The sequence below is a fragment of the Marmota flaviventris genome, chromosome 12, assembly GCF_047511675.1.
Source record: "Marmota flaviventris isolate mMarFla1 chromosome 12, mMarFla1.hap1, whole genome shotgun sequence".
NCBI classification, from domain to species: domain Eukaryota; kingdom Metazoa; phylum Chordata; class Mammalia; order Rodentia; family Sciuridae; genus Marmota; species Marmota flaviventris.
Genome location: NC_092509.1, coordinates 91879160 through 92167517, shown reverse-complemented (window position 1 = coordinate 92167517; position 288358 = coordinate 91879160). Strand labels below are relative to the sequence as shown.

General features: G+C 37.5%; 1 protein-coding gene, 1 long non-coding RNA gene, 1 other non-coding gene and 1 pseudogene across 3 annotated transcripts; 2 read left to right on the top strand and 2 right to left on the bottom strand.

The window, feature by feature from the left end:
- Positions 1-18083: 18083 nt before the first annotated feature.
- Positions 18084-18157, top strand: Trnag-ccc (transfer RNA glycine (anticodon CCC)). Its single transcript has one exon. It is a non-coding gene; the product is annotated as a tRNA-Gly (tRNA).
- A 74107-nt stretch (positions 18158-92264) lies between these two features.
- LOC114092314 (ribulose-phosphate 3-epimerase-like) lies at positions 92265-102457 on the bottom strand (annotated as a pseudogene).
- A 946-nt stretch (positions 102458-103403) lies between these two features.
- LOC117794600 (uncharacterized) lies at positions 103404-115023 on the bottom strand. Its single transcript, XR_004618477.1, has 2 exons — positions 114850-115023; positions 103404-103689 (listed from the first exon to the last, which is right to left on the bottom strand). It is a non-coding gene; the product is annotated as an uncharacterized lncRNA (long non-coding RNA).
- Positions 114751-242365, top strand: Pla2g4a (phospholipase A2 group IVA). Its single transcript, XM_027935024.3, has 18 exons — positions 114751-114838; positions 139549-139648; positions 152180-152261; positions 170724-170872; positions 171616-171729; positions 184907-184944; positions 187965-188106; positions 198056-198192; positions 205148-205370; positions 206183-206297; positions 207829-207966; positions 208050-208142; positions 211785-211856; positions 216371-216616; positions 221971-222155; positions 231126-231321; positions 232815-232972; positions 241797-242365. Exons 2-18 carry the CDS (start codon positions 139616-139618, stop codon positions 241926-241928), a joined length of 2253 nt encoding a protein of 750 aa, XP_027790825.2. The 5' UTR covers positions 114751-114838; positions 139549-139615; the 3' UTR covers positions 241929-242365.
- Positions 242366-288358: the final 45993 nt, after the last annotated feature.

The window sequence follows — 288358 nt, the reverse complement described above, 5'->3', positions numbered from 1 at the left end:
GCTTCAAAATAGATTATAGACCTAAATGTAAAAAGTCCTATATAATAATAGAGCAGAAAATCTAGATGATCTTGTATACAAAATACACAAAGAAATCTAAAAATTCAACAATAAGCTGGGTGTGGTGGCACATACACCTGTAATTCCAGCAATTTGGGAGGCTGAGGCAAGATTGCAAGTTCAAGGTCAGCCTCAGCAATTTAGCAAAGCCCTAAGCAATTTAACAAGGCCTCTCTCAAAGTAAAATATAAAAAGGAGTGGGGATGTGTCTCAGTGGTTAAGTGGCCCTGGGTTCAATCCCTGGTATCAAAAATAAGTAAATAAACAAATAAATAAATTCAGTAGTAAGAAAACAACAATCCAGTTAACAAATTAACAAATGGGTCAAAGACCTGAACAGGCACTTCACAAAAGAAGTTACACAGATGTCAAATAAGTGTATGGAAACATTTTCCACAAGATATTTCATCAGGGAAACAAAAATTTAAGTAAAAATGAGATACTATTTTTTGGAGGGTGTGCCAGGGATTTTGGAAAGCAGTATGGAGATTCCTTGGAAATCTGAGAATGGAACCACCATTTGACCCAGCTATTCCTCTTCGTGGACTATACCCAAAGGACTTAAAAACAGCGTACTACAGGGACACAGCCATATCAATGTTCATAGCAGCACAATTCACAATAGCTGTGGAGCCAACATAGATGCCCTTCAGTGGATGAATGGATTAAAAAAGTGGCATTTATACACAATGAAATATTACTCAGCACTAAAAGAGAACAAAACCATGGCATTTGCAGGTAAATGGATGGCGATGGAGAAGATTAGCCAATCCCAAAAAAAATACAAATGCTGAATGTTTTCTCTGATATAAGGGAGGTGACTCATAAAGGAGTAGGGAGGGAGAGCATGGGAAGATTAGATTAATTATAGATAGGGAAAAGGGGTGGGAAGGAAAGGGAGGGGGAAGGGGGTTAGCAAGGATGGTGGAATGTGATGGTCATCATTATACAAAGTACATGTATGAAGACTTTTATTGGGTGTCATCATACCTTATATACAGAGATATGAAAAATTGTGGTATATATGTGTATTAAGAATTATTATAATGCATTCCACTGTTGTTGTGTATTAAAAAAAAAAAAAAACTCAGGGGCACTGGAACACTGAGCCACATCCCCAGCTCTATTTTGTATTTTTTTTTAGAAACAGGGTCTCACTGAGTTACTTAGGCCTTACTTTTGCTGAGGCTGGAGCTGAACTCGTGATTCTCCTGCCTCTGCCTCCCAAGCCACAGCAATTACAGGTATGTGCCACCACACCCAGCAAGATACTATTTCATGCCATTAGAATGGCCAAAATCTAGAACACCAATGGCACCAAATGCTGGTGAGGATGTAAAGCATCAGGAACTCTCCTTCATTGCTGGTGGGAATGCAAAATGGTGCAGTCACTTTGAGGAGAGGATAGTTGGGCAGTTTCTTTTGAAAGGAAACATACCCTTACTATGTGACCCAGAAGTCATATACCTTCATATTTATCAAAATGAGTCAAACACTTATGTCCACACAAAATTACACACAGATGTTTACCATAACTTACTTTTTTTTTTGAGAGAGAGAATTTTTTAATATTTATTTTTCAGTTTTCGGTGGACACTAACTTACTTTTAATTTCCCAAACTGGGAAGCAACCAAAATGTTCTTCAGAAGATGAGCAGATAAACTATGATATATTCAGTATTATTCAGAGATAAAAGGAAATGAGACATTGTTGATGACTTGGAAAGTCAAAAACATGGAAAGTGAAAGAAGCCAAATTGAAAAGGCTGTATGTTATGATATTTCAACAATATGACATTCCAGAAGAGTCAAAAACTTGAGAGACAGTTAAAAAAGAGGGGTGGTTGGGTCTGAGTATGAACACACAAAGCACAAAGGATCCTTAGGTCACTGATACTATTTGATACCATACCGTGGTGGTGGACATGGGTCATTTTACATTGGTCAAAGCCCATAGAATCATCAGGAGAAAAAAAAGTAAACCCTAATGTCAACTGTGAACTTGGGCTAATGATAATGAGTCTATGTAGGGTCACTGATCACAACAACTGGTACACATTCTGTGAAGGATGTTGGTGGACAGGAGGTGGTGGGTGCCTAAGTACAGGGGGTGTCATAGGGACTCTTTGTACTTTCAGCTCTGAAAAATAATCTTTATTAATTAAGAAGAATGACCCTGGTCCATAAATAAGGGCTTTTGATTTTAGCTGCTCTCTTTTATTTACTCTACCTCTTACAGATGTTACACTTCATCTTTTAGGGATGTCAGGAAACAATCTCCTTTGTAGGAGGCACAAGCCTGTTTTGCCGAAGGCAATGCATATTTGTTCCTGGATTATTCACTATCTCTGAGGAAAATCTTCAAGTTTGAATGCTGTAGTTTAAGTAGTGTCAGATGCTCAGCTGAGGCCAAAATGGAAGACTTCTTCCTTTTTAACTGGAACCTCACTCTACCCTAAGGGCTGTGAGTCCCTTGCAAACATCTCAAGAATTCCCTCCTTAGCTCACCCCAGAGAAAGCTCGCATAAAGCCTCTATCTCCGGGTCTCTAATCTCTCCCTCCTGTCCGAGAGGTGCTCATTCTTTCTAGTAGCTTCAAGACTCAAGTTAAGAGTAATAGACATGCCTCTCTCCATCTATGGAGAGATGTGCCTTTATTTGTCAGCTCTGACAAATAAACTCTCGTGTATCTCTGGGAAAAAAAAAAAGAGTAACAGAAACTTCTCAGAAGAAGATATACAATTAATCAACAAATATATATATATAAAATGTTCAATATCTCTAGTAATTAGAGAAATGCAAATCAAAACTACTCTAACATTTCATCTCACTCCAGTCAGAATGACAGTTATCAAGAATACAAACAATAATAAGTGTTGGTGAGAATGTGGGGGAAAAGGCGTACTCATACATTGCTGGTGGGACTGCAAATTGGTGTAGCCAATCTGGAAAGCAGTATGGAGATTCCTTAGAAAAGTTGGAATGGAGCCACCATTTGACACAGCTATCATGCTCCTTGGTCTGTACCCAAAGGACTTAAAAAGTGCATATTATAGTGATGCAGCCACATCAATGTTCATAGTAGCACAATTCATAATAGCCCAATATGAAATCAACCTAGATGCCTTTCAATAGATGACTGGATAAAGAACTGTGGTATATATACATAATGGAATATTACATCAGCAATAAAAGAGAATATAATTGTGGCATTTACAGGTAAATGGATGGAGTTAGAGAATATCATGCTAAGCCAAGTAGGCCAATCCCCAAAAACCAAAGGCCAAATGTTTTATCGGTTAAGTGGATACTAATCCACAGTGGGGGGCAGGGCATGGGATGAGTGGAGGAAATTTGGATGGGGCAAAGGGGAGGGAGGAGGGGGTAAAGGAGTAGGAAAGACGGTGGAATGGGACGAATATCATTAGCCTAGGTACATGTATGATTGCACGAATGTTGTGACCCTACTTTGGGTACAACCAGAGAAGTCAAAAATTGTGCTCAATTGAATAGCATTTTGCTGTCATGAATAACTGATTAGAACAAATAAATAAATTTTTTAAAAAAGAGTTTCTTGCTTCTAAAACTGTGTCTTTACTCTTACTTGACTCTCAAAACCATCTGTTCAATTTTCCCCTGAATCTTTTCACATGGCCTTAACAAAAAACAGGTTTGAATATTTACAAAATTTTTTTTCTTTAATATTTTCCATAGAAATCAATAGGCTTATAATACTCCCATACTTATTATTCATTAGCATTTCCCAGCATTAAATGGGCTATGTATTTTACTTGCATATTTTGTTTGCTGTCCATCCCTACCAAATATGTAAATTCCATGAGGATAGAGATTTTGTTGGCTTTGGTTGCTGTTATATTCCATGTGCCTAGAACACATCCTGGTGCTCAGCAAACACTTATTGAATAAATAGGTGAATCTATCCTCTGTGAAATCAACTTCAAAAACCACATGAACTTCATTTTATCATATAATTATTTACCAAATATAGAATTTCCAAATCAAAGGCATCATTAGTGAAATTCTTTTTGGTGACTGGCTCCCATGATGATTGGAGAAACTGCTGGAGTTATCTTGATGTGAGACCTGGAATTGCTGCTGCCACATTGTGCCTGAGGAACAAGTCGATTTATCAATGATATACTAAAGAGATACTAAAAGCAACATTGGTTCTTTTTTTTTTTGTACTGGGGATTGAACTCAGGGGCACTTAACCACCTAGCCACATCCCCGGCCCTATTTTGTATTTATTTAGAGACAGGTTTTCACTGAGTGGCTTAGTGCCTTGCTTTTGCTGAGGCTGGCTTTTAACTCATGACCCTCCTGCTTCAGCCTCTGGATATCCAGGGATTACAGGCATGTGCCACCATGCCTGACACAACATAGGTTCTTGATGGTACCATTGAAATGAAGTCCTAATTAATTTACCCTAGAGCTTGCCTTACCTATAAATTTCTTATTTAATGAATCATAATAGCTACACATAAGCCATTGGGTTGGAAATATGTTAATTTTTAACACTCCTAGTTTTTAAGCATAAATATTAAAAACTGATGTTGCTGGCACGGTGGTGCACACCTGTAATTCCAGCAGTTTGGGAGACTGAGGCAGGAGGATCACAAGTTCAAAGTCAGCCTCAGCAACTTAGCAAGGCTTTGAGTAACTTATCGAGACCCTGTCTCAAAATAAAAAATAAAACAGGCTGGGGATGTGATTCAGTGGTTAAATGCCCCTGGGTTCAATCCCTGGTACTAAAATAAATAAATAAATAAATAACTTTCTTATTTTTTCTATCTCAAATATACTCATCCCAAGTGCCTAGTACATGTACATAATTTATGATCTGTGCTCAAAAATGTTTCTTGAATAAATGAATGAGACTATGAGGTGATGAAGGCAAAGGTTATATTAAGCAGATTGACTAGATTAAGTAATTTTAAATACTCTGTATTTGAAAAGAAACCCACAATATAAAACAATTAAAAGAATGACACTAGGGCAATACATTGACAAATAATTATAATATTTACTAGCTAAAGAACTCTTGTAAGTGAATAAAAAGAAAGAACATGCTGATCAATAAATAGGCAAAGTCAGGATCAACTAATTCAATGAAGCATTGTTCAGAACGCATAGGAAAACTGTTAATCTTTTTACACATCTTAACATGCACAATTGTAGTCGAATGAAAATCCTAACTGTTTCCAGGAGCAAGAAGGCTAGCAGGCCTGGTAGGAACCCAGTCAAAGAGATGCTGGGGATGAGGTCTGGGAGACCGTGGCAGCTGAACCTAAATGCTTAGTATTTTTATAGGAGTGGTTATCTCTTTGCCGTGGAACTAAAGGTCATTTTCATTTTCTATATTTTCTAAGTGAATGCATATTGTCTTCATAATATATTAATAAATATTTATTTACAAACAAAATGTCAGCAAATGAATATGAGATAATCAATTGTGTTCTATTTTTTTTTAATTGTGTTCTATTAGATACTAAGAATTCCTGATTTTCTTCAAAGGTACAACACAGTTCTTGTTTCCATCTTCTTCTCAGGGACATCTATCTTATTTATAGAGCCCAATTTGATTTAATGTAAATGACTGACATTCTCTTTGTATCAAAGACCTTTTTCATTATTGCCAACATAGTTTAAGCAAAGTAGCACTTAATTAGGGGCTGTGACCATGTGACCTTGAACAACCCTTAACATTTATTATTCCTCAGTTTCTTCACCCACTCATAAGTTCATCTGGAAGAGAGGTGGACTCCTTGGAGATAATGGAAGCCGTAGAAACTTTGCATGTCTTTTCAATTTTGCTCTTCTGCTTTTGTCCTTTTAATTTTATACTTTGAACTATTCTCAGATCAACCCTTGGGCTGTTGGCTATTATAAAAATGTTTTATCTTCTGCAGAGATGACCATAAGGCTGATAAAACACTCAACAGCCCAGAACAGGTCTCCTTTTTGTGATTCAACTTGATTCCATTTTGGTACTGTTTGAAGAGCTGCAAATACTGCTCTTAAATTTAGGTCCTTTAGTTGACATTTAACTAAAATCTTACTCTGTAAGCCAGCTGTTTTCAGTTATAAGTGCTGAATATCATTTATTTTAGAAGCAAATGGAAAAAAAAATCTATTTAAAGAAGATGTTGCCCCCGATTTTTAAGTTCCTTACTAATTTCTTCATAGGAAAAAGAATTTTGAGCTGGGCCCAGTACACCTGCAATTCCAATGTCCCAGGAGGCTGAGGCAGGAAGATAGTAAGTTCAAGGCCAGCTTCAGCAACTTAGTGAAGCTCTAGGCAATTTAGTGAGATACTGTCTCAAAATAAAAAACAAAAAGGGCTAGTGATGTGGCTCAGTGGTTTTCAGTACCCCTTGGTTCAAACCCCACTACCAAATAACAACAACAACAACAACAGTAATTTTTAAAAACAAAAGTAAAAATTATTAAAAAATTTAATGGGTAAGTTTAATATTTACTAGGCTACTTATCATTTCCAAAATTTCACTTGAAGTAATCCTTATACATTAAATATTACATCCATTTTATATTTCTTCATTGTGTGAAATATCCATTCTTTATGATTGCTGTATGTGGGCTGGGGATGTGACTCAAGCGGTAGGTAGGGCGCTCACCTGGCATGCGTACAGCCCGGGTTGGATCCTCAGCACCACATACAAAAAAGATGTTGTGTCCGCCGAAAACTAAAAAATAAATAATAAAATTCTCTTTCTGTCTCTCTCTCTCTCTCCCTCTTAAAAAAAAAAAATGATTGCTGTATGTATTTTTTTTCCTTTTTTGGGGGGATACCAGGGATTGAACTCGGGGCACTTGACAACTGAGCCACATCCCCAGCCCTTTTTTTGTATTTTATTTAGACACAGGGTCTCACTGAGTTCCTTAGCGCCTCGCTGTTGCTGAGGCTGGTTTTAAACTCAAGATCTTCCGGATCCTCTGGGATTACAGGTGTGTACCACCACACTTGGCTGTACGTATTTTCATTCTCTTATTTTCTTAAAATATTTACTAAGTGTCTTCCATGCCTGGAAGATATTAAGCTTATTTCTGAGTTAAAACCAACTTGGTTTTGAACCGACCAAATCAATCAAACAAAAGCATGTTTTTATGTGTAAGCATACCACCGGGGATAGATTCATAGTACTAGCTCAATAGAAGTTTGGCAAATGAAAAATTGTGCATGGCTTTCATTCTCTTTCATTCTTGGAAACATGTCATTCAATTGTCTATTTTCATGATAGATGCTGGCAATTGTTACTGATGCCCCCAAATAAGGATCCTGCTTTGTTATAGAGAGGAAGGCAGAAGACAAACTAGTAGGAGAGAGAGATGCATATGTTTACAAATGGAGGCAAGTCATTTGAAGACTTGGACAAGGTTTGGTGACTGAGAATTACATGTTATTCAGGGAGGGCCCATTTATTTATGAGGAGAACAGCACCCTGTGTTTTCTGGTGAGCTGTTATGTGAACAAATGAACCAGAACCATTGAAACATACCTCATGTGGGAGTGTCCATACAAAGACTCTGAACTTTGTGATAGAACAGTTGTAAAATGTCAGAGCTAAGATAACAACTATGTCATAGAACAGCATCCCTTTCTTTGTACAGTTTGATTTAAAAAGACAACACTTTAGTCCTATTTCCAAGGAATTGTCAGTCTTTAGGACAATAATTTTTAACAGAGGAAATCATCCAGTGTCAAATGTTTGTGGCACTTTATCAGTTTAAAATAGTTTAAAAAACTGTAAGATGACCAGTGCTTTTATTATAACCATTGTTCATGTAGACTTGAATATAATTTAATCTTTCAAGAACACTAATGCACATTTAAAAGTCTGTTATATGAATAACATTGTATAATCACACTGGACCTCAGAGAGGGGTTAGGTCACATAGCTAGTGAATGAATTATAAAGCTGAAATTTAATTATTTACTTTGTGTGTGGTGTGTGTGTGGTCTTTACCATGTGTTAAAAACACAACAAAAGCTTCTGGCTGTTAGAATTTCAGAGATAGCTTGATAAATAAGTTCTTTAAAACAGTATCTTCAAACAAATATAAGGTCTTCTGAGGCAAAAATGTTCAGGAACATTTAAATAAGGCTGTATTTGATAGATCTCAGCTAGAAAGGTTTATTTTTCCTCAAGAGATCTTTTTTATGCACATCTACACTAGAAAAATTATCCTGGTCAGCCCAAGAATAAATTCCACCTGATGTGTGACTATTTGGGCCACATTGTTTCTGAAAATAAATTCATCCTGGGTGATTAATATTTTTCTTCTCACCCAGCCATACTTTATTCATAGCTGTCTCACCTAATCAGGAAACTCATGTCAGGTGAAATCTGACCGTGAGATTCTTTTGTATAAAGGAGAACATCTAGATTTATGACATTCTACCATGCTTCCGGAACCAACTAGGGTGATGTCTTTGGCAATGCCTTTAATCTCTATGGGCCCATTTATTCATATCTAAAATGCCTTCTAAAGTTTATCTTACCTTCAAACTTTTATGTGCTGCTTTACTAGAAGTCAATAACTAAATTAAACGTAAGAGTTAATTTGAAAGTAGATGTAAATTAAGAAAATTATATATCTTATGTAGAACATGAAATACTGAGACATTTATTTATTTACTTGTAAAGTTGAGATTAGAAAACTGCTAAGTGTCAAGAATGTCTACAACAGTGTTTACATCAAAGTAAATATGATGTAACTCCATTCTGATAGCATTTGGAAAGAGGAACAGTCACAAATGCTTTTAGTAGGTGAAGTTAAAAACATGACAAATATCTTTCATAAACCAAAAGAAAATTATCAGGGGATCTTCACTTAGTCTTTTTCATATTTATACTTTATTTTTATTTTTATATATGTGTACTTTTATTTTTGTGAAATGTGAGAACACTACTATATCTGCTGTTTTCTACCATATTTTTATCACTATAAAACTTTATGTGTTGGGGATATTTCCTCATCAGCACATTTTATCACCCTTTTTATTTTTTTCCTCTCTTTTTGATTTTTGTTTGTTCTTTTTAGTTATATGTAACAGTAGAATCTATTTTGATACATTTATACAAACATGGAATATATCTTATTCTAATTAGAATCCCAGTCTTGTGGAAGTACATGATTGGAGATTCACTGTAGTGTATTCATATATGTACAGAGGAAAGGTACATCAGATTCATTCCACAGTCTTTCCTATTCCTATGGCCCATCTCTTCCTTTCATTCTCTTTTGTCTCATCCACTGAACTTCTTTTGAACAACTGCATGATATTCCATTATATCAATCCATGATTAGTTTTTGTCAATTCCGTGAGTATAGACTTTATACTGTTTCTAGTCTTTTAATATTATAAATAATACTGCTAATAATTTTTTGTCAATAATATTTTATCATATATTTTACTCATCTATGAGAATATAACTGTAGGAAAATCTCCTCGATATACAATTTGGTTTTATAACCTTCTATATAGACAATTGTAAAACCAAAGGTAGATACAGTGATTGATAGATATTGGCCAATTTGTTGAAAGAATTCTTTATATTTTAAGAAAGTTAAAATTTAGTTCTGCCATATTTATTTATGCATTTATTCATTCATTAATCATCTGCTGAGTCTAAGGAATTGTTTTATGCGTGCATCTATGTATTTTTCTCTGCAGATATAATAGTAAAAAAAAATACCAATCTGAAAACAGATAAATAAAGAGTCATGAATGACAAAGGATATGTTTATATAACATACACTGTTTGGAAAGTCATTTTTATGCATCTATTTGTCTCTATCCTGAGTCTTATCTAGGTGCTCCTGTTATCTGTGGTAAATGCAGAGAACTGCCCTGATCCTTCTTCCAGAGGAAGGAACTCATTCTCTCAACTGCTGAGAGGATTGAGTGCTAATACTTTAGCTGTCCTTCCTGTAGTTCAAGGACCCCTTTCTACCCAACTCTACTCCTTCACCACAAAGGATGCTAGTCCCCCAGGGCATTCCTTCTTCACTAAACTCTATTTGTGAAAGTTTCCATCTTGAAACCTGCTTCCCCAGGCCCTCGAGCTAAGATAGTGTGCATCTGCTGAGGGACCCTGGACTTGGGGATTGTGCTACCCACTGGAGGTTGAGGCTTTTGATGGCTCCTAATTCCTGAGTTCTTGCAGCAACTCCTTCTTATGGAAAGGGTGGTGGGCATTCTCCCAACTGGAACAAGTTTCCCTGCAGAAGAGATGGAGAGAGAATGAGCTCCATCTTCCTTTCTGCCTTGCCCAGGATTTACCCCATGTGTGGCTCAGGCTTTCTTAGAATAATCTCTTGCTGGACTCCTTCCTGATGCATTGTTCTTTGTTTCTTTCTGACATTGTCATGTGTGTACACACCTGTAAAGTATGTTATTTATATTCATAGTTATTAATTATTATTCATTTACAAACACATATATTTACATATACACAATTGTCATTATTTAGGAGTTTTATTTCAATGATTTAATGCATTCATGTCTGTCACACTCTTTTTTTTCTTTTTTTTTTTGTACAGGGGATCAAACCCAGGAACTCTTAACCTCTGAGACATATTCCCAGACTTTTTTTTTTTTTGACTTTTTTTTAGTTGTAGATATTTATTTATTTATTTATTTATGTGGTGTTGAGGATCAAATCTAGTGCCTCACTCATGAGAGGCAAGCACTGAGCTACAATTCCTGCCCAGACTTTTTTTTTTTAATTATTGTTTAAATTTTGAGACAGGGTCTCCCTAAGTTGCTTAAGGCCTTGCTAAATTGCTGAAGCTGACTTTGAATTCACCATCTTCCTGCCTCAGCCTCCCCAGCTGCTGGGATTACAGGTACGCACCACCACACTTGGCTGTCAAACTCTTTTATGGCTTCTGTTTTGAGTATGAGGGGAGGCCTTCTCACTAAGATCCTCTCTATTTAGAACTTACTTTTTCATTTTATTTACATTAAATATTTGATATTTTGAATAGCATGAGGAATTAGAAATACAGCTTGTTCTGTTCGACCCAAATAGACAAGAGTTACCCAGTACGTACCATTCATTGACAAGTTACTACTTTTCACTATTGTATAATGCTGTTTTATCTCGTATTGGCTCTCTTTGTGAGTTCTGATCTTCCCATTTGCTGGTATCATGCTTCTTTAATTACTATAATTTTATAACATTTAAATATCCAAATAGGGTTAGTCCTTCATTACTTCTTAAATTACTTGGTATTATCTTTATTTTTCTACATGAATTTGTAGTAAGTTTCTTGCTTTCCAAAAAAGAGTAGTGGTCATTCATGTTTGTTTAATTCCTGAATTTAGTGAGAGTATGAGTATACTTTCTCTAGAGGGCATGATGCAATTTAAGTTTGATTTTTTTTTTATTATGTTAGGAAAAAAACCTATTCTTCCAGTTTTATGTAAGTTTTTTTTGAATCACTAATGGATATTTAATTTTCTCATATGCCTTTTTGGTTTTTATAATGATGATGAAATGCCTTATTTCCTCTGACCTTTTAAATATTTCACTATGGCAATTACATTTCTTAATGCTAAAAAATCTTCTTTGGGAAAACCCCTGTGAATCATGTTAAATTATTATTTTTAGTAAGTTGCTGTAGTTTATTATCTGTGTTTTACATTAACATTGATGCTGATGTCTAACACGAGTCTATGTTTTTAAAAGAACTTGTGTCAGCTTTCGTTATCAATGCTTTAATATATTTGAGAAATACCATCAGGAAGCACCGCTTTCCACCAGGTGCTTTCTAGGATCTCAAAATTCCCTCATCAACAAAGGTTTCACATGCCTGATTAGCCATAGAATATTCTGGCAATTAAATATATGTATGTAGATAAAGTATAAAACCCAAGATACATATGAAGAAAATGAAGTGAAATAATATAATAGTTTTTGCAGTTTTTCATACCTCATGATACTTATTCTCTCAGCAGCAGAAATGGCTGTGTTTCTTTTTCCTTTTCCTTGACTTTTTGATACAAAATTTCTGTGACTTTTCTTCTCCATTTCTGACCATTCTTCATCACTCATCTTTTTAAGTTCACCATTTTCTGTTCTATTACTCCCTCCAAACTTGGTCTTAGGCTTCTTTTCTCACTTTCTTAGCTTTTCCCCTAGGCTCAATTAAATGCACATGTCTCAAATATTCTTATCTCTACCCAGACTCCTCTCTGGGCTGCAGCAAGAATATCCAAAGGTCTTTTCACTCGAATATTTTAATGACACTTCAAACTTGGCATGTCCAAAATGAAACTTGTGGTCAAGCCTCCTCTGCCCTCTCCATAGGTGACTCTCCCAAACTGCCTGTCTTTGGTCCTGCTTTTTAGTGAAATATAGCATGATCCTTCTTTTGTGATTTTACTTCCTAAATGTGATTGCACTTGTGAAATTCCCCCCATCCATGTCCACCATTAGCCTGGCTCAAGCCATAAATCTCCTCTCACACCTTTTCTCTCTCAATTTTGCTCCCCTATGTTGTATTTGTTCCAAGGTGAAGCTAAAATTATTCTTCTTAAATAAAAACAAGTCATCCTCTGACTTAAAATCCTTCAGTGTTTTAAGATGGTCTTAAGAAAAAAAAAATCTTCTCATTGCTTAAAAAATCTCTCTATGGCCCGGTTTCACCCTCTTTTAGTTGTTATAACTGGATAAGTGCACAGACTCTGTCCTGCCTGGAATATTATCCTTCACCTTTTAAGAATTTTATTCATCCTTTAGATCTCATTTAGCATCATTTTCTCATAAAAGTATTCTAATTATCACTCCTTATGGCACTGTATGTTTATTCTTCATAGCACTCATGACAGTTGTATTTTTACATTTATTTATGTTAATACTTGAATCAGATACATCTCTCCAACTAAACTCTAAGTTTCATAAGGAGGACACTCATAGTTTTATTCACCACTGTATCCTTAACATAATGTGGGCATTTCACTTAATGAGTGAATGAATAATTGACTGAGTGGTGCATGACTATGAGTTCTATCCATGTAGTTCTGTCCATTCAGCTCTCATATTAAAGTTTAATATCACAAGTATCTCATCCCAACATGTAAGTTTTCTACAAAATAATGGATACTGTGCAACATAAATTATACATACATTTACAACTATACACTTTTGTGATTGTATGGGTGAGCTTTCTCTGCATATAAAATGTGATTTTATTGAAAAGAGTTAAGTTGTAGAATCTTCTCCTTGAAAATGACATCTTTGTTAATTATCATTAGAACTGATGATTCATTGCAGTCCAATGGTCTATGGTCTACATTCAGAAGTCCAGTCTTGAGAAATAAGTAAGCAACTATGGTCCTAAAAAAAAATAACAAAAACTAACGATTTACACAATGCTGTGTATTTCCACTCTCTTCATTTCATGTGGCATTAATCAGAATCAACAATTTTTATGGTTCAGAAGTACGTCATTGCCATAATCACATTAACTTAGAAGGCAGCTTCGGTGACAACATATGTCATAGTGGTAACAAACATGAATATGTAAAAACATAATGTGGGGAGGGAAAAGATTTAGGCAGAGTAAAGCTTCACAGCTGGCTTCTTATCAAACTTCTTTCTCTCTCTCTCTCTCTCTTTTTTTTTTTTTGTACAGAGGATTGAACTCAGGGACACTCAACCATGAGCCACATCTCCAGCCCTATTTTGTATTTCATTTAGAGACAGGATCTCACTGAGTTGCTTAGTGCCTCGCTTTTGCTGAGGCTGGCTTTGAACTCTTGATCCTCCTGCCTCAGCCTCTTGAGCTGCTGGGATTACAAGCATGTGCCACCTGCCTGGCCAGTCTTCTGTTTAACTTGGGAGTAAATAATTTCTATCTCATACAGTTGCTGTGATGATCTATTAGCTCGTGCTTGGCTTGATTTCTTTTGAACATATCCAGTTTATGGTAACTAGCTTTTGCAAAATTCTACAGATGAATCTAGTGAGGGGTCAAACTTTTCCACCTCTGCAGGGGCTTTTCATTCTTTTTGTGAGAGTCGGTGCCGAGCTAGGTACTTTGCATTTATTACTTGCAATAATCCCATAAGATTTCTGTGGTACAGAAATGTTAAATAATTGACTAAGATCCCAGAAGTAGTAGGTTTAGTAGATAGGTTATTATTCAAAGGACAGATCCTAAAGTTCCTTTTCGTTGCTCTTCTATGTAGCATCCTATCCTCATAATTGAAAAACATGCTGGCAGTGTGCCCAAGTTCTGCTCCACGTGTCACATCCGGGGTGATATCTGAAAACCATCTGATCCAGGCAGGAGGAAAAGGCAGCGACCAGGTTCTGGGTGGAATGATAGGAATGAGTCTCACTCTTATCATTCTAGCTTTGAGGTAATGGGCAAATCTATTCATTCATCTTGAGTTTTAGCTTCCTCAATTTTAAAACAGATGAGATATGAGATGACAAGACTTTTCTCATGTGTTTTATAGTGATAATAAGAAAATATAATACAAAATACCACATGACAATAAGTTGGTTGGTGTTACTGGGTCTTGGAGATGGGTGCACAAGTCACCACCTCTCATTCTCGTGGGCACTAAGGAGTAAGACATCATCACTAATGTAAGTTATAAACACAAACCCTATGGCCCCTGGTTCACAGGTTCATTTAGTCAAACATTATTCTAGTACAATAAGAGAAACAACTATGTATGTTTATGTGTGTGCATGTTTTCATTAGTTTTTCGACAGTTTTACTTTCTTTCCTCAGTGTTTCTCAGGACTTTAGAACTAGGCTGGTTAAATGAACATTTAAATGCACTTTAAAAAGTCATCCTATAGCCTTTGTTTAAATGTGAACTAAATTATGAGGCTGTCCAGAGATCTCTTTTAAACTGAAAGAAATAGTAATTTAAGATTCTCATTGTGTGCTAAAATATTGAAAAAAGGGGATGCTTGCTTTCTGGGAATATTAGTTGTTTCTGAGGTAAACAGAAGTCACATCCTTCCTAGATTAAGAAAGAGGAAGGAAGTGAGCTGGAGGGGGAGTGAAAACTAGAAATTTTATATTAACCAGAAACATAATTTGATACTAAATTTATGAAGAATATGAGAGAAGGGAATTGTTCATTAAGGTTGTCATCTTTTGCGAAGTGTTTGGTTAAGAGAAGAGTTTAGCAATCCCAGGTGATCTGTCTTCTCTAGAGAAAGCTGTTTCCAAATCAGTTACCACCACCCCAGGAATCTAATAGCTTTGTGTGATTTAGAGCTGTTGAAACATTTTTTGAGAAACTTCTTCCTTAGAAAAGAAGTTTTAAGTCCCAAATCTAGTTACAAACAAAGTCTAGAGTAATGATTAAGACAGATTATGATAGATAAACAATTGGGATATGATCTTTAAGATTTTTCTGACTCAATTGATTGGCACTAAATTTCCTGTAATTTAGTTTATCCTCTCTAGAAAACTGTATGCAGTATGCCAACTAGCAACTCTCCCCACCCCAGGTTTGGTTGTGCTAATAGAAATTTTATCCCTACATAAAATATATGTTAAAATATATATATATTTTTTTGCCCCAAATGGTGAAACAAAGAGGAAAGACTGGTAAAGGTGTAACAGGACTGCACTTGATGCTTTGGCTATATCCCATGCGGCTTTGAAACTTATGTTTTTTTTCTTTTTCCCAACCTTCTTTTCCTTGATCTTCTCCTCCCTGATCTTCTTTTTCCTAATCTTCTCTTTCCTGATCTCTCCTCCCTCATCATATTTTCTCTCAATCACCTCTTTAACACCCCCCCACCCCGCTCCTTTCCTGCTGATGGGCAGAATCACAGCCTCTGGAACAGGAGTCCCCATTGTTTCTCTTTTGCCAGCAAAGAAATAAACCATTTTTTTCCTTTTTCTCAAAAACATGTCCTTGTTATTGTATTGGCATTGGGGACGAGGGCTGAGCTTTTGGCCACAAAGGGAATAAAAGAAAATATCTTACATTTACTAAAATGCTGATGGGTTGTTGTTAAATCATGCAACATTATAATATTGAATAACAAAGGTGAGCATTGGCATTTTTTCTATTGTGGCTTAACTTTACATTAAAGGAGGTTATGATTGATTATAAAGTATTGAGTCTGATTTATTATATAATATTGATCAAATGCTTGCTAATCTGCATAAAAATTTATTTCAATGTCAAAGTAAGTATATCTTAACCTTAAAATTTTCTACATGATAATAAGCAAATTAACTTCTTTATCCTGGGAATTGAAGCTAGGAGTACTTTACCACTGAGCTATATCCCCAGTCCTTTTTATTTTTTATTTTGAGACAGGGTCTTGCTAAGTTGCTTAGGGCTTCACTAAGTTGCTGAGGCTAGTCTCCATCCAACTTGTGATTCTTCTGCCTCAGTCTTCCAAAAGCAGCTGAGATTATAGGAATGCGTCACAACACCTGGTGCAAATTAATTTTAAAAACAGTTTTCTTTATGTATGAAGTTTAGAATGGGTTTTAACACATGTTAACTATAGGATGCTTCTCTTAGAAGCATTGCTAAAAAATTCAATTTTTATGTGCACCAAAATGTATGACTTTGAAATACAAGTAAAATAGCAACACAATCTTAAAACAACTTGGCCAGGTCCTTTTAGATGGTGAGTGGAATAATGAGAGAGAATTCAAAGGAATGTTGTTTGAAAACCCTGTCCTCTTACCAATTTGTTAATGCTGGGGAATTTGAAAGCAAGAGATAAGGCTCTAATTGGTTTACTGGGCAGTCTCTCAGCGTCACTATAGTCTGCAGAGGTCATGCTTAGCAAGAAGAAAAAATAGAACCTCAGGCCTAGGAGGAGGAAGTGCTAGGAAAACACTTCTCTTATTAGAAGACAGATGCTGGCCCAAAGTGGAAGCTTTGTCATAAAACTTAAAAGGGCACAAAGTTGGGCATACATTACCAGTGAACCTTGGCTCCCCCAGGTCACAAATTGGTTTCCTTTGATATGTTCTATGTCATTTTTTAACCTTACTTTACTTGTTTAAATGCTTCACAGTAATCTTAAGAAAGAAGTAACACAATTATACTTTCTTTTTTTTGCAAAATGAGGATTCTTGGGAAGGAACGTTTTGAGTATTAATTGTCATGCTATATGAAACATGTCTAGTGCCTAATAGGAAGTTGGGGACTAGAAGTCTCTATTCTCTTTTCTCAAACCCTGTTTGAGCAGCCAGTTTGGTTCTGAGAATGAGAAGAGTGAGCAGGTTCCAAATTGAGAAGCCTGCAGCTCTAAGACCTGTGTAGGCAATGCTTAGAACAGAGACTTGAAGAGACACCCTGCTGCAAAAATTGGCTACCCAAATGAAATGTTACCATAACTTGGAAATCATCTCCTCAACCTCAGGTTTCCATACAACCCTCATCCTTGCTCCTGGTTATACTCACACTGGTTTTGTTTTCTCACTGATGTTTATATCCCTGCCCTCCCCTCCATTCATATGTTGAAACCCTCACCCCCAATGTCACGTTATTAGGAAGGGCATCTTCAGGAGGTAATTAGCTGATGAGGGTTCTGCTAATGAGATTAGTGCCTTTCTAAAAGACTCCCAGGACTTCTGGCCTCTTCCACCAGGTAGGGCACAGTGAGAAGACATCAGCTATGAACCTAGAAGCAGGCCCTCCCTAGACACTGAATCTGCTGGCATTTACCTTTGGACTTTTCCCAGCCTCCAGAACTGTGAGGAATGAATTTCTCTTTACAAGGAACTCACTCTGTGATATTTTGTTAGGGTAGCCTAACTGGACTAAGAGTCCTGGGCTTATGCCCTGCTCTATCTTCACTCCATAGAATTGGTTTTGGTACTTGATCTGTCTCTAATCTGTTTCTCTTTTTGGAACTCCTTTTACCCTTCTTTGGACAGAAGTTGATAGAATGGGGGTAAACATCTTCCAGATTCTCCCCAAAACGTTGGTCCACGCCTCTTCTCTATACAAGAAGGTAGTCTACAGGCTGGGGAAATAGCTCAGTTGGCAGAGTGTTTGCCTCCCATGCACAAGGCCCTGGGTTCAATCCCCAGCAGCACAAAAAGAAAAAAAAAAAAGAAAAGAAAGTACTCCATACAGTTCTTTGTTGCATTTTCTGAATGTCTGTAGAGGATTTTTTTCTTTTTTTTTTTTAGGACATCATTCATTGCTTCCATGATGAAGTGCCAGTTTTGAAAAAAATATAGTGGACTGTTTTTGCCACAAAAGTGAGATATATCTCTGTTTTGCACCTGTTTCCCTTATCGAATCTTAGCATTGGTTCTGTCCTTAAACATATTGAATGCTCAATAAATCTTTGTTAAATGTGCAATTCACAAAAATTAACTGCAAGTATGAATGCGATCTAACTTGACACTTTTTTTTTTTTTTTAAAGAGAGAGTGGGAGAGAGAGAGAGAATTTTTTTTTTTTTAATATTTATTTTTTAGTTCTCGGCAGACACAACATCTTTGTATATGGTGCTGAGGATCGAACCTGGGCCACACGCATGCCAGGCGAGCACGCTACCACTTGAGCTACATCCCCAGCCCCTAACTTGACGCTTTTTAATTAGAACGCATAGTCTCTGTGAAGAAGTTTTTTCAATAATGTGTACTTTTCCATCCTCATTTGAACATGGTGGGAGCTTGGAAAATGGAAAATTCCAAATCTCAGGAAAGTATTTTTTGAAAACCACTTCATGAATAAAATTGTCTGCTTTTATTAATTTTAGTCAAGATTTTATTGCTACTGACATGTTCCAGCAGTCCTTACATAACAAATAGTGGAGAGAAAATTTAAAGATTTGCAGTGATTGTGGTAGCATATGATTTTAACGTAGCTCTGCATAATCTTTCTCACATAGGATATTTTGATTTGTCCACTCTAGTACAGTAGATGTAACACTGAATTATATGTTACATTCTTCCCCTGCCTTGAGTTCCTATGTGACTTTGCTTAACTTTAGATTTTTGTTGTGTCCTATGCATGGTAAGATTATTATGACTTTTCAAATCTCTACAAATGCAGGGAGTTAGCTCATTGGTGAGGTCGTGCTGGTGAAAGGAAACTTGTTTATTGCACAAAATTAATTTAATTGGGATTTTTTGAAGCCCTTGAACAACTATTGCAGTAATCAAAAGAGTTCCTAATCTTAACATAATTGAATTTAATCTTTAATTTATCCCCTCCCAATATCCCTCCTCTGAGTCTCTATTCTGTTTTAGATCATCTTTTGGGGGTCATTGGCTAGGCATTTGAGGGATTTTTCTCTCTTAACTTTTCTCAGAAGTTAGAAAACCAAATTTCTGCAATAAAAGTCTTACTGGAGTCTAAATGTAAATTTCCAGTTTATTTGTTGGTCTATGATGCATCTATGAAACATTTATTTGACATTATCCTCTACCCAGAGTGCCCTTCTCCTCTACCCAGAGCTAAACCAAATATACTCATTCTTTAAAAATTCAACTGAAATGTCACATTCTTCTAGAAGTCCTCCCTCATTGTGCTTTCTGCTCTCTTATTTCTCCTATGACATTTTTTCATGTGATGCCCTTGTCACCAGACCTATCAGTTATCATTGTATGAGGACAGATGCAATACCTTTTTCACCATTTAATTCCCAGACCAAATGCAGCCTGATACATAATAAGCATTCAACAATATTGAATGAATGCATAAATTAATGAATGAAATTAGTAAATTGAGTCTTTATTATCTTGATTTTTCTCTGGTACTCTTCCCTTTCCAGATTCTTACTGTGTCCTTGATCTTCTAGACTCTATAATTTTTATCTTTTGGAAGACAATTCTGTTAAAGTCAAGAGATGAATTTTTGGTGCATCCCAAGGTATTTATTAAATGAATGAATGAGTGAAACAATCAATCAGACCTTTTTCTAGATATTCATGAAGCCTGTTAATTTCTTACACACTCTGATTGTAGTTCTGTTTCTGAATTGAAAGCAAACGTTGCTGGGATGAACACAGTGTGCTCCAAATACAAGGAAAATTGTGAATTTCTTTGGGCAGATAATGAGTGTTAATGAGTCCTCCTACTTGACTTCCAGAATTTCAGGGAAACAGAAGCCTTTGCTAGATCTGGAACTTTTGGTGGGGGAGTAAAAGAATTATAAATACAGCTGGACTGAGGCATTTTCTCTTTCTTTTGGCACTCTGTCTCTTGGAATCCTTTATCATTTTTAGGCATCCATGGGTAAGTTCCTAACTATTCCTGTTTGTGAAAAATTCTGAAGGAATAGGAGTTGGGCCCAAGAGAAATACTGTATAGATCTCAGGTAGTCTGGTCTAAATAGAACAGAATTAATTCACTAGTGTAGAATTATTGTGGCTTGCAGTCAAGACTTGAGCTAAAAATAGAATGGGTGTTCTTGGACTATATTGGACGTTTCTTGGAGATCTAGCTATGGTGTCACTCATTTTTACAAGTCAAGAGTTAGTGGATTTGGCTTTAATTACCTTTTCCAGGGGATATAGCTAACAGTATGAGGTCTGGATAAATATTTTGTATTTGAGAGTAATATTATTAAAAACTGTACTGAAATATTAGTTTTGTAGCAGCAATTAAGGACACTTGAAGGATGATAGTGAGTTCATGGGAATGAAGACGAGAAAAAAAAAGAAATACTGTGATTTCACAAAATAGGGAATAAAGACAATGACAAGTATTATTTGATGTAATTTACCTACTATGCAGTAGACTAGATTGTAGGAGGAAAAGTTTGATGACATTTCAAAATATATGCTATTTCCAAGTCAAATATATAAAACACATTTTCTTCATGTATTATGTTTCTTAATTTTAGAATGGTTTCTTTTGATAGGAATATTTAACACAAATATCTCAGTAATTATATTAAATTTGATTAAATATTCCAATTAAAGGACAGAGAATGTCATATTGGTTAAAATTGCAAAACTTACTATATACTGCATGTGATAGAAACACTTAAGTATTATAATGCAAAAATATCGGAAGTAAAAGGATGGAATAAAAAGATATGTCACGAAAACAAGTTTGGTATAGCTAAATTATTGTTAAATACATTTTGAGGCAAAATATTACTATGGATGTAGATGATCTGCTGATAATGATTCAGTCCAATAGGAAGTGCGTGTGAATACACATAGTTATTTACCTTCAAAGTGTGCGAAGCAAAAATTTGCAGAAAAATAAGGAGAAATAGATAAATGTATAATTATAGCAAGAAACTTAAATATAACTACATTAGTAATCCAAAAAAGAAGAAGCAGACAAAAAGTTGAAAGAATATCAAAGATTGGAACCTCATTAAAAAAACTCAACCCAAGTAACTTATGCACACTATAGTCCCCAACAGTTGTAGAAACGTATTATTTTCTAGTACAGAGAAAATATATATGTATATTTTTTTGTTTTTAAAATAGCTTTTACTTTTTAAGAGTTAATTGTGCGTTACAGGAAAAATAAAAACACAAGCAAAAACAAAGTCATCCAGAGAAATATATTTTAGAAATTAACTTAATACAGGGCCATGAACAAATTGCAACAAATTTCCAGGATTGAAATTATTTAGAGAATGTTCTTTGAGCACAATGAAATCAGGCCAGAAACCAGTAGCACAAAGATGACTACAACATTAGAAAGAGAACTGAAGTGAATCAGCTACCTCTTCTCTTCTCTTTCTGTACCTTGAACTCTTCAGGCTCTTAACTTGAAACCAGGAAGAAGTTGAGGAAGGAGTAAGGTTTATTTATACCTTTGGCATTTTGTCTAATACATGTTTCTGGACATGTTGATTATTAAAAGGATATGTTTAATATAAGAGTAAAGAGAGAAATTACAGTAACTGCTATATTTCCATCAATGGGAGAGCAAAAGGAGAAAATAATATACAATGCAAAAATAAGGGCAAATAGGGAAAAATGAAATGCTATTTAATGTAGCACCATCAAAGCCCTCTTACCCAAAGTAATGGTTACACTATGGATCTCTACAGATTCATCCAAAAAAAATTCCAAATGGAAAAATAAACAACAACAACAACATAAACTTGATATTTGACATTTATGGTACTAATAATTCATAGCAGTTTAGAAGTAAGCAGTTGATTTAATGCTGTTATGGTGGAATTTGACACTAATAAACAAAATGTGATGATCAGGAACACAGGGATTTTAGCCATACCAACTCAAGATGGGAAAACATTATTTAAAGTGAGTAATGATTAAGAGGTTGGACTTTGGAGGCAGATGGCTTGAGTTCAAATGCTGTTCATAGGTGTGAGATCCTAGACCCTCTTAGCATTCTTGTGCTTCAGTTCAGTTATTTAAAGTGAGACAATGACAATAGGATTTGGTTGGGGATTAAGGATGATAATATATGAAAAACACCAGCATATACTAAACACTCAGTGATTGGTTATTATCAGTATTTGTTATCTGTATCACTCTGTGAAAATTCCTCCAGGTAAACTTGTACTGCTCCAAATTAGGTTTGAATTGTTAAACAGACCATGGTATTGCACGTACCATGGTATGTACTATCTATCACTTATTAATGGAAGCATTTAATTATTTGCAATGTAAAATACATGGCATGAGTTGCCGTGACTCACATACTGAATCACTGAGATAAGTCCTGTCATGTAGAATAATTTTAGCATGAATGTATTTCTGGAAAAAAAAAAAGAGAATTCTGATAGCCCCTCCCAACCACACCTTACACGACTTGTCTTGGATGATTAGTGATGTTAGTGCTGTTCCCTGTACAGTTTTCTACTGCTTTGCAGAATGAAAAGCCTGCAGGGCAGTGTGTGTGTGGTGGGGGGATGGGGAGGTGGTAGTGAGGGGAAGAGGTAGAGATTTGCCATTAGCCAATTAGAAAGTTTGTGTTTCTTTAATTCCCAGATTTCCAGATACCTATAGTTTTTAATTGATTGAATTCGGGAGGTTTTTTCTTGTCTTAAATTATTATTCTTTATCTATTGCCTAGTCTCACAATTCTAATATGCAGTGTTCAGATACTCAGTTCTTTGGTCCATGATTGTCTTCCAACTCCTTGTCTTGTATTATACGCTTGCCAATGTGGAACAATTCATCTATTCACAATGTGCTTTTTTCTCATCCTGCACTGTCTTCATCTCTCTCCGCCAATAGCAAGCTCCAGGTCCAGCTAAATACCACCTTCTTCAAAGTGCTCACTGTTCCCTGCTGTACCCACAGCTGAGATTGTCCCTCCTCTCAACCCATGACATACACTGTATCCCTATCATGACTTCTCAGGTATTCTATTTGGGTTTTGTGGCAATGTGATTCCATATCTTATTACCTCTGATAAATTAAAATCGTGTTGAAAACGAATAATCTCTTAATGCTCTTTAAACTGGATTGTCATATATATATATATATATATATATATATATATATAATGCTCAGAAATATTGTTTAAATAAACGAATGAGGAAAATAAAGATTGTAAATATATGAGGACACAGATAGGAGGAATATCATCATCTTGTTTAACTGATTATTCACAGCTAGTTTAGCTATAGTTACTAGTAGCCATAACAAATATGAATGGTTATTTGAATTTCAGAAGTATGGAAAATAATCAATTGTGTTAATTCACTTAGAAAACAAGATAACAAATCAATGTACTTGGCTTAGATAAATTAATTCATGGAAATACTATTTTTATATTTAAGAGATTTTAGAAGATGTTTTCAGGCATACACCAGAGTATTGAGACTATGTTCAATTGTTGGTTATCTGTGAGTCTTCCAGAATCATTTCTTGCATATTTTCCTTGCATACTTTACTGTTCATTAGGAATCTTATTTATAAGATATTTGTTACATACCTGAAATAATCCATGGGCACAATTTCTACTGGTCTATGGATTTCTCTTTTTTTAAAGAAATATAATTTTTTGGAATGCAACTATTTTAAATTAATTATACAATCTTCAAAAAAACACCCTTTTAAAATCAGTATTCTGGAATTGCTTTCTTTTTAAAAAAACTGCCTTTTGTATAAAAATGACACGAAAAGAAAGTTTGGAGAATTTTACTAATTATATAAACTCAGAGGAACAAATCTTTCAAGCAGACATGATCAATTAGATGGTCACCATGCAGTTGAAATCATTTGGAACTGGACCATGAGGTGCCAGATTGCATTGTGAAGGATTTGAAAGCAAAGATGTCTACATGTGTCTGAATTCCTAGTTCTTGGTGAAAGATTGTCGTTCAATAAGTAGCTGCTGAATCAATGATGCATGAGTGAATGAATGAATGCCCTACTTCCTGTCTGCTTTGAGATTGGAAGTGACATGCCTGTCAGTAGAATAAAACAATCAGCTTCATCTACTGCTAGACTAAAATTAAATGTAGGACATGAAAGGGCCTGCTTCAATTATTTGCCCAATGACATTTTATGGACCATGATTAATTTTAAATACAAAGAAATTTTATTTTTATGTTTCGCCCATCATCCACTCCTACCTATTCTGGTTATTTACAGACTGTTGTTACTTCGGAGGTGTGACATGGCTTTTGGTCAATGATGATTCAGATAAGCACCCTTAGGTAATCCAGAAAAATGTGCTGCACCTAGGTGATCTATCATATCTGAATACATTGTCCTATTTTGACGCCCAGTGTTTTCTAGAATGTGAAGCTCATTAAATCACAGGTATTATGCCCACTGGCCAGTAGGAGTTTATTTATTGCTCAAGTAAAATTAATTTATTAAATTCTCACCTTTATGTGGAAACCCCAGAATTATTAAAAAAAAAAATATATATATATATATATATATATATCATAGAGACATAGATATAGATGATATATCTTCTATCACAGGAAGCTCACTTCTCTATAGTTTCCTTCTCCCATGTAGATATACCCAAATCAATTTTTCATCTAAAGTAAAAGTCTTTGCAACTTTATGCCCCATTTATCTTCTGCCTTCTGTCCCTTTCCACCCTACTTCAAAGAGTAGTTTAATTCACTCTTTGTCCTCATCACTTCAAAACATTTCAATTCAGTCTAACCTTAAACTCAGTTACAATTTATCAAGAGATCACCAGTAATTGTTTTGCCACTTAATCCAAATAAGACTTTTCAAGTTTTTTCTTACTTAACCTCATAACATACTTAAAATCTCGTTTGTTTTTCTCTGCATTTTGAAGGACCATCTTCCCTAGATTTCTATAATAATAGAATTTATCTCATCCACAGTTACTTTTTAACAGATCTAGATTTTTTAAAAAAAGTTTTCTAGTGATCAAGGGAACATATCCCCATTTGTGACTACCAGTAACGGATTTAGCCATGGATATTCTAGCTTATAAGGTACAAGGAGAACTCTGTTACAGGGTTGTATTGAATGAATTGTATTAAAGAAGTGATATCTAAAATTCTGATAGTCATCTTATTAGTAAAAAGGCAGGGGAGGGAGGGAGGGAGAGAGAGAGAGAGAAAGAGAGACAGAGAGAGAGAGAGAGAATGTCAGTCTATCTCCAGTGATTAACAACATGTACTTTGGAATCCCAGTTCTCCAAGGTTTTCCACCCATAGCTGGTTGAACCCATGGATGTAAAACTCACAATTAAAGAAGACAATTGTGTTGTCTATTCCTCGACTTATTATTATTATTACTTGGTTCATAATTATGCCATTGTTAGTTCCCCTCCTCAGTATCTCAAGTTTCATAGCTCCAATTACAAAATAATGGTGACTCCTAAATGTACAGTTCAAAATGTAAATATATAACGAAGACCTCACTTCTGAGTTCCAAACCCATACATCAAATGATTATTGTATTTCTATAGATGTTTCAGAGGCAACTCAAATTAAATGTTTTCAAAACTATGCTCATTATCTCTCCTTTTATCAACTCCAAAGCTGATCATTCATTTTTACTCCCTTTTTAAGTGAATGTATCCTGGTGTCCTCAGTTACAAGTTTAGGTATTAATGGTAACTCCTTCTCTCCTTCACCTATCTATATCTGCATCAATCATTTGGTCTTTTCAAAAAATTCCAGGAGCAACACAGAGACCACTGTAGCTGGAGCAGAATGAGCAGCCACCAAGGATGTTGGAAAGAAAGAATTCCATTTCAGATATATTGTGAAAGAAGAGTCCATATGATTCATTAATAAATTCATGTGAAATGAAGGAGGAAGAGAAGGTTCAAAGATTAGGTCAGGATTTTGGTCCTGAGTAAACTGAAGCATGGAGTCACCATTTACTTAAGATTGGGAAAGGCTCTATAAAGAGCAGGTCTCATCCATTGCTGGTGGGACAGCAAATTGGGGCAACCATGATGGAAAGCGGTATGAAGATTTCTTAGAAGACTTGGAGTGGAACCACCATTTGATCTAGTTATCCCACTCCTCAGTTTATACCCAAGGGACTTAGAATCAGCATATTACAGGGACATAGCCACATCAATGTTTATAGCAGCTCAATTCATAATAGCCAAGCTATGAAACCAACCTTCACAGATGATGGATAAATGTGGTATATATCACAGTGGGATATTACTCAGCCATAAAGAAGAATGAAATTATGGCATTTGCCAGTCAGTGTATGGAACTGGAGAATACCATGCTAAGTGAAATAAGCCAAACCCCCAAACACCAAAGGCCGAATGTCCTCGTCTATATGTGGATGCTAACCCACAGCAGGGAGGGTGGAGAGGGGAAAAGTAAAAATTCATTGGATTAGACAAAGGGAAATGGAGGGAAACCAGTGGGGAGAAGAATAGGAAGGACAGTAGAATTAATAGACATAACTTTCATATCCTTGTATTTGAATACATGACCAGGGTCACTTAAAAGTATTATTTTGGATTAAATGGCATCACATATAACCAAAAGAATAGGCTATGAATTAAAATAAGTTATATGCCCTGTATATATAATATGCCAAAATACATTCTACTGTCATGTATATCTAAAAATAACAATAAAAGAGAAAGAGTTGGAAATAATAATAATAATAATAAAACAGATCTTAGAGGGAAGTGTTAGAAGTTTATTTCTGAGTATGGTAAATGTTTGCAATGTCTATTAGTCCAGAGCGTGCATAAGCTGTTTAGTAGCCTATTCTGGATTCAGGGGAGAAGATTGGGCTGAAAATATAAATTTGGAAATCAATAGAACATGGATAAAATAAAAGACCATGAAATTGGATGTACCACGAAGGGATTCAGAGAAGGAAAAGAGAAATAGTTTAAGGGCTGAGCCCAGAGATATTTCAGTACTCCTCAGAGTATCTGAGGAACAAAGGAGACTGAGCAAAGGAAATGAGTGCCATGCATGTTGCTGAAAGCTCGTCCTTGTCCCCAATGCTAATCCAATAATGAGGACACGGTTTTTGAGAAAAAGGGAAAAGAAGATTTATTCCTTTGCTAGCAAAGGAGAAACAGGGGACTCCTGTCCCAGAGACTGTGATTCTGCCCATCAACAGGAACAGGGGCCTTTTAAAGTTGATTGATTCAAGGGCCTACATTCCACATCTTCTCTGTTGAAGTTTTAATTCTTGTTAATTTGGGAAATTCTGATTTCTGAGATCTTCTGGTGCCATCCCTGAAGCCTGGAATACTTCTTTTCTTCCTGTGGAGGGTGTGTACTCAAGGACAGATAAATCTGCCTTAGATGGGGAAGAAAGGTTTCCCCTGAGATCAGGGAGGGGGAGAGATTAGGGAAGAGCAGGGAGAGAGGAAGAGAAAGAAACCAGTCTATTTTAAAAATCAGTCATAGTGGCAGAGCAGCAAGGGTTGTATTCAAAGCATAAAGTGGACCACTGTTACCTGCATAGTAGGAAAGCCAGGAGAGGGTGCTTCTAAAGACCAGATAGCTTTGCAAAGATGTGGAAGAAAGCAACTATGTCAAGACTGTTGAATGAGGATTGGGAATCCACCATTGGATTTAGCACCATGAGAGGCAATAGTGATCTATGCTGGTTAAATTCTATTCCCTTAAAGGTCTTTGACTTGACCTCTTGTGCAGTTTTTTGAGACTGCACAAAGCTGGATTAAGAATCTCTCAACAAGCACCATAACACATCTGTCTATTTACACTCAACCTAATGCTTGATGTTGCCTTTTACTTATCCTTCTCCTCTAAATTATAAATACCTCCAGGGCAAAGACTTGAGCTTGATTGCTAGTGTATCTTGCACAATATCTGGCAAAGAGTAGAGTTGGGACAACTCTTTACCAAATGAAATTTAATTGAATCGCCTATCAATTGTGCCAGACGTACACCCTGCCAGGTTTAACAGCAACAACAAAAAAAGGGTGGGTAGCAGTGAGTAGCAAGTATCAGTGACGCATCCTTCGATGACAAAGACTAATATTTTTGCCTCATTTGGTTTATTTCCGATTCAGAACAGCTTGTTAGGACAATCCAAAATGAAAGTAGCTCCTAATGGAATATCTAGGTGTGTCCATTGCCTGGGGACAAAAGAAGAGCCCAAAGCCAGCTAAGCAAATCAGGTAACAATTGCTATTAGTCAGCAAAGCCCACCCCAGGAAAACCTTATCAGTGGAGGGCTCCTGACTGGGGTCTTCCTGGAAGAACTGGCAGTAAAAGACTATGAAATGTAAATAGTTTAATTCTACAGATCGACTAATTGAAATGGACGTGGAGGACACAAGAATAACATCCACAAACCCTAAAACACACAAAGCAAAACACCCACAACAGCCTTCCAAGCCAGGCAGGCTTGTTTTATTTTCCACAGGGTGTTCTTTAGATTTACCTCTGTCAAAATCATCTCATTCATTGATTTGTTTACTTGTTTACTGTTTGTCTCTCTGGCTCTCTGGCTGTTTTTTTATAAAAGCAGATGACTTCTGTAACTTGTCCCGTTCACATCTCTAATGCATGATAGATATAGCTTTTAGTAAACATGAGTTGAATGAGCAAGGACATAAGTGAATGAATCTCAAATGGTATACAAAATAAAATACTAATATATGTTATTCCTTCTTTCATAATGCTACTAGTGTGGCTGGGCGTGGTAGCACATGCCTGTAATTCTAGGAACTTGGGAGGCTGAGGCGGGAAGACTGCAAATTTAAGGCCGGCCTCAGCTCAGTGATAGAGCGCCTCTGGGTTCAATCTCGAGTCCCCTCCCCCAACTCCCTTCCCACACACACTTGGCATCTAAACTACCAGAGTAATAAATTTTTATGGCCACTTACATAGTAACCTCAGGGATTGTATTTTACATCAGCTGGAGTTGACTGTTCTCAGCACTGGTCTGTCTCCACTCACAAATATGTCTCTGATTCCATTTTAAACACACTCTCTAATAGAAGCAGCTTCAGAACACTGAGGTTGACATGAAAGCACTGTGCAATTCCACAAATATCTACCCCACCTGCACCCTTTCTTTTTCATCTCTCCCTTCCTTCCATTCTTACCTCCACTCTTAAATCAAGCTGTCTCTCTTCAGTAGTAGGGAACAAATAAAGAAACGTCCTATCAGTTTAGAGCATAATTAACTTCATAATTGGAGACAGAGATTGGAAACTTGGTTTCTGTTGCTTATGCTTGCTACTGGAAAGTTGTGCAAGCATTTCTGGATAAATTTTTCAAAAACACACTGAATCTTCCCCTTTCCTCATTGAGTATGAACTGCACTTGGTGACTCGCTTCCAAAGAAAAGAGTATGGGATGGGGTGGAAAGTCACTTCAGAATAAAGAAAATTGGCAAACAGTATCTTCACCAAGTCGTGGATGTAAACTTCCCGTGTGACGTAATTCGGATGGTCTATGATGAGAATGGCACTTCAGTTCTGTAACACTCTTCACCAAACCAAAGTCTAGCCATGAAAAAAAAAAAACATCAGATAAACCAGATGAAGAACATTCATTCTATAAAGTACCTGACCAGTCCTCTTCAAATCTGTCAAGGTCATCCAAAAAGAGGAAAGAGAAACTGTCACAGACCAAAGATGACAACTAAGGAGACGCAATGACCACATGTAATGCAGTGCCCTGGGTAGGATCTTAAAACCAGAGGAATTTTAAGGAAAATCAGTGAAATCTTGGAAAAGCCTGGATTTTAGTTAATAGGAATACATCAGTGTTGGTTTGTTGTGACAAACGTACTGCGGTTCTTTAGGAGGTTAACTATAGGGAAGCTGGTGTGGAAACTCCATACTCTTGGCAACTTTTTTATGTCTAAAACTCCTCTGATTTTGCTAAAAAGAATCAACTACTAAATTCTAGCTTGATATCTCCTACAGCTTCCCAGAAATATTTGTCAAAATGTAACTTTTAACATTTCTTGTTTGATTTTTTTTTTGGTGGGGGGGCACTAGGGATTGAGCTCAGGGGCACTCGATCACTGAGCCACATCCCCAGCCCTGCTTTGTATTTTTATTTAGAGACAGAGTCTTACCTAGTTGCTTTAGCACCTCACTTTTGCTGAGGCTGGCTTTGAACTCACAATCCTCCTGCCTCAGCCTCCTGAACCGCTGGGATTACAGGCATGTGCCACCACACCTGGCTAAATTTCTTGGATTTTTTGGTGTGTTTTATTTATTTATTTATTTGGTACTGGGGATTGAACCCAGGGGCAGTTAACCACGAGCCAATCCCCAGCCCTTTTAAAAAATATTTTGAGACAGGGTCTCACTAAGTTGCTTAGGGCCTCACTAATTTGCTAAGACTGGCTTTGAATTTGTGATCCTCTTGCCTCAGTCTCTTGAATCACTGGGATTGTAGGTGTGTGTCACAGAGCCTGGCAATACTTTGTTTTTATGGTAATCAAAATTTAAAAGTCTGCGGCTGAGGTTGTAGCTCAGTGGTGGAGCGCTGGCCTAGCATGCAGGAGGCATGATCCTCAGTATCACATGAAAATAAATAAATAAAGGTATTGTGTCTATCTACAACTAAAAATAATTTTTAAAAAAATTAAAAATCTATCCAGACATAGTGGTGCACACCTGTAATCCCAGCAAGTCAGAAGGCTGAGACAGGAGGATCACAAGTTCAAAGCCAGCCTCAACAAATTATTGAGGCCCTAAGCAACTTAATGGACCATGTCTCAAAAAAAAAAAAAAAAAAAAAAAGGGCTGGGGATATGGCCCAGTAATTAAATGCTCCTGGGTTCAATCCCCAGTACTAAAAAAAAATAAAATTAAAAGCCTATGGCAATGTTTTGGTGACATAATAATTAGTATAAGAACCTGGGACACATATTTCAACAAATAAACTTCAAAATTCTACAAAGATTGTCATTTTTGACATCCCAGGGTTTTGTATAGTTTTTTTTTGTTTGTTTGTTTGCTGTTGCTTCCCTAGGGACTATTATGATATAAATAGAATACCGAGTTAACATGTTATTTTAATATCACTTTCATACTTTGATATGTTAATATTTTAAATACAATGTTAAACCAATGGCTACTTTTATTGATGTAAAGAGAAGGGGGAAATAATTAGCTGTTCTTTTCTTTTTCTTTCTTTTTTTTTTTACCGGGGATTGAACTCAGGGGCACTCAGCCACTGACTGAGCCACATCCTCAGCCCTATTTTGTATTTTATTTAAAGACAGGATCTCACTGAGTTGCTTAGTGCCTCACTATTGCTGAGGCTGGCTTTGAACTCCAGGTCCTCCTGCCTCAGCCTCCCCAGCCACTGAGATTACAGGCATGTGCCACCATGTCCAGCCTTAGCTATTCTTTTTTAACTTCTCTGTTATCTGATTTGCTACATGAATATATATAATTTTGTATAATGTTTTTGTTTCATTTTTATGGTGCTGGGCTTAGAAATGAGCTTCTATTCCTAATGGAATATTTTTAATTTTAAAAAAAAGCAGTGAAGAAAATCATCAATCCAGACAAAATTTACTGATGAATGAAAATTTACATTGATGAATGGACAATACCTTGTTATTAGGCATTAATTAGAGTATGTTTTATAGAAATTATAAAGGGACAATTGTAGATATAAGAGAAACGATTGCTTAACACTGACATTTATAAAGCTCCTTTTGTAAATAAGTTGAATAAATTTATAGGGTCCCAGGATGGCACAAGTTATGAGGTTTTGAATCCCAATTTTGCCCTTGGTTAATAAGTATTTTTTTCGATACGTCAGTTCTTTTTTTATTTTTCCCATTAACATGAGCTTTCAGAGGAACAATTATTTATGGTTTTGAAAATTGCTAGCTTTTACTATTTATATTCATTAGGCTGCTAAATACTCTGGGAATATATGCCGCAGGGAATTGGGGTAATTGTCCGTGCTAACCAAGTGGAGTAATAAAATGTTTAACACATAAAACTTTCCACTTCTACTTTCCTTGTAGGAAGTTTATTAGCATTTACAACCACCATGATGTTAGGAACCAACACTTATTAAAAACCACTTTGTGAAGAAATACTGCCAGTTTCATGCCAGTTCTTTAAACTGAAGGAACTGGTCGCCAGGAAGCATGAATAGGCTTTGTTCTCAGCATCTGGAGTTACCCTGTTTTAATTTAGAGGTAACCCCAACAATCACTAGTTCATGACAGAGCTGACGTTGCCAGGACTTTCCAAACCTTCCAGGACGGCTGGGGAATCTAGGTGAGGGCCCTTGCTGATCTCAAGGTATTTCAGAAGAAAGAGGTACTAACAATATTCTAGAGGGGCCAGGCTTTGATCTGAAAGACACGTGGTATTTTATGACTGGGAAATGAAAATATGTTACCTTCATCTTTCTGCTATAAAGCAGTTCTGTACATAATGGCTTTAAATTTCAATTGCCATTGAGTTTGAAGACTGAAGAAACTCGGGAAAGTCATTAAAACTTTTTGTGTCTCCTTTACCTCATTACCTTCTAGTAAATGGGGAAAATAATATAAATCCATTGGGGGGGGTCGGAGCATAGGAAGATGTTTTTAAGGTGGGGGCATAGCTCAGTGGTAGAGCATTTTCCTGGCATGAGAGACCATGGGTTCAATCCCCAACATCACAAAAATAAATAAATAGATAAATAAATATGTAAAAAAAAAAAAAAGGTTTTCAAAAATGCCAAGCACATGTTGGGTCTTCTTCCAGATATTACCTAGTAGATACAGAAGAAGGATAAAAAGAAATTGACTTTTCATGTCTCTATCATCTAACCCATATCATAACAAGAAAGATAGTTAAATTGATTCAATCATGAACAAAACGATTCATTCTTAATCTTTTAAGAAAAGGGAAACAAATGACTCAGTTTAGAAACCTCTATGTTTTTATTTGTTGCTTTGGTATACAAAATTTGCGGGTTAACAAAGATCAGATTCTAAATATTTAACTTCATACAAGACATTTGGATTAGTATTTCCATTCAATCACTTCTGATCACTTAGTGACAAATTGGGCTTCTTATTGCATAATCATTTCTGCATTTGGATCTCAGAATATAATCCGAAGCCCTTCTCTTGGTTGTGTGTGTGCGTGTCTCTGTGTGTCTGTGTGGGCTTGAGTATTTTACAAATATTTGGTACTCGGCAGCTTTGTTTTTGCAAGCAGTTGTTCATCAACTATTTCCACAAACTTGTACCTTAACAAGATTAAACTAACTTCAAGAACAACATTTATGGATGGAGAACAGGTATCTACTATAAAAAGAAATAGACCATTAATTCCTCTTGAAAAATTAGTTTCTTTCATTCTGTTGAAAACTTGTAGACGCCATAGAGGTTTATGAAAGTCACTATGCTGGTGATGTAACAAGTGTTTTAGAAAAGTTAGGTTTTTTTAAAATTATTTTTCAGAAGTAGTTGATATAATACCTTTATTTTATTTATTTTTTATGTGGTGCTGAGGATCAGAACCCAGAGCTTCCACATGCTAGGCGAGTACTCTACCACTGAGCCACAACCCCAGCCCCCCCAAAAGTTAGGTTTTCTGAGTGTGTATTAGCTCAGATTTTTGTATCTGTATTATAAAATTATAAACGTTTGATTTTTTTCCCCCCTCCAAGTGTTGAATACCATTCACTCATCAGTTACAGACAGACCAAATCCCTGTTTTGGCCACATTTTACCTTTTGATCCAGATGAGACATAAACATCTTTTCTGCCTGGGGAACCACCCATTTGTTAGATATTTATTTCAGAGTTAAAAAAAAAAATAAGGGAGAAGTCTGGGCAGCTCAAGAGTGTGGTCCTCAGCAAGAGGGTCAATTCCCTGCAGAGAAGGTGCAGCCCTTGCCTGCAGAGACGGCGGTTACCAAGATAAACAAAGATACACAGATGATTAAACTGGAGAAAGAGATTGCTTCAAAGGCTGCTGCAAGCTAAATTCATCGAATGTGATCCGAAGGATCAGTTGGAGGCACTATGTAGAGGTTACTGAAGAACAGAACTGGACTGCAGGACTGCTGATGTTCCGTAGCTGAAACCACTATAATGGTTAGAACCTGGATTCCCAAGGTTTACAGGAGCTCCTGAAAAGAACACTCCTTGCTCAGCACACCAGACTTTAAGATTGGATTAGACTGTGCTCTGTGATTTTCTTTCTGAAAGAAAAAATTGCCATAAATTAAAATTAATTTTCCAAAATAAAAGTTTGTGTGTGTGTGTGTGTGTGTGTGTGTGTGTGTGATGGTGTATAGTTTTCAGTGATGGTATATATATTTTATTGATCTTTTTCCTAAATGTATTATCTTGTTTTATATAGTTTGGGTGCTGAGTCTCAAACGCAGGTCCTTGAGCATAATAGGCAAGCACTCTACCCCTGTGCTACATCCCCAGCTAAATGTATTATTAATAAATATTTCATGAGCAAGTTTGGAAAAGAAGAGTGGGTAAATTTCAAAACATCCTAGTCCGACAAAAGATGTAGCTGCCATATGTATATAATATACTTCACTAGACTAAATTGTAGTCATTAATAAATGCATATCCATTAGCTGCTAAGTTACCAAATTCATACCACTCAGCGATACAGTAATGCTGAGTAATAAAAAAGTCAGCACTTTTAATAAGCGTGATGGTATTTTCTGATCTGGTCATGAAAATAATCAGGTGTTCACATGCCCAAAGGGAGTGCTAATAGGTACCTCCCAAATTCTTGCACCACCTTTACTTCCCCTGGGAAAATGTCAAGAGAGGGTTGGAAATGTAGAGTAGAGCAATGCAATTTGAATTTTGAATTTCCTTGTCTGATGCCATCATAGATTGAACTCAATGTGTTGATCCTTACTTGACAAATTGAATTAGGCCTTTCAGAGAGGCAGTGTCAAACTCAAGTTCTAGTTTAAAACAAAGCTTTTAGAACTAGGACTGGTTGATAAAATTAATTAATGGACTGCTTCAACATATTGAACATTTTAAACAATGTATTGATTGCCTAAGATCTTCTGAATAGTATATGTCAAGCCTGACTCAAGAAACATGCTATCCTACAGCATCTATATCTCTTTAATCACTAACTATTGGAATTTAGGCCCAGCCCTGTCCTCAGCTCCCCGAGGAAAGCAAAGCAATAGACGACAGGAGTCCTGATCTCAAATGCAGGATTCTTCACATACATGAGGATGTATGTGAAGGAAATCACATATTTCTCTTTTAAGAATAACCAGAATTTGGGCTGGGGATATAGCTCAGTTGGTAGAGTGCTTGCCCTGCATGCACAAAGCCCTGGGTTCAATCCTCAGCACCACAAAAATAAATAAATAAATAAATAAACCACCACCACCACCAACAACAACAACAAAAACCCCAGAATTTAAGACATTGACAGATGTACATGGGAGAATATCAGAAAGAATTTACTGAACAAATTGAACCTTAGAAGGATCTTAAAAAGCAAGTAAAGCCTTGGACAGTGGTGTACACCTGTGATCTCAACTCCTCAGGAGGCTGAGGCAGGAAGATTGCAAGTTTAGGGTCAGACTCAGCAATTCAGTGAGGGTGCTAAGAACTTAGTAAGACCCTGTCTCAAAGTAAAAAGCAGTAAGGACTGGGGTGGTAACTTTGTGGTAAAGCACTCCTGGATTCAGCCCCCCAGTACAAAAAAAGAGTGAGTACAAATTAATAATTCTCAATCCTGGCTGTACATTAGACCCACTTAAGAATTTTTTTTAGAAACTACTCGGATGTCACCCTCAGAAATTCAGATTTAATTGGTCTAGAGTGAGACCCAGCATATTTTTACAAAGGTCCCCAGGTTATTTTAATGTGCAAGCAGGGTTAAGAACCTTGGACTAAGACAACAAGGAAGAGAAAGAAAAGAGAAAAAGTACAAGTGTAAAAACATTCTCCCATTTACTTACTCAATACAAATTTTTATTGAGTGTCTACTTGATGCTAGTCACTGAACTGGGTGGACAGTCAGACAAAAATAATTGAGAAATGATGCTTGAAGTTGTCCATCTAGTAAAATGATTCATGTATACAGTTTTTACAATGTAATATGATACTCGCATATGCACACACACGTACCTTCCTGGATGTGTGTGGTTTGTGTGCATGTATATATCTTATTTTCACAGTATGTTACAGGAGAATGACTATCATTTTGTTATTTTTATTGCTTACAGCATTGGTTCCCAAACTTGGCTGTAAATTGGAGTCACCTGAAGAACTTTAAAAAACACTGATTTGAGATTCCATACTCAGGGATTCTAATTTGGTTGTCTTTAGAATCAGGAAGAACAAAAAACCCAAAAAAAGTCTCCCTCGGTTTTCCTTGTACAAAGCACTGGCCTAGAGGGGCAAGCCTGACTAACGTGAAAGGTGCATTTGGGAGTCAGATTTGAATGGCAAGGGAAAGAGGATTTAGTGATTTCAAAATACAGGGGCTGGGAAGCGTGACACTGAATGACTGTCTTTGAAGGTTCTCTGTGGTCCAATGAAAGGGGACTGTTTAGAAGTATTTGGCAACAAAACAAAGAACGGAATATGGAAGTGTTCCTGAACATGGTTTATCCATCAGGCACAGTAGCCGCAGAGCTTAGGAGCCAAGAAAATGTTTTAATGTCCTTTAAAATAAGAAAAAAAAATTAAAGTAGAAGAAAATGTTTTATATATAACATTAGCATATTGATTGTTTTACCAACAGAGTAGTAAAATTCAATTTTTATTATTTATTTTTTTCATTCGTAAAGAGGAAGGGGCTCACAAAGGCAAAAATATTTAGGTCCAATGCACTCCTGGATTCAGCCCCCAGTACAAAAAAAAAAGGTGAGTACAAATTAATAATTCTTTATAATTATTATAAATTATAATTTATAATAATAAATTATATAATGCAAATTATAATGCAACCCTGGGTAAAAGGAGAACCCAGTCCCAACTAATTTAATTTCTGTCAGATGTATTATTTGTGCAAACAAGCAAGCATTTGCTGTACTATTTTCTTGAATTGTTCCCACCTTAATTTTGCAGAACCAAAAAAGGCTGTGTCTTTCTTCTTAATAGGATACCTGGTTCCATGCAGAGAACTGACTGAATGAATCAAAAAGGCTGTATGCTTTCACAGGGCCCACAGTGTTCCCACTACTGGGTATGTTTTTGTTACCAATGAAGTCTGTTTTGCCCACACATAGTATGCCAACCATGGAAATGATGAATTTGTGAAAGTTTATCCAAAAGGTACCAATTTTGAGGATGTGGGACCTCAAATTCCAAATCTGCCTCCCAGTAATAGGGATTGAGGTTATTTGTGAGATAAACCAATCTCATCTAAGGAGTGGGGAAAGGTGATTGGAGACAGGGAAAAGTGTAGTAATGGGTGGTTTGTGCATGTGTCAAACTTCCTGGCTCTTCAGATGATGAATGTTCAGAATATGGTGGCATGGTGGTCTTAGCAAGATCTTGGGTGGAGTATTCTGATTTATGATGTCAGAAGGTCACTCATTGGACATCTGCACAGGCCCAAGGGAAGGGTTGGTGGTTTCAACCAGTTGGAAACAGACAACATCTACCTCCAGGTTGCTTAGAAACATAAACAATCATTATGAAGATGACTGTATATCAAAGGTATTATCTAGAGTGGAGATGATGATCAAAGTATGCTACTCATCTATGTGACCACTGACATTTGGTGTAAAGGCAAGAGAAGCAAGAGGATTTATTCTGTTTTCCCCTTGGTGTCATTTTTATCCTCTTTGTCCAGCTACATAATTCTTATACATTCCCCGAAACTTACCTGAACATTTGACCTCTGTGTGCAACTTTACCCTCTCCTGTGACCTGGCTGAAGTACTGTTTTGTCAACTTGTCATCATTAATTCATCCTTCCTTACTGTGGACTCACAGTGCATTACAGCAAGTGTGGGTTGGCCTCTTCCAGCATGACCCCAACACCCTGGTTAGTTTCCGTTTTCTTTGGTTCCATTATAATTCCTAACATACAATAGGTGACTCAAAATACTTGCCCATTAATGTATTACATCAATATTATTAAATGCAATAACTTACAAATTCGGACAATTCCTTGGAGAAAATTCAATAGATGAGTAGATGTTCTGGATCACAAAACTGTTCAAACAAAGTGAAGTAAGACTACTTTTCAAATCATTCATACTTGAAGTAGTTTAAGACAAAATAGATGAAGAATGTTAATTAAACCTTTCCCAATAGACCTCAAAAGTTTTTTTTTCTTTAATAATTACAGTTGACATTTCCAAAATGGAAAGGCCTTAGCAAGAGACCAACATTTCATGAACTTTTATTCTGAACAAACTTTTGGACTTTCTAGCGGCTCTTCTTTTTCTGCTAGAGCTAAGAAAGATATGCACATGAGCATTGGCTTCACATCTAAAGAAACTTGAACATAAACCAGTCATCCCAAAATCAATGATAACCTTTGTTCTTAAACTTTTTTTTAACAGTTCCAGCTGTTCACATTTAAAACATGCTTTCTTTATCTCATGTATGATCAGATTGAAGATCTGGCTGCTTATCTGTATTTTCCATGAAGCGCTAAGGTCCAGGGTGCTATTTCAGCTGGAGCATTTGTGTAAATGCTGGTTCAATTAAAGAGAACTATTTGAGTTATTTTTACTCCATGAACTATTTTAAAAAATCTATTCATGGAACTGTAGTAGCATTGGTTGTCAAATAGCCTACCACACTTGAATATGAGTGTCATTTATGGCAGTTTCATCTCTCTAGAAATTATGCTGCTGCTTTTACAGTGTATGTATACCTCTGGGTCAAAGATGATCTCAAGAATATAATTCCTAACCTGAGATTGAGGAGGCAGCAGAATATTTTCCCCCAAGAGTTGAGGGCTTTATGGGTTGATATAGAAAGATTTGGAAGAGGAAATAGTGAAAGGTTGGATCAGATCAAATAATGGAAGAACAATATCATAAGAGGAAGAGATGGAGAAATTTGGAAAGATTTGGATGATCCAAAGGAAATATACTTGAACACTGACTAAGTATGACAGGCACGTGTGTCATCATGGAATTAGTGGACCTTCAGGCTCCAGTGGAAATTTGTTATCACAAGAGGTCTAGCTCTAACAGCAAGGTTTGGGCAGAGTTGGAAAAGAATGTCCAAGTGCATTTTCTGAAGTTAAATTTGGAGAAGATAGAACAGTCTATGACCACAAGAGGCTTGTAGCTGAAAGTAATAATTGCAAGTAAAAAGGAACATGCAGTATGATAAATGAGTCCTTTTATCAGAGGACTAAATAGATGCAGGGGAAGACTAGGGACCCAAGGAATTCATTGGCACAGTGATATGCACCGGTGACATGAGAAATCAGGACACTCTGGATATTAAGGGGAATTTGTCAGCCTTCTGTAAATAAACTGAAACAGAACCAAATACTTAAAAACTTAAAATGAGGGGCTGGGGATGTGGCTCAAGTGGTAACACGCTCGCCTGGCATGTGCGGGGCACTAGGTTCGATCCTCAGCACCACATAAAAATAAAATAAAGATGTTGTGTCCACCAAAAACTGAAAAATAAATATTAAAAAAATTCTCTCTCTCTTTCTCTCTCTCTCTCTTCTCTTTTTCTCTTAAAAAAAAAAACAAACTTAAAATGAAAGGAAACTTTGGGGATCATTATACCAAATGTCTCATTGTTCTAGGGACAAGACAGCATGGTGCAGTGAGTGGTTAAGACCCCAGGTTCTGAGATAAGACTATTTAGGATCAAATTTGAATTCTACCACTTATGGAGTTGCTGAAAACCATGTCCCAGTTTCTTCAGGAGTAGAGCAGGGATAACATCTATTGCCTACCTTCTTGTGATAGTTAAGAGTGTTAGCACAAGTAAAGTGCTTAGTGGCTGCTTTGTAATAACTGCTCAAAAATGATAGGTATGCTTATTTACAGTTTCAAAAACTGGGATACTCATTGGCAGGTGACAACGGACTTATCTCCATGTTTCTGGTATTTTTCCTCTCTGGCCTTGGTGTTCACACATTAGTTTAGTAATAGAATTTCAAGTCTTGGCTCCATTTTTGCTTCTTTTCGGTTATCTTATGGTTAATTATATACAGTTTTATTAACTCAGTTATTTGAAAAATACTTATTTCTGAACCTTAAATAAGACTATAGAATGTAGTATATTATATCAGTGGCAAAGCTAACCAAAATAGCCAATGCACTGAAATCTGCGTGTTAGAGACCTTGACTACTAAGCTTTATTGCTTTGGAACTTCTTGGCACCTGGCGGTCATGGGTTTCCCACCAGGGGTACTAGGCTCAAAATCTCCTCTGGGGAGGTGGAGTCTAGCTCTGAACAGCTGACCTGCCAGCTACCACTTCTCAGCTTCAGAATTCCCTGACCATTTAGGAAATGAAGCAGCTGACTGTTGGCTCAGGGTCAGTAGTGTTTGTGAAGAGATGGTCCCCCACTTCCCACACAAACCACGTACTCCCAAATACCCAAATACACCAATCCTTGCATCTGTGAGCTGAACTTCATGCAGGAATTGTCACTAGGACACACAACTATAAACTGTACATCAGCCAGGTCCCAGTAAAAAATACATTGAACAAAGTGAGTAATTTCAGGAGAGTTTAATACAGGGTCTTTTTCCAAACATGAGCAATACTTCAGAAAACCAAAAAATGTTGGTGCAATACTCTGGGAAAGCCTGATCATCTTTAGGCCTGAAGGGAGTGGTTGGAGGTAGAAGGCATTATTATCAGAGCCCAGAGAGCTATGCAGAGAAGACCTTGCAAGGGACTGTGGTTTGCATTAAAGGAATGCACCCTGGGGCAACTTAGCAGGGAAGAAAGCTGAGAGAAAATAGTAAACTCATTTTTCTCATATTCTTCATGTCTTTGCCAATGTCTCCATGGGCTGAACCTAGTCAGTCTTTATGAGGCAGGTTCTTTGCAAAAAAAAAAAAAGAAAGAAAAGAAAAGAAAAGGCAGCAAATAGATTGTATCTATAGGTACACATTTCAAACCCTATTGTTTTCCATCAGTTCTTGTCAGGGTAAAAACTGCAACCTCAACACATAGAGCAGACCAAGTCCTATGTACTGTTGTGCCGTTGTGGAATTATATCAATTTTGTAATATTCTTACCTGAAACCTAAAACATTACTACAGCTGGTGCTATTCCAATAAAGCAGTAGAAAAAGGGACAAACATAAAACATAACTACTATTTTTGCTTCTGTACTTACCTGGAAGTCTTCAGCTGATTGATTATTCTTTCTTTTTCTCATTACTTATTCTTTCAGCTGGTCAGGGTACTTCACTTGATATGGTACCTATGCCTTCTTTTCAGTAGGAAATAAGTTTTTGGTGGTTCTATCTTTATTGGGTTGCCATGGTTTCAACTGTGTGTTTGGTGGAAGCCAAGCTTCCTTATATATTTGACTGACAAACTCACCGAGATGTTTTCTGACTAAAGGGCACATGATGTAAGGACAGAGTATTCCTCCTCATAAACCCAGTGTGCTCTTTCTTTACTAAGTTGTGTTTTCTGGTTGGACATAATGATCCCACGTGACAGCTGATAAGGTGATGGATAAAACTTCTCTTTATCACAAAATGTGTCTACCTCTCCATGAGGAAAATAACTCTGAGGTAAATAGCTCAAGTTTATTGAGCTATTTTTTAATGAATCCAGAATCCTAAATCAGGACTTCCCAATCTAAAGGCTGTTCTTCTGTCATGAAATTTTATATCCACCTTGGATCCTGGGATATTGGTCTTTTGGGAAACTACAGAATGTAGTAAAAATCTATATTTGCTCCATTGACTTATATCTTTTTATATATCTCATGTTAATAAATGTGCCCAAGGTACAATGTATATGTGCTTGCGTGAGTGTGTTTTAAGAGAGAGAGAGGAGAGAGAGAGAGAATTTTTTAATATTTATTTTTTAGTTTTTGGTGGACACAACATCTTTTATTTTATTTTTATGTGGTGCTGAGGATCGAACCCAACGCTTCACACATGCCAGTCGAGCGCGTTACTGCTTGAGCCACATCCCCAGCCCCTTGTGTGTGTTTTTCATTAAGGAAAAATCAATATAAATCTGGTACTGTATGTCAGAACTAAATCTCAGAGAAACAGAGTAAACCCTTCTCGATAGGTCTGTCTCCCCTGTCCCTCTGACTGTGTGCCCTGGGAGGCTAGCCCTTGTGAACTGCTTCAGTAGGACCCACGCCCTCCAACTTCCATGGTTTGCCAATGGAAGACACAGCAGGTATTTGAAGGAGACAGAAAAGTGAAGTTGGGATATTTATTTCTTTATCTACCTCTTTGCCAAACCACTATGAGGTTATCTAGCTAGTCTGAGGCATTAAAAAGAATAAAGTTGTACATGTTTGGTAAGAAGGTCAGAAAATGAGGTTTGAGAATGGACATCTCCAGTAAGCACATTTTATAAGATACTTGTATCCCACGTACATGCCTACCCGGAGAATGGCCTTTAACATGATGACATCCCCCCTCTTCAACAGTTTTCACTCAAACCATCCAGGTCCAAAGTGTCGAGAATGGCTGGGATGGATATTATGAATAGGGTGAAAAACATTATTTTGGGTTCTGGGGATTGAACTCAGGGGCCCTTCATCACTTAGCCACACCTCCAGCAAATTTTACTTTTTACTTTGAAATCGGGTCTCACTAAATTGCTGAGGCTGACCTTAAATTGATCCTCCTTCCTCAGTCTCCTGAGTCACTGGGATTAAAGGAATGTACCACTATGTCCAGCTAATAGGTATTAAGCTAAAAAGTAATGATTAAGATAGAATACTGAAATTATTTGTAAAAGAACAGGAAATGGAGGAATATACAGAGAAAACCAAATGAGTCAGAAAACAACAAAATGGCAGACATAAAAACAACAGCATCTATAGTTGTGCTAAATTGCAAATGTATTAAGCATCTCATTCAAAAGGCAGATATCATCAGACTGGATAATAAAGCAAGAATATGCTGCCCATGAAAGATCAACCTTGGCTATCAAGACAGAAAATGAAAGCATGAAATACAATACAAATCCTAAGTGTATCACTTTGGAATAGCTAAAGTCAGAGGACATAAACTCCAAGACAAGGAGTGTAACCAGTGACAGAGTCACTTTTTTCATAGTGTTTAAAACTTTAAAATATCAGGAAGATATACAATAATAAATGCATATACTTCAAAACACACAAAGCCAACATTAATGGAACTAGAGAAATTTTAATGTGTACAAAGGCAATTTTTGATATGCAAGAGGGATTTGTAAACCTTTGAAAACTTGTATGCAAATCTTTGATTCATTAAAGGAAAGATTCAATGTTATTAATATGTCAATTCTACCCACGTTAATCTAGAAATTCAATGTAATTCCATTAAATATGCAGCACTTAAAATAGGTTTTAAAAATAGAAATAGAAAAAATACTCTAAAGTAAATATTAAAATTAAAACAATATAGTATATCCAGGGAATTTTTTAAAGAGATTTCACTATTTGATTTCAAGGTCCATGGTAAAACTACAATAACAAAGACAATGTGGTAATGAATGAAAAGACAGACATCTAGATTGATGGAACAGAATGGATTCCAGAAGCGAGCTACTTCTCTTTTCAACCAAAAGGCAAAAAAATATTCAATTGGAAATATTCAATATTTTATTCAACATTGAATATTGAATAAAAATATTAAAAATATTCAATATTTTAAACAAATAGTATGTAACTGAATATCTGTATAAAAATTGACTTTTATTTTACCACTTACACACATACTGAGAATATATTCTAAACCTAAATGGAAAAGCAATAACATAAAACTTAAAAAAAGAAATATGAGTTACCTTGAAGCAGACCAGTATTTCTTAGGGCAGAATGAACATAACCATTTTTTTTTTATTTTTAAAAGGACAAATTAGAATTTATTAAAATTAAAAATAATGGAAGCATTTTCTATATTCACTTCAGAATTCTTCACAGTAACTAGAATATGGAATCAGACTAGATGTCTATTGATAGATGAATGGATAAAGGAAATGATACACACACACACACACACACACACTGAAATATTATTCAGCCTTTAAAAACAAGAAAATCCCATCACTTGCAACAACATAGATGAACCTGCAAGACATTATGCTGAATGAAATAACCTAGGCACAGAATGACAAATGCTGCATATAGACATAATAAAACCAATAGAAATAGGGTAAAATGGTGACTGAATTTATTTTGTGATTGAATTTAATAATAATTTTAGTCTACTTGAAAATTGCTAAGAGAGTAGATTTAAAATATTTTAATCATGAAAAGTTGATAAATATGTGAGTGATAAATATCTAAATTATACTTGATCTCATCATTCTACAATATATGCATATATCAAAGCATCACATTGTACACCATAAATATTTGTCGTTTGTCAAATTTGAAAAAAGGTACTAAAGTTTACAGAAATTTTAAAAAGAAGATTGAGAATACAAAATGTTGACAAGACTAAGGATCAGCTGAACTTTCTCATCTGCTTCTGATGGGAATGCAAAATAGTTATCTTTGGATAACAATTTTGCAGCTTATTGCAAATTTTAATCTCTATATGATCAACTATTCCACTTCTAGGTATATACTCAAGAAAAAGGAAAATAATCTCCACAAAATGACTAGTTCATAAATGGTCATAGAAGCATTATTTATAATAGCTAAAATATGAAATGACACAAATCAACAGGGAAACCAGTAAACAAAACATAAACTATCGACACAATGAAACAGCGCTTAACAACAAAATCGATGGACTACTAACATTCATGAACATGGATGAGCCAGGCATGGTGGTGCAGGCCTGTAATCCCAGCGTCTTGGGAGGCTGAGACTGGAGGATGGTGAATTAAAAGCCAGCCTCAGCAAATTCAAGGCGCTAAGCAACTCAATGAGACCCTGTCTCTAAATAAACTACAAAACAGGGCTGGGGATGTGGCTGAGTGGCTGAGTGCCCCTGAGTTCAATCCCCGGTAAACCACCCCCCCCAAAAAAATAAACATGGATTGATTTCAAAATAATTACACCCAGTGAAAAATACAGACATATACAAGTGCACACTATTTGATCCAATTTATCTAAAATTCTAGAAAATACAAACTAATCTACAATGACAGAGATTAGATCAGTGGTTGCCTAGGGCACATGAGAGAGAGAGAGAGAGAGAGACTTTAAATACATAGACTTCTATATCTCTATTTATTTGCATATCTTTATTGATATATATTAGGGTTATAGCTCAGTTGGTAGAGTGCTTGCCTCACATACACAAGGCCCTGGGTTCCATCCCCAGCACCAAAAAAAGAAAAAAGTTCAGACTATTGATATATATGTATATTCAAAATTCTTCGCAGTGTATCTTTTAAAGAGGTTTATTTTATTAAGCATAATTGTACTTTTTCATAAAGTTATTGCAAACTTTAAAAAGATACACTACCTCCAGATCTCAATCTAGTATCTCTGAGAGTATCAAGAATTAGCTGAACTTTCTCATATGCTTCTGATGGAAATGCAAAGTAGTTATCTTTGCACCTGGTCCAGTTAAATGGATCCTTATGTTTTGGTGATTTGTGAACTGAAAATGATGAGTCATCTGCATTTTCTTTACCCAATATTCAAAGGTGGATTAAGGCAAGTATAACTATTCCTACCGTGCATGCCTATAATTCCAGTGAGGGAGGCTGAGACAGGAGAGTCACAAGTTTAAGGCCAGGTTGGGTAACTTAGGGAGACCCTGTCTCAAAATAAAAAACAAAAGGGACTGGGGATGCAGTTCAGTGGTAGAGATCCCCTAGGTTCAATTGCTAGTACTAGAAGAAACAAAAGAAAACCCCACCTCCTATTCAGAGAGAGAGAGAGAATTTTTTAATATTTATTTTTTAGTTCTTGGAGGACACAACATCTTTGTTTGTATGTGGTGCTGAAGATCGACCCGGGCCACAAGCATGCCAGGCGAGCGCGCTACCGCTTGCCACCTCCTACTCAGTAGAGGAAGAAATCAACTTCACAAAACTTGTGAGCTCCCACTGTAGGACCATTGTGAAGACTTCTTACCCCTGAGAGCAGGGGATTCCTTCAGGAGAAGCAGATTGTTCTGTTTTTCAACAATACCCTTGTCCATTGCCCCATGGCTGTGCCTTTCTGGAAGTTATTTCTTGTCTATTCTCCTCTCTGGCCACCTGTGAAAAGGGTACTGGAGATGCTGGGGTCAGAAAATGATATCCCAAAGACTGGCACTGACGGTGACACTGACGGTGACACTGCCTCAGAATTGTGGTCCTTCTGACCTTGTCTTGTTCTCCCCAGACAAGTACAGCAGGGAGAAGCTCCCTCAGGAATCCCCCGATCCACATGAAGTTCAGACTTGAAGGAAGGGAACACCATTGCTGTCTGTTCTCACCTTAAGATCTCATTATCCCTCACAGGCAAGAGGACTGAGGAATGCCACCACACTTGGATGGGCTTAGTGGTTTACAAGGTAATGTCTGCCCACTGTGCCTGTTCATTTCCCCTAAAAACATTTATTGCCCTAAAAATCATCTACGTCTTCACTCATGCCTATGGAACATAAGCTTCTGAATCACGTTAGGTGAGGAGTGATTACTCTCCATGCACGTTAGTAACTTTGCATTTTCCTTCTCTATTGTCAATTTATTCCAGCTTTCTCGTAGCTTCCACAGGGATTATCCCCTTCCCACAGCATTTGAGTGCTGCAACTCGAAATACCTGAAGATTACTCTAAGTGTTGAGCAACCAGAGGTATTTTTACAATGAATCCATGGTTCTACCCACTTGCTTCTTGTTAGTACTGTGTGAGCTAGTAACATTCCTCTAAGGACTGTTAAGTTTTATCTCTATTGCTCGTTCAACTTAATAGCCGCAATTAAAGGACACTAAACTTGGAGACAAGGTGAAACCCTCAATTAGGGGTTTTACTGTTGATATCTCTCTCTTTTTTTTAATTAATTTTTATTTCTTATTTTGTAGTTGTAGATGGACAGAATACCTTTATTTTATTTGTTTATTTTTATGTGGTGTTGAGGATCAAACCCAGTGCCTCACACATACTAGGAAAGTGCTCTGCCGCTGAGCTACAGCCCCAGCCCTGTTGATACCTCTTGTTTAGTTTTTAAGCAGGGCTGAATCTTACTGTACTTTTGTAATAACAAAGTTTTCCAAACTTTTCTACTGCAGTTTTTGACTCTTAGAGTCCCCATATGATTGTACTTTATTTTCATGTGTGCATGCTAAACAGCTATTTCTTGCTGGAGTTTATTTTTCTTTGAATAATATGATACATGTTGCCATTAATGGCCAATATAGTTTTTTTGGGGGGGCAGGGTACTGGGGATTGAACTCAGGGGCACTTGACCACTGAGCCACATCCGCAGCCCTGTTTTGTATTTTATTTAAAGGGACAGGGTCTCACTGAGTTGCTAAGGACCTCCTTGTTGTTGAGGCTGGCTTTGAACTCAAGATCCCCCTGTCTCAGCCTCTGGAGCTGCTGGGATTATAATCGTGCACCACTGCGCCCAGCCTAATACACATTTAATACTCTGTTATCTGAGCTCCACTATAGCTAGAAGTCTACTTTAGTCCTTGTCGTAGAGAATGCCTTTAGTATCAAATCTTTAAATGCCTCACCTCTAACTCCTGTTGCATGGTTGGGGGCTTCTTGTGACAACACCTCGTGTCTAATACCACATTTTGTATTACTTAAGAATGCTAGCTGGGTGCAGTGCCATGTGCCTACAATCCCAGTGGCTCAGAGGCTAAAGTAGGAGGATTGTGAATTCAAAGCTGGACTTAGCAATATGTCAAGGCCTTAAGCACCTCAGTGAAATCCTGTCTCTAAATAAAAGAAAATATAAAAAGGGACTGGGGATGTGGCTCAGTGCTTAAGTGCTCCTGGGTTCAATTATATGTGTGTGTGTGTGTGTGTGTAAATATATAGAGAGAGGCTACACAAGATTTTAAAAAAATGAAGTCTCAGATTTAATAAATGGTTTGTTTTGCTCATGTAGAGGCTGATAAAAAGTTTGGATTGTCTCTGTCAATGTAGTGGTCTGGTATAAATTAAACACTTTTTACTTAGTGATATTCTTTGTTAAATGGAGCTGTGTTGGGTTGTGTGGGAAGCAAAATCAGAAAAAGGTCATCCTCTGGTATTAAAGTTAGTGAGGATGAAAATAAAGGTGGAAGGGCTTAGCCTGCTGTAGGGATGATTTGCACATGAGCTGGTTATCCATTTTCTATTTTCAATCAAGATGAAATTAGGTTCCAAGCCCATGGTCAGGCCTGAGGAGCATCCTGGAGGATGACCTTCCAAGGAGAGGGACTGCTAAATGTAAGTAGCTGAGCCTGTGTAAAGACATCCACGCTGTTTGTGCTCTTTCAGATCCTGGGCCAGAAACATTCCAGGTTTTAAAACAAAGTCTGCTCTGAATCCCACCATTTCAGTCTGCCCCCACAAAAAAATCAAGCAACCAGCACTCTTAAATAAACCACATGGGAGGCATGGTCACAAATATTGGACTGGACATGATTTTCCCAGTCCTTGAAAACCTAGAAAAGGGCTAGACCCACTCCTAATACCAAAGGTTGAACAAACAATCTTCATCCAAAAATTTGAGATCCCAAATGTCTTCATCTCTGAAACTTCTGAGAGCCCATACAACACCAAAAATAGAAAATTTGACACCTGGCTTCTTGTGACAGATCATAGTCAAAATGTGGATGCACTAAAAATGTTGCGTGAAATCACCTTCAGGCTATGTGTATAAAGTATAGATGGAATATAACTAATTTCTTGATTAGTTTTGAGTCCTGTTCACAAGACATTCCATTATATTTATGCAAATATTCAAAAATTTAACAAAAAAAATTTTAAAAGATGAAATTAGGAGGATATGAATGTCATATAGCTCATACAAAAGAATATGTAAACTTAATTGTATATCAATATGTCCTGTAGTTGGGTAACTACTTTAAAAGGAGGATTTAAGTAAGAGGAGAGATGTATCTGTGTTTAAATAGTACTTAAAAAGAAGGCAATAAGAGCCTCTGTATTCTGTATACAAATGCTCTCATCGCCCAGAACATATGGCAACAATATTCTGCAGGCTATTTTGCTATATTTTTATTCTTTTTTTTTTTTTAAAGAGAGAGAGAGAGAGAGAGAATCTTTTAATATTTATTTATTTTAGTTCTCGGCGGACACAACATCTTGGTTTGTATGTGGTGCTGAGGATCGAACCCGGGCCGCACGCATGCCAGGCGAGCGCGCTACCGTTTGAGCCACATCCCCAGCCCAACTATATTTTTATTCTAATTATTAATTTAAATAGATATTTGGGCCATGGCTTATTGAATATTTACTGTAAGCCAGTCACTATTCTATGTCTTTGAAAAAGTTAATTTATTTTTCTAACAACTCTCTATTTTCCCTTTCACTGATAAAGAAACAGAATCCTACTGATGAAGCAAATTGCACAATGGGCTCCTGGAAATTTAACAGGCAAGTCGCAGAACTGGATTCCAGAGTAGATTTATCTGATTCTAGGTCCCTTGATCTTGGTAGTACACTGTTCTGCCTCTTGTGGGAAACAGATAAAGCTACTGGAAAGAAGAACTTGAGATAGTGGAAAATTACATCTTCAATGCAAACAAATGGGTTACCTGCTAGCTATATAAAGTTCTGGGTGAGTTTTGGTGGCTTGTGTAGTGTATTATTTATCTCTCAGGTGAAGGAAAAGAAAACTAAAAGCCCAGTACTATAGATCCTTTGTTGGTGATTGATATGGTTATTAACAGGATACTCAAAGCTTCTGCCCACTAAATACTAGACATTACTTCTCAATTTTGCTTAATAAATGTATTCTACAAATGGTCCCAATTTTACTTTCAATGCTTCCTAAATCTAAAACTCTGATTTTTAGATGTTTGCATTAAGAATACTACGTGTACTTCTTTCACCTGGCCTTTGGTATCTTAAGGTAAAATGATTAATTCTCTCTGGACCACAAAACACTAGGACCAATTTGAATGAAACATGCAACATTTATATATAAATCTCATCTTGCTTTGGTCTTGGTCTTGATCATCTTATTTTACTCAAATGTGGATATTCTTAGAACATTAATAACAAACTGTCCTCTATTGTAATCTTTTCTTTAGGGCTGTTCTGCTATACCAGGTGAGCCCTGCCCTATCAAAATTGGCAGAACTTCCCTCATAAACAAATTTCATTACTCCAGTATTCTGAAATTTAATGTGTAGTATAGTCCATTAGGTTTCTCTTTAAATATGACACATATTTTTTTTCTTATACTGTTTTTACTGAACCCTTCTGGGATGTGACAGTTTAATCTCTGTGTCATCTCCCTCTGGCTGTGAGATTAATGTATGTTGACCATTCTAGAAATTACTTGAAAATGAACCCCATCCATCATGGTTTGAAAATCTGCCGTGTAATACCTTGCAAAACTGAATAATGAGAAGAAATAAAAGTGGAAAAGTGAAGATTGAGAAATCAGTTAGCCAGATAAGTGATTGACATTTCTGCTTTATTTTGTTTTATTTCTTCTCTGATCTAGATTAAAATTTAGAATTCCTGTATTTATATAAGGAAGCAAGGCTCATTCATTCAATCAGTTATTTACCAGTAGTCATTATATTTCCTGCAGCCTTGGGAGTTACAGTTTTGGGGGACAAACAGAAATGTTAGTAAAGGAAATAATTAGAGTACAAACTGAAGCCCTTCATCAGACAATTTTTTCTATGACCATCAGTTTTTTACTCTTTACTGCTTTTTATTCTGTTCTTTCTCATAGATGTCTGTGAGTCACATCTCTATATTCCTATTTTGTAAAACCACTTACAGGGAGAACAATTGCTGCTCTTATTCATTCACATTTAATAATATTTAAAATCAATTCAGACGAGCTTGATAACAAGGAAATTCACTGATTTATAGGATCCCATAGCAATCTGACATTAAAAAAATACTCAAATGAGAAGCTTGTTATTTCTCATTGGGGAATCCTACAAAATTCCACAAACATGAGCTGATATTTTAGTAACTATAACAATGTTATCAAATACAAACATACAAGGCATTCTTTTCCAAAGTGAGTCTAAAAACATAGAGATTTCCTACCAAAGGCTGTTTTTGTTGGAGAGGGCTTAAATAGGGTGAAAAGTTTAAACACTAAGAAGCAAGACAGAATGAGAGTTTGAAGCCTGAATACCATGTCCTTTTTTTTTTTTTTTTTTTTTTTTCTGACTGTGATTGATGCATTTTATGGCTGTAGTGACAAATTTAGCTTCCCTCTGCCTCAGTTTACAAACCACACTTATAAGTCATTGCCATGATTTTGAATCACATCTTTATTTATTTTGAATATTCACCTCTAGAGAGTAAGTACTCAAAAAACATTAAACAAAATATATTTTTTTAAAAAAAAAAAAGAGCTGGAGATTAGTTTCATTAACAAAATTCTTCCATGTCTGGGTAGAATTTTAGTAGTAAAATTTGAGGCAATTAAAACTAGTTGTTGAGAAATTTAAGAGCAGGGTCCATGTCTTACTCATCTTTTTATCTTGAAAACCTAGCATAGAGAGTGTCTTGTAGTTGGTAGGAGCTCACCTCCAATTTTTTTGATCCAATGCATGCATGACTTAAAGGAAGAGAGAAGAACAGTTCTATTTGCTATTTTCTTATTCAGTTTCTCCTTGGTCTTTTCTCTTTTTTTAAAGAAAAAAAATATTGGTGCATTAGAATTGTATGTAACAGTGAGGTTCATTGTGCCATATTCATACATGCATATAGTAGAATTTGATGAGTTTCATTCCCCAGTATCTTCCCTATCCCCTTCCCCTAATCTGCTTGCTCTACTCTACTGATCTCCCTTCTATTTTATTATTTTTTCAATTAGTTAATTATAAGTCTATTATGAGTTGGATTCATTGTGGTCATAATATACTTTGGTCCCCAGGACCTCTTCATTCCCTCTCCTCCTGCCTCTTTCTCTATGCACTTCCTCTAACCCATTGGTCAACATTAAACAATATATGTTTTTAACTCCATTTTTAGGAAATATTGAGAAAAAGCAAAACTTTAGAGACAGAAAGTGGCAGCAAAAAAATGACTGTAACTGCAAAACGGAAAGAGGATGTGGAAATGTTCTCAGATGGGACTGTGGTGATTATTGCACTTCTCAGCTACATGATTGTACTAAATGCCATTCAGTTCTACACTGAAAACAGGTGAATGCTATGGTATCAAATAATCCTCCATAAAGAGGTGTCTCTCCTGGGACTCCTACTTTACTGGGAGGAAAGACAGTCCTTGTTGTGGCCCCCAAGGCTCAGCACAAGCAGGTCACCTTTCTGCCTCTCTGTTCTTCCCTCATCTGCCTCACCCATTTTTAATCTCGGGCTGTTTCCCTTTACCTGAAACATTGCCCCCAGGCATCTCTGGGGCTTCCTCGATTACCTCTTTCAGGTCTTTATTCAAATTTCACCTTCTCAGAGATGCCTTTTCAGGCCACTCTATTCATTCATTCATTCCTAGTTGGAGCAATTTAATAAATCAGAGTTGTTGTCTCTTGTACAAAATTAGAGTAACTAGTGTCCTCTTATATGTGAGTATCAATGCAGAGAAATTGACTAACTCTCCTAAATCTTGATGCTCCCATCTCTCAGATATTGGACTATGGTTAGAATGGAATTGATTCTTTTTTTGTTGGGGGAAGGGGTACCAGGGATTGAACTCAGGGGCACTCGACCACTGAGCCACATCCCCAGCCCAATTTTGTATTTTATTTAGAGATAGAGTCTCACTGAGTATCTCGCTTTTGCTGAAGCTGGCTTGGAACTCGTGATCCTCCTGCCCCTGGGATTACAGGTGTGCACCACCACACCTGGCTAAATTACCCTTTTATTCTAATTTGCTGGACACCAGCCCCACTCCTCCAAGCCTTGTCCCATTTTCCACCGGTCTGCTGGTGTTACAGCGTCTCATTTCCTAATTCACCTTCTTGTTCTTGTCCACCTGGTCTTTAGGAGTGCTGTCCAGCTCTGGACCACTTGTAGTCCATTGCACCCACTCAGGATAAGAGCCTCCTTCCAAGGTCCCAGTCCTCGGCCTGTCCTGGAGCTGTGTTCCTGCCATCTTGGCAAGGCCTCAGCATGGCTAGGAAGCCATTTTCTTGACCTTTCTTCCCACAACACATACATGAGAACATGTGTACACACACACACACACACACATACACACACTCATATAGTGGAAAAATTGGGTTGAACCAGAGAATTAGTCTTTTTGAAGTTTGTGGAATGAAAGGAAATCATAACCCTTCCTGGCTCATTCCTAGACCTGGCTATTCCAAAGCCCATGGACTCTTCTGCTTATTCTCAAAAAAACCAAACCAAACAAAAACAAAACAAAACAAAAAAACCCTGTAAAAACTGCCTCTGAGTCCAGCTGTAAAGTGTCCTCCCTTTCCAATAGGAGACACTTCTCTGGCCAGCCTGGGTTCAGTCCCTAGAACCAAAAAAAAAAAAAAAAAAAGAAGTGTAAGGTCACATCGGGGACAGGACCTTGGATGGAATGTTGGGACCCTGACCCCTTCTTGTCTCCCTCTTTGCTTTCTGGCCACACGGAGGTAAGCAGGCTCCCTCTGCCAGATCCTCCTGCCACTTTACACTGTGCTGCCACAGGCCCTCAACAATGGGGCCAAGCAACCACGGACTGAAACCTCTGAAACCATGAACCAAAATAAACCCCTCTTGTTTTACAAGTTGATTTTGTCCCAGTGATGGGAAGTTCCAAGACAGCAGGACCTGTCGGGTCTGTTTAGAGTCACTTCCCCAGCACTAGTACAGGGCTAAGTATGTAATCGTGACCCAAAACCCACTAGCAGAAGGAATGAATGGCAGAGCTGTGGACCCTGTGTCTGAGCCCCTGGCTGAAGGAGGAGCAGTCTGGCCAGAGCTTGAGACTGGGCCCAGGGGCCACTGCTCTCTTCTAATTCTCATAGAGTCAACGAGGATGGTTGTGGCCATGGACACAGCAGTGACTAAGACATTGTTCCTCATCTTGTACCCAATTGTCCAATCTCATGTGCAATACCGGGGAACATCTCCTAATGGGCCCAGACGGCAGCTGATACCTTGAAGGTGTGTCGGGGCCAGAGAAAAACAGGTTTTGCAGCTTTTCCATTGATTGCCTGGGTTCACTATCATCATCAAAGAATTCCATCTCAGTTTAACATATTTCAAGATCTGATCATTCCACAAATACTGACACTTGTTCTGAACCTGGCCCTGAGGAAGGGTGGGCGCTGGAGAGATAATGGTGGCCAAGACAGGGCCAGGTCTGACCTGGTGGGCTCCTAATCCTTTGGGGGAGCAGAGAGATTGGTTCTCTGATAGTGAAAACCCAGAGAGGAAATAGCTGGGTCAGAGAAACTAGGGAGCTAAGGGAGCCTTGAGGGGGACATTTGACAGGTCTGAGGGAAGCAGAAAGGCTTGCTGGTGGTGGGAACATCTTAGATCTTAAAACAGGGTAATGCTTGACCAGGTAAAGTGGGGGAGATACACATGGAGAGGTTGCAAGGAAAGAGATCTAAGGCACACTCTTAGAAATAAGAGGTTCCCAGTGGCTGTCCATCATCTGCCCAGTGGTTCTCAAGCAGGGGCAGTTTTGCCCCGCCCCCAACATGTGGGCAGTATCTAAAGACATTTTCTATTTTCTGTAGGAAAAGAGTGCTGTGACATCGTAGGAGCAGAGGCCAGTGATAGTTGCCCCCACAAACAAAGAGCTGCCCAACATAAAATTTCAATATTACTGAGGTGGAGAAATACTATTTGAGTCTGAAGAAAAATACCTTCATGGCTCTCCATAGGGATGACCTTCCTGTCCATCCCTCCTTTACAACTGGAAAAATGAAGGCCCCCAAAAGAAAAGGTACTGGCCCAAGGTTGCCCAGAAAGTCAGCTTCTTCCTCTCTTCCCTACCTGCACTCTTCTCTCCTGGGCTGCCACTCACCTGTGTGAGACAGCTGTGTAGTTGGTACCAGGGGATCTTGCTGTGACTCCTTCAACCCTTGAAGAAGCCTGAACAGCCTGCTATGAGTGTTCTGCCTGAACTCCCTGGTGTGCTCTGCAGCTTCAGTTGACTTGAGGAGGACATGGGTCAGGAGTTGTCAGCAACAGGAGCAATCCCTTCCTTCTGTAGGATGTGTTGTTCATGATGAAGCACATTGATCCTAGCTCTGATCTCCCTGGGTTACCCATGTATGGGAACTTCCACATGGAATGGTCCCCAAACCAGTGTGGGTGATCTTCTGCAAACACTTCAGTCTCCTCCTTTCTTGGATTCATGCTGTAAAGTGGATTTTTTGGCCTCCACAGCCCATGCCTTCACTCATGAAGATTACCTGACTTTTGCAGAGGTAGGAAACTCCCAATAACTCATTGCCTATACCTCAGGTGCTGCAAGCAAGCTCCTGAATGCAGGATCACTCGAAGAACCATCTTGAAGCCTGGAATTGAACTTACAGCACCCGGGTACAAGTCTGTGTTTATCTGGACCACTGTCTCCACTGCTGGAATAAAGAATTTGGTGGCCTCTGTCACAAGTGTAAAGGGAGTTGGCGTTGCAAGTGGGCTTTTTAGTATGTACCATCTGGTCTCCTCGGAGAGTACTCAACATGTTTCTGGAAAGATGTGCTTAGGCACTAGATTCTGCAAAAGAGGGGTGGGCACCCCTGTGGGAGACTCTTCCCTCCCCGACCAGTGGGGAGCAGCCATCCCTCTCCACTTGGCCTGGGTGCCTAACCAGAACCTCCTCTTGCACCATTTCCATCTTCTGGATTTTTCAATGCAGTTGACTCTCCTTATCCAAAGTTTCTACCTCCACAGAGTCAACCAAACACAGATCAAAATATATGGAGAAAAAACTATGTCTGTACTGAACATATACAGATTCATTTGGTCACGCCCTTAAACAGTGTAGTATAACAGCTATTTACCTAACATTTGCTTGGCATGAGGTATTATAAAAGTATTCCAGAGATGATTGGAAGTACATAGGAGGAAGGTTCTATGCAAACACTACACAATTATCTATAAGGGACTTGCATATCCATAGATTTGGTATCTTCTGATAACTCATAATGATGGAGCTAGATTAGAAGTTCAGCTTCTGTTAGATGTTGATAAGGTCAGACATTATGATCTTGTTTTCTGTGGTAAGAAGAGAATGGGTTCCATTGCTGGCTTGATAATTTTCTTACTTTAGGACATAATTACTTTCTTCATTGCTCAGTTTCTTTGTGAAATAGGGATAATAACAGTATATTTCTCATAGTTTGATTATAAGAACTAAATACATTCTTTTTTTTTTTAATATTTATTTATTTATTTTTCGGTGAACACAACATCTTTGTATGTGGTGCTGAGGATCGAACCCGGGCCGCACGCATGCCAGGCGAGCGCGCTACCACTTGAGCCACATCCCCAGCCCCTAAATACATTCTTAAGTACTGAATATAGTGTATGGCTTATAACAAGTACTCAATTAATGTTTGCTATGGCAATCAACCTTATTCTTTCTACGCTACAAAGCCTCAATAAAATGGTCAAGCCTGACTTTGGAATCAGGCCGATATTTCTGATTTCTGCTTTGTCACATGAATTTTACATGAGTTGCTTAATTAACATTTTCTGACTATGGTTTGGTCATCTGTAAAAGCTGAAGGACTATTATGAAGATTGAAGTCTTGATCTATAGTAAGGGAGGTTTAATAAATGTTAAATTTCTTCTCCTTCACCATAAATCCTCTGCAAACAAATAATTTATGAAAATGCATTTTTAATATTATGCACTTTGTCTCTTGCTTATGGAAGGCAGCTAATTTAACAATGTGTTTCTAGGACTTGGCATAGTGGCTAGGTCTTATTAGGCACCCAACAGTTACATACTTCATGTAAAGGGAAGGAGAATTATCTGCAGTTTAGAGTGGCCAGAGAAGACTTTATGAAAGACATATGATTTAAGTGGAACTTGATTAATGTTTAGAAAGATGGATGCCATTTAACAACAGAAAATGATATTGAGGAGGCCTGCTTACAGCTGGGAGCTTGCAAAACTTAAATTTCAAATGTGAAGGACAGTGGTGATCTTTGCAGAAATTCTAGAGATGATATCCTTCAAGTCTAACACAGAAAGAGTCCCAAGGCAGGAATTATACATGCCTTGGAAGGAGCACAGGGAAAAGTGAGTGTAGTTTAGTGGCATCAGAAATGGAAAGGATGATCAAAATGCTCTTCTCCCATTAGCTGAAAGTGATGGCTGTGGAGGCTGTGAAGTAGTTGGACGTATTAGGAGGTATGTGTTAGGATGTTGGTTCTTAAGACTGTGCTCACAGTTCTGACTCAATAAATCTAAGCAAAATCAATTTTCCCTCCATATATTTCCCAAACTTTTCTATTTAATTTGGAATCATTCCATTATTTTAAGTCATATTCTATACATATATATAAAGAAGCTTTCGAAATATTGCTATCTTCTTTTTTTTTCTTTCTTTCTTTTCTTTTCTTTCTTTTTTTTTTTTTTTTTGTGGTGCTGGGGATTAAACACAGGGCCTTCTGCATGCAAGGCAAGTACTCTACCAACTGAGCTATATCCCAGTCCAATATTGTTATCTTGTAACTATAAGTTATAATATTGACAGGAGATTATATATATTGTACGAGAACTTGAACCCAGGAGTGCTTAACCACTGAGCCACATCCCCAGCCCTTTTTATTTTATATTTTGATAAAGGGTCTTGCTAAGTTGCTTAGGGCATTGCTAAGTTACTGAGGCTGACCTTGAACCTGCGACCCTCCTGCCCTCAGCCTCCTGAGCCTCTAGGATTACAAGCAAGCACCACCATACCCTGCATAAGATTTTTTTTTTTATATATATACAGAAAAAGGAACAAAAACATGGGTGCTTTCATTAAACTCATGTATTGTGACTGGAGTTCTCAACACATCTGGCCTCTTCTTCATGGTGGTAAGAAAATGGCTACAGAAATTTCATTAAATTTTCTTGCTCCTTGACAACAGGTGAAGAGTTATCTTGCTGCTAAGGGAAGACTCTGTTTGGCAGGAGTTAAAAGTGGTAAGGCCGTGGAAAGTATACATGTATCACCAGAGGTTTTTCAAGGGCGTGGGTCCAGGTGTCCTGATTTTGAAATTTCCTTTTGTGGCTACCTCCTACTGTGTTAGAGGACAATGATTTATTTCCCTTTGTATTATTCATGTTTGAACTGGAACAGGATGAAGTTGATCTGAGCACTTCAGATTACATTTTGACTATTTGTTAAAATAACTTGACCTATTCATAAACTCTTTTGCTTCCTTATTTCTTTTGTGAAAAAGATCTCATTTCGATCCCCAATGACAACCATCCGAGCTTCTGTTCTTGAACTCTTAAACCTAGTTATTTCACTCTATGACCACAACCTCCTGATCAGTTACACCCTGGCCACCTGCTCTAATGACATCATGAGAATTTGTAATTCCAGAGCCCTTTATCTTTCCCTATTAGGATTTTTCAATAATTCACAACCTTCCCCTCCAGGGGTCACTTGATGGCTCATTCTAGCCATTCCTTTAACCAATAGCCTGGAATCTAATCTACTGTCACAATTGCCTTGTAAATTTCTAGAGGCAATGAATAGTTTCCAACTCTTAACTAGTGTTGACCAGTCACTGGAGAAATATTGTGACCTTTCTAATTGATGACACCATGGTTTTCTTTGTTTTATTTTTTATTTCCACTACAACCACCAGGGCCCTGGACTCTACAATAATGCAATGCTATATAACTCTGAGAATTTTTTGACATTTCCTGATGAGCTCATTCTTTCTTTTCCAAATATGCTATCTTAGACCTTTTATAGGTAAATTTATCCCAACTTCCCCCTTATTCTTAACCTTGATATTGAATTCTTAGAAGCCGGGCGTGGTGGTGCATGCCTGTAATCCCAGAAGCTTGGGAGGCTGAGATAGGGGGATCTTGAGTTCAAAGCCAGCCTCTACAAAAAGCGAGGCACTAAGCAACTCAGTGAGAACCCTGTCTCTAAATAAAATACAAAATAGGGTGGTCCAGTCGTCGAGTGCCCCTGAGTTCAATCATTGGTACCAAACTGAAAATGATAATACAGTACGTGGCACATTGGGTTAGCCAAGAAATGTGCTTGTGTCCATATACAATTGGCGTTACTGCTCCGCTAATCCTCCATAAATGAAGGCATCAAAGTTTAAACATGTCTGTTAACTCTCCCACAACACAGCAACTTCACTGGGCATTTTTCTTGGAGGGTCTATTGACTATATCAGATGTTCTCAACTAAAGATTCCTACTACCGAGATGCCATGACTCTCACTGTCCCTTTCTACAGCCTCCATAACCAACACCAAAACTCCTCTAAAGAGCAAACCAATACCCAGCTTAGAGGTCACTTTTTCTAGAAGACTTCATACAACCTTCATGTCAGAGTCAGATCTTTTTCCTATATGCTCCATATTGCTACTTGCAACTCACTTTTCATACCTTATTTGAAAACATGCTCAAACTTTCCACATATATTGATAATAAGAAATAAACATGTAGGATCCAGGGAGAATATAGAGAAATCTACAGAGACTTTAGGACTCTAATAGTAATATAAAATCAACTCTCAATAGTGCCCCATTTTTACCAATGTTGAGACTTCCTGTGCTTAATTAAGTAGATTTTTTTTCATGGGCATAGTAAAACAAATACTTTTTAGATAGTAAACTAACTCCCTTTTTAGTTAATACAATTGCCTACTGTGAGTACTGCTAATTAGCAAACTAATTGCTTTCCTGAAATAAGGGAGATCCAACTCTGGGCATAACTAGTTTTTGGCAACAGCACTAGAATCAACCTAACTAAATAGTTAGGTGTTTATATGCCAGAGGGTTCTTTTTTTTTTTTAGAGGGAAAAAATATTTATGTTCCCTCAAGTCTACCACATATAAATATAAATTTCCTTATGCCTTCCAGAAGCAAAAGTGTCTTAAAAGCATGATCACTTTGCCCTTTTGGATACTTGACTCAAGTCTATTTCAAACTATTTGAATAATTGAGAATTAACTTGACATTTTGACATCTCAATTCTTGGAAATAACAATAGTTCTACTAATTTCAAAGTGCTTTTATAAGATAAACTTGGTTTATTTAACATGGATATCCTGTTTCATCTTTGGAACTGATAATATAGATATACAAACATAAATTAATCCCTTTTCTTCCTTCAAGCTAATTTATCTGATTTTGAGTTAAGACCTATTTTAAACAAAATTTTTACATGAAAGGAACATGTCCAACATGAAAAAAGCAGTTACAGGAATTTAGGTTTGTGAATTATTCAAAACAGGAAATTTGTGGGTTTCTGCTACTAAAATAAAAATCATGTTATTAATTGATCTACTTATTACAAAAATAATATCTAAGGAAATTTAGGAAAACCTTTTAGGAAATTAAAGCCACCTAACTTTTCTTTTTCTTTTTCTTTTTTTTTTTTTTTTAACAAAACAAAGTTGCTCTGAAACTCATTATGCTAAGATTGGGATTTGCTCTTTTTGGAAGAAGAGGGATTGACAAAATGTCATTTTGAGGTTCTCCTGAAGTTATGCCCTTACTGGTCTTCATATCTCTTAGCATCCTTACTCATTAGTCTCTTCCTCTTTCCACTATACTTTCCTTTTAGGACTCTTTATCCTTAGTTGCTAAACTAGTGAAATGACCCAATCATCAAGTTAAGGAAAAAAAAATTAATTTCCTTGGCCCTATCCCCTTATTTAGCACTTTTTTCTTTCTCAGCCAAACTTATTTGATTGGCTACATTTCCCTGTTTTCTGCATTTACTTCCCTTTTCTTTTTCCTTCCATGTTACAGTCCACCTTCTCCATCTTTCTCTGCTGGAATTTTTCAGTAACATAATGATAGCATTTAATTAATATATCTAGGGAATTGATCTCATTCCTTCTTGTGATCTCAACAGCAATTGCCACTATTGATAACATCTATACTTGACTATCCCCATCCTTAAAATGATAAAATCAAGACAATTTGCAGCTATATTCTGGCCCATTCTGGAATGGTGAGATAGTGGCTGATAAAACAGCATAGTCAACTGGACCAGTGGCTACAGGACAACCTGCCCTGGGGGCAGTAGCATCAGCTACAGTTGTCCGGTATTCTCAGACTGATCTCAAGTTTCCAAAGGAGAGAATTGAGAATAAAGAAAGAAGGGCGGCCTGGTGGAGGGAAAGAAGAACCTACATGGGATTTATTAGGTTGTTCTCTTGCCCTCTTGCTCCCTTACACATAGAGAAAAGTCTGGCTGTAATAGAGGGCCACAGGGCAAAGACAGAAGGCCCTAATGTAACCAGCAGCAATCATGGACATCATCTGAAAATAAAGCTGCCAATGGCTCCAGGTATTAGAAATTTCTCCTTTGGTAAACTTACAACTGCCAATGACTTCTGTCCAGGATCTTATGTTGCAAGTTAAAAACTCAAGTTTGCATTGGAAACTGATTTTATTGACTACGAACTATTCCTCCTGGTTTTCTTCACACATTTATATTGACTCTTTCCAATTCTTTCTTAAGTATCCCTTGTTTCCCTGCTCATTAAGTGATGGTGGTATTCTCAAAACTCCACAATTTTCATCCCCTTTCTTACTTTTTGTGGTCAATCCAGGTAAATGCATTATTTTTATTACAATTCTATGTACCCATCCTATGCCTCTCTTCCAAATTTCAAACCAATGTAGTCCACTAACTATTCAAAATATACTTCTATATGCCTGATAGTTTCCTTATGCAAACATATCTAAAAGAGACCTCCTGAATTTCTGCTTCTGAAGGTATGGTGAACATAAATAAATAATAAGTATACTAGAGACTTTAACAATAAATCTACATATACCCACATGCATGTATACACATACGCACGTGCAAATACAACTGTGTTCAAAACAAATGTAAAGAAATGCCCAGGTGTCAGGTGCCATAGCACATGCCTACATCGCTGGGGCAACTTGGAAATCTTAATACAGCCTCAGAGAAACTTGTATGTTTTCTTTAATGTTTAAGCATTTGTGGTTTTAATGTCTATGTGATGAAAGCAGATGTGATCTTGGGGCTTCAGAGGCAAGCTGTTAAATAACCACATATGAGCAGGGCACAGCTAAAGGCTGCCTCCTCAATGAAAAGAGAGCTGGAGCACCCAATAGAAAAAATAGATAAGCAAGAAAACACAGAACCTGTATTGTGTGCAGTTTGTGCCTACATTAATAGCTTTAAGCATAAACCTGGCTGGTATTAGGATAATAAAATGAAGAAAATAATCACAACCTTTTGAAAACTTGGGGTACCTTGGGCTCCTTAGAAAAAAAAATCCCTACTGAAAGTAATTTCATGATAAAAATCACAAACCACAAATTAGTGGCTCAGGGATTCAAACTTCATCTACTTTGCAATGTTACCATCTTAAGAGTTCTTTTTTCTGACTTCAGATAAGACTGAGTGCAAAGAAATATCTACTCTTTTTTACACTTTTCCTTTTTTATTACTGCTCAATGTTGCATATTCTATTTTATGTTTTATTGGTATATTATAATCATGCATAATAGTGAATGCACATAATTCATTCATTATGTGCATTATGTTATGTATATGCATATAACATAAGTTGATAATCTCATTCTCTGATACCTTTACTTTTCCCTTCCCCCTCCCCATCTGCTTGATCTGCTTTACTGATCTCCTTTCTAATAGTACACCTACTCTTAATTGTCCTCGCATGAGAGTGACACCCAACTTTTACTCACATTCAGCGGGGGAGAATTTGCCAAAGGACACCACCTAGATATATGGGACTAGGTAATATGGTCTATCAATATGCTCAAAAGAAAGAATAGCTTTGAGAACATATGGAAATTAGCTTTGCCACTTTATAGTTTCCAACACATTAGTAAGAATTATGAATTCTACCTCAGCTATCACTGATGAATCCAGCTTCTTCTCCTTTTCATATCTTTAAGCTTATTTAGCTTTTAACATCTTGGAATTTCACATTAACCTCTTGACTTCCTGCTGATGGTTTCCTGACCACTGTTAGACTCTTTGGTGGTAAATAACACTGGCTTTAACTAACTTGGGGAAAAGTGGGAAATCAATATACATAGTTACATATCATCTTATGGGCCCCAGAGGCAAAAATATAGTTAGGTCCAGGAAAGGCCTGGATACAGATTGAAAGACCATCAGGACCTTAGCCAATTATCAGGTTTCTTGAAGAAACCTCTCTTCAAGAAAGTTTTTCTCGGGCTGGGGTTGTAGCTCAGCCTGGCCACATGTGAGGCACTGGATTTGATCCTCAGCACCACACAAAAATAAATAAATAAAAATAAAGGTATTCTGTCCATCTAAAACTATATATATATATATATATATATATATATATATATATATATATATATATATATATATATATATATATATATATATTTCTCTTTCTTCCAATTCATGCTGATATTTCCCATATTTCTGTTGAAAAAACTTCAGTTTCTTTGCCTAAAATATTGTACCAAACAGATTGCTTTAGCATGTAATTATGGTCTATATTTCTCTTCTTTTTTCAAGGGCAAGAACCATATTCAGTCACCTATTTCTTATTATCTCTCTTTTCTCTTTCAGTGCATCTTTTTTTAAATTTCTTACATACATGACAATAGTGGAGTGTATTGCATTCATAATTTTCTTGCATTACAATTCTTTGTTATGTTCAAATTCGGGACCCCCAAAAGACCACCGGAGACCAAGATCCATGTAAGCAGCAAAGAGGTGTTTATTGCGAGCTAGCTCGGTCCTCCACGCGCACACACAGCTACTGGAGACGCTGAGAGGCCCCGAGCCCAGGGTTTGCAGCAGTTTTATACATTCTTTGGAGAAGACAGGGACCCCCACATACATCATACCATCTCTTATCAAATCATCACACACTGCGGGAAAATCAGATGACAACTCTAAAACATGATTAGCACATTCACTGGTGGGAACAAGTTGGGTAGGGGTGATTGGTTACTACAAGAGGGGGATTCATTTGAACTGATTGGTTTAAGCCAAGAGGGGTGTTCCTGATGAACTACATGGTTTCCCAACAGGTTATCAACCACCATAAACTACTGGGAGGGTCATCTGGCATCCCAGGTATTTCCCTGTCTCATGCTGATTGGTGGCTGCTAGGGGATTGCTATGGATCCCCACCTAGCCTGACTGAGTCAGGGACACCTGGCCAGCAGATCTCTCCTGTTATTTGTAGATAAACAACTTAGCAGGGTGGGAATGTGCCTAGGAGTGCTCTGTGGGTCTTTCCAAGGACAAAGGTCATGTCCCTTCCTTGGACAAGCTTTGCTCGGAGGTAGAGGCTGGTTTTTCATTCTTAATACACCTTTATACCACAATTTATCAAATCTCTGTTTGTATGTAAGGTATGTTGACACCAAATTCACATCTTCATACATGTATTTTGTATAATGATGAGCATCTCCTTCCACCATCCTTGCTATTCCCCTTCTCCCTCCCTTTCCCTCCCACCCCTATTCCCTGTCTAGAGGTAATTTTCCACCCTCTTGTTATCTCTCATAGATCATAACTGGATAGCTTATACAACTAGGCAGATTGAGTCCCCAATACCTATTCAACATGTCAGTGAGTGACTGCCAACATTACGCCATTTTATTAACCATCCCTAGCTGTGAGTTCTTATGTTGGATCTGACTAGTGTATCCTTTATCTTTCAAAAAGAACATTCTCCTTCCATATCTTCAATGTTACTTACTTTTATGTGTTGGTTTTTTTAAAATATTTATTTTTTAGTTATAGGTGGACACAATATCTTTATTTTATTTTTATGTGGTGCTGAGGATTGAACCCAGTGCCTCACGCATGGTAGGCGAGTGCTCTACTTCTGAGCCACATCCCAGCAATGTGTTGATTTTTTTAATCCTGCAATTTTTTACTGAATTCATTTGTTAATTCTAACAGTTCTTTGGTGGGGTCTTTTGGGTTTCCTACATATAATTTTGTGTTGTTGCTAAATAGAAACAATTTAATTTCTTCCATGCTAATTTGGATGCCTCTTTTTTCTTTCCTTAATTGTCCTGGATAGAATTTCCAGTACTATTCTTAATAGAAGTGGGGACGTAGACATCCTTGTCCGTTGTGGAAAGGATGGTGCTGGGAAAACCAGATAGTCATGTGTAGAATAAAGTTAGACCCTCCTCTCATACGCCATATACAAAAATACACTAAAAATGAATTAAAGACTTAAATGAGATCCGAATTTGTAAAACTACTAAAAGAAAACATAGGGGAAAAGCTTTATGATATTGGTCTGGGCAATGACTTTTTTGGATGTGAACCCCAAAGCAAAGACCACAGTAGCATAACAGACAAGTGGAATTCCTCATCTGAGACCAGGAATAAAACAAGGATAGATAGCATTCCATGAGCTTGTTTGCTATAATACACACAGGAATCCAATAGTTGCTAACCAAACTTAAAAATGAACAAAAGATGTAACTATTGTTAGAATTATTTGAATGTTGCAGGGAGTGATATAGACTCCATACACAAGATCTGTCTTACTTTAAAACCCTTCATTACATCATTCAATATCCAGAGAAAGCATAGAGGTTGAAAATTTTTATTGAGAATATAAGCAAATTTGAAATCAAAATTCTAGGGGAAACATTTAGACAATTCATTTGGAAAAGAGGAAATATTTTCACAGCACATTTGGGAAAGAGGAAGAAAATATTTCATCGTTAGAGAACCCAAGCCAAAAATACATCTTTATATTAAGACTTGATTCTTCTCTGGAAGTCCTGGTCACTTTTTAGATCCTCTTTCAAACCGGGGCTGACTGGGCAGAAGGGAAGCTCTTCTTACATCGCTGGGTCTTTTGCACAGGGTCTTTCTTCCTGACTTATCTGCCCCAGGGAGCTTATGGGGGAAGCCAGCTTGCTCTGCAAGGCCTCTGAAAGAGCATTCGAGATCTTTCACGTGTAGGAGCACGAGCGACCTCACTTGACATGGAGAGGTGTGAGAGAGCTGACCTGTTGTTCTTGGGGGTTACAGTGATCTCTGCTTCAATGTGTGTGCACGTGTTCATCTTGTTTTGCACATTTTTTAAAAATTATTTTTTTCTTACTGTGTTTTAGTACAGAAAAAAACGACTGTGTATTTTATAACTGTCTTATAAACTGAAAAATGTTACTTACATTGTGATTTTATTAGAGAACTGACCCAAAAGTTGTAATGTGATCGTGATCCGCTTTATGCTTTGAACATAGCCCTTGCTCCCATGCCACGGCAACTTATTTTTAAATAAGAATAAAGTTAGACCCTCCTCTCATACGCCATATACAAAAATACACTAAAAATGAATTAAAGACTTAAATGAGACCGGAATTTGTAAAACTACTAGAAGAAAACATGTTTCTTTCTCTTCCCCTTTCTCTGCTTCTCCCTAATCTCTCCCCCACCCTAATCTCAGGGGCAGGGACAAGGTCTGAACTTTCAGTTACAGTATCTTTACTGAGAATTTCTTGAAAATCAGTGAAGCAAAATCAACTAGAGCTTCGGGCAGTGGTGCACACCTGTAATCCCAGCAGCTAGGGAGGCTGAGGCAGGCTGCATTCAAAGCCAGCCTCAGTGAAAGTGAGGCACTAAGCAACTCAGTGAGACCCTGTCTCTAAATACAAAATAGGGCAGGGGAAGGGGCTCAGGGGTTGAGTGCCCCTCAGTTCAATTGCCCCTATCTTCACCCCCCAAATCAACTAGATATTATAAATATATAATTTTAAATAGGTGTCCCTGGGTATAAATCTAAAGAGAATTCTTGGAATGAGGATTTAGCAGTTACTGTCCATTTTCATTTTAGGGTGGACTGAAAGAAAGCATTCCCACTTCATCTTTCAAAGATATCTTTGTGAACTATTTTGCAGTGCCAGGATCAAACCCAAGGACGTGCACTACCACTGAGCTCCATCTCCAGCCCTTTTATAATCTTAGATTTTATCCTTAGTGATCTTGAGACTAATTTAAAAGGCAACTGGAATGTTACAATTATTCAGATAAGAATACAAAACACAGCCTAGATTCTCTGATTCCTGTAACAGGCCCTTGCCTTTTGGGAGACTCTGTTTTGAAGAAAAACAAGCAAACAATAAGTTGTCTTTTAATAAATTCCTTGCAAACAGAGTACCTGGTCTTACTAGCATTGAGAGAAACTTGGAGAATGCAACTCTTCTTATCTTTTTCTGACCAGTTTCTGCTTTTTATAAAGCCAGCCCACTGTCGATGCCCTCAAGGGCTCCCTCTTTCCTGATTAGTAAACTGGTCTTTCTGTTTTCATCTTCTTCTCTTTTGCCTTTCATCTGTAAATGTGACATTTCTCAAAATCTACACAAAATGAAGATCAACTCTGCAATTTTGCTTACATATCATTCATATCTCTCTCTTGTTCTTCACAGTCAATTTAAAAATTTTTTTTTTTCTCCTACTCTGAAGCCCATTATGATCTGACCTTAGCTCAGGACTTCCACTGAAACTGTTCTTTCTTTGAGGGGATGGGTAGCCAGGAATTGAACCCAGAGGTGCTTAACCTCTGAGCCATATCCCCAGCACCTCCTTTTCATATATATATTGAGATAGGGCTTTGCTAGTTGCTGAGGCTGGCTTTGGATTCATGGTCCACCTGCTTCAACCTCCCGAGCTGCTGGGATTACAGGTGTGTGCCACTGCGCCTGGATGAAACTGTTCTTATTAAAGACACCAAACACATTACTGTTGCTGAAGTCCATGCTCCTTCCTGTCCAGAAAAAAAAAATTAAAAAGATTTCTCTATGAATGTCACATTGTTCCACTTCCTTTAATTTTTAAAAAAATCTGCTTTTAAAACAAAAAATAGAATCTCATTTTAGAAAATTAGAAAGTACAGAGATGCAAAATGAAATAAATAATAGTCACTAACATTCCACTACCTAGGACTAACTACGGAAAATGGCTGGGTGTATGTTTTTATGCTAAGGCACACACTCCCTGTGAGCATACACACATGTATACACACTCACCCACTTCCCACACACATGGGAAATTTATTGTATTTGGTAATCTATTTGTACATTAATGGATTGTGGACCTCGTTCTATATCATAAAGCTTAATTATACTTCTCTCAATATTTCAAAAGTCATTTTAAAATAAACTAAATAGCTTTTAAGTACATATCTTACAAATTTTTCTAACCACTTTTATATGATGCACATAGTAATCAAAATAAAGCTCATAGCTATACAAATATCATGCCAGATAGGATATTAAGTAAAAATATTACTAGAGATTTTAATATTTCATTTTATTATATGTATAATGAATATCCTGGTTTAATTTATGTGGACAATTTCACACTGTTTAATTTGTGTACAAGTAAAATTATGAACTCAAAATAGATAAAACAAGCAGTGAAAGGAGAAAGAAAAACCCACAGCCATAGTGATAGATTTTAAAATATCTCTTTTAGTAATTGATAGAGCAAAGAAACAACAAGCAAATGAGTAAGAATATAGAAATTTTAATAATAAAGTGAATCTGAACCAGGCATGATGCATGCTTGTAATCCCAGTGGCTCAGAAGGCTGAAGCAGGAGGATTGCAGTTTGAGGCTAGCTTCAGCAAATTAGTGAGACCCTAAGCAACTTAGTGAGACCCTGTCTCAAAGTAGAAAATAAAGGGGACTGGGGATATAGCTAAGTGGTTAAGCACCCCTTAGTTCAATCCCTGGTACTGAAAAGAAAGAAAAAGAAAGAGAGGAGTTTACAAATACCAAATTTAAAAATGAAAAGATGCTGAGAACATTTTAAACAAATAAGATATTTTGTAGAACTTGAACATTTAGATGAGATGGACACATTCCTAAAAATCCTCACCTCATCAAAAAGTGAAAGGAAATTCACAGGCTAATCTCAATTATAAGTATAGATATGAATGTTCTGAACAAATAGCATCAAATCCAATCCATCATTATACAAATAAAACAATACATCAGTATTACTTTTCATCATATAACTTTATCATAACGTATTTAGTCAGATATATATATATATATATATATATATATATATATATGTTAATATATATATTAGTCTATCTCTCTATATGCATGTATATAGACTATTTCTCATCTTTGTTTACATCATTCTGTTTTGTGGGAGTACATGGGTATGTGAATGAACATCTCTCATTTTTTATCTTAGGGTTATTAGATTCTTAGAAGTAGGATTTTCAAGTCAATGATTTATACAACTTCCAATTTTTTTCTGTATTTTACAAATTTCTTTTTAGGAAAGTTGCATCAAACTTTGCTTAAAGCCGCAATTCCATAAATATGTCCTCATCATTTCACTAATAATTCTTTTAACACTTTTTCAAACTGAAGGTAAAAATACACTACAGCTTTTAAATTGGTGCACAACATGCCAAGGTAGTACAATACTGGAAAATGAAGCATCTTGTAGACAAAGTCTTCCAGCCACTGAAAGCTTTAAACACTTCCTAAATAATTCAAAATAGGGAAATATTGCACAGGAAAGAGTACTGATTTAAAACTGGAATTCCTGAGTTTTAATCTCAGTTCTGCAACTTACTAACTAGGTGAATTTGGCTAAGGAAGTTCCTCTCTGAGATGAGGTGCTTTGAAAATTCCTATTTAAATAGCTCAGGCCTGTAATCACAGCAACTTGGGAGGCAGAGGAAAGAGGATTGCAAGTTCAAGGTCAGCCTCAGCTATCTAGCAAGGCCCTAAGCAACTTAGTGAGAACCTGTCTCAAATAAAAACTAAAAATGGCTGGGCATGTGGCTCAGTGATTAAGCACCTGTGGGTTCAACCCCTGGTACAAATAAATAAATAAATGGTTATATATTTAGTTTATGTGGTTACTTTTATTTCTTTAAATAATAATTTCATTCGAGATTCAATTGAGTAGACATGCCAACATTACAATAAGTTTCAATACAATATTAATTGATTAATTAATTTTTTTTTGAAATGGGGTCTGCCTATGTTGCCCTGACTGACCTTGAACACCAATCCTCCAGTAGCTATAATTACAGGCCTGCACCACCGTACCAAGGTGCAATGTTAATTTCTGTTTTTTTTTTTTTATAAAGAGAGAGTGAGATAGAGAGAGAATTTTTTAATATTTATTTTTTTAGTTCTCGGCAGACACAACATCTTTGTTTGTATGTGGTGCTGAGGATCGAACCCGGGCCGCACGCAGGCTAGGTGAGCGCGCTATGCTTGAGCCACATCCCCAGCCCCCAATGTTAATTTCTAATGTGTGTAAACCGTAAGAGTTTGAGAGAATCATTTTAATCAGTGACAAGTATTTTTCTGAGTGACTTTAATATGCCCTTAGGACAAATATAATTAAAATACTTTCCAGGAAGAAGATAGTTAAAACTAAACAAATGGTGACCTTTATTATCCCACAGGGAGTAAGGTTCCGAGGCTAAGCTCTTAGTGTGTATATGTGTGTGTGCACGTGTGTGTGTATGTGTGCGTGTGTATATGTCAATGCGTTACTTTTACACATGTAGAAGAGTTTAGAAATTAAACTAAACATGAAAGACATACACACACAACCTGAACGAAAGAGAAAAATATTGTTTTAAATACACGTGACAAGACTGTTCATTCTTATAGCTCAGATGTCCATTATCACCACCCAGGACTGGAGTGCTTGGTTATAAAAGTAGGTTGATTTGTTTGTAAAATACTAACAACTAAAATCAAGGATAGAAATAATATTTCCCAGCTAATCTCATGAAGTCTGTATAACCCTGATACCAATTAGTCGAATACATTATAAGAAAAGAAAATTTACAAATTAATATTCATCATAAACAAACACACAAAAATAGTTTAAAAATAAAAGAAAGTCAAATATAGCAATATTGGAAAAGTAGAATGCACTGCTAATTTAATATGAAAAATAATGTGATTTGCTTGTTAATTTAAGTAGAAAAGTTATATGATAGTTGATACATACAGAAAAAGTATTTGTCAAAATCCAACTCCAATTCATGATAAAAAGTTCTTATTCTGCAAAATAAGACCAAAGAAAAAGGTTATTAGTCTAATGAAAAGCCAAGTACAGGGGCTGGGGATGTGGCTCAAGCGGTAGTGCGCTCGCCTGGCATGCATGCGGCCTGGGTTTGATCCTCAGCACCAGATAAAAATAAAGATGTAATGTCTGCCGAAAAACTAAAAAATAAATATTAAAAAAAAAGCCAAGTACAAAAATTATAGAGCTGCTTTTACTTTTAATGGTGAAATATTGAATGCTCTTCTTTAAAGATATGGAGTAGGCATGGATGTCCATTGTGTTTTTTAAAGTAGGTTTCTTCTTTCTTTCTTCCCCCCCCCCTTTTATTTATTTATTTATTTATTTATTGCTACTGAGGATTGAATCCAGGGTTGCTTCATCACTGAGCCACATCTCCAGCCTTTTTTATTTTTATTTTTTTGAGACAGGGTCTCACTCAGATGCTTAAGACCTCTCTAAGTACTTGAACTTCCAATCCTCCTGCCTCAGCCTCCTGAGCCTCTGGGATTATGGGTGTGTGCCACCATACCTGGCAGTATGTTTCATTTTTAAGAGTCATTTTAGGTTCACAGCAAACTTGAATGCAAGCTGTAGAGATTCCCATATAGTCTAGTCCCTCAACATGCAAACCCTCTACCATTATTAAAACCTCAGCACAAGAGTGGTATATGTTACAGTTGGTGAACTCACATTGACACATCATTATCAATCCATAATTTATATCAGAGGTCACTCTTGGTGTACATTCAATGGATTTTGACAAATGTAATGCCATGTATCCACCATCAAATTATCACACAGAATAGCTTCATTTATCTTAAAATCCTTGTTTTCTCCCTATTCATCCTCCTAACCCAAAGGTAGCCATAAAGTCTCCAGATTTTTGCTTTTTCTAGAATGGTACATGTTGAAAATATACAATGTATAGCTTTTTCCAATTGGCTTTTCTCACTTAACAATATTCATTTGCATTTCCTTCACATTGTTTCATAGCTGTCTTCCCAAGTGGCTGTACCATTTTGCATTCTTGGCATCCTTCTCATAGTTGGTATTTTGGATTTTGCCCATTCTAATAGGTGTGCAGAGCAGTGACTTCAACCTTGATCTTTGACTGCCTTGGAGCTATGGCTGAGCCTTGCCCTGGGAACTTTTTGTGCAAAGATGCAGGATGAGATTGCCCAGGAGCTATGGTAAAGCCCTGCCTGAGGAAGTTCTGTACAAAGATACATAACAATAACCTGAGGAAGTTCTGTACAAAGATACATAACAATAACAGTCTTAACCTTGAGTTCAGACCACAGTTGTAGGAGTCAGAGAATTCTGAGCTTAACTAACCACATATCTTGCAAGCACTGTAACCATCAAGCCTGTCTGCTTTGCAAAAACTCTGGACAATGGGCTTCCTGGGTGCAGCAGGATAATGACAGGATGTTCTTAGCACTGAAACAATAGAATAGCTACAAAAATGTTTCTAGCTCTGTAACTTTTTAGTGCACAGGGAACCATGGCGCTATAGTTTTAATTTCCCGAATTGAGACCCTATATAATAAACATGCTGAGCTAACTCTGGGTCACTGCTCTTTCATCAGACACCGAGTCTCACCAAGTCCCAGCTTTCTAAGTGTTTTTGTGACTTTCTAGGGTTTAGCTGCGCAGGTCGCGACATGTGACATGTATTGGTATTTCATTGTTCTCTTAATTTGCATTTTTCTAATGCTCTATTGAAAAACCAGCCTCTACCTCAGAGCAAAGCCTGTCCAAGGAAGGGACATGACCTTTGTCCTTGGAAAGACCCACAGAGCACTCCTAGGCAAATTCCCACCCTGCTAAGTTGTTTATCTACAAAATAGAGGGGAGATCTGCTGTGCCAGGTGTCCCTGACTCAGTCAGGCTAGGTGGGGACCCATAGCAATCCCCTAGCAGCCACCAATCAGCATGAGACAGGGAAATACCTGGGATGCCAGATGACCCTCCCAGTAGTTTATGGTGTTGGGAAACCATGTAGTTCATCAGGAACACCCCTCTTGGCTTAAACCAATCAGTTCAAATGAATCCCCTTCTTGTAGTAACCAATCACCCCTACTCAACTTGTTCCCACCAGTGAATGTGCTAATCATGTTTTAGAGTTGTTATTTGATTTTCCCGCGGTGTGTGATGATTTGCTAAGAGATGCTATGATGTATGTGGGGGTCCCTGCCTTCTCCAAAGAGTGTATAAAACTGCTGCAAACCCTGGGCTCAGGGCCTCTCAGCGTCTCCAGTAGCTGTGTGTGTGCGCGGAGGACCAAGCTAGCTCGCAATAAACACTCTTTGCTACTTACATCCTTACATCGACCTTGGTCTCTGGTGGTCTTTTGGGGGTCCTGAATTCGAGCATAACACTATGTGGAGCATTTCCCATAAGCTCATTTACCATTTGTGTATTTCTTTGGTATTTTGCTAATTTCTTAATTGACTTGTTCATTTCTTTATTATTGCATTTTTAGAGTTCTTTGTATATTTTAGAAAACAGTCCTTCTTAAGATAAGTCTTTTGCACATATTTTTTTTCCATAGGTATGGCTTCTCATTCTCTTGAAGGATGTCCACCTTTATAAGTTTTACTCAAACTTATAAAAACTTATATTGTACTGGAGGCCCTATTGAGTGGAATTTCACAATAAAAATACATACAGATCAAAAATAAATGATAAATTTTCCTTTATTTGTAGATGACATAGTTGTACAGGTAGAAATTCCTAAATGAGCTATATAAAAGATACTAGATTTAACAAGTGGATTTGGCCACATTTTAGATCAAAGCCAAAATAAATTGTATTGCTATATTCCCAAAATTAAAAAAATAAGATTAAAAGTATCATTTACATCCAAAAACACATATTAGGTGGGATAAATTTAATGAGTTGTATAAAGTTTATACATAAAAATATAAAATATTGATGAAATTAAAGAGCAATTTAATGTTTGAAGAGAGATACCATGTTCATGAACTGTAAGAGTCAATATTGTTAAGATGTTCAATTGCCCCCAAATCCTTAAATTTCTCTATAGATTCTCTACAATCATAATTTTAGTAGACTTTTTTATTTTTGGTACTGGGGATTGAACTCTACCACTGAACCACATCCCCAGACCCAGAGATTGTGTATCTTAAAAAATACAAAATAGGACTGGGGATGTGGCTCAGTTGCCATAGTGCCCTGAGTTAAATCTCTGATATCCCCAAAAAAGTAAATAAATAAATAAATAGTACTTGCATATGACTTGAAGTAGAATTCAAAGTCCCTTTATTTTTTCCATATAGATAGGCACTGGTTCTACCACCATTTATTTTTAAAAATCTTTATTTGAATTTCCATATAAATTTTATATGCGTGCGGCCTGGGTTCGATCCTCAGTACCACATACAAACAAAGATGTTGAGTCTGCCGAAAACTAAAAAATAAATACTAAAATTCTCTCTCTTTAAAAAAATCAGATTGTTTAAAAAAAAAAAAAAAGATACACAATCTCACTGAATTGCTTAGCACCTTGATTTTGCTGAGGATGGCTTTGAACTCACCATCCTCCTGCCTCAGCAGGAGGGATTACACTGTAATCCCTGAGCCACTGGGATTACAGGCATGTGCCTCCCCTCCTGGCTTGCAAATATTAATTTGAGATAAATTATAGTCATAAATGTAAAAGCCCTAAACTATGAAGCTTCTAGAAGAAAACATAGGAGAATACTAATGCAAGATTTTTTTTTTCTGGGAAAATATTTTTTAGAGATAATACAGACATAAAACTAAAGTCATGAAAAAAGAATGAAAAATTGAATAGCAAAAATGATATCTTCTGTTCATCAAGAGGTATTACTAAAAAAATGAATACATAGGCATAGACTGGAAGAAAAACCTTTCCAACACATACATCTGAAAAAAAAAGGACTAGTATTCAGAATACACAAATTTCTGCATTTCACTAATAAAAAGACCACCAATTTAGTAAAAATGTGCATTAAAGGCTTGAAGCGATATTTGAAGAAAGCTGAATAGCCAATGTACATGTTCAATGTCCTTAATTGTTAGAAAACTACAAATTAAAACTGTCATGTGACATTACTACATAGACATTGTGAAGGTTGAGATGAAAAAAGCAAAATAAAAAAATGTTTGCAATAAAAATGTTGACAAAGGTGTAAAGCAAATAAAACTCAGACATTCCTGGTGTTCTAAACTTTAAACTCATTAAATTTAAAACCATTTCTGGTAAAATGGTTTTATCATTTTTTTTTTTAAACTGGAGGGTTTTGAAAAACTTAAATATATATCCACCTCATGACCCAGAAAATCCCTTCTTGGGTTTTTATTCAAGAGCAATAAAAAATGTCTGTCCATACAAGTTTGTACAAGAACATTACTAGCAGCTTTATTTATAATAGTCCAAACCTAGAAACAACCCAGTTTGCCATCAACAAAAGAATGGATAAACAAAAACACAATGGATTAATACTCAGCTATAAAAATAAATAAGTTATAAATACATAAGACATTGTACAAAGTAAAAGAATCTTGACATTAAAATACATATTTATATGAAGTCACGGAATGGAAAAGTTAATTTATTATATTAATGTAGAAAATCATAGAATGGAAAAACTGGTGCAAAGTTACCTCTGGAGAGGAAGACTGAGTAGAAGAGGCATAAGGGGGTTTTACAGGGCTGTGAAAATTTTGTATTTTTATACATTGTGAGTTCTGTGAGTTTATCCATTGGTTGAAACTGTTGATATTGTACCCTTAAGATCTTATTAATTCACTGGAGTAAAACAGACCTGCATGAAAAACATTTAATGGCACAAAGCAAATATTAATGGAAAATTAACATGAATAATTTAAGATCATTGGTTTTTCTTTAGATATCCTCCTTGGCAGGCAAACTGTCACAAAGTCTTCCTTCTATGCTCCCTACCAAACATTTCTGGATCTTAGGTTTTTCCACTCTTCTCATCCAGCAGAGGATTTGTGTAGAGCAGAGAGCAGCTGGTGCCCCATAATGGAGGCCAATATAATTGAGGGCACCTCAGGGAGTCACCGGAGGCGTGAACATCGTCCATTCTTTTACACGTTGCTTTCTGATTATGCTGGTCTGTCTTTATAGCTCTGACTCAGAAAACTTCTATGATATTGCAAAATATGATTTCCTAATGTTTTTCAGGGATCACTCACTGAGTCTGTATTGCTAAGACACATTTCTTCCTAGTCCACAGGTTACTCTGTGTGTGTGTGTGTGTGTGTGTGTATGTGTTTTCAAAGAAAATTTTTTTTGTTGGGGGAGGGGATGGTACCAGGGATTGAACTCAGGGACACTCAACCACTGAGCCACATCCCCAGCCCTACTTTGTATTTTATTTAGAGACAGGGTCTCACTGAGTTGCTTAGCACCTCGATTTTGCTGAGGCTGGCTTTGAACTCGAGATCCTTCTGCCTCAGCCTCTTGAGCCTCTGGGATTACAGGTGTGCACCACCGTGCCTGGCTCAAATAATTCTTTGACATGATGTTCTTCTGCCAGAAATTTTGACGTCATAAAACTTATATATAATCCATGGTGAAGGATGTTGTCGTTTGTTTATTTTTTTTTTTTACAACAATCCATTCTCGTCACTTTCCCTTTGATTCAGTGGCACACAGGATCATTTGCAATGTTTTGGTTTCCTAGGATACAACAAAAATCACACTTTAGTAACTTATTGTGTTTGTCTGTATTATGCTTTCCATGTTATTTGCCCATTGTAAGTGATTGACCGAGTAGTACTAATAATTAACAAGCACTGCCTTAGAAACTGTGCCCTACAGTAATAGTGCATATGAATTCTATGGGTTACAGTCTAAAGCTTTATTTTTTCATTTTACACAGGTATATTCTATGGAGAGGAGGAAAAGAATCACAAATTTCATCGAATTTCTAGATATATACATTAATTAAGGAGATTCTTGTTCCTAATAGTTTTCAGGCGGCATTTCCTGTCTTTCTGGTGCCACTGAATACTGTTTTGGTTTTGAGTACGTGAGCAAACACCTGGAGACCTGAATTATTTTGGTTACACACTGGACAACCAGATAAGTGGAGGAGCCTGTGAGAATGATTGTTTTAGGGGTTCTTGACTTCTGGCAATTCTTGTACTTTTGAGTCTGAAGAGGAAAAAAAATATACGTCATTGAATAAACTCAGGTGTAGCTCAACCACACTAATGACCCTTATTAGCCATCTGGCAGTGGAGATTGAATTTGCCTGAAGCTTAATCTCTTGGAATTTGTATGCTTGAGTGTTCTGGGACATGTTTTCCATTGAAAACCAAATTCAATACTTTCTCTTTAATATTTATGTCTCTGGGCAGTGGAAGCCTGATGGAACTCACTCTGAATGTGTTGACAGAAGGCTGGTGAGAGACAGGTCACTCACATCTCCCCCATGAGGTTTTACCTGCTCTGCTGCTCTCTCCAGTTCATCCACTCCTGCATTTTGTATGCATTATTAGCTTTGTACTTGTTTTGCATTTAATTTTTATAATGGTTTCTTGGGATATAATTCTTGCACTATAAAATTCATTCCTTGAAAGTGTACTCTGTGGTGGTTCTTATTATATTTTTTAAAATGTGCAACCATTACTACAGCCTAGAACATTCCAAACATCTACCCCATACTGATTAGCAGTCATTCTTCATTTCCCCAACCCTCTGGCGACTACTGATCTAATTTTGTTTTTATGGATTCACCTATTCTGGACTTTTTTATAGAAATGCAATCACACATTATGTGGTCTTTTGTGACAGGGTGCTTTCTTTTAACGTAATATTTTCAAGCTTCATCATATTGTACATGTATCAGCACTTCAATTTTTATTGCCAAAGAGTATTCCATTGCAACGATAAAGCACATTTTATTTATCAACATATCAGTTTATGAGCATTTGGGTTGTTTTCATTTTTTTTTTTTTTTTGCTGTTATAAATAATGCTGCTATGAATGCTTGTATAAAAGCCTTATTATACACATACATGTTTTTCTTTCTCTTGGGCTCATACATAGAAGTGCAATTGCTAGATCATATGATTATTCTAGGTTTAACACTTTGAAGAACTGCCAAACTGTTTTCCAGACTGACTACATCATTTTACATAACCAACACCAGTGTATGAAGGCACCAGTCTTTCCTCATCTCTGCTAACACTTGCTGTTGTCTATCATTTTGATTGGAGTCGTCCTATTGAGTGTGAAGTGGTATCTCATTATTTTATTAGCATTTCCTTAGTGACCGGTGACTGTGAACAAACTAATGAACAGGAAGCATAGCCACTGTCATATAGGTGGAATTAGTACCTTCAGGAGGACAGTACAATCCTCCTATCTGGAAGAATGACCTTCAATCATTGTCTTTGTCATTGTGGTTTATATTTAAAAAGATTCCCCTGTAAAAGAGAACCTGTAAAAGGATTCCCCTGTAAAAGGATGTATGAATGGATGTATGGAAAGGTGTGTAGGTAGGTAGCTAGATACATAGATAGGTATATAAAGAATTTATTATGGAATTGGGTCACATGATTATGTAGATGAAGTCTCGCAATACCCATGTGCATATTGGCTAAACAGAAAAACTAGTGGTGTAACTCAGCTCAGGGTTGAATACCTGAAGACCAAGAGAGCAGATGGTGAAACTCCTAGTCTGAGACCGAGGGCCCCCAAACACAGAGACTGCTGGTGCAAATCCCAATGTCCCAAGGCTCTAAAACCAGGAGTTCTTATGTCTAAGGGCAGGAGAAGATGATGTCCTAGGTCAAGAAGCAAAGAAGCCACCCTCTGTTCCTTTTTGTTCTACTGGGGCTTTCCACTAGATAACACTCACACGGGCGATCTTGGTTTAACGATTCAAGAGTTGATTTCTTCCAGAAACACCCTCAAAGACACTTTCAGAAATAATGTTCTACCAGCTATCTGAGCCTCCTTTAGTCCACTTATGTTGGCACTTAAGATTAATTGTCCAGCAGCTATCACTTAAAAGTGGAGATCTCAAGAAAAGCGTCTAATTGCTTGAGCTTAGGCAATTTATTCCCTAGTGGTGCCAAGGAATCAAGGGGAAAGAGAGACCTCCACTTCAATAATGGGAGGAAGCCTCCCAGATATTTATTCCCACAAAATCACACACTTAGAGGAAAGATAAATTCTCCAAATAAGAAGATGCTGTAGGAAAGGCAATCCATTCAGAATAGCAAATATTCTTTGTGCTGTTCAGTTGCTATTCTTCCCTGTACTATTTCATCAAGTGCAGTCTTCTCAGGATATCTCTTGTTTCCTGTGAAATTATACTCAAAACTCAATAAAAGATTGTTTTAATGGTTTACTGAATGACAAGTGGTTAATTTAACATGTGAAGACAATTGTTCTATCATCCATCCATTCATATATTCTTTCATTTATTCCACAATATATTTAAGACAGTGGTATTTTATATTTCTTGGGCTGAATGCTTAGGAAAAGGGCCAACAGACTGTAAAAAGAAAATAAAAATATTCCAGAGTAATACCCAATACAAAACTCCTTTGTAAAACCTAATCATACTGGTCCCTCTTCTCCATCACGTTGGTCATGGCAGTAAACAATTCCTTTGGCTTTTATTTCCAACCTGCTGGTTCTTTCCCTTTCTGCTTAGAAGAGATTTTTTTTTTACAATGGACTCCAAAACTTTAGTTTTTTATGAGTTTGGGCTTGTTCTGGTTCATTTCTATGTATTTGTGTCTTAATATGCTTTCTTACTATATTATAAACATTACATTGAATAGTGAAGGTTATTATTCACTAAAGAAATTATATAATCATAAATAGGACACAGACATTGAGTAAACAATTAGAATTTCCCAAGTAAAGTAAAACAAGCAAACCCAATAGCTCTGGGAGATGTAAAACCTTCGGGGTCATATTCCTATCCTGCTTGTGGTAAATCGGCCCTCTCTGTAGGCTCAATTTGCCTTCTCGGTTTCCAAAACATCAGTAAATATTTACTTTTCTCATTCATCTTTGTTAGCTTTTAAATCTCTTGGGAAGAGAAATAGTCCCTCTCAGATGATTCTTTATCAGCCGAAAGCCTCTGTGGGAGTTTGGGTAGGAAATCATAACTCATTTCAAACGATAACATTTGGATTTACAAATGGAACTCCTGACTGTGTCTGACAGTAGGAAATTTTACAGGGTCAGACTCAGAAGCCAAACTTTGATTTAGGCAAGAGATACTAGTACAGTGCTATGTTGAAATATTTTTTTTTTCTTTTTGGTACCAGGAGTTGAACCCAGAGGCATGTACATAACCACTGAGGCACATCCCCAGCCCTTATGTTGAACTTTAATATGAGCTGTTTTGGAAGTGTTCTTATATTTGAGACTGCATACATTAACTCAACATCTAGATTTTCTTTAACAGCCAAGACACCTCTAGAGTCTATGTTTGTATAGGTTAGTGATCATCTCTGCACAATGCATCAGAAGCCACCAGTTACTCTTTCCTCTATTCTGCCTCTGTCTCTAGTCTCCAACCCTTTTACCTAAACAGTGCTTGAAATTTCATCATTAGTATTTCATTTCTTTATATTTATATATATATATATATATATATATATATAGATATAGATATAGATATAGATATAGATATATAGATATAGATATAGATATAGATATAGATATAGATATAGATATAGATATATATAAATTTGTTGATGCAAATACTTGCAGGAATAGTAATTAATAGACACCTAATTCTTCAATTCTCTTAGTGTGGCTATAGGAATTGGATAGTTTTCCTGATTTTTCCTGTGGGACCAGGAGACAGTGAAGTAGGATGGACTGATTGGAATGATGAGGACAGGTCAGAGGAGATGATGTCAGGAATGCATTAAGTAAGGAGAAACTCAGGCGACTGCGGACAAGCTTTGCAGGTGGTATTGCCGCAAAACTGGACTTTATAATATATTCTTACACAGAACAATTCTCATAGGTCTTTTAAATATTTTATCATTTACAGATTTCAGTACTCTAGAAACTTCAGTATCACTGTTAACAAATGTAGATATATTCCGAACATACATCTTATGGATGACCTTGTAAACTATTTGGGGTGAGATGTGGTTTTTACCTCAAAGAACAAAACAAAACAAAAAATGAACAAGAAGAAAAAAACCCACAGGAAAATTTGATTAGTTATTATTGAAGAAAATCAGTCAGAGAACCAGGGTTCCTACCTGTTGTTTCTTTTCCCCTGACTGATTTGATAATGATAGAAATGTTTTTTAAGCTAGTGAGATTTATGTTTTGGCTGTTGATTTAATTCTTTATCATTGACGTTAGAAACACGTTCAAGTTTTAGAACAAAGATGAAACAAAATAGGAAGGAAATAAAAACTATTAATCTGGGGTTACTGAATATATATTGCTGCTATCAAATAATTTAAAAATGCCTGTAATCAGTGAACTGGAAGATTTAGGGATGGTCTAATTTCTTACCAATTCAAAGGTCACCCTAAACTGTGTGTGGTGATGCACGTCTGTAATCCTAGAAGCTCAGGAGGCTGAGGCAGGAGGATCATAAGCTCCAAGCCAGCCTCAGCAACTGAGAGAGGGCCTAAGCAACTCAGCAAAACACTATCTCTAAATAAGATACAGAATATGGCTCAGTGGTTAAGTGCTCTTGAGATCAATCCCCAGAACCATCCCCCCCCCCCAAAAAAAAATCATTACCCTAGTCCCTGAGTAAATAATTTATTTTTATTTATTTGTAGTCTTATAAGGTTGACTAATGTTATGGCTCTCTTTTCAGAAAGATCCCTGTCAATTATTTCTGTGTTGTCCTGCTCCTATTTTCCTTCCTCTCTTTCCCTTCAACCAATTTTACTCTCACAAGCACTGTGTGAATCAAATTATTTGTCTACTCATAGGCTCCCATTCAGTTTTTCTGCTCACATTTCTTTCCCTCTCATAATTAGAGAACACTCTTTACCTGCATTATGGGTTTTCCCTTTGTAAAAAGGAAAATGAACATTCTGATGAATGTTCATGTTGCAAAGCAACCAAAGAGTGTTTTATAATGAGTTCATAATACTTTACAACAATCTGTGTACAGACATAGATAGTCCATAAATAATATATGATTGATGGAGAATATTTTTAAAAATCATATGAAAATTGTGGTTGTTATATCATGAAATATTGGATGGTGTTCAAAGCATAGCAATACATATTACCATACCAGGTTTTGATCAGCATATCTGCAAATCTTTGTCATGCTTTAAAATATGACAAGGGCTAATTTACTCCAATTACTCCAATTTACTCCAATTACACTGTTACTATGTTATTGCTTTGAGGACAATGGAAGAGGGAATATGTATAGACTTACTGTATAGATATGATATCATTGTTGTATTTCCATAGTTCTTATCCACTTCCTTTAGCTCTGCTCCACCACTGGTTTTAGGATTTCTGATATTCTCATTTCTGGGTCCAAACCATTCACTCCAAGCTAACTTGGTCTGAAAATGTTATCATACTTATTGTGTTCAATTACAAAATTTTAAGAAAATTATCTCACTGCCTGTCTCCTCCATTTATTTCCTTCCTACTGGGAATTGAAATCAGAGATGCTGTACCACTGAGTCATATCCCCATCCCTTTTTATTTTGAGACAGAGTCTCACTAAGTTGCTCAGGCTGGTCTTGAACTTGTGATCCTCTGCCTCAGCCTTCCAAGTGGCTAGGATTGCAGGTGTGTGCCACTGTGCCCAGCTCCATGTTTTTCTTTCTCCTGCCAGACAAGATTTAATCTGCTTGATGATTTTTAACTGGTGTGTTTTGGGCTGAGGTATCTTGATGGGAGCACAGGTGTGCAGTTAACACTGTTGTGAGATTTTGACGAGAACCTTCCTCATCAAAAAACTTTTTTCTTACTAACTCTCATTTAAAGCAGGCACTATCTCTTACAAGGTAGGGTTAGAACTAGCAGCAAAGAATAAACTCATTTAATCCTATTGCACTGACATGTCTTTTAAAGATTTGGAAAGTTTATTTTTCTTGAAATAGTAGCTGAGTACTCTAAACTTGAAGATTATCAAATTATTTAATTTGTATTTGTTAAGCCTATTGTTTTATCAAATATAAGACAATTTATAAAATATTATTAAAATGTAATATATTAGAATACAAGGCATACACACTCATCTAATATCTGAGCTAACCAAAGAACAATTTTTGACAAAACACCAAATGTAATATTTTAATATTAATATATTTTAATATTAATACATAAACATATATTTACATTTAATATTAAAATAATATTAATATTAAATGTTATAGAATTGTTAGAATTAAAAATTTTAATACATTATAAATTTATACATTAAAATTATTTACTTTTACTTTTATCTTAGATGCTGGTCTGGAGTCTGAATGAGTCCCCATTGTAAAAAAGAAAAATTATAAATAAATGAGAAAAATTATGAAATATGGCTGATGTAACAAAAGAGAAATATCTAAGTGCCCAAACTAAGTTTAAATACAAACACATCAGAGATCAGTGACCAATGAGTTGGATTCCACATACTCTATAACTTATATAGATTTATAATTACTGTATAATTATATAATAAAAAATTTGGATGATTATATAATAAAAATTTTGGATGAGGTAGTTATTGGCAAAGCATGCACAAGAAATACCCAAATAAAAGTAGCTACAGACTTTTGATTGCAAAATTCCAAAAGATATTGCTGATGTATTTCTTTTTGAATCTTTACTTGGCCAGTAGACCAAAAAGAATGCTAAGCTTGTGATGTATTTCAAGTCTGCTTTTTAAAAAAATATTGGCCAAAGATCCAAACAGACTCCCTTCTTTTTACTGAACCCAGGGGATATTTATTTTCTTTTTAGTGAGCAAAATTTCAAAGGCTCTAAGAAAAAGATGGCAAACAAAAATATTTTTTGTTATCATCTTTCATATTTTATCCAAGATAAAATTAAGAATAATTATCCCATGTCACTCACACTGATTCCTTAGATCTCTGCCAGTGGAGTTGTTTTCTTTGTTGGAAATGTTCTTTCTTATAGAACCAGCTATATATAATATCTCTTTTCATTTGGGGCTCTGAGACAGACTTCTCTAATGGAAATGTTATGACAGAACATCCAGGGGTACCTTATAATGCTGCTCTCTTTCCAAGTAAGAGAAGAATTGTTATGTGGAATGTGGCCCAAAGTCTTGGCCCACTAGGCAGATTTTTCTAAGGGTCTTCAGGCATGACGTGCAGAAACCAGAAACTCTGGTTGGTGAAGCTGAGGAAATGTCTCTTTGAGGTTCCAAGCCTCCCCCTGCACTGGGTCGAGCTGCGTCCCTCTCTCTATACAAACTCTCCTTATGCTCAGGAAGAAGAGCCACTCTGAAGGTCTCACATGCACTGGCTGGCTAACACAGCATTTTCCCATGGAGTGATATCATGTTGTTAAAGGTAACTGCCCTGTTTCGGCCACCCCTTGCCTCTTTTGCTTGCAAATCCTATGCGATAGACATGTTTGGGAAGTCTCTCTGCTCTGTCCTTGAACCTCATTATTCAGGATGGGCAGCCATTCTCACTGTGTCCTCCACCTTTCTGTGACCAGGTGGCTTTAGGTATGGTGTTTGCAGTCTAGGGAAGAGAGAGCTCCCTCAGCTTTACCAACCAGAGTTTCTGGTTTCTGCATTTATATATAAATGGGCTGGAAGACAAGCCTGAAGATCTTTAGAAAAATCTATCTAGTGGGCTAAGACATTTGGCCTCATTCCACATATGGCCCTAGCTGTGTCCTCCAGGGTTCTTTGGAGACTGTTTCAGGAGTGGTACAGATTAGTAAAACTGCTGCGATGTTTCTCACTTAGCTCGTGAGGCAAATGTGGACAAATGTGTGTTGTCTCTTGGACTGAACTCCAACACCTCACTCCCTGGCCCTAGCATATAACACATTTATAATGCCGCAATATCCAGGGAAGGTCTTCAGGAGTTGTATAATTATATAATAAAAATTTTTTCCAAGAAATGGGAATGGTGATTAAACGTTGTCATTATCATTGTTTGTTTGCTCTGAAATCAATTATTTCAAAATGCCTGCAGGGTTTGACACAATGGGTTCAGAGATTTGATATTGTTTTGTTGTGTAGGTTTGTTGTGTGTTACAAGGCAAGGGAGGCTTACTGGGAATTAGAGATGTTCTCTCCTGCATTTCTCACCAGAACTTGTCCCTTTTCTTTTATTCATTTTCTCTGTGGAAGGCACCATTATTAACCTTGATCCATCAATCAAGGTTATCCCAGGTGCTGTAGCATGCAGAAACTTACCTAAAAACCAACCCAACTGGCTTGATTCACAGGATTCCAGAGTTCTCTCTTCTACGTATCCTCCAGATTCAGTTGACAAATTCTATCCATTTTACTTCTTTAATTTCATTAGATTGCATTCTCTTCTTCTTTATTCCTATGCTACCACCTAACTCAGCCCCTAACCACATCTCACATACAATAAATAAAAATGCTATAATATTCTGCAAAGCAGACAGGGTAATTTTTCAGGGGGACACAGATGAGGGATGGGAGAGTTTTTTAAAGAGACCAGATCCTGAATCCCTGTTCTCTCAAATCCTTAGGGCAGAAGTGATTCCAGGGGCAGACAGAGTGGATGGCATTGACGCAGACAGATTTTTGTGTCAGTATTTAATTTCTTTCATCCTATTTCCTTTATATTCTGGTTTTCATTGCTACATTTGCTTACAGTTACTTTCCAAAGAGGGGGCCATCTATATGTTAAACTGGTTGCTCATAGAAGTTAAGAGGTCACTGTGAATGAGTGCTCATCCATGTTTATTTATTTTCAGGCCTATTCTTTCTTTATTGAGTGATGGAATTAGAAAATGTGGTTCCACTGGACACCAGAAAGATGAATAGATGCTACTTAAGGAGAAGGCATAATAATGAGGGAAGAGTTAGATACCCTTGAAGACAAATATCCAAGTTTCAAATTCAACAATTTGGCTTGTGGTTGATTGTCATTATTTCATAAAGGAAAAAAATATTGGTTTGTGTCTGTTTTATTTTGATACAATACTGCTTAAGCCATGATAAGAACGATAAGTATCAGAACTCATTTATGTCTTGGTACATTTGAAAATATACTGGAAATTATTGAGCCAGTTTTTTTTTTTTTTTCCAAAATAGTCTTTAAATTGAAGGTTTTAGGAAAGCATATTGGAGGCCCCATTCACAACAAAGGAGCTGCTGTACCGCAATTATTCTGAATGAGTGAGGCTTTACTATTCGGTATGTGTGTCGAAGTCAGAGCGCCTCAAACAGGATGTTGTAATTTAAACAGTTCCCGTGGGGGAAAGGGAAATAGTCATGCTGTTACTATTTAACCATGGACAAGCTTTGAAATAACTGAATAGAGTATTCCAGAAGCTAATGAGTTATGCTGTAAATGCCCTTTAAACTTCAACTTCAAGGCAGGACATGGTTATTACTCACGGATTTTCTCAAGGGCACACAAGGTTATCCACACCAGTTTTTGAACACCTACAACCCACAACCCCATGTGGCATTTAAAAAACCCAGTATGAACACACTTAACAGTGAAGGTTGTTAGTGCAATATAAGTGCTTTGATACACCTCTGTTCTTGGAACGTGCACACCAGTTGTTCACTGTGTGAGCTTCTATGATGATTCTATGATGAATCAATTTGTCTTTGAAACTCCAGCAAACACTTAATGTTTATATTCCCACAATCATTCAGTTCTTGTTATTGATATTGAGTAGGTTGAAAACATATTTATTTTGGGTAGGTGGATACAAACCCAGTTTTGGTCATGATAGTTTTCTTTCCTTTGGAAACATTAAATTTTCTTCTAAAGTTCATAAATTGTCCTAGTCTGACCCTTGAATCCATATTACCTGACTCACTTTAGGAGTGAAAATAACCAACCTGATGAAAACTTCTTCCAAAGTCAAAGACGACGGTCTACAGTCCCCATAGGTCATTGCATCAGTCAGCTTTTCATTGCTGTGACAAAATACCTAAGCAAAAGCAACTTAAAGAAGAAAAGGTTTATTTTGCCTCATGATTTCAGAGGTTTTGGTCCCTGGTCACCTGGCTTTGTAGTTTCTGGGCATGTGGTGAAGCAGAGTATCATGGCAGGGAGCATGTGGTAGAGCAAAGCTGCTCATCTCATGGTGGCCAGGAAGCAAAAATAGAGGGAGGAGAAGGAGTCAGGGTCCAGATATACCTTCCAGGGCAAGCCCCCAACTGCCTATTTCCTCCAATTAGAACCTATCTCCTACAGTTCCCACCACTTCCCAATAAGTCCATTCTATTATGAACCCATCAGGGGCTTAATCCATCAAAGACATCAGACCCCTCATGATCCAATCACTTCCCCAAAGTTCTGCCTCTGAACTGCATTGAGTTGCTGCATTGAGAACCAAACCTTCAACACAGGAACCTTGGGGGGACAATCCAGATCCAGGCCATAATAGTATGAATGGGTCAGAGCTATTTTTACTTCTAGTGCCATCGATGAACTTTCTCTCTGCCTGCTCTTCAGCACACAAGTTGCTAAAATTGAGTGGCAACCATCTAGGGGAATGGAGTGGTAGATGAGAACAAGTGTACAGAGCCCAGTCACGGCCACTCAGAATGTGTGAGCCCAGATCCTAGTTTTCCTTGGTATACAAGTAAGAAGCGTGCGGGCTTTCTCTCGATGAGTCTTCCTCAAATACTGTCTTCTCCTTCACTCATCTTTTGTATTTTAGATTTTTTTTTAATTGAAGTATAACTTGTTTCCTTTTATATTTTTCCCCAGGAGGCATTTTAAATTCTTCTCCTTTTCCTCCTCTTCATCCTTTTTCCAATTAAAAGGGAAAAATATGGTCTTCTATGTTCCCCAATCCTTACCTCATCTCCACCTTGGTTGTCCTCATGTACCAGGGAATCTTGTCTCATGGTTAGGATCCCAGGAGCCTTTGACACATTCCCACATCCCAGATCCAGGCGTAGTTGAGCATCATGTGGTCTTTAGCTCTTGCTTGCTTGTTCTTAACACAAGCCCTTGTCTCAAAGTTCCCATGTGATTTCACTTGGTCATGATCCTTCGTATGTGAGAAATTCTATAGTTTTTCCTGAGCTGATTTTTAAGACCATTTCTTTAGAGAAGCAGGAGAAATCTGATTCGATCACCCTTAAAAATGGCTTGATTTTCTTTTGATAGTGATTTTTAAAAGTATGTCTTTGTAAAATAGAGGCGAAGAATTTTAAATACATCTACATGGCCATGTATTATTTTTCTGCCTATTTTTCTGTCTTGGAAGGGAGTCCTCCAAATCAAAACTGAACATGAAAGGAATGGAAGACCTTGAGGTGAGAAGAGTCCCAGGTGCCCTGGATGAGATGCACTTGAGCTCTGGGTTCTGGTTTCCCTCCTGCAACTCTAGGAGCTTATTGGATGGTGAGAAGAAGACTGGTGATGTGACACCCCCTGCTGACCTACGGGAGAATGCTGTGTCCTTATCCTTCAACACTGCCTCATGGGCCAGGTCTCCAGGCCCTTTCCATCTGTCACTGTGCTGCTGGTGACGCATTATGTTCCTTCACCCCAGGTAACAATGAAAATTGGTCATTGCAAAAAAAGCTGAGGTGTTGATTTGGAATCTTGGCTCATTCTTATTCTTTATTGTTAGCTTCTCTAGCACCAGATTAGTCTGGTAATTTAACTAATTCTAGTCATGAATATGCTGTCTTGAAATGACAATATCTCGTAAGCCTACAATCCTAAATCACTTAGGCCAATTTTATTAGGCAGATTATTACAAACACAGAAGCTAAGTCAAGTCAGCAGATTAGTAAATGTTTAGTAAACATTTTACATTAAATTAAACATGCTAGCTTTAGAGAAGCTAGTTTTTCATTTATTGGTTTTTGGTTTATTTATTAGGCATCTAGATTTAGTGTCTCTATAAGACCTAAGAATTTGCAATATAGATTTAACAAAATGGCAAAGCAGGAACTAGGATTTGATTCTAACTTATATACACTTCTTGGTAGCTAGGCACAGTGGTGTACGCCTGTAATCCCAGGCATTCAGGAGGCTGAGGCCTGAGGATTACAAATTTGAGGCCAGCCTTAACAACTTAGTAAGACCCTGTCTCAAAATAAAAAATAAAAATAAAAAAAAAGGGTTAGGAGTTTAGCTCAATGGTAGAGCTCTCCTGAGTTAAATCCTGAGCACCACAAAAGCAAAACAAGCTAAACAACTCCAATAAATACTTCTTCCCAATAGAAACTGAATCTTTCTACAATGGCCTTTCCACCACATAGGCATAACTGCTGCTAAGTTTTTGATAATTCCTTAACAATTAAAGGAATTGGTGTTGAGAACTGAGGGACTTTCATTCTATTCACAGTCCCATAGAAATATACATTACAGACCTCAAGTTACTGAAAGTAATCGGTTGAAAGGAATTTTCATTTTGGAGTTTGTCAACTATCTCCTCTTCCTTTTTTTTTTTTTTTTTTGAGAGAGGGGAGAGAGAGAGAATTTTAATATTTATTTTTTAGTTCTCGGCGGACACAACATCTTTGTTTTGTATGTGGTGCTGAGTATCGAACCCGGGCCGCACGCATGCTAGGCAATCGCGCTACCGCTTGAGCCACATCCCCAGCCCTATCTCCTCTTCCTTGACTTTGGGCACATTCAATTTTCTCATTCAAGTTGATAAAGAAGATAAATTCAAGATTTAAAGAAACGGCTTAGAAAGGAGTTGGCACTTGGGAAGGGCCCATGAATAGTGCCTCTTAGGACACCCTTAGAGTGGCAGTTCTTAGAATGTGATAGACTGATCACGGGGGTCCCCAAATCCTATAGGAGTCCACAAGACAAAATATTCTCCTGATAATACTAAGGTGTTATCTGCCTAGTAGTCATTACCAAACTGTTACTGAAGTCATATGCTCTGTATAGGTCTTGGTCCTGGTATCCCATCCATAGTCATCAGTCTAGTGCCACCAAGCAATTTTGGTTTGAAAAAAATTCAAGCAAGTTTCACTTAAGAATACCCTTGAGAAGTTGTAAAAATTAGCAAGTTTATTAAATCTCAACTCTGATTAGGGGTCTTTTTAATGTGCTCTATGATGGAAAGGGAAGAGTGCAGAAAACCCCTCTGTTGAAACCCAGAAGCTGGTGTGTTGAGGAAAAGAACACGAACATTTATTTGAGTGGTGAACCAAACTACCTGCATTTTCCATGAAATACTGTTTTTAATTGACAGTCCAACCAATGGACAAACAATGGCTCTTTATTTGTTTATTTATTTATAGGTACCAGTGATTGAACCCAGGGGTGCTTAAACACTGAGCCACATCCCCAACTCTATTTATTTATTATTTATTTTAAGACCAGGTCTTGCTAAGTTGCTTAGGGCCTTGGTAAGTTGCTGAGGCTGACTTGAAACTCTCAATCCTCCTCCCTCAGCCTCCCTAGCTTCTGGGAATACCAGAATGCCTCACTGCACATGGTAAACAATGGCTATTTAGACTTCAGTATTTTGCTGATGTTTTCTCAAAAATGAATACAGTGAGCATGTCACCTCAAGGAAAATAACGATATTTGTTGTCAATGATAACATCTGAAATTTTCTATGGAAAATAATTTTTATGGTATGTATCCCATCAAAGTAGCTTATATTTTTCAGTTTCATTCTATTCATATTATCAAGCATGTAAGCCAATCAAAATGACATGAAATAGGAAAAACTTACTCATTTTCTTTGTTTTTAGAAACTGCTGTGAGGGGCTGGGGATGTGGCTCAAGCGGTAGCTCGCTTGCCTGGTATGCGTGCGGCCAGGGTTCGATCCTCAGCACCACATACAAACAAAGATGTTGTGTCCGCCGAAAACTAAAAAAAAAAAAAATAAATAAATATTAAAATTCTCTCTCTCTCTCTCTCTCTCTCCTTCTCTCTCTCTCTTTAAAAAAAAAGAAAGAAAGAAACTGCTGTGAAACAACAGAAAATTCATCTTTATAAATATAAAATAAAAAATTTTAAACTAACTAATATACTCTACTTAGGCATCAAGATGCATCGCTGTAACACGATTTCAGCCCTATTTTTACTCTATTTAAAGATCAAATCTTTCCCAGTAAAAATAAAATATTTCACCAGACTAATCTTTAAACTGTATCACTTAAAGTGTAGTTATACACACCAATTTCTAACCTCTTAGAAAATTCTGCACAGTAGATTTGAATCATTGACATGAATAATTGCTCAGAAAAGCTGCCCTGCCTCATTGTGATATGATGAGGTAGTTTTCCAGTAAAATGATTTCAAGAGCAGTAACTGGGTTCCTTGTGGTTTCTTTGATCAAGAGGACCTTTATGAGCAGCTTGTTAAGGATTTGATCACAGATCTGTTACCTTTCCTCCTCATAGTGATGCTGCCAGACACAATCACATATGCTCCTGCCGTTGCACATTTATGAACAATGTTGGAACTTACTCCACCATCCACCTCTATATGGGAACCAGGTTCCAACCAATGAACCGTTGACATCATATTGTCCTTGAATTTCTGCTGTGAAGACTCAGGTCCCCCCATTAGGACCAAGGCCATGCAAATGTTCAGCCCTCCTGGTTTGATGGTAAGGTCACCCCATTCTCCCACTTGTCTTTAATCAGAGCCTCAGGGTTCTCAGTAACCTCAAGATGAGACATGTATTGCTTGGATCCTGCTGCAATCATTTGCTTTACCCAAGGTTCTGACCTGGACCATCATGTGCTTGTCAAAGGAAATCTTGGCTTAGTTGTTTTCATAAACTTTCTAGCACAAGGTGACCAAAGGTGATAATGGGAACCAAAAAAAAAAAAAAAAGAACAAGAAAGAAAAGAAATATGACCTTCCTGAAGATCAGGGTGCATCCAGGTAGAGATAATTGGCACCAGAATATAGCATCTGGAAGCACTTGGCTCCTAACTTGACCAGGTCACTGCTGCAAACAGATGGGCTAATCCTGCAGCCTGATACTATGGTTCTGGTTTTCTGAAAATTTTGAAAAATGTATATCCACTAGTATGGTCTCAACGGTTTCCCCAAAGTGCATAAGAGGGCTGGGGTTGTGGCTCAGTGGTAGAGCGCTTACCTGGCATGTGTGAGGCACCAGGACAGGCAGCTTCAATTCTCAGCACACATACAAATAAATTTTAAAAAAATGTCCATTGACAACATATAACAATAATTAGATTTAATTTTAAAAAAATGTGAAAGAGACCAGCAGATTCTAATGTGACAGAGTGCAAAAAAGTTTGTTGATACTTAATTCCATATTTCAAGCCAACATTAAGAAACTACTGCTTATACAGTTTTGGTGCTAAATATAAATAAATACTGATAATTTTCTTTAGAAAGCTATTAAAACACCCCTCTTTTCCCAATGGCATATATTTATGAGGTTGGATTTCTGAATCGTGTACATACTTCTTTCAAGATAATATATTGAGATAGACTGAATACAGAAGTTGTATGGGAATCCAGTTATCTACTCTCCAGTCAGACATGAGAGGAATTTACAAAAAATGTCTAATAATGCTGTTCTTCTCACTAAATTGTCTGTTTGATAAAATATAATTACTTGTCATAAAATACATTATTAAGGTTAACATATAATTGATGTGTCATTGTAAGCTTAAATGACTATCTAGATAATTATTTTAAACATTTATGCTTTGATATCAAATGTAGAGATATCTACAATCCATATAATCAAAAACTCTTTTGGCTTCTCAAAAGAGAAGTATTACTGAGTCAAACAGTAGACTAGGGAGTAACCCAAGATAGCAGAATAGAGGAGGTAAGGTTCCTGGCTGCTCCGAGGTCAAAACCAAGAAAGCAGACAGGCAACTTCTTGGCAAGACAGGTGAATAACAAGATAGGTGAAAGGGTGAGAAAATACATATCACTCACATGGATCATGTAAAAAAGCAAGGGTTTCTATTCTTATATTAGATAAAGTGAACTTCAAACCAAAGTTAATCAGAAGAGACAAAGAAGGACATCATATTGCAAAGGGAATTATACATCAATAAGACATAACAATCATAAATATTTATGTCCCAAACATTGGAGCATCTACATACATCAAACAATCCCTTTTCAACTTCAAGAATCAAATAGATCACAACACAATAATACTGGGTTTGAACATTTTTATCCATATATAGGAATACAAATGTAAATATATATAATAAACATATATAATACATGAAAGTATTTAGATGGATATGGATTTGTATATAGTTATTTTTCTTTATAGATGGATGTTTACAATTTTGGTAAGATATAGGATATGATTATTTAACTGAATATATATGAAAATTTATGGGTAGAATTTTGGTTGCCGTTAGGGTAATTCACATATATATGAGTATATTACAAACATATATGAAATATATATTTTAAAATATATATGGATATTAAAAGTAATATTTATAATTTTTGTTTAAAAGGCTCATAATTATAGGTAAGGTTAGGTTTAGTTTTGAGTTACACCTTTAGTTTAGGAGATAGTTTACCTTTAGAACACATACATCAATATATATGAATATAAATATAAATATAGAGGTAATATTATATATCAAAAATATGTATATATAAAAAGTATATATACATATACTTTTATCTATGGATATTTTTAAGGTAAGCAATATTGTTATATTACATGCAAACTCTGGGTTATGCCTATGGAAATGTGTGTGTGTGTGTGTGTGTGTGTGTATATATATATATATATATATATATATATATATATATATATGATATTTATGGGTTTTTATGTGAATTTATGAATTTATATCCCCCAAGACATAGGTACATTCATGTAAAATGTTATGGTTTATATGTATAGAGGTTTCTCTGAAGTGTATTGGTAGGTATAGGACTAATGTAGAAAAATACTTAGTGTTAATTTAGGGGTTGAACATTTTTATCCATACATAAGAATACAAATATGAACATATATGTAAAAATATATAAAAATATTTAAGTGGATATAAATTTATATGTAGTTATTTTTTCTTTTGAGATGGATGTTTACAATTTTGTTTTAGTTATAGTTTATGATTATATAACTGAATATATATGAAAATGTATGAGCAGGAATTTGGTTTCTATTAGGGTATTATATTCATATATATATATGAATGTATATAAACATAGGAATATATATGTGAAAATTTATGTGGATATTCAAACTAAACTAAAACAAATATATTTTTTGGTGAGAAAAAAAAAAGAACAGCAGAATAGATGTCTATGGTCCATATGGTCTTTTCAGTCTAGGATTCTAGACTTTAGAATGAGGGGTATAATTCTGTGCAGATGAATTGGAGCATAGCAATAATACAATGAAAAATTGATTTTAGAAATTTTTGCTTTGAAATAAAAGAAAGGAACATTTGATCATGACTTCAGATACATATGAATGAATAAATAAAGGTTTTTGAGAGGTTATTTATGATTCAGTTTCTCCTAGGAAGTTGTCACGCTATTATTTATCACTCTTACTGGTTTAAGGGTGGTTATCAATGTCGAGATTGAGGAGCATATATGCATTCCTATAATTTTGAAAAAAGAAAAAATGTTCTTGAGCTCACGTCCATTACTTCTAGCTTCATGATAGTAATTTCAGTCTTTCTTTGTTCTAATTAGTGCCTTTTTCCAGACTGGAAATCTCTGCATGGTCTTTGACTTTTTCTTTCTATTTAGTCATCTCCCAATTTGTTCTTTTTTCTTTTTTTGAAAGTTGTTGCACATTTGTTTGTTGCTTCTCCATCCCAGCTGACCCTCTCTGCTCCTGGTGGACATTGCCTAAGGCGTGGATCTATACCAGCTTTCTAACTGTCTCGCTGCTTCTAGGCACACACACAAAATCTTCCTAAAGCAATTTGATGTAGCCACTTCCAGGCATAAATCCTACTGAAGCTCACTATGACCTCTAAAATAAAGCTCCTCAGCCTGACATTCAGGGACATTCAGCATCCTCTTATTTGTACCCGACTATATGCTCCTAGCAACTTTCTCTACCACTCATGAGGCCTGTACCTCAGCCAGGGCAGCTTTCCCACTGTCCAGCCTCAGCATGCCAGCTCCTGTATCCAGGGCTTGGTTTAGGTCATCTCATGCCTAAGAATCTCTCTTCCAGCTACATGTCTCATCTTGTTTCTTATTTGAAGTTCAAGCCCCAATATTTTCTATGAAACACTCTTCCCTTTCTTATAACATTTAGAATAAAAAATATCAATAAGTGATATGACAAGAGTTCTTACTTTGAGCTCCACACTGTTGTAGCACTATTTATATGGTATTACCTCAAATGCTACTGCTAGGCACTATGGGTAATTGAGGCAAGGAAGCAGGTCTGGTTTTTCACTGTTGAGAGGTTGTGTGATAAGCAATAGTCATTGGACTGGGAAGATCCATTGCAAACTCTATTTATGACTGAAAATCTGGATAATTCATATCACCTTTTTATATTTGGTTTCTCATCTATAAATGAGGCTGCCAATAGCATCCATCACACAGGATCATTGTAGGATCAAAAATGAGAATGACCTTTGTAAATAATAAAATTTCACGCATTAGTCAGGGTTCTCCAGAGAAAAACAGAAGCAATAGGATATATAAAAGTGTATGTATATAGCTGGGCAAAGTGGTGCACTCCTGTAAGAGCTAAGGAAGTTGAGGCAGGAGTATTGCAAGTTCAAAGCCAACCTTAACAATTTGGCAAGACCCTGTTTATAAATAAAATATTTTTAAAAAGAAATGGGGATGTGGCTCAGAGGTTAAATACCCCTGGGTTTAATCCCCAATAACAACAACAGCAAAATTAAAATTAAAAAAAAATCTATACACACACACACACACACACATACACAAATTCTGCATGACTTGGTTCATGCAGAATGATGTGGAGGTCAAGAAGACCCACAAATTGCTGTCTGCAAGATGGAGAGCCAAGAAAGTTGGTAGCGTAATCTAGTCCAAAATCAAAGACTTGACACCAGGGGAGCCCATGGTGTAACTCCCAGTCCAAAGCTAATGGTCAAAAAACTAGCCTGCTAGAACCCAAAGATCTGAGAACTGGCAGCTCTGATGTCCCAGAGCAGGAGAAAAGGGACATCCTAGCTTCAGAAGAGAGAGCAAACTCACCCTTCTTTTGCCTTTCTGTTCTTTTCAGGGACTCATCAGAATCAATGATGCTCACTCACATGGGTGAGGGTGGCCATTTTTACTCAGCCTATTGATTCAAATGTTAATCTCTTCCAAAAAACATCCTCACATACACATCCAGAAAGCTTTACCAGTTCCCAGGGCCTCCTTTGCCCAGTTGATTGACATATAGAATTTACCGTCATTCTGCATAAGAATGCTTATTATTACTATTACCATTATTATTATTTCTTTTGTTTCATAGTTTCATGTGGGTATGTACTTTTGTGTCCTCAGTTTGTTTATGAGCTATTGGAAGGGGAGTGTTGAGTCATTCTTCGAATGCTCCTGGAAAATTAGCATGTAAAAGATTTGAATAAGCCATATTGAATGTATAAATGAATTTTCACAATAAGAAAACCCAGGAGGGCTGTGGTAACCCACAAGAAAATTTCACTTGTTTTGTTAAGGGGGTTAAAAAAAAAAAAACAGGACAGTGAGGTTTGCAAAGCAAGTACTGATCTGATTTCAGGGAGGATTGTCTCACAGTGATGAAAACAGTCTAACTACTGAAATTGTTTAAACCACAAGAATTTTTGAAAGATTCCAAGATAAATCATTCATAGTTTTTCAATTGAGAATAAGGCCAACCTTCTGTAGGGAAAGAATGAACCAAGAAAGAAGAGACTTAAGTATGAATCAGTAAGAAAACTTAAAAAACTATAATAGAAAATAAGTGTAGCTAAATTCTGGGAAGGTAGCTTGCATTTTACATAAAATAACATTACAAGATTAAAGCGGACATCGTCTATATATTTAAGCTTCTAATATTTAATCAACTAGAAGATTAGTAGCTTATGAAAGATTGTGGTACTGTAAGAAAACCAGGGTGAGAGTAATACATTCCAGTGCTTCCAGAATTCTAAGAAATGCTATTAAATTTCTAATACAGTGGTGAGTTTAGTCAGCATGAACTTACAGCTATAATCAAATTCTCACCCAGGGTGAATGTGCAAGGTTAAGAATAAGGCTGAAATGGACTGGCATGAAAAGGAGTGCACCATCACACATGGACATATGCCCAGGAACAAATCAGCTTCATGAACAGAAGGTCAAAGTGCTATTGTGAAACCAGAAGGTGCACCTATGAGGACCGTATCCTGTCTGTCTCCTTTCCAATGTTCTTTCTCCAGCCTTTATTCCAGGATCCACTGGATCCTGTGTGAAATGCTCAGTTCTGCTTCAGACTCTGGAGCCAAAGCAAGGGAGATGTCATGAGCCCTAAGTTAAAAGATCGTTAGCTCACCCTCAAGTGAGAGAGAGAACTAATTTCTGACTTGGATCCCTACCTTTACTCGTGTTCTGCCTCCTGTGTGCTAGAGCTGAGCCCATCCTTTGATTCTTTCTCCCTTTGTTCCTCCTCATGGCTGGTTTGCCATCCTGCTCAGTAATGTAGTTTTTGCCCCTTTTATGCTTTACTGCAAATATACACCAATTCTTTTTATCTTGTTATGCAAAATAGAATAGCTTACAAGTCTTTAATCTATGTAAGTTGAAAAAGTACCGAAAATACTTTCTAATTTCCTACCCACTGAAGAAAGAAGGCACATTCTGTAAGAAAGCCGAGAAAAGCACGTGATCCTTTATGTTTGGTACTAGAGCAGGGAGCCCCCAGGCAGAGCCATTTGCACCTGACTCATTGAGCAAGCACAGTTGAACTCTGGAAGCTCCATGAAACCAATGAAAAGAAACGGCACATCAGTGTGACGATTTAGGCTGTTGGTGGAGTATGAGTGCTCAACTGTGCTCCATAACACCTTGGGAAATGCAGATAGTTGATTTAGGTCTTCAGTCAGGTTTTCCTAAAAACTTGCTGGATGCCAAGCAAAATGGGGTCTACTCGGGATTCACAGTTGAATAAGACGTGGCTTCTGCCCTCGAGGGGCTCATTGTCTTGACTGGTGGAGAGAAAAGAAGTGATGGTGACCGATAAAACATTGAGGTGAAAGGTAAATAGGTTAGGATTTGGTGAAATGTAGCCACGCTAAATAGTCAATCACACACAACAACATTGCATAGTGTCACTAATAACCAGGATATATTTTATTTGAAGATTTTTACTTTTCTGAGAAGATATAAAATTGTAACAGAAGATTAACGATAAAGATTAAAAACATAAATGATAATATCTAGCTTAAAGTACATGCAAAACAGGGAAAACAAATACATATGTTTTTTGTAACATTAAAAAAATGTTAAGTACATATGGTCTATAAATTTAAAAACTTGATTAACATTAAAAAATGTTAGAATTTCAATTTGGCACAGCTTGAATAAATTGGCAAAGGACACCATCACAGAGCACTCTCATTTGAAGGTGACTAGAAAAGACTTTGAGTGTAGGGGAGTTTTAAACAAGAACCTCAAAGCCATGCTGGAAATACAGTCTAATCCTATAGATAAGTCTAGGTGGTGGCCCATATTAAGAAACAAGGGTGATTATTAGTAGCTCTGGTTGAAGGGTGACAATCAAATGTTAGCTAAAAATAAGCAAGTGACACTGCTGATGAATAAGATGAGTTAAACGTTGGAATATGGAAGACAGTGGGTGACCTTGAGCTATATAGGCTTATGTGGCTCCTAGGAACTCATGTGGCAGCCACGTAAGTAGGTCTTGAGATTTTAAAACTAGCAGTCTACTGAAAACAGGAATCCATCGGCTCTAAGTCTAGGGAGCAGGAATGTATGATCAGAAGTCTGCTGGCAGCTGTTGAAAGTTTTCAGTTTTTCATTCATTATTCTGTTGCTTACTTATTATGTTCCACAAAAATGTTCTGGGCCCTGCAGATGCCACAGGGAACAAATCAGTTGAGGTCCTAAACCAGTGGAAGAAGTAAAACACAAACAGGCGACACAGAAATACATACGCAAATGAGAAAATTATCAGGTAACTTCAATGTAGAGAGTGAAAGTGAATAATAGGGAAGAGAGAGGGGGTGAGTTGTTCTTGTAAATTTGGGGGGTGGGGAAAAGAGGCCGGGAGGGAAAGGTTCTCTGAGGTGACATTTAAAGTAAGACCTACAGTTATATAGCCAGGGATGTGTGTTTGGGAAGATCATAGTCTGGTGGAGCAATTCCTAGGAGGTAGACAAAATTCGAAACCCTGGGAGGCCACTGTGGTCAAGAGCCAGATGGGTAAGGAGCCCATGAGGAAGGGCCTCAGGAACGTAAGCCACAATCTGAGGTGGTCAGAAGGAGAGAAAAGCTCAGAGGGAAGGGTACGGGCCCAGGGGTGGGCATAGCTGTGGGATTCAGTCATAGATAAACTGAGCAGCTAGAATTTACTACAGTTTGCTGAAAGTAAGATAACCAGAAGTTAGCTTGGAACTGAGGCCATGTTTTCTGGTGCAGACTTTTATAATCATAATCGTTATAATTATTATTACAGTAATCCGCTTGTCTACCCCTGATAGTCTGCTGTTTCCTCTCTTTGCTTCATCTTTGCTTATCTTTTTTATTTTTATATTTTGGTACCGGGTTTTTGAAAGAACGAACAAGGTTCATCATAGGAGAAAATGTCCGTTAATTGAGGAACAGCTCTGCATATTTATGGAGATGGGGGCAGTTTGACAGTTATGACAGTTTAACAGTTTGACAGTTGGCACGGGGTGCTTTCTGATTGGTGGGTAAGGATCATGTGAGTCAACAGGGCTCACCATTGGACAGCTCTTCTTGGGGAAATGGGGAAGTTAGTCTTTGCAGCCGGGATGACTCCCAACAGTTTTGAATTGAGGGGCACTCGACCACTGAGCCACATCCCCAACCCTATTTTGTATTTTATTTAGAGATAGGCTCTCACTGAGTTGCTTAGTGCCTTGCCATTGCTGAGGCTGGCCTTGAACATGCCATCTTCCTGCCTCAGCCTCCCCAACCACTGGGACTACAGTTGTGTGCCACCAAGCCCAGCTCATCTTTGCCTATTGATTGAAATAAAATTAACTGTCTTCCTTGACAGAGTTTAAGAATCCCCACTCAGAGGACCCCAAATACACAGCACAGTCACATGGCTTTATGTTTATGTGGTCACATGTTACTATCATGTGAGGGTGTTCAGGGTGAGGGACTAAGTCTTATTGTCTTTAATTCCCGAGTAACTTACATAGTATCTAGCATGAGCAAGTGCTCAGTACATAAAGGATTAGTTTATTGATTGATTACACAAATGAAAGAGTAAGTAGATGATGTGGCTTACTCAAATCCTTTGTGAAGTATATAAAATAACAGTAGTTAAGATGTATGAGTATGTCTGATTCCTGCCAGGTACTTTACATGCATTATGGCCATGTAAAGTCAACGTGGTATGGAGTGAAATCATCTACCTTAGAGACGAATAAATTGCCACTCAAAATCAGTTAAGAGTGGCAGCAAGGCCAAACATGTAGTGATGGGCGAGGCTGGGAAACATGTTGGTTTCTTATATGTCCTCTCCAGTTTGCCTAAGTTAACAGTGGATGGTGATGGGTCCATAGATGTGTCTGCAAGGAGAAAAAATTTCCTACCCTATAGCAGGTGGTTCCTGATTGCTATGATTTTTTGTTTGTTTGTTTGTTGAGTTCAATAGGCAACTGAAGAGCCAGTTAAGTTTTTGACTGATAGGATACATATGTTATGATGGAAATGATCCTTGAGGTGATTTTCTCCACTATATTGGCTACTCAGTAAAGGCTTGAATTACAGGGAGACCCGTTAGGAGTTGATGACGACCCTCCAGTCGTGGAGCTATATGAAGAAGCGGGGTGGTGGCCCTAGAAATAGAAAAGAAAGAAAAAATAATTTTGGAAATATTGAGTAGGAAAAAAGTGAGAGATCTTAAAGCTTTATTAAATACTGATAACAAAGAGGGTTCACTCAAACATAACTTTGGGATTAAAAACCTATGAACTTTAGGAGCACCTAAGAACAGGTGAAGAGTTTTCTTAGGTAATTTTGAGGGTCACTCTCTTTAAATTATAAGATTCTTGTGAATCAGAGCTGTTTCCTTTCTTTAACTATCCCTCCCTTTTTTTCTCTTTTTATTTCAAAAGAATGGCTCTGAAAATTGCCGCAGTCTGGCTGGGCACAAATCATGAGCCACTCAAGCAGGAACTAACTTTATTTTCCGAACTCCCGCAGCCCTCCTAGGCACACCACACCAACTGGAACTCCCTCCACTGGAACTTCACCAACCAACTCGAACTCCCCAGGAAATCCCCTCGAGAACTCCAAAGTAGGCAGACAGCAGGGATCTATATACAATAGAACCAATCCAGCATCATCTTAATGGCTCACCTCTCAACCATTACTTCTGGCAAAATGCCAGGGGCCATTCCGACTCGGCTGTGGCTCTCAACAGAAAATTATCATTATCTGAATATACAAATATGTTCACAAAACAAGAATATAATTAGAAATCTCTCCAGGATTTGGTACACACAAAGTGCATTCTTTTTTGGCTTCCAAGTCCTGGAAATGTTTGTGGCTATTCTTGAATTCAGTGAGCATTGCTCAACATAACCACCTGACTTTTATTTCCTTTCCTTTTTTTTTCTTTATTATTATTGCTTAGGATGAGATAGATATGTTTGTTATTGTGGTTTCCTCTTGAGCAGCCATCTGATAAAATGCATCTTCTGTTTATCCTAATTTCAGGCATTTCCCTATGACTTGCCTTTCAGGAATGGGAAAGAAGCCTGCTGTCCTGAAGACAGTTTGAAGATTGAAGACAGTTCAACCTTCCAGTTCAGGTTTGTTTCTGATCAGTTTTCATTAAATTATGATCAGAATGTAAGAGTGATGCCTTATCTTTTAAAAGACAGGGTTAAACAGATTTAGGAAGTATGATTTGGCAGCACCAAGAAGCAGCATTAAGGAAAACACTGTTAGGTTAAAAGCAGAGCAGTGGATCCTTGGAAGTTGGGATGTTGACCTATTACATTGTGTCTGGAATTAGTTGAAATGAGTTGTTGAGTCCAATAGCTAGAATAAAAATATAATAAGAGGGCTTGGAATGCTAAGTAGAAGGAATTCATTCATTTTAAACTATTGTTTGAAAACCAATTATTAACACATGGAGGCCTCATGTAATGGTTAATTTGAATGGTCAACTTGACTGGATTACCAGATGCCAAGGCTTTCACACATGTCAGTGAGGGTGCATCTAGGAATGATTGGCATATGGGATAGCCAACTGAAATGGAGAGCCTCCCTAAGCACTGGTGGCACCATCCAATAGCTGATGGTGTGGATGGAATAATAGTTGAAAGAACACGGAAGCAAACAACAGGTGCAAGTTTAGTTTTTCTTGAAGGGGTTCATGATTGCTGCTGCCATGGTCTGAGGATATCAGACTCTTGCTTCTTCAGGCTTCCAAAGCTTTGGACTCTGCCAGTGATTCTCCAGGGAGTTTCCAGAGGCCTTCAGTCTCAGACTAAGGTAGCACCGCTGATCCCTCTAGTTCTGGGGCTTCAGCCTCTTGGACTGCGCAGCTACTGATTCTTGAAGCTCTCCAGCCTGCAGACCGCCATTGTGGATTATCCAGCTTCTGGTGGTGTAAGCCAACCTAATATAAAATTATAGAAAGGGTTTTATAATTATAGTTCTTGTTGGTGCTGTTTCTGTTCCTCTAGAGAACCCTGACTAATACACCTCATGCTAGCCATTGACTGCATAATGCAACACAAAATAGTCCCTGTCCTCTCAGAGTTTATAGTTAGTAATATTAAGACAGGTGATTAAGGAGAGAAGTTTGGGGCAGAGAAAGGAGGATATTGACCTGGAAGATCTTTTAGAAGGAAGAAATTTTGTACTGGGGGTAGAGCCCAAGGCCTTGTGCATGATAGGTAAGCTCTACACCACTGAGCTCCAGCCCCGGCTCTTTTTTTTTTTTTTTTTTTTTAAGAGGAATCTCCCTGAATTGCCCAGGCTGGCCTAGAACTCCAATCCTCTTGCCTCTGTCTTTCAAGTATCTGGAATTATAGCGCGTGCCACCAGGTCAGGTTTATAAGGAAGAAACCTTCAAAGTGAAAATTGAAAATTAAGTAGGTGTCAGCAAGATAGAGTGTTGGGAAAGGAATAGAATATATATGAAGAGTGTGCAACCTGAAGTATATGGTGCATTCTTAAAATTAAAAGAAGTTCCACTGTTGCTTTGGAGTAAAGGAGAAGGTGAGACTGAGTGGGGTCAGATCCAGGGCCAGGTATTTTGAGACCATGTGGAAGAGAATAGGTGGCATTTCAAAGGAAATGAAGAACCTCTGGATGAAGTAACTAGAAAGGATGGAGTCTCTGGAGGGCAGAGAGGCATGTGGCATCACACCTGGTAAATTCTTCCTTCTTGATTTCATGTGGTATGAGATTGCAAATGTTTGTATTGCTGGAATAGTTTGACCTTCTGAAAATGTTTGAAACCACAGTCCCCAGACTTTTGGAGATTATGGTTCAGGAAATCTCTTTTCTCTCCCTTTCACCAAAAACAAACAAATGAACAACCACCCCAATAAAAATATGAATGCCATTTGAACACCAAAGTTTGAGAAGGGCATAATCTCACAATAAACGGTAAACCTTCTAATTTCCTTGAAAGGACAGTTAATAACATTATCATTTATGTGATTTCCCCTCTTACTAGTACAAACCTATGACATTTTGTCACTTCAACAGTAGCTCTGGGACTGAGTTTTGTAAACTCAGCTCTACCTATAACAGAAACAGTATGAAAACAGGTATTGCCTTTACCTGTGAACCAAGCATGTCCAAGGTCACTTGGAGTTTAAAATGTACCTTGCCACAGTCTGGCTGGGCACAAATGCCGCAGTCTGGCTGGGCACACAATCACGAGCCACCACACAGTTTGTAGATTCAAACAGCAACTCTTTATTCCTGAACTTACACCAGCCGTCTACAATCACGTTCTGGGGAAATCCACGTTCTCTGCCCAAAATCCACTCCACTGGGCTTCTATCTCCCAAAAATATACTGTCTGAATTCCGTGAGAACTCAAGGGGAACTCAGGCAGCAGGATACGCCCTATTCCCAGCAGGAATAATCTTAAACCTGGAACGCCTTAAACCCGATTATCCTAAACCGGGAACACCCTAATCCGCCCTGGTCCTTGAGCAAGGTCACCTACATTCAATGTCACTGCAACATGGGGTACACTGGCAAGGAAATTGTCATACCTACTTGGCTAATGGCTCCCAGCAGTACCTTAATTCCATAGGTATACCCTTCAGGATTGACAGACATTCATCTCTCAATGAGGAAGGAGTATTAATTAGTCATTCAGTGGGGGAGGACAGATATTTATCAATGTCCCTGTGTGTGATGGCCACCAGATTTGTAAACACTCCAGCTAATACCTTGATGACCATTCTTATAAGTCATCATGATTTTATATAAATATTGAGAAGTGGCCTCAGAATAGGAACAGAAACTGAAAACATTCTTTATTTTAAGACTTCCCTAACTTGTGGTATTTTTCTAAGGAACATACACACAAAATAAAATAGATCGAAACTATTTATATAATAAAGTATATAGTACAAAATATATAAATATCACTTATATAATAACAAGATTATCTCTGAAAATATTTGTTTTGTATACTAGGCATTACATTTTTATTTTTACAAATAAAAGTGAAGAAAGTCATAGGGGATGAGAAAAGTCAATGAGTAATAAGTTCTTAATCTTATTCTTTTATTTTTTAAATTTATTTTTTAGTTTTCAGCAGACACAACATCTTTGTTTGTATGTGGTGCTGAGGATTGAACCTGGGCCGCACGCATGCCAGGTGAGTGCACTACTGCTTGAGCCACATCCCCAGCCCCTTAATTTTATTCCTAATGAGTTAATTTTGCATTAGCTTTGGTAACAGGAAAATGTGATGCCATCTCTATTTAAAGTAGGCTTAAGAAGGTTTGTTTGTTTAGTACCAACCTAGAGAACAGTAAAATGTTAATATCTCCCATTAGCATATCAAGAACAGTTTCTAGAAACTTAAACTTGCTTTCTTCTTCATGCCTTACTTATCTGAGAGTAAAGTTAAACCATTTTTATTAGATTAAATCATACTTGGACTGGAACGGTGATGCACACCTGTAATCACAGTGGCTAGGGAGGCTGAGGCAGGAGAATGTTCAAGCCAGCCTTAGCAACTTGGTGAGGCCTTAAGCAACTCAGTAAAACCCTGTCTCTAAGTAAAATACAAAATAGGGCTGGAGACGTGCCTCAGTTAATTTGGTTAAGTGCCCCTGCGTTCAATCCTCAGTAAAAAAAAAAAAAAAAAAAATCCTATTTATACAAAATAGCAAAGGTGGCTAAATTTACTTTAAGTCGTTACTATGGTATGGATCTGGAATGTCCCCCCAAAAGCTCATATTTTGAATACTTAATTCCCCAATACAGCAAGGTTCAGAGGTGAAATTCTTGGGAAATGATTAGGGCTCTGACCTCATCAAGTGGATTAATCCACTGACTGCTGAATGAATTACTGGATGGTAGTAACTACAGGCCAGTGGGCATGGCTGGTGAAAGTAGGTCACTGGGGGCACGACCTTAGAGATTACATCTTGTTTCTGGTCCTTTCCCCCTCTTCCTCTGCCCCCTCTCCTCCTGTCCTTTCTTCCCCCTTCCTTCCCCCCTCTTCCCCCCCCTCCCCCAACCTCTCTCTCTCTCCTCTCTCATTCTGTTCCCCAGCTGCCATGAGCTGAACAGCTTTCCTCTGCAGTGCCTTTCCGCCATGATTTTTCTGCCTCACCCATAGAGCATTGGGGTTGGCTGACCATGGATTGAGAACTCTGAAATCATGAGTCTAAAACTTTCTCTTCCCTAAGTAGTCTTGTTAGGTATTTTGGTCATAGTGATGAAAAGCAAAAGCTGGACACGACATAAAATCTTCAACTAAGTTATTCTTGGCAGAACATGGTGGCACACACCTGTAATCCCAGTGGCTCTGGAGGCTGAGGTATGAGGATCCAAGTTTGAGACTGGTCTTGGCAACTTAGTGAGACCCTGGCTCACAATGAAAAAATAAAAGGGGATGGAGATGTGGCTCAGTGGTTGAGTGCCCCTGGGTTCAATCCCTGTTACTAAAAAAAGAAATTCTTTTTTATAGTCTTCTTATATATTGTAATGTTATACAGCCAATAAAATACCTTATTATCATAGAAAGATACTTCCGATGTGCTGTGCATAGGAAAAATTTAGAGATTATGAAGTGGTGTGTAATCCTATTAAAATTATATCTATAAACATAGAACATAAAATCAAAATGACAAACAATGAAATGTAACCATTGTCATGTCTGGGAGATAAGGTGTGTGATTTTATTCCCTCTCTCTTATAAGATTAGTTTCAGGGTCATTACTTCTGTAACATAGGACAAAGAAATGCCGCATTTATTTTAATAAGTTAAACTGTTCCTAGCCCCCATTTGGATGGGAAGTTTAACTTTAGGCATTTTTGAAACTTTTTTCCCCTTTCACATTCTACAAGTTTTGTAAGTGTCCTATGGATCTAGCAAAGTTCATGACATTTAAATAGAATCTTCTGGTTTTGTTCTTTTATTTTTTTAAGGATATTTTTGGTAGTAGATGGACACAAAACATTTATTTATTTGTTTGTTTATCTATTTTTAGGTAGTGCTGAGGATCAAACCCAGTGCCTCACATGTGCTAGGCAAGCACTCTACCACTGAGCCGCCTCTGGTTTTGTTCTATAATGATACCTATGGATGATCAATGTCAAAGCCACATAATTCCTTGGAATTTAAGACTTATTTTCTTGACTCTGCACCAAGCTTGAATCTATGGAACTCCTGTAAATATAGTCCAATGTTACCTTGGGCACCATATATTTTGCAATCTCGAATCTCCTCATTCTGTCTCAAATTGTTTTTCTAAGTTTCATATAACTATTTCCCAGTAAGAATAAATTGACTCATTTGGGCATTATTCTATAAAGTAAGTGACAAGATTAAGTTTTAAATCTTAATAAAATTTTTAGTGCATCTTACAAATGTATTACTAAGTATTACTTATATATTACTATGTATTCTATATTAATATCAATACTGTGTATTATTTACAATGTATAAGGCACTAAATCCTTAATTTGAAATTAGATCTGTGAATCATCAATTTATACAAAATTATCTTCTCCCACCACATGGCCAGGTGGCTATTCCCCAGAAGTCTTGCTACCTGCTATTAACCTGAACCATACACTGGGAAGATTTTCTTCCTGAAGCACTCATGTCTGCCTATGTGAGGACTTAGAAATAGAGGACACATTTTGCAATGCCAAATTTCCTTTTTTCCTTGAACTGTTTTCACAGTTTTTGAGATGGCAAAGTTAATTCCAGCTAAGAGTAAATTGGCTTACTTGTTTGGGCATAAATCCTCAAAGTAAACAACAATTGGAAGATAAACTCTTAAATATTAATAAAATAGTATTAAGTAAAAACTGTGTAAAAGTTGTTAAGACCCTAATGCTAAGTTGAGTGTCTGAAACATCTGTCTTGTATGAATTATCTTCTCCTACCACGTGGTATGCTGCATTAATGTAGTTGAGTTTTATCCAATGGTATTAGCGCTCCATTTCTATTCTTTCCGTCTTGATAGGGCTCCTCCCATCCAGGTCTTGGTATAACAGTGGTTCACTTCATGCTTTGAATATATCCCTTGCTGCTCTAAAACTGACATTTTTTTCCTTCTTCCTCACATTCTCCTCCCCAATCTTCTCCTCCCTGTTCTTCTTCCTGATCGTCTCTTCCTGTTCTTCTTCCTGATCTTCTCCTCCTGTTCTTCTCTTTCCTGTTCTTCTCCTCCCTGTCCTTCTCCTCCCTGATCTTCTCCTGCCCTATCCTCTTTTTCCTAATCTCTCCTCCCCAATCTTGGGAAACAAGATTCCTCTGAATCACCTTAAATAAATCCTCTGTTCCTCCTGATAGAGAGAATCACAGATTATGAGACAGGAGTCCCCTGTATTTCTCCATTGCTAGCAAAGCAATAAAACTTCTTTTTCCCTGTTCTTAAAACCTACTGGATTGGCATTAGGGACAAGGATCTAGCTTTTGGTGACACCAGTCCCTGATATCTGGTGACACAGTAATCACTTTGGTTTTTTCCCTCCTCATTTTGGTGTCTCCATTCTTTATTCTAACGTGCTATATTCCTGAATATCAGTGTAACAATGTCATTCCCTGCTAAGTTCCAAGAAGCTAGTGCCCATCTTCAATGAAATCTCAACTAACAAAATTAAAGCAAGGACAGTGCAAGGAACCACTAGCATATTTGATAACTGGGAAGTTTCTGGTTCACTGCAGGTCCAAATCCCTATATCTATTGTCAGAGTTCTTAAAGTCTGACCACCAGTGTACATTCTTAAAATTATCTCTAGTATCCTCCAAAACTCTTAGACTTGTAACAGGGGTTCATTTGATGTTTTATTCTTTCTCCCAATCTTCTTTTCCTTAAACTTCTCCTCCCTAATCTCATTTTTCTCTGAATCACCTCTATGAAAGCCTCCTGTTCCTACAGATGGGCAGAATCACAGCCTTTGGGACAGGAGTCCCCTGTGTTTATCCTTTGCTAGTAAAGCAATAAATCTTCTTTTTTCCTTTTTCTCAAAACTGTGTTCTCATTAATGAATTGGCATCAAGGACAAGGACAGAGCTTTAGGCAACAGACTTGCCATTGCACTTACTCTGTGATGAATTTCTGTCTTTGCCTTTGCTGTTTCAATTTATCATGACTACCCACCAAATCCCAATCCTACCTTCATGACTCAGTTTGGATTTCTGATTTATTTTATTTTGAGGAGGAGGGAACTGGGGATTGAACTCAGTGGTGCTTTATCACTGAGCCACATCCCCAGCCATTTTTATTTTTTTATTTTGAAACAAGGTCTCTCTAAATTGTTTAGGGCCTTGCTAAATTGATGAGGCTGGTCTTGAACTTCTGATCCTCCTGCCTCAGCCTCTGAATTGTTGGGATTATAGGCTTGAACCACTGTGCCCAGCTTGGATTTCTGATTAATTCAGCTTGACTTCACCTCTCTTATTTTCTCTAGCTTTTGCTGTTCAAGACATTTCTGGTGGCATTGTCTTGTGTGCCTTTTAAATTTTATGTGTCAGTTTAGGTTTGTATATGCTTAGTTGCTGTTTTTGTTGTCTGAAACATTCCTTTCACACTGGGTTTCATCTTCAAGTCTCACTTGAAATTTTGCCTCCTTGGAGGGGTCTTTCCTGGACATGATGGCTTCAAAAGTCATTATCTTATCTTGTTCCTTGTCTCCGTCCTCTACTGAGATGTAAAATACATGAAAATACTAACCGTGCTGATCCTGTTTGCTCTTTCCAGGGATAGGCACATGACTTTTTGTTCTATTTAGGCCCTTGAGGGATTGGGTGATGCCTGCCAACATGGATTAGCCATGGCTTTTTTTACTTGGTCTTTTGATTCAAATGCTAATCTCTTCAGGCTCAGTGGCACATGCCTGTAATCCTAGAAGTTTGGGAAGCTGAGGCAGGAGGATTGTGAGTTTAATGCCAGCCTCAGCAATTTAGCAAGGCCCTAAGCAATTTAGTGAAACCTCAAAGTAAAAAATAAAAAGCCACATCATAAATTTAATGAGACTAAATCTGGTATGTGACTTTTTTATTTGGGTGAAGATTAAGGGTTGTTCTTGAAATCTTGATCCTTGTGCTTGATGCCAATCCAATAACAAGGTTACAGTTTTGAGAAAAAGGAAAAAGAAGTTTATTCCTTTGCTAGCAAAGGAGAAACACAGGGAATTCCATCCTAGAGTCTGTAATTTTGCACATCAGGAGGAACAGGGGAATTTTAAAGAGGTGATGCAAAGGATACCTTCCGTGTGTTCTCTGTTCTGAGTTATAATTCACTTGTTAATTTAGCAGATAATCATTTTTGAGATCTGATGCCATCTCCAAAGTCTGGATTACCTTGTTCTTGTAGTGGGTGTGAGCTCAAGGACCTATAACTCTGCCCAGGTTGGGGAGAAAGGTAATCTGTTTCTCTGAGGTTAGGGAGGGGAAGAGATTAAGGAGGAGGAGAAAGAGAGGAAGAGAAAGAAACATGTGCCTTTTAAAATAAGTCACAACTTGCATGGTGGCACATGCCTGTAATCCTAGCAACTCAGGAGGCAGACAAGGGAGGATTTTAAGTTCGAGACCAGCCTTAGTAACTTAGTGAGGCCCTAAGCAACTTAGCAAGAGCTTGTCTCAAACATTTAAAAATGGACTGGGAATGTGGCTAAAAGGTTAAGTTCCCCTGAGTTCATACCCTAATACCTAAATAAATAAATTGCAGTAGCAGAGAAGCAAGGGCTATATTCAAAGCAAAAAGTGGACTACTGTTACGTTTACTTGTTGTTCGTTATTCTACTTTTTTTAAAACTATTTTTTAGTTATAGATACACTCATCTTTATTTTGTTCATTTATTTTTATGTGGTGCTGAGAAATGAAACTAGTGCCTCACATGTGCGAGGCAAGGGCTCTGTCACTGAGCCACAACCCCAGCCCTGCGTTGTATTTTTAATCAGAGAAAAATATCCTGTATATAAAGCATGAAGGAAGAAAGATTTTTTTTTTCCCAAAACTGTCAGTACCTGACAATGTATTTGAAAAATTGAATAGCAAAGTGTTCCTGAAGCTGCTGAGTCACTAGTTTTGCAGACATAAATATAGAAATGCTGTTATCTTCTTAGCCCTAGACAGCCAAAAGTTCTATAAAAACCCTCTAGTGACATCTATCAGAGTTTGGCTACTTGAGAAACACTGGAAATCCATTTAGCAATAGTTCTTACTACTCAGGATTACCTCAACCAAAGGTCACAGGCTCAGACTTTCTCATTGTCGTCAGTACATTTAAATTCCAAGAGCATAAATATCTTTTAAACTTTAAAGTGCCTGCAAGTCAGCCTCGGAGCTGAGTAATTGGGCTTGCGCCCACTCTGACCAAAGTACTAAAACTAGACATGCACTTTTCCCAAATTTAGAGTGATCTTGGAGAGCAGAAAATAACTTGTTAAATTATTGCCACAAGTAGATAAAAATGAATGAGAAAAACCTGGCTTTGTAAAAAATTCTTGAACCCAATTTGTCGGTAGCCAAACATTTCTACTGTATATTAAACTGTATTTATTTTGACAGGGTGAATGTTTCCATTTGTACTATATAAAATTGTAATGTGGCATAGAACCTGAAGTTATCCTGATTTAATTTTTACTTCTACCTCACTTGCAAATAAAAAAGGAACATTTTAAAAGTGTGATGGTATGAGTCAGTAGGCAGTGGAGAAAACTGGATATCGTGGGTATGACAGTGAACTGATTAGACTTGTAGGAAGGTGTATCTGTTGATGAAGCCTAAGATGATCTTGAGAACAGAAAAGAGACGCAGGAATAAAGATCATATGTTAGTATCAGTAATAAAGAGGGAGGCAACAATTAAAGTTAATATTTTGACAGTAAAATGGAAAGAAAAGAAAAATGCAGATATAAAAATTTTGAAGATAAAATCAGAAGGTGAACAAGTGATTTATGGTGAGGAGGATGAAGGGGCAAGATCGTGACCATTTTTGATCCAAAAGGAAATTAGTGGAAGGTGCCTAACCTGGGAACCACTAAAGTCTAACAGATATTTATTTGACTTGGGACAAAGCTGAAAAGATGATCGAATAAAACTTGCTCTAAGAGTGTCTGACATACTGGAAAAATATGGGCTTTGGATTTTTTGTGCTTATGTGAGATGAGAATTCTAAACAAGATCTAAATAGTGATGTTTACTGTCATAAATACAGTGGTTAGTGATATAGTGAGTATAGTGATAAGACAGAGTACCTTGCCCATCAGAGTTCTGTATAAGGAGTAACAATCATATCATCAGTGCTTTCTCTGTTCCACTTTTTTTAAAACTTATTTTTAAAAATTGTGGAGGGAAAGAAGGCTTAATAAAATAGCAACAATCATCTAATATATCTAAAAAGAAAAATATCATTTTCAGTTTTTAGGTTAAAATGTTGGTGCAGATGTACAGGATAACTACAGGTAGATATTTCGCTCTTAGAACATAGTTCCTATTGCTCATGAACACTCTCTCAAGAGCTATGCTTTCATCATGATATCTGATTCTATTAATAGTACATGTATTTAATTAAGGTCCATTTCTTCCTTACCTCTGGTTGGTTTTTGCCTTTCCACAAATTTTACCTATGTGGAAAGGAGCATAAAAATAAAATTTTTCTCTTCAGTAATGATGCAGAAAATTGCACTAAGTGGAGTGCTCTTTGGGTGTCAGGTTCAGGATGTCCTTGACCTCACATCAGAGACAATGCTTTCAACAACCATCCATTGAGCTCATGGAGCTCCTAATGTGTTATGGACCTCAGGTACAAAGAGGGTTTATAACATGAAAAAGACTTCACTTTCAACCTCATGGAATAACACATATTTTTTTTCTTGTATACCCAAGTATAACACAGGACCAGTGCTATGATGAGTGTTCTTATTCAAGTGGAGTAATTAATTCTGCTAGAATGGATTTCTATGGAATTTAAGCAATGTACTTTTCTTCATATTCACGTTATCAAGTATTTTAGTTTATATTGCAAATTTGGAATTCAACCTGACTTAATTTTTCTTAACTATAAATCTCAACATTTGCATTATATTCTTTGGAATGCTTTTAACCTTAAACTTACAAAGGAATATAATTATCAACTCAGGTGTTCAGAGTTTGGGGGACGAAATATTTGAATAGATGTGATTTTTTTTTTTTTTTTTTTTTTTTTTTTTAATTTTTTATTGTTGGCTGTTCAAAACATTACATAGTTCTTGATATATCATATTTCACAATTTGATTCAAGTGGGTTATGAGCTCCCATTTTTACCCCATATACAGATTGCAGAATCACGTCAGTTACACATCCATTGATTTACATATTGCCATACTAGTGTCTGTTGTATTCTGCTGTCTTTCCTATCCTCTACTATCCCCCCTCCCCTCCCCTCCCCTCCCCTCCCCTCTTCTCTCTCTGCCCCCTTTACTGACATTCGTTTGTCCCCCTTGTATTATTTTTCCCCTTCCCCTCACTTCCTCTTGTATGTACTTTTGTATACCTCTGAGGGTCTCCTTCCAAGAGGTGGGAGGGAAAGGGAGAGAGAAGGGAATAGATGTGATTTTTAAAGTGGTCCTACATCGTTCATTTAAAAAAATGTATCCATTTTTATGTTTAGGGTTTGTTATAAGCTTGGCCTTTTTAAAGAATGCAAATAATGTGCAAGGTTATTTACTGTGTTTTCAATTTTGTTCTTACTTGTGTGGAAGAAAGAGAAGTAGTGTGTTCTTAAGGGCAAAAAGCAATTCTACACGCAGAGAAACGCAAAGTCTATATAATTTAGGACAAGTTAGTTTATCTATCCTTTAAGCATGCTTTCTGACTGCAAACATCTGATTCTGATAACTGACTATTTACCTTCCAAATATCAGTCTTTATGAGCAGTGTTCTCTCCCTCTCTTGTTCTTTAATTCCACCTTAAAACATGTGCAGAACCCCAAGGAGACCAGCCCACGGTTTAGCCCCGCCTACCAGGGATAAGACTTTCCTGAAGTTCGGGCTGAACTGGGATCCTGACCGAAAATAGAGGCACAGAAAAGCCTGAAGATTCTCATGTAACTCTGGGAACTGTAAGCAATACCTTTACTCTTGCCCTGCTCCACTTCTCTCTCCCACTCTCCTTCGCTGTTAGTCTGTAGTCACTCGGAAGGAAGAAGGGGACGGAGGGGAACCTCATTGCTTTCAAAGGCTGCGTGCCTTTTGCTTTTGAAACGATGCACGGATCAGAAACTTCAGTTTCCTTCTCACCGGGGCAAGTTTGCTTTCCTGGGTGTAAATGCACTGCGGAGTCGAGCGATCAGTTGTTTCCTTCGGTTGGAGCCCGGAAATTTAGCATTTAAGGCAGCAGCGAGGTGGTGTGCGTTTATGGTACACGTGATGCCACTCCGTGGTCCCCGCACTCTAGCCTTGCTCTTTGACAGCCCTGAGGATCCTTAGCAACCGCCTTCATGGACTCATTTAAATTTTATTTGAAAAAAAAAAAAAAAAAAAAGAGTGGTTTTGGATACTTACGCAAAGCATTCCTGGGTATTTCATGTGTTTCAGTGTCACGCCAAAGACAGACAATACTGAAAAATTAAATGTAAACCCACCGGTGTTCTGATTGAATTTTCCCTTGAGTTATTTGACACAGTAGGAAAACAGCTCAAGACTAGATACTTGAAAAGATAGGATCAAGTCCCACAGTTAAATGTTGAGTGTGAAATACTGTTTTAGCAATTTTGTTTCAAGGAAGGAGGAAAAAAGACACTCTTTCTATCTCCTATAACTTCTAATAATTTTAGTCTTAAAAATAATATTTTTTTTCATCACAGACACTAGAACAGGAAGTGCTCTTGATACTGTTTGATGATCTAGGCATTTATTCAGGTAAAGCAGATGGAGAGTATTAGATTGGGCTCAGCTCAAACATAATTGGGGTATAAGAAGGATTTGTATTTTGTTTTGTTTCTGTTTATTGTATAAATTTGAAATCGTGGCCCAAGAGGTATTTTTTAGGAAATCTAGTGAAAGAAGCTCAGTATGAGTCTTAAAAATTACCTCCCAGAGGTCCTAGGCCTCACCAGTCAACTTGGATGTTGGGATGAGAAACGGCCCTTTGTTTCCCCTGAGTTCAGGAAGAGTTAAATTTTAAATTAAGCAATAGTTGTGAAATGCATAGAGAAGTGTTTAATCTGCATTTGCTCAGAGAAGTTTTACAAACTTCCTGTAGGGCAAGCATATTTGATGGGACAATACCCTGCTTCTTTTTAACACTGTAAGTGACTTTTTAAAGTATTTCACATTTAGTTAAAGAAAAAGAAAATTATTAAATAGATTTCTTAGCGCCTGATAAAGTTCATTCCATACAGGCAATTTGACCTGTACTTTTAACCCATCATTGTTTTTCCTAGTGCTGCTACTTAGAAAACAAAGTCAAAAAAATTGAATTATTTACATATTAACAAGATATGTTCCAGACATTAAAAAAAAAAAAAAAAAAAGAGGAAGACAGAATAGTCCTAGTTCCTTTTCCTCTTGTATTTATAATCATTTTTTTCACCTTCTCTTGCTGGCATATTTTGTAGGTTTACTTGTTTTCAACCTTTTTTCTTTCTTTTTGATCACTGACCCTTTTACAAATTTTGTAATAACTCTGGACTCCTCCCCAAATTAATGCATATGTGCCTTTCCAATACACACAAATTTGGAAACGCCTTTATGAAGTTCACAAATCTCAAAAGGCAATTTATATTGCATTGAAAGGGAATATTTATTAGAACTTTGAAGTTTTCTGATGACATAAAATAATTATTTAACGAATCATTTCGCTTATAAGCAAGGAACTGTCTAAAGATGGATACCGCAGTATTGGTATTGTTGCTTCTTCACCCGTATTATGGGATGTCAAGCATCTTGGTGCAACAGGAAGACTACTTGTCTAGAAACCATGTGACCCAGGTTCTAGATTCAACCCTGAGAATAATCAGCCATATAATATCAGACTTGTCATTTTATTGTAACATCTGTTATTTTTTATTGCTTGAATAGTAAATGGAATTAGATACATCTATATCTTCTACTTTTTCCCCAAATTCCTAATGGTATGTCCCAAAGTGATAATGCTTTATAATATTATTGTTTATTACAAAGATAAATCATGCTTACTGTTTCCATTTTGTTAAATATAAAAAATTACATAGAAAAAAAGAAAAAGTTACCTATAATGCTCCATGAGGTCACTACTTTTAAAATGTCACTCATCCATCTATTCAGCCAATGAATATTTATTGAGTACCCAGTGTGCATCAGCATGGATACAAAGAATTCCTGTATTTACATCTATGCTTCTATACCTTTTTTTTCTCAATATATACTTATGTGTAGATTTACAAAGTTGCGATCACACTGTACATGCTATTTTCTATGATGCTTCTCCCTCATTCATGTTTTCTGTTGAACATAATTTTGAATAATAGTACTTTTTTGATTCATTCATATTTTAAATATTATTGAGTTCCTAGTATGTGTCAGGCACTATGCAGTTGATGGCTGTTTATCCATATGAGCTAAAAAGGTTCTCACCATATGCAGCTTTAAGTTTGTGAATATGTTTAACTGACCAGTCATAATTTGTTGAATATTTAGGTGGTTAAAATTTTCCAGGATTATAGATAATATTTAATCTAGAACCCTTGTATATTTTGTACACTTCTTTGTACACATTCTTAGGATAGATTCTTCAATCTATTAAATTTTCCAGCTTCTAACAAAAATCCTACTACTTACAATTGTGACAGCATGAGCCAAATTTCTTTAGCTCATTCCCATGTGGGTTTCTCAACTGTAAAATAGAAATAATAATAATTGAGTATTTTGAGGATTCTTAAAATGTTCAGCAAAATGTCAGAGAATGCTAGTTGTAATTTTTGACATTTTTCTTTGAGAAAGATTGTATCCATTTGGAAGCTGTATGAGAGAGGAGAGTTACCCTGGGTCCACGCTGGGTGTTACCACCAAACAGTACATAAAACAGGTATTGTTCTAGTCTTTGGACACCATTACCTGCCCAAGGTAAAAATGGAATGCACTATATTTTTTGCGGGTTTTGTTATGCAAGTCTCAGTTTTCTTATTCTCTGGGTTTTTAATCCACCCTTATAACATTTTTTGAAACTATAGTTTACCTCCCCCTTTATACCAACATAAACACAAATAATTGAATGCTCCACTATCAGCAGTTTTGTAAAGCTACACACCTACCAGTCTAATTACTCTTTTAGATTAATTCAATTATCTTTAGAAAGACTCAGTGATCTATATCAGAGTTCAGCCAAAACTGGGTCAAAGATGATAGGCCAGATGGCACTCATTTTGCTTGCCATGGCCCATATAGCTGTGAATCAGTTGCTCCTTCATCCTCAGTCTTCCTTCTCATTTTCTTGACTTTTGGAGTTGGCAGGGAAATTTAGGTATTTTAGGGAACAGCATGTTTTGAGATAGAAAACAAGTGTTCATAATATGTGTAATTTTGATATTCTTTGTGTGTGTGTGTGTATGTGTGTGTGTGTGTGTATGGTGTTAGGGATTGAAACCAGAGGTAGTCTACCACTGAACTTCATCCCCATCCCTTTTTTATTTTTCATTTTGAGACAAAGTTTTGCTAAATTGCCAGCCTGGCCTCGAACTTGTGATCCTCCAGCCTCACCCTCCTGAGTAGCTGGGATTATAGGTGTGTAATATCATACCTGCCTTCAGTTTTCTTCTGTAGTATAGAAAGCTCATGTATTTGCAAGACCCAGCTTATACTTGCTTAGTTTATCATTTTTGTCATTATTTATTGCCTATTTCCTGATTATCTAGTTTGAAAAAATGTATCAGAAGGCCACTAATACCTTCCATTTACATAGCACTCTATAACTGATAAAAGAACTGCTTATTCATCCCTTCCCACATTCATTCCTACAATAACTAGATGAGTTAGCAGAACATTTGTTACGATGTACATTTTATAGATGTGAAAGGAGAAATGTTAAAAAATCAAGCGCCTTTTTATTTGTCCAAGTCTTAGGATTTTTATTTTGATGTACTTTACATGTTGCAATTGATTAATTGGCTGGTTTGTATTCTGAGTTTTATAAATATTATTTGATGTTGTCAGCATCTTCCTATTATGGTTAACATCAAAAAAATTATAAGGAAGGGTGCAGAAAGTACACTGTCTGAAAGCATGTTTCCATAATAACTCCATTGTTCTGCACTTATAACTTGGTTACTGATTGACGTGATAGAGGAAGTTGCAGTACATGATTTGTAATTTTGTTTTTTGAAACTCCATAGAAGTTTTTTACAGGTCTATATTTTAAAGAAAATAAAAAATAAGACATTTTATCAAAACTACATATGTAGCTGAAGTCATAATCTTAGACCTCAAATAGAAAACACCAGGGCATTTCTGTAATTTATGGCATGGTAGTCTACTTTTAATGTAAAATCGTAAAACATGTTCAGATAATTACTTCAAAGTCCTATTATAGTGATTCTTAGAAGTTGCTACTAATGCATTTTAGGACAGTTTGGTACAGCAAAATTTCTAATTTGAAAAGTTACTTGGTTAATTAAAGATTTAATTGCAAAGCTATTATGCTTATTTGTAATCTGTTACTTTGTATTTATTCCTGAGCTGGCAACAAGCAGGAATTTTTATTTGAAATACATAAAAATTCACAATATTTACATGAAAATTTTCCCATCTTTATAATTATCTGCAATGATGCATCTGTTGTCAATGAAAAATGATGGAAGAATCAGTTTTCTAAGATTTGTTGTTGTAGGAATTCTTACTATTTAAATTATCTTTCAGATTGTCAAATTATTTGGCTGATTAATACCTTATGCACTAATATGAGGTATTAACATACCTTATGATATAGCATATACTTACTAAAATAAGGCAATAATACTTATTCACAAAGTGTTAATATTAATTATTAATGTTAATACCATCTGTATTTATGTATATTAATAATGAGTTAATCCATGTTAATTATGAAGGAATTACTTAACATACAGTGCTTTTTATATTATTTTTTTTGGTACTGGGGATTGAATTCAGGGGTGTTCTACCACTTAGCTACATCCCCTGTCTTTATTTTTTTTTAATTTTTGGAAAGGGTCTTGCTAAGTTGCTGAGGCTGCCTTTGAACTTACGATCCTCCTGTTTTAGCCTCCTGAGTAACTGGGATTATAGATGCGTGACAATGGCCCAGTATATCTTATGTATTAATGATTAATAGTCATCATTTAATATTACACATTATATGTATTAATAAGGAGCTTAATTAGCACATTAATATTTAAGGCACTAATCAACCAATTTGTCAATCAAAACGATACTTTAAATAGATAGCAAGAATTTCTGCAAATACTTTTTATCATCACAATGAAAAGAATGTTCTTGTATAAAGTATACATTTCCGTGAGAAAAAACTTTATATCCCTCTTTATTAATGCACATGGCATGCTTAGAAAAGTAATAGGAAAAAATTTCTGTTTTTAGTTAATACTTAGGAAAAGAGCAAATGTTGTGTGAAACAATTTAAATACTTTGTTATTCTCCTTTTTCATAAAATAATTTTGCTTTGTTAGAAATCATCGATCAACCAGCCGTTTGCAGCTTATTCCTTTGCTCATTCAGTAAGTTGTGATTAGTACTGGACCTCATAGGCACTGTGCTGTATTTTGGGTATACCTGAGTGAATAAAGCAGGTAGAGTGCATTCCGTCTTGGGAGAGACCAAAAGTAAACCTACAAATAATAAGCAAATTAGCTTTTTTGCTGGGAGGTAATTTTAGCCCATGTATGAAGAGATGAGATGCCATGGATGGGAAATGAATGGAACAGAACAGCGTGGCTTAAGATGGTGGCTGTAGGCAGAGAAGAGAATTTGTAAAGGAGTTTGCTAAGAAGAAACCAAGAATGATGTCATGGGAACAAAGTGGGGAAAGTGGAAACAAAGAGGCCGAGTAAGATGAGCTTAAGAAAGTGACCAGCATGTCTGAGCTGATAGAGGTCATTGGTGATCTTGATGAGAAGTGTCGGTGGAGTGATGGGAGCAGAAGTGGGGGTGGGGTGGGAGTGAACGGGAACAAGAATGGCACAGCTGTGAATCCAGGGTGAGTAATGTTTCTTTAGGGAAGTTCGTCACTAAAACAGTCTAAAAATGGAGATATAGTAGGGAAAATGAATATGGATTGAATGGAGAGATTCTAACAGGTTTGCCAATCAGATAATCTGGTTGAAAAGTAAAGTTGGATGATTCAGGAAAGAAAGTCATGGTCATCAGAGTAAAGTCCTTGAGAAAGAGACGGATGGATTTTTCCATCCAGAGAGATGTGCACGGGGCCAGGTCTATACCAGGTGGAAGAATGCCACCTCCTCTGTGACCAGAGAAGAACCCAAGTGCAGAGCCAGGGGAGTTTGCAGATTTGCTGGTGGAAGATGGGAAGCCTCCCTCTGGTGCTTTCTGTTTTCTCTCAATGAAGAAAGATGAGGTCACAAACTAAGCATGGGGGTGGGGAGGTGAGAGCCTCCAGAGGAAAAAGGGAACAAAGTCATTTCCTTGGGTGGCAATGCAAATTCACTGGAGAAACTTAGAAAGATGTGTGTGGTATGGAGAGCCTCTTCAGGTTTTGAGGATGTGGACCTAAAATAAAACCAGTCTGCCATGTTCTGTGGTTTATCGCTAGCTATGGCTTAAATGCTAGGTGCAAAGAGCTAGATGCTTGGGTTCTTTTAGAGTGGGAGGGAGGAGGCCAGCAGGAGGAGTAGGAAGAGGAAGAAGAAGAAAAGCTGAAAACCCTTAAAATGAACTAGCACACTGAGCAAAACATAAACTGAATGAAAACAAAGCCCCAAATCAAAAATAACCTCAGATCAAAATCCATAGAAATCCATGGTGTGTAGAATACAGATCCTTTTATCTAAGGTAATTAGTGACGAGGAGGGAGTAGTCACAGCTTGGCTTGACTTCCAGCTCTAGTCAGCAGGAATGGAGCCTTTGTTCTTTTCAAACTCTTGTTGGATTCTTCACCTGGCTGGTTGCTAGGCCTTTTCTACACTTCAGCAGATCTCAATGGCTTTCCTGTTCCAGGGGCCAGCATTCTGGAATCTGTTTTCTTCATGTTCTAGTCTGTAGAATGGTTGCTATTGTCCTTTGAAGTTTGAATGTTTAATCGTTGGCCTCCCTTGCCCTTACTGGATCCCTAGCCAAGTGTTTGGGTCTGGCCTATAGAACATTCCTCAGCCTTTTGTCTACTTCCCCAGGTTTCTGAGGGCATGTTAGTCCTCAAGGTAGGGCTTTATCGATTTTGTAATTCTGCAGTGTAATTCTGCAACATAGGGCTGGGGTGCCGCTCAGTGGCAGAGGACTTGCCTAGCATGTGTAAGGCCCTGGGTTCCATCCCCAGCACCACAAACAAAACAAAACAAAACAAAAAACAGCAATGAAAAATTGCAAAGTAAAGATGTCTAAAACATAAAGATGTCTAATTAGGGATAACAGTAGACCATTGAAAAGAGGATCTTCCTTACAGTCATGCTATCAGGATGTTCTTTCTTCAACCTCACATAAATCCTTCATTTTGTATTTAAAAGTCACTTCTCAAAATTAAAGATTTAGAGAACAGCTGGTTACCATAATAAAAATGGTATTTTTATAAGGGACTAAAATAGTATTATTGAAATATTGACTCTTGAATTATTTCAAAGTTCAAAACCATCCTTTTTTTCTTAAGTTCAGTAGCCATTTCTCATAAATCCTCTTAAGATGAAAGTGCTGTAGTTTTGCCATGGATTGAAAGTCATTGTACACTTTATTGCTGGTTCAGCCCATATTGGTTAAGGGATGGTTTAGCTTTGGTTATCTAACTTCCTCCTGTCTAATTCCTCATCTGTAAAATGAAGGGGAGAGTTATTGAACATTGTTTGTGTTAATTTTGAATTTTCAAAAACCCATTGAATCTCATCAGCAGAAGCTGAACTGAAACCTACTTATAGAATGGTTTTTTTTTTGGGGGGGGGCAGTACCGGGGATTGAACTCAGGGGTACTCCCCCACTGAGCCACATTCTCAGCCCTATTTTGCATTTTATTTAGAGACAGGGTCTCACTGAGTTGCTTAGCACCTCACTTTGGCTGAGGCTGGCTTTGAACTCAGACGCTCCTGCCTTACCCTCCGTAGCCACTGGGATTACAGGCTTACCGATTTTATTAATGTCCTTGGCACTCTTTCCTAGCTTGTTGATCAAAGGTGGAAGAAATGTATATTTCATATTTTGAGGCAAATGACAGTACTTCTAGTTCACTTTAATCTGTATTTGCTACATATAATACCTAAATATTCAAGGTGTGCTACATGTTCATTATGGTGAACACAGAGGTAGTTAGTACAAAAAGAAATTGTTTTCTGTTATTTTAACTTTTGTGATGTTTTAACTTGCTCTGTCCTCAAAATTTTTATTTCAGACTTCAGAATTATGTTGGTTTTGTATAGTCCACAAACAGAAGAAAAATGTAGTTCAAGGCTCCAATGCATGATTAAAGATCATTTAATATCTACAGACTGCATGACTCCATGTACTTCATCAAAATCGGTTTCTTTTATAATTTGATGCTTTTATTTCATGAATTTTAAAATGTTATGCTGTGTGAAGGAGTTCCTAGGCTTTACCAGACTGCCCCAAATGTCCACGACACCTAAGAAGATTAAGAACCCCTTAAAATACACCTCTCAAACACATACTTTTTATTTATAGAGTTCTTAATCCTGCAAAAGACCAGTCTTCTTCTTCATTTCTAAAGTGGATTGTCATTCACAGTATCTATAAACTCTTACAAGGTGAGACAAGAACGGTGAATCTAAATTCCTGTGTCATGTTATACCGTCCAGGACTTGGGGAGTGCTGGTCTGTGTTTTATGGTTCTACAGCCCCTCTGAGCATCCTGAACTCCTGTTGTATATTTTTGTCAATTTGTTTCACTTCTAGTCAACATCTCTATTTTGAACTACAGGACCAGCCTGAAATAGTTCCTGTGCTAGTTGAAAAGCAAAGTCAACCCAGACTGCTGATAATTTTATCCAGAAAAAAAAAAAAAAAAAAAAAGGGATCTCAGGAAATATTTCCCTAGGATGGTTTTGCTGGAGGTTTTCCTTGGACTGTTTACCTTAGAGGAAAGATAGGGCTTTCCCTGGTGTGGCAATCTTGAGGAAGTCATGAAAAAGGCAGCAATTAAAGAGGGGGGTGGAACCCTCAACAAAACACAAACACTCCCTAGGGGAGCTATTTGCAAAACTTCCAGTCTGGAGAGAGAAAGCTGTAGGAAAAAAAAAAAAAAAAAGCCCCCTTTTTTTTGTACCAGGGATTGAACCCAGTGGCACTTAATCACTGAGCCACATTTTGAGAAAGGGCCTCACTAAGTTGCTTAGGGCCTTGCTAAATTGCTGAGGCTGGCTTTGAACTTGTGATCCTCCTGCCTTAGCCTCTTGAGTGGTTGGGATTACAGGTGTGTGCCACCGTGCATGTGCATGGCAGATTGCTTAGCATTTTGTGCCACATTGTTAGATACATTTAAAAAGTATTAACACAAAGTGTATACCATTATCAGTTTCTTTTAAGTAGAAGGCAAAGCATCATTAGACTACATTTCCTGTGAAGGAACATATATTTGTCATTCCATAATGTGCTGTGTGGGAGAAGGAATTAAAAAAAAAAAAAACACAACAGTTTGTCTAATATTTGTAAGTAGATAACAGCTACGTTTTGAACATAGAAAAGTATAAGAGATAAAAATGACACTTTTTAAGCTTTATTTAACCAATCATATGGAGAAATTCATTATTCATTTTCCTCAAATTTATATACTGAGCCTACGCTACAGCAGCAGATAATAACATGATAACTTAAAATTTTAGCCAAACTAAAATGTATCTATGTCTTTTTTTTCCTTTCTTTTAACTATTCCCTTTTATCTTTAGCATGTGGGATAGGATTCTAAAGAAGGAATACCTGATTGGAAGTAAAGGGGTATGGTCACCTTTTCCCTAGTGGAGGGACGTTGGATAGGTTGGTATATTCTTTAGGCCTTAGCTTTCAAATGTGCACAGTGAGGAGACTTCTAGGTGGCGATGATGAATATTTCCTCCAACTTCAGAATTTCATGCCCTTCAAATATAGCCAGAATGGCCTCTTGGTTTTGATCACCAAAATGTGAAACAATGGAAAATAACAGCAAGCCAGAATGATCAAGGGAAGACGGCTAGCTGACTGGCTTGGGACTGAGGAGACATTCCTGCTATTTGTAATGAGCCTGTGGAATGGGACTGGCCAGTTTCCTGACTCTTAAAATGACAGGTTCCCTTGAATGAGTACTTCCCAATTGTGAAGCAGTACAAGAAATTGCATTGTGTACTGGGTTTCATTTATATAGAATGTTTGGGTTGTGTTAGAGAGCTTTTAAAATAGGCAGATGAGGGAGGCTGCCCCATCTGAAAGGGGCTGAACTGTCTCTTTGATTATCCCTTCCAGAATCCTGGCTTGGATGCAGATCATATCACATGTGGACTTCTCGTATTGGTTGTGTTTAGCAAATGCCACCTCTCTCTATTAAATGTTGTATGCTTGTTGGTTTAACTGTTATGTTTATATTATTGAAATGTGTTATGGGTTGAATTGTGTGCTTTCCAAATTCACACACAGAGACTCTAACTCCCAGTACCTCAGAATGTGACTGTAACTGGACATAAGGCCTTTAAGGGGGTGATTAATTTAAAATAAGACCAGTAAAATGGGCCCTAATTCTATCACACTGGTGTCACTTATGAGAAGAGAACATTTGAATACAGACAGATGCCCAGGGCACATGTGCCCAGGGAAAAGCCTGTGAGGATTCCAGAAGGAGGCTGCCATCTGCAAGCCAAAGAGGGAGGACTCAGAAAAATCCAGACCTGAGTATTTTGATTTAGGCCTTCTTTCCTCTAGAACAATAAGAAAATAAATTTCTGTTGCATAAGCCATCAGTCTGGGCTACTTTGTTATAGTAAAAGTGCTTCCTCCATCATGTCACCTCCTTGCTAAGGCTTTCTAATAATTCTTGTTATTGTATAATATCTCAGAATCTCTGCCTGTCCTTTAGGGTCTTTTGTAGAGTGGAAGAAAGAGGTAGAAAGAAAGACCTGGTATGAGACACAAGGTCAGGGCTCTAGGGCCATCTAACCCAGGTGACGTGGAAAAAGTTTCTCAGTCTTTCGGAGGAATGGTTGTTCTTTTGTAGAGCACAGGCGGGGAGTCTGCCTTAGTTTATCATTTTCAGTTAAAATAATCACTTAACCTTTCTCAACCTGATTTTTTTGTTTTCATCTCAAAAATAACAATAAAAATTGCTATCTTGTTATGAAAAAGAAATGAGGTGGTATATATAAATCACTGAAGTATTCAGTACCTGGGAGATGTAGAACAAGTGAATTTAAAAACATCAGTGTTCAAATAAATAATTGCTAAGATATCCAGTTTATCATTCTAGAGTCTATGAATGGACTCTTCTGTGGTCTGGCTGGTTGTCCCCAGCACACCTGCATGTGCCCAAGTTATTTATTCATCTTTCTATCAGTAGCAATGGGGTGATTCCCTGGGTCCAACAGGAGAGCAGGGAGAGGGGAGCAGAACTTCTCTCATGCTGTTCACAGTTGGGGGAGACATGCACTCTGTATAATGGAGATATAGAAAATGACATTGTGCTACAGGATATCATGGAGAAGCACAAGGGTCCTGGCCTAGTAGACAGGTAAGCGATGGCTCATCTCAGAGAATGAATTCATGCAGAATCTGAATGCCAGGCAGACATTGTCTGCTAAAGGTGAGGGGGTGGAGGACAGCACCAGCCAGAGCCTGAGGTGGACAGAGAATCTCCAAGGTCCTATTGGCCTTTTCCTAGAGGAAGCATTTCCTTTTCCTTTTTTTTTTTTTTTAGTTCTTTCCATTTCTTTCTTTCTTTTTGAACTAGGAATTGAACCCAGGGTGGTCTACCTCTGAACTGCATTCCTAGCTTTTTTCATATTTTACTGTGAAACAGGATCTTGCTAAGTTGCCCAGGCTGGCCTTGAACATGCGATCCTCCTGCCTCAGCCCCCCAAGTAGCTGAGATTGCAGGCATGTGCTAGCCCACTGATCATTTTCCCTTTCTCTACATCTGTGCCCTTTCAGCACAGTTATTGACTGATTCTAGGATGTCTTTTTTTTTTTATTTGTTATTTTTATATACTTATGACAGTAGAATGTATTTTGACATATTAAACATACATGGGTATAACTTATCTAATTAGGATCTATGATGTCTTTTTCTATTTTAAACCACTGGAATCCATCCCTTTTCTGAAAAACACTAGTAGGAATTCCATATGCATTTGTTTAAATAACGAACTTTCAATAATACAAATTTGAGAGATGAAGAAGCTGTATAAGATACCTTAAGAATGAAACTGGAGAGGCAAAAATCAGTTCAAATGGAGTTGCATGCTCTTTGGCTGGAGAACAGCAGGTGTCCTGTTAGGGATGTGGGGTCAGGATCCCTAGGGATGCGTTCCTGGCTTGAGAAGCCTCTGTGTCTGAAAGCATGCTTTTACTATATTTCCTCAGAAGCAAGGAAGTTCTCATTACTGGTTTTCTGTACTAAATTGACTATGGTTTGAGAAACATTTCTAACAGCAATCGCTCATTTACTTATCTTAATTTCTACTATTTCTTCATTTCTCTTTGCCTATGGGTGGTATCAAACTCTTTGCTTAGCCTAGGTTAATTAAAAAAAAAGCAAAGAAAAAGAAACATTAGCAAATTCACTTAAGAATTTAACACTTTGGCAATGCCTTAGTGTATGTATGATGGTGGAAATATAATTCCCTGCCCTTTATCCTTTTAGAATACTTTCTACATCCTGCATGTGGAGAAGGCTTTGAACTTGGCAGTGGATAAGTCAGTGTCCCAATGTTTTAATTCTTTTGGATTTTAATAGATTAGAAATAATAGTATTTTAAAAGTTTTGTCAAAAACTCCTTGTCAAGTGTGAAAGTACAAAAAGTACATAGTCTTTATAAAAAGTGCTCAAAAAATTTGCCTTTTTGAAACTTCTTAGAAATCTCCATAGAGCCAAATAATTCTCACAAAGGTCATGCAGTTTGGGGAAAGCATCAGTGTTATAAAAAATGACAAGTATAACAGATTGTTATTGTGTTTATTTATGGTTCCTGAGGTACTGTGGTTGGAATTTGCATACAGTTTCTCATTTCATTCTCTCATTGCCTATGTGAGGTGTAGGGACCGTTTCCCCATTCTACAGATGAGGAAACGGAAGATCAGGAGCCCAGAGGTAGAGAAGGGAGGAGAGGGACTTGAACTCAGCCTGGCTCCAGTGGAGAAGCTTCCATGGCTTCAGAGAAGAGCTTCCTGGGGCCTCCTCTGCTCTACAGGTGGAGTGGAAGGAAGAGAAAAGGATCCTTTGGATTCTTTTCCTTCTTCCCTCTAAATGTGACAACCCTCATAAAAGCCCCTCCCTTTTCCTCTCGTCTTTATCACTGTAAGCAGAGCAGTGACTGTACACTCCAGGCTGGGGTTTTGCTTCTTATTCACTTTTTCTGAGAAGCCCATCTTGCTCTAGCAGCATGACTTAGAGGTTTTGGTCAGACCACACACCCTCCAGCATTCACTGAAAACCAGGGTTGCGTTACACAGGCTAGTGTGTTGGAAAGTGAGCCCGATTCCCCTCTCATTGGTGTTCAGGAAGTTTCTAATTACAGGGTGGGGGGCGGGTAAGACAGAACAAAAATTTAAAAAACAAACAAGGCATGAGCTTCATATCTCTTTCTTCAGACTTGAAAGACAGTGGACACACACCAAGACTGGTTATTTAGCTTAGTTATAAGAAACCAAAAACAAAAAGCCTGCTGTCTTAGGACCATTCATTATAACGGTTGTGCAACCTGGTGGCCATAAGTTTTCCAGGACTGAGCTCATTGTGGGGATAAAACATTTTCCTAGTGTTTAATGTGGATAGTTGGATAGAGATGCCTTAATTCCACAGAAACCTAAAATATCTGCTGCTACTATTAACAGTTATGGTGGGGGGAGGGAGGGGAGTGGATGCCTGTTCCTAACTGGAACTGAAAATGTAGTCACTGTCTGACTATAATAAGTGTTGATTTTGTCCCGAGGAAAGTGAACTGGGTACCAATAACTATTCCTCATAGAATTGCTTTGTTATTTCCTTGAAGCATAGCTTTGGCATGAATATTGTGCATCTAAATTAGATCTGTCTACATGAACTAGATTTTCTTAAAATTGACTTAAAATTTTGAAATAGTTTTAAGAACAGGCAAAAATGCGATAGGGAGTTCCCATACGCTCTTTGCTTAGTTCTCCCCATTGTAACACCTTACATAACCACATTTCATGATCAGAAGCAGGAAACTGACATTGGCACAATGATATTAATCAAATTGCAGAGCTTATTTGGATTTTATCAGTCCTTTCTATGTATCAGGTTTTATCCAGCCTGACAACCGCTGGCTTTTGACTAGAGGGTTCAATCCATTCCCATTTAATGTTGTTAGAGAAATGGTTAGATTTCTGTTTGCCATTGTGTTTTTCTGTTTTCTATACATCTCATTGCTTCTTATTATTTATTTATTATTCTGCTCCTTATATCAAGCAAATATTTTCTGGTGGTTCATCTTAATTCCTTTGTTGGTATTTTAATACATTTTTTGAATGATTTTCTTAGTGGCAGTTCTAAGAATTAACCTATATACCTTAATGCATTGCAATGTGCCTCATATAAATAGTAGCTTAATTCCTATAAAATATAGAAACTTTGCATAGAAGTACAATCCTTCCCCACTCCTGTGGTACTCTTCTCCTAATATTCATTATGTGTATATGTATTATAAATCTGATAATAAAGTATCATAATCTATTCCTTTGTAAATTCTATGTATTTTAAAGAAGTTTAGAGACTAAAAGGAAAAAAAATCACATTTATAGAATATTTTATATTAAGCTACATATTTACTGCTTCTGGTACTTTTAATTTCTTCCTGTGGTTCAGTTACCACTTGGTATTATTTTCTTGTCCCCAAATGGTTCCATTCCTTCTTTTTTTGTGCTATATATGTTACATATTTAAATAAGCCCAACAATACAGTTTTATAATTATTATTTTATAGAATTGACTTATGTATCAGTTAAAAAAACAGAAAAAAATATGTGTCAGTTTAAAAAATTGAAATAATTAACTTTATTGGTCTTTATTGGTGCTCTCTCTCTTGCTTTGGGTGCACTTCAGTTACTGGTTTGCTATCGCTTTTTTTTCAGCCTGAAGAACTTTCTTTACTATTTCTTTTCTTTCTTTTTCTTTTTCTTCTTCTCCTTTTTTCTTTTTTTGTGGTGCTGGGGATTTATCCCAGGTCCTCATGGAAGGTAGGCTAGTATTCTACCACTGAGCTACATCCCTCTTCCTTTACTATTTTTAATAATGCTTGTCTTCTAGCAACGAATTCTCTCTATCTTTATTGATGTGGCAATAGCTAAATTTCTCTTCTTTAAAAGATAGTTTTGGTGGATAATCTATTCTTGGTTTACAGCTTTATTTTTTTTTTCAAAAATTTTCATTTGTTCTTTTTAGATATGCATGACAGTAGAGTATATTTTGACGTGTTATATATATGTGGAGTATACCTTATTCTAATTAGGATCCCATTCTTGTGGTTTAACATGGTGGGGAGTTTCCCTAGTCATGTATTCATATATTAACATAGGAAAGTTATGTCTGATTCATTCTACTCTAGCTTTCTTCTTTAAGGAGCTTGAATATGTCTTCCTATTGCCTTCTGGCCTCCTTTGGTTCTGTTGAAAAGTCATCTGTTAATCTGATTTTGGTTTCCATGTCTGTTAGGAGTGATTTTTTTCTCTTTTTTTTTCTCAAGATTTTCCTTTTTGTCTTTGACTTAACACATTGACTGTGATGTGTCTTGATGAGATCTCTTTTTGTATTTATCCCGGTTAGAACAATTGGAGCTTTTTGATGTGTTTTAAATCAGTTTTGAGACATTTCATCCATTATTTGTTGTCTTATTTTTTTTCTCCTCTCTTCTCTTGCTCTGGGACTGTCCTATGTAGAGTGCACACTGTTTTTGTTGTTTATATTCATTATTATTTTTGAAAACTGGAAATTTTAGATTGCATATTAGGTCTAGAATATATATCGTGGCATCTTTGGAAGCTATTTGGATCTTTCCTCTGGGGGGAATTATGGTTGCTCTTGGTTTGTTTCAGTGACTTTCCTTAACTTGCTCTCAGGAGTCTTGTGCAGTGTTCATTCTCTGTGGTGCCTATTCAGATGTTTTGTTTGTTTGTAATTCTTATTTTTACTCTTAGGCTTGTTTTCCTAAGGGTTACTCCTAGGTAAGCATAGTGAAGCTGTTATTCAGTGAGCCACCAGAGACTTGCTTACACATCTTGAGTATGTCTTCCACTCTGCCATTTGGGCTTCATGTGGCTTTGGAAATGCTTTTGAAGTTCAGGGAGTTTATAAGTGCTCCCTGACAGTTGCTTTCTGCTTTCATGAGGCCTCACACTTAGTAACATTTTGTGTACCCACAGCCTTTCAGACCCCCAGGAATCACTTGGGCCTTGGCAAAGCTTTCTTTAATTGTCACTTTCTTTAGATCTGCCTTTGAACTTCCTGGCTGATCTGTTATTTTGTTGTGTGGTCCAACCATTATGGATCCCATGCTAGCACTGTACTTCCATGGTTATTGGCGACTGTGATCTCTTTGTCTTTTTCTCTTTGTCTTCCAGGATGTGGAATTTTCCTGCTCCAAACACAGTTATACCCAACTCTGGTCAGCAAGTCAGCAGACCTATAGATTCTCAGGGCTTCCCCGCCTTCTCAGTTAGAACTTCATGCTGAGGAACTGGGGGAGAGTAGGAGGAACCCATTCCTATAATGGCAGAATTTTATTGTTCTTGAGGTTTAGCATACTTAAAAATAATAATAAATACTTTCATTTTGTTGTATACCTTTTGGTCAGCTTCCAGTTCCTAAGTGGTTGCTTATAATAATTCTGCATGATTTTTGTCAATGCCTTCTGGGGAGAGGGTTTCCTAAGTTTCTCATTCCGCCATTTTGGAAGTTGGTCCACCTATGTTTTCAACTTTGAACTGGAAACTTTGACTAATTCTCTAAGACATAAAACTTAAGATGCAAAATAATACACTGGATTGTGAAACAACCTACTCTTTACATTTTAGAAAAAAAAAGCCAGACCAATGAGTATTATATAAATGAAAAACTTTCCTACTTCATGTATGTTGGAGGAATAAAGTAGAGATGTGGGGAAAATTTTGGAAGGCTTTTGGTGTTGTCATTTATTTATTTATTTGTTTATTTTTGGAGGGCACTGCTATAAGTACAATCCTCTTTGTCTTGGGGAGATAAATAGGAAGGAAAATACTTCCTAACTTCCAATCTAGAGAGGGTCTTTAAAAGGAGACTTCTTAGAAAGCTCATGAGAAGATTTAATATGTGCATCCTTTAGTAAGCTAGCAGGTAGCCCAGCTTGAAATATACAAAGGTACACAGATAGTACTAGAGAGTTTCATTATTGAAATAATTGTATTCTCAGGTATATGGGAAGAAAGGAAGCACTTATGAGTGTTCCCATGGACTAAAAGGTCTTCAAGTGGTTTATCTAGTGGCATGAAAGAACCTCTGGAAAAGAAAACTGTATGTGAACCACAGGATGCACTGGGTTGTTGAAGGGCACACAAGTTCCCAACTAGAGCAGAGATGCATTTGGATAGGTCAAGGAACATAGAGAGGGGACCTTAAAACTAGACTACTCAAAAGAGGCAGCAGGAAGCATCCATAAGGGAAAGAAATAGCTGTAACTCATACAAGGCCCAAAACCATGAAATAATTACTTTCTTGTTCCTATTTTTCTCTTCTACTTCATCATTCTCTAACCGTGAGGGATAAAACCAGATTATCAAGCTCAGAAGAGTTAGACCCAGGGCAGGGGAGGAGAAAAATGTCAATGACCTTGCTTCTCCTTTCCTGTAATAGGTTCTGGCTTCAACTCTAAATGAACCTGGTATTTCAATTTATAAATTCATTTTTTTAACATCTAAGAGTTAACAAAAGTTATGGGTCTGAATGAGGTTTCATTAAAACAGGAGAAGGGTTAAATCGAGATAGAATAATAAAGTTACTCTAGAACTAAAATATTAAATGTCATGAGTAATGTTTATTTAATATCTAATATTCCTTATTCCTTACTTTTTTTTTGTACTGGGAATTGAGGCACTTAACAATGGAGCCACATCCCCAGTCTTTTTTTTATATATATATTTTATTTTAGAGACAGGGTCTTGCTAAGTTGCTTAGGGCCTCACTAAGTTGCTGAGGCTGGCTTTGAACTTGAGATTCTCCTGCCTCAGCCTCCCTAGCTGCTGGGATTACAGGTGTGTGCCACTGTTCCTGGCTAATATTTAATGTTTCTAACCTAGTGGTCTAATGCACATGTAGAGAGGTGGGAGGGAGAGAGAATATTACAATATTACAAGAATTTTTAAGTTAGCTATCTTTAGCCTATTTCTAGCTATTGGCTTTAGTGTGGGGATGTCTCCATTCTCTGCCCAAGACTGGCCTCATGATATAGTTGTGGCTAATAGGTAGTGAACAGAGTAGTTATGAATTGAGTTGTTGAAAATGAAAAGAGGAAATAAAGTTGCTGACAGTAAACTGTGGGTCCCAGCAACAGATTTCCTCTAAACATTTTTAGTGCTAATCTCACCCCTTCTGGAATAGCACTTGTTCTACTTTTTATTTTTTCAAGTGGAGATTGATAGTTAGCATCCTTTGATATTAAGAATAGTTAGAATGATCAAGTAGAACATCAGTAGAGACTGCTTGCTCTATTCTGTGAATCCCCTTCATGCATAAACATGCACTACTTTGAATAATATCTATCATACTTCTACCCATCAAATCTTTACATGGAACCTACTATATTTCAGGCACTGTGATAAGGACTAGGATTAATACTAGGGAAAAAATATGGTTACTGACTATAAATTTTTTAGTTCTTTCAGGAAAAGCAGATATTGTGTAATATCTCTGTGTTACAGTATCTGTGTAAGTGGAATGAAAGACTTAAAGAAGTCCAGAGTACAAATGGAACTGATAGGAGATAGACCAAATATACTTTGAAGGTCACAGAAAGCCACTCTGTGGAAGTGACATTTAAACTGAGTCCTAATGAATGCATCAGAGTTAGCCATGTGCACAGGAGTTGTCTACCAGGCCCTACGTGATCTGCCCTGGCCTCTACTTCCAACCTCATCATAAGCTACTTTTGCTTTTGGTCACTATTCACCGACCTCCTATCTTCTCTCACTTCCTCCACTCCTGCCTGCTGGGAACATTGCATTCTAAACCCACTCCCCCTCTACCCACTATGGCCGGTGCCTTTCCAGAGCCTGGTGTCTGTATTTATTCTGTGTTTCAGCCTTTGGCTTGTTTCCATCATGTCATAAATAACTATTTCGAATTGTTGCATTTATTTCTTGGATTGCTTGTTTTCTGATTGCCCTCTAGAAATGTAAGCTCCAAGAGGTGAGAAAATGTATCCAACCCTCACTTCTGCCTCTGTAGCCCCTGGAACAATACTTGACATAATTAATTGTGGTCTGAACATTGGTTGAATAAATGGATGAATAGAAGAGGTGGGTTATAGCTCTAAATGTGACACAGCATGAAACATTTGAAGAAAGGAAAGAAACCCAGCATGACTGTACCAGAAAGAAAAGGAGAGAGTTGAGTGGTGGGGTAAGGATGAGGAAGTAGATAGAAATCTAATCATGAAGTCTTTAGGCCTTTATTTTTCAAACTGTTGCGGGTGAGTCATGACATCAATTCAGTGGGCTGCTACCTGCATTTAAACAAATGAAATAGGAAAAAAAAAAAAAAAAGAACAAGCAGTGTACATCGTTCTTAGTAAAAGTATCATATTAAACTTGTTTCCGTATTTAGCTTGTGTATGTGAATGTTTGTGTGTCATATTGTGATAGAAAAAGGTTATCCTGCTTTGGTTTACAGTAAATAGGTTTGAAAACATAGTTGGAGGCTGTGTAAAGATTTCCGACTTTCTACGATAGGAGTAGAAACTCATGGAACATGCTTTCATAGAACAGTAGGGTTCAGGATTCCCTCAACTGAAGACATTGATTCCATACAGCATAGCAAGCACCACAGGAGTGTTAAGTATCATGCTAGGCTGTGCTTATTGCTGCCTGTAGATTACTTGTCAGATTTCTTGAAGGCAAGGGGTATGCCTTTCTCAGTGCTGCATTCCCAGCACCAGCACAGACTAGGTAACTTTGCAAAGACATATTGATTGAATGAATGAAAGATTTTTTTTGGATAAAACTACTGTTTAGGAATTCAATGGCTATGGAATCCAGCAAATGCTCTTCTTCTATGCCACCGTCATTAGTACCATTTTTTTGTTGGCTGTTTTTATTGCGGTGCTATGTATCACACCCAGGACCTTGCACCTGCTAGACACAGTACCACTGAGCTACAATCCCCAGCCCATGCATTGTTTTTAACTCAAAAAACTCTGATGAGAACAATTACCATGGTCCTGTTTACTTCTTGAGGTTCCAGTATGAATGGTGTGAAGTCTGGAGTCTGCAGGGCCACAGAGTTTCATAATACATTTGGTTTGGGCTCATCATTTGTTCCCAAACACCTTACATAGTGCAAATTATATTCTGCATATTTGTTTGTTGGATGATAAATGCATCAGAATTTTCTCATTTTCCACAGTCACAACAATGATTACAATAGTACATTTTTCAAGTGACTCTATGACATTTTTATTAATCAGTCGCTGTGAATTTTGTCTTGAAGGAGAAAGTGATATGCATTAAGTATTTATTGATATCTTCCATTGTAATTAATTAATTAATTTGGTCCTTATTAATATTGAAGGTATAGTGCTATTCACCTTTACGGTAGAGTAACGTGGGTCACAGGATGTGAAATTACAATTAGATACCATATCCATATCGTCATTGTCAATAAATGCCGTTGCTTCCATGAGGAAAGTGATGTGATTTTTCTCTGAGGTGTTGAATACCTGATAGCACTCTCCTGGCATAGCCTTTACAACTACATGGACGTTTCAACCTCTAGAATGGGAGGAATTATTACTACTGTAGCAGTTTAAAGGTCTCATGCTTTTGGGCACAGGAGCTTTGTGTGGCCTATCAGATGCTTGGGAAGAGGATTTATAATCAGAAATTAGTTAACTTCTGAGAGTAATGATATAAGGGAAATATGGATGGTTATAGTGAATCACATGATTTTTTTATTGCGCCACATGTAAGGCTATATCCCACCAGCAACTCTAGAGTGTTAATTGTGTTCTGACTCAGGAACTGCTTAGACACACCTTGAGTTAATCAGCATAAAAACATTAGCTATAACGGTAGATCAAGTCAGTGCTGATCATGTTAGTAAGATTAATAAGATTAACAGAAATAGCTCAAAAAATCCTGATAATCAGAAGTGCTAAATAGGATCATATTACCTGGTGTAGATATTTATTTCTTATATTACAAATATCAGAATCACAAATCACCTTATTGTAGTTTGGCCTGTATCTTTTTTTTTTTTTTTTTTAATATTTATTTATTTTTTTAGTTCTCGGCGGACACAACATCTTTGTTTGTATGTGGTGCTGAGGATCGAACCCGGGCCGCACGCATGACAGGCGAGCGCGCTACCACTTGAGCCACAGCCCCAGCCCTGGCCTGTATCTTTTTATACTGTTACTTCTTCAATTCAAAAAGTTGTTTCAAGAATATTTAGAGACCAATCAAAGGCACAGTATGATACAATAGTACATGAATAATCATGTTTGAATGTTGGCAATATGTAGATAATTAGGGAAAAATAATCAGAGGAAAAAGAGAAACAGTATTCCAGAGTAAGATGGTGCCATGCCTGGAATATGGGTTTTTTTCCTTCTGAAACCAAGGTTGGAGTTTAATCCCAATTATGAAAAATTAACAGGGTGGAAGTTTAATGTGATTATAGTGTACAGAGGTGTGGCCTTGGGCAGTGACTAGAATTAGATAAGATCATTAAGGTGGAGCCCTCATGATTGAATTCTGGTGGTTTTGTGAGAGAGACTGGAGAACACATACATGCTCCTGTGCATTTTCCTGAGATGCTATGTACTGCCACAGGACTTGGTCAGCAGGAAGACCATCAGCAGATGTGGGCCCTTGACCTTGGCCCCAAACTGTGAGCCAAAATAACTCTTGTCTTTATATGTTACCTAGTCTCAGGTATTTCATTATCATAGTGAAATGTTTTAATACAGATGGGGCGAGGAGTGAGTATGAACAAGCTTATGAATGCATAGAAAAGAACTTTACTTGGCTTGATTAAAATGTGTTAGCGTAACTGGGCTTGAAAATTATTTCTCTTAGTTGTATAAATGTAGTCTCCCATCGATTCATTCTCTTATTCTTTCATTTAGCATATCTGTGTAAAGTGTCCATCTGCACCTACATTGGGTCTAGGAATTTTACAATAAATAAAACACAAAAGCATCTGCCTTCATGGAGCTATTCTAATGAAGGAGAGAGAAGATATGGATTTTTAAAAATACAATAAAAACTGCAGTAGATGTTAGTAATAAAACAAGAAAAGTGAGGTTTCTGCCAATTTTAAATAATATGATCAGGGAAGGCTTCACTGGAAAGAAACCTGAAAATTCATGAAAATAATAGCCAAATCCAACAAAATAACAGAAAGAAAGGTGATAGAGTCTTAGTCATCTTTGTGCTGCTGTACCCAGAATTGACTAGATAATGGGTAAAGAACGGAAATGTACTACTTGCAGTTCTGGATACTGGAAAGTCTTGATTTTACAAATTGATTTTAGATGCTGTATTCACTTTTAGTCTGATGAAAATGCATGTTGAAACATAAAATATAATATCAGTATAAGAAGTGATTATTGTAAATAACAGTCTTACTTTAAAAGATGTCTTTTACTGATTAAAAATAATGATGACTAATAGACCAAAATGAAGAAGAGGGTGTGTGTGTGTGTGTGTGTGTTTGTGTGTGTGTGTGTGTGGTGCTGGAGATTGAACCCAGGGCCTTTTTCATGTGAGGCAAGCACTCTACCAACTGAGCTGTATCCCCAGCCCAGGTATTCTTATTTTTGATAATTTTAAAATAGGAGACTGTGGGTCATTTTTACCTTTCTTTTTTATTAATTTATTTATTTTTTAGTATTCGGCAGACACAACATCTTTGTTTGTATGTGGTGCTGAGGATGGAACCCGGGCCGCATGCATGCCAGGCGAGCGCGCTACCGCTTGAGCCACATTCCCAGGCCTTACCTTTCTTATATTTCTGCTTCATATATTTCACATTAAAAAATGATGAAGGGAATGAATTTAAAAAAACAATGGCATATGAGGAGAGCCTATTTTTGTTAAAAATGTCTCAAATTCTCTCTTTTCCATTTACTCTAAATATATGAAAATATGTTGTAATAGCTTGGAATAATAGTAATGATTGTCCTTTATTCTTCATTTAGTTCAGCAGTTTGTTATTGAAACAATGAGCATGGAACACTTTTTATAATTTTTTTAAAAAGGTGATATTTTAAAAAGAAAGAGTGAGTCATGTGCGGTGGCGCCTGCCTGTAATCCCTGCCTCCATCTGAGGCAGGAGGATCACGAGTTCAAAGTTAGCCTCAGCAACTAAGTGAGACCCTGTCTCAAAATAAAAAGGCATGGAATGGTTAAGCATCCCTGGATTTAATCCCTGGTACCAAAATAAATAAATAAGTCGTTAAAATTTTAAAAGCAAATGTGTTTTATTCTGAAATAAAGATATTTCAGAATTTATACACTACATAAATAATAAAAATATTTAAATAGATGTTCCATATTAGATGTTACTTATAGAATGTTGCAGTGTGTGTGTGTGTGTGTTATTGTATAAAATTTCAGGGAAAAATTTTGTGATGAAATAACAAAGATGTTCTTTGACTAATTTTTATTTTAATTTAAATAATATGGAGTAATTGTGGAAGAAGAGAAAAGAAAGTACAAGAGAGTATTTCTCTAATAGAATATTTTCATATAACTGCTTCTAAAATAAACTGCTGCCTTATATATAATGAACAAACATTTTTTTTAAAAAATGTCATTACTAAAGTTCACATTCAACGTGAATGTGTATTTTAAATTCCTAACAAATAGCTAAGGTAAAAGAATCTTTATTTCTTATTGTGAATTTGTATAATGCTGACCAACTGAGAAAAGAAACCATTATAAGTGGCACCAAAATAATTTCAGTGTTTCGTAATTTCAATGAATTTCTCATAAACTACTTTGCAAATGAAAGCAAAAAAGCCCCTGTAGTTTCCTAATTTTACTCAGAATAAATTTGAACAAATAAATATGGAAATTAAATGCTACTTATCAAAATATATTCACTCTTTCCCTAAGTCATGTGTGTGTACTCATTCATATGCACAGTGGGAAATTCAATTCATCTGGTCCCCTTGGGTACACTTTTGAGACTCATCCTTATCATCATTTATATCTCCAAACTGCATCCAAGAGGAAGCTTACCAATAGTGATTGTTTATTTTTGTAGGCTTTGAAGAAGTTGGAGTGCCAAAGAAGACCTTTGAAGTGTGAAAATTCCTGTAACTGAAACCAAAATGTCTTTCATAGATCCTTACCAGCATATTATAGTAAGTAATTTACTATTTTTGTATTATTTCAGGGAGAGGGGCTGATATATTTCCATGTCTGTGTATTGCTGGTGTTATTGATAAAGCAAAACTCTATAATAATTCTTTGAATTTTTAATTGAATTTATAAAATTAATGTATAATATTAATATAAAACAGGCTACAGTACATAATTAAACTAACACATGTCTTTTTTTTTTTTTTTTAAATCACTGGAAGTTTCTAGAGAAGAGGGACTTAGGAGGAAAAATTACCAAAACATTTGTGATAATACTGAACTTCATGGAATAATTTTAAAAAATGAAGCTAAGCTAGCACTTAGCTATCATCAGATTGTAGAGTTCCATCCTTCACAAGACAGTGAAGAGAAGATTCACAGATTTTTGGGTTCAGGGCTATGTTTTGGTATGCATTTCTGGGACAATTAATTCCGTAAACTTTCCCTTAGTCAGAAATGTTTAAACAAACTCTTCTATGGTTGGTTAGCTTTTAGTGAAGAGTTGAATAATTCAAATTTAATAATAGAATGTAATTTTCCAAACTCCATGGGAAATATGCATTCTTTTTTCTGATCAAAACCCAGAGATTTCCTTGCTAAATACAACAGATGAGACTCAGATTTATTGTGTTAGAAATGGGATTTATGAATATTAAGATAATCCACAGCCTCGTTTTTACTTAAAATGAAACAATGTCCTTTTATCCAACATCCTTCTCCACTTTCTATTTCCTTTCTTGCCCTGCCTGGATAGTGGGGTTAATGGGTTTCAATTCTATGTAGTGCTTTCTTCCCTTCTGCTCACAATCACTGGAAACTGGGCTCAGCCTTTCTTTTCATTGAAAGCTCTCATCAATTTATTCCTCAGTGCTAAATCAATGATTTCCCAGTTTCTCTCCCTGACTCAGCTGGGCATTCTTGTCTTGAGATTCTTCTCAGATTTCTTCTGTTCTTGTTTTCTTGCTGTTGATTACGTCTGTTTTCTTTTGCAAGTTTCTCTACTTAACTCTCTCTCCTTTTTCTTTTTCTTTTTTTAAATTGAAGTATTACATGTGTACTCCATCCATAAAACCATAACCCAGGTAAAATATTCGTTATAAGTACTCTAGAAGGCTGGCTCATGTCTATTACAGTAAAAAAACCTACCAAAGCAAACCAATATTTAATCTCTATTATCATGTTTTTCTTGTCTTTGACTTTTGTATAAATATCTGCATTCAACATCATCTGTGAGATTCACTAACATTGTCATGTGGCACAAAATTCCATACTTTCCCATTGTAATATACTGTTATATTATCAGAATATACCCCGAACTCTTTATCTAGTCTACTGATAACAATAATATCCTCACTGAATGGCAGTAGTAATTTGCTTTAAATAAAAACCATTATGTGTGGCTTGGTCTATTTCCTAATTGGTGTATTAGTCTGTTTGCACCAATACCAATCTTTCTTAATCTCTGTGCCTTTAAGATGTGTCTATATATGATGGTGTATACCCTCCAATTCTTTCTTCAAGATTACCATGGTTATTTTTACTCCTTGTTTTCATATACATTTTGGAGGCAGTTTGTCCATTTAAACACACACACACACACACACACACACACGGCACAAACTGCTAGAATTTTAATTGGATCAAAATGATTTTATAAATCAATTAGAGAAGAGATGACAGTAATGATAATGAATCTTCCAATTCATTAATAACCTGTGAATCCAATCTGAAACAAAATAAATCACCTTAAATCATTCAGTAATATATTGTAATTTTTCAGTAAGAAATCTTGTATGTCTATGTGCTTATGAATCTATAAGCATATACATGGAGAGATTTATTTCTTGATACTTAATGTTTTAATGTAATTATAATGATATTTGAAAATTTTATTTTCTAGTTAGTTGCTTTTATATGGAAATGTAATTTATTTCTGTAGATCCAGTGACCTTACTGAATTTCTGTTAATTCTAACAGTTTCTTTGTACATGCTTTGGACTTTCAAATTAAACATGTCTATTATTGATGAATAATGTCAATTTTATTTTCTCTTTTAAAATTTTTTAAAATTTATTGGTTAGTTTTAGTTGCACATGATACTCAAATCCATTTTGAAATAATTATACAAGCATAGGATTTATCTTATTCTAGATAGGACCCTGTCTTGTGGATGTACATGATGGTGGGATTCACTGTGATATTTTCTTGTATGTACATAGGAAAATTATGTCAGAGTCATTCCACTGTCTTTTCATTTCCCTGTCTTTTCTTTTCTCTCCCTTCCCTCCATTCCCCGTTGTTTAATCTACTAAATTTCTATTCTCCCTGTCACCCCATTTTGTGGGTTAATTTCCACATGTCAGAGAAAATATTCAACCTTTGGCTTTTGGGGACTGGCTTATTTCACTTAGCATGATAGTGTGCAGATCCATCCACTTACTGGCAAATGTCCTAAAGTCATTCTTACTATGGCTGAGTGATATTTTCTTTTTAGAATCTTGAAATGGTTATTATTATATTGTAGATCATCTATTTTAAATTTAATCTATAAGTTTGGAAATGGTATTTCATAATTATTCAGTTCAAATATTTTCTTTCACTGTAATTTATTCTTAGACATGATTATATAGACATGTACTTTTTAGTTTTCAAACACTTGATAATTTTTTACTTGCCTTTGTTATTGGTATATAATTCCATTGTATTCAGAAAGATACTCCATAAATTTTTTTGTTTTTTAATATGTTTATATGTGGTTTGGCCTAATATGTTATCTATGTTGATAAATATTTAATGTGCAAAATTATATTCCATATTTAACTTTTGTTTTTCAAATTTTGAAGTTATATTACATTCTCTAATTAGCTTATGTATCCTTTTACTTTGAACTTATATATTTTCCTTGTATTTAAAGCACAAATCTTATAAAAAGCATACAATCAGTATTTCTTTTAAAAAAATACTATGAGGTAATCTTTGTTTTCTTAAACAATATCTTAATTTCCTTTCACAGTTATGGATTTCTGTAGATGAATGGAAAAATTAAGGTAGTTTTAAAACTGCTTTCCATATTGTTTTTATATCTTATATATAGATTAATTGCTTCTTATTCTATCACCTTAAGGGAGATGAGTAGTTTCTATAGCTGTCAGAGAATTTAATATAAATGTAAATCCTCAAACTTTAACATGGAAACTGGCCTTCAAAACTGAGAAGGAAGAAGAAAGATAGGTTAAGTTCTGTGACCTGAAGCTTGAGATAAGACCAATAACAATTTCCAATCCTAATATCTGGACTTTCAATTCATTCTATATCTATATATATATTTCAATTTTTAATTGAGTGCTTATTACCATTTATTGAATACCAATCCATGTCAATAAGCACTGTGTATACAAAGAAACTCCAACAAAGTTCTTGATTAGTATGAGCCCATCTCTAGCAGAAAAGATGAACAATTTGTTTATAATTACAACAATTTTTAGTAAGGACTCTAGTAAGATACAATGAAGATTACTCTCGTAACATACAACAGGATAATTAATGTAAATGACTTGTAACCATAACCTGAAGATTTAGTAGGAGTTAGGAAAAGCATGTGTGAAGCAGTCTGGAGGTAAGAACGTGCATGATTAAAAAAAATGAAAGATATTTAGTATAGTTAAAGCATAGCAGTTTTCAAAGAACATTATTACTTTGAATGAACTTCAGTCCTCTACCTGGCCTAATGAGGCCTTATAACTGAATGCTGTACCACCCCTGCACATCTCTTATTGGATATCTTTGAACTGACCATTTGGTCCTTCTTTGAGTATGAAGCCTATGCTTAGTATGTGTTTAAAAATCAAACTGCAGATGATATTTTAAGGTTCAGTACTAGCATCTTTTCCTGCAAATTTTATTAACTTAGTAATAAGACCATAGTAATCACCTATGTGGCATATTAATATGATGAAATGTGCAAACCTCACAAATCTGTATCACATTTTTCTTTATTTTCTCCAACACTGGAGGTAGGCATTCAAGTAGTATTCTAATCTTTATCCTTTTTGAAAAAATAAAAAGGATCCTGTGAGCTGCACGGCTTTCTTCAGTCGTCTTGTTCTTGCTCTGTGTACATCAAAACAAAACAAAACTGTGTGCATGTTTAGGTATAAATTATTTTAATAAAAAAATAATGCCCTGCTCTGGTTTTCACAGAAAGATTTTTTTCAAAATATGTAAGTGAACACATTCAACATGAAACAGTATTCGTAACGATTGGAGAGATGGGGGAAAATCAAGCCAGCTGGCTTGTAATGAGCACTTGGTGGCAGGCAGGCCAGCACCCTTTGGCAGCCTCAAGGCACAAAAGATTGGACTTATTGTCACCATAACTGTGATGCAGGGACATGATGAAGAATCCTGGGGGCTGAGGTCGCAGTTTGCAGCCAGCAAGCTCTCTAGTTTCCAATGGTGCTAACTTTTAAGAAGGAGTGATAAGAATGTGATACAATTTAATTCCTATTTGTCTAGAGTTGTCTTGAGGTGCTTTCCAACTTTAAAGATACTTGTGCCTTTTTATTTTTTATTTTTTTCTTGGACCAGGGAGTCATCAACTTTATATGGAAGAGATCAATTATAAAAGATTTATGAAAATTTCCATCTTTTTACTCTGAAAATATGAGTCATGTCCTTGGGATGAAAAAATCCACACCTCTTCCAACAACCTATTAGCAATAGAGAGCCACAGCCCACATCCACAGAAACTGAGGTTGTCTTCGTGTTAGAGACAGTCAACCCCATGTGGAAGGTCCTTTAAAAACACCATTGCAGAATGACTGGAAGTAGAAAAGTATTATTCCAGATTATTACAGTAACATAGGAAAAAAACACCACCACTGGATAAGTAATCAAAGAACTAGTGTTCCAGTGCCCCTTCTTGTCTGACCAGTTACGTGCTCATGAGCACTTGGACTCTGCCACATTTGGAAAACAGGGTATGAGTAGTACCTCATATGTCTGCCTCACAGGGCCTTTATAAATAGTAACTGGGTATTTGCACAAGATTATTTTTTTGAGACAAAAAAAAAAAAGTAAGGTATTTCCAGGGAAGTCAGAAAGTAAGATGCTGCTACTGGGAATTCATACATGTAAGGGTCACTAACTAATTACTGCAGAAATACAGCACTGTCCACAAATAATAATGAGTTTTATGATGAACAGTTTATTTTCTGTGAACACTAATAAATCTAGAAAGTGAGGAAGAGGAAGGCTCCTGTATTTGTCAGGGTTCTCTGGAAAACAAAAGCAAAAGGAGGCATTAATTAATTAGTCAGGAGGGTTTGCCTCACATGACTGTGGAGGCCGAGCAGTCACATGACCTACCTTCTCTAGCTGAAGACCCAGGCAAGCTGGTAATGTAATTCATTCCTCGGCTGAGAATCAGGGAAGCGGATGGTGTAAACCCCAAGTGAAGAACTGAAAAGATGAAATGAATTGTCCCAGTTCAAAGGATAAAATAGGGAAAAGGGGGTGAATTTTTCTTTCCTGTCTTTTGTTCTACCCAGGTCCCCTCAACAGATTGGGGAGGGGCACCGGGGAGCGTAGTCCACTTTACCTGATCTACCAATTCAAATGCTGATCATCCGCAAGAAATGCTAATCATTCTTACCCAGGAAAAATGTTTAATCTGGGCACCCTCCAGTCTACTCAGATTGATGCACAAAATTTATCATCGTCGCTGCTGATTAGTCCGTTCCTATCCTTTTCTTTGATACCAGACCTGCCTTTCCACAAGCCTCTCTTTGGAAACAAAAGTACACAAAGTAATATTTACATTCCTGCTTCTTTATCACAGGACATAGATCGGAAATCCCTAGGTCAACAAATTTATTTTTCAGTTCTTAAATTTCTATTTGGTTCTTTTAAAAATCTTCCCAGCCATTTTTTAAATAGTCATCTTCCAATGCGGTTTTCACTTCCTTGAACATTGTAGTGTGGTATAGTTGTTCTATCATTGGATCTGTTTTTATGCCTGTTAGTAGTTGTGCTGCTTTGTGGTCTTGAAGTAAGGTTCCTGGGGAAGTTAGCAGTTTGGAACACTTTAAATCCTAGTTGCAGGTTGGTTGTTTCTGGGTAACCTGTATTACACAAAAATGGGCTGCCAATTTAAATATATGTATATATGTATATATATAATTTAGTGAGATATATATATCTCACTAAATTTGGCTGGTTAATCATATGATGTAGGTTGGGGAGTTTTTTATTATAATTTTAAATTAATACTTACTAATTGTACATATAATGGGATTCCATGTGGTGTTTCCCTATCTGCGTACATACAACAGGTATTGATCATATCCAACCATCCTTCTTCCATTGAAGTCATCAGTGTAGTGACATCTTACATCTGAATGAACATGGCATATCATTTAGACCAATTATTCTAAACTGAATAAGTGTGACTGCTCCCCCAAATGTTTTTAAGAATGTGTGAGAAAATCTTTCAAATGTATGTGCTGTTTTATGTGTTCTAATGAGCTCCCTCAGGGAGTGAAGCTATACCTGTCCTTCACTATCTTCTCTCAACCATGATTCTTCCTGGGAGAACACAGAGCCTACTGCTCTCAGAGAAGAGTCTACACTGTAATTTCAGTTTAGGTACTCAAAATTTGGGTGACTGTTTTATTTTAGGTATCTTGAGGATATTACAGTTACTATAAACTCATGGTGAATATGTCATTAAATGAGTATTTTAGACCCAAGCTGACACCATCAAATATTTGATGCACTGATTCTCATTGATAGAGCAGTCTCTGTAATCTTGATTAAAGTAGGACTTGAAATTCTTATTGCTTTTAGAGTATACTCTATATTTACTTGTGTGTGTATTACTAAATTTGATGTGCATACCTATTGCACAAGTTGACAAATTTCTTGCTCCTGGGGGAGATGAATCTCAAGTCATATTTCTGATGATGATTTTTCTTTTAATAATGTCTGCTAGAGCTGACAAATTCTGCTGCCTAATTAGGTGTTTTGGACATCACTTTGGGATAATTTGTCAACCCATGTGGCTGACCCATGACTGAGAGCACATAAGGCATTGGTAGCAATGGAGACTATAAATAGACCATATTGATGATTCTTAAAAAGAAGTGAGAAAACAAGAGCAGGATGCCTGTGCTTTTTACTTGTATCAGAGTGAAACTCCACACAAGGAAGTAAAACTGAAAAATAAGTAAACAGAAAAAAAAACACAAAAAAACCCATGATTTTGGGATAACATCAATGCATTTTAAAGCATTTCTGAAATCTGTTTGCATTGCCTGTTGCTGAGGTTGCCTGTAGTGATCACTATCTCTGGAGTTAGTAATAATATGCTGTAGGTCTTGTGTTAGTTTTCGTTTGGGTTTGGAATGGTAATTGAGTAGAGAAAAAATAATTTTACACACAGAATCTATCTTCTTTCCAACCAGATTATTTTGTGATCGTTTCTTTGGGGTTTGGAACAATAGAATTTTTACCATTGGAAAGTCATCACGTGGGTTGGTAAGAATTGCTTCTCTTTTTCAGGGCCTCGTCATTTTAGTTGCAGATATCAATGCAATTTCTCCAGAATGAACTTAATACAGTAGGTGTTTTCCTAATGTGTGGGAAATTGTAATTGTGAAAAGAAAAAGTGAAAATGTCTTGAGTTTCACTCTGAAAAAGATTATGGATGAAGTCAGATTCTCAAAGTAAGGTAACACCTTCCTTATGCAGTCCTTCCTCTTGGTGACTGAGTCAGTGGATTGATCTTAGATTTTTATATCTCAATAGAAATGTGGCATTTCCCCTGCTAACTACCGTCTTGCAGTGTCTTGACTCACTGGTTTCTCCTGGGGAGCACTGGTTGTGGATTCAATATCATTTCAACCAAAAATGTCCTATTCAAGTCAGAACCTAGCCCAGTCTGAAATAGTTTGAAATGATATGCAATATTGGCCTCAGGAAATATGGAAAAGCATTCTCAAAAGATTATTTTTATTTATTGAAACAACACCTTTCTCTAAGAATGTGTACTGAACTCACTTTATGGGTACACTCTTATTAATCCTTTCAGTTCTCAGAAAGAGATGGTCAGAGATTTTGACATTCCTGTTCTGAAAATAATTTAGAGGGGATCTGAAGACTTCTGATTTTTCCAAAATTAACTTTTAAAAACCAATACAGTGGTAAATGTATGCTTATATTCTGTGAATAGTATAAGAGCATTTCATCTCACAGGATAAGAGTATTTCATTTATTATAGTCAAGTATTAATCATAGTATAAGAGCATTTCATTTATTATAGTTCAGACAGAATCAAGGCTGATACAAAGGAACACAGATTAGAAAGAGCTGAATGGGTAAAATAAGGCCAATTACTAGATCATTAGCTAGATCAACTATAGATATCACATACAAACTAGATTGTAACTATCTATGTCACTTAAATAAATAGAAGCAGTTATTATTACTATTAAAACTATTGGTGTTGGTTTTATTATTCTCTGTGAAACTAAAGGGATGTAAGGAGGACAACAAGATTGGAATCTAATAAAATTTTACCACTTATGATCAATCCATGGGTTACTGGGAAATCACCTAGCTTCTTAGAATCTCACTTTACTGATCTACAAAATATAAATAGTACACAATATTTTTATTTAAAATAATACTTGTTATCTATGATAACAATCATTATTATTTACAATAATTATTATAAGAGGGATGTTGGAAATATTAAATGATAATTGACATCTAGTAGAATAATAACATCTTTCTGTATGCTATTTATAATATCTGACATATGAGTATGCTTGTAGCAATCTCAAAACCAATCTATTAAATAATAATAGGTAAAAGTATTGCACATAATTTTTATGTTAAAAGGGAGTTTTAGTCATTTGAAACTCATGTAGTGTTAGAAGAAGTTCTAAGATATAGAGAAAGAGCACAGATGTTGGGGGGAACAAAATTTTACATGTGTGTGTATGCAGAGAGAGAGAGAGGGCAGGGAGAGTGTTACTATTGAGACTGTCTCTTTAGTGGAGAAAGCTAACCCCTAAGTTGGTTTTCAAAGGCATTTTCTATCTTATTTCAAGCCCAGGTATCATTTGTCTAAATTTATCCATTTGTTTTTCTTGTGGATATTCAGTTGTTATAGCATCATTTGTTAAAATGAGTTTTTTCTTTTTTTGGCGGGGGGAGCAGGTACTAGGGATTGAACTCAGGGGCACTTGGCCACTGAGCCACATCCCCAGTCTGATATTGTGGTTTATTTAGAGATAGTGTCTCACTGAGTTGCTTAGTGCCTCACCATGCTGAGGCTGGCTTTGAACTCGCGATCCTCCTGCCTCCACCTCTTGAGCCACTGGGATTATAGGCATGTACCCCTGCGCCCAGCTCACTTTTTTCTTTTCATTTTGTTGCTTTTGTTTTATGACAAAGATTAGTTAACTATTTTTTTGTGAGCCTATTTCTGGATGCTGTATTTTCTCCCATTGATTCATTTGTCTATTCTTTCACTAGCACTCCACTGCCAATGGTTACTGAAGCTTTATTGTAGTCTCAAAGTCAGGTAGTGTCAGTAGTTCAGCTTTCTTCTCCTTAAACATAGTGTATGCTATTCTAGGTCTTATGCCCTTCTATATAAGTTTTAGAATCAATTTATCATTCCTCCAAAATAATTTGCAATGATTTTGATTGGAACTGTGTTGATTCTATATATCAAGTTGTTTATAGCATGACATCTTGACAATATCCAGTCTTCCTATCCATGAACATTTATTAGTTCCTGTCTGATTTCTTTTATTACAAGTTTTGTAGTTTTTCTTATATAGATCTTATATTTACTTTGTTAGATTTATAATTTAGTATTCTAGTCCTGGGGGGGTGCTAATATTAATGGGATTATGTTTAAAATCCACTTGTTTATTGCTGGGTATATAAGAAAATGATTGACTTTTTATATTAACTTTATGGCCTGCAAAATTGCTATAATTACTTATTAGTTCCAGGATTTTTTAAAAAATAGCTTTTCTTGCATTTTCTGCATAGATAATCATGTAATCTGTGAACAATGGCAGTTTTCCCTTCTTTCCTAATCTGTATACCTTTTGTTTCTTTTCTTTTCTGTCTTATTGCATGAGCTAAGGCTTCTAGTACCATGTTGAAAAGGAGTGATGAGAGGGAACATCCTTTCCTTGTTCCTGATCTTTGCAGGAAAGCTTCTAATTTCATATCATTAAGTATGATATTAATTATTGTATGTTTTTATAAAAAATATTTTTAATTGTAGATGGATGCCGCAGTCTGGCTGGGCACAAATAACCAAGACGCCACAAAGCCTTGTAGGTTCAAACAGCAACTCTTTATTCTGGAACTCTCACCGGCACTCTACACACACTTCCCGGGAACACACTCCCTCCTCCCTCCACCGGGCTCCGTGTGCCAATTCTCACGGAACCGGTGAGAACTCAAAGGGAACTCCAAAGTAGCGGGTGCCCGAGGCAGCAGGATCCGCCTTAATCCCGGAGCTGCCCTATTCCCAGAGCAGGGTCACTTTTCAACCATTCCCTCTGGCAAAATGCCAGGTGTCATTCCGACTTAACTGTGGCTCTCAACAGATGGATACAATATCTTTATTTTATTTATTTACTTCCATGTGGTACTGAGTCTCAAACCCAGTGCCTCACATGTGCTAAGCAAGTGCTCTACCACTGAGCCACAACTCCAGCCCCATATTGTATGCTTTTTGAAGATGTTCTTTATCAAATTGAGGAAGTTTTCTTCTATCTTAGCTTGCTTAAAGTTTTTTTTTTTAAATCTTGAATCAAGGTTGAATTTTGTCAAATGCTTTTTATTGGTCTAGAAGTGTGATCATGCAATTTTTCTTTTTCTGTCTTGTTGCTATGAGAGGTTATATTATTTGCCTTTCAAATATTGAACAAGCCTTGCATATTTGGTATAAATTCCACTTGACCTTGGTGTGCAATTCTTTTAATACATTGTTTGATTCAATTCACTAACATTTTTAGTAGTTTTGCATCTACGCTTACAAGAAATATTAGTCTGTAATTTTATTTTCTTATAATGCCTTTGAATGGTTTTGGAATTAAGGTAATGCTGCCCTTCTACAATTAATTAAAAGCTATTCCCTCTCCTTCTTCTTTCTGGAAGACACTATAGGGAGTTGAGGGAATTTTTCCTTAAATGTTTCATAGAATTCACCAGTGAACTCAGGTGGATCTGATATTTCCTGGTTTGGAAAGTTATTAATTTAATTTCATTAATGTTAAACAGCCTATTCAGATGACCTGTTTATTTTGTGTGAGTTTTGGTTGATTGTCTCCCCCAAGGAATTTTTTCATTTTATCTAGGTTATCAAATCTGTGAGCATAGAGTTGTTCCTAGTATTCCTTTTATTATGCTTTTAATACCCATAGGATCTATAGCGATGGCCTCTATTTCTTTTATTTTTATTTATACATTTAAAATTTTTGTTTTCTATTTCATTTCTGAAATTAGTAAATTGTTCCTCCCCCCTCCCCCTTTCCCCTCCCCCCACGTCCAGCCCTCCCTTCCTCCCTTAAGTACCTTGGTTAAAAAATAACTGACTTGACTAATCTTTTCAATCTTTATGAATCCAACCTCTTTATGGTGTTTTTGCATCTTCTTGCTTTTTAGATCGTTATTACTTCACAGTGGTATCATTGTCCTTGTTTCTTTTTATTTAATTGATGAATTTTAACCCATTAGATAAGTTTATTAGAATTTGGTGAGGTGAACTTTCGTAACATGAAAATGAAAAAAATGGTTTGAGCTTTCAAAGATTTTTGTCGTGTTTCAGTTCTCTTGACACTATGTGAATTCTTGCTTCCCCATTCTCACTGAGTAGGGCTGTTTCATAACCTATTTCCATTTAGGTGAGGTGTTTAATAAAATCTTCTACCTGCTAATATTTACCACGTGCATACAATCTATTATGTTAATAAAGACTTTAAAATTATTGCATATGGGTTAATAACAAATGCATTGAAGTTAATGTAAGTAGTCCCTGTGTAGGCTTGGCTCCCCAAGCTGCTCTAGAAATGTCATGCAGAAAAGGCTTTTGATTGGTGGTGAACAGCAACAACACAATTCTGAGTGTGGCAAAGGTCTTGCTCTGAGATCACCTTTCCAGCCAGGCTTTCCCAGTCAGCCAGTACAAAGCCTGCTTGTGCTCCTGGAATGCCTGAAGCCCTGATTTACATTCCCCCAAAGACTTGTTAAACCTGACAGCAAAGAAGTGCTAATAGTCAAGCTGCCGTGTCTGACGTTTTGAAACATGATCTAAACGTCTGTCTCAATGATTCTGTGGTGGGAGAGAAGAGAAAGTTGAGAAAGGACCAACCTTAGCATCCAAGAATGTTTCTGGTATGCATGTTACTGATTTCCAACTAGATTATTTTTAATCGTTGTCAAGGAAGCAATGATATTCTACCATGAAAGCTTACTTAAATTTTCTCTCATTTTATTTCTAGGTGGAGCACCAGTACTCCCATAAATTCACAGTGGTGGTGTTACGTGCCACCAAAGTGACAAAGGGGGCCTTTGGTGACATGCGTGAGTACCTTATTTGCTTTGCTGTTGCAAATGTGTAGTTAACGCTTCACCCTTCAGTTGCTTTACTTCCTTTACAAGGTGGGGGCTTTCCCTTTTTTTGAATGTGGTTAACTTTGAATGATAACCATTGAACAGTCGTCTGATGGTATTATCTGTCAGAATAGCATTTTACTTTGCTTTACATTAGCTGAGAGCATTTGCAGTCAAACAAAAGGACTATCTTGGGACACACAGATTTTTGGAATTCAAAGTTCTGTTTGATTCTCTTTGAAAAAAAGTGCTGAGTCAAGACTTCAAACAGGCTGCCCCTGTGAGTGCTTATCAGATTAGAAAATGCAGTTTATCTAATTCGATGACTTTGAGTGTATTTACTATGGGTGGGATAGCTATAAAAACCGAGCAGGACAGTCAGGAATCATGAACCCCAGCCTAAGGATAAGGTTACCTTAACTTGTTGGCACAATCCATCTTTAAGCTTTTAAAAGCAATTTTTATTGTTAAGCTGACAATGCAGACGGTCGGGGTTCATGGAGAAGGGACTGCCAAAAAAAATGAATAAATATTATCATAGTGGATTTGATAAACTTTTAGATTATTGCCAAACTATGAGCATGAGCAATTGAACCCTCAGAACAAGGTTTGGAGAAAGAAGAAGATTGGGAGTGGGAGACAGGGAAGGCTGCTCTGTGGTATGTTGGAAAAACAAATTGTTTGTCTTGTTTTTCCTCTGCTCTCATACCACAGTCGTGGCAAAAGACTCTGAGACCCATGTGTAAGGATTTCTCACCACCAGCAAGTTAGCAATCAGTTCTGCAGCGGACACCAATGGGGTGTCCTCAAATTCAATTCAGTTCTGACACTTCCTACCTGGAGACGCTGGAGATCCTTCCTGCAAGGTTCCTGTGAGGACTCAGTCTCAAGACTGCTCCCTGCTCCGCGCCCTCCACTCCCTCTAGCTGTCAGCCGGGAGCCACAGGTTGCTTTACCTGTGCGTCTGACCCCTGGCAGTCAGTAGGGTTCCCATAACCCTTTTCTTGGGTTTGATGATTTGCTTGAGCTCCTCACAGAACTTGGGGAACCACTTGCATTTTCTAGTTGATTATGGAGGGTATTATGGATGAAGAGATGCTCAGGGTGAAGTGTAGGAAGGGGTACTTCTGTGCCTTCCCCAGGCATCACCCTTCGGGAACCTTCCATGTTTACCATGTTTACCTTCCATGACCTACAAGCTCGGAGCTCTGTCCTCTGGGTTTTTGCAGAGGCGCCATTGCATGTGTTAGGCAATAGACTGGGAGGAGAAACCCAGCAGAGGCTGTGGGCTTCAGCAGTCTTCCCGGCATCTCTGTGCAGCATTCCTTCCTCCAGGGCATGGGGTAGGACTCTTCTGGAATCAGGAGAGCCTTAGGACCTACTATTGGACAAGGAGTGTAGACCAGAAAATGTCTTTCTGGCCAGCTCTGAAAAAAGAAAGATGAGGGAAGATTAGAGTTTCCTGCCTTGAGAAAGAAATTCTGGTTTCTGTGTCCTACCTTGGGGAAGGAGTTAACGAGTCAGGCGCCATGGGCTAAAACCAAGGGATATATGTCATAATGTCACACCTGCAGAAGTGACATTTAAATCAGTAGCTGAAGGAAAAATATTTTAGTGGTGAGAAAGGGAATTCACAGGCAGAGAAAACAGGATGTTCAGCGGCAGTAGATCAGAGTGCATGTCAGGAGTTAGGTCCAGTGTTGTTAGAGAACAGAAGCCCAGGTGTTAGCTGGAGTGGGGGACAAGATGAGACGACAAGGACTGGCACTGAGGTTATATTATCTATGCAATAGGGAGAATTTGCTAGCATTTCAGCAGCAAGCCACATGACTGGATTTGCACTTAAAAATGTTCTAGCCATGGTATACAAAATATTAAGTATATCCAGTATTCTGGAAGAGAATGTGGAAAACTGTTTTATTTTTCAAAGAATTGGAGAGTTATTGTTCTGTACATACATAAGTATGTAACAACAAATCCCACTAATTACAGTGCACCAATAAGAAATATGGGGAAAAAGAAATAGGAAGGCCTGAGCTTGTCAAAATGGCAGTGAAAACGTCAACAGAGAGGGGAAAGTTAGATACCAAGGAAAAGAAGAATGTGAGCTCTGTTACAGGCTATCAGTGAAGGTAGAAGAGCATCCAGGAAGTTGGTAAATGTCCAAAGTAAGGAGAACAGGAGCTAGAACCTGATGGCATAATTTCTGCCTGAGTAAAGGTTTTTATGACAGGTGAGGGGAACCGTGGCGATCTTTTCAAAACTGGTTTGAAGCTGAGGATTATATTCTCAATTTGAGATCTGAGTCTAATTCATACAATCCACTTTTTTTTTTTTTGCCATTGTTTTTATTAAGCTACTTTCTTATTTTACTTTTAAGATTTCTTTGTATTTTCATCATTTTAAATGAGATTGCATTGGGAGAAAGGCTTCTGTGAAAAGAGAAGAAACATTAGAAGCCAAAATTAAAACCTGCCATCCCCTATGACCTTAAGAAAATGCACAGGCCTTACAACGGAACAGGTCATACTGCTAGCTGAAAACACCATTTTTTTATTCTACTAAACAGGTATCAGTAACTTTCCAGGCATGCAAAAGATGGATCTAATTTGACTTTAAAAAAATGTAGTTCTTATCTCTTAGGCAAAACAGTCCCGCCCTTTTGTATCAATACAGAGTACTGTTGTGCAGAGACAGTGGGTGTCACTGTGCTTATGATGTGTCAGAGAGCAGTTCAGACTATGTAGTCCATGAGGCTCTTTCAACTGATATGGTTTGGATTCCTTAGCAACTGTCACAGATCCTTGACACTTGGCCAGTGCTTATTTTTTGATTATTAGTATAGGGGAAAGAGTGATGCTGGAAGTGTCATTTTGCATCTGTTTGATTCAACATTGATAATAATACTAAAAGCATGAAACCAAGACATTCATCCATCTCATACAACCAGAAACAGGTATCTTTGGATCCCCACAGTGTGCTTGACACAAGTTAGACTCTTCCACTCTAGAAGTTTATTTTACACAGTAAAGAACCCATAGCCAGTGGAAATTAATTGCTACAGGAGAAAGGATAGTGATAAGATATTATGTAAAAACATATATTCAGCACCTTTAATTTGGTTTGTTTTGAGTTATTATGTTTGTTTTGTTTTGTTTGATGCAGGGTAGGAAGGTCACCAACCCATTGTATCAGCTTAATGAGTTTGCGAGAAATTGGGAAGAGACAAGAAGGCAAGAGGGAGTTCTAGAGAATTTCATGATATGGTAGTCTAAGAAAGTGAAAGAATGAGCTATACTGCCAAATACTTTATTTGTAAGTAGTTGTAGGAAGATATATTGAGAAAAGTTATATGTGTACTCTTCTTAGAAGAGTTTCGATGATATTACTGCTTAATGATCTTGATCTATGCAAATTATCAAGAGAGCTGTATTTGGCATTTTTGTATATAACAAATTTTTTTAAAATAGACAAGACTAGAACTGTAATAACTATAACATATCCCAACACCAGGAATATTGATAGATCAAAGTAACAGAACCCTATACCCTATTCTTGTCTTTTTTTTTTTTTTTTTTTCAGTACTACCCTATTCAGGGCCACCCTATTCTGTTTTTATAGTGTCTGCACTAATTTAAGAAGGTCAATTTCTATAGCTGGGTGTGGTGGTGCACACATGCAATCCCAGCGACTTGGGAGGCTGAGGCAGGAGAATCACAAGTTCAAGGCCAGACTCAACATCTTGAGGCCCTAAGTAACTTAGTGAGACCCTGTCTCAAAATAAAAATTAAAAAGGCTGGGTATTTAGCTTAGTGGTAAATGCTCATGGGTTCAATTCCCCCAAAAGGGCAAATTTCTATAAATTTCTACAGGTTGGAAAAGAAGAGTGTCAGATTACTATTTGAGTTCTCCGTTTTTCTTGCATATGTAAGGGCTTTCTTAAGGATACCACACAAAACAAATCACTATTTCCCGCTAAATAGTTGTATCTCCTTTCTTTGTTTTAGATAATACTGACTATATCTATTTTTGTTTTATTCTTTGGTAAATTGCCCTATCCTAAGTAGCTGCATTTAGAAATTTCCTTCTGCATTATTGAGATGTCCTAATACAAATGGCAGCATCCCATGAACTCTTCGCAGGGGCAGAGATGACACTCTAATCATAGCCTCTGGCCCATCTCCTCCTTTTCACCAGAGGGCACCCAGTCAGCCAAGAACAAATCAGTCACCGTTCTTTCCTAGACATGTTGGCTAGTCTCAGAATCACTGAAGACTGATGCTGAAATACAGCATCTACCTTCAGTGTCCCAATGTCAATCCTGCTCTGCATTATTATGCTCAAGGTTCATATGAAGAAGCTGTCAGTAGTTTACATTTATACCTGACTCAGAATCATTACAAATTTCTTATTTCTAAAACAATCAGTGTGCATCACTTGGGTGATATTAACACAACTCTCAGTTTTAAAGTTACAAGAAGTAGCAATGGATGTGACATGTTATAAATAGCATGGTGACATAGGTTGGGTGCTAGGTGCTGGATGGCTGGGTGTTCAACGCTCTTTAGTGTTGTCTGTTCTGTGATGGAGGAAAGCCTCCTCCAACAGCAGGTTGTGAATTCTACTGTGACAGCAGAATTTCAGTTGGTAATAGCGTTTTCTCTGTGCCTCCATGAAACGAAACACATAAACCTGACCACAAACCTCATTTATAACCAAATGAAATTGCTAACACCAACGCAGTAGTTACTTCGTTGGATTTCTGTTCCTTTTAAGAAGTGCTAGGGAAAACCCAGAGCACGTATGATAATGGAGGCTAGTCTCAGAATTCAGAAGAAGATAGAGCCACATGCCCTTCTGTAAGATGTGATCAGACAGCCAATGCTGTAATGTTCTTTAAAATGACAAAATTTCACATAATTATGAGACACTTTAAAATCCTAATTATGGATACAAACTGAGGTTTCTTTTCTTGTCTGGCCCTTTATTGGACACTAAGCTCTTCCTCTTTGCTGTATTCTGGCTGCTAAGTATAGTTGTAGGATTACACGTGGGGCTAACTTTTCTTACAAGTATTCAGGAGACAAAGAGCTTAATGTTGGCATTAAACTTTAACAAAAAGTAAATATCTTCAGGAGAATTATGAGCTCCTTGTACTCAAATCAGTTTTTATAAGTTTATATAAATTAATATCTGAACGTAATCAAGAATTTCTTGAGAATCTCCCACATTTGTTTCTTATAATATCTATTCCTGTGGGGAAACGAAGTTTTCTTTCAGATGAACGCATAAGCACAATCTGGATCAAGTTCCTAATTCTTAAGTCTCTATGCTATTTGTAGGCCTAGGTTGATTTCATTTCCCCCAACAGTCTTCTTTAATTTTAACATCCATTTGAATCACTGAGGGATTTTGTTCAAAATGCAGGTTCCTTTTCAGTAGGTTTGAGGCATAGATTCTGCATTTCTACTGTAGGAGTGGTGCAGGCAGTGCTGACCCATGGACACATTTGGGTTGAGAAGCCTTTTTTTTTTTTTTTGTGATGCAGGGGATTAAACCCAGGGCCTTATGCACGTGACGCAAGCACTCTACCAATTGAGTCTGAGAAACCTTTTCTGTTTTGTTTGTTTCCCTGAGATCTACAGTGCTCCTGAGCAGAACAAAGGCTGTAAAGCATTCTGTAAGGGAGCATGGATTCTAAGGTTTTTTTTTTTTTTTTTTTTTTAAACCAGTTTTACTTCTTTAAAAATGAAATGCATTGAGCACTTTGCTACTTTTAATTTTAAATTCCTATGATAAACTCTTAATGAGATGAATTACTACATTATCATTGAGAAGACTCATAGAAGGAAACACGAGTGCTTTAAACTTGTATCATAATTACGTTATTAAATCCTGACTTTTATACTAGAATCATGATCAGACCAGATTGCAAACATAGGAAAAAAATCATTTATTTTTTCTGTTCTAAAGATCACAATGCCTACTTAAAGTCAAATAGTCGAATATATGGCAGGCACCATATATATACATTTACATTCACAAAAACACTCTTTCCCTCACAGACATAGAACAATCTTCCATCAACATTTTAGTAGGGTTTAATGCTCCCACAACTTAATTTGTGATGATATTTAAGACATATTCAAGAACTCAGGCAACATGACTTAGGCACTCTGCTTTTAACCACTGTGATATGAAATATTGTTATTCTCCCCTTCCAAGAGCTGAGGTTGAGATGTGTCACATCTGTGGTATACATTTCTACTGCATGAAATTCAGATAAATCCTTATAGCTATTGAAATCCTTATTGCTTTCACATATTGTCAGGGAATAGAACTACAAAACCAGGTTGATTCAAACAGAATGGAATGCTTTTAAAATGTCTTAGACATATGCCTTCCTGTGGGAATTTATGGAGAACTTTAGGTTCGTAACACCTTATGGCCATAATGAAAATCCATAAGATTATTTGAAAGAGCTGTAAAAGCTCCTTTACAACTTAGTTCTGGCTACAGGTGCATAATATTTGCAGATGTTTAATTCTTTTTGGATTGTGCTGTGTTGCTCTGTATATCTTTGCTGTCCTATGGAATAATTACCCTTAAAGTTAACACATTCTCCATTTTCATACTCAGGGCCATGAAATCTCACATCATTTTTCTAAATCATAGTAATTTGGACTCTGAGCCGTACTCACTAGAGTAGGTGGGGGCATGTGAGTTGCCTTTCTTTCCCAAGAACCCACAAGAATTCTAGACATTTTAGAGTTGCCTGGAAGTTAGGAGTAGGTTCTGCTGGGAGCCTTGGTGTTGGCCATTATTGGAATCCAACCTTCTGTTGAATGTTGTGTTCATGGAGGCTGACCTTCCACTTTTTTTTAAAAAAGGTGTTTTTATCAGTGCTTTATAGTTATACCAAATAGTGGGGTGCCTTCCATCATGAACAGGCCATGAAATGCCTCTGAGAGAAATTCCAGAAGCCATGCACTATACCAGAGAGAAGACCCTACAACCATCTTCAGACTGATAGTGCTCAGGGGCCAGTGTCCATGGCCATCTATGGTCACCAAGCCATGCACAGTGAATAGACGCATGTTTCTAACACTTGTAGAAATACAAGAAAATTCAAAACTATAGGAATTTTAGGAAAAGTTGCCCTCTTTTCTCCAGTCTTAAAGCAGAATCCTCAATCCCAGCTCTATGACCCCCTAGTTTGATCCTCTTAATAGGACCTAATTCTCAATACAAAGTGTTACTAATGTGCTGGGAAAAAAAAACAACTTATAACTCAATCTTCCAATTCATAAATGCTGGGATGAGAGGAATATTGCACATGAATATAGAGGAGCATTATCTATTTAATCTTTAAGCATCTTCAGGATCAAGATCATCTAGAAATCAGTATGAAATAAATTTTCCCTGTCCTGTATCCATTCTTGAATTCCAAAGTGATCAGAAGCTCCAGGAAAGAGGCGGGGCATGTTGGTGAAAGAGCATGGTCCCCAGACTACTCACTGTAGCCCCGTGTCTTTGCACAAGTTTCTTACCTTCTCTTCATCGTCATCCCTGGTCTTGGAGATGTTGGGAGAATTCAGTGAGTTGGTACTTGTGATGTGCTTACATGTGTGATGCGTGACAAGTGCTCAATAAGCATTACCCGTCATTTAAAATTTTATTTCATACATCAACATAAAAGGACATTTATTTTGTAAACATTATCTTTGATGACAAAAAGGATGGATATTCCTTTGGGTCATCTGGGCACTGGAAAACTTTCAGTTTTTTCATTTTGAAGACAAAATATTTCCCTTTTGAATTCCTGCGTTAAGCAAATTAAGGGATCCTTCTCTCTCAGCTTGAGAGAAAGAAGCTGTAGAATGGTACCTTTGGTGCTAAGCTATTTTTCTGAAATTACTCGGGCACAGTGTGCGCCCATGTGTCTCTGGCAGCTTGGCCTGACTTCCCCTTAACATCCATCAAGGACCATGGGAGTGCTGATGCGTGCTTGTCAAGCTGGTCCTGTGGTGCCTTGCTTTTTCGAAATGTTAGCGGAAAATGAACAGAACAAATGAAAATGTGCAGTTAATTATTTCTTTCTTCTTGAATATATTGCTTTTTTCCCCTTCAATTGAGAATTTGAAAGTAACTTTATATTCCACTTTTTGTAAATTATAAATGCCTCTGTTATTTCTCTTCATGGTTAATTTGAATTTGTATGAGGTATAACATATAAAAAACTTCATAATATTTTTGGGTTAATTACAGTTTTAGATTAAGTAAGGAATTTTAAATTTGAAATGTTTGAAATATTTATTTAGAATATTTAAAATAATGTTTGAATAATATTTGAAATGGCAACTAACATTGCCATTGGCTTGAAGCTACGAGATGCCCTAAAAGTATATGGTTTCTACTTTAAGCATTTTCCTAGTATTAGACTAGATTTTGACTGAACATGAGTTATAGTTTACTAATGTGGTTGGAATGTTTTTGAGTATCCACCCAGGATTTTAAAAACTCTAAATAAATTTATTTTCCAATGGTCTTTTCATGGAAGATAACTTCAAGATGAGTTAAGTGTCCCACAACACATGTCTACCTCACATCTCTTATCTTTCATTTTTTGCGTAATGGAGAAATATAATGTGTTAGAAAGGCACTCCTGTTCCTCATCCATTTAGAATGCCATTTAGTTTATTCTAAAGTCAATGGTTTTTACAAGTACATGTAGTCATTTTACTCTTTACTTAAATTGCATTAGTTTTTGTTTGTATTTATGTGTTCATGTGCTTCAGGTCTGATTTATACAGTAAATAATACTGTTCTGTGACATTTCAGTAACATCAATCGATCTTTGGGTTTGCATTCCATTTATTCAATAGAATAAACAGAAGTATATTCCAGTAGTATGTTGGACAGCAGTAAAAGTACAATCTGATCAAAATGGAAGAGAGTCACCGGTACTCACAAGCACACGGTCCCCACGTCCTATATGTTTTCTCAAGACCTAGCATGGTGGATTCTACTCATTTAGTTCTTTATCATACATGTATCACACATGAGCTTCTTTCTCTTAAATTACTTTTCATATTTTATTTACATGCCTTAATATGTTAATGTTCTGTGAAGGACAGTCTTAATTTCAAAAACTTTTAAAGCTGCATAATATGCAGCCTTCATTTTGTGTACTTAAGTAAATTTTTTTGCCAAAACAAAATAAAACCTTACACCACTTTTGTCTTGAAAGGGTATGATTAAAATCTAATGGAATTAAATTAAAAATCAGGTGAAATGTTTCCTAAATTGCCAAGGAAAAGTATGCTCATAAAGGTTCTATGACAAAGAGAATATCTCTGTTATTTTAAAAATTTGAGCATTTATGTGAAAACATTTATCATGTGTTTTTTTAAGAATATCCTAATGTCTTAAATTTTTTCTTAAAATTAAAAAGTGCATAGAGACTGAAATGACTGGTTATACTTAGCTGAGGTTCAGTTTGAGGGTCCTTGAAATTTACTGACTTTCTGAAAGCACCTTTCCATTTTCACATCCCACTTGATATATCAAAATATTTTAGTTAAGTGTTTTAGATAAAATTCCAGCAGAATTATTTTTGGATGATGTATAAAGGTAATTCATATCTCTAGATGCAAACTTGAATAACAGCTTTGAGATTTTCTAGTTGGAAAAGAAATGTGAAAAAAATATAATTTCAGGGCTTATTCCAGCAAGATTCCTTTATCAATATCCTCATCAATCAATGGGATGAACTCAAAGTAAAAAGCTTCTTTTCGGCAAAAGAAACAATGAGTGAAGAGGGATTCTACAATTTGAGAGCAAATTTTTGCCACATGCATGTCAGATAGAGCACTAATCTCCAGGATACATAAAGAACTGAAAAAAACTTAACATCAACAAACAAATAAACAAACAAAAAAACCAACCCAATCAATAAATGGACTAAGGACTGAACAGACACTTCTCAGAAGAAGATATAAATTCAAACAACAAATATATGAAAAAATGTTCAACATCTCTAGTAATTAGAGAGATGCAAATCAAAACTACTCTAAGATTTCATCTCATGCCAGTCAGAATGGCAGCTATTAAGAATACAGACAACAATAAATGTTGGCAAGGATGTGGGGGGAAAGGTACACTCATACATTGCTGGTGGGACTGCAAATTGGTGCAATCAATCTGGAAAGCAGTCTCTCCAAACTGCTTAGAAGAAATCTCTCCAGATTTCTTAGAAAACTTAGAATGGAACCATCATTTGAACCAGCTATCACACTCCTCAGTCTATACCCCAAATCAGCATACTATAGTAATGTAGTCACATCAATGTTTAAAGCAGCTCAATTCACAATAGCTAAACTGTAGAAACAACCTAGATGCCCTTCAGTAGATGAATGGATAAAGAAACTTTGTGTGTGTACACACACACACACACACACACACAAAATGGAATATTACTCATTAAAAGAGAGTAAAATTATGGCATTTGCAGGTAAATGAATGGGCTTGGAGAATATCATGCTAAGTGAAGTAAGTCAATCCCAAAAAACCAAAGGCCAAATGTTCTCTCTTGTAAGTGGATGCTAATCCATAATGGGGGGGGGGCATGGGAAACATGGAGTAGCTTTGATGGGGCAGAGGGGAGGGAGGGGTCATGGGGGCAGGAAAGATGATGGAATGAGATGGACATCATTACCCTAGGTACATGCATGACTGCACATATGGTTCAATGCTACGTTGCGTACAACCAGAGAAATGAAAAGTTGTGCTGCAATTGTGTACAATGGAAAAAAAAATGCTGAATGTACACTGCTTCAGTCCCTTGAAGAAGGATAAGAGAAGTAAAAACAATGTTGGTGGTGGGTGGCTTTCTTGAGTATATTTTACACTGAAGAGGAAGCATGTCTTGGTGATTAGAGCAAGAACACTGGAACTGTCTCTGTCAGATTCAAATCTCCCTTCCACTCCTTGTTAACCATGTGAATTTGGGCAAGTTACTTGGCTGTGCTATGTCTTGGCTTCATCAGCTGTTATATGGGGTAATAATCACCACCCCTTCCTTGTAGGTTTTTTAATGAGGACTAAAGGAAATGATGTCATACTGTGCACAATGAAAGTGTTTGCTAAGTAAATAAAAATACCAAGCAGAGACCTTAGAGCTTTACCTTTTACTTCATTTATTTATTTCAGTGACACCATGAAATATGAGTGATTTTCACTTCAATTTTACAGATGAAGGAATTTAGACAAGATGCTAAGTACTGTCCTGAATTGCACAGCTGCTGTGTTTTGGGGCTTGAATTCAGACTGTCTCTCAGTGTTGCTTACTATTGCAGCAACTTTGCCTTATTAGTAGTTTACCATCCAGCTGGCAAGACTAAATAGGTTTAAATAACTGTTTGGAAAATCTTTGCAGTTAGCTTCAGAGAAGACTACATAGCTTGAATGGAAATTGAGATAGGCTTTAGAACTTAAGTGGATGTTTACTATTGGGATGCGTGTGGGATATTTGGATATGGGGAAACAAATCGTAAGAGAAGATATTAGGAATGGGATTGACATGGTATGTCCAATGTGCATTATTTAGGGAATGTAGCTTGTCTTCTGGTTTCTCCTAGTGAAGACATGTAAGGTAGGGAGAGTCATGTTTTGCTTTAATGTAGTGGTTCTAAACCAGTGGACAATTATGTCCTTCTCAGCCTATTGGATAGTATCCAGAGACATTTTGTTTATTAAAATTGGGGATTCCTACTGACATCCAGCAGGTTGAAGCCAGGGATAGCATTCCAGAGCCAAGAATTATCCAGCTCCAAATGTGAGCAGTGCCAAGATGGAGAACTTCCATTTTAATGAAAAATAATTATCTAAAGTAGAGTGGAATCCAAATATAACTCAGTCCACATAGCTACAATGAATAATATAAATAAATTGCTATGTTTTATCATACTGCATGAGAATTTCTGGAGAATTATTCTATCTGTGCAACCTAAAGAGACTCTAAGAAACATCCCTAGATTAAATATAGTTAATACATTCCAAGCACAGATACTTATTACAAAGATATGTTTGTTTTCTTCCAGATAGGTATTATAGAGATTAAGGAAGATGATAATAGAGGCAACAACAAATATTTCAGTTACGTTTTAAACCTTCATTTAGCTATGTTTTTCTATTTTCTGCTCTTTTAGCAAATCCCAGGGATTGCCTTCAGTGTCCATAGTCATTGAATTCCAATTTTGAGCCCTTTTTAGAAGCAGCAGAGGCCAGTACCTGTAAACAAACTCCCTGAAGTTCTGCCTGTTCCTGGGAGTTATTTTTTAAGGAAAGTAAATTGAAATTCAGGATTTTTTTTTTCCATTCAATACTTGGAAATGAAAGTTAAATACCAGAACTCTTGGAGAAAATGCCTCACAATGATTTATATTAAAATATAAATAAGTGGAGTAAGGACAAAACATCCAATGGTTGAGACCTGTTACTGGGGAGTAAATGTTAGGGAGCAGAGACTATTGTGCCTTGCACAAGGGTCCCCTGTACCACAGCATTGCTCAGGATTAGCCCCGCCTCTGTTCCCTTGGTAATATTTACTATATTTCTGTGAGGTTTAAATTTATGCTTGACTCTTGGATATAGTAGTGAATAGGAAGAATATGGTCTATGCCATTGTGTAAGGTATTGTTTAACAGAGGCAAAAATAGACAAGAGTTGTCAACATTGGCCTATTTGATAGAGCAAAGAGGTTCTTGGCTTCAGAAAGACTGGATACATCCTGTTTGACTTACTTAATGCCTCTGAGACTTGTGTTTGTGTTTCCTTCATAAATTTGATGGTATTAGGAATGCCAAATCAGCAAGTTGAAGTTGTATGTGGAATTATTTTTATTTCATGCAGATGTATATAGATGAAGCCTCTACAGAATGTGATTTGTAGTTGCCGGTTTTATCCATCAGAAAACAAAACAACCAAATATTTTCTTAGGAAAGTATGGACAAGATAAGGAAAGAATGAAGAGAACATCTCATTCCCCTTCTCCCTCAACTGTACAGTCCTTGGACCCTTATCGTGCATAGTCCCGGGACAAGAACAACGACTCAGATGACTTTTAGCTATCAGCATCAAAAGCAAACAATGATACATACATACAAGTCAAAGAACAGCCCTGTTCTTTTGGCAGAATGAGAATGTTTCTGCCATCAGTATGTGTCAATTTCAAGGATGTTTCTGGGCCTATATGTGGACTTGCAAGGGTGATGTTCCACTGTAATGGAGGAGGGCCACTGATTGGAAAGAGAATCCGGGCTTTGGTGGCATGGACCTTGTGAAGTTTTTTTCACCATGAGTAGGTCTGACTTCATAAATTGGAGTGACAGTATGGGAAGTGGTTTAAAAACAAACAATCATAAGATTATGTTAATTGCCCAGGACAGAAGTGTTGCTTAGTTGAGCTGGGGCAGTGATATTTTGAATGGAATGAGGAATCAGTTGTCAGGGCCATTTTAGAAGTGTTAAAGCTAAAACATGGAGACAGACTGGATGTAAGGACTCTGGAGAAAAAGAGAATGACTCTCATGATTTTTACCTCTCACAGCTAGAAATTTTAGTACCAATAAATAAATAGGAGAGTTAGGAATAATAGTACAACTTACTTTTAGCTCTTTGTTTCATGTTGCTTTATTTGTGTTTTGGTTTGCATGTAGGGAAAAAATAATGAAATAAAAATTTTCATATATCTTGTTTGTATTGTGGGCCACATAGGAGGAGGAGGACATATTGAGCATTTTTAAGACTATATAAAAAACTGATAATTCTGTTACATGTTGTTCTATAAATGTCAATACAGATTAAAATGGTGAGCAAAAGAAACCAGTCCCAGAAGTATATACTGATGTATACTTTACAAATTGATTTTACTTACATGAAGATAAAACTTAAGCAAACATATTCTATGCCAATAGAAGGCAGAGTAGTTGTCACTCTTGTTGGGGAGGCTGAAAGAGTTTGAGGAAAGATGCCAAAGTGCTGGTAATGTTCTTTATTTTTAATTGAGTGATGGTGTCATGATGAATTCAGTTTATAAAAATTCAACAAGCTAGACGGTTACAATCTGTCAACTTTTCTTCCTGTATTTTCTCCTTCAGTTAAAATATTTACATTTAAAAAAATATATTTTTTTTTAAGATTCATGCATTTACAGTGGTACTGGTCATCAGTATTCTAGGGTTTAGGCGGCAATTCAGTTAGCTTAGAACATGAGTATTGAAAGGTTAGCAATCCTAAAGATGCCATAAATTTTTCATGTTTAATTGCTGTTATCACTAAATCGTTAATGCTCCAAAAGAGTCACCACATTTTGAATAGTATTAAGAGACATTTCTTTCACCAAATAATTATTAGTTTTGGTCTTCATTGTGGCATTTCTAGTTTGGTAATAATTGATGTGTAACATTTGAATATCATCAGCCCATCACCTTAGAAAGGTTGCAAACCAAGGTGCACACCCACATTTGCTTTATTCTTGAATTTGTCTTCATACAACACTTGAAAATGTACTTAGTGGCTAGAGAGGAACAGAAGTGACTAAGTGGATTGTCCCTAATCTTGTCTACAGGCATAATAATGCCTGCACAGAAGGCCAAGAAGCCTGTTAATGTCTTCAAGCCACAATGTTTCTGTGGGTGCTATTATACTATTGTTCTTTAGTTTGTTCTGATATTAGTCTTAATTATGCTTTAAGCCTTTGTTTTTCATATGTGTGTAAAAGAATACCCTGATTAAGTTGTTGAAAATGCAGATTTTCAAGCCCATGCTGAAGAATAAGATTGTAGAGGACTGAATTTCAATGTTTTTATTGTGGTGCCCAGAATCTAATCCAGGGTCTTGGGCATCCTAGTCAAGTGCTTGACCACTGAGCTGCATCCTCAGCCCCCAATTTGCATTTTTTAAAAAAAGTTTTATTTGTTCTTTTTAGTTATACATAACAATAGAGTCTATTTTGACATATTTATACAAACATGGAGTATATCTCAATTTTCATTTTTCAAGCATTGCAGATGATTCTGGGAAGGTAATTCAGTAGCCTGAATTGTGAGAAGCTCTGTATTTAGCACACCATCACTGGGTCATAGCTATTCAGAATGCTGGTATTTTGACTATGCATTTGAGGGCAGTTCTCACTTGGGGATTTTTTGTTGTGATTGTTTTTATTTATTATAAGACTGGTAGTACATGACTGGTCATCCATATTACAGAGTTTAAGTTACTGAGTGTGGTGGAATTGAGAAAGCTAATGAAGATTATTTAAAAGAGTGTAACTAAGAGTTCGAAGCTTTCACTAATTCCTATCATGAATCACAAAATGTATTATTTGGGCAAAGCTGAAATGACAGATCGACCTGTTATTACTTTGGGCAGGCACTCCTTAAATTACTGAAGTTTATGAGTAAATTTTACAACCCTGGAATTCTGAAGCTATTTCTGGTGCATGTAGTTTCATGTCATCTTTATGGGAATAAAAAAGATCTGCATCCCACACCCCCATCATTTTTGTTTGTGAAGGTTTAGATAAAAGAATGAGATGTAAGAGATTCTGTCCACACATTACCTCTTTGCTTCACCACTGTTTTTCTGGAAATAGTCAAGGTGAGGCCCAGTTAGTATCTCAATAACCACTTGCCCCTTAGGCATTAATTCACAAAGCCACGTAGTAAATATGTAGGAGGAAAAAAATCATTTTCTAGATTTGAGTACTTCTTCTTCGTCTTCTTCTTCTTTTTTCCTTAATACATTTCTAGGAACTTATCTAAAGCACTGGGCTGAGTATTTCCTGTCAAGTGGACTTTCCTTCTTCAAAACTTCTAATTCTTTTTGTGACCTTGCCAATGATGATTATAGATTAGACAGAGAAAGTGAGCTCAGATATCTATTACCATCATCTATTTTTAGACTAGGCTTTTAAAACTGCTTTTCATCCTGTAGTGTTGACCATGGCTACAGTTTTGCTTCTTAGTTTGCAAAGGTTAGGATTGGCCGAGATTGCTATATCGAGTTTGCAGCTATGAGTGCTTCTCCAAACCTCTGTCACCCTCTGACATCTTAACTTTAAGGTCTCTTGCTGAAGAAGCAACAGGAAAAATTAGAAAAACTGTCTCTCTTGACCATTATTTTAGGATACTGACTTTATTTGAAAATAAAAATAAATGAGTAAAAAATGATGGCGTTAAACTGGATTCCAATTTTTTAAAAAGTCTGTTGATGTTTTGACAGATAAACATGCTTCAGGTATCTTCTTTTTTATGGTCTTTATCATTTTGATAGGTTTAGGATGTGTTACAGTATATCCCCATTGAGAGTCCTAAGCTGGCTGAGAAGATAGTTTTATCATGGATTGACACATGTCCCTTTATTTTGCTGCTATTTTTCCTATCCGGTTCCTTCCAAGGAACTCTTTGCTTCCCCTTCTTTGTGTGGTCTAAAAAACCCTGTCCTCCTTCTTCCTCAGAGATTCAAATAAGCATCAAGCCTCAAGGGGCAATTGCCCCACCTACTATTTGACCTAATTTGTATGTAATGGTCTGAGTGACTGAGCTACTAGTCATGGGGTAGTGTATCTGCTTGTTTCCCATCACCTTGCTTTTAAAATTTGCATTTGACTCACTTTCATAGTCCAAATTTGCAGGTTAGGGCTCAACTCCTTATCAAAGTCAAATTACTTTTTGATGGACAGTTTCCTAGCGTTTAGAGAGCACTTATTTGTTGAAGGAATGGCATACCTACCCTTCCTGCAGAGTTTTAATATTCTAAATGGAATTTTCTTGCCTTTGATTTTTCCTAATATTTCTGGGAAAGTGAGAAAGAACTAGCCCCATGGCATGGAGGGGCTGTATATAATTTTTCTTATGTTTAATCTGAAGTATTAATTAAATATCTAAAATTACGTATATTTACTTGTACTCCAGAAGGGAAAACATGGTCTTTTTTTATAATCTTCTGCCATCTGCCATTCTAAATGTGTAGTTTTATTTCTGGTGCAGTCCTACTGCACCAGCTGGAGATGTTACAGAAACACGGCCAAGAAAAAGGAGCAACCATCTCCTAGTGGCAGATATAGAAGAATTTCTTTTTGGCCCATTTCCCCCAACCATCCTTCTTTTTGTTTTATAGTTTGTCTTTCATGGTCCTGTAGAGAAATATAAGCATCAAGTTAGAAACTGAAACAACTGCCTATTTCTCTAAAATATCAAACGTGTGACTAGATATGGCCCATACCAAAGTCAGACTACTTACAAACGAAGATTCCTAGTTCCACTGTAGGTGTGTTGATTATGGCTCTTGGGGGAGGAGGGTCAGGACTCTGTGTTTTCACCAGGCAAAGTGGTTCTCACTTTGGAGACCCTTGACCAATGAGCTCCAGACTGGAAAATTTAATAAATGACAGTTTTGAATGCTGGTATTCCATTTGCAGATATTCCTACTTTCATTTTTTTTAAATGCACAATTTAAAAGAATCTGATGACTATATAGAAGAACTATGAGTAGTATTTTAAAAATTAAGTGAAGGGCATTGATTTTCTTACTAGATGGCCATAGTTGTTGAAGCACAAGGTATATTAAAAATAAAATTTTACTTTGAGAACTAATAATTCGGAAGCCATTATTTCTGTTTTTCCTTTGCTTTCACTTCTTGTGTTTTATTTGTGTGAACCTAGGTACTACTTTCTCTCTCCCTCTGTCACCTCTTTTGCTCATTTTCTTCTTATTTTCTCTCCCTTCTCTCCTTTTCTCCAAAACTCCATGTGCAGCTCCTTATTCCATAGCAATCCATACCTCCTGATCTCCTTGTTCACCAGGAGCAAGATGTCTTCCAAAGAACATTGCTGAAGTCACATGACTCTAGCAAGTTGAAGATCTTGCTCTGGTACTTAGTAGCTGTGTGACGTGGTTATATTGTACATCTCTCAGTTCTTGTTGCTTCAATACTAAAGTAAAGTACTTCCCTTACAGCAGTCCTGTGGAGTTTAAATAGATTAAAGTATGCACAGAGCTTAACACAGCTTCTAGTAGCCATCCCTTAGTTATTGGTTTTTGCGCTTATTAATTAAAATGACCTTGTAAGAAAGAATGTGTTAAACAAAAAAGTCAAGTCCTTGAGTTAGGAGACCTTCACTATTACTACAATTGCTTTCCATTGCTAGATCCTGAAGATAGGATCCTTGCCCCCAAGGTGTTTATAGTCTTGTAGGAAAAGATAGATGCATCATTCCGCCCATAAACTATAGTGTGTACCATGCTGTAAGATGGTAAAGGATTTGGTGGAATCACTGAAGAAAGAATGTGGCAAGATATATTAATAACAACAAGTTATGAACGAAGAATTTCATTTTTGTTTCCTCATTTGTGTTAACTGCCCCGTAGTTGACACTCCAGATCCCTACGTGGAACTTTTCATCTCTACGACCCCTGATGGCAGGAAGAGAACAAGACACTTCAATAATGACATCAACCCTGTGTGGAATGAGACCTTTGAATTTATTTTGGATCCTAATCAGGAAAATATTTTGGAGGTAGGTAAATCATCTGGGGGTTCTTAGAAGGCCATCCTTCATGTAGAGAGACATGCTTCAGTGTTCTCCTGTTCCCTTCTTTAGCCTCAGTTAAGTGATGGGACTCAAGCTGGCAGCAGGGTAGACCACCTTCTAGATGTGCCATCAAGTCTTATGAGCATCCAGTGGGGGAAATTCAAGATGCTGAATGAGGGTGGGGAGACTTCTATCCTTCTCCCATACTTGGGAGAAAATTTATTTTCTGTTATCAGGAAGGGAATTCTTTTGTACAACAGAATAAAGATATTTCAATAGCCTTTAAAATAAGATAAAATAGATTTTCCACCAAAGAAAATTATGTTGATTTTTAAAAAATGTTTGTTCCTTTCTCATTTCAAAAGAGGGAATTAAGTTTCATTTTTGAAAACATTACAATTTAATGGAACAACTAGGAATATATAAAAAAATCTTTGTTATTTTATCAGAAAATATAGTATTCAGAAAAAGAAGAAAGTATTGTTAGAAGTTAATCTTGAGGACCTCGGGGGACTGGGGGCATGGCTCAGTGATAGAGTTTTTGCCTCGCATGGGATGGGCCAGGGCTCGGGTTCAATCCCTAGAACTGGAAAAGAAAGAGAGGAGGACCTCAAGGGACAGTTAACTGTCATTTGAAAACTTTAATTTCCTATAAACATCAGTAGAGATTTTAGACATAATTTCCAAAGATTCCCGGGAAACTATGTGTTCTATCTTTTGTTTTATAGGTCACGTTAATGGATGCCAATTATGTCATGGATGAAACTCTAGGAACAGCAACATTTCCTATATCTTCCATGAAAGTGGGAGAGAAAAAAGAAGTTCCTTTTATTTTCAACCAAGTATGTAGTGCAGCAGAATTATTTTTAAACCTAATGTCAGATAAAAAAAATCTATTTATTTTAGAAATCTGGGTTAGTGCTTTTAAAATTGTATTTATTTGTTTATAGAATTTTTAGGTTTTTTTTTTTAAACTTTTTAGTTCCTGTCCTAAACTTTTCTTATTCTGATACTTATAAATGTTGGTTGAGGTACTACTCTAAATGCTACTGAGACATTATTATGGTTTGGCTATGGAATTCCCCACAAAGGCTCATACATTATTGAGGGCTTGGTCCCTAATGCAGCAATGTCCAGAAATGGGAATTTGGGGATGTATTTGGATCATGAGTGCTGTGACATCTTTAATGGATGAATCCACTGAGGGATTCATTGTTGAATGGATTATTGGGAGGTGGTAGAAGCTACAGGAGGTAGGACCTAGTTGGAGGGAGTGGATACTTGGGGGTGTGTTCTTGGGGACTCTATCTTGTCCAGGCCCTTTCCTCTCTCTCTACTTCTTGGCTGCCATCATGTGAGAAGTTTTCCTCTGCCATAGCCCTCTGCCATGATGTTCTGCCTCTCAGGCCCAAAGCATTGGAACTGGCAGAGCATGGACTAAAACCTCTTTGCTCCTTTAAGTTGTTTTCTCAGATGTTTTATAACAGCAATGAAAACCTAACATAGGCATTAATCTCTTTGCTTGTTCAAACAATAACATCAAGATTAAGCAATATTTTGAACTACATCTCTGGGCCTATGCAAATCATTTGGGATGATAAAGGGAGGTACAAAATTTGAGAGAAATAACAATGAGTCAAAGAGAGAGAGAGAGGAAGGAGGGGAGAATGACTAAGAACAAGTAGCAAACTCAAAGAAAAATGTTGGAAAACCCAAACTCTTCTAAAATTACTTATTACTATATTATATGTGTATTTACTATTATTATAAACACACATAAATTTGCAATTTACATATATTACAACAAAGTAATCCTATCTGGAGGAATAGTTCTATCTCAAATAATTCTAAAATAATTAGAGCTAAAGCAGTGAAGCATCAGAATGGATGATGTTCCAGATTATTGTTATCTTTGTATTTACAGGTTTGCTAGATTTTTAAAATTTTTATAGTTATTTATGAATAATAAAAACTCAGGATAATTATTTATACAGAAAAAAACTCACTGGGTTTTGAATTCTATCAGAAACTAACTTGGGAGTTTATAGTGAGAAATGAAACTTGTGGGTAGACCAGCATGTGGAATGTGAAAGGCTGGTGAACATGTCGAGGTCTCTTGTTGGAAGAGACACTGGCTTTGGTCAGCCTTGGACTGACTGTGGGTACTTCATCCACTCGGCAAAACCTGCCTGTCCCTTCACTCTCACCTCCTCCATGTTGCTTCCTGTTACCACACCAGGTGGCCCATCCCCACTTCATTCCCCATGGTAATTATCTGTGGTGTTCACTGGGACTCAAGTTTCCATCTTCCTGCTGTAAATTAACATCCGATAGGTCAGGAAACCTGAAAGGCTGCGTACACATGCCTAGAGTTAATACATGGCTTATGCTTATGGAATAAATGGGGACCTATTGAGGAACCACCTGAAGCCCAGAGGGGTCTTCCCTCACCCTGCAGGCTGGTCACCCAGGTACTTTGAGGACATGCTACTACTCTACCTTTCGGTAATTCCTGTGCATTGCCAAGAGGTACACTCCTCACACTCCTGCTGTCACTTTTAAAGCCATTTCATTGACTTATTTCATAAACATTTGGTAAAGACCTCCCATGTACCCTCCATTGTGTTTGTGCAAGGAATGGAAACAACAGTGTATAGGAAGTTCTTCCTTTAGTTGTCCTCATCTGGGGTGGAAGTAAAAGTAAGGGTTGAAATGAGAAGTCCCCGAGAGGAGGCCCACCACAAGTGGTAAAAACAATTTACCAAGCAGTGAAATAGATATCGGTAAGGTGTGTATAGAGTGCAGTGAGGAAACAGAAAAAGAAAGAGCATGCAGTGTGGGGAGGCCCAGGGTGGCTGCATATTAGTGGATGATTTTGAACAGGTTAAACAGGGAACCTAAAGGTTAACACTTTAATCCGGCCTATTTGTTTAAATCCCATCTCTGTCACTCATCCGGTTATTAGTTAACTCCTCTGTACCTCACTTACTCATCTGTAAAATGGAGATAATATCTTATAGGGGAGTCATTACTAAAATTGTTATTTAATAGTCATTAAATAAGTTAAATCTATTTAATGTAATATATACATGTAATGATATATGAATATTAAATATGAATGTAATTATAATTTGATAAAATATATTATGTGAAATATAACTATATATTTTATTTTATTTTTTTTTATTTTGACCACTCTTTTTTTTCCAAGTCACCAAAAAATATGGAACTCTTCACAAATTTGCATGTCACCTTTGCACAGACTATATACTTTTAAATAGTTATATATTAAATATGTAGTCATATATAATCCCTTCCTAGGTTTATTTAGCACTGGTCACTATCACATTAGAAGAAGTATCTTTTACTTACTGAGCTTGCTTTTCATCTATTTCACTAAACAGAATGTTAGTTCCATGACAACAGGGATTCTTACCTGTTCACTTCATGCCTATGGAGTGTCTGCCAAATATTGGATGCTTAATAGTGTTTGTAAAATACATGAATGAATGTGCTTTCATCATTCTCACTGCACACATTGCCCATACTATACATTTGGCACTTAAAATTATCATCCATAAGCCCTGAACACTACTTAATGATATGCTAAGTGTTTGGGAGTCCACTATTTCTGCAACTTGTTCTTAAATGCATCCAAAATGCAAGATGGATTGATGAGTGACTAGATGGAGATACAGGCACAAGCAAATAGAGCAAAATGTTAATAGCAGGATGTACATGTATTTTATTTAGAGACAGGGTCTCCCTGAGTTGCTTAGTGCCATGCTTTTGCTGAGGCTGGCTTTGGACTTGTAATCCTCCTGCCTCAGCTGCCTGAGCCACTGGGATTACAAGTGTGTACTACCGTGCTCATTATATATTAAATGTTTATAATAACTGATTACAATATATAAATCCTATATATGCTATAAGCATACATACATATAGTGCTTAGAACAGTGCCTGGCACAGTACATATTGAGTACTACATAAATGCTTTTTGCTTTTCTTTACTGTTATTATACCTTGAGAAAAGAATAGGATTGCAGCAGGAAGAGAAGTAGTTATGAGCATTCCAGTCAGAAGAAATTGCAAAAGTGTGGCATCCTGAAAGAAGAAAGCAAGATGGGGCAGGGCCAGTTCAAGGGCTTGGCAGGTCCTCGGTGGGGAACCCAGGAGAAAGAGCACACACGTGGTCACAGGCTGAAGTCCGCAGGCCTTACCCATTGCGTGTTGCTAGGGAAGGTTCTCGGTAAATGTTTGTTGTGGATTTTGTAAGCAAGGTGTAGCCTTTCCAAAGAAATTTTTTACTTTTCTGCACTTCAGTCCACAATACAAAAACTGATTTGAGAGAAGATATTGTGGAAAAAAAATGTAGTTCCTCTTCTTCTGTCATTTCCTTTGGTTAAGTATATAAGCCTCAGGCTTTACATAGGCTTTCCACATTCCTGCATTTAAAGTAGCTTACATAATTATTTTCTTTAGTGCGCCTGAGAAAATCGTTGGCTGAACGTCTTTCCTTCATTACTCTGTGCCCAATAGTTCTTTCACATTTGTCTCTGAATGACAGTTCTTTGAGTTGGTGAGCTGTGGTGGTCCTTGGAAAATGATAGATGTATGGAGGCTGAGAGGAGGGACCTGGGGTCTTCCTTCTGATATGGGGGGTACCCTGTGCAGCCTCCCCAGCTCTTTCCTAAGTGGGCTGTCAATTCAACAACACTCAGCGGCAGGAGAACAGGTGGTGAGGGCCTGTGGGAGAAGAGACTCAGGACTCAGTGGTGCTTCTGGCAATTTGGAAGAGAAAAAAGAACACTTGGCTTTAGGGGAGGGAGAACAAATGCTTCAAGCCAAGACAATATTGAAAGTTGATAATACTAAGTCAACAGGGGGATCTCTCTGGCCAGGAGGCTGCTGGAGAATCCACAAGAGCCTCCAAATGGAGATGGCCAATTCCCAGGGGCCTGCGGTCCGCACTTACAGTAAAAACTAGGAATTTGGAGATTGGATTCTTATTTTGTCTTTGTTCATAATCTCCCTCCAGATGTTTGAATTGGCATTTGTTTTCCCTGAGTCTTATTTTCATATTCTTTTAAAAAGAAGTTTTAGGTTAAATTATTTCTTAGCTTCTTTGGCATTTATAAAATTCCATGATCCAGAAAAATTACCTTATTTTCACTTGACTCTCTTCACCAAAAAGCTTTTAATTTTTTCCCATTTTACAAACATGAAAGCTAAATAATAATAGTAATACAAGAATAGGAGTCTTTCATTTACGTACTGTTATGCAACTTCAAAATACTGACCTCTCAGCAGCTTGTGTTATTTATTATTATGAAAAGAATGTGAACCTTTATTGTGCTGCTAAAACTTTGCTAGATATTATGAAAGTTGCAAAACTTTTCATTTCAAAAAACTGAAAATTTGTTTGGAAAGTGGATATTCCTCTGTCAACTGATAATGCAATCAGCAGTTCTACAATGTATCTGTTCATTAATTTATTTACTTAAGAAGTTTTTTTATTAGACACTTATTATGTTCCAGGCAATATTCTAGGTGAAAAGCAAACAGCAGAGGACATACTAGTAGCCTCCTAGTTCCAGGGAAATCACATTCTAATTAGGGAGGGTAGAGAGGCAGCGATGAGCCAAAGAACCATCACAGGATACCAGCTAGTAAAAAATACTGTAAAGGATGCGTACCATGGTGCACACCTGAAAACTCAGCAGCTCATGAGGCTGAGGCAAGAGAACTGTGAGTGAGTTCAAAGCCAGCCTCAGCAACCTAGCAAGGCCCTAAGCAACTCAGTGAGACCCTATCTCTAAATAAAAAAATGAAAGGGCTGGAGATGTGGCTCGGTAGTTAAGCACCCTTGGTTTCAATCCCTGGTACCAAAAACAAACAACTACAACAACAAAAATAAAACTATGAAAAAAAAATACAATAGATAGATGTAACGGAGAACAATTCGTTAGCAACTGAAGTTTGTATAGTCAGAGAAGGCCTCTCTAAAGTGTTAAAAGTGTTTCCCCCCAAGTTTTATTATAAATTTTTTCAAACATAAAAAATTGAAGTATTTCTACAATGAACAACCATGTAACTGCCACATACATCCTGCAATTAACATTTTGCACTATTTGCTTGGGTCTGTTTCTCCATCTAGTCACTCATCAATCCATCTTGCGTTTTGAATGCATTTAAGAGCAAGTTGCAGAAATAGTGGACTCCCAAACACTTAGCATATCATTAAGCAGTATTCAGGGCTTATGGATGATAATTTTAAGTGCCAAATGAATAGTATGGGCAATGTGTGCAGTGAGAATTATGGCAGCGCATTCATTCATTTATTTTACAAACACTATTAAGCATCCAGTATTTGGCAGACACTCATAGGCATGGAGTGAACAGGTAAGAATCCCTGTTGTTGTGGAACTAATATTCTTTTAGTGAAATAGATGAAAAGCAAGCTCAGTAAGTACAAGATACTTCTGCTAAATTGTGATAGTGACAACTACTAAATGAACCTAGGAAAGAAAATGAGGGAGCCTGCAGATGTGTGTGAAGGGGACTCACATGAGCAGTTCCAAAAAATGTGGCTGACAGAGGCAACTCTGAGGCATCTTATGGCAGAACACTCCAAGTAGAAAGGCCCTCGCTGAGGTTTGAGTGTGTTCTCCAAAGGTTCATGTGTTAGAAGTTTGGTGTGGTAGTATTGGCGAGGTGGCAGAGCCTTTAAGAAGTGGGGCCTCATGGTAATTAGGCCATTGGGGGTGCTGCTTTTGGAAGGGATTGATGTTGGTCTTGCAGAGTGAGTTGGTTATTCTGGGGAGAGCATAGCAAGGGACAAGACTGGCCCCTCCCCACTCTCTGGTCCCTTGTCTTATGTGAATTTTCCCTCTCACATGCACTTCCACCTTTGTGATGCCATCTACCATAAGGTCCTTACCACAGGGTTAGTGGATGTGGCTGCTGGATTTGGGGTTTTCAGCCTCCAAAACTGTATGCTAAATAAACAAATCCTTTTTAAAAAAAAATAAATAAATAAAGTACCTAGCTTCAGGTATTTTGTTACACCAATGGAAAACTGACTAATATAGCCCTGAAGCCTAGGTTGCCTGTTATGCTGATTAACAACAAGGAGGGGAGTATGGATGGAGTAAAAAGAAGAAGTGGTGAGACTGACAGGAGATAAGACGAGAGAGGTACAGGTAGGAGTGAGGGTGCAAGTCATTGTGAGTTACAGTGGACATCAAAGGCTTAAACTTGTTCTTGAAGAAAGGATGTGGTTGGGCTGAGTCACTGAAGGGGAGGAAAGCAGTTCCCATCAGAACAGCCGGATGGTCATGGATTAGAATGGACAGACCATGTCAGGAAACAGTGTCTAGACAACTGTGATGGAGTAGAGGGTTCGTGCATGGAGGAAGAATAGTAAGATCAGACCATAGCAGCACTGGAACGCAAGACCTGGGAATTTGGATGTTATCGTAGTGATAACAGTGAGTCATGGAAAGTGGATTGATAAGGTAATGGGGAGCTGACAGCAAACAGGGTTTGGCTTGTTCCTCAGAAACGTTAGCAAGCCAAAAGGTAGTAGGTCATGATGCAGAGAATGTTGATACTGAAAACAAAAAGGGAGATGCAGCTTAGTGGTGGCTGCATCTGTGGAAGTGCCCAGTAAGGGGATGCAGGGTGACTGGAGGAAGGGCAGCAGAGCTCAAACTTCACTGTGTCAGTCAGAGTTGAATAGAAAGATTGCTTAGTAGTGGTGAGGGTCGGCTGAAGTTAGAAAGAGAAACTCACAGTGGATGTAGCTCTTCCTTCAACGGATTTATCACTCAACTTCATTTTAGGATTCTTGTGAGAGAGAAGGTCAACCTTAGTGTGGGGGTCGTGGTTTTTGTTTTCCAGCGGGTATTTAAACATCTAGGCTAGGCCATGTGCATTGCAGTCAGAGTTTAGAGAGCTTGGTGATTGTCATCTGGGAGCAGCTGTGCAGCCTGCTGCCTTCCATCCCAGGCTCAGAGTCAGAGGACCTCTGCTGGGATGGAATCATGATTTGCTACCTATTAGCTGTGTGACATGAGATGTGATATTTTTCTACTCTTTGGCATGAATCCTCATCTGTGAAACAGGGTTTCCTATAGTACTAAGTATGCAGGGTTGGGGTTGTGGTTAAATAGTTATACATTGAAAGTATTGGCATGGTGTTTGGTCCAGAAATCACTAAATAAATGTTAGATATTCTCATTATTATTGCAACACATCAGATTTAACTAAACATGTTTTATGTGCTTTGTGAACATGATTTTACTTAATATTGAAACCACTCATTTGTTTGAAATTACTTACCAAAGTGAGTATGTTATTTAAATGTAGGTAGAGCCTTTACATTTAGTGATCATTGTTCAGAGCTAGTTCAGAATGTTCTAATCACTCATTCCTGAGCTTATCAAACATGGCTTTGAGTCACACTAGCCTATTTTCAAGTGGAAAGATGGAGAATCTTCAGAATTTAGTGTGTTTTGCATAAACAAAGTAGCCTACTTCAAAAGAAACATGAAAATGCCATGGTTTTGAAATCAGATAGAAAGAGTATGATTCTTAATTTCTCTGGATGAACTAAGTTTGTGTTGGCCAATACTTTGAGCCTCTAGATTTACGCTGTATTTTACTTTGCCGTCTTTATTTAGAAGTTAGTATTATTGTTCAAAAATAGCCATGTTTCATGGCTTCTGGGGCATTCTTTTAATTTTGTCTGATGGCTTTCTTTGTTGCTTAGTCATGATCATGACTTGAAAGGGAATGAGTTCATTCTCAAGAAAGGACAGTGGAGAGGCTGAAAAACATGGGGGTTTTGATGATGTGTTCAGAATGCTAAGTCAGTGTCGGATGATTTCACTGGGACACTTCACACTGTAGATGAGTGAATACAAAGCCTACAATTTAGGAAAGTGGAGGAGGCAAAGTGAAGTTGGGAAGGAAAATTAGGACTATAGGCGATCCCCAAATTTATGATGGTCTGATTTAGAATTTTCTGACCTTTCTCTAGTGTGGAAGCAATATACATTCAGTGGAAATCATACTTTGAAGTTTAAATTTTGGTCTTTTCTTAGGCAAATGATAGGCAGATGATACTTTCTTATGCTGCTGGGCAGCTTGGTTACCTCAGTGCCTACTCAGCCACTTTTCCAACCAGGAAAAGGATGCACACTCTACAGCGTATTGTTTTGCTGTGCTGTGGTGTTGTGATAGTTAGGTGTATTCATGCATTTTGACTTATGCTAATTTTTCAGCTTATGGGTTTATGAACATATAACCCCATCGTAAGTCAAGGACATAACTTTATGAGAAATTTGGGAGGTCTTTGGCTAAGATGTGAAGGCCATCAGATATTCAGTGTAGATCAAGTGATTCCTGGCTTAATGAGACAATGCATTTTTTTGGCGGGGGGACTGGGGATTGAATTCAGGGGCACTCGACCACTGAGCCACATCCCCTGCCCTATTTTGTATTTTATTTAGAGACAGGGTTTCACTGAGTTGCTTAGCACCTTGCTTTTGCTGAAGCTGGCTTTTGAACTGACGATCCTCCTGCCTCAGCCTCCCGAGCCACTGGGATTACAGGCATGTACCACTGCATATATTGTCTTGCTGGCAAGACAATGCATTTTATTTGTGATTACTTTTTTTTTTTAACACTTCTGCAATCTGGAGCTCTTTCAGTATGGAATATTTTAGAATGCCTTTGTGTCCTCGGGTATCCTTTGTTGAACTGTAGGTTCTATCAGAGAGTAGAATACATCAAGCTTATGTACCCAGCCATAGTCACTTGAACAATTTTTGGATGAAATGATAAATAAATGCCCTTATGTGGAGGGCTGCAAATCTGGGAAGTGCTTAGATAAAAGTAATGAAGGTAGATGAAGAGAAATGCTATAAAGCCTGAATGATTGCCATTTTCAGAGGAAAAAAAAAAGGTAGTAGAAAGATTTAGTAGCAGTGCTCTAGGAAATCTGGTTTGTTGTATGAAAGCTAATGATTATGCAGCTCTTCATAATTTCCACTGATGTCTATGAAAGGAAATTAAACTGAGGAACCTGAGATTATCATCAAGTGTAAGGAGGAAACTCTGTGATAGAATGGAACATGGCAACAGAAGAAATAGCGTACTTGTCTTTCAAATTTTTTATGACCATTTGGGTTATGTTTTGGGGCACAATTACCCCCAAATTCTTGGTTGACACATGATTCCTGATACCAAATACTAATTTTGTTTTACAAAAACATTATTTATGTTTAAAATTATTTCATCACTGTCCCATTTGGTTTTTTAAACATGGACAATTGATATAGATGTGATCTAACTTCTGGTGGCGGAGTGATCATTTCCACTCCGTACTTGAATTGCCTTCTTGTCAGATCCACATTTTGTTCCTTCTTCATAGGATGGATTTACAGCATGTGGAGACACAGTTCTTAGTAAAAATGACTCTTACTTTTAAAATATCATTTTATTATCTTAAAGAGGTCAGATAAATACAGACACAGCAGAAAATATTCTATAACTCTTGAAAGATGTGATGACTGAATCAACAAGTTGATTAGTTGCTGTCAGTTTCTACCTAAAAAAAATAATGAGTCAGAGGTAATATTTATTTATTTATTTTTTTGTTGAAAAGGAACATTTAAATATTGGAGCACATAAGAGAAAAAATGATATATTTGAAGAACTCTTTACTAGTAGGATAACTTGTTAAATTAAAAATTATTTGTGTCTTTTTAGTAATAATTTTTGCATTACCTCCTTAGTGCCAGGCACTATGTTTTTAAAGTTTAGCTTCATTATTTCAAAACAATCCTGGAAATTTTCAAGAGAATTAGTGGAGTAGACACTGTAAAATTATTTATAGTCTAAAATTGCTTTTTCTTTTATAGTGTCTTTCCTGCAGTCTCCCCAAACTCTCCCAACTGAACAACTCCCATTGTAAGCATCAAAATTGTTTTCCACTGTGGAATGAACAGAGAAGATTTTTTTTTTTTTTTAATAAGAACATGTATTGGGTACAGCCTACTTCTTACATTTACGATTCCTACAAGAGGTAGAGTTCCAATTTTCCGTTTCATTGTAAAGTATTATGGGGTTGGGGGGAGCCTGGGAGACCTGGTCACCCTCCTGACATCAAGTCTGTAATGCACAGCTGCTTTGTGCAGAGGTTGGAAAGAGGTTGGCTGTCTTGTTTAATACCTCACAGGAAGTACATATTTTTGTGTCTGTTTTATCTGAATGACAGGTTGTACGTAAAAGGTGTGGAGAGATTGTGAATGTTGGGATTCTGAGCATGTCTGAATGTAGTCCATCAAGTGGAAGTGTTAGAAATTTCCGCCTGATTGTTGGCAGTCTGCTTGGGCAACATGAGGAAGTGAGTGAGGATCCCAGTCCAAGGGACAAGAACCAAGGCAACATATTCTTGTAGTGTTCATAATGACACAAAAAATCATTTCTTCTCTTCTCTTAGCCTGTCTTTAAAAGATCTTGTCAACCTATCTAGGGTCATGAATGTCTTAGCCAAGAAATGTTGTTGATGAACATAGAAGGGACATTTTTACAAGGACCGAATGAATACAACCATATAAACAGCGTGTGTGTTAGTCAGCTTTTCGTTGCTGTGACATACTACCTGAACAAATCAACTTAAAGGAGCAAAGGATTGATTTTGACTCAAAATTTCAGAGGTTTCAGTCCATGGTTGACTGGCTCCATTTCTTCTGTACCTGATGAGGCGATACATTATGGAGGAAAGTGTGATGAAGCAAAACTGTTCACTTCGTAGTTGGCCAGGAAGCAAAGAAACAGAGACAGAGAGGTAGAGGCCTGGGACAAGATGTGCCCTTCAACAACATGCCCTCAGGGACCTACCCTCCAACCAGGCTCCACCTTCTTCTGTTTTCACTGCCTCCCAATAACACCACCAGCTGGGGATCAAGCCTTCTACACATGAGCCTTTGGGGAATGTTCCAGATCCAAATCATAATGGCATGGTCAATTTTACTTTTATTTATGCAATTCTCAGGACCAGTGGACCCTGGATACATTGAATATTTAAATATATGAAGTGTTTAGGAACCTTTCTGGGAGCTGCCTGGGAATAAACCTTTTCTTGAATACTTTTGTGTCAAGAGGTGGCATATTGGAATAGGAATTCCGGCTTTGAAACTTTCCATTTGTTAAAAAAAAAAAAAAACCCTCAGTGTTGAGTTGTAATATTGTTTCTTTCATTTCCATTCACCCAGAGTGGTTTTGCCCTCTGGAGATAAAAACAGTCAAGTCTCGTCTCATTTTAAGGCCAGCTTTCATGTATTTGTTTTTAAATCCTGGAATGTGTTATATCCATGTCATGTTTTTCTTACTGAATATCTGCAGTAACCTCATTCAATATTTAATGTTTTCCAAGCCCTCTTTGGGAAAGACTCTGGTTGAAATTTTAAAATGAGGATTAGACATAACATGCTGGGAAGTAGTCTGAGTTGGGATTCCATTACTGAATTGTTACCAAGGGCAATTATTTTAGAGACAATCACTCTTTTGACTTACAGGGAACTACAGTTCACCCAGGCATGTGTAATTCCATTTGTCCTAGGATTACTAATTATTTTATTAACTTTAATAGTAATATCTATATCTTCTTTGGTGAATAAAGATTTATTAAATTTTATACAGAGAAATTTCTATTGGGGTCAGACTATCCAATGATGTATATGTATCATATATATAATCATATATATATATATATATATATATATATATATATATATATATATATATTTGACAAGATAAAATTGCCTCAAATTCTCCTCAAATACACCTGCATAGTAACTCAACAAATATTTATTCTCTATTGATTGCCAAATACTGTGCAATAAGCTAGTAATAGAAAATTATTTAAGATGCGCCTTATAGTTTAGTGGGAGAGACAAATTTTATGCAGATGATTTCAATACCTTTTGCTTATTCTTAAAACAGTACTGAGAACCATCTGTGAACTTATTTTAACCTTTTGAAAAGATCCTTTTCTTTTCTCTTTTCCCCCACCCCTTGAAACCTACAAGATAACAAATCTAATAATTTGTAACATTTTATTATGGTTCTAGAAACATCCCCTTCACATTTCCAGAGGCATAGTCTGTTCTCTCTGAAGTTATGGAACAAGTTGGTCTGTGTTCTTACAGTGGCTGACATCATAAGAGTAATTCATGATTTAAAAAATGTACAGCATCTTTCAAAGCATTTTGTCAACTGGTTCCCCTAGCAATTTATAGTCACATTATTTGATAGGATGACAGGGGTGGCCTTGAGGTTCTCCTATACAATAGATTTACAGTCTCTGGAAAGGAGCTATTTCACACCTCCCTTGCTCTGTGGATTTCTACTGTTTCACTCTTCATTAAGCAAGAATTGCCTCATTGGCAGGATGCAGTTCTGATGTGTTTGGTGAGTTCAGATGGTATTGAAAAAAATAAAAACCTGAGCTCCCCCCAATTTTCTCAAGAAAGTTCTTGGCTGACCCTGGCCCTGTTGCCCATGGTGGGTGAGTGTTCCAGTTCCAGCTGACTTCAGTCCCACTAGTCACAAAATCTCAAGTGTGAACTCCCATCCAGGTTTAATTCACTTTATCAGCCATTATGGCCTTTGATTTTGTGGCCTGAGGCAGCTCCTAAGTCACAGATACAATATCTTAGTTTATCTTATTGTTATGTCTCAAGTGTTTTTTAATGTTTTATGAATAACAATTGTAGAACGCAGTTATATTTCAGTGAGAGAAGAGAACAACCAGGCAGAAGCAATTCTTATGCTGTCAAAATGACTTATTAAGTAGATAGAAAAAACAGCAAAAATTATTTATTGAAATGTATCTATAGCTTAAGATCTTCATGGAACTGTTATTTTTTTCCCCTTAGGTAAAAGATAATTTGACACTCAATAGTTAGCCATTTTATGACTGAATCTGATTACTATGTTTTGTAGGTCACTGAAATGATTCTGGAAATGTCTCTTGAAGTTTGGTAAGTTAATTAATTTAATTAGATGGAAAATATTGTGAGTGATCCACTGAACTTTTGTGTTGTTAAAAAGTATACTTTTTAAATATGAAATAATTGTAACAGTTTTGAATACACACAAGTGTATTAATTTTCTGTTCCTTAGCTATCTCTTTATTAGCTAAAAATATTAAAAACATAATTCTAACATACCTTGCTTAATTTCCCAGTAAGTTGGTGGTTAGATAATAACTGTCGAAATAAGTGCTTTTTGTAAGGGCCCTCTCTAGTAACATATCTGTTTCCTTAGAAATGGATGTAGTTTTTTAAGTCTAATTTCCATTATTGATTCGGATAGTTATTCAGAAACATGAAAGTGAACATAAATAGGAATCTATAATTTTTTTTTAAAGTAGAAAAAGTGAAAATCGAAATTGACTTTATTCCTAGTGCTCAGCAGGACCATGAATGGTGAATTTCCATTGCATTGCTCTTTCAAAGTGGCCTCCAAATATGAACCTTGGGAAATAAATTTCTTTATTTACAAAAGGTGATGCTGAGGGGAGCCATGTCTGCACTGACCCAGCTGATCTCTGATCTAAGGCTGAGCTCAGTGGAACCCACCTCCCTCAAGTTCTCTGCATATCTGAACTTTCCCCATAGAAGCTGATTTTAGTTGGGTTACATGTTTTACAATGACAATACACAAATTAGCACAACATTCTTTTGTCTTGTAATTTGCCCAATGAATGATGATGGATTTATTGGGTTGAGGCATCTCAGTCTCTTGTGTTGATCCCTGGAACATGTGGATTTGATTTAGTAAATGATAAATTTCCATAGCCTCTCAACATATGTGAACAAAAATCAAAAGATAGTACAAGTTAAATTATGTATCATTATTTTGTATTAAGTTGATTCTAGCCTAAAAATGGTATATATCTGGCAGGAGATCAGAAATATTTTTGTGATTTGACTATAAAGCAATGCTACTTGTTCCAGTGAGGTGATTAGGACCACCTTGTGTAAAAGAAATGGTCTTTAACAAGAACACAGTTGCTAAATAGATGTAGAAAAAGCCAACTAAATAACGTACATTCATCTAGAACTAACTTGGTATCTCTTTATAAGGAAATTTAATCATACACTTTTTATATGTTAATTTATATCTTGACTCTAGGATAGAAATGCTTTTCATCAAAGAAAGATTTAATTCTGAGAAAAAATTTTCCATATAATGCCTTCCATAAAACCAAGAAAGACAATTGATTGGAAAGTCAAACATGATACATAAAAGAAGAAATAAATGAACCACAATTCTATTACATATTTGTAAGATTACTTCTCAGCATTTAAAAAATTCTCCTCCAGATATTTTTTTTACTGATAGCTCTGGAACACCTATTCTCATTACACTGTTCATAAATTTTTGAAAATCTTGATTCTTTTATCATGCTTAATATGTTATAGAGAATATGGGTTCCAGAATTTGAAGTCCTGTATTTAAATCTACTTACTTACTGATTATGTTAATGGTTGAAAGTTTTCAAATCGCTTTTTTGCTCAGTGATAAAATAAGAAAAGAATACTTTACAACCATTTTGAGTGTCATGATTAAATAAATTGCTCTTTCTGAAAACCACATGCTATAGGAAACTTTCAAACATGTATACAATATGTTTATAGTGGTGCTGTTTATAAAAATTTTAAAAAAATTGGAAATAACTATAATGTTGATAGATACATCATGGTATATTCATATAATGAAAATATTCCACAATAGTAAAAATGTTTAAATTACTTCTGTTTACTTAAATACAGATGATTCTCAAAGACAAAATGTTCAATGGAAAAAATCATTTCCACTGATAAAATTTATGATAAAATTAAAAGTCTTCAAAAGATCCTCTATATTTAGGAATATATATATATATGTGTACATATATGTACATATATACATATATATTCCTAAATATAGAAGATATTTCATATATTCCTAAATATAGAGGATATTTCATTGTCTTTTATATATATATATTCAAAGCATAAAGATGTACAGTGGAATGATAAAGACCAAATTTAGGTAGTAATTTGCTTTAAGAAGCAGAGAAGACAATAAAATTGAGGGAAATTCATAGGGACAACTGTACAAATGAGATTTTTATCACTTAAAGTGGATTGAAGACACCTAATCTATCACAATTAGTAACAATAGAGAAAATCCAACCCCAGACTAGACTTGCAATATGTGAATTCACTATCTTGCTCTTTTGTACCCTTACGTGATTTTCATAATAATCACGTTTAATAACTATATAATCCAATGCTTTGATGTACTATAACTTAATGGCCATTTCTTTAATGTTGATTAATGTGAATAAATGACCTTGTCAAAATTTACAACTACTTCCTTTAAAGTAGAGTCTAGAAATAGCATTACTAAGATCAATGTTGATGGACAATGTAGTTATTTCTGCTGTTCGTTGTCTTTCAAAATGTTTTGCCAACTTATATTCCTAAAACAAATATAAGAGAAAAAAATCATATTGCTTTATCTTTTCAAGAATTGGAAAATAATTAAAGATTTATTCTTATATATTTTCATTATTAATTATACTTCCTGTTTGGTGAGTGGAGCGATTTGCCCTTCAGGAATCAGTAATTAGTGTACTTTGTGTAGTGATTGTATATTAGTATAGAGAACACAGCCCAGGGGTTCTGTGGTTTCTTCTTTCATTCTATATTTTACTAGGAAAGTGTTTTCTACTGAAGCACTTTTATTGTCCTAATGTATGACTTAGTAGGGGCCTGTTTGCTTGTTGGTTTCTTCTGAACATCTCATGTTCTCCTCTTTCCCCCTCTATTTTTCCTAAAGCATGCTTTGGAACATGCTGCTTTAAGGTATCCATCATTTTGTACTCTTGATTTAGGTCCCTGAGGGAAGCAGGGGGCCACATCCGTGTTTCTGCCCAGGTCTTGAGGGGCTGGTTGCAGATGGGGTGAGGCTGTGGGACACTGGCTTTGACTCCTGTTTTATATCACAGCTCAAGCCCAGACCTGCGGTTCAGCATGGCTCTGTGTGATCAGGAGAAGACTTTCAGGCAGCTGAGAAAAGAGAACATCAAAGAGAAGATGAAGAAACTCTTGGGCCCCCAGAGGAGTGAAGGATTGAATTCTACCCGGGATGTGAGTTGGAAAATTTTTCAAATGTTATTAAAATATTGGACGCTTTCTCCAAAAATTTCATCCCAATGTGGCACTATTATGATTGAGCATTTCGCTTTCAACTTCTTCAGGTAAGGCAAGTGATTCAAAAATGAAAACTATTGGAGGAAGGTCATCTGGAACATTGTTCATATTTGGTTATACTGATTTTTACCTTAATTTTTAAAGCAGTATTTGTTTTACAGAAAAACTGAGCAGAAAGTACAGGAGAGTTCTTATATACTTCCTGTCCCCACACATATACAATCTCTCAGTTTTAGTCAGGGTTCTTGAGAAGTAGAGACATATCTATATCTATATCTACATCTACATCTATGATTTATGAGAGGAATTGGCTCATGTGGTTATGGAAGGTAAGAAGTCGAATGATCTACTCTTAGCAAGTTGTAAAGTCAGAAAATCAAGTGCAATTGGGTCTGAGGCCAAAGGCTCAGAACCCGAGGATCTAATGGTATAGCTGCCAGGCTATGTATAGGCCTACCTACTGGAAATGACCGAGGAGAGGAATGCGGGTGTATGTTTTAGGTCCCAAGGCCCGAAAAGTAGGAGTAAAGATGTCCAAGGGCAGGAGAAGACAGATGTCCCAGCTCCAGGAGAGAAAGAGAGAGAGAGATAATTTGCTTTTCTTCCACTGTTTTGTTCTTTTCAGGTTTGGATGATGCCCACCCACACTGGTAAGGGCAGATCTTCTTATTCAGTTAACTTACTCAAATACTAATATTTTCAAAAAACACCCTCAGAGATACACCCAGAAATAATGTTTTACTATCTAGTTATCCCTTACCCCACTCAAGTTGACACATAGGTTAACCATCATACTCTTGTACTATTAACACTCTACACCAGAGTGGTACATTTGTTACAATCAATGAACCTACACTGACACATTATCACCCAGAGTCGGTTGTTCACTTTAGGGTTTGCAATTGCTGTTGTACATTCTATGGGTTTTGACAAACATATAATGGCATGTATTTACCATCACAGTTATCATACTTTCAATGTCCTAAAAATCTTCTCTGTTCTACCAGTACATCCCTGCTTCTCGTCTAATCCCTGGCAACCACTAATCTTTTTATCTTTTATAGTTTTGCCTTTTCTGAAATATCACATAGTTGCGGTTTCGTAGTATGCAGCCTTTTCAGAGTAGTTTCTTTAGCTTAATAGCATTAATTTTAGGATCCTGCATGTCTTTTCATGGCTTGATAGCTCTTTTTTTTTTTTTTAGCACAAAATAACATTTCATTGTCTTTTTAGCATGAAATCCATTTCACAGTTAATAAATTAACATAATTTTTTAAAGAGGCATAATTTATGCAGAGATATTTATTTCATGAATATGAAAAATTTAGTTCAGATATAAAAGGATTATTGAATTAGTTTTAATAGAGACTAAAACTAAGCTGTGGACTCATCATTACCCAATAAGAAGAAAAATATTGTGAGTTTTTTAAAATGATATTCCAATTAACAATGTAGTTAAATGTGATAGGGGAGGAAGAAAGGAAATGTTCCAGATTTTCCATATTTCAAAGCAGGGAGTTGAACGATACCATCCAAAATTGATCAAGTAGTTAAAAGTAATAACTTCCACATTTTAATATTTTTCATAAGTCCAATTATAGAGAGATGCTAGAATAAAATATTGTGTGAACCAATATTCAAAGTATAAGCCTTCCATGGTACTTTGATGTTTTTTTCCTTTAAATTCCAATAAAGTATAATGTGTTCAATAGCATATTTATAATCTAGTTTTTGACTCTCCATTTTTCTCTTTACCTATCTAGATCTATCTAAAATCCTATGTACTTTTCTCTCTTTTTCTCTATTGGTCTTTCTACCTGAAATTTACACAGATAAATCACTGTAATGAGACTCATCAAATGATAATGGTGAAGTTTCTTGTTGGTGGCATATTAGGTAATTTTTTACATATTTCCTTGAGATTTTCTGTTAACAGTATTTGAATTGAACATAATTTATTTTCATAAAATAATATTTTATTAAATACACAAGTAAACATATATGTGCACACTCCCATATGTACACACACCAAACAGGGTTTTCAGCAGGGATTATTACAAATTAAAAGCAAAATACAACTGGAAATGAGACATACATTCTGACTAAGGGATCCAGGTGAGCACTCATGTTCCACAGGTGACTGCAGATTTCCAGGTGTGATTTAGGTGGCCATAGGAGTGGAACACCAATCTGCTAATGCTAAAGTGGCTTTTGCTGGTATAAAATGCTGCTTCTGGGGATTTTCTTTTGGAAAAGAGGAGAAGTGAAACCTCTATTTAAGAGAGAGAGAGAGAGAGACAGAGGAATGAATTCTAATTCTCCATCTTATTTCCCACCTTAGCAGATCCCTGGTAAAACTCATGGTTAGTTACAGTGTGAGGTTAATTATTACTTGAAAAAACTTTCTTCTCTACCCATTACTAAGAAATTCATAGTTTCTTGGGAAGATTGTGTGTGTGTGTGTGTGTGTGTGTGTGTGTGTGTGTTTAAACATAGATAATAACCCTTTCTGTAGCAATTCTTCTTTTTATCTCCACATGATTTTTCAGGCTCTTTTCGTTTTCATTCCTTGTCATTCACTGTGATGCTGTGCTAGGTGGTGGAGAAGAGTGAAACTGAGGTGCTTAACATTGAATAGTCACTTTCCCTAGTCACATTAAAGCCTAGTTTGGGAGAAAGATATCTAAGCAAAAATAAATAAATAAATAAATAAATAGAGTTGTGTTGAGTTAATAGAGATGTGAGTGGAGGTAGGGACAGTGGAAAGCCTGTGTGCCAATCCTTGAGGAATCAATAAGCTTGTTAGAATGAAAAATAAGGAGACTGATCCCCTGTTAATTTATGTCATTTGAGATCTCAGCTTCCCTCCCTGGTTGCATTTCAGTTCTTGCAGCTGTCTAGCTGTCTTTCTTCCTTTCTTTCCTTCCTTCCCTCCCTCCCTCCCTCCCTCCCTCCCTCCCTCCCTCCCTCCCTCCCTTCCTTCCTTCCTTCCTTCCTTCCTTCCTTCCTTCCTTCCTTTTTCCTCCCAATTGCTGACCTATCCCCTTTCCTCCTTCTCAGAGAGAATCCAGAGTGATTCCCCTGCTGTGGTATCGGCGTGCTTCAGAGCCCATACCTACCTTTTGCAACTTGCCTCTGAGTTCCGTGCAGAGTTTCCTTTGCTTCCAAACGCAGGTCCACATCAGGAATGGATCACAGACCATTCCTGTTAGGAACCCCAGTATCTCCATTATTCAGTCCTTCCCCGGCCACTCCACCCCTGTATTGTCAGCATCTCCTTGGGTATGGATATGTCCTAAATAAATATAAACATGCTCTAAACTTCAATTTAAGAAGAAAGGGGGACAGAAATATCTCCCTGGATTCTGCATTCTCTCCTTTCTCTCTCTCTCTCTCTTTCTCTCTCTCCTTGCTTTCAGACGCAAACTTCTCCAATTTTGTCTCCACAGGAGTCCATTTGACTTCCTGTGTCCTTCTGGTTCCTGCCCTCAGTGTTTTATTGCAGCTGTTTCCCTAATGCTGAGGCATGTGTCTCGCCCTCTCTTAACTACCCTTGAAGCTGCCAGGGGCAAATGTCTTCCTACTTTTTGAAACATTCTCTTTCCTTCACTTACTAATTTCTGGTTTTCATCATGCCTCTTTGATATTTTGCCAAGTTTTCTTATGGAGCACTTTAAATATGGAAGTTGACCTCAAGATTCTGTTCTAGGCCCTCTTCTCCTCTTTCTGTATCCTTCATTGGAGAAATCTTTTGCCCTCCCAGAATGTCACCCAGCTCCTTGCACTAGGGATGTTCACACCGGCATCCATGGCTCAGCGCCTCCTCAGGCTTCAGCCCTGGTCATCTGCAGAGCTCCTTCATGTCCTCAATTGCATACCTCCCAACGCTCCAACTCAGCCTGTCTACGTCCCAAGAAAAAAATCTTTCTTCTCTGGGTTCTTATTTGTTCCTATTCTCCTTCTTTCCACATTCTGTTTACTCTGAATTCAGAGTGACCTTTTTGAAGGTCACAAATTTGGTTATACCAATCTCGAGATTAAAATTCTTCCATTTCTCTTCGGATCTCAGTCACACTAGATATCTCCAACTCCATTTTTTTTTTTTTTTTTTTTGAGGGGTGGGTGGGTGGGTACCGGAGATTGAACTCAGGAGCACTCAACCACTGAGCCACATCCCCAGCCCTATTTTGTATTTAGAGATAGGGTCTCACCGAGTTGCTTAGTGTGTCACTTTTGCTGAGGCTGGCTTTGAACTCATGACCCTCTTGCCTCAGCCTCCTGAGCCACTGGAATTACAGGAGTACACTACCACACCCAGCTCCCATTCCATTTTTGTTAGTTTATTCCACATGCATACATCTTCTCCCAATAAGTGCCTCTTAGTTTCATATCTCTGTAGAACCCTTTTCTAACTAAAGTTTTTTTGGTTCTTCAATATGTTGCTCATGTTCCACACTTTGCTGGCTAACACACTCCCATTATTAATCCACACAGAGATCACTTCTCCTCAGACTCTCTCCTTCAGCAATCCCTCCTGCCTCTCCCCAAATTTAGGTTAGGACTCTCATTTATATCCTTTATGGCACTTTTATGCACCTTATCTACTCAGTGTTTACCACAATTATACTTTAAAACTAACTGCACAAAAACTTGATTTAGTATTTGTCTTCTTCATTAGAACGTCAATTTTACTAGGACCAGGACAAGATCCACATTGTTCATCTCTATATTCCTAGCATGCAGCTGAGTCTCTAGAATGGTAAACCCCCAGTGAGTATTTTGTCATATGAGTGGGGCACAGGTTTCGACAACAGTTTGGCATTGCATCATGGGACAAATTTGCTAGAAGGAGAGAGAGTGAGATTAGGTCTTGAGAGGGAGGAAACCATTGTTAGGCAGAGAGTTTGGATGAAAAGATCCCAGTTTAGACTGTCATATTAGAAATGTACATGAGAGGCACTGGTGCAGGTGTTCAGTTGGTATTTATTCTTGGGTGCTTCAAAAGAGAAACTAGGTGGCAGGCCCTGGCACTCCTTCTGTAGAAGGGAACAGGAAGTGTTCCTTGGAATAGAATCTTTGGCTTCAGATTCATGCAAATGGCAGTAAACAGACTTTTCTGCAACAGATAGGAAATGAGGTAATCATTCTTTTTCTCTGACTATCCTTCAAATTATTAAATTCATGTGTTTGGAAGTCATTTCTAGAATTAAAACCACTTGTTGCTGTGTTGGTTTTGGTCTGCATTTTTTTTTTCTCTTGGCAGAAATAACCAACAGAGACACAATGGACACCATGCATTCCCACAACAAAAATAGTATTTTCCTATTTTTATGTTGCTCTTTGGGTCTCCTAAGTTCCCACTTCCATGCTTCTTGCCCAAATCTTCACTTTAGCTCAGTACTGAGCAACTAGCCTCAAGGTGTATAAGAGTGGATTGTCCTTCTTAAGGGAACAGTACTAACCAAGATTCAATGCAGGCAGAGACTGTGGTTATCTTGTTTTGTTTTAAAAAATTAGACAGCATCAGTGTCATACCTCAATGTTGAATTAAAATGTTGAATGAACTTGGGCACGTTGTTTTACCACTGCTTCACTTACCAAATGGAGATAACGTCTCTTAGAGTGGGATGAAAATGAGTACCAATACTTGCCAATTGCCTTAGAGCACATAGTAATTACTCAGTAAAACTAGTTATTGTACATATTTTTGGATGCTGCTGTTCTATAGCATAGGATCCTGGGATAATAACTTGTCAAAGTTAGTAACTTTAGTTTTCCTGCCTGCATAATAAACTAGTCAAACAGTTACAATTTTTGCTAGTCTAAGACTTTAAAAAAATCTATTGATTTTAATCATTTTGGGTGGAAACCCTTCTAAATTATGCAGTTCCTTGCTCAGATTGGCATTCCCACGTTGGCTTCCTCTGTGATGAGATTCCATCATCACACTTCTCTGTGTCCACTTAAAGCCATTTCTTCAAACTGTCCTTTCTCTCAAATCTGATAAACAAGGTTGTTGTTAGAACACCGTCTCTAATTTGTGTAATTTCTCCCTGAATGAAAGGCTGAGAGCATTCCGATGAGCAAGATAACATAAGGCTTGGCATGCAGGAATCTTCAATGTATTGTGATGGTTCAGAGGCCACTCTGAAATTTTCTTGTTTTTGGTCAGATGAAGTCTCCGGTTATGATCCCTTATGTGAAGAGAAATGTTACTAGATAGAGTCTGTGATTCCTAAAATCTGACTATAACAGCAGAGTTGGTTGGAGACTAAAATCTGGAATTAAGAGTGTTGGGGAAATGAGAAGGAGAGAACGCAGTGTTCATCAGAGAACAGTAGAGGAAACCCCTCTCCTTGAGGACAGCTGTGAGGGCAGCACTCCAGTTTAAACAGAGAGCTTGGATGAGAATCCAAGTGTAAAGTGGGCCTTCAGCAATGCATTCCCTCTGTGCTGAGGTTTGTCACATAAGTCAAGATAAAGACTAGAGAAAAGGGAGAAGGGGACTAGTCAGGCAGAGGGAGGCAGGGCAAAACAGTTTCTGAACAAGGTAATAGAATTAGATCTTGAATGTCAGTAGGAATTTTTATTCCTTTGTTTATGCATTTCCTTCCTCTAGAATACTTCTTATTTCTACCCTTCTTCCGACAATGGCACTTCATGCTGTTGATTCTCATTCCCCTTATGTGTTGTAAACTTGAAGGGCAGACGGTGGCGGAGGACTCCCCATGGAAGAGTTCAGGAAGATGAACAGAGCAGGTGTGGGCTTGCACTGGTCGGATTTCTGGATGAGATATGGAGCTGAGTCATTCTCATCTGAGGTCTTAGTGGGACATAAACAGCGTAGGAATAAAATGGCGCTGCAAAGTGGTCAGGAGAGCAGATGTCCCAGAGACTCCAGTTGCAGTCACTGAGGGGAAAACTCTTCAAGGGGCACAAAGGCCCTTGGCTGTTGAGGATGAGGCTGTTGAGGATGAGGATGGGGATCAAGGCCAGTTAAGCAAGTTCATGCCTGTGGGTGGCGATGAAGGAGGCAGCATGTGGGGCAGGTGCTAGTTTTGCTGCAGGTATTGTTGCTGATCTGTAACAGATTGACCTCCGACATGAGTGTGTGGGGGGGCTCATCCTAGCATTTGAAGCCCTGAATAGAACAAAAAGACTGGGCTCCCTGAGCAGAAGAGACTTCTCCAGCCCTTCCTGCGGAACTCACCTGTACCCTCAGCTCTCCCGAAGTTGCTGACCTACATACCAGATTTGCACTTACTAGTCTCTGCAGTTGTGCGAGCAAATTCATTATCATAAATTTCATTTTGAATATGCACATCCTATTGGTTCTGTTTTTTTTTTTTTTTTGGAAACCCTAATACAGCAGGTAAGGACATTATTTTGTTTTTTTAAACAATTGTTCAGTCTTAAAAAACTTATGAGTTATGTAAAATGCCCTTCAAACTTTATAATTTTATTCTTCAAGGAAGGAAATTAATGATATGGATAAGCCTGTGTATCAAGACATTAAATCAAAACACATGGCTTTTGGTAAATGAAAATTCATTTCCTATAATCATATGAGAAAAGTATGAGAAATATTTACTGACATCATCTATAGAGGAATGCTAATGATATTAAGTCTAAATATAACCTAAATATAGCCTAAAACTACTCAACCTAAAAACTACTACAATAAACTACTCTGATTTATTTGACATCCAGGGCTAATACTTATACCTTATAACTCTCCAGCTATGTCTTTGAACATTATTTCGGAATGACCAGAGTATTAAATCATCGAAATTTAGCCTTCATTTATTGGATAAAATTGTGCTAATATTATTTAAAGTCATGCATGAGTGTAAAATATAGTTTGACTAAACACACAGCAGTTTCTCTCAATAGAGATCACTCTTTCCTTTCTAATCAATGACAAAGAGAAAAGAACATGAATTTTGGTGCAGGTCACACCATAGTCCAAGTCCTGGTTATTACTACTTATAAGCTACTGGCCCGTGAACGTAGTCTTAAGTATGCTTTACTCTTTTGAAAAATGGAATTAAAAGACTCTGGTTTGAGAGCTGGGAAGATTTGATGAAATAGATTATGTCAAAATGTCCACAATGGAGCCGCCACACAAGTATGTCCTTGATGCATCAGATTTCCTTTCCTTTTTTAAAAACAGCTCACATTTATAATTTTATAGTTTTAAATTCATATTTCTGTATGAGTTATGAAACAGAGAATTTCACTAGCTGTAAAAAGTTCCAGGATCATTAGTTTTACCCAATATTTTTCTAGGTAAGTCAACTAAGCCCTGAGAGCATTTTCTTTGCCTCAGGGCACAACGTTTATTTTGGGAAGAGCAGGGGACATTTGTTTTCAGAGTCAAAGTGAAATAACAGCTTTCTTATCTGACTGATCCAGCTTTGAACCCAGACACCACTTTCTAGTTTTGCAACCCTGGGAAAGCTGTCTTTGTGTCTCAATTGCTTTATCTTTAAAAAGAGGACCTTCCTTCTGCAATAGCAGCCTTAACATGTGCTTTGCCTTAAGCCGTTCGGATTCCCATTTTCTCAAATTCCTTTGAATCCACCTGCTGCAATAAGAAGACAGGCCTTCTGGTCCCCAAATCACATCCCCTTTCCTACTTACGCCTGTTTTGGCCTGACCTTGAGCCAAGTGCTTGGAATAATAAATTTACTCTTGTGCTTATTATCATCACACTGCCATAGACTCAACCTTTTTCAAGGTCTAATTCAGATTCCTGCTCTTTGATCCAACCTATGTGGCTACCATTCTCCCACTTTACAACCCACCCCAGCTTTCTTTCTTAGCTTTATTTCCTCTTTCAGATGAACTATCAAGAACTTGTGTTTTACTTTATTCATGATTTTGAAATCAATGTTTGAGCATTGCACTGATCTCACAGCCATTTAAATTACCCTGATGCCCTGCACGGGTCAGGTGTGTTTTTGTTCTGAGTCTCGAGTTTGATTGGGTTGGATGCTTAGGGTCTTTTGATTTGAGGCCAATTGGTGTTAGAGAAGATTCGGGGTTAGGAATTTGCTCCTAGACACCCTAGTATTCACTGGTCTACCTAACTCTCATAAAACACAACCTCTGCAGACTTTTCCATCCATATTTCAGAGTTGCATAATGCCTTCCAACCTTGTAAAACAATCATTCATGGATATGTCATAGTAGGAAGTGGGCACTCGGGGGTTAGTTTCTGAGTACCAGAAACACAGTGCATTCATCATGTCTTGTGTTCAGCTGGGCCAAGACTGAGTGCACTTGTCCTCTCAGCCTGGCTTTGTGCCCTGGGATCCTTGCTCTGGGTAAGGACATCATCATCTGCTAGTGAGCAGAGCTGGACACCCTGACCATCTGACCACATTCCTTCCTCTCTTTTCCTCCCAGCATCAGATCTGTCACCAAGTGTTAAATGTTCTGTAAACATAACTTGAAAGAACGGCGCTTACTTAACTGCAGATTACCAGCTATCAGATCTTACACAAGAAGCACCATCCTTTTAGGACTTTTATCTACAAAATGGGCAAAAAACTGTTTTGTGCTCACCTTGTGGGATTTTTAAGAGAATCAAATAAAACACTGCACCTAAAAGCCAGGCAAAAGATTACAAAGGCTGAACAAATACAGCGTTTTTTGTATGTTGGTAGAGTAAATCATCTTACTAAAACCTGGTTTCCAGTTGACTTTGTTTCTTGGTTTACATGAAATAAAATATTATTTTCTTCTCTTTTAAAACTGGCATTACAAAGCATAAGCGAACTTGTACTTCTTCAAGACAAAGCGTGGAATGTACGACATAAAAATCAAGACTACAGGGAAATGTGCTTTGTGATTTTTACTCTGTGCATGGTCTCTTTTCCAGGTGCCCGTGGTGGCAATCTTGGGTTCCGGTGGGGGTTTCCGGGCCATGGTGGGATTCTCCGGTGTAATGAAGGCGCTGTATGAATCAGGAATTTTGGATTGTGCTACCTACGTTGCTGGTCTTTCTGGCTCCACGTGGTTAGTATGCATGTTTGATTTTAGTTTTGTCGTTCTAGAGGTGTAGAATTCACCCAAATGAAGCATTAGAAGAGAAAACGGATTTAGAAAATTGAGCATTAACTTCAAATTATTGAAATGTTCCAGCCTGATACCACATTCCACTCAACATGTTTATTTAAAAGACAACTCTATGCCTAGTAAGGACTTTGCCATACATCTGCTTCTTTTAAGCCTGTCTTTAACGTACAATGTAGTTAAAACATAAAAAGATACCAACTGAAGAGAATTCTAGATAAATATCACAGAAGTGGAATAACATACTCCACCCATAATTAATTTAATCTTCCTATAATTTGCTGATTTGTGGTCTTTCTGCAAACATGTCTAAGTCTATATGATTCACTGTGTATTCATTTTCTTCTTTAGGGCAAATAGAAGGAAATGCAAGATACTATAGAATACAGAAGAAGAAAAACAATGATTTAAAGCAAAGATATGATATGTTTCACTGATTTGTTTCTGAGTGTGACATTATTTCCTTTGATGTTTTTAAGTTCAGCTACATTTAGGTGGAGAATTACAGCGTCTATATGCATAACATTTATGTCTATTGCTTTGCCTTTTAACAAATGTAAAACATTTCAGAGATGATGCTACATTCTTTCTGGTTTGCCTAGCCCCCAAAAGCCAATTGAAAATCAAATAGAAGTTCTTGCTCAGATGTGATATTCAAATCAGTACCACCTTCTTACAAAAAGTCTGACTCCAGCTTACAAGACCTTTTTAGTCACCCAGCCATGGCAATGCTTGTGTATCATAATATTCTATTTTATATGTCTAGAATGTTAAAGCATCTGTGTAATTTCTTCCTGTGAGGTGGGTATGAGTTTCTTCATTTTTGAGCTAAAGAAAATTTGACTCACAAGCCAAGTGATTCGTCCAAGATTGCCAGAACATAAGCTCATCTCCCTGTACATTCCAGTGTTCTTTCAACTAAACCACAGTCTTCTTATGGACAGCTTCATGGACCAGATAGAGTTCCACGTGTAATAATCCATAGTTTCTAAAATATTTGGCACCATATTCCGTGGTTAAAAAATAGTAACCCAGAGATATGGTTGCCACCTTCTTTATTTGTACCTCAAAATGATTTACCTCCTCTGAAAGAAGGGTGTAGCCCATCATTATTATTTCCCTTGAAGGAAAGAGCAGGCACCTGCCTGTTTAACGAGTACTGGGATGGAAAAACTTGGACCCTTACATTAAATTTCCTACTTAATCATTTTGCTATAATTCTTTCAGTGAGTGTTTTTCTGTTACTCAAAACATTTTAGATTTCTGTTGCCCATCCTGGCGTACTGCAAGAAGTTTGCTTTCTTAAACTTCTCTGATAAAGAAAGTCCAGGCATTGAGTGATGATTTGTGGTCTTTCTGCAAACATGTATGATTGTGTATGCATGGACTGAATTAGAGCTGTAGGAATTGCTTTGGTTACAGATTTGGGGCAGTGTCTTCTTATATTCTCCTGTTGAGGGGTCTGAAAACAAGTTCTATGAAATGTAATTAAGAGAATTTTAAATCTGTACACAGCTTTTATGTATGAGTAACTTTTGCTCAATCTTTCAAAGTCTTAAAGATTCATTCTCTCTCTCTCTCTCTCTCTCTTCCATTTCTTTAAGGGACAGGCACTCCTTAAATCCTTACAATAGATTGACACTCAAGGACCACTTAATTTCCAAATATGACGGTGCCTTTGAAGTTCTTCTTTTCCCTGACTTCTTTGGGGGGCAGGGGACAGGAGCTGAGGCATGTTACACATTGACTTGTCCCTCTTCCCAGTTGCTCCTGTCATAACTTTTTGGCTCCCTTCCATCCTCTCGGGTCGCTCTCTATACTATATTCTCTTTGCTTCTCACAGCACCTTCCCCCTGATGCAGGCTTTCCTCCAGCATCTCCCTTGAGCTTTACTTTACCTAGACATCCCCCTTGGTGATTTATCAGCTCCTACTACTTTAGCTACCACCAACAACAGTTTAATTTGTGGAACCCCAAGTGTCTCAAAACTTAATAGACAATGACACTGCAAAGAGATTTCATAGAGGAAAGTCAAGTAAAGGATAAGTCCCAGGAGGCAAGGGTGGAAAGTGCTTTGAGATTGTGTTTTTTTTGTTGTTGTTTGTTTATTTTGTTTTGTTTTGGTACTGGAGATTTATCCCAGGGGCACTTTACCATTGAAACACATTCCAGCCCTTTTATATATTTTTTTTTTAATTTTGAGACAGGGTCTCACTAAGTTACTTATAGCCTTCCAAAGTTTTTGAGGCTGACCTTGAACTTGCAAGCCTCCTGCCTCAGCCTCCTGAGTCACTGGGATTTTAGGCATGTGCCATCATGCCCACCCAAATAGTGTTTTTTTAAAAGAGAGTTTAGAACTGGGTTTGGAGAGCTTCAGTGATTTTGTCAAGAACCATTTGATAAAGTAAATAAGTGTACTTTTTGATTGTGAAAACGCAAAGGATAAGAAATGAATCGTTCCAGGGTGAAAGTGCAGAAAGTGGGAATGAGAATGTGGGACATGAAAGAACTATTGTTTCAAGCACTTTGGTCAGAAAAGGAAGAAAAGCACAGTCAATATTTGAACACAGTGTAGAGATCGAGGAAGGATTTTGATTTGTTTTCAGCACTGAAGGTACTTGAGTATTTTTGTAGAAGTCTGAAGTGAAGGAATTAGTGTGGAGGGATGGATGAAGGATAAGGAAATAAAAGGATCACAGATATAAAAAAAAAGATTCAGGTGGCCAGGCATGATGGTGCACCCCTGTAATCCCAGTAGCCCAGAAGGCTGAGGCAGGAGGATCTCAAGTTTGAGGCCAGCCTCAGCAACTTAGCGAGGCCCTAAGCAACTTAGCGAGACCCTGTCTCTAAATAAAATAAAAAAAGGTCTGTGGATGTGGCTCAGTGGTTAAGTACCCCGGGATTCAATCTTTAGTACCCCAAAAAAGAAAGAAAGAAAAAAAAGATTTAAACAGAAACAGGAGGCAAGATAGAACGCACAGATGTGAGCCATAAAAAGAGGAGACATGTCCATGAGACAGAAGAAAATGTGGTCCGATGATTCATGGTAACAATTCTGTCTTGAAAAGGATAGTGAGAAAATAAAAAGTTCAAAGGAAGGAATTCGGAAAGACTTGGAAAAACAAATTACAATTCTGGGTGGCGTAAGTTTTTGTATTCTGCTGATACGTGACCATTATTTAGCAGAAATGAGGTAACACGGAAATATCAGGAGAAGCCCTGGACCTCCCAGAAAGTTTTTTGTGAACACAGAATAGAATTCTAGATAGTACAAACTTCCCTTTTGGATACTGCCTTTATGGTAATTATTTTTGGATGTTACCTGTGTTTCATTAAATCTAGGTGTGAGCCAACCTGGAGACATGGCTTGAGTAACCTAGGGGAATGACGATGGCAGTCTGTGTTCTCTGAGGGTTTCAGCACAGTTCTCTTCCTCAGGGGCTGTTCTCTTGCAGCATTAAAGTAGCTACTGGATATTGTTTATCATAATAGTATTATTATTAATAATAACATTATTATTATTATTAATAATAATTGTTAATAGTAACCTAGGCGGTGTTATATCTAGAGCAAAATGTGAGTATCTCTGTATCTATGGACAGCAGGGCCCAGGCCATCTAATTGACTAAAATAGAATTTGAGAATAAGAACTTTCAAAGTTAAAAGTATGAAGAATTCCTGGAACATGGTAAAAGGAACAATTTTAACAGAAGTTGTCACATTAATAGGGATAGGCTCAAAAAGCAAGACATAAGTAGAAAGAACATGTTGTTTGAAGTGGGTACTAAGCTTGTCTTGGTCCCTAATGAATCCTTCCAACTTAGCACAGTGCCTCGGTTGTCTTGGGTGGTTTTTGAATGGCTAAATGAGGACATGTATAAGTGACTGCATTTTATGGGGAAAATTCTTGTAGAAATTCCTCTAAGGTTTCAGGATATTTGCTTCACAAATGTAGAAGATCTTCTCAAGTCATTCCAAATTCTAGCTGATGTATGAGAATCACTTTGATATTTTTTAAACACAAAAATTCCAAGTGTATACCTCTGAATATTCGGATTGAGCAAGTCTTGGGGATTAGGTACTGATATCTTCAAACATGAATTGTATGAGTTGGAGACAGAGATTTAACTGAAGATTTCTTCTTCTCTGCCATCATTTAGTTTTTAAAATCGCACACTTATGAGCCATTTAGATAGGTGTTGCATCAGAAAAATATGTTAAAAATGAGAGGAGATGTTTACAGAATCATAGATTAAATAAGTATAAGACCTTTTCATTTACTAATCAGTTACAGAAGCTGTTAGATCTAAGACACCTACCTTTTCGAAACTTGATTGGTATAATTGGAAATTAGTTGTTAGTTGAGAGATCGAACTACATAGTTAAAAATTGGGATCATATTTTTATACTTTAGATGGCATTATGTACACAAAAGCCAGTTATATCTGAACCTTGCACTCACGGAACTAAGGAAATAAAGAAGCAGAAAAAGCTATTTAAGATTAAATAGTTGCACAGCAAAACTAGTTGTTGCCTATTTTTCCTTTTTTAGCTATCATGAAAGCCAAAACCCAAGTGTTGGATGTGACCATAACGTCGTTATGGAAAGGATGTCCAACTCACCCTGGCCGGTTCTGAGGCATAATATTCATAAAGGTTGAACGACAAAGACCACTAGTCCAATGCCAGTGGCTGAAGTAGTTTAGGCTCTTCTGTTGCATTCCTAAGTCAGCTGCTGCATGAGCAGGGAAGAAAGAAAAGGGTTAGGATACAATGAGTGTGTTTACTTCATCCTCCAAACAGCAGAAGTGGACTGCAGTCATTCTGCAAGGAACAATAAAAGAATCGGGTTGACATCTGCATGCTTTGTGGCCCCGTGGAAAGACCTACCTCTTAAACTGTAGTGCAGAGTCTCCGATTCTAGTCAACATCTAACCCATAAGGAGGTGGTTAATGTTGGGAAGAAGGGAAGAGACCTTCTAAAGGCAATCTACCAGGCAGACGTACTTGTAAAATTATAGGTTAATTCATTTTAAAGTCCAGCTAAATATAAATGGAGAAGGGAAATCTTAGTATAATGGAAATAAGATTTGAATAATTTGTACAGATCATTCTGTGAACAGTAGGGAATGGTGACTTCCAGGAGTAGGATGCTCATACCATTTCCTTGAAACTTTGGCTTTAAAAACATTGTTTCAGTGACTAAATGGATTTCTACTGACATTAAGTCTTTGTCTGGTTATTTTACTCATATGTACGTTTCCTCATTATAAAAAACATTCAAGTCCTTGAATATAAGCAAATGCCATCATAACAATGTGTACGTTTACTGAAAATGATGAGTATCCAGAATATTAGATCTCCGTTGATGTGGATGATCATGTAGACTTTGGAAAAATTACAGGAATGGATGGATAATGTATCTTTCAAGTATACTAAGCTGTACTTAGATAGATATTTGATGATTATACTAGGCTTGAGTTCATGATTATACTAGGCTTGAGTTCAGAGTAAACCTATTCAATTTATCTTTACCACATGGGTACAGTTATAAATGCAGTTTGTGTTAGAAAGATCTTTCAAGAATTTTGTTGTTGCTCTTGTTCAGCATGTTTTTGGGGTCTGTCACTCTCCATTTTTAAATTTATCATTATACTCAATTTTTCTGCAAGAAACACTAAATCCAATGAGAAATTCTAATGTATTGTGAAGGTAAGAACAGTTTGGTCACTAAAATGAAAATCTTGTGTAATACATGTAAAAATAAAGACCTATCAGGAAGAGGACAAATTTTGAATTCTAGTCTGCTGTTATTAATTGGGGAATATGAATCTATTATTAAAATACACCAATCTCTTTCCTTGTCTTTAAAATGGAAGATCTAGATACCATTATGGGTCTTTGAGACAGCGGTTTCTGAATAATTAGCTAGCACAGTGCTCAGAACATAGCAGAGTCTCAACAAGTTAGGTTTTCTCTCTTCCTGAAGTCTTAGGGTAACCATTTTGTCTTGAATATTAGCTGGTCACTGATGTTAAAAAAATGAATGAATAAGCAAAGTTCTTCTCCTGAAGGAAATCACAATTATTGATGGATTCAGATAAGGAACAATTGCTATTCCCTGTGAGCTCTGCAGTACTAGAGATTTTGGTTCACATGAGGAAAGTCAGTAACTGAATACATATTGTCTAGATACCAAATACAAGGCTCATGGTGATTTTCAGTATCTTGTGATGATTCACAAGAGGCCAAATGTGTAGTGACCAAGAGGCTTCACAAGAAATCCCTTACCATACTTTATTCTTCTCTGGAATTTTGCTTTCAAATTCATATTCTCAAGACTTCTGAGGTCTACCTTTGGCAAGGTTTTGGGTTTTGTCAACTTGGCCAGTGAACAATTTACAAAACAAAACAAAACAAAAACCCAAAACATTAGTCAGGAGATTTACCATTCATAATAGTGGACAGCACATTTTTCTGCCGGTAGATAATCCTAACAGAAAGTCAGGTCATCAGATAGCTCTGCTACTATGGCATCCAGAGGAGTTGGTTACTTACATGACTCAAATGTTTTGGTGTTATTTGTTTCTAAAAGTCTGATAAAGATGCTCATTCTTGGCAACTAGATAGTGGACAGGAGGTCTGGCAGGGCATCCCCTGTCCTGGACTGTGCATGGAAATCCAGTGTTCCTCTGAGACTCTTTTCCTTTGCTTTCATTGTAGACCAGCTCCTTTCTGATTGATGTATTCTTTTCTAAAATAGGTTAATATCTTCAATCAGATTAATCAGTTAACCAAATATACCCACCATTGTTTATGATCAGGAGTGCCTGTTTTCTTAGGAGACTATCAGGTAATGCTCTTGATCTTTACAGATTGTGTTTTGATTTCTTTATAGGTACATGTCAACCTTGTATTCTCACCCAGATTTCCCAGAGAAAGGGCCAGAGGAGATCAATGAAGAGCTAATGAAAAATGTTAGCCATAACCCCCTTTTGCTGCTCACACCACAGAAAGTTAAGAGATACGTTGAGTCTTTATGGAAGAAGAAAAGCTCTGGCCAGCCTGTGACTTTCACGGACGTCTTTGGAATGTTAATAGGAGAAACACTAATTCACAACGTAAGACAGAGTTCCATCTACAATCATTTTAATACAAGTAGACTCTATATCACAGTATTTTGAATAAAGTGAAATACGGGACATTTGGTTGATGTCGCTCAGCTCAACTTATTTTCTCAACGACATCTACTGAGTACGTTCTCCCTGACAGATATGACAACTCTCCTGCATTTCTAAATGGTGCTTCTTCATTCATTAAAAATATTAGTTTTGATGTGTGGAGAAGTGCTTTCATAATCCTTTGCTTTGGAAAATTCACATTTTTATTGTCCATTCCCTGCCTCCCAGGAATGGTAATCTCTTTAGATAAGATTTTAAAAATAGAAGAAACAAGTGGCATTTTTAAAGTAGAAGAAGAATGAAGATTGCCTGGAAAGAGTCAGAAGAGGAAGTGGACCACAGGAAGAAACGCACTTGACATGTAGCCACAGGGTGACATTTCTTCTGAAGATAAAGTAGAGGAGACAGAGAAAAAAGTCTGCGTCAGGGGCTCCAGGGGATAAATATTTTCCAGTCTCTAAAGTTGCCAAATTATTTTTCAGGCTCCAAAGTTGCCAAATTACTTTCCAGTTCAAATAGAGACATGTCTCTAGAGTTATAATTTTTATTTTTGAGAGGGGAATGCAGATAATTGTTTTCAGAGAGCTTTCTTTTTGTTATTTTTATTCAGGACCCATAGGTTTCTAGAAGTAATAAGGTTTATTTTTAGAAAACCCCTAGCACATTGATTGAAAGTACTACTTTAAGTAGCTTTTATGTATGTTTATCTGTTCACATATTTAAAGCCATTTCATCCATTCTTCTTTGGACAGAGAATGAACACTACTTTGAGTAATCTGAAGGAAAAAGTCAGTGCCGCCCGATGTCCTTTGCCACTTTTTACCTGTCTCCATGTCAAACCTGATGTGTCGGAGTTGATGTTTGCAGGTAGGTGTGTCCTTTCTTAGGACCTTTCCTGGGTCCTGTGCACTGTGGTTTCGATGCTTTTCTTGAGAAGAAGGTCATAAGCAATTTCAGCTTCATAATTTTCTCTAACATAAGAACATTTGAAAATACAGGGAAATATTAGGCTAGGTGATTTTCTTGATGTAGAGAATACTGCATGAAAGTAGTTTGTAGTATCTTTTCATTTAAGTAATAAGATAAAAAAAAAAAAAAGAAATCATGACTATACTAAATAACTTGTTTGCTGTCCACTTCTCAATGACAGTTGACAAGACAATGAACCTAGTGCTTTTTGGAAATGCAATGTTCTTTTACTCATTGGTTATACTTTTTATAATTGGGTAATATATATTTGTCATGTAAAATACTATTCTCATTTTTTATTATTAAGAACCTAAAAAGTACTAGTTTATATTTGTGTTGGCCAATGGATAAAACCCCCCATTTTAAAATACATCTCAGAGAAAAACATTTGCTTTTTCTGTAGCTTCACTTCCTGGGTGCTCTAAAAGTAGACACGTCATACTTCCGGGAGCCTCTGCCAGTGTGGTGGAATTTCTGACTGGCTGGTGGGGTTCATTATGTTTTTAGGAAAAATATCCAGAGACATCTGTCATACTGTCCTCTCCTTCCCTTATTGTCCCTGGCACCATGTGTTTCTGAGACATGAGCATGAAACTTTGCATTATGATTCTGGGAGTTAGAATAAATGGTTAATAAGCAAAATTAAGTGAAGATGAAGAAAAAAGAAAATGTTAGAAAACATTTTTCCCGTTTTCATAGACTGCTTATACTGTCAGAAAGACTCCAGTTTTCCTTTGTAGCTTTTATACCTGTTGGTTGTTTTTGCCACAGGCTGGCTGGGCAAAATAACGGCGGGGCGGGGCGGGGGTGGGGGGGGAGTGACAAGGAACTTGTGAAGGTTGATACAGCGGGAGCCACTTTATTGTAGGACAGTAGAGGTATATATACATTATTGAATACACAGCTTGACTCAATTTAGCATCATCCAGTTACAGCAATCAGTCATTAAGGAATCCTCATCATCTTAATAATTATACACAGCTTAACTTAATTAACATCATTGGATACAGCAGTCAGTCATTAAGGAATCTTCATCATCCTAATGGCTCCCTGGCATTACTTCACAAACCATTCCCTCTGGCAAAGTGCCAGGCGCCATCTTGACTTGTCTGTGACCCTCAATATGTTTTCACTCTCACATTCTTTAGAATTAAGATAGACTTTATAAAAGATATCCGAATTTTTAAATGAAAGTGGGTATTCATTTGGTGCAAATAAGAAAGGATCTCTGAATTGTGCATCTTGTTCATCCAGAGGCTTTTCTTCTTCAACCTGTACGCAGTGTCATATACAAAATGGGCCTTTGGTTAACATTTTATTTTACTAATTTGATTAAATGAATGAGAATAATCAGAGTATTGTTGAAATGTGAATTGTTCTGTAGTGTTTTCCAATTAATGACATATCTTGCTTTTTAAAATGCTTTCAGATTGGGTTGAATTTAGTCCCTATGAGATTGGCATGGCTAAATATGGTACTTTTATGGCTCCTGACTTATTTGGAAGCAAATTTTTTATGGGAACAGTTGTGAAGAAATATGAAGAAAACCCCTTGCATTTCTTAATGGGTAAGTGATAAAAATCTTTTATTATGTTGGCTATTTCTAAATCCAGTTATATTTTAAATCATTCTGTTTCTGCTTTATTTTAGGTGTTTGGGGCAGTGCCTTTTCTATATTGTTCAACAGAGTTTTGGGAGTTTCTGGCTCACAAAACAAGGGTTCTACCATGGAGGAAGAATTAGGTATTGTGCAAATATGCTTACCTTGATCAAAATCGTGCTACATGGATAATTTTCACACATACACAGAACATTGAATCTTCATGAGGATTTTAATTATTCTAAATTTATCAATAATTTGGTTGAATCTACCTAAGTGTTTCTGAATAATCAAATATAAGTTATATCTTAAGTATTATTCTGACATCGAAGTTGTGGAATTCATAAAGACTATTAGGTACTAAGAATGGTTTATACCAGTGCTTATCCATTCCTTTTCCTTATGATACTTCTAAAAATGCTATTTTTATTAGTGAATGATCTTTTTATTTTAAAGTAAGGTAGCTTTTTAAAGATTATATTTATCAACAGTTGAATGTAGTATGATATGTAAAGAAAAAAATTCATTCTTGTGACAGTTTGTCTACCCCTTAAATACTAACTCACTAGAATTCTGTTAGCATCTTATGAGATGTTAATTTACAGTAAAATGGATGAAAAATTTTAAATCATCTTAGCAAACTAAAATTAATGATTTTATTTAAGTCTAACTCATTACTTCATAATACATTTAAAATAATATGTAGAAAACCTGGAAAAATAGATAAAATTAATTGAGGACCAATGGTATTCATTTATTATAAGAATAATACTATAGAAACATATATTTTCTTCCTTTTTTTTTTTTTTTGCTACCAGGGATTGAACCCAGGGGCACTTAACAAATGAACCACATCCCCAGCCCTATTTTGTATTTTATTTAGAGACAGAGTCTTACTGAGTTGCTTAGTGCTTTGCCATTGCTGTGTCTTGCTTTGAATTTGTAATCCTCCTCCCTCAATCTCCCAAACTGCCGGGATTACAGGTGTGTGCCACTGCGCCCAGCTTTATATGAAAAACATAATTGTGACATTAATTAGAACACTCAAATGTGATCATAAGAAATGTTATCACCTGCAAGAATTGATTTGATATTTTACTTGATATTCATATATAGTGCATTTCAATTTCTACGTTCCTTAGTATTTTCTTTAAGAGTATCATTTGTACTTTTGGGTCTTAGTAAGAAATGGAAAAATGATCTTATAATTCCATTAGTGGCATATATCTTCCCATAAAAAATGAGGACAAACAAACTAACAAACAGAAAAGGCACCTTGTGCAGGTGTTGCTCCTGTCCCCTGGGCATTCATCAGGTAACAAGTGGGAAGGGAGTGGCTCTCCTGAGCCTGCTGTGACCTGTAATCCAGGCGGTGTCCCCCTCATGATAAACAACAAAGCAAAGTGTATAGAGATGAAGTGACCTTGCCTGATGTATTTTAATAAACATTTTATCCTGGATGAATGTCTTGTTCTTAACCGTAATTTTGTGGAAGTCCTCAGTGTTCCCTAAATTATGTGAGGATTTTGAACAAGGAAGGAAGGGAGGGAGGATGGAGGGAAGGAAGGTGAACAGAAGAATTACAAGTTTGGAAGCTTGCTTCCTGAACTCCTTCTCTATTGAATAATTCAGATAAATCAGGTTTATTATTATTATTCTCCTAAGGCAGGAAGAGAAAAGGACTGAAATAACACACAAGAAATGGGCAGACCATGGCAGAAGGCCAGGGAAGAGGAAGAAGTTTATCCTAAATGGTCCGAGAAGACTCCCTATTGAGAAGGTCCCTTTGAGGCCAGGAGTCTGGCAGCTTAGTTACTTCTTCTGTGTAGACTGAGGTGGAATATGGTGTGCTTGGCATTCACTGGTCCACAGGATGCACGTTAGTTACCTGTACCTCAGATTGCATAAAGGTTTCCAGCCATGAAACCAGAGAGGCCACTGTGGGCCACCAAGGACTCCTGGTGACTGTTTCCTCCTTGGCTGACTGAGGTCTGCCTGTTAGACGGGTGCTGGGCCGTGGTTTGTCTTCCTGTTTGTTTTCTCCCTTCTGAAGAAAGACCTTGTGGCAAATTGTACCACAATCTAGTAACTTTAAATGAAATTGTTTATTTTATCAAAGGAGTTTTGCGAATTAATTTGCGCTTTTGAAAAGAGAGCTATGTATTATAGTGGACATACAAAAATGGAAAGTTCAGAATATTTAGCGTTTCATGCCATGAACACTTCTTTAGAATGAAGGCAATGTTTTGGTGAACAGTTTTCTTAAATCAGAGCATCAAGTATGACCAAAGTCAGCAAACAAAAGTACAACAGAAACTAAAGGAAATGTTCAAGGAAAGAAAATACATGTAGCATCAGACACACCCCCAACGCATGTGACATTTGGAGTAGATTGTCGTTAATTTGCCCTCTCCTTTATACAACAAGATTACTTTCTGTCACAGTAATAAAGTGAAATAAATTATAATATTAGCTTGTTAACATTTTATTTTACTGAATTCTATAAATCATTCTAGTAAAAGTAAAATCTAGATCTAGATCTTTTCATTGCACACTCAGTCATTTGGGCACAAACTATTTCTGTGATTCTAACATGTAGAGTCATATGGGAAAAGCCGATGCCTTGCCTATATTTCTTGGAGTTGAAAGTCTCAACAATAGTTCTGTCAATAGAATGTATAAATAGGGAGCTAATTTCTTATAGTTAAAAAGCATTTATTTACTAACTTATTAGTAAGAGAAGGGTGGGGAGTTACTACCAAGACTGGTTTTATATAAATGTTTAAAGGAAGTTTGATTTTTTAAAAAATGGTGATCATGAAAATGATCATTGGGCTCTATTGAAAAAATAAGTAGTTATTATGCTAGATTTTACTAAATTTGCATTAATGATTTAAAGTTGCTAGTTTTAGTTTTTATAGCTGGTCTTTTAGTAAGTTCTGAAGGAAGAACCAATAATTATTACTATCTTTTTGCATTTTGATCAAGTTCATTTATTTAGTTAATGAAAATGTATGGAGCACAAACGAAGCTCTAGGCAGAAATGAGCAAGGAGGACATGATTTTCATCCTCATGGAACTTAGGGTTGGCTAAAGAGATCTCTGCCCAGAGCTGAGGAATAAAGTCAATGAAAATGACTCCTAAGTTCTTATTGCAAGTGAGCAGATGAGCTCACCAACTTTACGGGATCACAAACAGGTCAAATTTAGAAACACTTACCTGATTTATCAAAATTTAACCAATCTCTTTGCTCTCCAATGGTTCTTCCATTCTACTACTTCAGATTATTTTTTTTTCTAGATAAGGAAGCATCAATTCTTGATATCAAAAGGTGCATTTCATTTTAACAGATGATTTTTCAGTATTAGTAAAAATCCGATGATAATATGTATTGGAATCTTTTATTCGTTCTGTGGAGACTGTTTTTCTAGTCCCCTAGTATATTTTGGTTTTATCCCTTTTCATGAACACCATTTAGTGATACAGTCAAGGATTTATTATTATTAACATCAAGATTAACAAATAAAAATTCTCCCTTTAAAATTAGGAATGAATCCATTTAGCCTAATTTAATTTTAATGTCCTGGGAGATTTTTGTTTTCCAGTGAGAATTAGGAAATGCTAGTTAACCTAATAAATCTAGATTAACAATCAGTCTAAATTTATGCATAGATCTTTTAGATCTTGTTCTGTGCTTTTGTTTAGTTTACTTCTTTATAATAAATTTAATTGTGAATTTTGATCCCTGAGATGATGCTTCAATTGTTTTGTTTTCTTTTCACAGAAAATATCACAGCAAAGCATATTGTGAGTAATGATAGCTCGGATAGTGATGACGAATCACAGGAACCCAAAGGTAAGGGAGTTGGAAGTGTCCCTGACAGAGATCCTAAGAAGAGGACTTGGAGGCTTTGTCCGATTGTCTCCCTCTTAAGCTGCTGGTGGTGGAAGCAGTGGAGTGCAGGGTTGTCACTTCCTCTTGAGAGGATTGAATATTGCATCCTTCCTAGAATAGGCAGCAGATAGATATCCCCTTCTTTCTTTTTAATCCCTCAAAACCATTTCATTTGAGCAAATTGGGGGTGGTAGTCTGATCAGCATGGATACTACAATTTAGGAAAATTTTTAGATGACTTTGAAATTAAAATTTTATCTTTTAAAATTTTAGTAAGTAACATTGAAAAATTATACTTTCATTCCATTCTCAGGCCTTACACCATGGCCAACCCCTTGCCTCTTAGGAATAAATCTGTGATGAAGTGGGACAAGATTATCAAGAATTTGTTGCACATGTTGCACACAGGGCTTGGGAGTATCTGAGCTCTTTAACATTGTGCCAAGGTAGTTTTCAGTTTGATGTGGATCATAGTGGTCAGTGATGGATTTGGAGCAAGGATAAAGTGAACATACATGTTGCAATGTAATCTTTTGTTGTTCTGTGGTAAAATGGAGAGACTTTACATTTTAACATAATTTTTTAATAACTATAAAAATGTTCTCAATAATAAAAATAAATAAGCAAAGGCAAACCCAACCAAAAAAAAAAAAACAAAGAGAAGACTTTATAGCAACTGGATGATCCTGTCCCATTACATTTTGCATATGACCATGTAGATTTTAGAAGATATCAAATGCTTTCTTGTTCAAAAGCATTTGGTATCTTCAAGTCTTAAAGAATTCTCCAAGAAAGGTGTATATATAGGAATAACCTGTTTTATCCTTGCCTAATTATCACTAAAATTGAAATTTTCTTTTCATAATGAGGCTATTACTTCCTCAGAAGATGAGTTTGTGCCAATTAGAGAAAAGGTGCCTTCTCCCAAAAGTGAGATGCTTGGGCCATGGTGTGGCTAGTGTAGGGTGGTTTGTGAACATGAAAAAGGGGAAGTCCTTCCTTGCAAAGTTGTGATCAGGCACTGGGCGTGGATAGTAGAGTGCAACCAGATTTCAGTCCTGACTTACCCATTGTCCTGCCACTTCAAGCAGCTAGTGATTTACCCAAATATAGCAGCCTCTCATTAGGCAAGAACCGAGGCCTCAGAAGAATGAGCCTTTTCCTAGCTCCTTCATTTAAAATTTTTAATTTTATGTATCCTTAGTTGTTGAAGGCTTTTATTTTGAATTTCCTTTTTTTTTAAAAAAATTGTGTTTTAGTTATAGATGGACACAATATCTTTTTTATTTATATGTGGTGCTGAGGATGGAACCCAGTGCCTCACACATGCAAGGGAAACGCTCTACCACTGAGCCACAGCCCCAGTCCTTTGAATTTCCTTTTAATGAAGGAAGATAGGTAGTGCCAAAGGAATAGACATTATATGCCTGGTATTTTGACAATTAATTATGTATTGATCTAGGGACAACCTAGTAGACATGACATTGGTTTGTCAATTATTAAGTAAATTACTATAGTTGGCCGTCAGTACATTTGATCATCTCTGCAGTTCTTGCTGGTTAAGGCTGAGAAGTTCGAGAACTCTTTAAACACCGCTGCTTTGGTGTTAGTAGTAGTAGGGATTAGAGGATGATATTTAGGATGTTTTTTGAGGTTCTCTTATTAGCCTTTGATATTCCTTTAAATGACTGTGGATGTTAACATGCCTTTTCATCTCTTCTTCTAAGCACTCGTGAGCACTAGTCATACTACAAATGTCATGGTTTTGCCATTTCCAGGCTTGAAAGTAGCTGGGATCATACAGGGGTAGCTTTTTCAGATTGGCTTCTTTCACATTGTCTTATCATGTTCAGGTCCCTCTCTGTCTTTTCATGGGTTCGATAGCTCCTTTCTTTTTAGTGTTGAATAATATTCCTTGTCTGAATGTATCAGCTTATTTATCCCTTTACCTACTGAAAGATTTCTTGATTGCTTCCAAGTTTGAGATATTATGAATAAAACCACTATACCCATCTATGTTCAGGTTTTCATCTGAACATAAATTTTTCAAGTCACCTGGGTAAATCCAAGGAGCACGATTTCGGAATCACAGGGTCAGAGTGTATTTAGAAACATTGTTCAACCGTCTTCGAATGTGTCTGTACCATTTTGTGTTTTTACCATTGATGCATGAGAGTTCTTGTGGCTCTGCCTCCTGGCCAGCATTTGGTGCTATCAGTGTTTTGGATTTGAGCCCTTCTGATAGACAAGCAGTGGTGTCTCACTGTATTGATTTGCATTTCCCTGATGTCACGTAATGTGGAGCAGCTTTTCATGTACTTACTCACCATCTGCGTATCTCCTTTGAAGAGATGTCTGTTCAGTTTGTTTGTTGGCCCATTTTTAAAAATCAGGTTTTTTTTTTTTTTTTTTAGTGTTGAGTTTCAATTTTTTTTGTATATTTTGAATAATCATCCTTTACCAGATATAATTTTTTTTCAAATAATTTCTCCTAGTTTTCTCTTTTTTATTCTCTTGAGGATCCTTAATTTTTACTCATATGATTTTGAACAAGGGGCATTCCTAACCTGAGTTCCTTCGAGTATATAGTGGAATCATCTACTTGCTCTTACAAAACTAATTATAATCATCATCAAAGTAACAAATGCCTACAAAAATGCTTTTAAGTTGTAAAGAACTAAGTAAATAGAAGCTTGTATTTAATATAATAGCTTACAAGCAATAAATACATATCTGTTGACTGCTGGGTTTGTCTCACAAGTTTTGCCATTTGCAAATGTATTATAAAGAATGTAGATTCTCTGCTGGTACAGAAGTCAGGCTGTACTAAAGGAGAATAATATGAATAATAAGAAGCCCTAAATCTTTGGAAATAACTGAGTATCTTATTCATATCCTGTGTAACTTGAGATATAAATCATGTAAAACCTAATTTGTTTTGGTGAAATATTTTCTTTGTCATATTTGGCATTAGAAAAGTGTGGGAGTAGAAAATAATATATGTGCTTTTAATTAATACGTAGTCACCTGGATTGGCTACCAAAAGGAAGATCCCTTCATTTCCTCATCTCAGCTTAATCTTCAGCTTAATCTTCACAAAGATTAAAAAAATTCAGTATTTACTATGGCTTTATTGTGTTTAATATACATTTATAAAAAATTCTAACATTCGAATGTAGATTCTCCTTTCATTTAAAACATACACCCAGAGTTTTATATAAGGTTATATACTTAAACACAGAGTTCCTGGAAATCATGACAGAAGGTATTTAGGAAGGTGCAGTTATACTCTACCATGAAATGTTCTTTGATTTTTATTATGAATCAATACTACTGATAATGGTGATTGAGCTGCAGCTGCTGCTGTAATTGTTCTACTATTAGCTAGTAGTGTTTATCAGGAATTTAATATGGCCATGCACTCTAGGAACTTTACATGGTGCATAATCCTCATGACAACCTTACATGGCTTACTGATAAGGAAATGGAAAAAGGGAAGTGCAGGTGAGTAGTCAATAGTGGAGAGAGAATTGGGACCAGGCAATCTGATTCTAGTTCTGGTGCTTCAAGTGAGAACCCAATATAGCTTCCCTGCAGCTGTGATGTGTGCATAGGTTTTCAGGAAAGAGTCCCTTAAAATTGCTTCTTTGGATCATTGCTGAATTTTAAACCAACTTAAGGCATTTGTTTAAATTACAGAGTCTTAAGTCCTCAAACTTTGTAAGCGCGGATGAAATGACAGGTCATTGGCTGATTCATAAGAACGTTTATTGAAGAACAAGTGTATGTTAAATCCTGTAGTTCATTCTCTTCAATTTCCATAATCCTTACTGTTTTTTAAACAGAATAAAGATTCTTAAGAAAAATTAAGAACTACAGAGGATAGGATAGCTACTGTGCATATGAATTGTGGTGTGTGTGTGTGTGTGTGTGTGTGCATGCATGCACATAAGTGTGTATGTATCTGTGTGAAGCCAGGGTAATGGAAGAAAATACTGTGAGAGAGGATAAGGGGGAAAATTGAAGAAGTTCACCTGGAAATTTAAGAATAGACCAAGTGTTACTGTCAGGAATACAACTTTTACCCTGCTTGCAGGTAAAAGGTAACTAAGAACATTTTAAGAACAAAAGTGATTATTTACTACATTGATTTATACAAAAAAAAATGTTAAATCAAAAGCCATAGAGCTTTATTTTTCATGTTAACATCTGATCAGCCAGAAAGGATCTCTTTTTATTTTTGGTACAGAGGATTGAACCCAGGGTGCTTAACCACAGAGCCATATCCCCAGCCCTTTTTTAATTTTAGTTTTGAGAAAGAGTGTCACTAAGTTGCCTAGGGCCTTGCTAAGTTTTTGCTGAGACTACCTTTGAACTTGTGATTCTCCTGGCTCAGTCTCCTGAGCCTCTAGGAAGATCTCTTTTTTAAAAGGGCATTGTGGAGTGTGTGTGATGATCTTTTCTTTTTCCCTTAGGTACTGAAAATGAAGATGCTGAAAGGGAGTATCACAATGATAACCAAGCAAGTTGGGTGCATCGTATGATAATGGCCTTGGTGAGTGATTCAGCTTTATTCAATACCAGAGAAGGCCGTGCTGGGAAGGTGCACAACTTCATGTTGGGCTTGAATCTCAATACATCTTACCCACTGTCTCCTCTAAGAGACTTTACCATGCAGGAATCCTTCGATGATGATGATGAACTGGATGCAGCTGTAGCAGGTAAGTTTGCAAAACATAATCAGTGCAAACTAACTCAGGGGAACTTTTTTTTTTTTTCCCTGTAGAGAGAATCATTAACACTTATTTATACTCAGTTACAAGAACATGCATTTAATGTGTGAAGGGCTTTAAACTGCAGTATTTGTTTGTTTTGAAGAAGAAAGTTACATCAGACAGGAAGTAGCCTAGTCATTGAAATATGGAGCAAGACCTTGGATATGTTTGTACTGGTCAGGGTTCACTGGCAGAAAATTGGAAACCCTCTATCTTGATAACTACAAGGGACTTAAAGTGGGAATTAGGTGCTTATAAAATTTTTCCAGGGATTCAAGGAGCAAGCTCTGGGCTCAGCTTCCTGGAGTGACTCCAAAAAACACTATGGAGCCATGCCTCCCCCACTGTGCCTGGCAACAGGAAGAGCAGAAACATGGCCTGTGCCTCATTTCCTCCTTCCAAACATGGGGGTGTTCCTCCTTGGCTGGGTCTCAGGAGCTGGAGCCTGTGGGAATGTGCTAACCTCTGCTCTGATCCTGGTGCCCTCCTGAGGAGCAGGAGCACCTGCAGCACAGGATGGGGAAGGAGCTGAGTTGGCCAGTGTCTGCAGGACAGCCAGAGTCTGTCTCTGCCACTTTCAGGAAGATTAGGAAACATTTAAAGCCAGGAAGAAGGCAGTCACTTTCAGGTTTGTCACTTAGCCAAATCCCCAAGAATAGTTCTCCACATCCTTCACTTCTGTTATAGACTAAAAGGTAAATTTTCTTAGCTGACTAATCAATATATTAGTCTTTCTCCTGATGGCCATCTCAAATTTTTCTACTTTGTAATATTGTCATCTTTCCCTGAATTGTCCAAATGTCATTCCTCAGTCATTTCTGCCTTAGGGACATTGGCTAGGATTCTGTAAAAACCTAAATGGAATGTTTCAAAACCCTTTTTACTGCCCTTTGTTTGTGTCATATCTATAAAATATTTGTGAGAATTAAGAGATGATATTAGGATTTTTTTTTTTTGTAGATTGTTGTCTGGGCTTTAAAGGGATTACAAAAGGGACCCCTGTTGTTTGAACCAGATGAGTACAAACTCACCATATTTTGTATTATGTTTATAGTGTTAAACTCTAGGATGTGAGGCATGTCCAACTATAGACCTGTAATACGAATTTTCGTACTAATTATAAAAAAGGTCCACCTGTGATAAAGTGAATGTATACTCTAAAAATTCATCCAAATTAAAAATACATAGGGGCTGGGAATGTGGCTTAAGTGGTAACGTGCTCCCCTGGCATGCGCGGGGCACTGGGTTCAATCCTCAGCACCATATAAAAATAAAATAAAGATGTTGTGTCTGCCGAGAACTGAAAAATAAATATTTAAAAATTCTCTCTCTCTCTTTAAAAAAAAAATACATGGAACCAGTAACATTACTTTTCTTGTTCTGTGGCACATGATTGTAACATTGCAATACCAATTAAAAGTGTTTGTTTTTTCCCTAGAAAATTATGCTTTATAGGTAAATGATGTTGGGTTTTAAAACCAAATTATTCTCTCAGAGCATTGAAATCTATAAAGAGTCCAGTTATTTTCCTCTATAAAAAAAAGGAAGACCCAAGGAAATAATTCCATCCTTTTTGTCTAAAATGGCTCAGCAGATCTGGGATTGGGACACCGGTCTCTTGGCCTTGTTCCTAAGCCTTTCCCTTCTGTTACACATCATCCCCTTTGGTTTTGTTAGTCATTGTCTTGCTGATGTAAGGATGGAAGTTTTCTTTCTGTAGAGTTTATTGCATCTGCCTTACGTGATCACTTTGCCAACATCACTCCTCTAAGGTTGCACAGCATGAGTTCTGCACTCCACATTTTAACAACTTCCTGGTAGTTGTGCAATATTTTATGTGGATTTGGTACCATTAGGATTATCGGCTAAAAAAGCAGAATTCCCAGTAAAATTTTAATTTAAAACAATATGTATACTGTATACAAATAATACATGTGCAGTACTTACAACACTTGGGACATACTTAGATTAAGCGATTATTCATTGCTTATCTGAAATGAAGATTAAATTGGGCATCTTGCATCTTCATTAGCCAAATATGGCAACCTTAGGGAGTGTGCTTTGTTAGTTTTCTCACTTTCACTTAAATTGTTCTACATTAAAAATTTTTTTTTTTTACTTGTGGATGGACACAATATCTTTGTTTATTAATTTATTTTTATGTGGTGCTGAGGATCAAACCCAGTGCCTCACATGTTTGAGGCAAACGCTCTGTACCACTGAGCTACCCCTGCCCCTCCCCTCGCCACAGCCCTTGTTCTACATTTTCATCTTCTTTCTTTCCTTCCTTCATTCTTGTATTCACACAGTATTTACAAGAAAGTACATTGTGTTTGGCCCTTAGGATCCAATAGTCAACAAGACAGATGTAATCTTTGCTCTTATTAAGATTATAATCATTTGTCCAACCTTCCTTGAAGTTTTGATTCATGGATGGACATTTATGCTTTGTTTAACAATGATAGAAAAATTAAGTAAAACTAAAACCAGCAGTGCTGATCCCGATGGAGGTGTAAGCCAGCAGGGATACAGCTACCTTAATTGAGAATAAAGCTGCAAACCAAGAATATGGGTAGAATATAGATATTTTTCTTTATATATAGGGTTTGGAGAATAATAGTTGTCCATCATCTTGTCGGACACTTTTTTCATTTGATGCCTTTTGAAAGAATAGTTATGAGCAATTTTCATAAAATAATAGAAGAAAATATAAAATTTCAGTCATCCTAAATGACAGTATTATATAGACTAAAAATTTATTTTTTATATATTTTGAAATGTTCTAACTAAAATTATTTTAAATCAATGGTATTTGGAAAGCAATTTGAATTTCTTAATGTGTACCTCATTAAAATTATGTTTTACTCATTTCATATTTATTCAATTGAATATATATATGTATATGTGTGTGTGTGTGTGTATATATATATATATGTATATATACGCCATATGTATATGGGGTACTAATTTTGGTAAAAAAAAGAAAATTAGTCAGTTCAGTAATAAATCCACTCAGCTTTATTGTTTACATACCAAAATTGCTCAAAATAATTGCATTTTAGACCGAGTTAGTTGAATGATTAGTGCTTTTTCAGAAAGTTCTTTCCTAAGATAAATCCTGTTTATCTCCTTCTGTCATTTTCAAGTTTTAGAATGATCATATGTTTGGAATTAAAATTAAAAGATTTATTACAAACATCATTTCAGTTCAAAAAGTTTTCATTAAAATTCCTAGTTATTATACACCTAAAATGCCAAATTAAAATATTTACTTTTACATAGCCCCATTCAAAAAAAATAGAGACTTTGAAAAATTAATCTAGACATTTTGATGAACAAATATTATATTTTAGTTTACCCTCTGGTGATTGCTTCTACAAATTTAAAATTTGAATGCCTTAAAACAGTCTCTCAACCTAAGTGGAAAAAGTGTGCTATTTTGTGCCTATTACTTCACCTTGCAGAAAATAAGATAAATTATAAGATGATAAAATTCCCCTCATTAGTTTACTGCAAAATAATTTAAGATCTGTAGAATCTGATTTCAGAGTAGCCATTTATTGGTTACATGACTTCTTTCCTGTTTACTTTTTGTGTTTATATTATTTACAGTGACACACACCAGCTGGAATAAGAAATCAAGGCATGAGTTAATTTAGGCTAGTGTTCAAAACACAGGCATCCAAATATTTAGACATTGTAAATTGAATCTGTTCGATGTATTTATAAAATGACAATCACAAATACCCACAGCTGAATGACTTTTTGGAAATGTCACATAATTATAAAACACAGTTATGTTTTCATACCTATCAGAAAATCTGATTAACTCATTCACACTTTTGGAAATTTGTATGTTTTAAATTATAAGAGAATGTTCTTTCATGGTGGCATTTATTCAACTCTCTGATTTTTGAGTAACTGTTATGCAATAAATTGGGTCTAAGTTCAAATACATTTGGAAAAATTGACAACTCTGTCTCCCTCTTCACCTTGAGATGGGATGCTCTGTTGAGTTTAAATGCTTCTTAAAGGTGCTTCAAATATAGTACTTTAAAAGCAGACTAGTGTCTGATGTGAGTGTCTCTGTTCTCCTGTAGTAGGCTGTCTGGAGGTTGGCTGGCCTTCTTTACAGACATGTGGGAACAATGTGTGAACAAGGAGATAGCAAAGCAGATGCCTGGCATTTCATTTGGTTCAAATCAAATCATTTGGTTCAAATCATTTTTTCCTCCAGGAATTGAATTAGGACTACCACATTTATATGTGAAGAATAGCGTAGTATCAGTATTATTTTTTTTCCCCACAAAGTTAACAATCCTTAGATCTTGATGCTTCTGAGATCCCTGATCATCTCCATTCATTCTCTTTCTATTCTAGCCACTAGGTCTTCCCTCCCCATGGAAGCGTCCCTCCCCATGCTGCCCCCTAATCTTTAGTTGACCAGTTCTGTATCATTATTCTCACTTCTGCTCAAGGTTTTCTTCTCAGAGAGCGCTCTCCTGAATGTCTAACTGGCTACTTATTAGTATATTGCTGTCTGTTATTTTCATTGCTATATTTGTGTCCATCTGAATTATCTTGCCAACATATTTATTTACTGATTTATTGGAAGTGTACTTAGAAAATAAGCTCCAGCAGAGCAGAGTTGTGTCTAATCCATTCAGTGCCCAGAATTGTGCCTGAATAGTGGTAGAAAATACATATTTGTCGAGTGGGTTGGCTGGGCTACTTTCTTGAACTCTTTCTTGGGCTGCTTTCTTGGACTCTGATGTTGTAGTGGGATATGCGCTCCACCTGTGGCACAGTGGGAATTGCTTGAACTGCCACTCCCCAGTTTTGTCACCCTAGAGGTGACTTTTAAACACTTTGCCCTCCATTTATAGATGTTCCTTCCCTCACCTGTCTGTTAAAACAATTAAACAAGATCATATATGGGGAAATGTTTTGAAACCAGTAAAAACCTCTGTAATGGGACATAAAGCAGTGAAAGAGGTCATAGCTTAGGGTCAAGGCAGCGACTGGGCTGAGTTCGTATCATGCATTGTCCCACTGAATCCTCTCAGCAACCTTATTTGGTAATTACTCTTATTCTGATGTTGCGGATGAAGGGATTTAAGATTTAAAGATGATAATTAAATTATACAGTTGTCAAAGTTAGAATCATACCCAGCTCTATTGTCTTCCAACCCCAAAGGAAAAACATAGGGAATTCTGTTTCAAATTTAAAACAAATGTTTTTGTATCTTAAATAATGTCAAATGATCACTTAATTTATTCTTATGTTTTTTTTTCTTAAGATCCAGATGAATTTGAGCAAATATATGAGCCATTGGATGTAAAAAGTAAAAAGATTCATGTAGTGGACAGTGGGCTCACATTTAACCTGCCATACCCCTTGATCTTGAGACCTCAGAGGGGCGTTGATCTCATCATCTCCTTTGACTTTTCTGCAAGGCCAAGCGATACTAGCCCTCCGTTTAAGGTAAGGAGGCTTTATATAGTATTCCACTCTCTACCGTGTTCTCTTACAAGCCTTATAGATCTCTTAGTTCTCTTGACCCTAAACTTTATTCAATAGAGACCTCTCAAATGCCATCATTATTCTTGGGGCTGGGGATGTGGCTCAGTGGTGCTTGCCTAGCATGCATAAGACCCTGGGTTAGATCCCCTGTGCCTCAAAAAAAAAAAAAAAAAAAAAAAAAATTATCCTTCTTGACTTCCACTCATATAGTTAAAGCTTTTAGTACTTAGTACATTCTTCTAATAAGAATACTGGCTCTGGTGTATTCTATGGATTTGTTTCCATTTATATTGCTTCCCCAGTGAGCTTATTCAGGTCTAGAACACAGCCGTGTATGTGCATTTGTTTCATTTAAATCATTATAATTGCCTTGTAAGTATTGGCCAAATTGTGTGTATTTAGGACATTTTTAGTAAGAGAACGAATGAACTGCTGTAAATGTGATGGAGTTTTTATATGTACTGCATAGATTAAGAAATAGAAACTCAAATTCATGAAGTGAAACAAGCCACCATCTCCCAGCCAGGAGGAGTCAGGATTCTGACAGCACATCTGGTTTTCTTTCTATCATACTGTGAATAAGCTGCTCTCAAGACTAATAATGATTACGATAATACTCTTTAAATATATGGAAAACTCACATTTTCAAAATGCATTAATATTTGATTTTTTTTGAGGCTGTTGATATTATTCAGACAAGGAAATAAGGATTGATGACATAAGATCTCATCAACAAATTGTGTATATTATAGAAGATCGGGTTATGAACATATTGGTGTATCCTGGAATCAACAAACAGAGAAATAAATGAAATAGAATGCAAATGAGCACATTTGAGTGATTGGAGTGATCTGATCGGAAGGGACAGATATTAAACGCCCCTTAGGAGGGCTTTAGGGGAGAATTTAAGACTGGATGATAGGACATAGAGAATCAGTGGAGGGTTTCCAGCAGACAAATGATATCATGAAATTGGAATTTTATGATGATTAACCTAAGGGTGGAAAGTAGGATTAGTTGGAACATAGAGGGCAAAGGATTAAAATTAAGAGATATTTACCATAACCCAAGCATAGGATTATGAAGTGTTACACCAAGTCGGGCGACTGTGAACACCAAGAGCAGAATTTGATGACCCAAGAGGAACCAGTGGGGAGCTGGGTTACAACGATGACTCCAAGATGCTAGCTTAGAAGCTGGTCTAGTGGTGGGAAACACTATATTATTCATTTCACCAACGGGGGTGTAAATGTCAAAGCTGTCATTTTATACATGAATCAGAGCTCCGCTACTGCATTGAGTTGATTCTGAAGGGGGGGTTTAGAATACCACAGTGTACTACTAAAAAGATGCCTATTTTGGAGTTGCTTTAAAATGTTGATTCATTATTAGTGATTGAGAAGAATAGCTGAACATGGTGGCACAGGCCTATAATCCCAGCACCTCGGGAGGCTGAGGCAGGAAGATTGCAAGTTTGAGACGAGCCTGAGCAACTTAGTGAGACACTGTCTTGAAATTAAAAATTCTCCTGTTGGAAGGAAGGAAGGAAGCAAGGAAGGAAGGAGAGAAGGAGAGAAGGAGGGAGAGAGGAAGAAAATATACTTGCAAAATATATGAAAATTTTAGAATATCCTCCAAGTACTAGACAACAACTACTGGAATTTTGTTTTTTTCTTTGTGTGTACGTGTGTCTGATAATGTTTTGCATTCTGCTTCTTTCTTCTTATAACCCTATTGTGATCATTTCCCATGCTATTAAATATTTTTAAACAAATTTAATTGTGGGGCTCTGGTTGTAGTCCAGTGATAGAGCACTTGCCTAACATGCATGAGGCTCTAGATTCCATCTCCAGCTCTGCAAAAACAAAACAAGCAAATAACAACCACCACTTACCAAATATGATTAAAATGGCAAATGGTAAGATACACACACACACACACACACACACACACACACACACAGAGATACATATGCAGAGATCCCGTATATCTAATATACACACACACATGGGATATATACATGGGATCTCTGCATATGTATGTGCAGGATTTTATTTAACATTGTTCTTTTTCAACTTTTAGATTATGATTTTGCCATTTTTTTCTATAATAACATCCTTGCACATGAATCTTTAATCAAGCTTTTATTATTTCCAAGCTTGGCTGCTAGGTACATATCCATTTATGGCTTTTAATAATTCTAGATTGCTCTTTGGAGAAGATGCACCAATTTATATTACTGTATCTGTATATATGAGTCCTTGTTTCACATATCTTTCTGACATAAAAAAACCCAACTACTATTGTAACTACAGAACTCTAATTAAAAAACAAAAAAAGAGGGAGAGAGAGAAAAATATTAAGAACAAAGTTCAAAAAGTTGTGTGATATGTTAGGGGCAATAACCCCACATTTGGGGTTGGGGTGGTGGCTCAGTGGTAGAGCACTTACCATGCATATGTGAGGCACTGGGTTCCATCCTCAGCACCACACAAAAAATAAAAATAAAGTTAAAAAAGTTTTTTAAAAAGTGAAAAAAAAAAAAAAAAAAAACCATGGTTTTGCTTCAGTTTTCTTTCTTTCTTAAGAGACTAAATAGTTTGTCATACTTACAACTTTCAATTGGGTTGTTACTGCTGTGCTATTGATTATTAAATATTTATTTTATGTCTTAAATATACTAAAGTTTGTCATTTTTAAAATATTATTAGTTAAAGATGTACACAATACCTTTATCTTACTTATTTCTATATATTTTTGGTACTGGGGATAGAACTCAGTGGCATTTGACCACTGAGCCACATCCACAGACATAAAATATTTTGTATTTTATTAGAGACAGGGTCTCACTGAATTGCTTAGCTCTTCACTATTGCTGAGGCTGGCTTTGAACTTGCAATCTTCCTGTTTCAGCCTCCTGAGCTGCTGGGATTATGTGGTGCTAAGAATCAAACCTGGTGCCTCACAGGTGCTAGGCTAGCACTCTACCACTGAGCCACAACCCCAGCCCACTGTGTCATTTGAAATAAGATTGTTTTTATTGCTGTTGATTTGTTGACTGAAGTGCTTAGGTAATGATTTCTCCATTGGTTTTATTCTTGAAATTCATACTTCTTACTAAGGTCAGTTACATATGGAGTGATATTATTCTTTTTATGTTAGTCTTTAAAAATATTTTAATTTGTTGATATTTCTAAATATATTGGACATGTAATAACATAATCCCCTCTAGGCTTTTTTTTTTTCCAACATGATTTTGTGATGCTTCCTTTATCATATACTGCATCACTATTAAGGGGAACAAGGATCTATTTTGTGTTTATCTCTGGTGCATCCATTAGTCTATGTGAAAATCTGACATGTGAAAAATCTAATGCCAAATAAGATATCTAATGCTAAAATAGGATACTTACTTTAGATATAGGATAGTAGGTTTGAAAATTGGTGAGGAATCTACGTGAAGTTCTTTTGATAGGAGAGGACAGCACCACTGTAAGAACTGGATATTAGCAATATGATTGTAATAGGATAATTAAACAGTGAATCGTTTTCTTGTTTTTTGAGAACCAGATATGGACGTAATTTTTTCAACAATGTGTACAGCATTTGTTTGATGAAAAGTTACAATCATTGACTTTATTTCATATTTATTTATCTAGCATTTCATAACTGTAGCATTTTGTAAGTATAGTTAAATCTCAATTTTTATCAAGAAGATATAGAAAGATGAAAATCGTGGTTTTTAATAAAGGCAACCATAGTTTATGTTACATCTGTGTTATAACTGACCTTGAAAGTTAGTGTTTTTTTTTTTAGGTCAGAGAGTACCTTAATATTTGTCTGATATAGAGTCTCCCTATTAACTTATCTAAGAAAAGAAGCTCTGTGTTTAATTTATCAATTTTTTTTGTTAATCTTTTAGTAATTTAGATATATACCATGTAAATTAGTTTATCATCAGGATCCATCCAGTGACAATCCTGATGGGCTTTGTCTTATAATTTGGTTGAGAAAATAAGGCAGAATATTCAGACTCAAGTCTGAAAAATAAACAGAATGTGAACTTAGTGGGAACAGGTTTTTGGGTTTTATTGAAGGGCAAGTAAGCTAGGAATTCAGAAGAGTTCAGAGTTTAATACTGAAGAGTTTTTCCCTTTGATCTTACTAAAAGTTCTTTTTTTTTTTTTTTTTGGCACCAGGGATTGAACATAGGGGCACTTGACCACTGAACCACATTCACAATCCATTTTTTAAATTTTATTTTGAGACAGGGGATTGCTAAGTTGCTTAGGGCTTCACTAAGTTGCTGAGCTAGTCTTGAACTTGGGATCCTCTTGCCTCAGCCTCCCGAGGCCACTGAGATTGCAGGTGTGTGTCACTGTGCCCAGCCAGAGAGAATATTTTTTAGTTATTATTCTACAAATTATGTTACATTATGTTGCCATATACTAGGCATATATCTGGCTCACTTTTGCAGTGCTCTTTTAATGCTTGGTTAGTGATCAGAAGCTAGAACAATGGGTTTTATTCCCTAAAATTAAAGGAAAAAAGGAAAGGAAGAAGGAGAAGAGAATGTAAAGAGAAAGGAGAGAAGGAAGAAATAAGGAAGGACAATGAAATGAGCCAGACTTCACAAACTAAATTTATCTCCCTATATTTCATTCAGGGTCAAAATTCCATTAAAATCCATAAATAAAGGAAAATAATCTGTTTTCCACATTAATCTTATGTTTTTACTGACATGAGGGCATGACCTGTTCTAGAATCCTTATATATGCTTTACTTATAATTCTTAGGTTGGGTCACATCATGGCCAAACCGGTCTAAGCATTAGCTTTGTGGGCACTGTTCCTCCATACTCAATAAGGGAAGTGTACAGTTCTAAATGTCGTACTTGCAGATGGGCATCTTATATTTGCTGGAGTTGCTGTAACAAATCACCTCAAACAAGGTGGCATAAAACAGCAAAAACATGTTTTTTCACACTTCTGGAGGCCCAAAGTCTCAAAAAAGGTGTCAGCAGACCTGCTTTGTGATAGAATTATTCCCTGTCCCTTCTGGCTTCTGATGGCTCTATGTGTTCTATGGCTTGGCGTTCCAATACTCTAATCTATTCTATAAGAACAATTATCATTGAATTTAGGGCCCACTCATATAATCCAGGATGATTTCAACTTAATATCCTTAACTTAATTGCATTTGCAAAGAACCTTTTTCTTAAGTTAGGTCACACTTAAAGGGCCTGTGTGTTTAGGACATGGATTTATGTTTTAGGGAGACATCCTTCAACCCACATAGGTCATTAAGGATCAAATGTCTTGTGCTGGTAGATATACCCAACCTTGATTTCTCCAACACTGATTTTTGTCAGTTTATAGTAACCTTGTTAGAAGAAGCAGCGAGAACATCGAAGTGCTATGTCTAGTCTATACACTATTGAGTTTAGAAAATTCTTTTCATGCCTTTTGCATTATGAAGTTCTTGAAGCCCAATATCAACATGTCTTTTAATGGAAGTGAGAGGGACCAGAACCATAAAATAATGAATTCTACGTTGTAGTTTCCATCTGTTGTCTATTATAATAGTTGCTTTGATAATTTCTGGTGATATCTTTGTTTTAAAGATTACATTATTATAACATCCCTCTCCCAATCTTGAAAATCAGTTTTATATAATGAAAACATCTGAGAATAGTAAGAACATATCCTGTGTTTGCATACAGATAAAAATCTCATCTTTAGTGAAGAGTTAAATTACTTTTTGTGTATATGCATTTATATAGATAGAGGTTTTGTATGTTTAAAAATATACATTTATATGCTTACACATGTATTTATATAGATTGCTATATGTTTATATATATATATAAAACAAATGACATGTGTATACCAGTATGCCATTCCTACTATAGTTCGGGTATGTTTCTGTTTTTTTCCACCCCTTCAAGATGTTTTAATCATGTTTGGTACTTAAAAATGAGCACAAACATTTTACCAAGTATCACTTTGAAGGATACCTTCCAATTTTTTTTTCTCTCTAGAGAACTGTTTTTAGTTGGTGTTATGTACATTTTCCATAAATGAGTCTGTGGAAATGAGAAATATCCAGGTCTCAAGCAATAGGAATGCACAGTGATAACAGCACAGTTTTGGCATACTGCTGGCATTTATGGTACAGCAATCTTTTTTTATTCCCTGCCTTCTTCTAAAGCTTTTTTTGCAAACTAACGGCTTTACTCATAGTCTGGGTCATTGTTTCTCAGTCCCTCCAGAGACATCAGAAAGGAGACGGTTTTTCCATGCCGTAATCACAGTCCGTAGTCATCAGTGTTTAATCTTTTCCACATCAGAATCACAGAGAAAAAGGGAAAGTCTCCATCCCTCCTGGATCCCAGTGTAGAATTATCTATCTAAAAATAGCCGGACTTTTCCCTCACGTAATTCCCTTTTCCTCTTCCTCTACACATCCACGCATCTTGGGTCACCTTTGAGTCATGTTTGTAAACACTAGAAAGCTCTTTCTTTTTCTTCCCCTCTCTCGCAGTTGCTTCATAGTGTGAACTTTTGGTTTTATTTTGATGTTGAATAATCATGGGTGAATAATTGTGAACGGTGCTAGACAAGAAATAACATGCTGATTAATTCAGTCGAACAGGGGGTGGAAAAGAGGGTCAATGATAAGTTTTCTCAAGTTTCAAACAAGAAATTACTCATATAGATATATGGGATTAGGGACAAAACTTTACTGTATTTAGCATGTCAGTTTATGAAGCAAATGTTTTCATATCCATTTAATCTTTTGTTCTCCTGGATTTCTGTTTCTTTGTAATGGGATTGAGAGGGTTGATCAGCTTAAAATTTCCGGCATTCCAGAAGCATTAAGATCAGCCGAGTTGAATGAAATGTGTATTTTTCTGAGTTTAAGGTACTAGTTAAAGGCACTTGTTTTCCCTGACTCTAAATTACTGGGGTTTTTGTGTTTTCTATCTGACTTAATTGTCATAATGGTCCTGTGGAGAAGATTCTAGTATTGTCTTTATTTTACAGAGGTGGAAAATAAGGAACGGATGACCTCTGGAAGAGGCGGGGATTGGGAGCCATAGTGAATAGCTCAATCCCTGTGGGTTGTTACAATCCTTACAGTGTGATTAGGGGTGTGTCATTGTATATTGCAAATCCCCCCAAATAACTTGTTCCCTGCTGAGCTCTCGTAGCTATGCAGTTTGCGTTGGGTCACCCAGCCAGCAAGTTGAGGCATCTCCTTAAGGTGTGCTTTCAGAGTGCAAGCCGGGCACATGGCTGTCCATCGTGATTCCCACCTCCCTCCTACTATACTATATCTATTCATCTCCCCACTGACTTGTAAACTCTAAAGCTTCAAGGACCACCTCTGCCTTGCGCCTAGAACATGAAAGGTGCTGAATAGTAATTGTTGAGTGAATTAACAAATACTCTGAGGAAATAGTCTGGGTATACTGCATAATCTTATGATCACTTTTAAGTTTTTCATAGCATTTATAGCAATTTTAGATTTGCGTGGTTATATAATGATTATCTCTCATGCACAGGCTATATATCCCATAGTAAGAAGAGTCAAGAATGTTTTACTCACTGTTAGGACCCGGCTTTTAGCATGGTATTTAGCTACTAATGATTACTATTGAACAGATCAATTTGGTAACAAGAATATTCTTTAAAATTTAAGATTCTAATCATGGTTCCCCCCAAAATCTCCTCTAAGAGTTTCTCTAATACTTATTTGTCTCTTGTCCTTTTCTTTTTCTTCTTTGTTTTCCTGACTTTTTTTCTTCCATATTTTTCTTCTAACACAATTTATTTATTAAATATTTGTTTAGCACTTAATATATGTAAGCACTCTTCTAAATACTAGCTAATCTATTTAATTCTAATTGCAATCCCATCAGATATATATTGGTATTATTTTTATCCATAGTTTATATTTGAGGATATTGGGGACTGAGACATTAAGAAACATGTCCAAGGCCACAGAGCTTGCATTTGGACTAAGGCCTCTGACCCTAGAGCCTGTAGTTTACACTATGGTATTCTGCTTCTTACTTCTCTCTCTACCCCTGAAGCTGCACATAAATGGAAATGAGTTCCATTACCCACATCTCTCCATATTGGTTTATGTTCTCCAAGTTTAAATATATATATTTTTTCTTTCTTAGGCATAAGTCAGGTAAGACAACCTAACCTCAAATCTACATTTCTCGAAAACATGCATTTCTTGGTCAGGGTACATGTGAACAACTGCAGATCAGCTATGGTGGCTCTGCCCATGTGCCTTCTCTTCCTGGTGGGGAAGGACCATCTTCTGATTAGGAAGGTGCTGAGTTGTGTGGTATCATACAACCTGCCACACCTTTGGTGAAGCTCAGGAAGCTCTGTTAGGTCTACTCTTGGCCATGACACATGTGATAGCAACATGATCAGGCCAGAAGCTCAAATTCTTTTTCATAAACAAAAGGAAAAAAAGCTGATTTAGAGAGAGTCAAATATTTTTATGGGCATAAAATGAATCAATTTTTAATTTTTTTAATACTGAGATGGAGATGATATAGGTTTAAAATCCAGTAACAGAGGGATCTGCATTCTATATCATTAGACTTTTTCTTAACTCCTAAGGGTTAAAAAAATCATTTAAATGGTTATAAGTACTCTAAATCCATTATGTATACACATATATATGTATATATGTGTTTGTATACATATATAAATATAATTATCAATACTGAGTTTGCTTGTAGAGTAATTTTATAGATTTTTGAGATTCATGGGCTTCTTGAAGGCAGGATGTATATATCCTGGTGAAGAGCACTCTGCTAGCAGATAGTAGACCCCCAAGGAATATGGAATGATGAAGACTGAGAATGAGAATTCCCAATGCATCTTTCTCTTTTCCCCATAGGAACTTCTACTTGCAGAAAAGTGGGCTAAAATGAACAAACTCCCCTTTCCAAAGATTGATCCTTATGTGTTTGATCGGGAAGGACTGAAGGAATGCTACGTCTTTAAACCCAAGAATCCTGATGTGGAGAAAGATTGCCCGACTATCATCCACTTTGTTCTGGCCAACATCAACTTCAGAAAATACAAGGCTCCAGGTATCCTTGCAATAATAATATATTTCCTAAAACAGAAAACAGAAATCTGGCAGGAGAACAAGACTGCTATTAAGCTGATATTAAGCTGTTTCACAATGGCCCTGTTCTACCAGCTGTTTCAACAATGAGTGCATCTCTTACTTTGTTAAACAGCTACCATCTCGAGACTGCAAGTACCTTTTTTTCCCCTGAAGGTCACTCAAAGATGTAGAAACTGAAGCATTGATTGACTAGCTCAGCAAAAATCTTTGAGACTTTATTCCAAGACTTTGGAAGATGCGGCTTCTGGTCAGTTCATGTCCTTGTCATAGTGATGCTAAATATTTTCCATATCACCTTCATGAGAGAGATCTTATTTCAGAAAAAAATGATGCAGAAAACTCAGGAAATTCTAACTGACCACAAAATCAATGTCATCTAACAACAAAAAATGGCTAGCAAATTCAGGTCGCCATGTTTTATTTCATGGAAAATGAGAATCAAGTTCAAGGAATAGCTGTTTTGTTTTACCACATCCAGAGTAGTCTTTGACCTTCTCTGTATCCTAGAAAACACTAATTAACAAAAGCAGATCTACAGGTTGATAAACAAGATGCTTAAGGTCTTAAAAATAATCATAATATTTTAGGACTACAAAAGGTAGTTTTTCATTTTGTGAATGGAAAGATAAAACACAGGGAGGAGGGATAAGAGAAACCTGGAGAAGCTGGTCTTTTCTAGATTTCTCACGGAGAAAAAGGATCATTAGGGGTGGAGTTTGTTGTGAGATATACCTTGTCATGGAAGAGCTACTGGCTGGTATTTTTGGTTTTAAAGTAGTGGAGCACTTGAAACCTAAAGAATTGTCTCTGTTAATCCTCAAATGAGCAGTTGGCGTGTGTGAGGCCAACCTATAGTCAGATCTCTGTGGCTTCAAGACAGTGGATAACGTTTTGGTTTGGGCTCTCCCATGAGATGATTCTGAGAAAAGAGTTCAATTATAAGTTAGTCAGAAGGAAGTGGGGAAGTGATAGAGGGAAGAAAGGCAGACGACAGACCATGTGCTAGTAAACTAGATACCACACAGGGGAACTTGACCTTCCTGGGAAGGTCTAGGAAGTTAAATAGAACCTATGCCCCAGAATCATGCTTCCTCCAGGCATGGGAGCATCGGTGTTTATAGATCAACTCCCTAGAGTCTTTGGTTGACTGCTGCCCAGGGCAGAGTGTTATTTGTCAGGAGCTCCAGTCTGATGGTAGTGGGCAAAGCAGCCTTCCACACTTTCAGAGAGGAAGAAAAACCCAAGGCACAAAAACACAGAGACTGGCAGTTGGAAAGCGTCTGTTTATAACACACAGAAATGATTAATTTAGGGATATTACAGATTACGTGGCCTCTGTGGAGCCTCCCCATTGTTATCTTCACGGCTCTTAGTATGTATTATTCCCTGGGTTTTAGAGGTGTTTCATACTTTTCAAAATAATGCCATCTGTAACTGTTCTCTGACATTTAGGTGTTCCAAGAGAAACCAAGGAAGAGAAAGAAATAGCAGACTTTGATATTTTTGATGACCCTGAATCACCCTTTTCAACCTTCAACTTTCAATATCCAAATCAGGCATTCAAAAGGCTGCATGATCTGATGCACTTCAATACCCTGAACAACATCGATGTAAGTTATCTCCTTGTGACTGTTGGTAATGTCAACCTGCTTTTCATGTCACGTGAATACAACAATACCTCATTATAGTTAATCAAAAAGAAAATTAAGGTTCATGAATGACTACTCAAAATTTAACACTTACTCCTCATGAATTATTTTACTAATCTCCAGAAGAACCCTACAAATTTTACCAGATTAATACCTCCAAATTACCAGAGTCTACGTTTTATACTCTTATTTGATTGAATGACAGTTAATACTCGTCTTCTTTCCCAAAGTATCCAGGGTATTCAACACATGATAAGATAAATTATAAGGAATAAAAATGATGAAAAGGAACTAGGAGAGTAGGAAAGTGCCTGTAATCAGGAGTATAATGAATCTGCAAAGATATCATGAATTTTAATGAATATATTCATGCTTTGAAATGGTTGAATTTTGTGGATCTCAGGAATGTAAGCAAATGTAATAGCCTGCCCCATTTTTTAGGCCTTGAGATAGCAAATGTGCTTTGCTTTAGAAACTCTAGAAACAAGCTGTTCTTTTCAGTATAAATCATTCCTATCACCAGCACATCTGCTGCTAAGATTTTGTGTCTGGTAAGATTCTTCAGCGTAGAACTCAACATTTAGGAGTGCTATTGTGTAATGGAGATCACTGGCTCCTCGTCCTAAATCATAGTGTCTGATTAACAATTATCAGTTGTGAAATCTCAAGTCTGTTGGCCTCTTAGGTTTCATACATTAGTTAAAAAAAAAAAAAAAGGAATAAGAGTAAAAGGAAAGAAATTAAATGGAGAGAGAAAGGCATCCTGTGTTGAGTCAGTGTGAATGGCCCAGAGGAACTCATAGTGTGTGCGTAAGTGTTCTGTTTATATGAATTTAACTAGATTTTGTGAGCTAATGGAACTCTGGCGCATCTAGTTAGCTTGATTATTGAGTTTGCCCTGAGACTACTAGTGATAAAGTGTGTGCCATTGTGGCAACTGTATCAGAATGTTTATGAATCATTCTTTAATTTTTATAAATGAGTGAAATGTTTCCCAATAAGCATCAGTTTCTACAACCCTAAAATTCTTTTTTTTCAGCCTGTATATACAAATTTATGATTAATGTAAAACATTTTTATCAAATTTTATAGCACTAATCGTTTTCTTAACATTAACATATTTCTTTCCCCTTTTAAGAAATCTTACAGTGGACATCTGAAAGCCTTGTGAATTAAAGACTATTAAGGAAGAAATCAGTATTTTAATCAATGACATCAAACAAATGTATTTTATAAAACCCCATGGTACTAAAAGAGAAGAAAGCCAAGGAGTTATATCACAGTAATCCTATTTTACCAGTGTGAATCCAATAAAATCAAAAGTATATATTCTTAGGGATAAATGTATTAAATTTGATAAGTCATCCTAGAAATGGAAAGAACTAGATTATAGGAATATATAAATATCTTATTGAACTTGGAAAACAACACACATACGCACATACCTTAAATGACTGTTGTTTTCAATTCTGGTTAATATAAAACCTGCTAAACTGTTTGCTACAAGGAATGATACAGTTCTAGTTATCCATTTTACAAGAATTCTTCTAAGTAATTTTTGACACGCAGATGAAGAATTGAAAGCTTGAACAAAAATAGACTGAATTCCAAAATAACTCTCAACTTACAGCTTATCAAATGTTGATTTTTCACAAACTATTAACTAAACATTTATTTTTATTTTTTGGTACCAGGGATTGAATCCAGGGGCACTTAAACACTGACCCAAATCTCCAGCCCTTTTTTTCATTTTGAGGCAGGGTCTCGCTAAGTTGCTTAGGGCCTTACCGAGTTGCTGAAGCTGGCTTTGAATTTGGTATCCTCCTGCCTCTGCCTCCTGAGCTGCTGGGATTACATTTGGGCACCACCCTGCCCAGCAGCTAAACATTTTAAATTGCTTTACTAACATTTTTGGAATGGTATGTACAGGGGAAGGTCATGGGATTTATATCATCTGTAAATCCTAAATGAGCTACTTGTGCAGCTTTGAATAAGCTAGGCAAACTCTTTGAGCCTCAATTTCCTCATCTCTAAAACAGGCGAAATAGGACCTACCCCAATAGCAGTAGTGAGTTTTTAATCAGGTGATGTGTGAACAATGTCCTACAAACAGTGTTCAACAAATGGAAATCTTAGCTATACACATCCATATTCTGTATCCTTGAAGGTCTAATGTAAATATACCCCAAGACCTTTGCAAATGTTTAGAATTTACAAAGTAGACAAGCTTGTACAGGTAATGATAGCTGAGGCAGGAAGAAATATTTTTTCAAATGAATGAATGGAGGCTTTCTTCTAAATTCCATGACCATTGAGACGTATGTTCAAGTGATACCCCCCCCCCCCTTGCTGTATGTGTGTATGTGTGTGGTATTCAGGTAAAACTTTCCATTTTTATTGACATTTTCTCTCTCCCTCCATACACGTTAACTGGAAAAAAATAATAAAAGTGACAGTATATAAAAAGCATCAAACTTTTGCTGAGGTTTAGATGCTGGGCAGCGTATTAGGTTTAGACGCCAGCCAGATCTCTCACACCCACATCATCTGAACAGAGCAGAGTACTGATTTATATTTCAGCAACATAGCACGTGATCTGTCAGGGTTGTTTGCAAATAGCAGACTCTCAGAATCTTGGCAAAAATCATTTATTGGCCAATCCCAAGAAGACAGTTTTTGGCTTGTGCCTGTATCCACTGTGGCTTAACGTTTCCTCTTGGGTTTACTCTCTGACCTGAGTCGGCTCGGAAATTGCTGCCCTGTCCCTCTACGCTCCTGTTGCTCTGTTTTCCTGGGCCATCCTAGCTGGAGGGTGTTGCCCATGCTCAGTTCCAGTTTATCTTTGGAGGACTGTGGCTCTGCTTTTGCTCACTTGGTGACAGTGTTCTGGGTTTCTTTTTAGCATTAGATTCCTGCACTTACTCAATCATCCCGAATTCCTATCCAGTGAACTTCTCCTCAATGCTTTTACAATTACAGTGTCTCATGGTTTTTTGGTTTCCTTGTTAAAAACTTAACGTATAGTGACTTATACTGGTAGACATGTGGTATGTGGGAGATGCAGAGGCTTTGGAGTCAGACCAAATTGGGTGTTTAGATCCTTTCCCCGCTGCCTTTTAGGTGGGTGATCTTGGGCGTGCTATTTAACCTTTCCCTTTCTTCATTTGTAAGGGGAAATGATGATACATACCTTAAGGATCAAGATGGGGCTTACGGGCTGGGACTGTAACTCAGTGGTAAATCACTTGCCTCGCTGTGTGAGGCACAGGGTTTCATCCTCAGCACCACATAAAAATAAATAAAGATATTGTGTGTCCATCTACAACTAAAAAACATTAAAAAAGAAAGACGGGGTTTAAGTGAAATAATAAAACTTAAGGACCTGTCATGTGATAAGCACTTGGGAAATTGAAGCAGTTAATATAATTGTGGCAATCATTTATGTTAGTGTCCATATTCTCTTCTGCTTTTAATTATAAATTTGAAGCCCTTTTAAAACAGTGAGGCTCCTTCTTTACTTTGTATCCTACAGAGATACTGATCATGACATCTGGCACCTAAGATAAATATGCAATACATTTTTCATGGTTGACTTACTGGGGGCAGCAAGGGTCCAGATACAAGGTGCTGTGGCTGGAGGTCAAGTTCCTCACCATGGGGAATCTACATGTTGTACCCTGGTCACATAGCGTGACTGCACCCCCCATGTATATACCACTACCTTGGTCTGGAGGGAATATGACAGCTGAGACTTTTTTTTTTTTTTTTTTTTTTTTTAGGACCCATTGATTTAGCAATCACATGCTTTCCAGTCTCACTGGATCAACATGTTTAACTCAGTCGCAGCAATTCTAAGAACCCATGTCTCAGTTTATTCGGCATATACTGATTATGTGTAAGATGAACTTTAAGACTGTTTTCTCAAATAATTTTACAAACTGTTAAGTAGTAGATGTTATTTAAAATGAGGTAAAGTACATATCCAGAAGTACTGGCACCTAATATTTAATGATATTTCATCATCTTAATGAAAGTAGCTGGGTCCCAGTCAAGGTTCTTGTCTTTTCAAAAATAATTTGGAAGTTTCTCATTATGAGGCCCTAATATATTAGGCCTGTAGGGGCAGAAGTCTGTGATTCCTTTCCTGACCATAACAGTGGGTGATAGCCGACACCCCTACACCAAAGAGAAGTTAACAAGAGAAAAGCGGAATCAATTTGTTTGATCCTAGTTTTACATGTCATGGGAGCCTTCAGAATCAAGACTCGAAGACCCCAGGTGAACTCCCCATTTTGATTCCTAGGTTTCATGAAGTGTGGACATCTGTGTAGAAATCTGTTTCTGTAAAAAGGGTGTGGACTAATGCTGATAGACTGAGCAGGGAAACCTAGCAAAGTCTGGTTCTTCTTGGCCTCTCCCAGCATTATTTTCTCCTAGTAGAGGTAGGCCCCATCTGAAGTGGGGTCCTGTGATCTACTCTCAGACCCAGGTAGGTAGAGACTTTCTTTATGGCCAGCTCTAGACAGAAAGGCAGGGGGTGATTAGGCTTTCATGGCTTGCTTTGGGGAAAAGGAGTTCTAGTTCCTATAACCCACTTGGGAGGAATCCAGTCGCTATGACTTGCCTGGGTACAGTAGGCAGTGGAGACGGGAGCAGAAGACTGGAAGAGGAGAAGAATAGCTTGCTTCTGAGGCCTTCAACCTGGGGTCTTATTTTTTTTGTGTGTGTGTTGGGGGTGAAGTACTGGGGATCAAACTCAGGGGCATGCAACCTCTGAGCCACATCCCCAGCCTTAGTTTGTGTTTTATTTAGACATAGGGTCTCAATAAGTTGTTTAGTGCTTCGCTTTTGCTGAAGCTAACTTTGAACTTGTGATCTTCCTGCCTCAGCCTACCAAGCTGCTAGGATTATAGGCCTGTGCTATGGCACCCGGCTGGGTTATGTTATTAAGTTCCAACAGGTCCAACTAATACTATATGTGATCTCTTTGATCTCATTCGGTCATTAGTCCAACATGTGTTTATTGAGCATCTGCTATGCCGAGTGATGTTTTAGGTAGTAGGGATACAGCAATACACAGCATTAAAAGGACAAGAAAAATTTTGAATGATTAGTATTAGGCAAATATTCCCCCCAAAAGGCTTATCAGTCAGAACTGCCTATGAAGACAGTGGTGTGTCTCGTGTGTGTGTGTGTGTGTGTGTGTGTGTGTATGTGTTTAATTTATGGGTGAAGAAATTGAGTCATAGAGTATTTAAGCAGATTGCTGGAAATCACGATTGTGGGGAACTGAGACACCGTCAAAGGTCTTTTCTCACTTCTGAACAATCTGTCTCGCAAGTGGCCTTCTTTCCCAGTGTTCCTTGAACGTAGCCTCCTTTCCCGCAGGCCAAGCAGTTCTGAGTGTCTCCTCCACGGCCACAGCCTTCCATCTGTGGCCTTGCTCTGCGATCGTTCACTGGGAAAGCTCAGTCTGTCCTCCCTACTTGTATAAAACCCTGCCTGTCCTTCAGCCCCAATGTCATTGCCCTCTTGAATTGTACCTTATTCTGTGTGATTCACTTTCAGGGTTCGCTTTCTGTGTATTTATCAATTTTGCAAATGTGTTGCATGAGCTAAGTATTAGGATCAAAAATGACAAGGTGAACATCCCTGCTTTCAAGGCATTTCAATTCCTTTAGGGAAGGCAGCCATTAGCTCGCCAATTCAGTCATTTAGATCAAAATATCTACTCGTATTTTCCTATATTAGTAATCTTTTGACTCTGTAAAGGTTTTATTTGGTCCTTAAATTAGTTAAACCAACATAACCATATTTGCTTCCATCAGAAATCTGCTATATTCACGAGTTCAAAAGTGGTCTGCGTGAGTGACGCTTCTGGGGTGTTTGCTGCCACTTGGGGCCCTGCATGGATTCCCTGGTGGAGGCAGTGATCCCAGCAGGATTATATTAGTAATTTTTTTACTTCTCTATCAAAATATACCACAACTTTTTCTCTTAGGCTACATGTGCGTGTGTGTGTGTGTGTGTGTGTGAGAGAGAGAGAGAGAGAGAGAGAGAGAGAGAGAGAGAGAGAGAGAGAGAAGAGAGAGAGAGAGAGATGCTGGGGAGAACAGGCAGACCATAGTGTACGTCAGGCAATGCTCCCCCATAGAGCTACACACCTACCCCTCATATTTTGTTCTATAGTAAAAACTCAGTATTTGTTTATGGATCATTTATAATCTCAACTCTTCTAATTTGTACACTTTGGTGGCAGAAAATCAGTTTTCATGTTTTTTTTTTTTAAACTTTTGATTATCTTTCTAATCTTCTATCTTTATTGCTGAAGATTCAAGGGAACTGGTTTGATGATAAGAAAGCTATGGAATGGCACAAGTAAAAGATGACATGGGTCATGTCTAGGGACAGGCAGAGGGGATGGATAAAGTGAGATGTGAGGGCTGTTTATCACTAGGGGATGATCTGGAATCTTGATGCATTTCATGGAAGAACGAAAGAGGAAACTACATATGAATAATATGATGCCTATAGTCCAAATTTTAAAAAATTGAGACTCAAATTTGACATAGTGCCTTGTTTGGGTTCATCTAGTTGTACCAGGAAGCATTCCCAAAAGTTTAAATTTAGCAATTTATCTAGTTTAATTTAGTTTTACATCACAGAATTACTAGTCTCAGGAATTGGATTATGTTCTGCTGTAATCGTAAAAGCCTGTTTAATGGTTTCATAGTATTGATGTGCCACCTAGTGGTACAGTTTGTACGTGCGTCTGCATGTTTTGGATTTTTTTCAATGTTATAAATGTGTGTCTTCCTTTATAAGAATGACCCATTTACTAGGAACATCAGCTGAGGTCCTATTATGGTAAATTCACTAGTTTGTGATATTGACATTGCTGATTTTTTTGGTTGCTCTCACAAATTCATTATAAAGGAATTGACAGACGTCAATTACTGTTGACCGAAGTCTTTTCTGTTTCAAAGCTTTCTAAGTGTTTGAAAAGTAAAGAGTTGATTTTTATTTTGCTTTATGATTCTGTGCAGTGAGGGCTGATGTTTCTCTGATAACTCTGAAAACTGGCCAATTGATAAACTTGCTGACATGGATTTCTAGAAAAAACAGATTAAGTTTGAAGGGCAGAATTGATTTGCTGACTAATAAGCTCACTCCATCCAATAAGCCCACTCTCTGTCCTCTACCTGATATGCTCATTGACTGTATTTCTTATAGCCTCACTTCTAATTTAGAGCTCCTAATTGTCAGTACATCATCAGACTAAAATTAGCAACAGGAATCCCCAGTACCAATAAATAAACACATACATAAATAAATCCCCCTGGGCCTTACACAACCAAGAAGTGATTGAGCCTGGATGCCTTTGGCCAAGTCTCCTTCATGGGTCTGAAGTACATCCTGAAATCACAGAATTGGTTATGTCTCTCTCACTCATGGGAAAGTAGGGTCAGCAAATACCTGCTTTACTTAAAAGACTCAGTAAGATTTGAGCCCATGTTCTTCAAATGATTTTATGTTTTATTTTTTTTTAAATGCATCTATAAGAATCGCATTTCTATGATACATCCCTCTTTCTGGAATATGATTGCTGGCTGTTTGAAGTTGGAACACAGAGAGTCTTGATTGCTGGGCCAGATTTAAAGTTACAGAATGTCAATTACATGTTAGCACCACTGAGGTCTCAGGTCCCTCTACCTCAGGCATTGGACCATGCTTGCCCAGTAAGCTTGTGGGGATTGAAAACTCTGTAGTACATGTCTTCAAGATGGGTCACACCAGCTTTGAAAGGGAAGAGGTCCTAGGTCCCAAGCCACTCACACTTGCCAAGTATTCCTACCTGTGGTACAGGGCTGAAGCACATGGGGAGTGCCTTAGTATTGCTAAACAGTCCTTGGGGTAGAGAATAAAGGGACTTGTGGAATAACCCTTTGTCTTGCCTCTGTGTCTGGTGCCCTGAAAAGACTATTTTGTTGATTGTTAAGATGAGCTCCTGCAGGGCTATCCAGGAACAAAGTTTCCTGATTTTCACAGGGTCCTACAACAGCAGTAGGGCCCTGTTTTCCAAAACCCCTTTCCATTGCTCTGTAATAAGCACTCACATGAAATTCCAAAGTAGACAAGCTTCATACCAGCAATAGTATCATGATTACTGCTATAAATTCCTAGAGGCTGTATCACCTGTTTTATTCTAGTCACCCCACTAATATGAGCATACATAAAGATTATTCTGAGTCAAAAATAGCAAAAGCATTTTTCGTCAATGAAATGACAAAGTAGGGTGCTTCCTAGCTAGAGGACACCCAAGCTCTCTACTTGAGAAGCAGGGCAATTTTCAGCAATGCCTGTTCTCCCCACTAGGAGGCGTCTTACTTCCTTGTGATCACGCATGCTCTCTTGTCAAAAACTACAAATATGGATTTAGTGATTGTTTACTTCCCTCACATCATCACCTTCCTTGTGAAGGACAGAACAATTACAAATTCATCATGTTACAAACACTTTGTTCTCAACTTCTTTAAAAAATCTGAAATGCTCTCTAGAGTATTTTTTGGTCTTGGGAACCTGGTGGGGGTGTGTGTGGGAGTAGCTGGGTATAAGTCTAGTAAGAGTGAAATGGATGGCAGTTGAGTTCAAATATGTATGCATGACATGTATTTCTCTCATATTTATTAATGAATACTCCAAAAAAAATGTTCAGTTAGATTCTCATTTCAATCCCATTGATGGTCAGGGGAGTTCATTCTGTACCATTTGTCTCCATTTGCAGGTGATAAAAGATGCCATTGTTGAGAGCATTGAATACAGAAGACAGAATCCATCTCGCTGCTCTGTTTCCCTCAGTAACGTTGAGGCAAGAAAATTTTTCAACAAGGAGTTTTTAAGTAAACCTCAAGTATAGATGGAAAGAGCTGTGGTTTCTGATGCTACATTTGAAATTCCATGGTAACTGGATTTAAAAGCACAGTACAGATAGAGACTGGCTGATACTTACAGTTGCAGTTATTGAGCTGCCTGAGAATGCTATTTCTATGAATTAATTTGGTAGGTGGACAAATGATGTTGTTTATATACAAATATGCTTAGTGTCAGTTTCTGTTAGTTTGAATTTTCTGATGTCGATGTAGGGACATGTACCGGATTTTAAAACATTCCTCACCAACCTTTGTATGTGTGCTCTTTTTACAAATGTGGTTTTCTTTTTTAAGATATTTAAAAGTTTAGTAAGAAAGACTGTCCATTGTTTGTGAATGTTATTCACTGACTAGAAATTTTTTTCATGCCATGAGACAACACTATTTTTTATTTATATATGTATGTATACATATATCAAATAAATGCATTAGTATGCAAAATTAGCAAGATAACTGAGTTTTGTTATTTTTTGTCCATATTTTTTATTGGTGCTCCATAGTTGTGTATAACAGAGGTACCTATTATTATATCTTTGTACATGCACACAATATACACTATGAGTTAGTCAATATCATTCCCCAATAGTTCCCCTTCCCCTACTTCCTCCCTCTTCCTGTCCCTTTGTCCTACTCTACAGATCTCCCTCTGATTTTCATGATACTATCCTGCATCCACCCTTCTTTTCCTTTTGCTTCTCTAGCTTCCACATGTGAGAGAAAACATAATGGCCTTGACCCTCTTAGTTTGGCTTATAAAACTTCATATATATACGACATTTTTAAAACAAAAATCCATATATCCATTGATGGATTCCTGGGCTGGTTCCATAGTTTGGAAATGTTGTTATTCTTTTTAATGAGATATTACACCTTTGTCATGAAAGACTTTCAGATTCACTGCTTTCAAACACAAAAGGTGCTAATCCTACATTCAAACGTAAAACTTTTTAAACTTAAAGGATTGCTTTTCTTTAAAAACAAAGCATATATAATCTGTTCAGCAAGGGTATTCATTTATTCAGTAAGTAGAAAAGATATATAACCACTTTGAACATAATATTTTACTTTGCTGATGTTATCCTAGACTACTCACCCGCCTGCCAGAGACATTGACCTTAAGAATAATGAGGAAGAGTGGCACATGCTGTGCCAGGCTCCAAGAAGTGGCCTGCCGTCAGCATCTGCAGGATTTGCCTCAGAGACAGTCCAGAGTGCACGGCTGTGGTTTCCATCACAGTTGAACTATTGAGGCTCAGGAGTGACATTCCAAATCTGAGGTCTTCCTCGTCTTTCTTTGCTCTGTCATTTTTCTTTTCTCTCATTTTCTTTCTTTAAGCTATCTATTCTTTTTCCTCTTACCTTTCACATTTCTACCTATGAGGAAAAACAAAAACAAGGATAAAAAAGAAGGGAAGTTTGGAAAGTTCATTTTCTCCCCACTGACTCAGGCAAATGGCCCATGAGCGCCTACCGGTCCCCCCCCCCCAACCTGGGACACAGCAGGGGGCAGCACTGAGGCAAGTCTTGGCACTCTGGTGGAGATGACAGACAGAAGGTCAACACTACAAATACATATCCACTGTGTTAGAGAATGACAGGTGTCACGGGGGAAATCATGGAAGGGAAGGGACAAGAGGAAAGGGTTGGAGGTGTGTGATTTTAAATCAGGTTCAGGGGGTGACATTAGAGTAGAGATGTGAAGAGCTGAGGGAGCACAGCCTGTGGGTATTCAAGGGAAGAGGGAGGAGCCACTGTGAATGGACCCAAGTGGACCACCATGCTTGTTCAGGGAACCGGAAGGGACCAGTGTGCCCAGAGCAAAGTAGGAGGTATAAGAAGTGAATTTTATTTGTTCAAAATTTGTCAAGACTCTTAAAAAAATTATCTCCTATAATTCTTTTTTTAAATTAAATTATTTATTTATTCTAATTTGTTCTACATGATGGCAGAATGCATTTCATTTCATATTACACATATAAAACACAATTTTTCAAGTCACTGATTGTACATAAAGTATTTTCACACCATTTGTGTCTTCAAACATGTACTTAGGGTAATGATGCCTAATTCTTTCCACCACCATTCCTACCCCCTTGCCCCCTCCTCTCTCCTCCCTCCCCTTTGCCCTATCTAAAGTTCCTCCATTCCTCCGGTGCCCCCCACCCCCATCACCATTATGAGTCAGCCTCCTCATATCAAAGAAAACATTTGGCCTTTGGTTTTGGGGATTGGCTTACTTCACTTAGCATTATATTCTCCACCTCCATCCATTTACCTGCAAATGCCATGATTTTATTCTCTTTTAATGCTGAGTAATGTTCCATTGTATATATATATACACCAAAGTTTCCCTATCCATTCATCTACTGAAGGGCATCTGGGTTGGTTCCACAATTTAGCTGTTGTGAATTATGCTGTTATAAACATTGTGTTAATACTCTTTATATTTAATTTATCCTTGCAAACATCCCTGTGAAGTAACAAGACCAGAGTGATTCTATAGTTGCCCAAAATTTCTAGAGCTTCTAGACCCAGGGTCCTGTGTCCCTGACCAAGTGGCCCTTACATCACAGTCTATGGTGCCGCTAGTAATGAACTAGAGGGACACCTGAAAGGGTCCTGATGGTAAAGCTGGAACTGCCCAGGCCCCTTGCTTTCCCTTTGTTCACGTGCTTTTAGTTTCTTGACCACAATAGTAGATGCTCCTTGTCTAAAGAGGCTTTGACAGTTTGTTCATTTATGAATTTGCCAAAGTGTTAATTGTATAGAAGCACACATTTTGACGGCAAATTAAACGTACACACTTACGTTGTCATTATTTCTCTGTCCCAGAGAATGATGGGTAAGGCAGACGTCCTCTTGGTCTTCCTCCAAATCATCACCACGCCATGCAGTAATTGCAGCCCGGCTCCTTGCCTTTTGCCATGAACACAGCCTTTCCAATTTGCTCATGCCCACGACAGGGCTGCTCCTTTACCACGTCCATGCACAAGCTGTCCAATTTTTATTTACTTATTGGTAAGTAATGAAACAAAAGCCCTGTGTGTATAATTCATATAGTTTCATTCCTTCTGGAAGATGAGATTTTAGATTTTTTCGCAAACACTTTTATTCTAACATTGAAAACATAAAATTTTTGAAACCAGTTCCTCTTCCTTTCCCTTTTCTCCTCCCCTTCTCATTACTTCCTAAAGCCATTAGGTAGGATGGAGACAGGCAGCATTGATAATGAACTGTAGTAGGACATCAAAACCTGAGCAGGATTGGGAGGGCATCTGCACAGGGGAAGGAGGCGGATGGGTCACATAAATAGTGTATGAAATATAGGGCCAGGTTTCTCACTGAGAATGGAGTCACAAATATGGGAAGAAGAGAGCCAGGTGGTATTTCTGTGGTATTTATGAGGGTATTGGCATGGACTCATGGTTTTAAATTCATGTGGAGATACATGGACATGACTGGAGATGACTGGGGGAGTGTGGATGTGTGTGTGTGGGTGCATATCTTCTGCAGAGATGAAGGTGAATGGGCCCAAGGCAGTGTGGCTCCCTCATAGCAATGAGCACCCATGCACCCAGATCTTGGCTTTTGCATTCTCTTATTTACTGGAAGAACCCTGAGCTTTCTAGAGAAGTGACGAATTCCAGGATTGGGTTAGGAAAAGTATGTTCCAGTTCATTTTATTTTTCCAGAGAGCAAAGAGAATTGATTGCTTGAAGAATGATAGGAGTGTGTCAAAAAGATAAGCCAGGCTGAAGGATGCCTGCTGGCTCCATTTGGGACAAATCAAGCATTAAAATAAAGATGGTAACAGATTACAACCCATTGAGGAATATGACTGGGTAGATAAACCAGCTGATAAATTAATAAGGAATCAGGTAGTTGCATCATCTCAAAATACTTCCTCTATAAAATACTTAATTTTAAAGGGGATCAGAGTAACTAGGTTCTTCTTAGAACTGCTTTCAGCTGACGAGATATACCCACGTGGCTTTGGACTCCTGAGAAGCCCGCACCAATGACTGAGATTGGGGATGAAAGGCTGCCTTATCTCAGGATGGGACATCCTGAAAACATCTCTGATTTTTTTTTTTTTTCATGCTCTGAACTCTCTGTGGGATTAGGTTGAGGTAAGACTTCAGCTCACCTAGTTTCTTCATTCAGCTTCTTGCCCTGGGTTGTCCTTCTTTCTTCTCTTGAGGTTCACCAAAGTGCAGCCCTTTCATACATTACTTATACAAGAACCTCCAACTTTGCTTCTTTTTCGAGAAAATCTGACGTAAGCCAGACACAAAAATGTAAGAGACCTGATTCTTTTTCAAAGAATTTACAAATTAGGAAAAATGTATTTTTTTTTTCCTGGAGAAAGAAAATAGAACTCATGAAATGACAAATGACAAAATTATGTATATGCAATTTGCTGTTGGGGGAGTCATTAAAACTGGAGTCATTAGGGAAATTTTCATGGAGAATTAGCTTTAAGGTTGAGTCTTAAAAAAATAAGTAAAAATTCAAACAGGGTTCAGGAAACAGGTTATTTCTCTTATGACGTAAAATTACTCCTCCATAGTGAATAATGAATTTTAACATTATGTTTAGGACTTTGGGGGCATTGGTGCACTGACATGGAAGTTTAAGAAATCCTATGTTTTAGTCAGCTTTTTCTGTGCTGTGAATAAAAGATCTGACCAGAATAATTATATAGAAGAAAAAGTTTATTTGGGGGCTTACGTTTCAGAGGTTTCAATCCATAGACAGGTGGCTCCATTCCTTGGGGCTCAAGGTCAAACAAATCATCATGGTGGAAAAATGTGGTAGGAGAAAGGGTCTCAGGGCATATCAGGAAGCTGAGAGACAGGCTCCCCTCAATAGATACAAAATATATACCTTGAAGGCATGCCCTCCATGACCCACCTGCTCTAGCCACACCCTACCTGCCTTCAGTTGCCATTCAGTTAATTCCTATCAGGGGATTAATTCACTGGTTGGGTTAAGGCTCTTATAACTCAATTATTTCTCTTCTAAACCTTCTTGCATTGTCTCCCACATAAGTTTTTTTTTTGGGGGGATGCTACACATCTAAACCATACCCTAAAACCTCAAAGTATTTTGAAAAGCAAATGTTTTCTACGCTGCAAAAAGCTAAATCTAATGAGGTGAAATCCAATAAGCCAAGAGTGAAGTAAGGAAGGAGACCCATAGGGAGGTGTTCACATGGGAATGGGAATCTACACAGAGATGGTAGAGCTACTATAGTAGTCTTTAAATGGTTTCAATCTGGACAGGGAAATGTCCTATGGGTTGTCCCTCTCCCTTCCAGAGTTCTTGGCAGACCTGCAATTGAATCATGCCCTCTTCATAGATGAATCTGGATGCACTTTCAGACTCCTGCTTATTTCAATGCTCCAGGTCAGCCGTACCAATTGATTGGAATGGGCATAGGAATTGAAACTACTGGGTTTCTTGGGGGAGAGGCATTAGACAACATGTGACTCCAAATAAGGAAAATGTTTCTAAGAATTTGGTTCATTCAAAAGTGAAATATAGGGGCTGGGGTTGTGGCTCAGCGGTAGAGCACTTGCCTAGCATGTGTGAGGCACTGAGTTCTATTCGTAGCACCACGTATAAATAAGAGGAATAAAATAAAATCAACATCCAAATTATTTTTTTAATAATTCACAAAACTCACAGAAATTCCATCTCATTAGATTTAGCCTTTTGCAGCATATAAAACATTGGCTTTGTAAATATTTATAGGAAATGAATTCCAGAGATTCACGTACCAGGTGGGCAGTGGGGGAGCCAGCTTAGATGGCTTCTTGGTGCTTTTCAACTTAGAGTATACAATTCTGTAGTTCTGTTTGGATTTTAAATGAAGATGCTTGGTAATCAATGGAGATAAATCTATGATGGTATTTCTGATCAGGTAACTGTTTGAAAAGGTAGATGTTTTAGGCAGAATTTTAACCATTACCACATGCCGAAAACCATTATGAAAATCACATTTTCACCTCCTGCATTTATTATCTTCTCCAAATTAAGCAGTTTTTAATAAAATCACTTTCCCTTCATGTTTCAGTCTGAGCTGAGAGATGAAGAGGATGATAAATTTAATATCTTCATAGTAAAAATACTACTGAAAACAGAGGCTAAATGTCTGACGTCTTATGGGGTCCTTCACATCTTTTACCTCACCAACTTTCTACCAGATTCCCTTTCACTCTGGTAGAAATGTGGTTTCTTCAGTGAAGCTTCAAAACCTACACCCTGCAGAGTTGAAAATGGTCCTCTACATTCCCACCATTGTGCCTCTATAGAACTTTGATGTTCCATATTTCCACAGAGGAAAGAGCAAACCCATCACAGATTTGGTTTCTGATACTATTAGCTCAGCTTTTCTTCAGTTAGTTCCCAGTTTAGGTGTTAGCATTGTTGTTAGATCCCTACTAGAGGCAACGTGCTATATTCTAACTATTACAAAAGCATAAAGGAAATAGTGACCACATTCATTGGCTCCAGGAAACCATGATAGAATCAAGTTAACAGAACAACCTATGATTATTACATAAAAAAGAACTTTCTAGAAAGAAATAAAAAGTCACTAATAGGTGGGCTGGTCCCAGGAAGGCAGAATATTGTTCTTTCATGTCTCATTGGAGCAGGTTCCATAAATCCCCAATCCAGCCGTCAAAAAGTGTTATCAAAGCTTCCTTTCAAAAAAGCAAATGTCAGGGCTGTGGGAGTAGCTCAGTGGTAGAGCACATACTTAGACTGGTTCAATCCTCAGTACCAAATAATAATAATATGCTAATAATATGCAAGGGTATGGGGGATGTAGATCAGTGGTACAGAGCTTGTCTAGTATGCATAAGGTGGTGGGTTCATCCCCAGTACCCCCCCCCCGCCCCCAACACACACCACAAATTTAATTGTCATTCATCTCTTCAGAAGTTTTTAGTGGTTTTTCATTCACTCCAGGAAACAGTCAAAACCCTAAGGTGCCAGGCATGGTGGCACAGCTCCGGAGGCTGAAGCAGGAGGATCGCAAGTTTAAAGCCAGCCTCAGCAAAAGCAAGGCACTAAGCAACCCAGTGAGACCCTGTCTCTAAATAAAATACAAAATAGGGCTGGGTACGTGGCTCAGTGGTCAAGTGCCCCTGAGTTCAACCCCTGGTACCAAAACCAAAACCAAAAAAAAATGAAACAACAACAAAAAACACCTCTGAAGAGATAGGTGCAATTTGTTACTGTCTAGATTCCACCTGTTTGTCCTCAGTCTCCCTCCCCTCCCCAGTCACTTTCTCCTGCAATTTACATTCCCTTTCACCACTCCACACTATCCTTTCTCCTAGCTCTTCTGCCTTGCATTTGCTAGTCCACCTATCAGCAGTGGCTTTCTCACCTTCATCCCATCGGCCTAAAAACACAGCTCCGTGAATCTGTGAAAACATCTCTTCTTCAGGAGTCCTAGACACATTCTTCTGATATTTTGCTTCTGCATAGAGTTCGTTCCTGAACAGGACCTGGTATTCAGTGATAATTCTTTTTGAGTTAATTAAATGAAAGAAGAGTTTGAAAAAAAAAAAAAGTGTTGTAAATTAGCAGAGTGGCAGCTTTGGGCAGAGGAAGAGGATTCTAGCCTCATCAGTTGCCCTGGTGTTATCCAAGTGTGTAGAAGGAGTAAATGATCAAACCTAATAGAGTCTGTGTTTGAAATTTAACTTTTCATTTCCTGCAAGATGTGCTGTTTCTTTTTTCCACGACCCACACTATTATCTAAAACCTAACCCCTAATGAACACACACACACACACACACACCCCAGGGGCTTTGTTGGTCTCCAGATGCAATGTGTTCAGCTCACATGGTCAGTTTCCATGTCAATTAGGCCATTACAAATAATGCCTGTGCTACTCTGCAGTTTTAAACTCCCCAAATTCAACACAATCAGGGTCTAATTTATCAAAATGAGTTATTGGCGACACAATGGATGTTCTCTTTGTGTGAATTATAGCAGCTTTTGTTAATTGCCTGAAATCTGCAAACCTGCGGGAAACATTTGCAATAAATTGATTTTTTCCAGACATTGCCTCCGTAATAAATAAATCCTCCTGGTGATTAATAAGTACTCCTTTTGATTTTGTTCCCTTTTAATTAAAAAACCTGAAGACAATCAAGAGAAATCTCAAAATCACATCTGCCAAAATACCACAGTAAGAACATAAACCAGGCCTGAGGCCCCCAAATTGCTCTCATTATAATCTCTGCTGTTGAGCCCCCTTTCAGTTGCAAACAACAGTAACAGAATTCAGATAAAGGGAGAAAAAAGGAGAAAGATATTTTAGAGTTTGTGTAAGGAGTCTAGGTTTTGTTGGATCAGAAATATGAAACACGTCATTAGTACCTTTCTCCCCCTATAAACTCCTGGTGAGTTTTTCTTTTCTTTGAATCTTTTGAACATTCTTTCTTTCTCTAGTTGGCAAAGAGCTGGCCACTAATGACAGTCCCCAGTCTACCTTATTCTTATAATTTGTGGACAAGAGGATTTTTTGTCTCCTAGATTCCACATATCAACCTTCAAGGTTGAACACTGTGTGTCACTTAGGACACAGCTGGTGTGTGAGTGGGGACCGCTGCGGGGCTAGTGTCCGTGAGCATCTGCTGTGTGCACAGTACTGTCCTAGGCCCTGGTGATGCCAAGTGAGGCCCCCAACCTTCTGAGATTTGCACTGTTCTGTGAAAGATGGGAAGTAAACCAACCCACCAGCCAACTCATCTCCAACAATGATAATTTTATACTGAAAACATGTCTTGAGAAAAAGTCAAGCAGGATACAGGAGTGGAAGATCACATGATGCTGCTATGGTGGTGTCTGTGTCTAGTGGGGTCAGGAAAGGAGCTTTTTAAATACGTGACGGGATTAGCAGCAGCACATGATTCTACAAATTGGGTTGGGACTTTGTGTTTACTCTCAGGAGAGCCCAGAAGCGGGCCATTTGCCTCCTGGGCACTGAGGCACCCACACCATAAGAAATTTACCAGATATGTAGGGTTGGGTTTATTAAAAATTATTATGAGTAAGCTGTATGATTTCCTCTTCCTGAGATGTGACACTATGCCCAAGACACTTGGCTTCTCTGGATTGAACTACATACAATTTCCAAGGTCCCTTTCAGCTCTAAAATTCAATGATTCTGAATGCATTCTAAGAGTAATTAATTTTCATATTTTTTAACACTCAATAATGTCAGAATGAATGATGCAAGGAAGACAAAATTAAATTGTAGAATCATAATTTACATTAGCCAAATTATGGCAGGACATTATAAATAACCTTATCTAAAAAAAGAGACAAAAGTTTTATTCTTTAATGACCCATGTGTCAATATTTGTAAATCCTATTAAGTAACTTTAAAAATGACTAGTGGCACAGAGTAATTATTTATTTTCTAGCTTCAGAGCAATCTGTGATTAGATTAGCATTTTTCTGATCAATAAACAGCCTCTAAGTGTAGTTGACATAACCTTGGCCAAGCAGTGGAACAAATATTTAAAGAAAAACAATCATAGGAGTGTTCTATTTTGTGTTGATTAGTGCTGGTACTGTTTGATTTAACGTGGACAAAAGAAATATCCAAAGGAACACTATCTATGAGGAGACTTTCCATTTTTGATCAATCATGCTCACAAAACAAATATACCACCACCAACATTCAAAACAGCTCACATTCATGGTGCAACCACATGTTGCCACTTTTTGGGGTGCATTACAAGTTTGCTTATTTTATTCCTCTCAGCACCCCTACGAAATGCTGCTGTTACTAAGCTGTGTTACAGAGGAGATGGGAGCTCAGGGAGAGGAAACAGGCCCAGCTCACACACCTTGTGAATGTAGGTTTTAAATCAAGGTACTCTGGATCATAATTCATGTTCTTAACCACTTGTGGTATCTTGCACATCTTTGAATGGATGAGAGACAGTATTATTTATTTTAGAGTGAATCTAGTTCAAGGAAAAAAATGGGAGGTTTGTGACACACCTTCTACAGTGCCTTCTCAGGTGTTGCTCTTTTCCTGTCTCTTCAGTTGCCTCCTGCAGATATCCCCCCTGCATCCCCCTGAGCTATTTTCTCTGTTCTATCACCTTCAGAATGTGTGAACCCTCAAAGAAAGTACTCTTAGTTGTACCCAAGTTAGTATCATGTTAAGTGCATGGTTTGCCTCTTTCCATGATTTATACTGTGTCTCACAGAGATAAAGCCTGTGTTCTGGCTAAAGGAATTTCGGAATTAAAAAAGTGGATGGAGAAATATTTGGAGGGTCAGACTGAAATCTCACTGTAGAAGCGAGTCCTCTAACCGATCCACTTAAATGGTTTCCCAGCGTTCGACTTTGTAGGAAAGGAGAGTCAAGCTAATCATATTAAATATGCAAAATTATGAATTGGCAAAGGATGGTGGCAATTAATTGGAAATCATTCCCCAGGATGATTGTAGGTTGCAAGATGTGCCAAATGCTTTGAAAAAAATTGGAAGAGAAAAATTCTAATGGCTCCACTGTCCATTGTGACATGAGATATAAAGTGTTTCTTGTGAGAAAACAGGGCTGCACAGTTTGCCGGCTGGACAGGTGCTTTTAGTTAAATAGAATGGTGATTGGCATGACCTTCCTTCCCCTGGGCCACTCTGTGGGCACCTCAAGTGTCCTTGCCTCGGCTCCCATGACCCCGGAGGGAGAGCAGGTGTGGAGCCAGACAGCAGAGAGACAGCTAAGTGCCAATCAGCTGTTGAAGTTTTCAACTCTGTCTTGTGGGGTATCTGCCTAGGTATTTTCTATTTATTTTCTGTCTTCATCTTCTGAATGTTATCTGCCGAAAAAAATTTTTTTTTTTTTTGAGTGAAGAATAATTGTCCCAGATGGTAGACTTTGGGAAAAATCACAGGCAAACAGAATAGAAAAATCTACCACTCTCACTTTTTTTTTTCCCTTTAATCCTCATACACTTTTTCTTCCTCTCTCCCTCCCTCTCTTTGCATCCTTTTTCTTGCAAATTCTCTTTCTCTAACATTTCTATTCCTCAATACTGATTTCACATGGTAGTTTGAAACATTGAAAGAGCTTTACAAATGGGAAATCTTCCAAACAATGCCTGACACATAGTAGGTATGCAAATGTTAATCATCATACTATTTTGTTTTCATAAAAATTTACTGAATCTTAACTGATGTTTTGAATTAAAATGACTGAATAAAACATTTCAACCAAGAACCTTCCCTTCTGAGAGCCAGTGCTCAGCTTCTCCGCCCCGGGATACACCTCCCACATGGCCCTTTGCCTCAGAGCTCGGCTCTTTTCCAAATCAAATCACGCTCGTTCTGTTTTCTCATTCTTAGGGATCACTCTCTGCCAAGTGATGAGAGAGAGTTAAAATCGGTGAATATGGGAATATAAAAATGCCAGTGTGAGTCCAGTAAATATGCACACGATTCAGGGGTTTAAGGAGCCAAGCTCATGGCCATGGCTTCAGATCTTCAGTTCCATTCTCAGAATTCAAGGCTGATTTGATCATTCAAAAACACTCGAATCACATCCTAGTCTATTCCTTATTCTGTTTGCACGTATAGACAGCTCTTCTAACTAGGTTTCTTTCTTTTTTTTTTTTTGTACTGGGAATTGAACCCAGAGATACTTAACCACTGGGCCACATTGCCAGCCCCACCCCATGCCCTTTTTTTCTTGTGGTCCTGGGGATTGAACCCAGGGTCTTGTGTATGCAAGGCAGGCACTCTACCAACTGAGCTATATCCCTAGCCCCTCCAGCCTTTTTAAAAAATATCTTATTTAAAGACAGGGTCTCACTGAGATGCTTAGGGCCTTGCTGAGTTGCTGAGGCTGGCTTTGAACTCCTGATCCTCCTGCCTCAGCCTCCTGAATACCTTTGGGGGTTACAGGTGTGTGCCACTGTGCCTGGCCTACTTAAGTTTCTTTTGCAATTAATATGAAGTAGAAAAGATTTGGGGAGAAGATGTTTTATATTTGGTCTTCTTGATCTTTTTCTTTTAACTGTAAGAGGTCCTCAAGTTTTGACATTTTTATTCTTTAGAATTTATGTGGGCTTATTTTAGTTTCTACTAAATAGTAGATTTGAAGCACCACCCATGCTTTAAGTACTTTTTAATCAGAATAACAATAACAAAAAAGAAATTTATAATCCTTTGGCTATTTTCTGTATTCTTGGTTGTGTGATTTATAGTTCCTGTGTTAAAAATGATCACAGTAACTATTGGCTTTCAGAAAACCAGGTGTATTGAAACTGCTTTAGCTTGTTTTGGTTTCAGTACTCACAATCAAGAAATATTTTCAGTTTTTTTCCCTTTCTTTGATCTGTTCATTGATATGCAGTGAGAGTCTGGGTTTCCGGTCAATGTTGGAAGATGCATTAGACACTCACGAGGTTCATCCCCACGGGTAGTGTTTATGCTGGGTTTTCCCCACCCTCAACTCTCTCCTGCTGGTCAGACATCAGAGTATCTGATTCTGATCTGTGTTTTACTCAACCCACTAAAAGCAGCAGTTAGATGATTCACTGGATGCCATGAGAAGGTTTTATCTATTAAACAGAAGTAAGCTCTCACTGAAAGTATAGGGCAGAGTAAAAGAGAAAGATTACAAAGAGCTGCTCTGAACCCACATGCTCTGTTTAAAGGTTGAAATTAGATTGCCTTCCTGCCTTTGGGGGTTCTGCCGGCAAACACTTTTAAACAGTTTATATAAATAAATTATGGTGGAAAGTGGATCACGCAGGCCAACAGACTTACGTAACTCTCCATCTCTCGGCTACACATCTTGGACAAAGTGATTTCCGACATTTCCTGAAGCTGTTTTACATTCCATTTCACTCTAATTTTTTCCTCTGACTAGCAGATCCATTCTGTGTAACATACTCATGAGTCAGTAGTCTTAGCATGAGAAGAGTCTTGCCAAGATGATGATAGCTCACTAACCATGTGCTAAGAGGGTCGTGGTGAGGATTAAAACACATGAGACCTATGAAACATCGAGAACAGCGTCTGGCATGATTTTAGGCACCAATGGCTCATCAGATATTAATAATCTACTGTTACTACTAGAATTACTCTGGGCTCACTTTACTCTGTGGAATGCTTTTTATAGGGATAAAAGCCGATCTGAGCACAACGGGGACCCAATAAGAATGATGATGTTAACATGGACACACAAATTTCTCTGACCTATGTAACAATTTTTTTTTAGGAGAGAAGAGAGAGAGAGAGAGAGAGAGAGAGAGAGAGAGAGAGAGAGAGAGAGAGAGAGAGAGAGAGAATTTTTAATATTTTTTTTTTTAGTTTTTGGCGGACACAACAACATCTTTGTTTGTATGTGGTGCTGAGGATCGAACCCGGGCCGCACGCATGCCAGGTGAGCACGCTACCATTTGAGCCACATCCCCAGCCCAACAATTTTTATTAATAACCTTGAAAAACCAACTTTAGATCATTTTGAATTCAAGTTTTACTAAAGAGTTATTACGGTGATGTGCCAGGCAATAGGAAAGATATTTTATATGTCATTTCTGCAAATATTGTTTATTACCCTTTTTTCCCCCTCATCTTTTTGATGTGAAAAACCAAGGCTCACCAAGGTTTTCATTACTCTGGTTGAACTGATTCTCCTTTACCAAACTAGATTGTAGAAAGTTTTGAGAAAAGGTCTTTATTGTGATATTTGTAGCTACAAATTGTCAATGAATTTCTCTTCAGGTACTTTTGAGTGTGATTTTAGCATTCAAAGTCTCATATAACATGAGGTGCTTCACAAACCTGGTGTTGATTCCTACTTACCTGGAGTCCAGGTTGCACAACACTCTTCCTGTTGCCTATTCCAATGTTTTGCCCTCAATGGAAGTTGAAATATTAGCCCCCCCACCCCAAATATCCATAACCTAATCACTAGAACCTGTGAACATGCTACCTTATGTGGGGATTTGATTAAAACTTTTGAGATGGAGAGATTATCTGTGTGGGCCCAGTGTCCTCACAAGGGTTTTTATAATTGAAAGAGGGAAGCAGGAGAGGCAGATAAGATGTGAGGACAGAAGTGGAGACCAGAGTGAGTGGTGTGACTGGTGGCTTTGAAGATGGAGGAAGGAGTGCGGGCTAGGTCCAAAAGCTGGGAAAGACAAGGAAATGGATTCTTCTCTTGGGGCCTCTAAGAAGGCAGGCAGCCCTCTGAAACATTGATTTTAAGCCCTGTCATTCTCATTTGATACAACTGACCTCAACAGGGGTAAAATAATAAGCTGGTGATATTTTAAGCCACCACACGGTCATGTGTTAAAGAGAAATAAGTAAGGAGTGCATTCTCTTTGCAGTGTTTACAGAGTGTCCTTTTTATTTTAGTTGGAGGAGAAGTTACAACAGTTGGCTTTTCAGCATCTACATCAGGGTTCTGAAGACTTTTTTTTTTTTTTTGGCAACATACTCATGAGGTATTCAACCCATTTTTATTAAGAAAGATATTTGAGGAAATTAATTAGGTATGTGAGCGTAGGAGAAGGAAGAATGGGAGCTGGGAGCAGGACCCATTGAAGCTTGTGGGAGACCCTACAAGGGCAAATGGCTTCAATCTGGAAGTTTCCTATGTCACTCTGATAGAGCCTTAGGGGGCACTTGTCTTACGGGATTGAAAATCATTGTCCTAATGATAGGACTAGTCACATCTGAGCCATTCTCAGCCAACTAGTCTTCAGAGAGCTTTAGTTCTAGGGACTCATGTATTCTTCATAATAACCCTGTGAGGTAGACACATTGATAATATCTCTATTTTACAAAGAAGAAAATAGACACACAGGGACATAAATTTTATTTAACCAGACATTTTGCTTAGAATAGAATTATTAACGCTAAACTTGTTGCCAGATTTTAAAATACATAAACATTTATCACAGAATTATTTTGTGTTCCATTTTTAAGTTTTTTTTTTTTTTAATTTTTTTCCCTACTATTTTGTCTTCACCTTGCAATTTAGTTGCTAAGTTGCCATTTAGTATGGATCTGGTAAGGTGGTGGCTATAATAGACAGTAGCAAGCACTTGGTCCATCAAAATATTAAGCAAGAAGCTGCCTTGGCATAAAATGTCCACAGGATGGCAGTAACTAATAAAGACCAAGTGAATCATTTGTTTGGGGCTGTTTAATAGTTAATCTTTAAGTTTCTTTTCTTAAAAAGGATGAGGGGCAGCTTGTAATGTATTTAACATCCTTTCAAAATAAAACAATTTTAGCAGCTTAACACCTTTGAGTTACAATATACATCCCTTTAAACAAGAAGTTTGAAATACATTTTACAAATAAATCACACATACCTAGATGATACTTGAGTACATGGGCAAACTTGTAAAACTATTTTTGAATCTTTAAAATCAGGCTATAATATTAAGTCTATGGTCATACCCCAAACAATTTTATATTGAAACTATCTATTATTTTAGGAAAAGTGGAAAAGTATTGAATGTGCTATGAGATTATTATACTTAATTGCATAACTATTTCTTTTCTGCCTGCTTAAAACTTTTGTGTTAATGACAAAGCTCTTCCCATTAAGAGTTTCCAGGGCCACAATTTGATGCCAGGTCAAAATTATTAGCTTGTTTAGGGTAGTAATTAAGGGGGCAGGAGTATTTTGAAAACTATTCAATGGATACTTAAATACTATGTCTATAAAAATGTGGTTGGTGCATTTACCAGCAGATACCCAGTTGCCTGTGCCCTGTGGACATGGGAGGTGCTACACTTGGAGCTAAGTCCCCACAGCCTGTTCAGAATCACTTCAGTGCAGCTTATTAACATGCCCCTCCTCATTGTCTTTATTTATTCTTTGGTTTGTGATCAGGTTGTTAACACACTAGTCCAGTTGTTTCTGTGACATCATAGCCTCTTACAAATGCCTCATCTTCCATCAAAGGGAGATGCTGTGAGCCCTGGTTCACTATTAACATGTGAATATGCTATAGTAAAAGTTAAACTACTTTAAAATGATCAGTGCAATGGTTTGCCCTAATCATGAGCAAAACATTTCTGCTACTATCACCCAAACTTAAGTCAATGACTTTACCTTCAAGAGTTCTTGTTCTAGACGTTGAACTGAATTCATGAACTGAATTTTTTTTATCTTAAAATATTTTTTAGTTTTAGGTGGACACAATGTCTTTATTTCACTTTTATTTGGTGCTGAGGATCGAACCCAGTGATCCATTCGAGCTAGATGAGCGCTCTACCACGGAGCCAGAACCCCAGCCCATGAACTGAATTTTTGAAGTGTAAATATTCATATTGAGTTGGACTTTGATCCTATTACTGCATACAACATACACAAAACAAAAAGATGAAGGCTATCAGACTATTTTCTAGAGGTTGTTTAGCTGTTTCACACATCCAAAAGGTGGACTACTTGATGCTAATTTACTCATACCACTTTTCACCATAATTCTCAAATATGTGAAACTTCATCTTGTGTTGTATTTGCACTACATTCCAGAGATGCTGTAAATGGAAATGTCATTTAGCCTTATCAGAAAAATAAGAGGAAGTGGAAGAAAAGTCAATTAATGATGTAAACAGACAGAAACAAGCATTATCAATCAATCAATTGGGGAGAGTAATTAAGTATCCACTTGGTGCTGAAATGTAGCAGATGATCAACAGCTCCCTGATTGATTGATTGACCATCCTTGTTTCTGTCCACTAATATTAAGCAATTATTTTTAAAAATAAAGATACTGCAAAGAAAATGTGAGCAAACATCAGTAATTAATGGATTATTCCAGCCTGTCTCATTGCCTGGAACTCTAGAAACTGGGGGCTGGCATTACCTTTCATATAATTGTGACAACACATTGGTAGTGTTGCATGTGATGTAGAATTTTTAACATACTGCTGTGTTGGTCTTGGATTTTTTTTTTTCTTTTTTAAAAAATTACATGACCCAAACTACCATCGAATAACTCAAAGAAAATTTGGGAAAACAAGATACAATTAAACTGAATATTTGGCTACCAAAAGGGACATAATATGAGCAAGTGTTAAAATGCATAATGCCATAACACTCACAGTGACAGGTGCAACCATGTGAACCAGGTATCCAGATAGACCATTATTGCTCTACAGAATAGCAATCTCCATTTTTCCTCAAATGGAACACTATAATGCATTGTTACTCTTTCTTTGGATTCTACGAATGTTAAGTTCTTAATGCAATTTCAAAAAACTAAGTATTTTTTCTATTCATAACTTTGAATTACAGAATAATTAACATTTTACCTGTTTATAGCTCTATGGAGAAGTTTCACCTCATGTACTATATAGAAAATATATTTCAGAGAAATCCTTGTGAAACTTATATTTAATTTTCCCCTTGAGGCTGGCTATGGTAATAACTAAAGTCAGCACTGAAGATCATATTTTATTTCTTTTAATTACTTTTTTCTTCTAACCTCTAATTCTTCACCCCAGTTTTATTTTGTGTCCTGAGTTTTTGTTCTCTTGGTGTGGGCCGAGGATTGGGAGACCTGGCAGGAGCCAGGGCTGGCTGTGCTCTTCCATGCCCTCTGGGGCATGCTCTCACCTCATTCCAGGAACGGCATGAACATTATGCAGAAGGGACTGTCGGAGGCAGGATGTTTCTTCTCTCATGATTTAATGGAAAACATCAGTAAATGCTTTGTAGATCCACAGCTCTAGTTCTGAAATGGAAAGCAAATGGCAACCTGTGAAATGTTTGTTGGCACCCTATGCCAAGCAGGGCAGAATCCAAACCTTAATTCAGATGCTCATGTCCTTATTCAACCCCTTACATAACATGGTGAATTAATGTAGTTTCCTAAATTTGAATCATTTTAATATTTAATTTGCCATACAATGTTATTATTATTCAAAACCTACAACACTGTGTCTTAAAATACATGTATAAATGCCACATAGCACTGCAAAAATAATCTGTTTTTCCATTTTCCCAAGGAATTTGATTTGAGTGAAAATTTATTGAGGCAAAATCAATTACATGAAATACAAACTTCTGGTTCACTCATGTTGTTTATATAATCTTTTTTTAACCTCATTACTTCTGACATCCCTTCTTCATGCATCCAGGTTTCTAGACACTACATCGATGTACTAAACTTCGGCTATTACATGGGGAAGCAAAATGTTGGAAAAAGGTCAACTGTAGTTACACACTGCCTTTATCAACTACCTAACTTTTTGACATTGGTCAAATTTTTTGAAGTCTTCTAGTGCCTTCCTAATCAGTAAAGTGGGGATCAATAAAATCTGCCTTATACAATCAGTATGAAAATTAAATAAGAGAGTATCTTAGTCTCCTTTGTGCTGCTATAACAGAACATCACAGACTGGGTAAATTATGAATGATAGTATTTTATTTGACTCATGATTTAGATTTTTGAATCTAAAAGACCAAGGGCCACATCTGGTAAGGGTCTCTGTGCTGTGAGCACACAAGAGACAGAGAGAAGGCAAGATGGGGCTGAATTTAGAACAAATATATTCTGGCAGTAACAAATGTCCTGGATTTAATCCACCCATGAGGACAGAGGCCTAAAGACTGATCACCTCTTAACAGTCCCACCTCCCAATACACTTTCAATGACAACTAAATCAACATGAGTTTTGGAAGGGGCAATCAAAACATAAAAGAAAGTAAATAATAAATATCTAGAATATGATATGTGGTCAATGGAGTAATTTTATTTGCTTCTTTCCTTTTATGCAAACAATTTCATTTGTTAAAAATAGCAATGCTTGGGGCTGGGGTTGTGGCTCAGCAGTAGGGCACTTGGCTAGCCCATGCGAGGTCCAGGGTTCGATCCTCAGCACCACATAGAAAATAAATAAAATAAAGATATTGTGTTCAACTACAACTAAAAAATAAATATTAAAAAATAGCAATGCTTACAGAATTGTGGAATAAGCAGAATATCTTTGAGTTGAAATAAAATTCCAATATTATCTAAAGGACTTCTATCTCAATATTATTGAAAATATCCTGTAGGACTGTCAAGTCTACACAACCTAGACAGCACACTGGCCCCGATAGTTTCAGTTGAAAGACTCAGGTTGGCTTAAGCAAAAAGAAATACACCACCTTATAAAAGGGCCATTGGCCAAGCAGTTGGGTCAATTAGCTGGGGTCCCAGAATTTGCCCTTCTCTTTGCTTATTGATTCTGTCTGTGGATTTTGCTTTCCATGGGCTCTCTTCTGATCTCAAGATTTTCAGCTCTGCCCAGCATCAATGCAGACAGAACTACATCCAGAGGGAAAAAGAGACTTCTCAAGGTCTATTTATTTATTTAGGGACACGGAATCCATACCTAGGCATCCCTCTTATTTTCATTGGTCAAAATGGCCATTGCTAAAACAAATACTGGCAAAGAAAACACATGATATTTCCATGATTATTTAGGATAACTATTTGGAGAGACAAATTTTAGGTGATTCAAACTTGTCATTATATTTGTTTTTTCAAGGCAATTTTCTATCAAAATAGGGTTTGCTAGTTCTGCTACCTCAACAATTTTTCCATGTAATAAAGCCAAAATATCCTTTAGAAGGGTGAAGTAAATTTAAATGACCAGAGACTTGGCAATGAGCATACACCAATGTTAGTGTACAAAGTAGCAAGAAAGATCCAAGTGAAAGAAGGCTCACATTATTGCTGATCTTTCTGATTCTTTTCACTCCTTTATTTTTATCTTTGAGCTCTTACAGACCGAATTTGGAAAATTAAAAAGTCTCATTTCACTGGGTACAGTGGGGCCAAGCCTGTAATCTCAGTGACTTGGGGCTGAGATAGGAGGACCACAAGTGTGAGGCCAGCCTCAGCAATTTAGTGAGGCCCTAAGCAAATTAATGAAACTGTCTCAAAATTAAAAAGCAAAAGGGCCAAGAATGTAGCTCAGTGGTAAAGTGCCCCTGGGTTCAATGTTCAGTACTAAAAGAAAAAAAAAATGCTAATTTCAGTTAGTTGTGGTGGCACACATATATAATCCTGCGATCCCAGCTGCTCTGGAGAGGCTGAGTCTAGAGGATCAAAAGTTCAGGGCCAGCCTAGGCAACTTAGTGAGACCCATTCTCAGTTGTAGAGTACCCCTGGGTTCAATCCCAAGCACCAGAATAAATAAATAAATATATATACTTATATACTTACCTCACATGAGACATTGTTCTATGCATGCCATATAAAATTGAAATAGCTCAATATGTAAATAAAGGAGAAAAAAGAAATGATGAATACCCCATCACAGAAATAATTTTCACCAGTTCCTGATCTCTTAGATGATCTTGCACTTCTTTGTTCTTAAAGGAAATCATTAGTGTACTTTTATTACTAAAAGATCAAAGCTATGAGGAACCTCATATTTACTGAGCACATAATTTAATATTTGCGTTTAATGAATTTTTATTAAGCTTATGAATGCTTCCCAAATTCAGGTCAGTACACTTCAGAAAAATAGATTTTAACTAACCTTTAAATCTATGTTCAATACTATCTTCTGAAGTTATTTTCTTCTAATGCATATTGAAGAGCATTGAAAATTGAACATTTATTTCTTCTATTGTTGAATTAGCTGTACTGTTGGTTCATATTGCTGATCATTTTGTATAAAATCACAACTTAGTCATAGGAATGTTTGTCTTCCAAAAAATAGGATTCCTAAAAGCTGCAATGAAGAATTGTTCTTCCTTTTGATAACTATTCAAAATTAGCTTACACTTATTCACCATAGAACCATAGAAACACTTTTAAAGATAACATATTCACCAACATTTATTGTTATCTGTATGAATAAGATCATAACACTCCTTAATGACTGAGTATTTTAATCTCTGTGATATCATTTGTCATGCCTCATTTCTCTTCAGTCTTCATTTGTTTATGTCTTTTTTATTCTTGATAAGACTAACTAAAATTATTTCAAAATTTGTTTATCTTTTCAAAAAAGGAAAAACCTCCAACTCTTTGTTTCATTGATATTTTGTATTTATTTTTGTTTCTGTATTTTTTCCGCTCTGATCTTTGTTATTTTTCTCCTAATAATATGAGGCTTAAAGGTTTTTTTTTTCTTCTTGCTTTTCTAGTTTCCTGAGGTGCATCATTAGGTTGTTTATTTGAAAGCTTACTCCTTTTGATGTAGGCAACTATTGCTATGGACTTGCCTGTTGATACTGCTTTTGCTGAATCACATACAATTCTTTCAAGCTCTGATTTTTCTCAGGCTCGGGGAGTAAAGGGTTTTTAAGGAGAGGATAGGATGAATTAAGCCTGGAGGCTGGGCAGGGTCTTCCTCAGAGAGTGTATTTGTCTTATCACAATAGATTTTGACCCCCCAAAGCAAGCTGACAAGAAGAATGTTACAAAGGCCCCCTGAGTTCTGGGAATCAAAGAAATGCTTGACATCCTAGCTATTCAAGTGAGGCCTTGCAGAATTTAGACTCTGCAGGGGAGGCCTTTCCTTATAATTTAAAATACTGAGTAAAAGGGAGGGGAATTCCCCCCATATTTTTTATTGGTGCATTATAGTTGTACACAGTAGTGGGATTAATTGTTACTTTTATACATGTACATAACATATCAATATAATTTAGAGAACATTTTCCCAGTATTTCCCTTTTCCTTTCCCTCTTTCCTCCCCCTGATTCTTTTTCTCTATTCTACTGATCTCCCTTTGATTTTCAGGGAGAAGGTATTAAAGGATTTGGAAAGAAAGTGAGTGATCTTGCCAAGGACAACTTCTAGAAGGGGATACCCTGTTAAAGTTCAAGTTATGGCTAGACACACTCCTTCAGAGGGTACATGCCATAAACTTTGGCAGCATTCACATGAAAGTAATTTATTCTGAAGGTCTGCAAAGAGCTATGCAAGTTTGGCAGTCTCCTCCTAGATTTCAAGGTCATACCCAGTGGCTCAGGCAGAGACTTTTAATGGGACAGAACCAGCACATTGAGCTCCCACTAGGACAATGCTAAGCAGAAGTGTGGGGTCAGAGCTAGAAACAACACAGAATACATGCTAGGGCAGTGACTAATGAAATCATGGGAGCAGAGCTATCACAGACAGTTCTCATTATGGTAGTATGGGGGCAAGTTTGGGATAGGGACTGTTGCCCAAAACCCCAGAACTGTAGACCACATCAGTGCAACAGGGCTGAAGCGTGGGCTAAGCTCAACAAAACCACAGGACTAGCAAGTTGAACTCCTTGGGGATTCCAATCTCCTTGCTGATTCCAATCAGCAAGACATGGAATTAAATTACTTTGTAGCTTGAGGACTGAACTTGATGCCTGTTACTCCTTTCTTCTTGCCTATTTCTCCATTTTTTGGAAAGTAAATGTCTATCCTATATCAGTTTTCCCATTGTATTTTGGAAGGAGATGAATTGTTTTAGTTTCATAGGTTCACAGCTATAGAAAATTTGCCTTAGAATGATTTAGGCTTTGAGTCTCACCCTTATTCAATTTAAATGACTTTGGACTTGGAACTTTTGAGTTGATGCTGAAGAAAGTGAAAACTTTGAAACTATTGGGATGAAAAGAATGTTATTTTGTGTGTGAGAAAGACATGAATTTGGGGGCAAGCAGAGGATGCTAGGGTTACCCAATCGTAGGTATTCTATGATAGCAAATGAAAGTGGACTAAGACAGTAGATATTCTTGCCTTAGTCCTGATCTTAGAGGTAAAGTATTTAACTTGTAACCATTTAGTATGATACCAATTGTAGACCGCGAATGTAAGTTGAATATCCCTAATTACAAATGCTTGGGACCACATTTTTGTTGTTGTTTTGAAGTACTTATATATACATAATGATACACTGGGGTGGGACATGAGCCTAAACACAAAACTCATTTGGTTTTCATATTCACTACATAAATATTTTCCAAAAATAGTTACATGCACACTCCAAATAATTTTGTGCATGAGGCAAAGAATCATGATGTGGAATTTTCCCATTTGGGCATTATTATCTAGAAAGTTTCAGAAGTATTAGCATTTCAGATTTTGGATTTTTGGATTAGGATTATTCAACTTGTATATGGCCTTTATTGTCTTGGAATAACTCCTTCTATGCCAAATTTTTTGAGTGTTTTTATTATCAAATGATGTTGCTTTTTTCCCCATCTATTAAATAATAATGATTTTAAAAGTTTATTCTGTTAATGTAATGGGTAATATTTAATTACTGGTATTTATTGAACCATCTCTGAGTCCCAGAAATAAATCACAGATGAGTGAGTCTTATGATCCCTTAAGTGTGCTGTTGAATTCATCTTATATTGAAGAGTTTTGGATTTCTATTCACCAGGGATATTCATCTGGTGTATTGGGTTATAATTTGCTCATAGTATACTTGTGTGGCTTTTTTGTCAATATAATGCTGGCCTCATAAATGAATTTGGAAGTGCTTACTACTCATCAGTTTTTTTGGGGAAGGACATGAAAAGGATGCATGTTATTTTTTTTTTTTTAAAGCTTTATAGTTATACAAGGGAGTTGGGTTCATCCAGGTCCTGGGCGTAAAGTTATCAGGTCCTGGGCTTTTCTTTCATAAAAGAATTTTTAATAACTAATTCAAACTCCTTGCTCATTACCAGTCTGTTGGGATTTTGCATTTGTGATTCAGTCCTGGTAGGTTGCAACTTTCTACAAAGATTCATTTCTTCTAGGTCATCCAAATTGCGGGTATAATTGTTCATACAAGAATTTGTAGTACATTTTGTATTTTTGTGCTATTAGCTGTAATGTTTCTTCTTCATCTTGAAATTTATTTACTTCCATATTTGTCTAGCTAAACTTTTATCAATTTTGTTTATTGGTTAAAAAATCAACTTTTAGGTTTGTTGATGCTTAATAGTATTTTCTGAGTATCTTCTTAATATTGTTTTTTTGTGTGTGTATCTTTATTTCCTCCCTCTTAATATCTTTAATTTAGTTACTTCTTCATTTTCTAGTTTTTTGAGGTATAAAGTTTGAAGCTTTATTATTTATTTGAGATCTAAATCATGTAGGCATTTATAGTTATATACTTATTTCCCTTACAAAATTCCTTTTCCGCACCTTATATGTTTTAGTATGCTGTGTTTTGATGTTTGTGTCATTTAATTTTTCTTTTAATTTTGTCATTGAACTATTAGAAGGTCAGGAGGATGTCATTCATATATTTCTATATATTTGTGAATATATCAACATTCCCTGTTATTGATTTACAGTTTCGTGCTTTTATTTGGCAAAGATACTTGATATAATTTCAGCATTCTTAAATATTTGAAATTTGTTTTGTGGCATAACATATGACCTATCTTGGAGAATGTTGTGTATGCCTAAGAATAATGTGTATTCTGCTATTGTGTAGAATATTCTATGGATATCTGTTAGGTCTATTTGGTGTAACATACAGCTCAAGTACAAGGATTTCTTATTGATTTTATGTCTGGATGACCTATCTATTGTATTAAAGATGGAGTATGGAAGCACCCAACTATTATTATTATTTTGCAATCTATTTCTCCCTCAAGATCTATTAATATTTGCTTTTTTATATTTAGGTTCTCCCATGTTGGAAAGAATGTGTGTGTGTGTATATATAAAATGAACTTCTTTTATCTCTGTCTTACAGTGTTTGGCTGAATTCCTCTGTGAAATAGAAGTGTAAACACCACTACTGCCTTTTGGTTCTGTGGCATGGACTGTCTTTTTCCTTCCCTATTCTCTTCTATGTCCTGAATGTTTGTGTCCCCCTAAATGTCACTGTTTCATTCCTAGTGACCACAGTGAGCATATTAGAAGATGAAGTCTTTTTAGGTGAATAGGTGATGGGGTTCCATCCTCAAGAGTAGAAATAGTGCCCTTACAAGGAAAGGCTAGAGCACTTCCTTGCCACTTCCACCTAGTTAGTTTCATCTAGTGAGAAGACACCATTTGCAAAACAGAGAATAAGCCCTCCTGTGACGCCAAGTTAGCTGGTGCCTTGATCTTGGACACCTCAAGAACTGTATGAAAAGATATGTCTTTTAAAAATAAGCCACACTGAACAAATTATATTTGTTATAGTGGCACAATGGAACTGAGTTAAGTATATTCAGGTGTTAATATTAAACACAAGGATTACTTGCTTATTGTAACCAATTTAATTGAAATTGAAAATCTGTCTCAACTCAATTTATCTAAATCAGGATCTCAAACAAGAGGAAAGCATTTAATATAAGCCTTATGATTTTATGCAATAAGAGGTAACAATTTATCACCTTTAAGTTTTGTATATTTTTATCTCTATTTTCATCCTAAGATTATAGCTTTTTAAAAATCAAAAATGTTTCTAGCCAAAGTGATTTTAACTAAATAGTGCTGTCTAAAATGTAAAGACATAAAATTACACTTCAAAATCTTGTTACTGAAATTTTAAAAACAGAAAAAAAATTCTTGCAACAAAAACTCATTAAAGCATTATTTGACCTTGAGATCATTACCAATAAGGCCTTTATATTTCTCCACATTATCACCTAGCTTTTTAGGCATTATTGTCTTAAAACAACTTATTCTCAAAGTTCAAAACTCAGTATATTAAAGGTTGAAAAATTGTACAATATAATAAATGTTGATACTCCTCAACTTAGAATGGTGTTACATCCTGATTAACTCATGATAAATTAAAATTATTTTAAGTTGAACATGCATTTAATATACCAACCTATCATATATCATAGCTTAGCAGAACAGTACTCTGTAGTATAGTGATTGCTTACTTTGTTAATCACAATGCCAATTGAATGCGGTTAACTGTTGTTACCCAATACCATAAAAGTAGTCTACCATGTATTTCTAGTTGCAGAAAAAAGACTAAAGTACAATTTCTACTGAATATATATCACTTTCATACTACTGTAAAGTAAAAAAATCAAAAATTTAGAGACTGTCTCATAATTTAGAGACTGCCTTTTTAAAGGAATTAAACAAGTCAATCCTCTTAACTCTAAGTATAAATATAGTTTTTACAGATTTTATTGCATTTTCTGCCAATCATTTTTCCATAGTTATATAGTAACAGTTATGATAGTTTTATAGTTATATATCCAATTAAACTTCTATTCCTCTTTATGATTTGTTTACATTGTTAAATGTACTAGATTCATATATTTTAGAAGCTCACATGTCATCTTTTTACATTTGCTTATGGATAAGTAATACTTAGTAATTGATTATATTTTTTACTAAAATAAGTCATGACTTAGTTTGGTTTTTAGATCTTTCTGAATTTTATAATTTTGAAGATGGAGAGTCTATCTTTTCATGCACTGTGAAACAGAGTCTCAGAGAGCCTCAAAAGTTATGTAGAAAACTTTCAGTTTGGAGAATGAGGGATACAGACAAGCATGGAAGTAATTGCATCTAATTTCTTGCATAGATGTTTTATGAATAGGATGCATGGTACTTTGGTTTGCCAAATTTGAATGCAGTGCTTTTAAGATGTGCGGCTCTATCCTCTCAGATTCTAAACACATTAGCAGGTATCAACACAAATTCTAATTTATGAATAAAAATGAGTTAAACAATACTTTAAAATAAAATTGAAAACTAGATTAATAATAAAAATTCTGAATTTAAGTGCACATTTTAATGAAATTAAGAGTATCTCTTAATACAAGCTGGATATTCCAGGTGACCATCAATACACCTTGTACGAAATGATTGATTTCGCGTTGATGGAGAATATCCATATTTACACACAAATTCAACTGTGTCCCCTGATGAAGAATAAAGCTTTTGATGTTCTTTCCATCTTAAGGTTATGTGATATCTTTCCACGATTTCTTCTGATAGTACACATGCATCTGAAAGAAAAAAATGAGTATAATATATTAAGTTAGATATGAGTCTTTTACCAAGACTTTGGAGTTTTCAAGTAGAATGTTTTTAATATTTCAGAAATTCTTCCTGAAAACTCTTCCTGAACAAATTCTGTGTGAATACCAGATAGATTAAAATAAAGTTAAAGTAGTAAATGATGTAAGAATTAGGTGGTTAATTTGTGATAATTATATTTTATTACCAATTCTTAAGATCATTTATCATATTAAGAGCTTGGCATTTTAGAGTGTAAAACCATTATGGTATCATGGCTGATCTTGTTTTTCTTTTTTGGACTGGAGATTGAAACCAGGGGCACTTTATCCCTGAACTACATCCACATTCCTTTCTTTTATTATTATTGTTAGACAAGGTCTCATTAAATTATTGAGACTTGCCTTAAAATAGTGATCATCCTGCCTCAGGATCCCATGTTTCTGGGATTACAAGAGTGCACTATCATGACTGGCTGGTTTTTCTTTAATTAAAATATTGGTCAAAAGCCTAGGGATATATCTCTGTTGGTAGAGTTCTTGCCTTACATGCACAAGCCCTGTGTTCCATCTCCAGCCTCACAAAAAAAAAAAAAAAAAAAAAAAAGAAAAGAAATATTGGTCAAATGCTACAAATTTTCAGTTATATAATGTATAAGATAGAGAGGGTGTCACATACATAAGCAGTATAAAAGACTAATGAAACTGTTGGGAGTCGCCCCGGCTCAAAAGACTAACTTCCCCATCCCGAGAAGAGCTGTACAATGGTGAGCTGTACAATGGTGAGCCGTGCTGGCTCACATGATCCTTACCCACCAATCAGACTTAGCCCTGCTGGTTCACATGATCCTTACCCACCAATTAGACTAGCCCTGCTGGCTCACATGATCCTTACCCACCAATCAGACCAGCCCTGCTGGCTCACATGATCCTTACCCACCAATCAGACTAGCCTGCTGGCTCACATGATCCTTACCCACCAATCAGACTAGCCCTGCTGACCCACGTGATCCTTACCCACCAATCAGAAAGCACCCCATGCCAACTGTCAAACCCTTCAACCTTTAAACTGTCATAATTGTCAAACCACCCCCGGCTCTATAAATATGCAGAGCTGTTCCTCAATAAATGGGCATTTTCTCTGACGACAAGCCTTGTTCGTTCTTTCAGAAACAAAAAGTTGGTTATCATAAAAGGTAAGAACAATGAACATACCTTTAATAAGACTAACCAAGAAAAAGAGATGACTCAAACAAAATAAGAGATGGAAAAAAAAAGACATTACAACCAATACCTCATGACTCTTTGTATGAGTCATTAGGGATTATTATGAGAAAATGTATGCCAACAAATTAGAGAACCTAGAAGGAATTTATAAATTTTTAGACACATAGATTCTGCCAAAATTAAACCATGAAAACATATAAACCAGAAGAGATCAATAATGAGTAATGAGATTGAATCAGTAATAAAAAGTTGAGGAAAGCCCATGACTAGATGCCTTTACTGATTAATTTTTTGAAATCTTTAAAGAAGAACTAATTCAATTTCTTTTAAATTTGTTGTGAAGATTTGAAAGAGAGAGAATCATTCCCAGCCCATTCCTTGAGGCTAGCATTACCCTGGTACCACAGCAACAAGAACACAAGATAAAAGAAACTGTAGACTAATAACCTGATGGACATAGATGTAAAATTTCTCAATAAAATATGAGTAAATCTGAATGTGATTCAACAGAGAATCATAAAAATTATTTACCATAATCAAATTGGTTCCATCCCAGAGATGCAAGGATGGTTCAACATATTCAGATCAATAAACATAATTAACATGTGATTAATAGATATAGAAAATGCATTTGAATAATTTCAATATCACTTCCTGATAAAAGTCCTGAGCAAATAAGGTTTGGGAAGATCATACCTCAGCATCATAAAGACCATACAAGACATAGCCATAGGCAATATACTGGAAATGAGAAAAGTTGAAAACATTTCCTCTAAAATCAGGAACAAGGGTATCTATTCTCCCTGCTCTTATTCAGTAAAGTACCAGAAATTTTAGTCAGAATAGCAAAATAAGAGAAATAAAGGGCATACAAATTGAAAGGAGAGAAGTCAAATTATTTGTGTCTGCTACAGAGGGTCATGAACCCACTGTCCCAGGAGGAAGGTTTTAGAGATGGCTGCTTGCCAGGCACAAAATCGAGAGCCAGGGCTGGGACCTCCAGGTGCAGGGATCCCACCCTAGGCCTGTGGGACAAGGTTCTGATGGCTGAGTCTGAGCTGGCCCACCATTCTGGGGCGCTGCAGGTGAAGACATATCCCTGCTGAAGGTGGGAACTGGACAATCAGGAGGACATAGCCTGGCCACCTGATGGGGTCAACAAGCAGTAGGTAGACTTGTGAGGATGTTTGACATCCCTCAAGCCATGACAAGTGGATTCTATGTCCACTCTCCTAAGGCAGAGCCATTTTGTCCCCAGTCAGGCAAGCCAAGGGAGCTCCAGGAGACAGGGAAAAGGTGAGACCTTGGTCCAGTGCTTCTGGCCCACTTCTGTCTCATCACTCTCTCTCCACCTTTCCCAGCTCACTGTATAGTGCTCACCCTGCAGCTCCAGGTGCAGCCTGTGCTTCCAGAAGTGGGGATGTCTCTGGACCTCAGGCCCTGGGTGGGACACAACTCAATTAGTCCTCACACCCACCGCCTGTGTCCACATGACATATCAGCACCTCTGCCCTCTGGCACCCTAGTTGCCTACTCTGACCAAGGCACATGTCCATCTATACTGTCTGGGGCCCCAGGCCCACTGAAATCAAAATGGACTGCCTAGCCTCCTCAAGTGCATAACTCCAGGGGGCTGTCACATGGGACCCTTCCCACGATGCCATGGGTGGGGGGACATAGCAGCATATTTTATCCTAATCCATCATGGAGCAAACAGTTATTGGATGTATGGGTCTGATCCCTGACCCCTGGACCTCATTTCCTCTGGTGAGAGGACTGTATTGGGTTTTCTGATGTGATTCCTTTATGGCAGGGGCAGGGGTCTGGGCTGGGACAGGGAGGAGGGGACAGCCAATGAACTGAGCCCCTGGAGTCTGACTTCCCATATGAACCTCCTGAAGATCCAGAGGGGATCCTCATTCCTAGGATGGTGCTCAGAGTACACCCTGGAGCTACAAGAGGGCCGACTCCCTCTGTACCCTACACCTGCTGGTCTCTGGGAGGAGACCATGCCTCCAACTTTGTGCACTGAACTCTGCTTCATTTCTACCAGTTCCTTGGCAGAAATGCTGTTCTCTCTGTGCCAAAATGAGGAAAAGGGACTTGAAAACTCAAAAACCTTGAGAACATTGTTTTAATGTATTTAATTACGTTCTGGTCATTTTTCTCCTCAAAATTTGTCACAACACATAGTGTGATTTCTATCTTAGATATGTGAATTAGATTGCATGCCAATTTTTATTTCCCTGAAGCTTATTTTGCATATATGTATATATGCCAAACATTATATTGTGGGAGGCCGTTGTGGCACGTGATTTGAGTTGCCTCCCTGGCTGGGTGAGAGGCACTCAGACACAGCTGTGTCAGACCTTTCCCCACCCTTCTCCAGGTCCTAGGGCTTGTCCTTGCAGAGGCGTATCTGGACACTGCCCCAAAGACCCAATCTTGTCCTGATCTTGGGATGCTGCCCCCCTTAACCTTCATTGGATGGAATTTTCCTCAGAATTTTTTGTTCCCCAATAAAAGTCCACTCCCTGGTGTGTTCTCTGGCATGTGCTAGCCTCTTCAGTAAACCTCGCTACTGCATTAGGTGGCTGGAGGTTGGAGCTAGGAGAAGCCATCCTGGAGCTGGCTTTAAAGGTAATTAGAGTGTTGCCTCTTTAATTTAAAACTCCCTAGCATTTTGCTCAGAGTTCGAACCTTCTTTAATGAAGCCAGTGCTAGTTGCTGGCTAGATTATACGTTTACTTTCATTGATGCTCAAATTTTTATTAAGAGTTTTATAGGCAAAATCTGAAAAAGGATAATATGTTTCACATGTATTAGAATGAAATACCATTTTATCTTAAAATTTATATGTGAATAGGTCCTATACATAAATATCACCGACTTATAACTACATGACAATAAACTTTTAGTTTCCGTGCCATACTTGATGGTTAAAGGAAAACCCTTAAACCAGTTAAATTTTGCAGAGTTCATTTAAGCAAGAAAATGGACGAGTGGCCGGGTGGTGTACACCTGTAATCCCAGTAGCGCAGGAGGCTGAGGATCACAAGTTCATGCCAGCCTCAACAGTGAGGCGCTAAGCAACTCAGAGAGACCCTGTCTATGAATAAAATATAAAATAGAGCTGGGGATGTGGCTCAGTGGCTGAGTGTCTCTGAGTTTAATCCCTGGAAGCCCCCACCACCAAAAGAAAAAAAAAAAAAAAAAGGAAGGCAAAGAAGAAACAAGGACCCACTGACTTGGCAGCCTAGGACTGGATCAGCTTCAAAGAACTTGGGTTCCCTGTGTGGCAAGACAGCCCCTGTGAACAGGAGCCTCATGGGTTGCAAAGAGCTTGAGTCCCAGGACTCTGAAGTTGATGGCTCAGTCGCTGCCCTGGGCTGAGACTTGGCTGTGTTACTTTAGTGTCCTCCACTCTAGACTTTCAAGTAGTGTGAGCACTAACCTAGTTGGAGTTTGTAACCTGAGGACTCAAGTGTGGAGACATCCTCCCACCAAACCTAATTGGATAATAACACAACAAATACAAGATTAAAGGATGAGTAGCATCTCTGATTTTTCAAAAGTTATTTTAGAAAAAAATATACTTGAGGACTGTAAATAATTTATATGATTTCCCCTATTTTTGATTCAGAGCAAAATGAAGTGGGCAGTAACTGAACTATTATCAACACTGGTTTGAATATAGCAAGCAAAATGACTATCTCGTGAAGTGTGAAGTCAAAGCATTGTGAAAGGTGTGAACAAGGAATTTCTCAATGATCAATAGTTCTGGGATCTGTATTTTAGGAAAGACCTACAGTGTAAATAATGATACATAGAAAAGTGAAGTTGAGAGCTGGAGACACAGCTCAGTGGTAAGGCACATGCCTAGTGTGCTGGAGGACCTGGGCTCACTCTCCAGCCCTGGAGGGAAAGAAAATTAGGTTGAATATTTTCAAAGCTCAATATTCATATGTAATATACTTCAGAATGCAAGATATTTTAGTATAATGATCATTAAAAAGTCTCATTTCACTGGGTACAGTGGGGCCAAGCCTGTAATCTCAGTGACTTGGGGGCTGAGATAGGAGGACCACAAGTTTGAGGCCAGCCTCAGCAATGTAATGAGGCCCTAAGCAAATTAATGAAACTCTGTCTCAAAATTAAAAAGCAAAAGGGCCAGGGATGGAGCTCAGTGGTAAAGTGCCCCTGGGTCCAATCTTCAGTAATAATAATAATAATAAAAGGCTCATTTCAGCTGGATGTGGTGGCACACATATATAATCCTGCAATCCCAGCTGCTCTGGAGAGGCTGAGTCTGGAGGATCAAAAGTTCAGGGCCAGCCTAGGCCACTTAGTGCGACCTGTTCTCAGTTGTAGAGTGCCCCTGGTTCAATCCCCAGTACCAGAATAAACAAGTAAATACATATATACTTATATACACACCTCACATGAGACATTGTTCTATGCCATATAAAATTGAAATAGCTGAATATGTAAGTAAAGGAGAGAAAAGAAATGATGAATACCCCATCACGGAAATTATTTTCACCAGTTCCTGATCTCTCTTGCACCTATTTGTTTTGAAAGGAAATCATCAGTGTACTTTTATTACTAAAATATCAAAACTATGAGGATCCTAATATTTACTGAGCACATAATTTAATGTTTATGTTTAATTAATTTTTATGAAGCTTATGAATGCTTCCTAAATTCAGGTCAGTACACTTCAGAAAAATAGATTTTAGATGAACAATAAACTGGCATGTTTATTTTTCAACTATGTAACGACCACCCTTTAAATCTATGTTCAATACTATCTACTGAAGTTATTTTCTTCTACTTCTATTGCATATTGAAGAGCATTGAAAATTGAAAATTTATTTTTCTATTGATGAATTAGCTGTACTGTTGGTTTATATTGCTGATCATTTTGTATAAAATCACAGTTAGTCATAGGAATGTTTGTCTTCCAAAAAATAGGATTCCTAAAACCTGCAACAAAGAATTGTTCTTCCTTTTGATAGGTAACTATTCAAAATTAGCTTACACTTACGCGCCATGGAACCATAGAAACACTTTTAGAGGTAACATACTCACCAACACTTATTGTTGTTTGTATGCTGTTCTTGGACCTGGGGTGAACCACATAGCACCCTGACAGTGCATGGTGGCAAGTGACTCACTTCATGGTGGCTGGGAAGCACAGAGTGGGAATAAGAGGCCAAGGCTCCTCAGCCCCATGAAATCAGGCACCTAACAGAAAACTCTTCACTAGCCTTCCCCCCAAAGGTCCCGTCTCCTCCCAATAGCACCTGTGGCTGTGACCAAAGCTTTCCCACCCGCGCCCGTAGGGGTCATTCCAGATTCAAACTTTAGTAGTGGCAGTGCTTCATTTAAAAAGGAAAGGATTGGAAGTATACCCTCCATGGTCTTTTCCTACAGATAGAAGTCTACAGGTGGGAGAAGCCAGGAGCCCACCTGGGGTCATCCCAGCAACCAGGAGAGACCACAGCTTGACCAGGGAGGCCAGAGCAATGGAGGCATGGAGTGGAGGCCAGGTTCTGGATGCACTGGAAGTAAGAACCAGCACAGCTGTTGACAACTGAATGAAGCATAAAGAAAGAGAAGATGGCACCAGGGTGGAGCTCAGGGGCAGAGCACTTGCCTGGCATTTGTGAGGCCCTAGATTCCATCCCCTGCAGCACAAGAGAATTGTTTTAAAAGAAAGAAATAGGAGATGCAAGGTCAGGCCTGTGCTTCTCCTTCCTTTGTTGCAACCAGACAATAACAAACTCTTTCACCTTAGGTTGATATTGGTCACCCCTGGGGCAAAACAGCAATATGCAGGGAGATGTCAGGGAGATCTGCTTTGCAGCCATTGGAATTCCAGTTCCTCTGGCTTGCCTTCTTGTCCTGGCAGATGCCTGAAACTTTGTTTCTGTTCTCCCACTAGCTGAGGGTGCCTGGCCTCGGACCAGCAGGTAATGCAGGCACAGGATGCATTTATCTGATCCAGGGTCGCTGTCAGTCTAGACCCCAGGAACGTCTTCGAGTCCCCTGTGTCACCAGATCAGTCACTGTGAAGGTGCTCTTGGCAGGAAGGCTGCCTACAGCTTCAGTTGCTACAGGGTGGGGCCTGGGGAGTCTGTAGCCACCTGCCCTTGGAGTGAGGGAACTGATCCCAGTGATGAATGCAGCTGCCTCCTCCCCAAAATCACATTGTTAGTTGATTGCTGAGCCCAGAAATCTGCTGCTTTGGGAAAAGAGAAAGTGTAATACTTTCAGCTACAAATGGGCCAAGGACCTGAACAGAGACTTTTCAGAGGAGAATATACAATCAATCAACAAATACACGAAAAAATGCTCACCTTCTTGAGAAATCAGAGAAATGCAAATTAAAACTACTCTAAGATACTATCTCACTCCAGTAAGATGGCAGCCATTATGAAGTCAAACAATAACAAGTGCTGGCGAGGATGCAGGGAAAAAGGTACACTCTTACATTGCTGATGGGACTGAAAATCGGTGCAGCCAATTTGGAAAGCAGTATGGATATTCCTTGGAAAGCTGGGAATGGAACCACCATTTGACCCAGCTATTCCCCTTCTCAGACTATACCGAAAAGACCTAAAAAGAGCATAGTACAGGGACACAGCCACATCACTGTTTACAGCAGCACAGTTCACAATAGCTAGACTGTGGAACCAACCTAGGTGCCCTTCAATAGATGAATAGATTTAAAAAAATGTGGCATTTATACACAATGGAATATTATGCAGCACGAAAAATAACAAGACCATGGCATTTGCAGGGAATGGATGGCATTAGAGAAGATTATGCTAAGTGAAGTTAGCCAATCCCTAACAAACAAATGCCAAATGTCTTCTCTGATATAAGGGGGGGGGGGTGACTCAAAATGGGGTAGGGAGGAAGAGCATGAGAAGAAGATTACTACTAAATAGGGAAGAGAGGTGGGAGGGAGTGGGAGGGAGAAGGGGAATTGCATGGAAGATGGAAGGAGATCCTCATCGTTATACAAAATACATGTATGATTATGTGAGAAACAAAAAGAAATTAGTCACATTAGATTGGGTAGAGACAGGTGATGAGAGGGGAGGGGTGGGGAAGGCGGGACAGGAAGGGCAGCAGAATAAAATAGACACTAGTATTGCTGTATGTATATACGTGGCTGTATAACCAATGTGATTCTGCAACCTGTACACTTGGAAAAATGAGAAATTACACCCCATTTGATTCAAATGTAGGATATGTCAAGATCATTGTATTGTCATGAGCAAGTAATTAAAAATCCCTGAGAACCAGTTATCTTATTTGTACAGAAAAAGGGATTTCATTTTCCATGTATTAAATGTACACTCAGAGCCAAGGAAATGAGTAGCTCAGATGGGGATCCACACCTTGCCTTGACCTTTATCCCAGAAGACTTGCCCCTGAGGTAGAAAATCTCCTGTCCTTCAGGGGCAGCTGTCCTGGTTTTCCCAGCTCCAAGGAACAAATTTCTTCCATTCTTTTTTCTAATTTATCCCATGTCTTTGCAATTACAAAATCCCTGTATACATTCAAAAAAGTTAATTTTGCATGAGTGAAGGAAGGAGTAATCCAATAATATTTCTGAAGCATCCTTAGAGTCAATATGTAGCCCATGCCTCATGATGCTTTCCTTACACAGTCACTCTGACTTGCAGGTCACCTGGCAGAATTCCTTATTTTATTCACCAGATCCACATTTCAGACTTGTAGGTAGTTTTGCATTCACTCACACAAGCATTTATACTGTACCCACTATTTGCCAACCACTGCTTCACATTAGCTTACGATACATCAATAAACAAGAAAAATAATCATCTGCCTTGTGGGTGTCATTGATCTACACTCAGACATTGGTCTAATGCATCTTCCATGGTGTCTCACACAATCGTCCAACCCAACCCCAGCCAGGCCCTCCACCACCCCCAAGTCCTCTCATGTGGTGTCCTCATGCAGGCCAATGTCAAAAGCCAGCTTATCAGTTAAAGACCACCAGGTGGAGAGGCAGCACAGATACTAAAAACACAGAAACAGAAGTGATTACTCAACATTTATTGTCACAGTGGAGTCCTGTTCTGACAAATGATTTTATAAGTGTCTCTCTCTGCTGCTTAGACTTCTTCTAAGAATCGGGATCCCTCTGAACAAAGCCCAGGTTTTTAATGGCTGAGGCAGAACAGCCCTAGCACAGCATACATTAGGAGCAATATTTAAAGGAAATGTGTGATTTTTCCCTCATAAAAGACTAAGGAAATGTTCTGTGTCACAACAAGAAAAGTAACTGAAGATGTGTTTCTACATGTCTCACTTCATGTGACATTCATGCTCCCCAGCTTAAGCAAAGTGTGATCTGACAGTGAGAACCGGCTCCCACGCAGAAATTGAGAAACTATTCAATTTTATCTTCTAGTTCTGTTTTCCCCACATTTTTTTTAACACTCTTAAATCCATACAGAATTGCTTGATTTTGGTGTGCAAGATGTCATTTTACTGAAATGACATTTGATTGTGCATGTGTTTCCCTAGGAGGAATTGGTTTCTCTCCATACTATCATCGCCTCCAAACCCTAGGTTTTCTTAACTGTATGGTCATGAAGTTTAGGGTCATTTTTCAGACCAAATCCCAGCACCCTGTTAAGTGCTATAAGGAAGAGGACACAAAATGAATGTGGTATGAGCTTGCAGTACACCACCAACTGCACAAAGCACACTTAGAGCCAGTAAAAACAGGACCATGTGAAGAGGACACAGAGATTGTTCTGGTGATTAGGAAAGGCCAGGCCCCTCTCTGAAAGCTTTGGACAATGAACGCACAGGCTATAAAATTCCCATAAATGGGACAGGGCCCATCCAGCTAATGGTGGCCAGTGAGTATGTGAAGCAGGAGATGAACTGATTGGGGGGAAGTCAGCACCATAGGGATGTGTCATCTATGTGACCTGGAGACTTGGAATTGACCTGCTGACTATGAAGCACTAGCTCTCATGGTTATAGAAGAGGCTTCAAGGGTCTCCAAACCTGTATTGAGAGAGCACAGGACCGTATGTCTGACCTAGAGACAGGCAACCCACAGGCATTCCTGAAGTTCACAGACTTCAGATATGAACTGTGTTAAACGTCTGTTTTTCTTATAGAAAAACCGACAACTTTACATTTCTCAGACTTCCCAGACAAAAACAAGGTGATGCCTGATGAATCTTCTGTGAATTTCCTCAGTAATATTACAGTCCTCAGCACTGCAGTTATTAACAGACATACTGTCTTCTAAGTTTCACAGTAACATTGAGGTAGATATAGATGCTATAATTATTCTACTAACTTCATTAAGTTCCATGGAAGCATGGACTTGGCCTATTCACTCTGTACTCCACACAGAGTATAGTGCCTAACACACAGAAGTTAATCAAGCAAAGTGATTAAAGGACCCAAAGAAATTTCAGACACAAAAAAGTTTAGAAAATCCAGCAAAGTATCCCAGGCTGTGTGGTGGCCAAGTGTGCCTGAACCCAGACCTCAGCACCAACATGCAGAGTAGACTCAACTCTGAGACACCCTTAACACCAAAATGCAAAGAGTAACCTCAGCTTCACCACCAAGTGTGCAGGAGATAGTGGCTGGGTCAACAGACACCAGTGATCAGACAGCTGTCAGGTCCATGGTGAGCTGGGATTCTTTTTCATAGTTTTAACGAATTTGTGCTAGGTCATAAATTTTCATGCAATTCATATGAAAATCCCAAAGACAATTCTTCACAGAACCAGAAAAAAACAATCATGATATTCATGTAGAAAAATAAGAGACACAGAATACCCAAAGCCATCTTTAGCAAGAAGAGTGAAGTAAGACACATCATAATAGTATGGCTTAAACTGTACTACAGAGCCACAGTAACAAAAACAGCATTGTATCGTCATCAAAATGATACATAGACCAATGAATGGCACAGAATCGAAGACACAGAGACAAATTCACAAAAACACAGTTATCTCATACTAGACAAAGGCACCAAAAACATTCATGAAAGAAAAAAAAAAAAAAGCCTATTCAACAAATGGTACAGGGCAAAAATCGGAAAGCCACATAAAATAAAATGAAAGTAAAGCCCTCTCTCTCACTCTGCAGAAATCTCAACTGAAAATGGGTCAAAACTTAGAAACTAGAACAGAGACCCTGTGCTTAATAGATGAAAAAGTAGGGCCAAATCTTCACTATGTCAGCCTAAGATCTGACTTCCTTAAGGGGACTCCTACATTCCAAGAAGTAAATTCAAGAATCAATAACAAGATGGATTCAAATTAAAAAGCATCTTCTCAGCAAAGGAAACAATCAATAATGTGAAAAGAGAGCCTACGGAATGGAAGAAAATCTTCACCACATGCACCTCAGAGCATTAATCTCCAGGTAATATGCAGAACTCAAAGAACATAACACCAAAAGAAAAAAAAACAAAAAACAAATAACCAAATGAATAAATGGGCTAAGGAAGTGAACAAACACTTCACAGAAGAAGCAAAAAATACATGAAAAAATGTTCAAAGTTTAGCCATTAGAGGAAAGCAAATCAAAACTACTCCAAGTTTCATCTCACCCCAGTCAAAAACATGATTATCCAGAATACAATCATCAAGTAAGAATATGTTGGTGAGGATGTGGGAAAGGGTGCATGCACACATTGCTTCTGGGACTGCAAATTGGTGCAACCATTATGGAAAGCAGTATGGAAGTTCCTCAGAAAACGTCAAATGGAACTTACATTTGACACAGCTATTCCTTTCCTCATTTTATAACCAAAGAATTTTAAATCAGCATATTACAATGACACAGCCACATTATGTTTACAGCAGCTCTAATCATAACAGCTGAATTATGGAGCTAACCTAGGTGTCTTTCAACAGATAAACAAATAAAGAAAATGTGGTGTGTATGAGCATATATATATACATATGTGTGTATTTGTGTGTGTGTGTGTGTGTGTGTATATATATATATATATATATATATATATATACATACATATATATATACATACACACAAAAAAACAATCATATATGTATATATATGCAGGAATACAGCTCAGCCTTTAAGAAGAATGAAATCATGACAATTGCTGGTAAATGGATGGAGTTTATCATGCTAAGTGATAATCCAATCCCAAAAAAACAAAGGTTACAAGTTTTCCCTGATATGCTTATGCTAGTCACAGGAAGGGGGCAGGGGCAGGTAGGGAAGAATATAGTTGCTTAGATTGCATTGAGGAGTGAAGAGAGAGGAAGGGGTATAGTGGGTAGAATGGATAGTAGAATGAATCAGACATTATCATCCAAAGTACATATACAAATACATGACTGGTGTAATGCTATTTCTTGCACAACCAGAAGCATGAGGGATCATCCTACATTTATGTATGATATGTCAAAATGCCTTCTATTGTCATGTAGAATTAGAACAAATTTTTTAAAAGTAGATTAAAAAACATATCAATTTGCAGAAAAAAATATGACTACAATATCTGCCCATAAATGGATCCACCTGGAGACAATCATGATAACTGAAGCTAAGCCAGTTTACAAAAAACAAAGGACAAATATTTTATCTGATATGTGGAAGCTAACCCACAACAGGAGGATGATGGAAACAGAAGTGCAGTAGATTAGACAATAGGGAATGAAGGGAAAGGAGGGGGCATAAACAAAAGAAAGACAGTGGAAAGACTCTGATGAAGCTTTCCCATGTATATATGTGTAAACAAAACAGTGAATCCCACCACCATGTACATCCTAAGAATGCAACTCTAAATAGATAAGGTCTAATTATACAAATATGGACTATATCAAAATGAATTTTATGGGCCAGGGTTGTGGCTCAGAGGCAGAGCACTTGCCTAGCATGTGTGAGGCACTGGGGTTAATTCTCAGTACCAAATATAAATAAAATAATATAAGGGTTCATTTACTACTTTAAAAATTTAAAAAAACATATTTTATAACTAAAAATGACCAATAAATAAAATTAATAAAATGAAACATTTCCTAGGTTCCTTTAAACATTTTGATAGCACTGAACTCAACTTCGAATGAATGGAAAGAAAAAGGGCTTTTAAGAGTGGGTTTAGTCTCTCCCACTTTTCTGCCAAATGATGACACAACTATTGGGACAGACTTTTCTGACTTCTAACCTCCAGAACTGTGGGAAATAATTTTCTATTCTCTATGAATCTCATAATTTTACTGATAGAAATTAAAATTTAAAAATTGCAATATTTATATATTTACATATAATATATAAACATATATATTTATATATATATTTATAAATATATAATATGTTATAATATATAATGGACATGATATATAATAGATATATTTGTAAATATTATATATTTATATATCTATTACATATAATTTATTTAAATATGTATTTATATATCTTACATATAACAGTACCTTTGAAACCGGGGTTCGAAGATGAAAATCCATGGCTTCTGCTGGTAGGTAGGATCTGTGCGCACAGGGTGGGGAAGCCTCTGCAGCAGAGAGGAGTCCTAGCTCCTCATGGCGGGCAATTCCATCCAGTGCTGCAGCAGACCCCAGCAGATTCTCAACCGTCTCTTCTTCTTTCGCAGTCTCTTGGAAGTCGAAGAATCATCTCCAGGAAACAAACCAGGCTGCAACTTCCGTGGAACTCGGGCGGAACTCCGGCGGAACTCAAGCAAATATCCAGCTCAACAATCTTCAAGGTCTGGGCAGCTTCTCTTCTCCAAAACAGCCTCCAGGGGTTTATATAGCACTTGGTCCAATGCTATTGGTCCAAACTTATGCTAATTAGGACTTGAAAGAAGTACCAATGCTATTGGCCCAAAGTTATGCTAATTGGGTAGGACACGTACGAATGCCATTGGTCAGTCTTTTGTGAAGTCTTCATAGTAGATTCATTCATAAAAGCAGCCCCGAATTCCCACACTGGCAATGAATGAATGGGCTGGGAAGCAGCTTAATGGGAAAGTGGCAAAGCCCTTGCCTCCCATTCCCCAAGCTGTGCATTCGATCCCCGTTCTGAAAAGAAAAAGAAAACAAAATTACTGGTAAATTATTGCTGGCAAAAAGGAAATAAACAAACTTTATAAATACATAAATCCTTATTCATAAACATACCTGCTCTGCATTCTGCAGGATCTGTCAAGTGACCCCTTATCCTTTACCTCTTCAAAACAATTAAAATAAATAAAACAATTAAAATAAATCAAAACAAAGGTCCAGAGACACCTGCCCAAGCTTAGGCCCTTCGCAGATGCACTGGAGCCAGGGCTCACTGTAGCCCAGTTTCATCCCACCAACAGCAAGATTCTCAGGCCCAGCCCAAGAATGCTTCCACTCACTTGCAGACACCTGCCAGAGCTCATATACAGTCCAGATCTTCCCCCACCGACCTGCTCGGGAGGCCAGACACAGGGTAGGCCCATGTCCACCCCTCAACTGGGAGACCTGCACTGAGCTCTGGTCCGGCCCAGGACCACCTGTGCACACCAGCAGACACCCACTGGAGCTCAGGCTCTGCCCAGATCAGCCTCGTGAACCTGCATGGAGCCCGGGGGGAAACGGTAGGTCCAGGTCCATGCCAACGCTGGCCAACCCTCACCAGAGCTGAGACTCGGACCAGGCCTGCCTCTGCCCACCGGCAGACCACTTCAGGAGCTCTGATCCAGTCCAGAGCCACCCTAAGGACCTGAGCCGGAGAAGGGGCCCAGGGTAGCCCGAGTCCATCCACTCACCCTGAGACTGTCCCCAGAGCTCAGGTTCTGCCCAGGACTGACTCCACCCTCCAGCAGCACCCTCCAGAGCTCAGGTTTGGACCAGGACAGACGGCCTACCAACAGACACTCCCTGGTGGCCAATCCCGGTCCACTTCAGCCTCAATGACCTGAGTGGCAGCTGAATCCCAGAGTAGGCCCTGCTGCTTCCCGCCACCAGCTGACCCCTGCTCTATCTCAGCATTCAACCAGAGAAGCCTTGCAGATGTGCACAGGAGCCTGGGCACAGGGTAGCCCTGGGAACATATGGCCACCACCAGACCCCCACCTGAGTTCAGGCTGAGCCAAGGACCAACTCGGCCCACAATCAGACCCTTGCCAGAGCTCATACATGGTCCAAATTGGCCTCACTGACCTGCACTGGAACCCGGGCAAGGGGAGGTCCAGATCCATCCTGCCACCTGCAGAACCCCACCAGAGCTCCAGCTCTTCCCACATCCAACTCAAAGACCTGGCAGGAGACAAAGCTCAAGTCCAGGATAGCCCAAGTCCATTCAGTCACCAGGAGACTGCCACCAGAGCTAAGGCTCCACCCACGACTGACTCTGCCCACCTGTAGACAGTCCCTGAAGTTCAGTCCCAGCCCAGATAATCCTTGCTGACAGGCACGGGAGCCTGGCCCAAGGTAGGACTGGGACCAACTGCCACAAGCACCACCTCCACCCACAGGCAGAACCCGGCTCAAGCTCATATGAGGCCCAGAACCATTGTGTTGACCAGCTCAGGAGCTCTGGAAAAGCTCCAGCCACCGACCGCCCCCCGCCCCCCACCCAGTAGATTTCTGGCGCTGACCAGATAAGCCTTGCAGATGTGCACAGGAGCCTGAGCACAGGGTAGCCCTGGAAACATATGGCCACCACCAGACCTCCACCCGAGCTCAGGCTTGACCCACGACTGACTTCACCAACAGGCAAAACACCCTTCAGAGCTCAGAGCTCAGTCCAGCCCAGGTCCACCTCAAACACCTGCACCAGAGCCCAGGCAAGGACAGGCATGTTCCATTCCTCCACTGGCCGACCCCTGCTGGAGCTCAGGCTCAGCCAGGACTGCCTCCACCCACAGGCAGACCCCTGCAGGAGCTCATAAATGGCCCAGATCGCCCTGCTGACCTGCACAAGAGCCCGGGCAAGGGGAGGCCAAGCTGCATCAGCCACTTGCAGACCCCGACCAGAGATCCAACTCGACGACTTGGCAGGAGGCAGAGCCAGACCCAGGGTAGCCAAATCCATCCAGGCACCAGGAGACTGGCACCCAAGCTCAGGCTCCGCCCACGACTGACTCCGCCCACTGTCAGTCACCAAAGTTCAGCCCCAACCAAGATCAGTCTCGGTGACAGGCTCAACAGCCTGCCCCAAGGTAGGCCTGGGACCAACTGCCACAAGCAGGCCCCAAGCAGAGTTCATGCCAGACACAGGACCGCCTCTGCCCACAGGTAGATCCCTGCTGGAGCTCATCCATGGCCTCGCAGACCTGCAGGGGAGCCCGGGCAAGGGGAGGCCTGGTTCCCTCCCGCCACCTGCAGAACCCCACCAGAGCTGCAGCTCTGCCCAGATCCAACTCATATACCTGGCAGGAGACACAGCCTGAGCCCAGGATAGCCCAAGTCCATCCAGTCACCAGGAGCTCAGGCTCCGCCCACAACTGTCACCCGAGCTCAGGCTCCGCCCACAACGGACTCCGCCTAGATCTACATTGCCGACATGCCCGAGAGCCAGGGGACAGTGTATCCCCAGGTCCATAAAGCCTTTGTGAGACCCCCACCAGAGCTCAGGTTCGGTCTGGACAACCTGCATCCACCAGCCAACCACACTGGAGCTCAGGAATGCCTCTGCCCACTGGAACTCCCGCCGGAACTCAGGCATGGCCCACGATCTCCTCTGGCCACAGACAGCCAACTGCCGGGGCTCAGTATTGGCCCAGATCAGCTTCTGTGACCTGAGAGGGAGCGGGAGCACAGGGTAAGCCCTTGTCTTTCCCGCCACCGCAGACCCCAGCAGGAGCTCAGTCAACCATGCAGATTTGCAGGGGAGCCTCAGCACAGGTTAGGCCGGAGTTCATCCCACCACCAGGATACACTGGCTGGAGCTTAGCATCCACCCAAAATCGCCTCTGCCCACAGGAAGACACACTCCGGAGCTCACTCCAGGGCTTATGAGCAGATCACCAAGGAGTATCTGGGTCGCAGATGAGCTGGGGCAGGGGTCTGCCTGTGGGCGGAGACTGTCCTGTGTCTGGTCTGAGCTCTGCTGGGCCTGCTTGTGGCCCTTGTTCCCAGGCCTACCTTGGGCCAGGCTCCTGTGCCTATCAGCGAAGCTGATCTGGGCTGGGGCTGAACTTCCGCAACTGTTTTTCATTGGGCGGAACCTGAGATCCAGCAGGGGTCAGTTGGTGGAGCAACGGTTTTTCAATGGGCGGAGTCTGTTGTGGGCGGAGCCTGAGCTCGGGTGACAGTTGTGGGCGGAGCCTGAGCTCCTGGTGACTGGATGGACTTGGGCTATCCTGGGCTCAGGCTGTGTCTCCTGCCAGGTATATGAGTTGGATCTGGGCAGAGCTGCAGCTCTGGTGGGGTTCTGCAGGTGGCGGGAGGGAACCAGGCCTCCCCTTGCCCGGGCTCCCCTGCAGGTCTGCGAGGCCATGGATGAGCTCCAGCAGGGATCTACCTGTGGGCAGAGGCGGTCCTGTGTCTGGCATGAACTCTGCTTGGGGCCTGCTTGTGGCAGTTGGTCCCAGGCCTACCTTGGGGCAGGCTGTTGAGCCTGTCACCGAGACTGATCTTGGTTGGGGCTGAACTTTGGTGACTGACAGTGGGCGGAGTCAGTCGTGGGCGGAGCCTGAGCTTGGGTGCCAGTCTCCTGGTGCCTGGATGGATTTGGCTACCCTGGGTCTGGCTCTGCCTCCTGCCAAGTCGTCGAGTTGGATCTCTGGTCGGGGTCTGCAAGTGGCTGATGCAGCTTGGCCTCCCCTTGCCCGGGCTCTTGTGCAGGTCAGCAGGGCGATCTGGGCCATTTATGAGCTCCTGCAGGGGTCTGCCTGTGGGTGGAGGCAGTCCTGGCTGAGCCTGAGCTCCAGCAGGGGTCGGCCAGTGGAGGAATGGAACATGCCTGTCCTTGCCTGGGCTCTGGTGCAGGTGTTTGAGGTGGACCTGGGCTGGACTGAGCTCTGAGCTCTGAAGGGTGTTTTGCCTGTTGGTGAAGTCAGTCGTGGGTCAAGCCTGAGCTCGGGTGGAGGTCTGGTGGTGGCCATATGTTTCCAGGGCTACCCTGTGCTCAGGCTCCTGTGCACATCTGCAAGGCTTATCTGGTCAGCGCCAGAAATCTACTGGGTGGGGGGCGGGGGGCGGTCGGTGGCTGGAGCTTTTCCAGAGCTCCTGAGCTGGTCAACACAATGGTTCTGGGCCTCATATGAGCTTGAGCCGGGTTCTGCCTGTGGGTGGAGGTGGTGCTTGTGGCAGTTGGTCCCAGTCCTACCTTGGGCCAGGCTCCCGTGCCTGTCAGCAAGGATTATCTGGGCTGGGACTGAACTTCAGGGACTGTCTACAGGTGGGCAGAGTCAGTCGTGGGTGGAGCCTTAGCTCTGGTGGCAGTCTCCTGGTGACTGAATGGACTTGGGCTATCCTGGACTTGAGCTTTGTCTCCTGCCAGGTCTTTGAGTTGGATGTGGGAAGAGCTGGAGCTCTGGTGGGGTTCTGCAGGTGGCAGGATGGATCTGGACCTCCCCTTGCCCGGGTTCCAGTGCAGGTCAGTGAGGCCAATTTGGACCATGTATGAGCTCTGGCAAGGGTCTGATTGTGGGCCGAGTTGGTCCTTGGCTCAGCCTGAACTCAGGTGGGGGTCTGGTGGTGGCCATATGTTCCCAGGGCTACCCTGTGCCCAGGCTCCTGTGCACATCTGCAAGGCTTCTCTGGTTGAATGCTGAGATAGAGCAGGGGTCAGCTGGTGGCGGGAAGCAGCAGGGCCTACTCTGGGATTCAGCTGCCACTCAGGTCATTGAGGCTGAAGTGGACCGGGATTGGCCACCAGGGAGTGTCTGTTGGTAGGCCGTCTGTCCTGGTCCAAACCTGAGCTCTGGAGGGTGCTGCTGGAGGGTGGAGTCAGTCCTGGGCAGAACCTGAGCTCTGGGGACAGTCTCAGGGTGAGTGGATGGACTCGGGCTACCCTGGGCCCCTTCTCCGGCTCAGGTCCTTAGGGTGGCTCTGGACTGGATCAGAGCTCCTGAAGTGGTCTGCCGGTGGGCAGAGGCAGGCCTGGTCCGAGTCTCAGCTCTGGTGAGGGTTGGCCAGCGTTGGCATGGACCTGGACCTACCGTTTCCCCCCGGGCTCCATGCAGGTTCACGAGGCTGATCTGGGCAGAGCCTGAGCTCCAGTGGGTGTCTGCTGGTGTGCACAGGTGGTCCTGGGCCGGACCAGAGCTCAGTG

What these genes read in the sequence shown, in the direction of transcription:
- Pla2g4a (XM_027935024.3), top strand. Translation starts at nt 139,616, where the DNA reads ATGTCTTTCATAGATCCTTACCAGCATATTATA. An exon ending in GTCGGAGTTGATGTTTGCAG is followed by an intron (nt 206,298 to 207,828) that starts GTAGGTGTGTCC and finishes AAATGCTTTCAG; the next exon opens with ATTGGGTTGAATTTAGTCCC. An exon ending in ACTGGATGCAGCTGTAGCAG is followed by an intron (nt 216,617 to 221,970) that starts GTAAGTTTGCAA and finishes TTTTTTCTTAAG; the next exon opens with ATCCAGATGAATTTGAGCAA.